The sequence below is a fragment of the Triturus cristatus genome, chromosome 3_2 (genome assembly GCF_964204655.1).
Source record: "Triturus cristatus chromosome 3_2, aTriCri1.1, whole genome shotgun sequence".
NCBI lineage: Eukaryota > Metazoa > Chordata > Amphibia > Caudata > Salamandridae > Triturus > Triturus cristatus.
This window is the reverse complement of record NC_140584.1, coordinates 922,621,716-922,910,073: the sequence shown is the minus strand read 5'-3', so window position 1 is coordinate 922,910,073 and position 288,358 is coordinate 922,621,716. Positions and strand designations below refer to the sequence as shown.

The 288,358-nt window shown below is 47.3% G+C and overlaps 2 protein-coding genes across 2 annotated transcripts; one reads left to right on the top strand and one right to left on the bottom strand.

The window, feature by feature from the left end:
- Positions 1-168,039: 168,039 nt before the first annotated feature.
- On the top strand, positions 168,040-187,357 carry LOC146858803 (uncharacterized). Its single transcript, XM_085647125.1, has 2 exons — positions 168,040-169,897; positions 186,420-187,357. The coding sequence occupies exons 1-2, from the start codon at positions 168,040-168,042 to the stop codon at positions 187,355-187,357; spliced, it is 2,796 nt and encodes a 931-aa protein (XP_085503251.1).
- A 17,044-nt stretch (positions 187,358-204,401) lies between these two features.
- SMG8 (SMG8 nonsense mediated mRNA decay factor) lies at positions 204,402-285,021 on the bottom strand. Its single transcript, XM_085649384.1, has 4 exons — positions 282,958-285,021; positions 246,045-246,190; positions 241,524-242,399; positions 204,402-205,210 (listed from the first exon to the last, which is right to left on the bottom strand). Exons 1-4 carry the CDS (start codon positions 284,831-284,833, stop codon positions 205,013-205,015), a joined length of 3,096 nt encoding a protein of 1,031 aa, XP_085505510.1. The 5' UTR covers positions 284,834-285,021; the 3' UTR covers positions 204,402-205,012.
- Between the last annotated feature and the right edge of the window lie 3,337 nt (positions 285,022-288,358).

Below are 288,358 nucleotides of genomic sequence, written 5' to 3'. Positions count from 1 at the left end.
CCTGTAGCCTACCATAAAGGTACCTTATACGTAAAGAAATGAAGGTTTGGACCAACCTGGCAATTTATCAACTGTTTGAGCAGACCCTACAGTGATAGGTCTGACACACATTGTTAAAAAGGGGCCTACCCTTTGCCATGGGCATCAACCGCAATTGTTAATCAGACTCGCAAAATGATGGCCCTTCACCTAAGACCAAATGCATCACCTCCGGATCATTGGAAGCAGACTCCTTTGAGACTGTCCCGCCAGTCTCATCGCATAAGGAACATTGAAAGCGGACATTAAAACTTAAAATGGCGCTTAGCATAACACCAGATGCACTACCTCAGGGACACTGGATTCAGACCTACAATAGGGAGTGCCCTGCATCGCACTGGTCGCATCACATGAGGTAACATTGGAATCACCCAAAAAGAGAATGCCTACCATAAGCAATACTTGAGGAGTTACGCACTCATTTTTCAATTGAGACCGCCTAGCTTCGCACCCGCTGCATAACATAGCACAACATAATACACGTTGCCGTAGTGGACAAAAACCTACCAAACCGGACCGTATTTGTCGAGAGCGTATAACTGCACCCTCAAATTTACACGCAGATCATTAAAGTACCTCTATTTGAAACAGTTTTGGCAATGCGAATTTGTTAATATGGCAGCACTTCACCATACAACTAACAGATTTGTGTCCCGCAATGGAACATAAGACGTGACTGTTAATTAGCCTGTGAGAACTTGTGTAAGGCAGGGAAGGATATGGTTCGATTTCAATGATAAAAGCGCGAAATCGCCACAAAGGTAGTGGGGCGCTTCACATGAGCACCCTGTAAGTTACGCAAGAACACGTCCATGTACTTTTTATCATCCTTCCCCCCTTTACCAAATGCAATAGAAATATAAAGGCTGCTTCCCACATAGTGCATGATCCGTTGATTTTTCAGCTGCAAGTCAGGTTAAAATTGCGCGCTCCCGCTGCATGCTTTATTCTTTTTTGAGTGTAGCCTATTTCTGTTCCCACCTTGCCATGCCCACACACGACTAGCTGAGCTAAACTAAAGTCAAGTTAAACACCTACCAACCTACACAATATTACCACTGCTCTGTCACTTAAAAAACCCGCAATGCCAAAAACCTTTTCACCTTGTCTAAATGTGAAATTCTCCAGTGACCCGCTCCTGCCTCGTTACCCCAACACCAAGATGGAAGGCAAACACGAAGCACGGTTTTAACCCGTGATCCCACACATGTCCTTGATGCCAGGATGCCTGGCCTCCCACCAGACTCGAACCTGTTTTCCCCAGCATCCGAGTTGGTCGCCATAGCCGCTACGCTACACCCTTCATGTTTCCTCCATTTAATATTAGCCTTATATTGCTGCCCCAGAATATGCGAAGAGAACAATCTGAACAAAATCAATGTTTTTTATATAGCGCAAACTCGACCCGAAGGTATTGGAGCGCTTTACACGAACACCGGATTTTCATTACACATTTTTTATGGCACGGGGAGATTAAGTGATTTGCCCAGAGTCACAGGGTGTGGACGCGACCTCGAGGCTCTAATTCAAATTTCCAGTACTCGTTAGTTTACGCCGACGGACCACCTCCCCGCCCGAATTGAACCTGAAAACAACCGTCCCTGGGTGGGCTCGAACCACTAACCTTACAGTTTAGCAGGCGAACGTGCTGACCGATTGCGCCACAACATTTGTATTAAACTTGAAAGTAAGAGTCTTCAGACCTTAACCATTAGGCCACAGTGACTCCGCATTGCTAGAGTCCTTGCCCCCGTGTGCCGCTTGTTATTCTTTCCAATATTTCAGGGCCCCCCCCCATGCCAGAGTACGCTGCATGCTCCTAGTTCAGGGCCCCCATCATGCCAGATTACGTTGCATGCTCACCATAAATAACGGGGGCGGAAAGGCAGCCCCTCACATCGCAGCTGACCGACACAGCTGGTTCCCTCGCGCTCAAACGCCCTCTCCGCCGACGAGCACGACACCGGCACTGGTCATCCCGCGGGTCCTGCGAAGGCAACCTCCATCGACGAAGCCTTGAAAATGAAAACCATGCTCGCGTCTCGCCGCGATGACACTCGTGTCCTCCGCTCTCCAAACTGCCGATGAGCCACACGTCGCTCGAGCTCTTCGTCGCCAGATCGCTCCCGAATCCGCCCATTAATCCTCCGATGAAAGACCTGAAAAAACAAAGCAAACAAATAGTTAGCAGCCTCCCAGGGGCTGCGTCCGGATGCCTGAGAGCGCGGGACCAAGAGACCGCGTCCCGCGCTCCCCGGCCTTTTATCCTAGTACTGGGGGCAGGCCAGTTCTAACTGGCCTGTCCCCTGCCACCCCCTTGACCCGGAAGCACCTTAATTGCCTCCGGGCAAAGGGTTCCCCGCCGCCACCCAATCCTAGCCGCGACGCGCCCACCGCGTCATGCTGACGCGGTGGACGCGCCAGGCCGGGCGAACAGGCAAGGGGGGGAGGGGGTCGGTGCCCCGCCATATCTGCGGCGGGGCCGATACCGGCACCCGCCTTTCTCGAGTCACTATAGAGGTGGCTTTCCCTTACTCCAGCTATAGAATGTGTGGCACCTTCATCTGGGGGAAACTATATCTGGAAGGTTTAACAGTTAGTGGAGAGCTTAAGCTGGTACTTAAAAACAAGCATTTGCAATGTAATAGGTCTCGCATTTACGCGAGTTTAAGCTATTGGCATTGTAAATGACAATGCCTTCTATTTATGTTTTTAAAACGAAAACAAAAAAAGGGCATTGTTATTTGCAATGTCAATAGCTCAAACTGGTGTGAAAGCGAGACCTATTGCATTGCAAATGCCTGTTATTTTGGGGGTTGGGAGCGAGGGGGTAGATTGTTCGGTGTAATAAATAATTGTCTGGTAGAGAGGAGGGCCCTGCGGGGTTCGTCTATGCCCTTGCACATTGTGTGGTGTTGAGGTTGTCAGCCGGTCCCGGCATGAACAAAGGTGCAACCGCTCACAGGCCGGTCACAACCCGGTGTCGTGTTTACAGCGCTCGCGCACGGAGGATGTCACTTAGTCCTGGGCCTCTGTGGCGTCGGAACTCCATTCCCAGGGTGTGCAGGCACCTCTTCCGTGTCTGCACTGACCGGTGTGTGGTCACTCTCTGCACCTCGGGCATTCTGTTGTGCATGCTGCCCCTGTACTCCACTTGTGCGTGTTACGTCTCTTCCTGTGTTTGTACACACACAGTGTTCCACTCTATTTTTAGGCACATATGAGATACTTATTTAAGGTCTTGAAAATGACACACGTGTAAGAATGCCACCGTCCCACTGATATCTGTACCCCCTTACTTACAAAAATTGGACCCCTCCCCCATGTCTAAGTAAACCCTATAAGCTTAACAGCTGTGCGGGCAGCCTAGAACCTTGATGAGAGTAAGGGGCAGATTTATGTTCCCTGGCGCATCCCTGCAAATCAGCATGGATGCGCCAGGGAAGATGCGTCACGCAAGTTTGCCCTTGCGCCACCGCAGATGCGCCGCATTTACAATGCGGTGCATCGTGACGCAAGGGCAAGCAGATACGTGACGCATCTGCCGGCGTAAGGTTGGCGCAGTGCTGAAGTTGCGTCGCAAGCGCGACGCAACTCCAGCACTGTTCCAACCTACCCTATCCCTAACATGGTGCGTCAAGCCTTACGCCTGCTTCAGGCAGGCGCAGGGTTTTGACGCATCAGCGTTGGGAAAGTGACTCAGTGAAATCTTATAGATTTCACTGAGTCATTTTTCAGGGGCGTTCCTGCGACAGAACGCCCCCCCTGAGTAGACACGCCCACATGAAACCTGACGCAGGTTTCATGTGGCGCAGGGCTTTACACCTTGACGCATCTCCATAGATGCGTCACAATGTAAATGGGGCGCAACATGGCGCAGGGTTTACGCCGCCGCTGCGTCACAAAAGTGACGCAACGGTGGCGTAAAAGGGGCGCAAGTCCCTCATAAATCTGCCCCTAAATGTCTGTTCCCGCACAGTACAGCCCTTGTGATCGTTATATATTCTGCATTATGTGAACTAACTCTTCAAAGGGGTGAGGGTTACATTATAGTAGTTAAAGGAATACGGTACCACCGCATGATCATTCCTAATCGGTGCCGCTTGAAAGCTTATTCCCCAAATAAAACACATTGATATAGATCGAGTGGATAGTTTTTGTGTGTTTGTTTTTTAGCTATGGCATTCGGGATTTCCATTTCAGTCTCTACATTTCAGAATGTACACTGGTATGCGTGCATCTCCATTAACCAGCTTGCCTGATTTCTGCTCTTGCCATCTGTTTTCACTCAGCCGCTTGTTGTTATTTGCATCGCGCTTTCACTGTCACTGAAAGCGCGATGCAAAAATAAACACAGGGCTGCGTGAAAACAGACGGCCCGACAAATATAAGAAAATGCTTTGAGACAGCTGCAAAGCAGACGAGACAGTCTGGATGGGCCAGACAAAAAGGCGAAAGGGCAGAAACAAAAATACCTCATTTCCAATGGCAGGCCACCGTTTAGCATAAACGGTGACGCCAGCCAATGGAAATGAGGGGCGGAGCTTCAAATCCCCTTCTGAAATCTGATCTCCTACAATATCTCTCGCCCAGCGAGCAGCACTTTGCAGGCGAGACCTAAAAAGGACCTGAGGAGGCAGATGGAAGTTCAAAAGCTGGTGCAGTTTTCCCCTTAACATGGCCTATGTGAGCAGTCCCCTCCAGGCAGGAAGATGCAGAGCTTTAAAGTTAATTAGCTAAAAGAGGAGTTTGGAGTTCTCCAGCTAAGCTAAACAAGCATTGGAAATGCAATAGGGCTCGTATTTCTTTGAGTAGAGCTATTGGCATTGTAAATGGCAATGTCTTTTACCTATGTGTTACGGAGTGTATGTATGTGGTGTGTAGTGGAATTATGTGGGTTGCATTGGATTAGTTAATTGTGGAATTGTATGGTGTGGTATTGTGCGGTGTGTAGTAGAATTATGTGCCATTGTGTGCTGTGGAATTATGTTGATAGTAATTATGTGGTAGTAAGTGGATAATGTGCAGTGGGTTTATGTGTTATGGAGTGTAATTATGCGGAATAGTATTTTGCGTTGTGGATTGGTATCTTTACAGCGACCATGGTAGTACTGTATATTAAACTGCACATTAACACCAATGGCCACATATGAATGAATGGCAAAAGCAGAGTGCAGCTATGACCACAAACGTACAAGTAGTCTGTTTATTCATATGAATACTTGCAATTTCTTGGAGGCTATAGTGATTATTATACAAGACCCTCGTCTCATGCCTCCAACGCCCAACATCTGTTAGAGAAACATCCTATATCAACTGTATGGGCATGCAAGCTAATGACCACACTGATTAAATTATACTTCTAATAAATGTGGCTATACCAGTCGTAATAAATAAACTATGAAATCACACAATATCACACGGCATATGAAAAATACAAAGAAAATAGCTTGTTAGGGAAAATGCATCTAGTTACACATATGCATGTTTATTTATGTATTTTCATGTAAATTAGGTGTCCTAGAAGTCACATAATACAAATGCTAAGGTATTCTGCCTTCGTGACTCTAAAACCAAGCTCAGAACTGCTTAACCGAACCATGCAAACCAAACGTTTGTAGCGACGGCAGAGTTAACAAACCCCGAAGATATCTTGTGGATATGTGGATATTCAAATGAAGATCTGCACTTAAACTGATTGGGACATATACTTTTGAGCATTTCCATGAACTTTAAACAGGAATATGAACTGTAACTGTTTCTTGCGAGTAAAGGCAGAAGGAAACAGCATACAGTGGTGGCATGAAGTACAGTTGATGGGGCCTAGTGGGTGTGGTGTTTGGGTGCAAATAGAAGCTGTTCAGTTATGCGCAGATGTTTGCTTCTTGAGAGCTGCCCTTCGATGTAAGGTAACTTTACAATAAGAATTCTCTAGAGATGTATTGGTGAAGGTGCATACATTGTGTAGCATGAGGACGAGTTTGTAATTATTTGGCAATTGAGTTTTACATTTGGTTTTAAACGTGGTGCCCAGCCCTGGGTCCACCTTTTTCGAAGTTTAGTGTGGGAGGTGGAGATGTTTTCAGCATGGTTACTATAATGAACCAAAGGTAGTTGTGGCACGCATGGCTAATCAGTATGTCTGTACGCATTGCACTGATACTGTGTGTCCTGTTGTCATTCCTCAGTTGTGTGGCAGTTCCTTCCAGGAGTGTCACCTGGCAGCTCCGGTGCTTCTGTTTTTGGCGAGGCAGGTCATTGCGGTAGTCAGTGGGCATTGAGCTTTGTACGTAGAGCTATAGATCTCTGTTACTAGTTAGACTGTGTCATGGTGCACTTTTTGTACTTCAACTTATGTGTGTGGTTCTGTGTGTGTCTTCTGGTAATACAGCCTAGAGTCCTGATAGGTATTCAGCATTTACAGTATTTTCCCAAAGCATCTTACTAATGTTGTACCTTTGTGTTTTAGTAGAAGTTTTCCCATGATACATGTACTTTGCATATTATCCCTTCCCTCGTAGACTCTTGCAGCTGCATTGAGATGTCTTGGCTTTGTAGGCTTGTACAGATGTGTATACACACTGTATTTTTTTTCCAAGTTTCAGTAGTGTAGGTTGCTTCTACTTCCGTTGCTACGGAGGTATTTCATTGCTGCCCATTATCCGTGCGCGTGCGATATTAAGTGCTGTTTTCGTGCTGTGTTTATAGTACACAAGGACTTCGCGGTACATCTGTTTGCATTTTGTCTCCTGGACTTCTACTCTGTCGAACACTGCTAACCAGACTTACTAGATAAGCTCACGGTATTTGGAAGATATGACTATGAGAAATGTGCATAAAAATGTTTGAACTAAATTCCAGCTGGACGAAGATGACGAAATAAGTAGCAGAACTCTAAAAACAGTCTTGTAGCTGTGCAACCAGTGGATCATTGTTGCAAAACCTTAACACACACCCTTGAAGAAGCATTTAGAAAAAAAAACTTGTTTACTTGTGAACGTGTGCAGGGGTCAAGTTTCATTTAAGTGAACGCTTTAGGTTTGGAACGCCGACCTGTATTTTATTTAACCCTTCAGCCAAGTTACTGACTTTCTGCCAGTCACCCTGCACTGCAGAAGGAATACATAAAACAAAAGAAAAGGGCAGCAAAGGGACACCAGTGGAGCGGGCCAGGTATACAATAACAAGCATTGAAATGCAATAGGTCTCACCTTTGATTAAGTTAAAGTCATTTGCTTTGCTAATGGTATTGAATACCAAAGCAAATGACTTTAACTTAATAGAAGGCGAGACATATTGCATTTTTAATGCTGGTTCAAACAGGGAACCCTCCGTGAGAGTCTCACTTGAAAGAGAGAGCAGTCCACAGACGTGTGTGATTTCTTGACTACAGGTGGCGGTAACTTGTGGGTAATAGCGCCAGATGTTTATCTTTTTTTGGGACCTAAAAATGAATGCTAAATAATTCTAGTTAGGATCCTGTTGGTATTTAGGGTGTGAGGGTTTTATGTGCACATGCCTGGAAAGCGGCTGAATATCCTGTGTGACGTCTTCCACCTCCATGTCATTTTTGAGCCAACAGCGCTTTGCATTCTGGGACCCGCAGTTCTGTTTTGGTTTTCATTGCAAACATGAGTTTATAAATCCAGCATGCAAAGTGCTCTTGCTTAAATGAACATCTAATGCTGGCTAAGGGCTCACCCGTATCATGGCGTCACCTCTCACCTTGACTGGCAATGGCGCTACGGTAGGCGGAAGCAGTATGTTTGTCTGATGAGAAACGGGGGAGTGAGGAGGCGGGACCATTGTCAAAAATAGAGTGGGAACCTCCTCTTATCACCCCGCTCCATGAGATTCAGCATTATGTAGTCCGTAATAAATTTCTGACATTTCCCAATGCATGTTCTGTATTAAATTGGTAGGCACTTAGAAAAGTGAGAACAGACATTGCTTTGGACAGCTAAGATAGACGTGTAATCACTCTTTCAAGTAAGGGGCAGAGAGCAGTAGTCTAGAGAAATTTGTAAGGACTGCTTATGTCAGGCTGAGACCTAAAAATATTTAAAAAAAGAGTCAAATGCTGGCCACCTTGACAAGGCCAGACCTATTGACTTTTCTAATGTGTGAAAGGTAGTGTTTGGTTTCCTCTCTATGCGAAAGTAAGATCCAGAGGTCATGTCATCAGTTGTTGCTTTTTTATGCTAATGCCCACAAACACAGAAATACACAAATGTGCACTTGTGCATGCCTGTGTTTGCAGCTTGCAACATTAAAGCCAAGCTATTGGCTTTACCAATGCTCGTTTCATTTACTATACAACCATCGTAAAACTTAACAATCGCTGCAAATTAAAAACAAGAACAGAAAACTGTCAGGCTACTCTCACTGTGTAGCCTTATCAACATGGCGGTGCTATTGACTGGCAGCCTCCCAGAAACAAAGGGGCATATCAGCAAGCAGGCTTTAAAAAATTATCACCGCTTTTGCGTCCGTTTTCGGACGAAAAGCGGCGATAATTTTATCGCCTTATCTGCAAGGTCACGCTATCGCGTGAAACCTTGCTTTATCTCCATTTCCCTTAACGCCCATCTTTGCATCTCTAATGAGATGCAAAGAGGGCGTTCCTCCCCAGAATAACAGGAGAAATGTCGCTAAGCGACATTTCTCCTATTATCAAGCCTCACGCAAAGCACCATAGCGACAGGAAAAGTAGCGATAACCTCTGTTATCGCTACTTTCCTTACGCCTGCTTTGAAACTGACTTAGCCATGATATCCTATGGAAGGTAGATATCATGGCTAAGTATGTGAGGCTCTATCAGCAAGCTATCGCCAAACTCTGTGGGATTATCGCTGGGTTTCCAGCGATAATCACACGTTTGGCAGTTAGCGCTAGGATTACTATCGCTTTTGAGATAAGCGTTGCTAATAGCACGCTATCTCAGCGATAAAAATCCACGTTAGCCGGCGAGAATTTTCCTAGCACTAAGTGCGCTTAGCGATAATTATCGCCGGTTGTTGCTGATATGCCCCATAGTGATTATTTTCCAGTGGAAAGGGAGAGAAATTAGAGATTCTTAGTTTAGAAGAATTACTTTTGATGGAAGAGATAAAATCCTTTCCTGCTGTCATAAAAGACAGAGAACCCTCTTAGATCTGATAGTCCAAAATCTGATCGCAGAAAAAATTTATTTTACAATTAATTGGCAAATTAACTTGACACCTGCCATGGTGCGTTTAGCTCTTGTACAACTTATTATATTAATATCGCCCATTTTTCTCTCCTATAAGTTATTTTGCATCTACATGTATAGTGTTGTTGCTGTTTACGTGCCCAAATGAAGTTATCATCATCATCACGCATTTTCCAAGTGGTGTGTGTTAGCCACTCATCTACAGATAAGTAAGGTCAGCATGCCTGTGACTCCCAGGGTGTTTTTCCTCCATGGTATCTAATGGCTTCAACCCTTGCCTTTGATATCGAGCAGCCATTTTCAATCTGCATCTTACTTTCTATGGTCATTGCTTTAGTCTTGAAATGCTATTTTGCCCGGAACCCAGTAGGCCGCGTATGTGTCCTCAATACTTCAAGATGTAGACGCTGGAAGTCCTAATGCTGTGGGTAATGCAGCAACCCCAAATCAACCATGCTTGAATTCTGAAGGTGAAGGAGCAATAAAGATGCCTTTAAAATTCAGAGGCCAAACGAGGGGCAATAACTTCCGTTTATTGTTTTACAATGGAGAATGGTGTTTACTTACTCTAACTGCATAGCAAGATGATTTGTAAAGTGAGCTATGTGGCAACTTTGCACGGCTACAGTAGATGTCATTTTTCTAACACAAAATAAAATGTAAATGAACTGTACACATGTTTCTGACTCCATCATTGGTTCCGAAAGCACAAACGAGGCAAATCTTTTAGTGATTCTTAATTGTGATGGAAGCAAAAATTTTAATAGGGCCACATTAAAACAAGACATACTTACTTCCTGAAACACAATTTTCACACATAATCTCGTTTGTGCTCTTTTTACCAGTAAACAACTGCTTGTCTGAGCAAATTTAGTGGCTATTTGCAATGGAGAATGTGGTTTGTGAATAGTAGTGGAAGACATGTGAGTCTCAAGACAACTCGTTAGAAGAATTAACATCCCATATTTGTTTGATGAAGGCTAAGTTGATACGACTCATACATGTGCTATGTCTGCCAAATAGTTTCCACATAGGTGCATTGCAGTCATCATAGGAAATTCAATTTAAACAAGATACTTTGAAATTATGAAATAGCATTTTTTACGCGGTCATGAAATAGCGTACCCTATAGTATGAAAAAAGTTCATTAAAACACTTTACTATGAGGTTTTCAGTAAAAGATAATACAAAATAGATAGAGCAACGAAAAGCGGAGACAAAGAGTAGAAAAGTAACAACGTGGCCCGTCATGGGACGTACAGAAGATGTGCACGCGGGGACTGCCTCTACTGGCGGCGAAAAAAAAAATCCCCAGTGTATCACGCCTGCGTGCACATCTTCTGTCTCTTCTGTCTCCCCGCATGCACGCTTTGGAATCGTATCGATTCCAAAAGGCCCTTGTCATGGCAAGAGCAGCGCATGCGCGCTGCTAACGCCAGACGAGACCTAAAAACAAGCAACCCAGCAGGAGTCACGTGGGGGAGGCAGCATTAAACAAGCCTTTGTGGCACTCTAGCTTTAGTTGTAAACATCTTAAGCTGAAGCGCTGGTGCCGTGATTGCTTAAAAAGTAAAGAAATAGAAAAACATTATTTTCTATTTCTTTACTTTTGAAATAATCAGGGCACCCGCCCTTTAGTTTAGGATGTTTACAGCTAAGGCTTGAGTGCCACCATGGTAACAGTAAGCAAATAAAAAATAATTATTTGCTTGCATTCATAGCTAGCCTGGGAGCTGCCTTTGGGAAGACTGGAACTGGGAAAGTGATTGCTGCAATAAAATGTAAGCAGCTACGGGTCTGAGCACCCACACTGTAACACGAGGTAGAAAACATAATAAAATAGTCCCCTCAGGAGCAGATCAACAAAACAAAGCGTAATTACATTGTACTAAGTCCCTGCTCTTTGGAGGAAGAAGGAGGGACAAAGAGGCAGGACTGGTCACTAGTAAGCAAGAATTTTTAAAGGACATTGAAACAAACAAATGAGAAGCAAGGAATGGCATTTGGCCCACAGAGATACATGTACACTAAAGTATACAAGAAGTCGTACGCTTACGCTCGACCTAAAAAGTACTTACAATACCTTTGGATTAATGGAACTAGGATAGAAGTTTTGAGGGATACAGGTGCCAGTGTCACTATGGAGAGAGACACACTGGTTTTCCCTGAGCAATACTTGATTGGGAGAACTTACCCAGTCACCAATGCTTGACAGTGTTACCACTAACCATGCAATGGCTATGGTGACATTAGGCTGGGGGGGGGGGGGAGTTACTGGCCTGAAACTGGTAGTGGTGTCTCCAAAGCTACACGCTGTATGTCTGCTTGACAATGACCTGGAAGCCTCGGCTGAGGTTGAACTGAAAATCCATGCAGCAATGCTGGATATCCCTGAATTGGGGTGTGTGAATACAAGAGCACAGAGCAAGAGACAGGGTGAAAAAGAAGTGTTGGAGCCTTAAAGTGTGGCCCAATCTTCCAAGAGAAAAGGTAAGAAGACTGGGGAACCAGCGTCTGTACAGCAAAAGGATCAGGACCCCTCTCCTCAGAGAGAGGACTTGGACTCCACAGTGGGAACTGAGCCCATGGAGCTTGACTCTTACCAGGTTAAACTCTTAGGCCCAGGGGGACCCTCTAGGGAAGAGCTGTGCCTTGAAAAGCAGGACGTCCAACTCTTAAAAGCCTGAGGCAGCAAGCTGCTGCACAGGAAAAGGGAGATGTCAGTGGTACCCACAGAGTTTATTGGGAAGAGGGACTACTGTACACTGAGGCCAGAGACCCCAAAGCTGGAGCCACTAGGAGAGTGGCAGTGCCTCAGAAGTATAGGGAATTTCTCCTTACTTTAGCTCATTACATCCCCCTAGCTGGACATCTGGGTCAAACCAAGACTTGGCAAAGGCTAGTTCGCCACTTTTACTGGCACCAGATGCACCAAAAAGTAAAGGAGTTTGTCAGCTTCTGTGTCACCTTTCAGGCCAGTGGAAAGACAGGTGGCCCCTCAAAGGCCCCCCTAATACCACTACCTGTGGTGGGGATTCCCTTTGAAAGGGTAGGTGTGGACATAGTGGGTCCACTTGAACCTCCCACAGCATCAGGGAACAAATTAATTCTAGTGGTAGTGGATCATGCCGCTAGGTACCCTGAGGCGATTCCCCTTAGGACTACTATAGCTCCTGCAGTTGCCAAGGCCCTCATTGGTATCTTCACCAGAGTAGGGTTTCCTAAGGAGGTGGTTTCAGACAGAGGTTCCAACTGCATGTCTGCTTGCCTAAAACACATGTGGAAAGAGTGTGGTGTGAAATACAAGTTTACTACACCCTAGCACCCACAAACCAATGGCCGTGATGAGAGATTCAACAAGACATTGAAAGGCATTATTATGGGCCTCCCTGAAAAACTCAAAAGGAGATGGGATGTCCTCTTACCCTGCCTGCTTTTCGCTTACAGAGAAGTGACACAGAAGGGAGTAGGGTTTTCCCCCTTTGAACTTCTGTTTGGCCATCCAGTGAGGGGACCACTATGTCTTGTAAAAGAGGGTTGGGAGAAACCTCTCCAAGTACCCAAACAAGATATTGTGGACTATGTGCTTGGCCTAAGGTCCAGAATGGCTGAGTACATGGAAAAGGCATCCAAAAATCTTGAGGCCAGTCAGAAGCTTCAGAAGCACTGGTATGACCAAAATGCTGCACTGGTTGAACTGCAACCTGGGAAAAAGGTGTGGGGTGTGGTGTTTGGAGCCAGTGGTACCAAAAGCACTCCAGGACCGATGGAGTGGCCATTACCCTATCCTAGAAAAAATGAGCGAGGTCACCTACTTGGTTGACCTGGGCACAGGCAGGACACCCAAAAGGGTTATCCATGTGAACCGCCTAAAGCTCTACCATGACAGGGCTGACATCACAATGCTGATGGTGACTGATGAGGATCAGGAGACGGAGAGTGAACCTCTCCCTGACCTCCTCTCATACAGCCCAAAAGATGGGTCAGTGGATAGAGTTGTCTTTTCAGGCACCCTCTCTGCCCAATAGAAGACTGATTGCATGATGTGGTCAAAAACAACATCTATTGACAGTCTGATCAAGTCAAGGAAAGCATCAGAGCTGAAGTCAGCAAGATGCTGGAGTTAGGGGTTATTGAACCCTCTGAAAGCCCCTGGGCCAGCCCTCTGGTTCTAGTCCCCAAACCTCATCCACAGGGTGGAAAGAGAGAAATTAGGTTCTGTGTGGAATATAGAGGGCTCAACTCTGTCACCAAGACAGATGCTCACCCTATCCCAAGAGCAGATGAGTTGATAGACAAATTGGGTGCAGCCACATTTCTAAGTACCTTTGACTTAACTGCAGGGTACTGGCAAATTGGCATGGTCCCAGGAGCAAAAGAAAAGACAGCATTCTCCACACCTGATGGGCATTATCAGTTTTCTGTTATGCCCTTTGGTTTAAAGAATGCGCCTGCCACCTTCCTGAGGTTGGTGAACCAAGTCCTTGCTTGATTGGAGTCCTTTAGTGCAACTTATCTAGATGATATTGCTGTCTTTAGCTCCACCTGGCAGGATCACCTGATCCACCTTGGGAAGGTTTTAACTGCTCTGCAAACTGCAGGCCTAGCTATCAAGGCATCCAAATGCCAAATAGGGCAGGGAACTGTGGTGTACTTGGGCCTTGTTGGTGGAGGCCAAGTACAACTCTTACAGAACCAAGATCCAGGCCATCCTGGACTGGGCAGCTCCAACAACACAAACCCAAGTCGGGCATTCCTTGGCTTGACTGGGTACTACAGGAGGTTTGTGAAGGGATATGGATCCATTGTGGCTCCCCTCACAGAACTCACTTCCAAGAAGATGCCCAAAAAGATAAACTGGACAGTTAGTTGTCAAAAGGATTTTGACACCCTGAAAGAGGCTATGTGCTCAGCACCAATTCTCAAAGCTCCAGACTATGCCAAGCAGTTCATTGTGCAGACTGATGCCTCAGAGTTAAGGATAGGAGCGGTCCTATCCCAGACCAATGATGAAGGCCATGACCAACCTGTTGCTTTTATGAGCAGAAGTCTTCTCCCCATGGAGCAGCATTGGAGTGTCATTGAGAGGCCTTTGCTGTGGTTTTGGTCCCTGAAGAAGATGAGACCATACTTGTTTGGTACTCACTTCCTAGTTTAAACTGATCACAGACCTCTCAGATGACTAATGCAGATGAAAGTGAAAAACATAAACTGTTGAGGTGGTCCATCTCCCTACAGGGAATGGACTTTGTAGTGGAAAACAGACCTGGGACTGCCCATGCCACTGCAGATGGACTTTCCAGGTTCTTCCATTTAGAAAATGAAGACACTCCAGGGAAAGGTTAGTCTCATCCTCTTTCGTTTGGGGTGGGGGGGTTGTGCGAGAAAGTGCCCTCTTTCTGCATGATTGCCCCCACTTTTTGCTGAATTGCTGATGTGCTTTGACTGATTGTGCCCTGATCTCCTGCTAATCAGGTACCCAGGGCCTATGTTCTTTCTCTAAAACTGCATTGAAGCCTAAACCCAATTGGCATCTCTGGCCACAGGTCAGCCCCTTGTAAATGGTACCACAGGTACCCAGGGCACTGTGGCCAGAGAAGGGCTGCAGCACTTATTGTGCCACCCTTAGAGGTCGTGTACTCTGGCACTCACACACCGCCTTTGCAGGTTGGGTGTCTTGGTGCAGAACAAAGTGAAAAGATGACATGGCACACATCCCTGTGTGCCATGCCTACAACCCACTGCCCTGGCATAGATCAGTCACCCCTCTAGCTGGGTGCACTATACCAGTAGTGAGGGTACAGGTGCATGAGCCCTGTACCCCTACAGTGTCTAAGTCCATTCTTAGACATTGTAAGTGCAGTGCTGTGATTAAGAGTATATGGTGCTGGGAGTTTGTCATTACGAACTCCACAGCGACATAATGGCTACACTGAAAACTGAAAAGTTTGGTATCAAACTTCTCAGCACATTAAACCCACACTGATGCCAATGTGGGATTTATTTATTTTTTTTCGTTATTTTTTTATTTTAGGTTTAATGCAAGGAACAATCACATTTCAACATATCCAAAACAATGTCTAGGTGGGGATCACAACCATCAAATACAACATAAAAATAGAATAGATTAGCAGGGCAGCGTTCTTCAAAAACAGAAAAAAAAACTGCTGTAAGTCGTCAGGTAATAACTTTATCAAATTAGAGTAAAAAAAAACAATTGGCATATTTTCCCCCAACTGGTCTATTAAAGGAATTTTTCTAAATTGATGCCTGCCATCTGGGGCTAATATATTGCAGAAGCTGCGTATTTGCAAGTATTTAAAAAAATCATGTTTTGATAAGCCATATTGTAGTTTTAGCTCTGTAAAAGATAAAAATTGACTATCTGGACAGAGATCTCCCAAACGGGAGATCCCCTTCTGCGTCCACCTAACACTAGTGAAATCTCGAAAAATTGGGGGAAGTATGCCTACAGCCTCAAAAGGGGTATAGGCATTTATTTTCGGAAGACCTAGAAGCCGCTTAACTCGCCTCCACATGGCAAAGGCGGCCTTATAAATTTTAAACTTGTTTTTTTTATAATAACTGGGTTCCACAAATTTTATCAAGCAACAATTTGCCTTTTCACCCAAACCAAATTAATAAATTGATGGACTATGGCAGGGCAATAACTTGGCCCTTTGTCCGACAACCAGGGGAGACATAAATTTCAGCCTGCCGCCCAATAATAAAACAAAAAATACGGAATCCCCCAGCCTCCCACAGTTCTGGGGAGCACCATCTTTTTGTATGCCCTTCTGTGCCTTTTGTGGTCCCATAAAAATCTAGAGCTAATGTTCTCCAGCCTTTTAAAATATATAGCTGGAAATTCAAGTGGGATAGTTCTAAACAGGTATAAAAGTTTAGGAAGCACCAGCATCTTTAAAACATTTGCCCTTCCATGCAGTGACAGGTGGAGATTGTTTATTCTCTCTAAGGCAGCCTTAATTCTATCCAATACTGGGTTCAGATTAATTTCGGGAATTTTATTAACAGGTGAGCACAACTTAATTCCCAAGTAGGTAACTTCCGAAAGAATGGGAATGCCATCCAGAGGGTTGCCCCCCACACATAAAATGTGGGTTTTGGTTAGGTTTAATTTGTAGCCAGACATAAACCCATACTGCAGGGCCAGGTGTTCAGTCGTTGATAGAGCAGAAAGGATATCAGTAGTGACAATAACGATATCGTCTGCATAAGCCAACGCTCTATAATTGGTGTTAGCCACTACTACAGGTTTAATGTCATTAGACTGATTTAATTTAGATTTTAAAAAATCTATGTATAAGGCAAATAATAAAGGTGAGGAAGGACACCCTTGCCGCGTTCCACGGCTAATTATGAAGGGTTCTGACTCTCTACCCGACAGTCATATAGACGCAGTAGGTAATTGATACAGTGACTTGACAGCTTGAAGAATGCCCGGACCGAATCCCTTCAAACGCACCTCCCAAAGGAAAGGCCACGCCACCCTGTCGAGTGCCTTCTCGGCATCCAACAGGATGATTCCAATAGGGGTCTTCGTAGCTTCTGCCCAGTCCATCAATGCTATTACACGGCGGACATGATCAGTCGTGTCGCGGCCAGGGATGAACCCATGCTGCAGAGATGAGACAAGGGTAGAGATCATACTCGTCAGACGAACAGCTAGAACTTTGGAGTAGATTTTGCTGTCAGCATTGATTAGTGAGATAGGTCTGTAGGAGAAAGGTAGCAAAGGAGGTTTGTCTTTTTTAAGAAATACTGTGATTATTGATTTCTGCCAGGACGGAAGGGGTAAACCCTTTTGGGTACTTAACAACGTTGCCAACAGTTCATTTTTTTAAACCGCAAAGAAGGTTCTAAAAATTTCCAAGGGGATCCCATCTGGGCCCACCACCTTGCCTACCGCAAGTGATAACATTGCTGCCTCCATTTCCTCAATAGAGATATCGGCCTCTAGCTCTTCTGTGGCAAGATGGCGGACGCCTCAGTGTCCGAGTGAGACGGACTGCAGTGCTCTCCAGGGCTCCCTTTCCCGTTCCCGATACACCCGGCTGGCTCGATGTTTTTCTTGATGTGCTGATGTTCTCTGTGGGGAAGCTAGCGTGGAGTGTGAAGCGGCTTGCATTGTGAGGCGGTGAGGCTGTTATGACCGCTAAGCACTGCTGGCTGAAAAGCGGATTATAGAGTTGAATCGAATCGAACTGTTCTGGCACCAAGATAGACAAGCGGAGCTGCAGGCGTGCTGTTAACGGTGTTAACGGTTTCAACTTCCGTGGTTCAGACTAAGGACCTGGCAATGCTGTGGATGCTACAGCCTATCACTACTACCCCCCACAAACGCCGAGTGGATTTACTCACTGCAGGGTTCAGCGGTCACCGCATCCGCGTTGTTGGTGGTAGCGGTGGTTTCACGGCCGGTCTCCGGTCGCTGTGGAAGGAGAGGATGCTTACGGTGAAAGATCTTCGTGCTCAGAGTGATCGAGAGGCCCAGGACCGGAGCGGCGATTCCTCGAGAATGGGGCCCAAGAACGCCAACTCCAGCGCGCCTCCTAAGGGTCCAAAGACTCGTGCAGCGGTCGCTGCCACGTCTAATGCAGCGCTACCAACTTTGAATCGGGACTCGACGGGTGCACTTTCATCTGACTGTGATACACAGAAAGACATCCGGTCCACTGGTGAGTTACCCAATTCCATACTCAGTCAGGATGCGGATGAGAGGGATGTCGCTGGCTCTGGGTCAAGAATTGCAATTGCAGGGATCTTTAAAAAAAAAAAAAAGGCATGGATCTAATACAAACTTGAATCAAGGTCAGATGATCCCGAGTAGTAAAAGCAAGGAAATTCCTCCTTGTATACCTAGTACATCGAAAATGGCTGCGAATTGTGTAGAGTCTCTTCCTTCTGCCGTGTCTTCTAAAGATCCTCTGAACCCTCTGGTTGAAAATAACACCGAGCTACAGCTCAATGATGTACACAACGATTTAGCCGTTTAAGAAGCTGGTGGCTCGGTGATAGACAATCAGCCCTCGGCAGCAGAAACTGTTTTAGAAGCGGACTCATGTGGCTCTGGGGGCAAATTTTACTCCATGTCAGATGTCTCAGCGGTCTCAGAGGGGGAAAGTCTGGATCTTGATTAGGCAGATGATAGAAGTGGTACAAGCTCGGTGCCTCTTGAGGAGGAGACTAGGACATCATTTCAAGAGGGGGGGAACAGGGTGCGAAAGGCGCAAGACCTGCCTCGTCCTAATAATTTAGGGCAAGCGATAACTAATGATGGATCACCAACCGTAGAATCTTTTTCAGACCCCTACACAGTAGTACAAGCCATTCTGCCAAATAATACTACTTCAGACCCGAGCCGTACCTTTGAAGAGGTTGAAAATGTTGTTTCATTGTTGACAATATATCACGCCATCATGCTACACCGTGAGGAGACAAAGGCGGAGAGCTTGCGGGTCCAGGGGGCAGTGCGCAAATTGCAAAATACTGTGCGACGTGTGGATAAGTCCTGTTCGGAGCTAACAGCCAGAATAGGAGAAGCTGAAGGAAGAATCTCTTCATTAGAGGATGTGATGGTAGCTCACAAGTCCGATGTGTCCGCCCTTCAATCGACACATAATGACGTTAACTGGAAGTTAACTGATATTGAAAATAGGTCAAGAAGAAATAACTTGCGTATACTTGGTGTCCCCGAGGAGTTGGAAGGGAATGACATTCGGCAGTTCGTGATTGAATTATGTACTGATGCTTTCCCGGAGCGAAATAATTGGAAATGGGAGCTTGAGTTACAGAGGGCTCATAGATTTCCCTTCCGGTTACGGGCTGGCTCTAGAGGGGCGGCGGCCAAACCCAGGGCAATTTTGATTTGTTTGAACAATTTCTTGCTTCGCGAACGCTTATATGACCTAGCACGGCCTAACCGCAAGCGGAGAGCTAAAGGTTGTGAGTTCTTTATGTCCCCTGATTATTGTCAGGCCACAGTACAACTTAGATGGCATCTCCGCCAATTAATCCTGCCATTGCAAGCGAAAGGGGTGCAAGCTTATCTATTAAACCCCGCTAAGCTCAAGGTTATAGTTAAAGATAAAACTTCATTTTTCACCTTTGAGATAGCTGCGAAGGAATTACTGGGGGCACTGTAAGGAATAACCGGCTATAGCGAGGTCATTGAGATCAGCCAAAGTTTCTTTATCGATAAATGTAGCTTGGTATACCCGCGGGGAGATAAGGGAGTGGGAGAGCGTTGGAGGGTGGCATAATAGGGGATGTACCCACCCCAGGGAAGGGACCCATTGGTCCCTGCCTTTTACCTACCTGTAACGCCCCTAAATCTAGTATTTAGGGGCACCCCTGAACCTTGCTTCCTCAGACAAGAACCTGCAACAAGAAGAAGAAGAAAAAGGACCAAACAGCAGTGCAGCAGCTAACAAGAGGAAGACGCCTAGTGACTTGGCCCCAGCCCTACCTGCCTGTCTCCCCCGTGAACCTGCTCCTTCGAAATCTCAGTGTGTCCTGCAGCCAGCAACCTCAAAAACCCCGGAGGACCTGCCTGCCTTCAAGTACACAGACTTTGTCTCCCGTGAACACCAGATTTGTTCACCTGCAACCTCTGGCTCCGGCACCCGCCATCCACGGCCCAAGCTTGAGTGGGCAAACACCACGAGGTGGTCTACCCGGCGATCCTGACAAGAGGTCCGGTGACCCCTGACCAGCCTCAAGCTTCCAGCCGACACCTGCAGCCTAAATCCAGAGGGCCCCCCTAACCGCGACCAGGAGCTGGTAAGAAGATCCGACCCCTAAAGGCACCCCTGCACCTGATGCCGCACGGCCTTGTGTGCCCAAACCGACGGTGCCTAACCAACCCCTAACTTCCCAACTTACCTTTCGAAGTGGTGGTCGCACCCAGAAGACCTTCGTCCCCGAGCCTGCAGTGCCTATGCAAACCGGAGGTTCCCCATTGAAACCAATTGGGCGCCCGACGTCGAAACAGCACCCTGCACCCGTCCGCCCTACTGCCGCTGAGGGTGCACCTTTGGTGCTAATTTGTTTCCCCATTTGCCCTGAGCTAAAGTCCAGGAGCTTTGCTCCTACAACCCAGTGGCCTGCTTGCCAGCAGCCACCAACCTGAGGCCCCCTATCCCCCATTGGATAACATTAGGGCCTCAGCACTCTGCACCCGGCTGCCCCAGTGCCGCTGAGGGTGTAATGAGAGTGCATCCTTGGCCCTGGGGGAACCCTTGTCCTAACCCCAGAAGCTCAACTCCAAGGACCGATTACTTACCTGGTAACCGTTAACTTCATTTCTGTCCATAGGAACCTATTGACTGTTTTTATCTGAAAAATGTACTAAGTGTGGAGTTGATTTGTATGGAAACCTGAAAAATAACAATTGTGCAAAACTGATTTTACTTACCTTTTCTCTATGAAATGTCCCAGTGTCATATCTATGCATATCACACTGAGTAGAAATTGTTATCTAAAAAGTAATCTTAAAAGTAACGTAAAAGTAACTTACCTGTAATTCTTATTGCAAAATCGATACAAAGTATATGTACAGCATTTCACAGTATTGCATTACCAGTAATTCAAACTGTAACCATTTCAAAGTACATTTACAATTGCATTTCAAAGTGTATGTTTACTACAAAGTATTTATCAACTTACCTGTGCCAGGCTTGCTTGGTTCTAGAAAATAAAATATCTAAAAGATTATTTTTATACAAAACCAATTGGTCTGAAGTTCAGAGTTCAGTCTTTGAGTGTGTGAAATCATTTGCTGATTGAGTGGGTATAACAAATGTGTAACACTGTCCTCTGATACTGCCTTACTGCTCGACCGCACTACCACAAATAGAGAGTGAGGTGCTATCTAACTTTACCTCTGCCTACCTTTGGGGATCCACTGGACTCTGTGCACCCTATACCTCACTTTATTATAGTGTATACAGAGCCAGCTTCCTACACTAATGCCTTACTCAGTTCTGCACCCTTCTTGTACATTTAAAGTTCTGATCCTACACACATGCCATAACCCCCGATCTTTCGGTCCTGCAGCGCCCTTAGTCACATTGATCGTGTGAGTATGGACTGAGCTTAGCGGTGCCTGTAAGCTGCTACATTAAAACAACAAAGAGGCTACATGGATGGGGGTGAGGACAAGAGGAGTTGTTCAAGGCACACACCTTGGAGAAGATCCCAATTTATGCCAGTGGTTCGGCATGTGCAGGTCCCTGCCCAGCAGATATAGGGGCACACTTGGTAAGACAAGGAAGGCAAGGGGTGACTTGACTTTAGCCCATCTCCGAGCTCTACACTTGGATGACACCCAGATATACCAAACATTGATGAGCTATGCGGCGATTCGAATTGTCTAAAAGAAACTCAGCTCTCAATGCTAAATGGCTAGAAATTAGAAACACTATGCGCCTGAATACAGTCTTGCTGGTCTTACCGCCGACCCGTCTTAGCGGCGGGACTAAGTACTTTGCTGAGCTGAAGGCCTTCACCTTCGCCATATTTAGATGTTGCAACTTGAGACAGAAGAGGTTGGCGGTTTTCTCTGCTGGCTGACAGAACTCCGGTGCTGTCAGGCTGACAGTATACCATCAAGCTGATTTAGACGTTCCTGATGGTCTGGCAATCCCTTGGTGGCAGAGTCCTGACAGAGTGACTTTTCGCTGCTGTAAAGATAGGTAAATCCTACGTGCTAATATCAGAAAATACATGCTGTGTATGTGTCGTAATGTATATAGAGGTTATGTCTACTGTCTGATTTGCTGCATGTAAAGTAACACAAACTGAAAGTAATTGTTACCATACAATACATAGGAGAAGTGACAGAGAAGCCTACCTTCCATTCTTGAGCCAGCGGGGTGGCTGAGCGTCGTGGTCTGGGGGCAGCAGCACAGAAAGGACCTGGACAATGAGGTCCGACACGGATTCTGAAATGGGATGCCAAAATAAGGTAAGTTTTCACCTCCTTCCTTACCTTTATGCCAACTCGCACATGGCGGTGTCCCCACCAGGAAAAGCTCGACCAAAAGGCAGATTGTAATCTGGACGGTAGGAAGCTCCAAGACCCACCCCTGGCTATCCAGCCGTCGACGCGGGATCAGGAGTCTCGGCAGAGGCCGCGGGACTACGGTGTTCTTGTAGTCAAGCTCCCACCAAGATCTAAATCAGGCGGTTGTATCGCCAAGGCAGCGGGCGGAAAGACAGCCGAAAAAGTGACGGCAGGACCCATTCCGCCAAGATCGTAATCAGGCCCTGTGTCTGGGCCCATTGTATCTCTCTCTCCTTTTCCTGTCATCTGTCGAGAGTCCCTGGACGTACTACCTGTGACAGTCATAAAGGTGTGTAATCTAGATGTCATATTTGTTTTTTGATTTCATTCCTCTAGTGAATGCAGTCACCAAATGACAACTTTAACCCCCTGTTTGCTTTGGGATGTTCAACCCTTCTTACTCCCCCTACACTTCTCCTTATCGTGTTGGAAATATCATGTTGTTGAAATACCAGAGAAAACTATTGTGATACAAAAATATTGTTATGCAGAAATATCATTGTCAAAAATGTCAATTTGTTTAGGTAAGTATTATCATTTTCAAGGATTTCTTTGTTGTTAATATCGTTTTCAATAATATTGTTGTCAAAAATATTGTTTTTAATTATCTTTATGTATTTTAGTTCATATATTATTTGTATGTGTTTTTACTGTTTGTATAATTGTAAATAATATTTTTAAATATAGTTTCTAATTTTAAGTGGATTATAACTTAAATGTAATTGCTAATAGTAATTTATAGTGTTGTAGGTTTGTAGGGGTGTAGGGTCGTAAGTCAATTAAGTATAATTATTAATAAGTCAATTCTAATTTATTAGGAATTATTTAATTGATTAAAAATTATGTAAATTTGTGTAATAATTATATTTTTTACTTATATATTAGGTGTGGTTTGTAGGGGTAGTTAAGTAAGTGATAATTAATTCACAATGAATCATTAATTTATTTTTAAATAATTATTGAATAACTATGTAAATTGTATAATAATTTGTTGTGTTATATATTCGGTGTGGGTTGCTGGGTTTTCAGGTGTATGGTTGGGAACCTAATTAAGTAATAATTAATTAACAATTAATTATTAATTTATTTTAAATTATTTAATTGATTATCAATTATGTAAAAGGTGTATTCATTATATTTTGTAAGTTTGATATTGGAAGTGGGATGGGTTTGGAGATGTGCAAGGCTGAAAGTTAATTAAGTAATAATTATTTATTATTTTATTTTTTTATATCCTTAACTGATTACTCATTATGTAAATTATGCAAATAAAATATTTTTTAGTTCTATATTAGGTACGGATTGCTGGACTCATAGGAGTAAAGGGTGGGATGTTAAGTAATAATTAATTAACTAATGATTAATTTATTATTGATTATTTACTTGGTTATTAATTATGTAAATTGTGTAATAATTATAATTATATTTTTTTAAGTTATATATTAGATGAAGGCTGCTGGGTTTGTAGGGGCATAGGGTGGAAACTTACTAACATAATAATTAATGATTTATTAATAAATATTACATTGATTATTAACTATACTAATTGCGTTATTCTTATTTCAGTTATATTTTATGTGTAGGCTACTAGGTTTGTGGGGGTATGGTGTGGGAAGGTAATTAAGTAATACATGCCGTGCAGGTACTGGTGTGCCTGTACACAGTGCCCCCCTGCCTGCATCCACATAGCGTGAGGTACAAGGGAGCATGTAGGGCCCCCTTTGCTTCCTCACCGCCACACTTTTCATGGCGGTTGCACTGCCATGATAAGTGTGGAGGTGAGGAAACTGGTAATATGCTTGGTGAGGCCGCAGAGGCCTCAAGACCACCGAGCCACCGCCAGGGATCTCTGATTACGACCCGGGTGGTCCCAGGGTGGCCCGACCACCCTGGTAAGTAATAGGTCGGTCAGTAGACGCCACCACTGCACCTCCGCGAGTCTGGCAATCAGTGGCCTGACAGACTCCTAATAACCCCTATAGTGATTGAGAGAGCCACTGCTGTAGCGTACAGCAATGTCTGGAGGAGGTGCCCCGCTAGAATTGAGGAACCACGGGTGAGTTGGAGGACGTGGTTGGTGTTCTCTCAGAGTACACAGTGAGTTATTATTGTATGGTCACGCATTTCGAGGGACTTTCTTTAAAAGTGCTGATGGAAGTGGAGCTGCTTCTACCAGGGACAGACATGTCCTGTAGAGCAGCACCTGGGTGTTCACACTATCCACAGACAGTGAAGTAATAAATGTTTGGCCTTGTTTACAAGCCAAAAGGAAGGAAACATCTAACAGACTGTTTTTTGCACAAAGCACCAATGGCAGCACCACTACTAACACTAATGGCAATATTGGGGATGGTATGAAAATCCAGGCACTGCATGACAAGCTTGAAAGGCTGCATAAGAAAGACCTTGGCAAATGGTGGGTGGCTGAGTCCCTCCAGAAATTAAATGATGCTAAATGTGTCCCCAGGGGTCTCAGAATCTTTACAGTACCTACCTATGAGGACCCTGACATGTTAGAGGATTGGGCCAACAATTCAAAAGACTCTATGACAATGATGAGGATCCTAGTAAAATATGCTTTGAAGGATCATACCAGACACCGTGAAGAAATTGACAAACTAACTGTAGAATTGACTAGTATTGTTTCAAAGGAACTATTTGAGGAGTTTACAACAATTTACAAATGCTCCTAGCCAATGCGCAAGAAGAAATCAAGCGCAAAAAGCAGAGAAAAGGTGTATGTGATTTCAAACCAATCAGGGAGAATCCTGACTTTTCACAGCAAATGTGACCATATGTTTATTGATGGATCAACTGACCATCTACTTCCTACCAAGAGCAACGTCCATCGCATGATCTCAGAACCCGAGGAGAGAGATGTATCAGACACTAACACATCAGACATCTCTGAGGCCACCCTTACATGAGGCCCACAAACAAGCACCTTTAGGAAGAACTTTTTTAAGTAATTCCAGCTGTTCAATCAGGGAGGTACACAACAGTTCGCAGAGCAGAATATGCAGAGGGGCTGAGGAAGAGGCAACAGAGGAAAAACACGAGGAACAAATAAGCAAAAACAAGATTCAAGAAAAGAAAGAACAGTGCCCGCCCACGGGAATGACAACAAGGCCCAGACAACGAACGTCATTAATGTGGTAAATCTGTCTAAACGTGTGTTATCTAAATATGAGACTGAACTCCTCTCTTTAGGGCTCACCTTTTGTCCTTCCAGCAGTCTTAAATATGCTCAAACAAGAACTGATTTGTTTTGTTTTATAAGAAAATGCTTATTGAAGAAATGGTTTCACTAAAAACCCACTACAGTTCAGGACACTGGTACTTTACCAGTGTTGAGTAATTTATGTATTGATGACATCGAGTCTTTACACACATTAGCAGTACAAGATGAGGGCCAAGCCAGCCATGATGACCCCTTTATCAATCTCAGCAACCTCAACATTGATGTGGACACGACTTGTCCAAGTACTTTTTAAGTCTCGCCTAGCGTTGCTGCGCACGTGCGCAACTTGCTCGGCGAGATTTATTGTAGATGAGGAATTTGAGAAAAGGGCTTGAAGCCCAGTCCCTTATTTCCATTGGCTTACGTCACCGTTTATGGTAAACGGTGAGCTGCCATTGGAAATAAGCTTTCTGGGGTGCCTCCTTTTCGCCTTTTAGTCCGACCCATCCGGACTGGATCGCCTGCTTCACGGCTGTTGTGAAGCAGTTTCCTATCGCAAGGAGGCATGTTATATAAACAAGCCGTGCGATCCTGTCCTGATGGGCCGTCTCAAAAGGAGACAGGGTGCCGCTTGTTTATTTTTGCATCGCGCTTTCACTTTAAATGAAAGCGCGATGCAAAAATAAACAGCGGCTGCCTTCCCGCAAAGGCGAGCGCTTGTTTTAGCAAGCTACTCAACTCAATGCTACTTTCTTAAGAAAGTTCTATTCGATTCCCATTCATGACCCCAGGTAACAAAACAATAATAGACTACGCATATAGCACAAACTGAAAGGCTTACACGCAGGTCTCTGCCGCAGATACATTATTCCACTGAGCTGTCCAGTCTGCACTGGGCGGCCCTTTCTTTAGCTGTCTAAACATTTAAGGTGTGAATTTGAAAGGTTTTGACACAGACCACGAGCCAAGCATTGCATCAATATCAAAGCCGAGAAGTCCAAGCACCCGGAAGCAGCCCTGTACTGAATGCAGCACTAGACAAAACTCACAATAACAATCTTGGAGTAGGGCTTATAACTAGGAGTTTAATAGATTTATCTTGCCTTACTATTGTGAAAATGTATTAAGTTCAAACACTTCAAAACCACTTCATTCTAGGCGCTTTGTCTCGCCGCAAGATGTTGTCAGTTCAATGCCACGCGATAGGGGTCCGATGCCAAGTGGTGCAGTTTTCTTTTCTGCAGTGTGGAAGAAAGTTCAATTCGATTCCCCTACACGACCCCAGGTAACAAAACAATAATAGACTACGTACATAGCACAAACACAAACTGAAATGTTTACACGCAGGCAGGGTGCCGCATGTTTATTTTTGCATCGCGTTTTCACTTTAAGTGAAAGTGCCATGCAAAAATAAACAGCGTCTACCTTCCCGCAAAGGCGAGCGCTTGTTTCAGCAAGCTACTCAGCTCAATGCTACTTTCTTAAGAAAGTTCAATTCGATTCCCATTCACGACCCCAGGTAACAAAATAATAATAAACTACGTACATAGCACAAACACAAACTGAAAGGTTTACACGCAGGTCTCTGCCGCAGGTACATTATTCCACTGAGCTGTCCAGTCCACAATGGGCAGCCCTTTCTTTTGCTGTCTAAACATTGGAGGTGTGAAGTTGAAAGGTTTCGGACACAGACACCGATCCAAGCATTGCAACAATATCAAAGGCGAGAAGTCCAAGCACCCGGAAGCAGCCCTGTGCTGAACGCAGCGCTCGACAAAACTCACAATAACAATTTGGAGTAGGGCTTATTAATTAGGAGTTTAATAGATTTATCTTGCCTTACTATTGTGAAAACGTATTAAGTTCAAACACTTCAAAACCACTTCATTCTATGCACTTTGTCTCGCCGCAAGATGTCAGTTCAATGCCACGCGATAGGGGTCCGATGCCGAGTGGTGCAGTTTTCTATTCTGCAGTGTGGAAGAAAGTTCAATTCGATTCCCATTCACGACCCCAGGTAATAAAACAATAATAGACTACGTACATAGCACAAACACAAACTGAAAGGTTTACACGCAGGTCTCTGCCGCAGGTACATTATTCCACTGAGCTGTCCAGTCCGCACTGGGCGACCCTATCTTTAGCCGTCCAAACATTGGAGGTGTGAAGTTGAAAGGTTTCGGACACAGACACCGAGCCATTCATTGCGTCAATATCAAAGCCGAGAAGTCCAAGCACCCGGAAGCAGCCCTGAACTCACAATAACAATCTTGGAGTAGGTCTTATATCCCAGCTGCACCGCACCATGCTGCTGGCTCACCTGCCAGGGAAGACCAGATAGCGCCTGCTTCTGGGAGCGAGCGCACTCCTTCACTTTCATAAATTTTTTTGCAGATATGTAATTTTTGAAACAGAATACTTAAGGAAAGATTGGATTACATATAAGACATGAAGATGAGTATAATGCTTTTTCTTTTGTTTATTTTCATAGCAGCTAATTCTGAAACAAAGTCTTTTGTTTATTTCAATAGCAGCTAAGTCAGAAACAAAGTCATTTGCCGTAAACTCTTGCGAACAAACCATCCAATGAAAACCAGCTGTAAATACACAATACAAGACACAGCTCGTTCTCCAGTGCAATCAATAAGTCCGCCTCCAGGAGTGATGCATACAAATGCAGTGGAGCTCAATAACTGGTCTGGTGTGTGTGTGTGTGTGTGTGTGTGCGTGTGTGTGTGTGTGTGTGTGTGTGTGGCGGCGGCCTTTGAAGCAGGCGTCAGCAGCAGTGTCCTCCCGCTCGCTGACATCTTTCAAAACCAGACTCCAAGACATAAAGAGCCGCACACAACACACAAGTGGACAACGCCAGGCAGAATGAACGCGGGCCAGAATCACAGGATGCAAGGGTGTCCAAGGGAAAGTTATTTATGGGTTGGTAATATGTTTTTACAGAGTGCTGCCAGGCGCAGACGATGAATGCAGACCGTGTAACATCGGCAGTGCAGACGCAGGCCGTCAGACAGTTACCAGCAAAATCGCACTCCGTACAAGCTCCCAGGCTCCCCTCCCCTCCAGGGCAGAATCTATGAGTTTTTTTTTTCTCTTTGTCACTGTACCAAGGGTCTGGCGGCACTGCACTTCTCCCAGCTGCACCGCACCCTGCTGCTGGCTCACCTGCCAGGGAAGACCAGATAGCGCCTTGCAACGAGTGAACCCTCGGGCTTCTGGGAGCTAGCTCACTCCTGTGCATCCTTGATGGGCTCACGCAAGGCGAGGAGTGCCAGATGCAGGAACGGGCCTGAATCTTTCAAACCAAGGGCTTGGATTAATTTATCTCTTCCTCATAGTTCCTGGGAGGATGGGCCAGGTGGTGCCGTATGTTGTGTTGTATGCCGGTGACGCAACAGACAGCACGAGCCAGCCAGCCAAAATATGGATGGCACATAACTGTCCAAAACTAAATGTGCTTAAGGAAAGTTCCTGGTCCAGGGAAAAGAAACTGCGTGCTGGGACAACAAGGTCTGGCCGACCAGCCTAGGTTATTTTCTGTTTCTGGTGGGTAAATAAAAACAAACATTTGCAATGCAATAGGTCTCTCATTCATGCGAGTTTGAGCTATTGACATTGCAAATCACAATGCCTTTTATTTTAGGTTTTCATTTTAAAAACATAAATAGAAGGCATTGTCATTTACAATGCCAATAGCTTAGCTCGCGTAAATGCCTGACCTATTGCATTGCAAATGCTTGTTGTTGCGCCGGCCGTGATCCGCAGGCTGGATTAGTGGCAATAGGTATGGCTCGCGGGTGGCGGGGAGGGGACGGACACGCGGGGGGGGTACACTTACATTGCAAAACAAGACAAGGAGAAAATCATTAAAGAATCACCATTTTAACAGTTTGGGTAACGTGTGCTGCGCTCTGACTATAAAGTAAAACCCATGATACTTATCTGAAGTTGCATCTTGCTTGTTGACACGAAGAGTTATATACTGCTTCTTGGTATAGTCGTACCTATGGACAAGAAATAACAAAAAGGAAGATACGGGTATGTATTAGGACTATTTGTAATAGAAAGTAATAAGGATTAGTACAGATTTCATTTGTATTCCTTTGAGAAAGGCGTTATATTTTAGTTTTTTGCCTTTTGATTCAGGTGTAGGAGGGCCTCCTATGAATATGAACAGTATATGCTGAGGTAGGTGACAGTATACCAATAGAAATACATGAATTAAAAGCCATTTGTACTTATTACCTCTACACATATTCTCTATCTGTTTTCAGACCAACACATTCAACTATCGCTGAACCTTTTCATCCTTGCAAATATCGTGAGAGGGGATTAATGAAAGTATATGCTTTTGTGTAAAGTACAATAATCTTACCACACATATTCACGGGTTTCAGCAGTATCTCACTCTCGCTTATCTTCTCTCTCTTAGGAAGAACCTTAAATGGCCTAGGAAGACAGTCGCACCATACAACAGTCACAGAGGGACACTTGCTTTCTCTCTTTCCCATCCCCGCCGAACGAGGTAAACTTTTACTTTTTTGGGTTGCCTTGTTCGAGGGATAAGTTAGGAGTTAGCTTTGTGGCTTCCTATCGCTCCTGCGGAAAGAATAAAGGTGAGAGTCTGACACTTTTAAACCTAAGTGTACCTTTTTATCAATGACAAAACAACAATTGATGAACAGAATGCAGAACAATGTCATACATTCACCCCACTACAGAGATCTGGGCCTAAATCCAATGTTATTTTGCTCACCATGCCATTCCAGTTTGAACCCAGCCATATGCAAATCAGTCTTGACCCTGTGCCCCATGGGAACAGTCCAGCCCGAAATGCCAGGCCAGGTCCTCCCTGGACTGGAAACAAGCATCCTAGGACTGGTTTTGGGGTTTCACCCCTCTTCAGCCAGGATAGCTTGACTCCAGTGGCATGGAGAGCACGGGACCCACGTCTGGGCATACCCGTCTCACTCAGGGTGGCAAATGCAAAAACAACAATTGATGGACATAATGCAGAACAATATTATACATTCACCCCAGTACACAGTTCTGGGCCTAAATCCATTGTTATTTTGCTCACCATGCCATTCCAGTTTGAACCCAGCCATATGCAAATCAGTCTTGACCCTGTGCCCCATGGGAACAGTCCAGCCCAAACTGCCAGACCCTCCCTGGACTGGAAACAAGCATTTGGAGAGACGTCTAGGCATACGTCGCCCTAAGTGGGAAGAGTATGCCCAGATGTGGGTACTGTGCTCACTACACCACTGGATTCAAGTTAGCCTGGCTGAAGAAGGGTGGTGCCCTGAAACTGGTCCCAGGATGCTTGTTCTGGTCCAGGGAGGACCTGGCTTGGCAGTTCGGGCTGGACTGTTCCCACAAGGAACAGGGTCAAGGCTGATTTACATATGGCTGGGTCCAAACTGGGGTGGTGTGGTGAGTAAAAGAATGATGGATTAAACCCAGATCCTTATGACTGGGGGCGAATGTTTGCATTGTCCAGCATTCCGTCCATTAATTGTTCCTTTTTATCAATGATCCATTGTGATGCAATGAGCTTTTTGAGAGGGGTGTAGTTAAGGAACTGAAAATATGAGGTAGAAGAATTAGGGTAACACGAAAAAGAACCTATCTAGTACTCAGTTTAAGGCATTAGTATGTCTGAAAGTTAATCCTTCTATTATAACATGTCAGTCTGACAAGGGGGGGGCAATGTGGTTGTACTCTCCAAATCTGACTACCATACTGGGGGTTAACAGCAGTTGGGGGACCCCAACTGCAATCCTTATCTAATCGATCTGAGGTAACCACTTCCAGCCACAGGTATTGGGAGATGTTGGTGGATTGGAGTGAGAGAGGGCTCTTCGAGTGGGAGGAGTACCTCTTCCTCAAATGTGAACACCCCAGGACACCAGTCCTATACCTGTCGCCCAAACTTTACAAGAACAGACAGAAACCACCAGGTAGACTGATTGTCTCGTCCATCAGGTCCCTGCTTGAGAATTCATCCAAATACATTGACCATTACCATAGACCATTTGTTACTGCACTTCCTACAAAGACAGGACACACTTTCTCACCATCATTGAGAACATACATTGGGAGGATGACTTCACATTGATTACATTGGATGTCAGCAGCTTATACACGAGCCTCAGGCCTGACTTAGGCACTCGAGCCTGTAGACATTTTATGCAAGCCAGGTCCATTTTCCTTTTGTTACATACAGAGATGATACTGAATATGATCCATTACTGCCTCACAAACGTTTTTTCTTTTTTGACAACCAGCTGTATAGAAAGGGACAGGGAACTGCAATGGGTACCTCCTTTGCTCCCAGCTATGCAAATTTGTTCCTAAACAGGTGAGAGTAGGAGGTGTCCACCGTATCTGGGTGCTTTGATGAATGGATGATACTGTGGAGCAGATTTATAGATTACATATTTGCTATCTGGAAAGGGAATGAGAAATCTGCCACTGAATTCATCTCCACTCTTAACAACAATGAGTATAATCTGCAGTTCACGAGGCACACTAACAGGTCTAGCACGGTTTTACTTGATGTTGATATTTCAGTCAAGAATGGTCAATTGGATACCAGGTTATTCCGTAAACAGACAGCAGGTAATAGTCTTCTATGCACTTCTAGTGCTCATCAACCTAGTCTGATATATAGCATCCCCTATGGGGAGCTATTGCATGCTAAACGCAACTGTATTACCGGAGAGCCCTGCTGGGGAGAACTGTGAGCAACTCCTATGAGTGCAAACAAAAGAAGCCTGCCATTAAAGGAGGTGTCACCTCTCCCCGTCAGGAAGTCAACCAGGGGTGAGCCCATAAGTCGAGCTTCAAAGGGTAAGCCATCTATAAAGGGCAAATGGTGGGCATACACAAGAGGAGCTGCTCTTTTGTTGAGGTAGACTAAGTGGGTGTCAGGGACAGAGAGGGGAGACCAGTTGCCAAACTGTTTTTTTTGTATGAGTGTGTAGCCCTCATGTAGCCACACCTCTATAGTGGGCTTCAAAGCTCCACATGCCGAGAGAGGGGCTCAGCGATCTTGGGAATGAGCAGAATAGTGCACTCTAGGATAGCTAGATGCTATATTTTGCAGGAAGTCATCATCAGATGGGAAAGTACCTATTAGCCCATTGGCTAGAGACTGCCACGCCCATGGGCTTTTTCGGGTAATAAATATGGCAATCCTGGCAACCAGACCTCAGATCACATCTGGACTTGAGAGAGGGCTGTCTTGCTGTTCCCTGGACCTGGCAAAAGAGGATGCAGCGACTGCTGGAGCGCACATGGCAATCCTTGGGCAAGCAAACAGAGGACTATGCCTGTGGTGCCTGGCTCATGGAAAAGTCGCTCTAAAGTCACAGACAGAGAAGGTGAACTTCAAAAGTCAGTTAACTAACTTTCTTTAGCAAAAAAGGCTAAAATAGCCTGTTCTGGCCAGTCACTAGCCAAAATCGTTTGACCGCTGCTAACTACCAACGTGCAGTCCAGATGACCAAGTCACACCACTCAAAAGTTGCACCCGAGTTTAATGGACCTGGAAGAGTCATTAAAGTGAAGTTTGGTCCCCCTAAACAGACACTAGCCTTCACCAAAGGGAACCTCTGGTTTTGCTGTTAGTGGAGACCAATAGTCCAGTGGCAACTGGACTTTTGCTGGAGCAATGAGGACTTCGAGGGACATTATTTTTTTAACTTATTTTTATTTAAATTTTAGGCACAATAAAGTGCAGCATACAGACCAGTTCATAAATAGCATACAAATCAGTACAGTATAATATACCTGATGTGCATTTTGGACAAATTACAGTGCAGATGATATACTTCACTCGAACAAAACGGGGGAGGGGAAAGAGGGGGAGAGTAGCCACTCAGCAAGGGAAAATAGGTTCCAGTCACAGACAGGGAGGCCTGCGATGCACGCGTAGACAGGTCAGTGGGTACACCATCCGTAGGTCTCATTGATCTGCCTAATGAGTCTGACTTGCACCAGTGTAGGCAGTCAATTGATCAGCTACCCCAAGGCCTGGATTGGCATCCAACACCTCATCCTCATCATTTCTAAGGGGCCCATCTGTCTTTGGGGCGAGATCTTGCAGGCATCATCTCCCAGTAAACAGTCAATTGTACCTGGAAGTAGGCCGCATCAGGAAGCATCAGGAAGCCACCACCCCCAATGCATTACCACCTGACACTTAGCAAGCAATAGTAAGATTGCTGTCGGTTTGTGCACCCCTGGAGGGGATCTCCTCCACGTAACATAATAGCGCAACTCTCAGTAAGTGCTTTAGGACGTGTCTGGTGATCTCAACAATAGCATCAAATACATTGAGCCAAAAAGGCCCCATATCCAGGCAGTCCCACACCACATGTGAAAAAACAGCACAGGATTCAGCACAAGCAATGTGCATCAGCAATCAGACCCATCATGTGCATTAACTCCAGAGTGGGGTATAGCCTATGCAGATACTTAAAAGGCACCAGCCTGTAGTTGGGCAAAAGCGCCCAGGACTGAGTGTAACAAAATTTCTATTGGTCTTCAGTAATGGGGATCTCAAAGGCAGTAGACCACACCTGCCGGGCCCAGGAAACCGTACTGGCACTATTTCTTGCATGCCGGCGTAAAGCCATGATCAGTCCTCATGGGGTAGGGCACGTGAGTTTCGCCTCAAGTACCTGAAAAATAGGGGGGTTGTAGGGAAAGAGTAATGTAGCATTCGTTGGGTAGCTTGCAGCTGGTAATATGTGAACATATCCAGTAGTGTAACTTCAGGGCCCTGCAGGGTTTGCTGTGGTGTGATGAAGGTACCGTTTGGGTATATGAGTCCCATGGCTGTCAGCTATAAGCGACACACCATGCTGCGGGTGCCAACATCAAGTGTAATAGGAAAGGAGGGATGCCCAATGAGGAGGACCAAAGGGGAGAATACACTACTCAATCGAGTTTGTCGCCCCAGTTCGCTCAATGTCCACACTGTGCAAGCTACAGTGTCAATCTCCAGTCACTTTGGGAGCCAGGTACAATGCCATCTGGAGGGGACATAATGCAATGTGATCACATTCAGGCGCAGTGTGTGCCTGGAACTGCGTAGGATAAAGTAAAAAATGTATGAACTGCACCCCTGGGCGCTAAAGTAATACAAATTCATATTGGGCATTCCATGTCCTCCCTGTTCAAAAGAGAGAGTTAATCTCTCCCATGCTATCCTAGGCTGCTTCTCTGCCTATATGAGGATCCTCATGTGCGACCGGAGCTGTCTCCTGAAGCACACAGGCAGTGGGCTTGGCAGGTTAAGAAATAAGTAAGGACATTTTGGGAGCTTCACCATCTAGCAATGGCCAGTCTCCCAGTAGGCGATAATCGGCGCTTCGTCCAAGTCCCCACCGCTCCTCCAACAAGGTCATCAAGCATCCATAGTTAGCTTCCCAAAGCTTATCTGAGTCTCGGCTCAGCCAGATTCCCAGGTAGCGCCCGGGCTCATTCGCCCATCGCAGCGGGAACTCTGAGGCAAATTCCTCTGTCACATTTGTCAGTGGGAACAATATCAATTTAGCCCAATTGATAGTTATTCCCGTAATGCCACTAAATTTGGTGCATTCTCTAATCAGCAGTTCCAAGGTGTCTCACGGATCTCTCACATATAGAGTAACATCATCTGCAAAGATGGACAGTAAAACCCTGCAGGGTGTAAAGGCCGGGCCTCGATGGCAATGATGTTGTCTGAGCCAAGCCGATAGCTGCTCCATTGCTATTGTGCACAAAATGGGTGTTAGAAGGCACCCTTGAGAAGGGAGTGGTGATTGTCCCATTTACCCTCAGATGAGCAACGGGCTGAGCATATACGAGGCCAATCAGCCGGATGAACTTGGGACTTACTCCAAGACGAGACAGTAATGCGAAGAGATAAAGCCATTCAAGTGAATCGAGCACCTTGCTAGCTTTGAAAAAGATGGCAGCCACCTTAAGGGCAAGGTCAATGGTATGCACAAGCGCAAAAAAGTGCATAAATTGTGGACTGTCAATCTTACCGGTACAAAGCCTGATTGATCTGGTCACGTTATAAGCTGCAAAAACGGGAGCTACCTCTAGGCTATCAATTTTGCAAACATTTTATTATCCATGTTAATCATAAACAAGGGTCTATATGACTCACATTGATGGGGGTCCTTATCTGGCTTTAGTAAAGTTATAATCAGTGCTACCTGCAAGATGGGGGAAGAACTCCAGCAGCAAGGGACTCCTCATACATGACCAGGAGATGCGGGTGAGGATCCTGGCAAACTCCTTATAAAATGCGGAGGTGAGGCCATTCAAGCTAGTTGCCAGCAGTGCACTAGGATGCACATTTGCAGTGTGGTAGAAAAAGGGGGCACGGTCTCTGACATCCTCTTAGCAATCCCACTGTGTGGAACTTACTGGAGGTATAGGAGGGCGTGTTTTTTTTTCTTTTTTTTCTTAATTATTTTAAGGGTGCTGCGTGGCCCCCCTACCCTGGGCCATTTTCGGCCCTGGGAACCCCATCCCCCATGGCCAGCCCTTTTTATTTATTTTGGATTAAATAATGGGAGGGGGACCCCGGGGACACCATCCCCCAGGGCCTGCTTCTTTTTTCTTATTATTATTTTTTTTTTAAAGGGAGGAGGCTATCTGGCCCCCCCTTCTGGGCTGATTTTGGCCCTGGGGACCCCATCTCCGGGGCCCAGCCTTTAGTCTGGATGCCCTGGTCCCACCCAGGGCACCCACTTTTTAAAGGTTAGGGACTGTAAAGGTAACCTCAAGGCCCCCACGGTCCCTGCCGGCTTCCCGCCTCCTGCGGGAGATGGCATTGCTTTTAAACATAGGGTACTGCTAACATAAAGCTCCCTGTGTGTAAGAGCAATTCTGCTCTGCCTCTAGTAAAGAAGAGCATTTTCTGCTCTTGCTTACTAGAAGCGGAGCAGTGTTTGCTATGACTTGGCGCGAGCAGTGCTCCCGTCAAGCGATAACAAACAGCAATGTCCTGGGAGTGGGCACCCCGGAACATTGCAAGAGCCGGTCCTAGGGGTGGCAGTCCCCAGGACCATCTTTGGCTCCAGGAGGGGGGGTTGCACGGCACCCCTCCTTAGTTAGAGGTTGCCCCCAGGAGGTAGTGGTCCCCAGGGCTGCGGGTTGGCTGCATGCCCTCCCTCATTTAATGTGCGTAAAGTCCTGGGGAGGTGGTGGTCCCTGGAGCTGGGGGGGTCTGTCCGCCCCCCCCACTAATGAAAATTAAACCCCCAGGGAGGTGGCAGCCCCCGGGGCTGCATGGTGGGTCTACGTGGCCCCCCTCATTTTTTTACTTGAAAAGCCCTAGGGAGGTGGCAGTCCCTGGGGCTAGCCCCCCCCAATTATTAAACAAACAAGCCCCGAGGAGATGGTGGTCACAGGGGTGCTGGGGGTGGCTTGCGGGCACACCCGAAAAATACAATAGAAAAACCCTGGGGAGGTGACGTATAGTGCAAGAGGCACTCTTGTGGCCTGACACCCTGTGATGACCTTTGACTACCATTATTTGAATTGACTTTGGTGTGTTATTTTATCCTAGCCTGAATGTACAACGTCCTGCATACGCCTTGTTTCTCTTAAAGGTTTCTTTCTTGTAATCTTGCAGTCTTTCAGTGGGAGCTGTCACGGAGTAGAACAGCCTTGCCAAGAACAGAATGTGTGGGATGTGCATTTGAAAGCATGAGAGAGAGAGGTGTGGAATGTACTTTTTGGTCTCGAAGTGCAGTGTTATGAGCAGTGGTGTACAAATGTACACTGTGTTGTACATTGAGAGATGAAGTATGTGATGTTATAAGCAGTGGTGCACAAATGTGCATTGTGTTGTACATTGATAGTATTAATAAGTTCTTACTATTGGCTTTGACATGGCCTCATGACAACCTGAATTCTGACTCTGCCTGGCTTGAGCTTTTCTGCGCGCACAGCCACGCTTGCAAGTTGTTTGGGTTAATCATATTCGAGGATTGTTTTTGTGAAAGATTGTTTAATGTACTCTGGAAGGCTTTTGTGAGCTTCGTCAAGATAAAGGCTGGAACATGCGAGAATGTAGAGTGGACGTGGGAACTCCTTCCTGCCATGGAATGCTTGCTTGGAAGCTGGCCAATCCTAGTAAGATTCCTTTGGTGCAGGGGGGGAAATTCTCAAACCTTCTAGTGTGTGTTTTGAGACTATAAAGCTGAAGTTTGTTGACAGCTGAGTTGGGAGCTCACTTACAGAGTAGACGTACCGCTGAAAGACAAACGTAACTTGAGTCCCGGTCGAGAGTCCTAGCCAGCTGTGAACGGGCCCCCCAGCGAGAATTGGCAAGGATGTCGAGTGACCGATCGGGTGAGGTGATTTGTTTCTGACTAGTGCCATTGTGATGCGTGGTTCCAGTGGCTGTGGTCATTTAAGGTGTTTGAGTTTTGATTATTGCCATTGTGATGTGTGGCCAGTGCCTTTGATCAATTGAGGTGTTTTCTTTGTGATGTGTGAATGAGTGAGGTGCACACAGTGTTACTGCCGCTGTGACGTGGCACCTAAAGTGTGTGCCATGTCTGTTACCCCCCTTTTACTACATGTCAGTCACCCCTAAGGTAGGCCCTAGCCAGCCCAATGGGCAGGGTGCATTGTAGGTAAAAGGTAGGACATATACCTTAAGTGGTTGACATGTCCTGATAGTGACAAACAGCCATTTTGGTTTCTCACTGTTGTGAGGCTGCCCTCCCATAGGAATGCATTGGGGATTCCCTGATAAGTGTTTCAGTGATAATTCCTGATATGGGAGGAGCAGCGTGGTTAAGTTTGGTATGTTTGGAATAGTAATAATAAATGCTACGCAATAGTGTGCGCAGATTGATTATAACTAGTTTAGAAATGCCACTTTTAGAAGTTGCCATTTCTGTGTGCTATGTGTCTGCCTGCCTGATGTGGATTGCATGTCTGGCTTTGGAGTGACAGGGGCTGGTGAGGTGTGTGTGGCTCCAGGAGGGGCAGGGTGAGTCAGCGCTAGGCTGAATAGGGCATCTGCATTTGGAGTAGTGGGAGGAGTAGTCCCCTGCCCCAAATAGGTCTGTGTCTGCCTAGGTGAATGCTGGTGCCGCCCCCCTGTGGTGTGTCTGATGATGAGCCCCCACCTGACAAAGGGGAAGAGGAGCATTGTCAACAAAGTGCTCCAATACCCCCAGAACCAGCTGAGACTGGTTCCCCCAAGCCCTGTGCCAGGGCAGACAAAGTAGAAACGTGATATAAATATAGGGGCTGTGACCCCATGGGTTGTATTCCTGTGATGTTTGAGTGACTTATTGCTGTTGGGCCCCAGAAGGAACCGCCACGAGGGACTGCCTCCCTGCTGGAGGGCCCTGTGTGCTGGCCTGCCTGGGCCCAGAACTGCCCCTGGACCTTTGAGAACTCTAGCGCCTCAAGAGCGCTTTACTCTTTACTGCCAGTAGAAGAGGCGTGCCTGGCCACTGCAGCGCTGGGCTGCAGAGGCGTTCAGAGGGAATCATGGCGTGGGAATTCCCCTGCACGACGCAGGGATCGAGCGGGAGCCCACCCCCCACTTTGCACTCTTTATTGCAACGGGTGCCCACCCCACATTGTGTGCATTTTGCGGGAGCCCATCCCGCATTGCTGCTGATTTAAATAGCGGGTGCCTACCCCGCATATGTGCTTGGAAAGCAGGAACCCACCCCGCATTGGCCAGGAATCACCGCAACGGCCCGAGAGGAAAGAGAAGTGAGCCGCTGCCGATCGTGACCTGGAAGCCAGGCGTCTGTTGCCTGACTCAGGCGGGGCCAACTGAGGAAGCGGCCGAGACTGCCAATGGCAGCACGTGTTCCCCGGAGACCGGACCAACCAAGGAGAGCCCCGAGATCAGTGAGAGGCGTCGGAGCCTTGCGGGCTCCATTTGCTGCATGACCCGCCTTCCCCTGCCTGGCAGAAGGGGAGGCAGGCTCTCGGGGCACTGTGAGTGCCAGAATCGTTCGGCACAGCTGCACCACCGTTGCGGGCAGCTGCACCGTTGGGGCAATTTGGTTTTCAGAGTCCCAGTGGGTCTCACGAGGCACAGTGAGTGCCAGTGCTTGTTTATCCGCTCAGCTGCACCATGGGAGCGCGGGCAGCTTCAACCTTTGGGCCCGATTATTTTTAGAGTCCCAGAGTGGGGCTTCCACGGCACATGTAGTGCCAGTGCCATTTTCCTTTGGGGCATTTTGTTTTTACTGTGAAGTAAGGGGTGAGTTGCACCCCCCCCCGCCCCAGTGCATGACGCACAGTGCTGTTGCTGCAAGTGGCAGTGTAGCGCCCTGACATTCTGGACAGAGGGCATTTAGAGCCCAAGTGAAAGGCCAGTTGGACTGGGGTCAGTTTCTAAGGTGATGTATGCCCCTGGTCAAGGTACTGTGGTGCACTGCATTTTATTGTATAATGTGTTTATGCTTGTGATGCCTACTGCGAAACATGTTTATGCTTAGGATGTTTAGGCACAATGTGTTTTATGCCTAATTGTGATGCAGACATAATGTGTGTATGTTACCCATGCTAATGCTGAGGTCATTATTGTACCAATAGTTACTGGTTGTTTTTTATGTTTACTACCTGCATTCTGATGGTTCTGACCGTGGCCCGATTGGCCTGGTCCTGTATATAATCCCCTGTGAATATTGCCTAGTGCAAGTTGGCACAGTGTATATGTGTGGTTATGATCTAATGTGTTTATGATAATACAAAGGCTATTTTTTATATAGCCATGTGTGGAGTTTCTTTTGCGATGTGCCTAGTGTGTTGCTGCTGTCTGTGTGTGTGTTGCGCAAACGCTTTACACATTGCCTCTGGGATAAGCCTGACGGCCCGTGCCAAGCTACCAAGGGGGTGAGCAGGGGTGATCTTCAGCGTGTAACTCCCTTGCACTGACTAGAGTGGTGGTTTCTGCCTGGCCTAGGCGCAAACGCAAGCCAATCAGAAATCCCATTTCTAACACATATTATTTGCTGCTTGTTTATTCATAGTATTATTCATGCATTTAACTGTTGCATTTACCAAGTGTGTTATTATTGCTTGCATATAAATATGTATATCTATGTGTATTTGAATGTTGTGCATTTGGCATCTGGGAAATCCTTTCTGTTAGAGAGCGTTGCATAAATAAACCCCAAGCCTTATTCAAAAAAGAGAGTCTTTGCATTTTGTAAAATAACACCCTTTTCTAAAGGTGTTGTGTTTATGTCTCCTGCTTTGCCGTGTGTTTTGAGCCACCGTGTGGGAGATTCTGTATTATCTGAAAGGCAAAGCAAGACAGGCGGTCCCCAGGGTTTAATTAAACCCCAGGAGGGAGGCCCCATACACCCCCCTCCTTTATTTTTAGCATGTCCCCGGGTTTGGCCCCACCGGAGGGCTTTGTTTAAAAGATGTGAGGAAGCCTGCAGGTCTTTTTTCTTTTTTTATTTACTGTGGATTCGCAGGTCCACCCACAAATCTGCAGCAACATTGAAAAAAACATTGAAAAAAATGCTTTTAAACCCCGGCAGGATCCCTATGAAATCCCCCCACCATATCTGGGGAGTCAGGGTATTCCTACTCTACTTCTTTTCTTTATTTTTGACTTTTTTTGAAGGACTCAGCTTCAAGCCAAGTTCCCAGATGCCTTCCAACACTTCCTAGCTGAAGTGTAGCTAGCAAGATCTGCGAGTCCACTGTAAGGACTCGCGCCCCCAGATAATTACATTTTTTAAAGCAAAATATCTCAAAAACTACTGAACTGATTTACACCAAATCACAAAACGCATGCTTTCTGGACCAACAGCTAGCTTTCTGCAATATTTGGTGTAATTATGTTCAGCGGTTTGGGCTGTAGTCTTGTTCAAAAAATGAAAAATCCCCATAATATGGGGCCCCCTTTTTTCTCGCCCCCCACTTGACGGATTACCCTGAAACTTTCAACACAGCAGATGTACCAAAAAGGAGAAGTTTTGTAAAAACTTTGTGAAGATTCGTCAAGTCGCGCCAAAGGTATTGGCAAAACAAGGAATACTTTTCCTATGGACACTTTGGTCCTAACTATAACTACCTACATGCTTTCGCCAGTAGGTAATATATACATATATATATCTGTGTGATTAAAAATTTTGTTTCGAGTTAATACTTAAGTTCAGCATACTCAAACCCAAAAAAGCCCTGAAATTTATCAGTTATTGTAAGCAACGCAAACCTCAACTCATGCCTCGACATATTGCTCTAGGTAGATAGCTTTTCTTTCCTATGGAATTGAGTTACAGGTTGAGGGAGGTGAAACCCTACTCAATCAGGAGCTACAATCTCTGTTGGGGAGAAACACAAGCAGACCCCCGAATAAACGCGTGCTTAACTCTCTGGTAGCTTGGTGCAAAGCAGCCAGTCTTAACTTAGAGGCAATGTGCAAAATATTTATCCAGTACTTCAAACAATAATAAAGTGAAAACACAGCATAAGGAAAATTCCAAAATGTAATAAATTATTTGACACCAAAATGACACAAATCCAATCAGTAGAACTGTAGATATGCAATTTCAAAGTTCTAGTGTCTAGAAGTACTAAGCGCCAACTGTGGTTACCTGGTCGCGCTGGACTGGGACAAAGTCATAAGTTCAGATCAACCACGATGGAGCATGGGCCGGATACAGGAATCCAGTTAGGACCACTGAACAGGATTACCTTAAATCCTGGTTGCAGAGTATTGTGAGACACCATGTCGAGGATAAGTCGTGCAGCAGAGGCAATGCGAGGTCCTGGAGTGGAGATGTGTTGCTCAATGGCAGTTCTGGGAAGCTGCGGGGCTGTGATGTGAGGTCCTGCCTTGTCATTGCGTACGTTCTGCTGAGACCACAGTTGGGATGGAAGAGTGACTTCGGCCCTCTTCCAAGGGCCAAGGTATGGGGTGACACATCTTTGGAGGGTAGGACTCACAGCAGACAAAGCCCAGATGCTGGGTTCAAGGTGGTTCTGTCCCTGCAGCTCTGGTCGGGAGGCCAGCAATTTAGCCCTATGAGTCACTGTGGTATTCCTGGGTTCAAGATGCAGGTTCAGTCCTTCAATCAGGCAGTAGGGCAACAAAGAAGCAGTCCTTCTGGCAGAGCAGCACAGTAGTTCTTTTGAGTCTTCCACAGGTCCAGAGGTGTACCGAAGTTAGGTCTGAGGGTCAATATGTATACTTGGTGCCCACTTTGAAGTAAGAGAAGGTCACAGATGTTTCCACCCTCAGAGGTGTTTGGAATTTCCTGCCTCCCAACACTGGACCCAGATCGTCTGCGGTCACAATAGTCTAGTGTGAGTGTGTTCACGGAGAGCCTTTTGTCATGTGCAAATATGGTAGGTGACAGCTCCACCCCCTCATCAAGTCAAGAGATGGCCCATCCTCCCAACATATATGGCCCTTTGTCTCACTGTCTGACAATGGGAACGTCAAAAGAAGTTCCAGTACGGCATGGACTGTAAAGTCCATGTCGTGCTGGAACTGGGGATGCATGCACACGGGGGGCACATGTTGTGCCCACCTGTGTGCATCCACATGGAGTGGTGCACAAGGGGGCCCTGTAGGGCCTCCTTTCTTGCCACACTACTACTCTTTTCATGGAGGAAAGACCTCCATGAAATCAGTGGCGGTGAGGAAATGTGTAATATGCTTGGCCGGACCGCTGCGGTCCTGCCAAACCTATTACTGCCTCAAGCCTGCAGAGCCACCACCAGGAACCGGCGAACGCGGGCGTCCTAGGGCGGCAAGACCGGCAAGATCGTAATGTGGTGGTCAGAAGACCGCCGCCACCGCCGCCTCACCACGAGTCTGGCGGTCTGAGGACCACCAGACTAGTAATTAGGCCCTTAGTGTCTACTTTTAAAAAACGTGTATGAGAGTCCACACAGGGCCTGCTGCCAGAGATTGTGTCTCACCTGCCATGGATGGCCAACCTTCATAACACACTGGTTTTTGCCTTGCACAGGGGATGGGGGCGTTGGGCTTAGCCTATGGCCAATGTGCAAGATGCACAAGGGTGGCCTATAGTGCTTTGTCATTTTTTAAATTATTTTATTTCTATTTCTTTCAGATTTATGAATCCTAATTTCTAATCACAAATCAAGTGCAAGCTCCACATTCTGAAGCTTGCCTCGAACTCACAAGTCCGATTTCAGATTTGTGACTCCCCAGCACCTTAAATAGTGGCTCACGATACCAAAACAGGGACCCCGCTACTATCCTACGTTTGGCTGGATGCCTTTGGAGAGGTAAACAACAAATCCGCCCAGTGTGAAACCATAGACTCCAGCCTATTCTATGAACCTGCTCTACAGTATGTCAAGGCCCACTGTTTTGTGGGCTGCCAAGAGGTTGAAGAATGTGGGGACTGTGTTCTTTATTATGCTCTTGTTTTCATCCACGGACCACAGTAGCTTTCCTCTGACAGTGGGCGCCTCGCTGGCCTGAGACCAGATTGGAGGCCATGAAGGATAGGAGTGACTTTGATGTCTTGTGCCCTGCTTTTTCGTGTTCTTGCTGGGAAAGGGTATGTAGTTAGTCAATAAGTTTGGGTCATCGAATTCATGTTTTTTTGGTACCGGAGTGATGCTGGCATGTTTCAGGGGTGAGGAATGTCTGTGGAATGGATCTGGCTGCACAACGCCGTGAGATTCGCCTCATGAGGCTGGAGGGATTGGATGGGAGGTGAAGTTTGGTTTGTAGTCTTGTTCAAAGCCAAGATAGGCCTTTTTACTTTTCATAATGGCTTTGTGGTAGTTTTTCCTGTGTCTCTTCCAAAGTATTTTGTCTCAACTGCCCTTAATTTCCACCCAGGTCACTGCTTGTGCGTTTCAGCCCAATAGGTCCCCATGAAGCCACGTGTTGGTAGGTTTGGTGCTGATCGTTGGTTTTGTGTTTCAGAAATGCTCAAGTATAGCTAAGGTGCAAGAGATGTAATTGTGGGACATTTTCAACAGGATTCCAGGGTCTGGGGGATTATCTATCATTAAGGTGTAGGTTTCTGAAGTGCATGGCTGCATTTAGGTTAAGCTCTGTTTGTTAGTGCAGCAAGTTTGATACTCTAAGGAAATATACAAATGACCTGATCACAACAGTGATTGTGTTCATTTGTCACCAGAACTGATGCGATGTGTGAGTATTATGCCTTACGTGGCCAGCTGATTTGCTGGCCTAAGCACTACCTGAACGAAGACCACGGCATGCATGCTTTCAGGAAAGTCGGAGACTTGTTTTGGTTCTGGTCAGCGAATCCTTATGCAGGAGGCATCCATGATGCAAATTGTCTTGGCCATCGGCAAGGGGTAGTGCACAGAATAGGAAGTCAGTTTTGCAATTCCAGTATTTATGCTTGTGTAATTGTGACTTACGAAAGAATGAAGTCATTTGTTATGACTTATTACCCGCATTGTTAGATAGTGTGGTAGGTGGATTGGCGATGGCTCTTTCAGGGTCAGCTCCTTGGGGTTTGCTATCTGGGTCCCTGGTGCTTTTATTGGGTGATTTTCTTCTGCTGGTTGATTGGAAGGCTTCCCAAGACAGGTCTCTTCCATAGAACGTGTGATCACTGGCTGTGAGAAACAGTACTTTTCAATGTGAAAGTGTCACTATCTTTCCTGTTGTTGTGTGGCAGGCTTTACAATTGTACTACCACAGTGATACTACAACTCATCGCTGATAATCAGGTGTGCGGGGCACTGTAGTTAGCAGGTGTTGTCACTCATCAGGGAGGTAGTGTGGGGGTAGAGGCTGAGTGCCTTTTCTAGAGTTTGGCAGATGGGACACTGTGCCACAATGTGGCAAAGTCCCTTGTCCTCCAAACAGGTTGTTCCAGCTGCTCAATTATGATTTAGGCAGACTGCCATGTTTCCGTAGACTGCCATGTTTCCGCAGACTGCCATGTTTCCGCAGACTGCCATGTTTCCGCAGACTGCCATGTTTCCACTGCCAGAGCCTCTTCTGGCTGGGCCAGTCAAAGCCTTAGAATGACTGCGCCACGAACATCAGGTCGTTGTTCTACGTACCTCAGACCAACTGCCTTATTTAGGGTGCATGTTCTAATGCACTGTAGGAAGCTGGCTCTGTAAATATTATACCAAAGTAAGATATAGTGTGCACAGAGTCCAGGGAGTCCCCAAGGGTATAGCAGAAGCTAAATTAGGTAGGTACTAACAGCTCTCTCTATGGTAGTGTGGGCGAGTAGCTAGGCTTATCCAGAGGGTGTGTTGAGCATTTATTGTATTCACTCCATCAAGGACTGATTACACACACTCTGAGACAGAATCCAGACCAATTAGGTAAGTATAAAAAAGGTATACTAATGTTTTAATTTTAGAACCAAGCAGGACTTGGCACAGGTAAGTGAAATACACTTCTCAAATGCAAGACTGTTCAAGGAAATACAGTTGTGGTTGAATTTGCAATTGTAACAGGTTTGCATCACTTTAAAATGCAGTTTGAATTTTACTACTCTAGGATTCCTTTTGGATTACATTGAGCACTGGGGGTGGTATGCCTAGATACCACACCTTAGGATTTCACAATACATGGTAAGTACGACTTTTTATACTTTGCAATTAAGTTCTCCTTTCTCCATACAATAACAGTTCCACAGTTGTAACATTTTTAGGCCCAAAATCTCACAACATGGGTTCCTATGGGAGAAAAATGGTTATCAGTTTTATGGATAAGTATATGACTTATGAGTGGGAATTTTGGGGGTAAGGACCAAGGTTCACCAAGGTGTAGATGGGCACTCGAGTTGCACCACCAGCGGCACTGGGGCGGCCAGGTGCAGAGTGTAGGGGCCCAATGTTAGCCAATGGGGCCAAGGGGGCGTTCGGTTAGAAACTGCTAACGAAAAAGCCACTGGGTTGTGAGAGCAAAGCTCGCAGGGTTAAGGTCAGCACTGCAGGGGCCAATGACCAGCACAGGAGCTGCACCAACAGCGACACTGGGGTGGCCGGCTGCAGGGTGCAAAAAGGATGTTGAGGACCCCGTTGCTTTCCAATGGAGACCTTCGGTTCTGCGAAATTGCTGGAGGCCTGGGCAGGGAGACTTCCTGAAGGCGACCACCAGCTGGAGAGGTAAGTTGGGATCTTGGGGAATGCCTGGATGCCATTGGTTGGGCCTACGAAGGCCGTGGGGCATCAGGTGCAGGGGTGTCTTCTGGCATAGGGTTTTCTTACCAGCTCCGGTCACATTGGGGGAGACCCTTCAGGTTGAGGCTGCAGGCATCGTCTTGAGGGAGGTTGGGGATCACCAGATCCCAAGTTAGGATTGCTGGGGAGACCTCCTTGTGGTGTTGGCCCACTCGAACTCGGGCCATGGTTGTCGGGTGCAGAGTGGTGCAGAATTGCGGAGTCGCCGGAATCCGGATTCTATGGTAAGTCTTTGTTTTGAGCAAGTCTGTTGCTCATGGGAGACAGTCTGTAAGAGGGTTGGAGGGCGGGTCATCCGGGCTCTGGGGGTTGCTGGCTGCTGGATTCGCCGGGGTTCCTGCTGTAGGCAGGTTGTAGACAAGACAGGCTGCTAGGCCTGGGACCAAGGCAGTTGGTGTCCTCTTCTTCTTCCTGGTTCAGCACAGCTCTTCGCCCTTCTTTCTTCCTCGAGTCTGAGGAGGCAAGGTTCAGGGCTGCCCCTAAATACTAAATTTAGGGGCGTTAAAGGGGTGTGCAGGTCGGGACAATGGGTCCCTCCATTGGGGTGAGTACACCCCTTATTTTGCCACTCTCCAGTGGGAGTGGGTTGAGCTTTTCTCTAATTGGCTGAGTCCCCCCATCTTCAAGGAGGAGGGGACTGAGATGTGTGCTTAACTTCACCTCCCCAACCTGAGGGGTGGGGTTGGCAAAGGTGGGCACACCTCTCTTCTTAGCTTAGTTTTCCAGCCGATTCTCCCGCCCAAAGTGGGAGCCAGAACCGGTGCGAGCCAGTTGCTGGAGGTAGCAAAGGGCAGGGACAGCTTCCAAAGGCAGCAGGCCTATGAAGCTTTCCTTTTCGTGTACCCAGCCGATCCTGGGGTAGGAGGCATGACACCTCTGCCCAGGATGGACTTTGTTTCTGAACCAAGAGAGCGAAGGCTTTCTACCCAGGGGTGCAGAAACCTGTCTGGTGGTGGCAAATGGCGGGCAGCCATTCAGGAACAACACCAGGGCTGGTCGAGTTTTAGGGGGAATCTCTAAGATGCCCCCTGAGTGTGTTTTACATTAAATCTTACCCTGGCATCAGTGTGGTTTCAATGTGCTGAGAAGTTTGCTACCAAACGTCCCAGTTTTTAGTAAAGCCATTATGGAGCTGTGGAGTTCGTAAAGACCAACTCCCAGACCATATAATCTTTATGGCTTTACTCCACTCTGGGGGGCAAATTTACAAGCCCCTTACGCCAGATTTGGGCCGCCGTTGCGTCACTTTTGTGACGCAGCGGCGGCGCAAAGCCAGCGCCATGCTGTGGGCTATTTACAATGTGACGCATCTAGGGAGATGCGCCACGTTGTAAAGCCCTGCGTCACATGTGGGCGTTCCTGCACAGGGGGGGGCGTTCAAGCGCAGGAACGCCTCAGAAAACTGACTGAGTGAAATCTACAAGATTTCACTCAGTCACTTTTACGGCCATGCTGCGTCAAAACCTTGTGCCTGCTTGAAGCAGGCGTAATGATTGACGCAGCATGTTAGGGATAGGGGCACCCCGAGCCTTGCTGGAGCTGCATTGCGCTTGCGACGCAACTCCATCAATGCGCCGCCTTTCCGCGGGGGGATGCTACACACATCCGCTCATCCGTGCGCCACGGTGCGCTGTATTGTAAATGCGGCGCATCAGTGGTGGCGCACGGGTGGGCAGATGCGTCGCAACTCTTCTGGCGCATCCCTGCTGATTAGCAGAGATGCGTCAGAAGTAGCAAATCTGCCCCTAAATGTCTAAGAAGGGACTCAGAGACTGCAGGAGTACAGGGCTTATGCCACTGTACCCTCACTTTACGGCTAGGGCACCCTGCTAGAGGGGTGACTTACCTAGGCCTCAGGCAGTGGATTGCAGGCATGGATGTGTGCCATGTCAACTCTTCAATTTTCTCTGCACCAAAACACGCAGCCTGCAATAGCAGTGTGTGTGTGTTAAGGTGCAGGGTCTCTAAGGGTGGCACAATAGGTGCTGCAGCCCTTAGAGGCCTTCCCTGGTCACAGTGCCCTTGGTACCAATGGTACCTTTTGCAAGAGGCTTACCTGTGGCCAGGATATGCCAATTTGGGATACAAAGGTACAGTCTTGGGAAAGAACACAGGCCTTGGGAACTTGATTGGCAGTGAGCCAGGGCACATCAAGTCAGGTTGCATCAGATGTCACGCACAAAGTGGAGGATAACCATGCAAAAAGGGGCACTTTCCTACACACGCTTTTTCCTATGTAGGACCAGCCTGGATTTCCTTAACAGAACAAAATTAAAACAACCCTCACACACTGGAAAAATAAAAAACTTTGAAGAGCAGCTGCATGAAACCTAGCAGCTGCTCAGCAAATCTATAGTGCCTTCAGAGGAGCTGTAATGACGGCGGCCCTACTGAAGTCACAGAGATCTCCACCAGGTAGGGGATGATATTGAAATATCCCACTTTCACCCTGGCAGGATGACAAGATAGCCAACAAACTACGAATAAGGCCATCAGGGCTCAAACGGTCAAAGAAGATGCAATCAGAACTTTTTAGCCCAGTATTTTGTTTGTAATAAGAGAAGTACTTTACTCACTCACTAAAAAGTAATAGTACACATGGGAAATTTTAATCAGCGACAGTTCTGGGATGGGTGCTATGGCATACTAAACACACCGAAATGTTCTGGTGTAAATCTGGCACAGGCTGAGACAAGCTCACTATGATAAGGAGCAAGCAGCTTCCCAGGTTCTGTAACCCATAAGCCAGTCCATACATACCTCAATACTAAGGTTTTTTAAGGCAATTATGTTCAACTGGGTTACATAATTCACTGGTGTTTTATCAGAAAGAGATGCAGTCAATGTTCACGTTTATGTGGCTCAAGCTACTTGGTAGACCGGGTGTTGGAACATACACACAAGCGTGCTATGGCTAGTAACTGGAGCATGGGGGACCGGTCCTCCTTGTAGCTCCCGTTAATGTGGGTTAGAGTAAGATGGCTCCAGGCATAAGCAGCACAGATCCAGCAGCGCCCCAGGGTCCCTCGCCATCACGAATCCTCCCACTGAGGTGGTCTTTGACCGCAACGCTTTGTGATGCAGAAGAATCAGCACCAGTTATTTGGCCTCTGGCAGATGACAGGCATGTCCGGGTGGTAATAACTGACCCATACAGGGACAGGAGGATGATTCAGCTCACTTGGTTTGTAGGAGAAACTCTTTGAGAGGCCAGGAGACCATCCCTAGGCTTGGGTCAGCACCGGTTTTACTCCCAAGCTCAGTCCGCTTCTCCTGGGCCGCCCTCCACTCCAGGCACAGCAGCAGGACCTCTCCTTGGGTGGGCTCTTCCTGCAGGGTCAGGTGGTCTGGCAAGCTTACAGCTCTCCAGCAAGATGCACAGATATAAGGTGATGTCCATTACCTCTGGGTGAATGGCTATCAGAAATATCAGCCCTGGCTCTCAGCAGTCCTTCAAGGGTTCTGGGGAGCTCTTCCTCTTTGGGTAGTGAAGAACTTGGAACTAGAACCACGTGGGGTAATTTGGATCCCTCTGAGGTTACAAGTGAGCACGGATACCTCAATGTTCAGATATATTTTCACAGTGGGTGCCTTGTTCTGGAGAGATCCTATGTTCCACCTGAATTCTTGGCAAAACAGATGTCAGTCTGGTGGTCCCCAGTATGCACGGTTGACTGGGTTGGGAATCACTGTACAGCCACTTGGGAAACAGTGTTTTGATGTGGCAGCATGTGGGTGCCTGATTCAAGCACTCGGTAAACAAGTAAACAGTCAATCAAAGTTGATTAGATTGATCCATAATCAGAATTGATGTTATGTGTATTATCTATAACCTTTGGCCAGCTGATTTGTTGGCCTAAACACTGCCTGAATGAAGAGCAAGGCCTATATGCTTTCAAGAAAGTCTAAAGCTAGTTTTGGTTCTCGCCTGCGCCCCTAGGTTGGAGTCACCCACGATGCATTCCTTTCTTGGCCATTGACAAGGGGTAGTGCAAAGAATTGGAAGTCAGTTTTGGTTATTCCAGTATTTATGCTTGTGTATTTGTCACTGATGAGAGTTTATGAAAAGGATGAGCTGATGTTTTTCAGAGGTGGATGGGCACACTTGGATCCTAAAATGTCTTGGGAGCTGCAATGTGAATCTCCCACGCACTATCTTAAATATTATTTGGACAGTTCTCTTACCTCTTCCCTGGTTGCTCTAGCTTTCTCTGGACTTCACAGACCAGCTGTAAGGACAATATCCAGAACACATGTGCAGCTCTTTCATCAGCATCATTTTTTCCTTTTTTCTGAGTTCTCCTCAATTTTTATTTTTGGCGACAGTTTTTTGTGTGGCCTCTAATTCTGATCGACCAATCAAACCGCTCCTGAGGGACACTCTGTTTGTGACTCATCAGTTGGAGTGCTTGACGTACCTTCTAGTCTTGATGCGTCACTCGTTGTACAACCACCAAACGATGTGTAATGGGAAACAATAGTAAAGGGAAGTTTCTTCAGTAAGCCCCAAAAGAACTTCAAATGTGGTGTGACAGGTGCTAAATAGTTATTGCTAAGGCCTTGCAACCAAAGATGGTAGCTGTTCTTTGTGATGTATCAACTCAGATACTAAGGTTACTGTTTGAAAAAAAGCCATCAGCTTCTCACAATGTTGGTCGTGCGTGATCGAGTCGTACTTCACAACTTCTAGCTGCATTACATCTCTGTACGGTTTCGTACATAATTCGAGCAATGTTGTAAACTTTCTTTGCCTTCTCTACTGCACTTTGAGGTGACTTTGTCAGATCTCCCTATGTTCTCCATCGTTGTTCTAAATTTCGACCCACTCTTTATACTAGCTACGTGTTAGTTGCAGCATTATTGCCAGCCCCTCTCAGTACTTCATATTTTTAGCTGAACAGTTGCATCTAGAAGTCTGGAAATTTTGTGGTGTATGAAATTGAGCAGAAATTCAGGATTGAAGTCTGTAGAAAGGGAAGTAAGATCAGCAGCTGAGAAACCTTCATAAATATTTGTTTGTGAAACTTTTCTCCGTTGTGTAAGTTGGGACAAGTAGCCTCATGCAAGTAGCCTGTACAAGGTTTGGGCTTTATATTTGCATCTGAAGTATTGAAAGCCTAGGTGAAGCCTCGGTTAGGTGTAGGTGTCCTTCTGTATGGGTAGGATCAGAGAGATTCTATGTCAGGACCGGAGGCTCACATTATGCTTAGTCTTTCTTCGCTTTATTATTTAACAAATTTCATAGCAGCCCAAAAGACAAACTTAATCAAAAAAACATCAACTCTCATGAACCATAGAGAGATCCAACATTACAGTCCTTCTACAGTGTCCAGCAATCTCTCTTATAGGGGCATATCAGCAACAACCGGCGATAATTATCGTTAAGCGCACTTAGCGCTAGGATAATTATCGCCGGCTAGCGTGGATTTTTATTGCTGAGATAGCGTGCTATTAGCAACGATTATCTCAAAAGCGATAAATATCCTAGCGCTAACTGCCAAACGTGAGATTATCGCTGGAAACCCAGCGATAATCCCACGAAGTTTGGCGATAGCTTGCTGATAGGGCCTCACATACTTAGCCATGAAATCCACCTTCCATAGGATATCATGGCTAAGTCAGTTTCAAAGCAGGCATAAGGAAAGTAGCGATAACAGAGGTTATCGCTACTTTTCTTGTCGTTATGCTGCTTTGCGTAAGGCTTGATAATAGGAGAAATGTCGCTTAGCGACATTTCTCCCGTTATCCTGGGGAGGAACGCCCACTTTGCATCTTATTAGAGATGCAAAGATGGGCGTTAGGAATTCAGGCGCTAAGGCAAGGTTTCACGCGACAGCGTGACCTTGCTGATATAGCGATAAAATTATCGCCGCTTTTCGGCCGAAAACGGCTGCCGCCTTGTAGATATGCCCCATAGTCCTTTCATTGTGTCATCCCCTCCTCTTTCTTCGCTGCTTCGCAGCCAGTTAAGTGTGCTTTTCTTGTTCTTCCATAGATAATTGTAAACTGTGCTTGTTTTTCTTTTCCACGGAGGCGCGTGTTCTAAAGCGCCCTCCGGGAATGATAAGGAGTGTTTAATTGTTTAGTTGCTTGGTGCAGTTGCGCTTTAATTTCTAGATTCCCTGACCGCGGGAACGATTTTGCGCTCATCACGTGGCCGCCACCATTGTCATGGCGGTGGTCTCTAAGCCCGCTAGGCGGACTGTTTCGTCTCGCTGCTCCCGCTGCGCCAGTCTCTTCAAAATTGGAGAGACTGCGCTGTGGGAGACGTGCTGATGGAGCCTTGTCCACCACTGCTACCTCTCATGCCGTTTGCTGGGTCTGTATTTTCCCCTCATTTGGCTTCAGAATTGAACGCCCCGGCAGGGGTCCATATAGCAGCTACGTCCGTGTTGACGACTGAGCGCAGATACTTGCACAAGCTGAGTGGAGATTTTAATCTCAACGCCTGATAGCGTATATATGCACAAACTGCTGAGGGGACGTTTTAACCTCCATTAAGGCGCGCAGCAGGGCCCGGTCAGGAGTACCTGAGGGCTATTTTTTGTGCGCGGGCTGGTGCAAGCCCTATTGCAGGACTTGGGCCTGCCCTTGTCACTAGTCTGGGTTCCCCAGCGGTCCTTTATATATATATATTAAGCGTGCATACGCTTTACCTTTACAAAAGCTTTTGTGAGGACATATACTTATATATTGACTTGCCCTCTTACAAGGTAATGGAGGCTCAGTATTGTGTCTACGAAGAAGAGTCCCAGTCATACATGCAATGGGACGGTGTCAGAATAAGCTTCTTGACACCATTGGCCCTATAACTAAAATCTTAGATATGGCGGAAGAAACCAAGGTTTCAGGATCCCTTATATCACCTGAGGTACTTTCCAACTGGGCACAGCGGGCCACCATTTTCATGGACAACGCTAATTGTGCCCTGTCAATGGAGCGCCGCAGCTCGTTGTTGATCAAGTTCGACCCTAAGCTTGGAGACTTGGCTTCATCGGAGGCAGGCGCAGTGGCCCAGGGTTGGGCATCCTTTTGTTAAGGAACTCAGAAAATTTGTAGCGACCTTTACCTCTTTAGATAAAGTGCAATCAAATATTAAACGGGTTTTCAACCAGCGGGTTTTCCATGGGGCCGGCCGAGGCAGGGGCCGCTCGGTCGGCCGTGGCTTCCAACGGAATCTTCCCAGAGGACAAGGCTCCGGTCGCGGTCAATACAAGGCCAGCGCCAACTATAACAACTTTTACCCCACTAGGGTCCAGCGGTTCAGGGGCCGAGGAGGCTTCAAGAATAACACCGGAGGTGGAAATTCATCCGGTAAGTGTTATACCGTCTTCCCAGGTCCACATTGGGGGTTGATTGGCAGATTTTCCGGACGCATGGCTTGCTATAACCTCAGATGCGTGGGTCCTGCAAACCATACACGGTTTCCATATAGAGTTCTGCGAACATCCTCTGCAAGAGAACCATCCTCGGCCTATTTGCTTCTCAACTCGCGATGCAGATCTGATCGAGGAAGTCTCTGCGCTCCTGAGCAAAGGGGCCATTCGCCAGTCGGTTCTGCATCGCAACAGTTTTCTGAGCCACATATTTCTTGTGGACAAGCCCGAAAGCGGCCGGCGTCCAGTCATCAACCTCCGGGACTTCAATGGGTGGGTGGTATACTGCCACTTCAAAATGGAGGGGATCCATCTTCTTCGGAACGTCCTGTCGGACTAGATGGTGCGTTTAGATTTAAAGGATGCCTCTCTAGTGGTCCCGATACAACCTCCTCTTTGGCATTTTCTGCAGTTCCGTTGAAGGGATATGATCTACGAGTTCACCTCCCTTCCGTTCGGTCTTTCCTCAACACCATGGTGTTTTACCAAAGTGCTCCACCCGGCGGTGGAGTTCCTCAGAGCACAGGGCATTCAAATGATCGTATATTTAGACGGTATTCTCCTCATGGCACAATGCCCCAGGACCTTGAACTCCCATCTTCATCAAGCAGTGAACCTTTTGCAGGGACTGGGGTTCATCATCAACGAATTGAAGTTGGTCCTCATTCCTTCTCAGAGGGTGATTTTTCTGGGCTTTGTGGTGGACTCGATTCAAGTCTCCTTTAGCCTTCCGTCCCGGAACATGGCCAAAATCCACCACGAATTGCATCAGACGATGGCCAGACCTTGCACGTCCCTCAGGTAGATTGCCCGGCCTGGGACTTCTTTCTTCCTCCATCCAGTCAATCTTCCCGGGCCCCTTACACTATCGGGTGCTTCAGTGGCTGAAGGCATGCCATTTGCGGCAGGGTCGGTTTTATGCCCAGTCAGTGCCGCTTACTTCGGAAGCAAGAGACAAAATAGCATGGTGGCTGAACCACATGGAGGCATGGAACGGCTGGGCGATTTTCGGCTCTGTACTAGATCTCATTATAGAGTCCAACGCCAGCAGAACTGGATGGGCCGCTAGTTGTGGGGAGTTCTCCACCGGTGAAGTTTGGTCATTAGACGAACAAGCCCTTCATATCAATTGCCTGGAACTGCTGGTGGGGTCTTTCGCTTTCCGCTGTTGGACCAAGGACAAGGTTCAATCTTGTGTTCTTCTCAATATGGACAACATTTCCGTCGTACAGTACGTCAACCACCTGGGTGGCCCCCGATCCCAGGCTCTAGTGAACCTGGCAAAAGATTTCTGGGACTTTTGTCTAGCCCATCATGTCTCGGTGATGGTGGAGTACCCTCTGGGCCAGGCCAACCAGGTTGCAGATTGGCACTCGAGGCACCTACACGACTCCAGCCTGTGGAAGTTGGATGTTCAGGTCTTCCAATGGCTGGTGGATCGATGGGGTCCGTTTTCGAAAGACCTCTTTGCATCGCACCTCGATCATCAAGTGACACAGTTTTTCAGTTGTAGGCCGGATCCACTGGCTACGGTCACGGATGCTTTTCCCCAGGATTGGAGTCGGGAGAATGGTTATGCTTTTCCTCTGATCTCAATGATCAGGAGGACGGTGGCCCAGATCTGTTGACAGGAGGTGGAGGTGGTAATGGTGACTCAGTTTTGGAGGTCTCAAGTCTGATTTCCAGGTTCTACTAGAACTTTCTTGAGATTCTTCAATCCGACTCCCCCGGTTTCCTCAACTTCTTCTGAACCCGGATTGGGTGCCGCACCATCTCACGGCTCAAGATTCCCTGCAATTGATGGCCTGATGACTTTCAGGCAACGCTGGTCACTCCCAGGACTATTTCAACCAGCTGAACACCTTGTTAAAGGCGTGGGCAGACAGTACCACCAAACGTTACCATTCCACCTGGACAAGATGGGTTCGTTGGTGTCTTTGGAGGCACTTGGATCCCGTGGCTGCAGACGTTGTTCAGATTTTGAATTTCTTGGCTGATCTGGCAACAGAAGGCTTGGTGTACCGTTCACTTAATGCAATTAGATCAGCAATTTCCGCAGGCCATGCTCCGGTAGATGGGGCACCTGTAGGAGAACATCCTTTCCTTTGCAGACTATTGCGAGGTATTCGCCTCTCGTTGCCCCCAGAGCCGCGTTATTATTCTTTATGGGACGTCAATCTGGTCTTGAATCTCTTTCTATCCTGGCACCTGAATAAGTACCTCTCATTGAAAGATCTCTCAGCTAAGCTGGCTATGCTATTGTGTTTGATCTCCTGCAGGAGAGTTTCGGATGTCAGAGCCTTAGACATTTCTGCTAGAATTTTTTCCCAGGATGGGGTTATCTTCATGGTGGGGCGTCGCACCAAGTCGCTCACCCACACTGTTTCTTATCCGGCTTTTCCATACGTTCCCAAATTGTGTGTTGTGAGCTGCCTCAAGGTGTATGAAGATCTGACTCAAGAGTTTCGTCCTCCGGGCAAACGCCAATTGCTTATTGCTCTAAAAACGCCTCACAAAGCTGTCTCTTCCCCCACTATAGCCAGGTGGGTGTGCTGGGTCATGCAGGAGGTGAGCATTGACACAAGGCAGTTTGGAGCCCACTCTGCACGGGGGGCCATGGCCTCAAAAGCATTTTCTTTGGGGGCTCGTCTGAAGGACTTGATGCGAACAGCGGATTGTTCTTCGGACTTGACCTTCAAGAGGTTTTATTTCAAACCAGTAATAGAGGTCGCTCAGTTAGTGGTGAGTAAGCTTTAAACTAGCATGATCTGAGCCTCTGTTCCTGACATGGACTAGAAATTTGCCTAGCTCCGTAACTGTAAGTTTCAATTCTAGTAAGTAACTTGTTTATGAGTCATAAATGGTCTATGGTTAATTGCTTTCAGCTGCCATTATGGTGAGTTTGTAGTTTTACTTGCAAAATGATGATAACCGTTCAACGGGCTTGATTCGGTGCCTTATGTTGTTTTTATTTTCCTAGGAAACGATGGTTCGAAACATGACCAGTGATTGTGCTCTTGGAGTACTTCGCGCGAAGAAAGAGGAGGGGATGACACAATGAAAGGACTATATGAGAGATTGCTGGACACTGTAGAAGGACTATGATGTTTGATCTCCCTATGGTTCATGGTTTTTTTTTTTTTTTGAAAATTCTTTTTATTGGCATTTGGTAATATAATCATACGTTCATCATGTTTCGCATTAATGACTGTAATATATAAGTAGCAAGGTAGACCATCGTTGACATAGAGAGTACATTTACATCTTGGTCAGTGTGAATGTGGTCTGTGGTGTAGCAGGTCTGTGCCAGTTAAAGAAAAACTGGGGGGGAGAACTGAACTGGGGGGTGCCATGGGGTTCTTAGTATTTGGATCAGGCGTATACTCTGAGTCCATTATTGTCTACTCCATCGTGCAACTACTATTCGCCTAGGAGGGAGTGGGTGTGCAGGCTGATATGGAGTGCTGTTGAGCGTTCCTGCCGGGGGAGGATGGACCCGACGGGTCTAAAGGTAGTGCGGAGGGTTGTGGAGGGGAACCTCCTATACTGGGAGCCTGTGCAGTGTGAGGTTGTGTGGTGCCGGGGGTATTGTTTATGAGTCATAAATGGTCTATGGTTAATTGCTTTCAGCTGCCATTATGGTGAGTTTGTAGTTTTACTTGCAAAATGATGATAACCGTTCAACGGGCTTGATTCGGTGCCCATTTGAGAACCGCCCCCACCCATGCCGCGATCGGAGGACCTGATGGGGCCCGCCAGTGCATGGCTATACAGCGTTTGGCCAGTAAGTGGGCTAGGAAAACAAAGCGTATTGGTATTTTGTGTCGTTTCCTCCGTCCCAGTATGCCGAGTGCGCAGCCCTCCCAGGTAGTCAGATGGGATAGCCCGGTGAGATCTCTGAGCGTCGAGTGGATAGATGACCAATAGGCCTGAATGCCCGGGCAGGTCCAGAACATGTGGGAAAAGGCTGCATCTCCCGCTTGACAACGAGGGCAGAGGAAGGTCGTGTCGGGGTAGAAGCGTTGAAGGCACGCTGGCGTTAGGTAGGCCCTATGTAGGATGTGAAATTGTATGTTCTTAAACCGAGCGTTCCTGGAGACTTTTTTGGGGAACTCTATCGCTCTGTCCCACTCGCTATCATGAAACGGTCGCCCCGCTTCCTCCTCCCACAAGGCCCGTAGAGATCCCAGTAGTGGGGGTGTCAGTTCTCTGATCGATTTGTAAAGCCATGTGGTGAGATGGCGACCCGATCCCATTCGTAAGATTGTGTGGAGAACTGGGTGGGTGGGAGGTTCCCCTAATGTGAGGTCGGAGTATGATCGGTAGCAGCCGAGGAGTTGTCGGTGAAGCAGGAACTGTCCTGGGGTAGGTCATAGTCGTCCATAAGCTGTCGGTACGGCCGGAGCTGTCCCCCTTCAAACAGCGTCTCCGCCTCGGTAATGTCTCTAGACGTCCATTCCCGAAGCATGGCAGATGTAAAGAACCCCCCATGTCTGGGCCAGCCGACTAGTGGCAGTAATGGTGTGTATGGGGGGCAATCTGGCGCCATGCGATGTATACGCTGAATGCACTTCCGGGCTATGTCTACTTGTAGGGGGTATGTACGCGCAGGGCGGGATCCTGGTAGAAGTAGGCGACATAACTCTGGCATGGGTATGTGACCCGTGACTGTATTTGTTTCGAGTGTATATCTGTCTGCCGTCCAATAGGAAAGCCACTGGAGCTGCGCTGCTAGAAAGTAGGCTTCAAATGATGGCGCGCCGAGCCCCCCTTGTGTCGTGGGTAACTTCAGCTTTGCTAGCGCGATCCTATGCCGCCCCTTACCCCATATTAAAGAACTGAGGAGTGTGTCCAAGTCCCTAAAGAAGGAGCGAGGCGGGATTACTGGGAGGTTAGTGAAATAATATAAGAGCCGCGGGACCAGTATCATCTTTGCCAGAGCTACCCGGCCTATCGGGGCCAACGGGAGGCTCCGCCAGAATCCAATGGAGGACCGTATCCCTGCGAGTGCCCTGCAGTGGTTACCCTCGTATAGGTCGACTGGGGAGTGATATAAACGAATCCCGAGGTATCGGGGGCCCTCTGCCGTCCACTGTAGTTTTCGGTCCCTGATCCAGACATCCTGAGAGGGGGCGTCTGGGTGGAGGGGGTATACCATCGACTTTTCCCAGTTCACTTTCAAGCCCGAGGCCTCCGTGAACTCCGTCAAAGCGGTCTCGAGTATGGTGAGATCCGCTGTCACATCTCGCAGGTATATGTGTACATGGATAGACAGTGCGTAACGTCCGCTAGTGGAATACCCCAGGCTTGCCCGTCCCGGCGGAGCCGGATAGCCAAGGGCTCCACTGCGAGCGCGAATAATAACGGTGAGAGGGGGCACCCTTGTCGTGTGCCCCTGTGTATTGCGAATTCCGGGGAGATGTAGTGACCGAGACGGACCCGAGATGTAAGGTCGGTATAGAGCAGGCGAGTGTAGGCTAAGAGCGTGGGACCCAGTCCCGCCCGTCCGAGGACGGCGAAGAGGAACTGCCATGTTAGGGTGTCAACCGCCTTCTCAAGGTCCAGAATGAGGCACGCCGCCCGAGGGTAGCGATCGCCCAGTTGGTCCTGGATATGAAAAAGGCGCCGGATATTGTGAGAAGTGTTCCTTCCCGGGACAAAACCACATTGGTCAGGATGGACCAGTGGACGTATGATTTGCGAGTATCTGTCTGCTAAGATTTTCCCTAGGATTTTGCAGTCTGCCGTAAGTAGTGTGATGGGGCGATAGGAGGCTAGGAGTTGGGGATACCGGTCGGGTTTCGGGAATGTCACGATCACTGACGCTCTCATGGAACGGGGCAGTTCACCGATTTTGAGTGCCGAGTCCAGTACTGCTGATAAGCGGGGAGTCAGCAGAGGGGCAAAGGTGGCGTAGTATTCGAGTGGAAACCCGTCCAGGCCTGGGGCCTTACCATGGGCCAGGGCTCGTATCGCTCTTGTCATCTCAGTGGCTTGTATCGTTGCATCCAACCCCTTCTGGTCTGCAGCAGAAATCTGGGGGAGGGATAGAGGATCTAGAACGTGGTCGACGGCCCCTGGATCAAGAGATGAGGGGGCAGTGTAGACCGCCGAGTAATGGTGGTAAAAGGCCTGGAGGATCTCATCCTGGGATTGCACCAAGGTGCCCTGGGAGTTTATGATTGCAGTGATGGGCCGGACTTCAGCATCCTGTTTGGCGAGCCATGCCAAGAGTGTGCCAGTTTTTTCACGGTCCTTGTGCATTCGGGTTGCATAAGACCGAAAATTGTGACGTCGGAGATCCACACATGCCTCCTGATATGCCGATTTGGCTTGGGCGACTTGGGTCGCCGTCACCACCGACTGATCTGCGGCTTTTGTGGCCGTGGCCAGTCGTTGTTCCGCCTTCTCGAGGGCTTGCTCCAAGGTATGTCTTATCCCGACCCTCTGCCGGATACATTCCCCGCGAGCTACCACCTTGAAGCTGTCCCACTCGACCAGGATCGATGATGCAGTCCCCGTGTTATGCGTAAAGTAATCCGAAATGCAGTTTTGGTGTTCGTGCGTGAAAACCTGGTCTGTGAGGCATTCCCTTGTTAAACGCCATGTGGGGACCGGGAGGTGCGGGGGTCTCCATTGGAGACTAAGCAGTTGCGCATCGTGATCCGAAACGACTGTACCCAAATAATCCGAGTGGCATATTTGTGGGAGGAGCGTTGCGGTGCAGAGGAATCGGTCAAGTCGAACTCACAGGTTGTGTGGGATGGAGTGAAAAGAGTAAATACGGGTCTGAGGGTGGTGTAATCTCCATGCGTCTGTGAGCGACCAGTGTGCGACCCATGCTTTAAAGCGCTCGATTTGTCTGTAGGCGGAGGAGTGCGGGAGTGGGGGATGCGACCGATCCAATCTTGGATCTAGGATACAGTTATAGTCCCCGCCTAGTATCCAGGGCACATGCGTGAATTGGGCTAAAGCGTTTGTGAGTCGATCCCAGAATTTATCCTGATCGACATTCGGGGCGTATATACTTCCCAAGAGGACTGCCCTCCCATCTAAAAGTCCCTCCAGTAGGGCGAATCTGCCGTCATCATCCACCACCCGTCTAAGTTCCCGGAATGGGGTTCCCGGGCGGATCCATATCAGTGCCCCTCGGGCAAACGAGGAGTATGTCGTGGCGCAGATAAGTCTGCTCCATTTTACTCGCAGCTTGCCCACTTCGGCTGAGTTAAGGTGGGTTTCCTGTAGGCAAAGGATGGACGCTTCCTGTCGCTTCGCATAAGCGTATATCGCATAGCGCTTACGTGGGGTGTGTAGGCCGCGTGTATTGAGTGTAAGTATGTTGATGTTTGTGTTGTTCGTCAGCTGTGCCATGAGTAATATGGTCTGTGGGAGGGTCGGGTCAGGTGTCCACTGGGCAGGATTTTGAGTGATCTCCTAGGGATGCGCCGCGCCCGCGAGGAGTAGGCAGGTGGGTGGTCTGTCCAAGCGGACCGTCTGTGACACATGGCCCCATGGCAGGGTGGGACATGTTTGAACCGGGATATTAACAACGCATGGGGGTTCGGGAAACTGTCCCAATACATAGGACTCATCGTTCAGGAAACGGTGTGTCCAAACTTCCTCCCGTAACACAAGGGGGGAGAACTGCTCTATGTGATAGGGGGTAACGGCGTGCAAGTGCGAGGCCACACGTTGAGTGGGCATGTAGAAGGGGCAATGCGCGTCTTGTGTGGGGTGTTGGCCCCTGTGTGTGAGACAATGTGCATGAGGTGAACTTCACATATAAGGATATTGTGCGGCAGACTGTATGTCCGAGCCACTTCAGGGTGAGGTAGGAGAGATCAGTCCGTCTAGCAGCCCATCCGCGGTTTGCGGGGTGGCGTGGGGGAGTGCCGTCAGGTCAGCTCCCGAGATGGTGCCATCGCTGTTGTTGTCGCCGTCTGATGAGAACAGATGTGGGGGTCGGTCTACAGGCTCCGAGGGCCGTGGGGAGCGAAGATCAATAGCTGCCTGCAGAGCCTCACGCCTCTCTCGCATTATTTGTTCAAGGGCAGGCGAGTCATGAGAGCCACTTGTTGATCTGGGTTCGGTGTTACCGATCTTCTTGGGGCGTTTCCGAGTGCGGAAAGTTTTGAGAGGCGAACCCCTGTGGGGGTGAGGGTTGGGCGCTCGCGGGCAGTGCTGGTCTGCCCAGTCTTGTGCGGCTTCAACGGAGGTGAAGAAGAGGGAAGCCCCATTGTTGAGGATCTTTAGGCGGGCTGGGAATAGCAAAGCGTATTGAATCTGATTGTCTCGTAGTCTCCGCTTTACATCCAGGAAGGAGGATCTCTGCTGTTGTACTGCTCGGGCATAGTCCGGGAAGATCATTATTTGGTTGTTTTCCACCCGTAGTGGTGCCGCCATTCGCGCTGCCCAGAGCACCGCGTCCCGATCCCGGAAGTGTAAGAACTTAGCTAGGAGTGGCCGGGGCGCCGCGCCAGGCGGGGGCCTCTGGGCCGGCACTCTGTGAGCTCGCTCTATAGAGAAAAAGGCTGTGCGATCTGAGGACGGGTGAAAGATTTCAGCCAAGTGTCCATATAGTCTATAGGATTCCCCTTCTCGATGCCCTCCAGTAGTCCCAGCACTCGGATGTTGCAACGTCTTGAGCGACCTTCCAAATCGTTTGCGCGTTCCTCCACTGCGGTTAGACGGGTGAGGACCCCCTGGAGCGTCGTCTGGTGTTCTTTCAGCGTTGGTTGTATTTCCTCCAGCGTCCGTTCTTCTGTGCGCACCCGGTCAGCTAATTTACGGTGATCATCCCGGAGAAGGTTAACATCTGTCGCCAGGGTACCAAGGCGCTACTCCATAGATAGACGGGACAACTCGATGGCGGCTAGGACCTTATCCAGCTTATCCGATATTGATATGTCTGTGGGGGACGCCGTACCGGGGGTCCCGGTCGAGGCCTTCGGCATGTTCTCCGGGGCTGTCTCCGGGACCGTATGGTGTTGCGCAGGCCTTGATTTCCCCATCTTGACGTCACGTGCAGCGGACGGGCCAGTGCCGTCGGTCAGGGCTCTGGAGCCCGCGGTGGCGCCAGGGGTCCGCGAGCGGCGCAGTGGTAGAGGGCGACGAGAGGGCGGTGCCGAAGGGCAGCGGCCCGGGCCGGTATTCTGGGTCTCCCTCCGCAGGCAGGGCACAGGAGTCACCGATGTCAGGCCCCAGGAGCCACCCCCACGGCGCCTCCGGTTGCAGAACCCCCACTCAGAGTTCACGTCTGTCTCCGATGCCACGGGCAGGAACTCTCCTGCAGCATCCACGAATTCCAGGGGCGCACTCCACCGGGTGCAAAGGTGATCTTCTCTGTGGCCGCCTAGATCAAGTCCCCTCCGGAGGCCCCCAACAGAGGCGAGACCCCCACAGTCCCTCAGGGTGTAGTCGACGAGGCCTGGTTGTGTGTGGCGGGGGAGTGCGGGTTCGCGTCACGCCTCCCCAGAGTCTCCGCCCGCTTCGTGTCTCCTGTGTGACCTCTGTGTCTGGGACTCCCCCTCCAGAGTGTGGGGCTCGTTGTTACCTCACACCAGTGCGGCCCGTCACTCCGGTACTCTTTGATCATCAAGGCCCCCCCGGGGGCACCAGGGGGCTCCCTGACAGTTCGCTGTGGGCAGGCGGCGGGTGGGACAGGCTGGGGCGCACCAACCCCCCCGGACGCCGCCGAGGAGGTCGTCGCTGCAACAGTCCTAAACGTAGAGGCCTCACTTGTGGTGTAGAAAAGGGCCCGGTGTCTGCTCGGCGGCCATTATTGAGAAGAGTACCCTTCCACTACAAAACATATGCTAGAGAGCACGCATACACCTTTGCACATGGTGCAAAGGTTGTGCATGGCACTAGGAAGCCTGTTTGTGCGCCAGTGAGGCATAAGCATGCTATTTAGTAAATATGGCTGTGTGCTTCTTTCTGCGCAACATCTTTGGTTGCTGCATCGCATTCAGGGCCGGACTGGCCGTAGCAGGCACTGGGCATTTCCCTGCTGGGCCATCAGGGTTGGGGGTCGGTTTTGAGCCCCTGGGGACCGATTTTGTTACAGGGCCGTTTTTGCAGCATAGCTGTAATATTGGCCGCTGTAACTAAATCAGATCAAACCGGCCTTGGTAAACAGCTCGGTCGCACCCCCCACCCCCCAAGTCCCCGGGGGGCCGACTGAGCACTTTGCCAGGGCCGGTTTTGGTTCCCAGTCCTGCCCTGATCGCATTGCACTATTTTTCAGTAAATCTGCCCCGTAGTTAAAGATGGTATTATCTATGATACTGTAATAGTTAGCAATTTTGGCCGTGACTCCGAATCTTGAAACCCTGAGCATTGAACATTTTATATTAATGACCTGAGCCTAACAACTACATGGTCATGTGATCAAATTTGGGAACTTCTTTGAATGGCAGTGCTTCGGAGAAGAGTGACACCCACTACAAAATACTTTGTGCCATTTCTATATGAGCTGCACACACCAACCTTTTTAGAAGAGAGACGCAGACACACACACACAAACGTAGCTGTATAGTTAGGACTACACCAGCAGGGGGGTTTGGTGGCACACTCACTTGCAGTGTCAGTACTGCAGATGATTCAGTAGGGCCACAGTATTGAATGAATCAGTGGCAGTAATGTTATTCCTTCTCACCCACATCTGGCACTCCACGGTTTCTGCCTTAGCTGCTCAAGGCAGCTTTAATCCATCCCTCACCCCTGCAGGAAAAGGAATAGGGGGCTTCCTTTTGACCTTTATGAAGTTCCTGGGGGGTTCTTGCACCGCTCTTGTCTTTCACTGCAGGGCCAGTGCCTCAAACTCCCCACTAGTGGCTACATTTGCTGAGAGCCCAAATCCCCCACACTCAACTGGGACAACCACCACATCTTCATCATCTCTACCGCCACTATCTCTCTTATCACTCTCATTCTCAGATCATTCAGAAAAATCTATTAAGCTCCCCTCACCTACATCCAAGCGCAGGGCCCTCCTCTGATTCCAAAAGGACCAGTGCATCTCGCATCACAACATCAGCATTACTTTATTCACTCTGGCTGTAGATGGTCACTGTCTACAAGTCATAAAGCTTCTCCTTAAGTGTCTTAATTTATTAATCAAATTTCAAAAAAAGAAAATATAGCAAATTGGAAAACAAAAATTGACATAAACAGAAAGGACAACACTGATTCCTTGGATACACACACCTTGGTAAATGACTCCATCGCCACGACGGAGGTGCCGTATGCCAAATTGAGAAATGACCCCAAAGCTGGTGGTCATTTCTAAAGCATTGTCAGAAACTGCTGTCACACCGTCTCCTGTAAATGCTGTTCACAGTTGTGACGGAGTATCCATATCGCTAAGATATAGGTCAGGCCCTTAGTTTGTAACTTTCTATTAAAGAAAAACGAGCACGGGAGGGCAGATATAACACAAGAGGGTGTTATCCTGACTAGGCACCTTACTAACAATAGCTCCAACAAGAAACCAGTATTTGGTAGCAGGTAATTCTTTTTATATATTTTCATTTTAAAAGTGTGTTGTAGTTTTAAATAATAGTGTATTTGTAATATCCTTTTATTTTTTCGGTCCCAACATATTACAAAGCACAAAGTTTGCACAGTTAGAAGCAGAAAGAACATTGGGGCAGATTTACAAGAAAGTGACGCATCTGTACAGATGCGTCACTTTCCCTGTGCCACCCTTAGAAACCCTTACACCACCATAGATGCGCCGTATTTACAATACGGCGCACTATGGCACAAGGATTGACAGATGCGTCAGAAATTCTGACGCAGCTGTTGGCGGAAAAGTCACGCATTTGCTGGAGTCGTGTCGCAAGCACAACACAACTCCAGCAATGCGTGTTGAGGCCTATTCCCACTACACTGCGTCACTATTTACGCCTGCTTGAAGCAGGCATAAGGTTTTGACGCAGTGGCGTCCTAAAAGTGGCGCAGTGAATCTTGTAGATTTCACAGAGTCACTTTTACGAGGCCTTCCTGCGTGGGAACGCCCACCCTCATTATACCTGACGCAGGTATAATGGGACGCAGGGCTTTACAACGTGACGCATCTCCCTAGAGGCCGCATTGTTTGCGCCGCTGTTGCATCAAAAAAGTGACGCAGCTGCAGCGCAAAAGTCACCCAAGGGGCTTGTAAATCTGCCCCATTATGTTTAGGTCTCTCCTACAGACCGTCGTAGGGGCATATTAACAACGCTTTGTGATAACTATCGCAAAGTGTGCTCAGCGCTCCTTTTCCTAACGCCCGCCATCGCAGGTTTTTACCGCGGAGATATCGCGTTATTAGCAACGCGTATCTCCAATGCTAGGGCATCCTTGCTGATAGCGCGAAGCCGCGTTATGGATGTTCTGACATGTAGTGAATGTCAGGAACGCCCACTTTGCATCTCATTAGAGATGCAAACGTAGGCGTAGTGAAAAAGGGTGCTAACATGCGAATATGCATGTTAGCACCCTCTTGCTGATAGGACGATGGTTTTATCTCCGCTTTTCTGGCTTTTAAAGCCCTTGCTGATATGCCCCTAAGTTACCTGTTTTCGAAGACCTATTGTCCATGATGCAATACACAGAGTGGGTTTAGGGTAAGCTTTTGCTCACATTAGGATGGCTTTCTTGTGTATCTAAGCTCCCTGCTCCTTATTCAATGGCTTTCCTCCCTATTCTTGTGTTGGACCCGTCTGTGAAGCATTTCTTCTTAACATCATTTCTGAGTCGATGAGTTGTATCCTACTGCTGACTTGAAGGGACTACTTTTTATATCTTTTCAGAACTCCATAGGAGCGCATCACTCTCCTCACACTCTTTCCTGTGCTTCCTGCTATATTTCTTTATATATTTATTTTTTCCTGAGGTCCTAACAGCTTTACCCCACTACCGCACTGCTCACTTGTCCCCCTTTGCACAGCATTCATTGCATACTTGTTTTTTAATTTACTATTCCAAAATGGTCGCCCATTATCTTGGAACAGTAAATTAGAATAAAGATAGAAATCATTCCATAATGGCCACTGTGCGGTCATGCCCGCCATCTTTGATTGTTGTTTCCCAATTAAAATCAAATTCATTCTAAGATGGTTTCCATGCAGACTGTGGACAGCAGTCATCATGAAATTATTTTTTTAATTTAAGAAATATCATTCAGAGAAGGCTGCTGTGCATGCATGCAGATGCACAGTTACCATGATGGAATGACTTTTGTAAAGCATAAGAAAACAGTTGAAAGACGAGCATGCATGTGCTTACACACTGGTCTTCTTTGGCTGTTTTCCTTATGCTTTACAAAAAATCATTCCAATGCAAATGCGATCATTTGTGTGAAAAACAAGCATTGACAAAGCCAACAGTTCTCACGGGCGAGACCTATTGGTTTGCCAATGCTGGTTCTTTATTGTATTTATTCTTGTTTCTGTTGTTACACTTTAAACAGCTGCCACGTGCTTAATCTTTAGTACATTCAGCAGACATAGAGTAATAAGTATTTTGGCCCATTTCTATGCAGTTTCTGCTATTTTTTTTAAGGACTGCTAAACATAATCACAATTTACTCAGTGTGAGCTTGCATTATCACTTGTCAATTAGGAATGTAGAATTAACTCTGGGTCCATCTTGACATTCCTTAGGGTTCTTTTATTTCAAAACAAATTTTATTGGGTTTTTGCCAATAAAAGGACCTAGACGGTCCGCATACATACACAGGATTTGCAGGATGAGAACCCACAAACATGTAAATCAGGAACATATGCACAGAATACCCCCAGCCACCCCCCCTCCCTTTCCCCCACAAAGCAGTGCCTGAAAACCCTACATAATTGCAGTTCAAGATCTCGCCGGAATTCTCTTGTATATCTTGGCCTTATTGTATGATTTCAGCATCCAGTTGTAGCGCCACAGTGTGAACAGGCTCTAAGAACAAGCCCCTATAATCTGCCCACCTCTGCCAAATCCACTGATGGTTTTGGGGGCGTCCCCTAGCCTGGAATACTGCTATTTCCAGCCCCATACAGAAGTCCATCCCTCGCTCCATGTCCCCAGGGACGGTTGTACACTTGCTTTCACCTGTCGAGCGATATCTCTTTTCCGCTAGTGTGAGCTCAAGAAATAATAAATGGCGTTTATAACAATTCCCACCTATTCCATGAGTCCTGTAGAGGAGGAGCAGTTTCGGGACAAATGGAATGGGCCATGCAAGTACCTCACGTAGAGTTCTGTTTGAGCAAATATTTGAGTATTTCAATATGCAGGACAAGCATATATTGACCGAATTGAGGAAGGGTTTGTAGCCCAATCGCATGTAGCTGGCCTGTAGTTAAGAAAATGAACTTCACAGTGCCCCTGGATGTCATGGGCACAGACTAGGATTCAGACACAACCACAGACCTTACCCAGAATGAGCTCCTCTGTATACCTGGATATCAGGGGCACAGTCTGAGATTGAGACTCAATCACATGTCTTACAGGCAACAAGAGTCTCAGGTTATCTGGCTGTCGTGGGCACAAATTCAGACACAACCACAGACCATCTTACCCAGAAAGGGCTCCTCTGTATACCTGGATGTCAGGGGAAGAGTCTAGAATTGCGACTCGACCACAGCTCTTCTACACAACAGACCATACACAAGGCACCTGTGCACTAAGAGAAGCCTGTCACCTTGACTACTGACACTTCTCTGTTAGACACTGTGTAGAGTCACGCGATAGACTTCCGCACTCTATTCGAGGACTTCTCCAGTTGTCCAATGAGAAATGTACTCAGATCACATGTATTATAAAGACGATGTCAGCTCTCCGCCTACATGAGAACTATCAACAAAACCTTACATGAGCCAATCATTATAATCTCGCGCTTTAAACAGGGGCAATCCTCACGTTTTCCCATAAGCAATCCACATACCCATATAAAAAAGAGAATGCAACCAACCCCACAAACAGAATGAAAGCTGCGCAAGATCAAAACACCCATAAAATATTAAAAGTGACAATCAAATAGTCAGTCTTTACTTTTCTCTTTAATCTCCTTCAGTTCCGACCAACCATGCCCGACTGCCTGCAACCTATCAAAATCCACAAGGGAAGCACACACTTCCTTGATTAAGTAGAGTCCCAAACTATGTTATCGCACAATCAAACTTGCAAGACTCTTCCATAGAAAGGCTTGAGAGAGCGGACCTTTTTCAGAGCGGATCTAGGGAAGTCTACAAGAGCCCAGTGTTGATGGGACAGCATTCTGAACACACACCAGTATTGTCAGTATTTTGTTATGAAGAGAGCAGCAGAATTTACAGAATGAATTATGTGACTAAACGACGGCCAGAAGCAGAGTAGAGACATTTTTAGGTCTCGTCTGACCCAGCGCATGCGCTGGTCTGGCGAGACTTATTGAGAGGGCTCCAAAAAGTGCTACCAGGCCAGCCTAAAGCTACAGTGCATGTGCGCGGGCGCCGCGCTTTACCACGATTACTTTCACTTTCGTGGCCGCTTTGATGTTTGATTGCGATCGCGATCACTTTCACTTACGCGGCCGCACGGCCGCTTGGCATAGCCGATAGGACTCGCTTTTGGGACCATATAAGTATTTAGTTATGCATGCTATGAATGGTACGGCTGATTGACCTCTCACAGCGGCCGGCCCAGATGGGTTGCAGGCGGCTTGCTGTGTACTCCCCTACCCCTAGCTGATAGGGTACTTACACAACGTGATCAAGGCATTGCCGGCCCTGCAGGGATGTAGGCGAGTTGCCGAGCTGTCCATTGACCAAATTTGTTAATAAACTGGTTTTAAAATAATTTTTTTTTTTTTTTTTTTTTTAAAGTATTTAGTTATGCAACTGTTGCATGGCTAAACACTTATAAGGTCCCAAAGGCGAGACCTATTGGCAATGCCAATGCTTGTTCAAGCTATTGTTAAACCTGCCCATGGTTAAAATGCATTGTTACCAGATGTGTACAGCGCGGTGAATATCTCGGAGGGTTTCCTGGTGCTAATACACACAGGGAAAGAAGCGTTCGAATCAAACACAGAGACGCGACTGTCAATCAGTTGGGGGTCAGCTTGACAGGTCCTAGTTATTGAAAAACCAGGCCTTCGTGAACCCTAGGGAGGGTGGGGCAAGCCGTAAGAGACCTGGAAGCTCATTCCACGGCTACTGGAGAGAGATACTGGGGCATATTATCAACAACCAGCGATAATTATCGCTGGCCGTACATAGCGATAGAAATAATATCGCCAGCTATCGCTGAATATTACCGCCATGATAACGATCTATTTACAACACATAGTGCTATGGCGATAATATTTCAGCGATAGCGGTGTTTTCAATGGAACATCGCTGGTTTTCCAGCGATGTTCCATTGAAAACAGCGATAACATTGCTGGTAGGACCCTGTGGTCCTATCAGCATAATCCATCTCCCATTAAAAGTATGCCTTAGTCAGGAATTTAACAGACGTTAAATTCCTGCGTTAAGGCTGAGGTAGCACGATTGTTTTTATTGCTGCACCTCCTTGTTAATATCGCAAAGCTGCCTTCACGATATTAGCATGTGTTGTTTTCACAGCCACACCTTCTTTGCAGCTCATTAGGGATGCGAGGCAAGGCTGTGAAAAAACGGGCTCTACATCAAGGAAACACGCGCTAGCGTGTCCTTGATGATATTGTGATATAATTATCACCGCTTTTTGCCCAAAAACGGACGCTAAAGCGGGGATAATCATATCGCCAGCCCTTGCTAATATGCCCCTGAGAGTTTTGTCTATGAGCAGTTTTGACTTATCTAAGATGGCACAGAGGGATAATATGCCTGCTGCAAAGAACATGCAGGTCGCAGAACAGTATATTCTGTGCATAATTGAGTGGGTTACTGCTTTTGTTACAGATTCTTTTGTTACTGTGCAGTTCATGGCATACAATCATAATGTAGCACAGTGAGCTATGAACTTCCATCAAAGAGCCGCTTGGTATAGGTTAGAAAGTTTTCCGCAGTCTTTCATTATCTTGTTTGGGTAAAAATACATTCTTAATAGTAAAGCCAACACTAATCACTGTGTTAAGTCCTGAATCCTAAGTTTTGCTCCTCCAGACCAAGCACTCTTAAAAAAATGCCTACCAGTAGGGATGACATGTGACTCCTACATCTTGTACTCCCCTTTGTCATATGTAACATTTTCTATACACTGATTTACACATGTATGATTTACTGTCTCTGTAAGTATGTGTGATGTCAAGTGCTCTGATACTCTACACTGCTAAAGCAGAGGAGCGTCGCCCCACTACTCTCAGAGCAGGAAATATAAAATGATAATAACATCGTCATTATTTTATTTATCGTAGGTACTCGGCTCGGCTGTTGGCACAGGCGTAGGAGTGGTTTGCACACTCCAATTGCGCATGACGGTTTGGCCAGCCGACTTGAGCTGGCTAAACAGTCATGTGCACTTTGCATGTTCCCCACCAGGCTGCAATACACAGCCTAGTGCGGAACATGCACAAGCTTCCTGTCCCACGAACCACGGCGCTCAGACCAATCAGAACGCTGCATTACAGCATTGTGATTGGCTTAGGGGAGCCTGTGTGCGTCCTGGACTCACCGGAGAAGCGGAGAGACAATGGTGGAGAGACGGTGGCTCGGCTGTCAGGAGGGTTTTTTTTCCGTCCTTCCCCCCCGCACACCCCGCCCCCTATACCCCGTTCCCTGCCAGCCGCTACTAGTGCATTATAAGTAGGCCTGGGCTAAATTTCCGTTCCGCTCGCGGAAATTGCGATAATTTGACATTTTCGTGTTCCGCGGAGAGCGCGAAAATGTCAAAATTTCCGCATTCCGCAACTTAGCGATAATTTGTTTCTTGCTCGCGCTGTAAAATAATACATTCTCGCGCACGCGCGATCGCCTTACCTGAATCCCAGCATTCGCCGACAAGTTTTCCCGATCCGGTCGCGTTCTCCACGAGATGTTGGATTGTTGGTAGCCATTTGCGCTGTCTCGCGACAGTTCGCGCCCGCAGTAATGTCATTGGTCGCGCGATCACGTCTTTCTTCTCGCGATCATGCACCGCGAGAAGAGTGAAAGCAAGATGGCCACGCCCGCGAGCAACCGCATGGGTAAGTTGACGAGCCGCGACCACACAGAAAATACCGCGAACGGGCGGGAAAAAAACTTCCGCATCTTCCCGATATTTCCGCGTGTTTGCGGAGATTTTTAAAATTTTCGCGATAATTTGCGAAAGTCACTTTCGCAAATTCCGCCCACCCCTAATTATAAGGTCATCATTTGCTATGCTTTAAAATCTATTACAATTGAATATATAATGAAAAATGCATTGTATAAGACATCATTTTTTCACACAGTTTCTTGAGAAGAGGGCCACCCTATCCCTCAAAAGCCCCCTTGTAGCGGTCAGGCTTGCTTGCTCACTATGCACCGTACGGAGGCTCGTTCGACAACATTTGCCGGGGCAGCGTTGGAATCCCAGTCCAGTCCTGCTCCGGGCCAATTGTCTGGTGACTTACAGGTTCCTAGTGCTCTGATGAAGTCGGTCGCAGGTCTGAATGTTTGCAGACCCCAGCTCCGTATTTGTGTCTTCCTAGACAGATGTCGTAGACACCATGCAAGTCTCCCAATATTTAAATACTGCCAGCCAGTTCCATTCCTTGTGCGCTACTTCTGTGATCCTATGATGTAGTTTCACTTTTTTGCATTGTTGAGCTTTGAACTATCTGGGAGGGGCTGGTGTTTGGCTCTTGAAGAGGCCTGCCATTCTTTGAAAACAGTTCTCTACTCAGTCCTGCATCACCAGCAACAAGTTATCCCAGGAGCTCCCCTTGAAGATTTCTGATTGGACGGTGAGGTCTATTCTGACTCAGTACTTTTATCCAGACACAGTGGGGCAGATTTACAAGCCCCTTGCGCCACTTTTGCGTCACTTTTACCATGTTAAAAGGGACGCAAAAGTGGCGCAAGGGGCTTGTAAATCTGCCCCTGTATTTTTTTCACCTTAGCGCAGTCTGTACATGTTCGACTACTGAAAAAGGAATGAAGCAAGTTTTTCTTCGTGACTGCTGATGAACGTTTGAGACATGAAGAAAAAGTAAATAGGAAAGTTTACACAAGCTCGACTTTTCAACGCTCCACGGGAAAGAAACGAGGTCGTGAAACCCTGTCATGCGATCTCGGGAAGGAGAAGGGGTGATGACAATTGTAGCAAAGACAACTGAACGCCGAGAGTGGCGGGTACGTGCAGCAAACACGCACAAGTGCACACTCTTCACCTGACTCAGCAGTTAGCGCGAGAATGCCACGTCATGCTGGAGCAAAGGTCACATTGACAATGTACCTGAGAGTGATGCCACCTATAGGATTTTAGAGGACATTAATAATCGGAGCATGGCACAAACAAAGCAGCTTTGCTACAGACTTGCTCTTTCTCCAGTAAAATGTATTGTATTGATCATTTTCAGCGTGAACACCAAAGCCATACATTGACTTGACTGCAAAATAAAGATTACCTTCCAAGTCAATGAGACTTATGTCTGCCTACTGAGATATATTTTTCGTTTCGAATTTTTATTATCGCTCCCAAAGATGACTTTGTCTAATTGTAAGTTATGAAGGGAGTGACTGAGTGTGAGGAAAAGTGGGCCCTTGTTGCATGGCATGGTGAGAAACAAAGTTTGGGTGCGTTTTCATGTCACCTTCAGCACCACAGCTGGAGTGCTGGGAAACATGCCACACTACAGCTGTCAACTGCACTACTTCCTGGTCCATGTTTTAAAAAAAAATATGTTTTATTGAAATTTTAACAATTAAACAAATATTGTGAAAAATGTGAATATTTATTGGGGTGGATGGTAGTCCACCACAAGTAATAAAGTCACTATTCTTGTTGGGTCCACTAATGGTTTCAGTAATTTAAACTGGAGCTCAACCCCTTGTAGCTATGGCACAGAGCTGACTGGCTTAATTTAAGAAAATCTGTTAAGCATTTATAAGTGCCAAAGCAGTTAAAAAGTAAAAACACCATAAAATTACTACTCCGTAAAAAAAAATTGTGAATATTTTAATGAACAAAATAACAAAACTACAATAAGGGAATAAAGGAAACAAGTGATTTGAATTATTAAAGTTTGAATTCAATTTTAGCACCAAAAAGCACAAAAGTGCTAGACCGGCACAAGGGTGAGGTTTGAGGGCAGCCGTGATGGAATATGGGTAGTATACAAAGCCCAGGTAGCTCTCGTAAAAGAGTTACCTTAGGATTTAGACATTTTTCTGGAGAAAAGTTAGTCATTGTTGCGTCATAGGCGGGGCAAGCTGTAAGCTGGATCTGAGTTAGGGTTCAAGGACGATGTGTTGCTGAAGCGCTGGGCCCCCGTGCGGTCGTTGACAAAGGCAGGAGCGCTCCGAGCAGGCAAAATCCGGCGGCCGTGCCCAGAAAAGTTTCGACGTTGATCAGCTTTGGATCAGATTTGCTCTTGGTGAAGCCCTCTAAGTTTTAATTTAGAAACTTTTCTAGAAGTCAGATCTCCTTCAGTGGGGCAAACTAGCAAGTTGTATCCAACCACCAATTCGATGTCAACGACTTTGACTCCACAGCAGTCCCGGTTTCCCACCAGTTCTTTAGAGAAAAAGTTGCCAAAAACGTTCTAAATCCTGCTTTTACAACTTGGGCAGGAGGAGTACATTCAAACACCAGCCAAGGGTTCCGGGACCTCTGGAACAGCACATGGAAGTCAGGACTCACTCACGCAGAAGTCATGAGCGGGGTCGAGGGGAGGTTGAGTTGGAATTGGTCAACTGGGCTATTCAGGAAAGAAGGCTTTTGCTGATTTTGTGTTCCTGTTCTTAACAGGTCAGCCAACCAACCCTTGAAGTTCACTTCTTGGTCCTGGGTACAATTGGGAGCAGTTCCAGCCCTTAGGGTTCTCCTCCCAGGTCCCAAGAGCAGGTGCAGTCCTTCTACTGTCTTCCATCGGTCCAGCAGGGTTCTGAGGAGGAGACTGCGGGTGCAAAATGTATGGCCAGTGCCAGCCTGTGTGTTTGGGATACTCCTGGCTAATCCCTAACCAATAGGGCAGAAGTTCCCTGGGGTGACCCTAACAACATTTGCAGTACTTCCTGCGCACTTTACTGCAAACTAATGTACAGTGTCCTTCTCTATCTAAAATCAAGAAGGCAGAACCTTTCCTTCCTTCCTTGCAGAACTTCTGTGTTTACCCTAGAGGCAGGCCAGGGACATGATGAAATACTCCCAAATGGTCACTCAAAACCTGTTCAGGGGCAGCTCCTCTCCCACTGAGAGTGGTGCCTGGCTTGCTAGCAGCACAATAGATGGGGCAGACCAGGAGTGAGCTACACCTGCCATTGACAGGGTATGTGTGCATCCTTTGAAGTTAATGAGGTTCCTTGGACAGCCCGGATGGCCATCCTGTCAGAGGAAGGCTAACCTCTCTCCCTTTGTCTCAGCTCTGGGAGTCACTTCACCTAATCAGGGAGCCATTCAGCTCCTGGGTAGCAGTGAACACTGGCCAAAAAGCACGTAGTGCTAAGGCAGGAACATAACAACTTTCTAAAAGTGTAATTTACAAAATAGTAATATAAAATCTGACTTGAACATTACATTCAGTTGGGTTTTAAATTACTATCAAAATGAGCCCTTGAATACTTTTTTTAGCTACTTCCAAGCTGTGGTAAGGCATTATAGTAGGTTATAATGTAGCCAAGTGCTTCCTCATGAGAGAATCAATTTTACCATAGTGAATAATGACTTCTGAGGTTTAACTGACAGGACAGATTCAAGATAAAATAAACATGTCCTACTTTTTTAATATCATGCACCATGCCCTATGAGCATTTGGGGCCTGCCTTAGGGGGTGACTTATAAGTATCGAACAAGAACATTTAGGCCTGACAAAGGGTTTATTTTGCCAAGTTGAATTGTGAGTTTTAAAACTGCCCACAGTCTGCAGGGGCAGGCCTGGAGACTTTCTTTGCATTGCCACTTTAGAGGGCAGCACATTGTGTGCTGATGTGCACTAAACACATTTAACACAGAGGCCCTGGGTCACTTTTATACCCTGTACGAGGAATAGGTAAGTTAAATAATGCAGTCCGGTGTATAGTCAATTTCAACGTGTTTCAAGGATCACAGTACATGCACTGGTGCCTGGTTAGCACTGCCCCAGTGCGCAGAGACAAAATACCATCTGATTAAAATGGGGGCTATTATACTACAATGAGGACCTCTTTTACAAAAACAGAAATACATCATTGTAATGTTTATAATTTTAGTTCGTTTGCATTAAATTCGCCCAACATACAATGATAAAAATACAAACCTTCTATCCTTAATAAACAACTTGTGAAATAAGAGACACACTTTTGTCTTTTTCCTTCCATACTTTACTATCTAATCCATTTCCATCTGTCTAAAGAAACAAAGAGCTTTTATTTTGTTTTATAAATTGTGTCCACATTAAATTTGGTCATTAGGACTTGAGCGCATTTGGCACTGCCATGCAGTGTCAAAGCGCTGTGCTGGTAATATACATACTCTGGATCAGTGTATATATGATTGGCTGATTTGAGTTAGGTGTCAGTCCCTTGGCATGGGGTAAGACCTATACCAGGTGCATGTATCTCAAATGAGCCTCCATGGACCTGCCACACTGGTTGTGCCATCCATTGATCAATTTTTATCATACTTCTCTGATAAAATACAAGACATCCTGACTGAGATCGACAAATCCCCATTTAAGCAATCCCTCAATGAAGAGGAGGTAACCCAGGGAAAGAGAGTAGAGTTGCTCTCTTCCTTCCAAACTCTCGACTTTGAGACTTTCCGACGTATTGCTGCAAAAATCAAATCTGGCTCGCCCACTGATCCCTGCCCCTGAGGATTTTTAAGTTAGCTCTCCCAGAGATTGAGGGAGATATCCTCGCCTTGTTGAACCTCTCTCTGGAGACTGGGAAGGTGCCAAGCTATTTTAAGGAAGCCAGAATAATCCCCCTGCTCAAGAAGACAGGCGTGGATACTTCCAATATGAAAAACAACAGACCCATTTCCCAACTTCCATTTCTGGCCAAAATCATAGAACAATATGTCCTTCAGACTCTATCCAGGTTCATGGAGGACCACCATCTCCTGGGGGACAGGCAGGCTGGTTTCTGAGCGCACCATAGCACAGAATTGGTGATGCTATCAGTACTCGATGATATCAGGGTGACAGCTGACAACAAGAAGCCATGTGTCCTAGTCCTCCTAGACCTGTCGGCAGCGTTCGACATGGTCAACCACGCCCTACTCCTGAAAAGATTAAGAAATATCAGGATTGGTGGGCCTATCCTCCAATGGTTTACTTCATTCCTGACCAGCCGCACCCTGAGAATCCAGATGGGCGACTGGGTCTCAGAGAGGGGGCCTATTCCCTGTGGAGTCCCACAGGTGTCGGCTCTCTCTCCCCTCCTATTTAACATATATCTCAGACCTCTGATAAATGTACGCGCAGTAATGGACTGCCAACTATTCAATTATGTGGACGACACACAAATCATTCTGCAAATAGAAAACACCTCACAGGCCCACTCCCTGGCGAAAGATGTTCTGCGATTCACGGTTCAATGGATGACGGCCAACTCACTTAAGATTAATACGGACAAAACGGAGATCCTGGCCATGACCAATGATCACAACCCTTGGAACTCCCTCTACTGGCCTCATGAGCTGGGTGATGCTCCAGCCCCAGCTCCAGTGGTAAAAAGTTTGGGAATAAAAGTGGACGCCAAACTCTCATTGGCCAATCAAGTTTCCACTGTGTTTGGAACTTGCGTGGGCCTACTCAGGCTATTGAGGAGACTCTCCCCCATCCTCTCCTTTTCAACCATGAGGACAGGCGTAGCCGCCCTGATCCTGGCGCACCTGGACTATGGCAACTCGCTCTACATCGGATTACCAGACTCACTGGTGGGCAAACTCCAGATAGTGATGAATGATGCCGCCAGGCTAATCTTCAAACTACCTAGGCGCATGCAGGCATCACCCCTACTGCAACAACTCCATTGGCTACCCATAAAGCAGAGGGCCAAATTGAAGGGCCTCTGCATCACAAATAAGGCACTTTACGGCCAGGCACCAATCTACATCAAACAACGACTTGAGAAATACGCTCCAGGCCGCTCGCTAATGTCCTCCACGGAGGGCCTTTTAAAATTCATACGATTCAATTACGCCTCCAAAGGGGGCCGAGCTTTCTCCGTCCTCATACCCTCACTTTGGAACAGGCTGCCGGGCCAGCTCCGCGCGAAAAGCTGCCTTCTCCCTTTCAGAAAAAAAAGAAGCCTGGGCCTAAATGTACTCTACTCTCCCTGGAACTGACGTTGCTCTTCTTGAAGCGCTTAGAGACCTGTTGGTATTAAGCACTCTACAAATCAAAATTAACAATAACAACGGAGGTAGCACATCGAATGTGCCACAGATTTGCCCTGGTAGGACCTGTGTGCATGGGTTACGGTTACTCAGATTGGCATTTATAAAGCTATGTGCCAAGGTTCTGCATGTCACCTGCTAAATCAGAGTTCTCCTTGGTGACAGGGTGCAGTGTTGGGAAGAGTGTTGGCAGGTGTGTGTATTGTCACCTGCAAGAGTCATGAATGACACCAGATGGTGTGTTCAGTACAATGGGGCCTGCTTCTCGCCTTGGATTAGCAGGGTGGGGGGGTGTGGGGAAAGGCCGTCAGGCATTATTTCCTATGGGCAGAATAGAAATAGTATGGTGTTTGGTATGGATGTGTTCATAATGGTGAATCTTCTGGGCTTCAACATTATGGTGCTGCAATTATTACTTTGGGAAAGTGAGCATTTGGATACTCGGGCTCTGTCTGCCGGGCGGCCTGTCTCCTAATTCACAACTGGGTGCCGGGGGCAGCCATATCTGTGCATTCCTGATAGAGGGCCATAAACAAGGGGTTCATGGGAAACTGTGGACCTCTGACTCTATGAGACCTTTCTGGGACGGTTAGGTGGGGGTTGAATTGGCACCTGCATTCCAAGGGTCAGGGTCTTGGCCCCACTAAAGATTGTGATCAAACCTTCCGGGGGTAGAACGGCAGGCAGGACTTAACTTAGAGAGGGCCTGTGCATTTCAAAAGGTGACCTCTTGAACTGATCGTATCTTCAAAGGCCATGGTGGGTATAGCTAATGGGTCTTCGGCCTCCCGAAAGTAGACACTTTTAGATTTGGAACCTTACTACACTGGTAAAATACTGGGATATCAACATGAGGATTCATTAGGGCAGGAGGGGCTGCAACTGGACTATCCGCAGACTTGTGGTAGCTTGTCGTTTTCCAAGAAGGGGACTATCACTTGATGGATTTGCTGGCCTGCAACTAAGTGCCAACTATCATGGCCAGGGTCTTGAAGTACTCTCCAAGGGCCAGTGAACCCAGGGACACAAAGAATCTCACTATTTCTACAAGATCGTAAGGACCGCACTGGGTGCGGCGGAGACAGGTGGAAGTGATCGTGGTTGGGACAAGGACCATCCTGACATACACCATCATCTCGCTGTGCAAGAGGAGTGTGTGCGCAAGATCTGCAGCCATCTGAGGTGCTGGGATGTGAGGATTTTGAGGCGTGTGGGGGAAGCTGGCAGAGTCCGAAGGACCCGTGCTTGCAACCAGGGGACCTGTGCTGAATTGCACTCCAGAGCATGTGGTGTCTGAGGGGTGTTGGAGGAACCTGAGACTGTCTTCGGACTCCAGATCGGGAGTGTGAGAAGTTGGCCTGATGTATGATGTCACTAGTTCTAGTGTACACCTTATATCAGTCCAAATACCGTTATGGTGATTGGTTGTAAAGTCAACCTTATAGACCAGCTATCCTAGTGGTAGCATGGACAAGAGCAGTCTTAGGCTAAACTCTGAATGGCATGTGAAGCCAGCTGTGATACCATATATAATCCCTTGAATACCAAATGAAAGGACACCACAACAGATATATATATAAAATAAAGTGTATTTATTCTAGTCAAACCCTCAGCACTCTTTATGAGATTAGAGGTAAGTACAACACAGTCTTATTTAAGCATACATTAAGTCACACAGGTAAGTAATACAGTTAGGCCCTAGGGGCCACGCAAACCATATACTAAGTAAGTGGTATAAGGACCACTGTCACGGAAATAGAATAGGCCTAGGCCTAGGGAATCGCTGGGGCTACACTACACTAGCGTTAGTTAGGAAGTGGGAGGCCCACGGGATTCGTGTGCAGAGTGGAAACACTCACGCGTAATGCGTAAAAGTCACTAGCAATAGTACAGTTTAGAAAACGATAGATTTAGGACACTTGCGGAGTAGCTAGGAAGTCGAGACTGGAAAACTAGACACTAGGATAGTCACTATCCTGATGAGCACCGGAGTACCCAAGTTACCTAGCCCACAGGCTGCGGGTGCATAGGGGTGAAGTTGCGTCGGTTTTCGTCGTCGACTCCTATGGATGCCTGAAGAAAGATGCTGACAGGCAGTCAGTGAAGAGTGTCCGGTGGATCCCAAGGCTGGGATCAAGAAGAGAGGAGACCTGCAAGCAGAAGGGACAGAGTCAAGGTCACTAGTCAGTGACCACGTGGAACCAGGAAGGAACCAGGCGATGTCGTGGAGATTGCAGGTGAAGGTGAAGCTTGTCGCTGCAGCCAGGAGGACCAGGAAGCGTCGAGGACGACCAGGACCAGGAGGCGAGCTGTCCCACAAAGGCTCTTGCTGTCGGCGGCGTCGAAGTTGGACTAGGACTCACCAAGCCTTGGCAAGCGGAACCCACGAAGAACGGAGGACTTGCTTCTGGTGCAGACCAGGAAGGTCTGGGGTGCTTCTTCTTTGCAGAGAAGCGGGAGCCAGTCTGGAGGAGCCAAACCAGCGCAGAAGATTTCAGGGTGCTTCGTCACAAAGGCCACTAGCCAGCGGGCAAGCAACCGGACAGACGCGGCAAGCAGGAAAATGCAGAAGGGCCCCACGCAGGACTCGTGGAGTGTGGGGGGCTGATCTTCGGTGCAGATGATGCTTGGGGTTGGGGCTTCTCAATCCCCAGTGCACAACTTCGAGGGTGCCTCAGAAGCTGCGCTTGAAGTTACTAGCCACTTTTCCCAGGTAGCCGGTCCCACGTCGCTCGTCGCCTCCACGGATCTCAGCTCTGCTGTGGATGTGGATCAGGGTCGGAGAAGTCTGGAAGTCAAGGCTCTGGTCGGGCTCTGCAGTCGGTTCCTCGTAGAACGTGGGCAAAGCAAAGGGTAGTCTCTTGATGGTGCCTGTTTGCACAGGGTAGCCACTCCTTGGCCACAAGGGAGATTCTTCAGTCTTCTTCTTTCGTCGAATGTCGAAGGTCCAGAGTTTCTGTTCAAGTTTGCAGGTTCAGGATAATCTAAAGTCTTGAGGCCCAACTCCCACTCTTATACTAATCTGGGGGGCTGGGATACCTGCTAGGTCACGCCTTATGGGTGGGACCTGGGAGGGGGTGGTTACACCCACTTCCCTTTGTCCAGTTTCGCGCCAGAGCTGGGGCTGGAGTGCCCCAGCGCCGGTTTGAACTGGACTATGCAAGGAACACCTTGTGTGCCCCAGGCATGTCTCATTCCTTTCAGCCCTCCCTGCCCCAATACACTAAAGTCTGTCTGGGGAGGTGCTAGCACCTCCCCAAGCAGGAAACCTATTGTCCAAGCCTCCCTTGCCAGGATCACTCCCAGCAGCAGGGGGTCAGACTCGTGTCTGTGGCAGCAGCATCCATTTTGTGATGCTGAGGCTTTGGTCAGAGGCTAACAGTGAAGTATGATTTTAACATGTCTCTCCCTCTAGAAGGGAGGAATAATATCCTCATCACCAGAAATGGTATGGGGGTATTATTCCAAAGTGTTAGACACCTTACACAACATGTTTTGATAAAGCCAAACCATAGTTACCATAACCGTTTAAGATTATAAGGCACTTTAAGAGTATATGGTAGGCTATATCATAGAACAGCTATAAGGACATGGTTCCGAAAGCTGCAGACAGGCTCAGCTCATGCTAGAGCACCATCTCACATGTTACCAAGCACTCTGCCTCCAGGATTGTTAAGGCCTGCCATAGGAGTGACTGATAGGTACACATGTGTCTATATATAAGGGTAGATATAGGCATACTATATCTAAGCAAGGGGTGATTACACGACCTTGCCCCAGCTGAGTGATCAGCCAGTTGTGTCTGATTGGAAGGCCAGACCAGGGGTGGCATAATACATGCTGCAGCCCCTGGGAGGCCTAGGGTACACCTATGCCCTGGGTACCTAGGGTACACTGTACAGGGTCCAATAAGGTGATCCTTACCAATTGGTTATGTACCTAGGGTACATGGAGTCCATTTTAAAGAGAGAGCAGACAGCCTGAGACCCTGAATGGCAGGATCTCAGGCCAACTAAGTCGAAAAACCAGCTAGACACTAGGCAAAAAGTTGGGGGTAACCATAGTCAGATATCCACCTTCCTACAGGGAGTACAACAGTATCTGACATCGTGGCCTCTGTGCAAGGTCGTTGGCTCCCTTCTCCCTGGACCCATGCCACAGGGTGCTTGGTTTTGAAAAACACAGTTAAGAGATCGAAGGGTTTTGTGTGCCTTGTGGGCATCTGCATCTGACTTTCGGGTGTCTACGGCAGGTCACAATTCCGCTTGAGGGGAAAGCATGTCTCCAGACTTGGCAGGGCGCCAGCTTTCTGGGTCACAACCATTTTCCTAAGGGGAGGGGGGGAATATTAGTTCCCACACTCATGCAGGTGCCATCATGCGCCTGGAGGTCTAACTAATCCGGATGAATGAAACTAAATAACTGTTTCTTTCCATGTTAGATGGTTCTGGCTGTTTAGTCAACAGGGCGCCAGCTGGGGCAATATGCATTGGTGACTGGTGTATTTGAAGACTGAGGGGCTGGGTAACAAGGCGTAGTCAGAGAATTGTGACTGTTTAACCTTTCTGCTAATGGGAAAGTTCAACTTGCCTATAACTGTAAAGTGTATATACAATGTGTTTCATTTTGAGTTCAATAGAGAAGTTAACAATTGCATGTAACTGTAGAGTATATACAATGTGCATCTCATTTTGATTTCAGTGTGTGTATGTAATACAAAGAGAAGTGTTTCTATTCATACGCTGTGGAGTATTTTTGTAGTGTACGCAGTGTGTTGCAAGGGGAAGTGTTGTGCCACTACTTTACACTCGAGCCCTGAGAATAAGCCTGACTGCTCGGTGCCAAGCTATTAAAGGGTGAGCATAGGTTATCGGACAAGGTTATCATACTCATCCTATTTGAAACAGTGGATTTTGATTGGCTTTGATGCATCTTAGCCAGCCCGATACCACTGGGTCTTGAATTTGGTGGCAGTGGCGGGATAGGACGTGGGTTGGCACAAACCCTATCAACACAATGGTTTGCTACGACTCCGGTGTACAACATAGTTTTCTTACCTTGGGGCTTCTTTCTGTGTGGCCGTTCTAGTTTGGAAACCTTTCAGTGTTCACAACAGTCATGTCTAAGTTGGGGGAACCAGCGGAGGCCTGAAATGTTCTTTCAACCACCTCAGTAGGAAGGAGGAGCAGCAAAAGGCATTTTAGTGCCAAGCTGTAGGCCAGATCTACAGCTTAGGAGCCCAGGGAGGGTGAGGTAGTGGATACTGAGGAGCTGGAACTGCCAGAGGGGAGTGTAGTAAACTCCAGGTCAGGCAGTAGTGGCTCCTCTAGGAGTCTGTCCCCAGAGGAGGTGGAGGACCGGCAGGAGGAAAGGAAGCTCCAGTTGGAGCTGGCCAAACTTAGGTGGGAAAGTGAGAAGGCCAAGGGGAGATGAAGGAAAAGAAAATTATGTTGTATCAGGAGTTGAGCCTTGGAGAACTGGACGTAAAAGCCATTAGGGCACATTTCATCTGTGTCTTTGCATAAACGAGTTCACATACCTAAGAGGCTGATGCCTGATTTTGGAGTGGGCGATAACATAGACCGGTGCTATGCTCATCAGCAAGAAGGGCACTATCAGGGGGATCCCAAGTGCCCTTAGCGAGCTCTGTCCCCCACCGGTGCACATATACTGGTGGGGGTTGCTCTTTGAGAAGAGATTATCCCAGATGGTGGTGGGGAACCATCAGAGATAACCCTAGTATCTTTGGGTGACAATGAATTGGTCCAGAGGACCCTTGTGCCTGATAATACTAGGAAGTACAGGCAGTGGGTGACCATTAACGGACGTAGGGTGCAAGCTCAGGGGGACCCCGGAGCTAGTATGAAGACCGTCAGGGGTCATCTGGTGTCTGCAGATCACGTTGTTCCTAAATTGGTTCACCAAGAGGTTGCAGCTGACAACAGTGAGAGCCACTGTCTAGTGCCACAGGTCCCCTTTGAGTGGGGCATCTCCAGTACCTTGAGATAGCCGTGAGCCTGTCCATGCCTATGAACTGTCTGCTTTGACCATTTTTTTGAATATTTTCACTGAGTGCACCAGACCCTAAAGTGTCTGACTTTGCACGTAAATCATTTTTAATCAAACCCGAACCCAGTTCTATTAAAATTATTGACTGGTTTTACGAGTTTTTTAACCTACACTCACTGGGATTTCTTTATCACACACTTTTTATGATCACTACTGAAAAAACCAGAGGCAAGAACCTCCGGGTGGAGGAAGCACACAGTAACCCAATGATGATGCTGTCACGTTGTTAAGCAAAGCGGATAATCGAACATACCGCTACAATACCACCTTGCGATAAACGTGCATGAGGGTTTCTTAACAGTTTATTAACTGTTGATGCTAACTTTGGTTCTTTCAGGACCAGTGATCCACTCTCTTTTGATATCTAGATATTTGTTAAAGAAGCTGAGTGGGTCGCAACTCCTTCTTTCTCCCTCCCCTTGATTTACATACTAGTATGAAGACCGTCAGGGGTCATCTGGTGTCTGCAGATCACGTTGTTCCTAAATTGGTTCACCAAGAGGTTGCAGCTGACAACAGTGAGAGCCACTGTCTAGTGCCACAGGTCCCCTTTGAGTGGGGCATCTCCAGTACCTTGAGATAGCCGTGAGCCTGTCCATGCCTATGAACTGTCTGCTTGGCAGTGGCCTTGAACATACCTCCTGGAGGGAGGTGGCGCTCTGGTCGTACTTGGGTATGTTGGGACTGCCTGAGTGGGCGTGCCTGCTCACATGGTAAAGTGCGGCACGGGAGGATGGTCAGAAGGACCCTGAGCCTGAAATAGTGACTCAGGTCCCTGCCAGGAAGAAAATAGTCAAGTGGCGTGGGGAGCCCTCCCCTGAGTGGGATGGGAGGAGGCAGACCCTGAGGGTACCTACAAGGGAATATGTGGCCGAGCTGGGGAACCTGCCTGAGCTGACCAATAGGTAGCAAGACAGAGGTCCCGCCAGGGAGGAGTATTGCATGGCGTAGAAAGAGTGCCCTACTCTTGTGGGCCTTCTGTAGCAGACTGAGGCTCAGGCAGCTGGTGACACCTCTGGAACTCACTGAATTTATTGGGAGAATAGTCTCCTGTATAGTGAGTCTAAGGTTACTGAACCGGGGTCCACCCGAGTGTTGGTGGTACCACAGTGTTTCAGAGCCTTCCTGTTGGGTTTGGCTCCTGATGTGACGCTGGCAGGTCCTTTGGGGGCAGGGAAAGACCTTTAATAGGCTTGCCGCCCTCTTCTATTGGCCCCAGATAAGGAAGGCCTCAGACACATTCTGTCGGTAGAGGCCGACCTGCCTTACAAGCAGCGAGAGGAAAAGGAGGTGCAAGGCCACCCTGAAACATTTTCCTGTCGCGGGCACCCCTTTTGAGAGGATGGCCATCAACATTGTGGGGCCTCTGGATCCCAAGATAGCCATGGGCAACAGGTTCATCCTGGTCTTGGCGGACCATGCTTCCCAATATATCCAGAAGAGGTCCTCCTGAGGACGGTGACAGTGCTAGCGGTGGCCAAGGCACAGTTGGGGATCTTTACCCACGTGGGTTTCCCCAAGGAGGTGATCTCTGACCGGTCGATCTACTTCATGTCGTCGCACAAGGCCATGTGGAAGGAGTGTGAGGAGACCTAAAAGTTGTCAACACCCTACCATCCCTAAACCAATGGGTTGGTTGAGAGGTTCAACTGAACCCTGAAGGGCATGATCATGCGTCTTTCAGACCCTATGAGGTATAAGTGGGACGTCCTCTTGCCATCTTTTGTTTGACTACAAGGAAGTTTTGCAGAAGGGGGTTAGCTTCAGCCTATTTGAGCTTCTGTATGGGCACCGTGTCAGGGGAACTCTCAGTTTGATAAGGGAAGGCTGGGAACAAGCTCCCAGGAAGCCGCCCCAGGATGTATTCTGTCACATCCTGGCTCTGTTTGGCTAGCAGCCACACTTGTGCATTCCTGGCAGATGGCCATAAACGAGGGGTTCACAGGAAACTGCGGACCTTTGATTCTAAGCGGCCTTTCTGTGATGGTTAGGTGGGGGTAGAATTGGCACCTGTATTCGAAGGGGTAGGGTTTTGGCTTCACTAAATATTGATGCATCTTTGCCAGCCCGAAACCGCTCGGTCTAACAGACGCATTGTGTAACTTAAACAAATGTAATGCAACACAGCGGCTTGTGTTGCGTTACATTTGGTAGAGGTAGGTGTTCCATTGGAGGAGCATGGGTGTTCCAATGCATCCAACCATTGAATTTTCAGCAATTCCACATCAACTGATATCAGTAAATTTGGGATTGCGCCAAAATGTTAGGCCACCCCGGTAACGGTGTAATGAGAAGTATGCCTATTTCTCCTTGTTAACTCCTCTTTCTATCCGTGATGCAGCTTGCATCATGCACAGGAGGCGGAAATTGCCTCTTAGGATTGCATACTGTCCTGCAAAAAACACAATGCTGCCACAGCACAGGCATTCTTGTACCATTGTGAAAAGGAGGCTGCATTGGTTCTAGGCAGCCTCAAGTGTGCCAGTGCAGGTAGAGAGCCTAAGAGTGTCATATCATTGTAGACACCGAGTTGTTCGGCTCTCTCTTTCATGCACTGCAGCAAAGCAATTTTGTTTGCTTCTCTATTATGTCAAATTGATTTGTATAGTGCACTAATAACCTGAGAGGGTATCCAGGCACTTGGGTAGGTGTGTAAGTTAGTGGTCCCCTGGGTGTGTCCTCTGTGTTTCATGAACATTTAGTAAATATGGTTGTTAGAAGCTTGCTCGGTATAAGCTGTACACTTATGTAAGTGGGCACCTTGCACCAATCCATACAACCCTTATGGTGATTTTAGTGATCTTAGACAACCTCACAAAGCTCTCTACGGGGTAGCTGTGGAAAGCAGCCTTAGTCCAGAAGGAGTGCAAAGCAGCTTGTTTTACCAGAACATAATCTTATTGATATAGATTAAGTGAAAAAGAACTACACAGTGTATTTATAAAAATATGTATTTATTATAAGACACTCACTAACACATACAAATATCTACTTGCCGGGGATATACGCAATGCACACAATACTTTTCAATAGAAACAGGTAAGAAGCACATATACACAGTGGTCACCAGATCAAACCATATACTAAAATAGTGGTATGCAAACCACGACTCGAGTCAAGACTATACCCAGTAGACGTAGAAGTGCTGGAGACCCAAGGAACCACCCCAGGTAAGTAACCAGGAGCCCCACGGAGGCTGTGGACAGAGTAGGAACATGACCATGGGATCAATGCAAGTCAATGGGTAAGTCCCGGTTGCAATTTTAAAGAAGAAGGACCTTTCCCAGTGGACCCTGAAGAAACCTTGTGGAAGACAGAAGGTTGGAGAGAGATCCCACTAGTGGATACCCTAAGAACTAGGATACCTACACCAGGGAAGCCGGGTGCTTAGGTGTGAAGTGGCGTCGGAAACCACTGTCTATCTCAATGGAGAACTTCAGGAAGATGCCGCTAGTGGGAAAGTTGAAAGTGTCCAGTGGAACCCAAAGGCAGATTCAAGTTTAGAAGTATCTGTAAGCAGAGGGGGCAGAGTCTATGCCACTCAGGAGTTGACCAGGAAGAAGGAAGACAAATGCCCACCGATGTCAAGTGTTGCAGGAGAGCTGACAGTGACCTTGAAACTGCAGCTGTGCAAACCAGGCAAGGCTGTGGAAGACCAGGAGCCGTGCACGAGCTGTTCCACGTCGGATGTCGTGAGTTAGGGGGCGGTGAGCATTGTGAACGTCAACAAGCGTTGGCAACTGCAACCAACGCAAAAAGTGAAGAAGGTACAGTGTAGGGTCCAGCAAGGTCCAGGTGACTCACCACAAGCAGCGGAGTCAGGGCAGACCCAAGCAATCAGGGGAGCCTGCAGAATTCAGAGATGACCCTCAAGAGGACCAACAGGCCGGAGGCACTGGAGTCGCGAGAGGATCTCGAGCAGGTTGCCCAAGATGCACCAAAAGCCACGATGTGAGAGATGCGGTGAGGATGAAGATCTTGGTCACAGGAGATGCTTAAGGTCGGGGCTACTTGGAGCCCGAAGATCTTGGTGGAAGGAAGCCAACAAGCCTTTGCAACTGCAAGTCGATACCGTGCGCAGTTGTTCGGTTCCTGCGGCTCCGACGAGGGATACTTGCCTCAAACTTGATGAGATAACAGGGCAGGCCTAGAGGGATGTAAAGATTTACCACCTATGTTGCTGAGCCTTTTCGGAATCTGTGGGAGTTCAGGATCAGCAGACCAGTAAGCTTAGTTGTGGTGCCTGCAGACACAGGAAAGTGACTACTTCACTTCAATGAAGAGTCCTTCAGGTGTCCTGGATGCACACAGGCTTTGGAAGGTTCCTGTATGGAGCACAGGCACGGACGTTGCAGCAGATGATCAGGGCGACAAGATCAGGGGCAGCAGGAGTCTTCCAAGTTGCAGCCTTGATGCCCAGAGCGAATTCCAGAGTGCCCAGACAGTCAATGTAGAAGCGGTGTCTCGAAATGAATCTTGTCCCTCGACGAATCTAGGGACCCACCCTCAGGTAAGCCCTTAAGTTCCCTAAGGAAAGGGTTGGGACGATTCAGGGTTCCCTTCCAGGAGAGAGATCGGACAATAGGGAGGATACTCCCATGTCCTTGTCCAGTTTTGCGCCAGAGCTGGAGCCAATGGCTCCGTGAGCTGGTTTGAACTGGATTATGCAAGAAGGGCACCAAATGTGCCCTTCAAGCAGACTGAGTGGCGCTAGCAAGCGCTCCCACCTAGCCCCAATACACTAAACCCTGTCTGAGAGGAGGTCCCATCTCCCTGCAACAGAATACCTATTGTTCAGCCTTCCCCTGCTTGAGCTTGGCTCAGCAGCAGGAGGGCAGAATCGTGTCTCTGGTCGGCAGCATCAATCCGGGTCTACAAGACTGGTATCGGGAGCACTGAGGGTTTCCCGGAAGAGCTTTACAGGGCATAGAATCATACCTCCCACACCGTTTATGGTGTGGGGGTATGATTCAAATTTTTTTTATACTAAACATGATAGGGTTCGTTACAGCCAGTTTAGAGATGGTCATCACGTAATGAAGCATGGCCACTCTATGTATCATAATGGCTGATGCACTTACCGCCCGGGAGAATGGACTACAGGGGCTGTAGGGGTGTCCTGCTCATGCAGGGGGCACCCTCACACTTAGAAGCGAGCACCCTGCCTTCAGGATTGAAAGACCTGCTTTAGGGGTGGCTTATAGGTTTTAAATGCAATGGCCTTAGATATACGTAAATCTATATCTTTCGTAAGTGGTGCTAGCACCAGCTTACACAGGCTGCAATGGCAGGCCTGTAGTTACAGTTTGAGTGGCCCCTCATGGGTGGCATAATGCATGCTTCAGCTCATAGGGGACCTATGGTGTACCTATGCCCTGGGTACCTCAGTACCATATACTAGGGACTGACAAGGGTACACCAGTGTCCAATCTGGGATGTACCGAAGTAGTTACCATACCAATTTAGCGGAGAAAGCACAGAGATTGGGTTCCTGATTAGCAGGATCCCAGTCAGACTAGTCAGAAATAGCATAGCACCAGGCAAAAAGTGGGGGTAACCATAAAAGCAGATCCTACTTTCCTACAATGGCCATCTATAACTACATGAGCCAATGAGTCACATTTTGTCACAGTTGTATCCTGTGGAAGACTTGTTTCATATAGCACAGTGTTGAACGCCTTCTCCAGGTTGATCAACACCACCACTAGCCTCCCTATGTTTGTTGGGGTCTGATTCAAAACATAGAACAGCCTTCTAATATTTGGAGAAGTAAGAGAACTATAAAGTCCGTCTGCTCTGGATATATCACATGGCAGCATTGGATTCAATCTACTTGCAAGGACCTTACCAAGCAATACATATTGAGTAAAGATCGTCTTCTTTCCCTCCCATGCTATTAATCCTTTTTAAAGGTGGACGGTAACTGACCCTTTTTAAGAGTAACTGTAGTTTTAGACTTTTGAGTGTCAATATGTCTACGTATGAGGCATAAACGTCTAACATGTGCCCATTCCTTCTTGGTGGTATCCTCCTGGCAAGTTCCTTAATGGCTTTTCGCATTCCTTGTATCATTAATGAGGCTTCCAACAACTCCCTCTGCCTAACCTCAGACTCCTCACCTTGTGAATCCTACGAGGCTGGAAACAGAAACTTGTAATAGCTCACGTACATTTGCAGGTGACACCACCAGAATCAGTGTCGACTTCAGACAGGACATCACAGAGCCACATATAGGCAGCACCCCGAGAGCTGACATAGGTTTATCATTACATCTTCTGTGTCCTGATCCACAGAGTGACTAACAAAGTAGGATAGGCAGTGTGGCAAATCTAAGTTGGGACCTTTTAACACAGAAAGTCCACTCCGCACAACAGGGAGGAGGGTGGGTGGGAGCAACCCATGCTTAGACCAAGTATCCACCAGAAAGCACAATGCTAATAGTAAGTACTTGTTCTTCCCATGGATAGTTCTAACCACAGATTCCATATCTTGTGAACCAATACCCTAGCAGTGCCTCCTCTAAAGGAGGATGACCTGAGGAGCGAAGTTTAAATCAGATGTCCTGCACAACTGAGCAGCAAATTGTTCCATCCCTACAGACCTAAGAGTCAAGGTAGTGATGCCTGGTGAAAGTGTGTGTGGATGCCCATGCTGCAACCTGGCAGATGCCCAACTCAGAAATTCTTCTGGCCAGAGCTGAAGTGGTAGCTTTGACTCGGGTGGGATGAGCCCGGAGTCGCTCAGTAGGCTCCTTCTTGGTCAAAGTGTAGCACATCTTGATACAGTGCACAATCCATCTTGACAAGGTCTTGTGGACTGCCTTCCTTTTTTTCCCACTAGCATAGACAACAAAAGGGTGATCGTCCAAACTATTCTCCCTATTCCGATCTTGGAAACTAAGGGTCTGTTTGGGATCTGACTGGTGTAAACGGTACTCGTTAGAGCAGACAGAAAAATGCTGGGAATGCGACGGACTGCCTCAGAGGGAAAGACGACACCACTTTCAGTAGAAAGGACTCTGAGTCTGAAGCAATGTGGTGTGCATGGCTGCACAGATACTGCAGCAAATCAAATACACTGAACTGGTTCTGCTCAGTCTCCATGTATCCAGACGTGGACTGTGAAGGTTTGAATGTAAAACCCTGCCTACTCGACAGCAGATCCTGTCAACAGACAGTCGAAGTGGAGCACATAAACTCAGATGCAGCAGGTTGGAACTCCAGGCCTGCATGATCAGAATAATCTAGACACAATCTGTCCTGACCATCCGCAGGAGCCATGCAATCATTGGCAGCGGTGGGGATGTTTACAGGAGGCCGCAGTCTCACCAAAAGAGGAACATGTCTCTTTGAGAACCTCAAAGAGAATACTTCAGGGCACAGCAGGCCCACCAATGCGCATTCTTGGAGGTTGCACACAGATCTATCACTGGCATACCCATCTGGGCAAGGATGCCCTGTCCCACCTCTGCATGCAGATGCCACTTGTGGTCAGCAATATGATGTCAGCTGAGTTTGCACGCTCTGATGCTGAGAGAGCCACCCATTAGCTACCATCAGGGAAATCGAATGCGGAAGAGCCGCCGCCAGAGATGTAGAGCCTCCAGACAGAGCATGTCCCCCACACCACTTTGCTTTTTTGCACTATCACATGATGGTTGTGTTGTCTGCCATGGCATGAACAAAAAGCCTTGAGTGGAAGCTGAATGGTCCGCAGCTACAAAAGATTAATGCGGCACTGCTGCTCCATTGGAAGCCAGAGGCCTATGATCGCCACATCATCCAGGTGACATCCCCAGCTCAGAGAAGATGCGACTGTCATAAGTGTGAATCCAATAGGGGTTAAAAAAAAATCTGTTGCATGTCAGTTTGGCCTGCTACCCACCACTGAAGAACTTGGGCTGCCTCGTCCAAAATATGAGCATGATCCAAAAGGCATCTCGAGTGCTAGACCAACTGAAGCCAAAGGATGCACTGCAGAGCTTGCATGTGCTGTCAATAGTTAGGCACTAGCAGGATGCACAAGCTCAAGAAGATTCAGAACAATCTGGGCCAAAGCAAAGACTGGTCTACAAAACATTGGGATCATAGCCTGAATGTCCCAGACTTGGAAAGATTCTTTGAACCACTGTGTCAATGATGGACCATATGAAGGGAATTTGCTGTCTAGGCTGAAGGTGGGATTATGGCTTATTGCCTGAAAAGCCTAGAACGGGCTGTAGGTGGTGCTAGACCACAAAAGACTGCAGTAGTGGTGCCTTCAGGAGGCAGTCAACGAGGTATGCATGAAATGCATTTCTGACCTTCAAAAATAAAGGGTGAACACCAACTTCACCCTTGTGAGCACTCACAGGGCAGAGGTAAGGTAACAATGAAATGATAATGCTCCACCCCAACCATGAACCAGAGATAAAGAATGGGGGACTGCAGGTCCACACATGAAAGTATGCATCCTGATAATCCAGAGAAACCCTCCAGTCTCTAGGGGTCGAAGCTGACCGAACACGAGCCAACATCAGCATTCTAAACTTGTCCTTCCACAGTAAGGTGTTCCGAAGCTAGAGTTTCAAGATAGATCTCAAGCCCCCATCTTTCGGGGGGGACCAGGAAGTAACGGGAAGCTTGTGCACCGTAGGCTGGCAGATTGTAGACGGGATAGCAGCATGCTCTGACAAAATCTGGGTCATGACTGAGAGGATGGGCAGAGGGAGACAATAGATGAAGGATATAGCCAACTTGAACAATTTGAAGAACCAATTGGTCCAAAGAAATAGCAAATAAAAATTAACTCTGCCCCCCACCGACCTCAAATCACTGGATGAGGGAACTAAAGTTGTTTGACAGCCACTTCCGCAGATCAGTAGGAGGAGGAATGCTGTCCTTGTTTCTTCCCATGACCCCAACAATGCACATTCATTAACGAAAAGGCTAGACAGACTGATGAATGAGCTACAACAGCAGCATCTGACTATAGGCAAGGAACCAGAATGTCCTGCACCACTGGAGAAACTGACAAGCAGGAGAAAGCAGTCCTAGGATGGGAGCTGTCACCCTGCTGTCCGTAAGTGATCTAGCACAGACTCCAACTCATCACCAAAGAGCCTGCCTCCATCACAAGGCATGTCCATCAGGGAAGCCAGCAGAACTACACTGGTGCCCATGGCATGGAAGCAGTCCATAGTGTCCAGAGGAGTTCTCAAACATACATGGCACATTCTCCAACCTTCGGGAAGCCTTCATGACGAGCAAGCAAATTCTCAAACACTATATCCCAAAGAGCACAATAAGCAAAGCTACAGAGAATACAACTTTAGCTCGGGTGTCAATTCGCTTGGATTTGCTGCAAAACGGAGCTGAAGGAAAATCATTCAGGTCACTTTGCTGGCAGAATCCTGGACCACAAGAATTACAGGAGCAGGATGTTGTTTCAAAAAGAAAGGATTCCGAGAACCAGGCCTGTTCTGGCATCGTGTGGATTACTGGAGAACTGTAATCAAATGATTAATGCAATAAAGTATTTTTTACTACTACTACTGGAGAACCGTAACAAGGCTTTGACAAAGCCACAGTCCTTGTGTTATTGAATGCAAGCAAGTGCTCTGAAGTCGAAGGCCAGGGATGTAACATTTCCATTAACCGATTGCTATTAGTGCCAATGTATAGGCAGTTGCAATTCCAGGACCACCACAGTCCTATGAACTACCACTGTAGAAGAGGCACTCTCCTCTATGCAGGGACAAAAGAAAGAGCTAAGGTTTTTTTCGGTTGCGGTATCTAGGCCTGCAGGATTTTGTAAAACTAAATAGAATATCTATTCTGTATAATGAGAAAAGAGAAGCTAATCAGCGGAGAACACATGCTACACGAATAGCGCCTGGCCGATGCCGCACACCGTGATCGCTACTATTTTGTACTTGTTTGTGCTCGTTTTTTTTTTTCACCTTGCTTTATTTTTGCCACTCCCGGCCATCGAGGCTGTACAAGGGAGGAAAGCCATTTTGAGTCCCGGGGTTTCTCCTTTATCCTGGAGACTACAACTATCTATCCTCCCACCACAAAATGGCAGCTTAATTTACATGCGGGAGATATGACCACTCAGGGAAGAGCCTTAGAAAGTCATAATCAAGAGTCTCACTCTGAAAGACTCTTCAAAGAGATAAGGCTGACCATACCAATCAACACTAGGCAAATTGAACAAGACTCCACCCCATGACATCACACTAATGGAAAGTGTGATAGGACTTATCTTCCACAGAAAATGGTTCGGCCATCTTGAACTGACCTACTCCCTATGAGCTGCCCCCTAGAAGACCCAACCTCCCAACTCTTCACTTCACAATTACGCAGGTGAGAGTTTTTCTTCCTTACCTGGAGCTATTACAACTATACTGCTCATGCCTCATGACTTACATGCAAACCTGAGCCAGTTCTCGCCCCCACACAGAATATCACCCCATCAATGCTGTTGGACCAGACGCCCTCACCCCTCATACTCCAGCCCCCCCTTATCTCATGCCCTTCACCAATCTATCCACTCCCACCCCCCTTCCTAGAATTCCCCCATCAAAGGCATAAGTGTCCAGGTTGCCAGTAACTCTTGTGTACTCACATTTCTGCAGGGATGTCACGCAATGAAGAATGGTCCACTACTTCCCCAATGTGCGTATCTCACCCAACAATGTCAAAGTATCAATAGCAACTTGGGGAAGAAGGGAAAGAAAACAAGGAATGGAGAGGGTCCCACGTCACACCCCAATGTAAAGAAGGAGTGGTGAATCAAAACGCAAGTCTGTTAAAAAGAATAGAAGAAGAAAAGGTGAGTATATATATATATTTTTTTTCTCTATGTGAAACACTATATCTTTCCATTTACATATATGTCTACCTGGTTAATTCCCTTCTTCCATGTATGATATTCAATGGGGTGAGGGAGAGGGCTTAAACATCTAGAGAGCAATAACATTAAGGTAAGTAAATGTAAGCCTTGGGGTGATGCAGGAATATTGAACTGAAAAGCAATGTGAGAACTCACCTAGCTATATATATATATATTTGGTGCCCAAAACAATCTTCTCCCGGTATTGTCTCCAGGAAAGATAATCTTCTTAATAACCAAAAATAATATGTGTTTTCCTTATTTTCAGGAGGTAATAAGAAATAAAAGAGAGGGTCGATCTCCACGGCGCAGGACACCAATCAGATAAGTATATAAATATAAGGTTCAAAATATATAGCGCAAAACGCTGTTATTTTGTATAACAGTAACGTAGCTTTAGCTTGCCTTGATTCTTTGTTTTACAGGAAACTGGCCGTGCAGAAAAGGAGAACGAGGACGAGGGCCGAAGAGGAGCGAGGGAACTCTGGGAGCAGGATCCGACGATGAAGACGCCTCCACAGGGAATACCGACGCCGTCACAGCGAGGAAAATTCCGAAGCACCAGGTGAGTGACGCGAGGCAACGCAACCCGATTCTAAGCTGGAACGCGAAGTGTCGGCGGCAGAAATCGGAACGCCTTTATTTTTTCCGTCTGACTCCCGCGCATGCGTCAAACGAGGGAGTCAGCCATTTTTGTAGTTCTTTAGGCTTCCGCGCATCCCCCGCGTCCGACAAGCCTGACAATAAGTCCACAACCTCGCCTCATCCCCACCTTAACCTCCTCTCAGCCACACCCCATTCCCACACTCACTCCCCACTCCACATCCTCTCACCTTTTATCACCCTTCCTCACGCTCTACTCATTCCCTGCTCTCCCCACACTAACTGCTCCAGTCACACAATGGAGCGCTTGGGACCACATACTTACACCATTAATTACCCCCCCAACATTACAAAAAAAACAGCCAAATGCTTTAAACATAAACTGCTAAAATCACACCCCGAAACCCTAATCTCAAATTCATACCTGTCTACAAACAAACGTTACATATCTAACGACTTCATCTTTTACACCAAGCGAAGAGCCCAATGGAGAAAAGTGTTTCCCGCCATGCTCTCGACCTCCTCCACCAGAAAAACAGCACATGGACTCATGATCTCCATCATCCCCTCCCCATTCTACAAAGCCTCAGCAACAATCACCATTTATCATAATGGGTCATCCTTATCCAATCCTCGGAACAAAGCTTAAACCTCTTAGACAACATCTTTCCGCTTATCAAGGAAAAAGTAGCAAGATCACATACCCCCTTCCCAGTTGATCCCAATCTCAGTACGCCTACTAATTCTCAGCCTGACTCCCCTTCTAGCCATTCCCCTCCTATGACCAAACCAGCATTCACACCTATACCAGACCCAACAGACACCTCTGAAGATGACGTACATTCGCCTATTTCCAAATCTACCCCCAACACCTTTAAAACTCCCACTACTCTCAACCAGAGAGGATTTACACTCTCCTAAGCCCATCCCCATCCTTAGCACCGACAATATCCACACCGTCCCAACCACACCTCACATCCACACCGTCCCAACCACACCTCACATCCACCAGTCTCACACCCCATCACCTCCTGCCACTCCACCCCCCCACGTCACCCTCCCATCCGGACATCCACACGACCTGCCCTCATGACAACGACCCTGACCACGTTTCCACCCTAGTCCTCACACATGGCCTAAGCTCACCTCCCCTACCCATACCCCACGTATTACTCCAGCCACCACCCATATCTGACCCCAGACTTACGAGATATTACTAGCACTACAACAAGTCAAAGATGACATCCAAACTCTACACGACTTGATTTTACACCAACCCAAAGTCAATTAGCTTCAACAAGATGCTAACATAAACTTCCACAGTGACCTCTCCACACCCACCCATCAGCTCTGCGAACACCCATCAAGCCCACAGTCTATGATCTGGAATACAGTACCGGATCCTAATGCCTCAAATCGTCCGATCCGAATGATTAATCATTTATCAGCTAAAGACATACTCTCCATACTCCGCTCCTATGATCTCCCGCCTCCCACTCCCAACACAGTACACTCAGATAACCCGCCCATTCATTCCGTAATCCAAACCATCCCCTCCAACTTTCACAGAGTTTCAAAACACAATGCAAGAGGTATAGCTGACTTCAATCTCACAAGAGTCCCCATCACACAACCTCAAGCCAAGCTCACCTTAGCCTCAAAACATGCAACCGATATAGCTGACCTCATACTCAACCATGATCCGGATCTACTAATACTGACCGAAACCTGGTTAAATGAGTCAGCTACACCCATCCTCGATATATTAGTTCCCCCCAACCATGTTATCACCAGACTAGATAGAACGTATAACCCTGGGGGTGGAATTGCTTGCATACATCGATGTAATCTCTCAGTGATCTGATCCCATTCACCTGCCTTATCCTCCTGTGAATACTTCTGTCTAGATATCACGAGCAAAAACAAACCAGTATGCTCGCTGCACACTTTTTACCACCCCCCAGGAGATAATCTCACCTTCATAGAGCAACTCATGGATATTGTTTGCACATATGCTGGACAACAAAATACTTAAATATTCCTCGGAGACCTCAATCTCCACTGGAATGACGTCAATGACGCAGCGGTCAATAGCCTCAAAGCTTTCCTCACGGACCTCAACCTCACCCAAATCTGTAACAGCCCCACACATGATAAAGGCTCAATACTAGATTTAGTCATCTCCAAGGCTGAATCCATTCAGCTTGAATCGATCCTCCCATGCGACTAGTCTGACCACCGCAAATCACATTCCTCATCCACGAGCCAGTAAAATTACTCTCTGTCCAACCCACGAGAACTAAAATATGGAAGAGAAACCTAAAAAATGTCGGTGTAGATCTAGTCACAAACTTCAGACCCAATATCTTGCTCCCGCCGGAAGGACTAACAGATGTTCAAGATCTGACCAAACACTACTTCCATTCCATAAACTTGGTTCTAGACAAAATCGCCCCCCTACAATTAAAGAGATCCTCCACAAAAAACTCTAAACCATGGTACGACGGTAGACTCAAAGAGGACAGAAGATTCCTAAGATTAATCGAACGACAATGGAGGTCAACTCCCTCTTCGGAACACCTCACACTCCTAAGAACCACAAGAAACTCATACTACAGAAAGATTAGATGCTCAAAAGCAGACATTTTCAGCAACCAATTAGACCAGGCCAAGAATCAAATCACAATAAAAGGATACACCTCAGCCCCCAAAGCTAACCCAGACTCACTACCCAGTTGCAAAGAATTTGCCTCCTTCTTTACTATGAAGACAGAAAAGATAAAGACTGAATTGCTCAACGACTTAAGAACCTACTGAGACACTCACATAGACATAGCACCATCCTACCCAGGAACCTTACCTATAGGCTCACCAAAGCTCGATCTCAAAAATAACACGTCCTGGTCCCTCCTTCAACACCTACACCGAATAAGCTATACTAAAAACGCTCACGTGTCTTAATCCCTCCAACCACTTCACAGACCCCCTCCCCTCTAACTGCATAAAGGACTTCATTCCTCTGCGTCTGCCCATATGGACCAAGATTATAAACACCTCTCTCCAACAAGGAACCATCCCAGAAATCCTCAAATCTGGACAGGTATCTCCCATCTTAAAGAAACGGCTGACCCCTCGGATCTAAATAACTACCGCCCAATTTCCAACATCTCTACCCTAGCCAAACTCTTAGAAAAATGTGTCAACACACAGCTTAACAACCACATAGACCAATTCAATCTACTGAACCAATACCAAACCGGTTTCAGGGAGGGGCACAGTACTGAAACAGGTATGACCCACATAATTGATGACTCACTAAAAATCCTTGATCAAAGCGAAGCCTGTCTGTTAATCTTGCTGGACCTATCATAGGCTTGCTAGACCTCCTGAAGCATAGAATGGGACTATCTGGATCAGTTCTAAATTGGTTCAGCTCCTTCCTGCACAATAGATCCCAAACATTCAAGGTTAATCAATCTCTGTCTAAGCCCATCCCAGTCACTTTAGGAGTCCCACAAGGATCTTCTCTCTCGCCAACACTTTTCAACCTATTTATGGAACCACTCACCGAAATTTTCAGCTCCGCTAAGGTTCACTATCACATGTACGCAGACGACACACAAATTTATTTAAAAATCCACTCACCAGAGGACATCAAATCTCTCAACCTAACGCTACAGAAAACCCAGACCTTGCTGGCCGAAAACCATCTGAAACTAAAAAACTCTTAAAACCAAATTCCTACTAATCGCTCCCCTAAGCAATCGACCATCATTCAAGACTGGATAAAACACCTAACAGCACTCAACTGCTATCCCCTCATCATTGACTCAGCGAAATCATTGGGAATTACTCTTAACAAAAATTTAAACATGCAGAAACACGTCAGCACCGCAACAAAAGGAGCAACCTTACAGATGAACACCTTGAGAAGACTCAAACCCTTCCTTCCCGCAAATGACTTCAAACTGGCAGTTCAAGCTCTAGTAATCCCGAGTGAAATACGGGAGTGCATCTCTTTGTGGTCTCCCCAGATCAACAACTACCCCCCTTAGAGCCTCAATCAACACAGCAGCGAGACTAATCACAGGCTCTAAAAGAAACTTTCACATCTCCCCTGACCTTAGAGCCCTCTCCTGGCTACCTTTTGAAGCCAGGATCCATCTAAAAATCACAAGTTTGACTTACAAGGCCATAAATCACAACACTCCAAGTTACCTAGCACAGAAACTAGTACTCTCCTGTGGCAACAGATCCTCCAGGAGCTCCAATAACCTTCTACTGAAACAACATTTCACCAAAAAGAAAACTTATAACCGTCCCTTCTCAGGCATGGCGCCCAAGATCTGGAATAAACTGCCCACTAAAACCAGACTCAATCCGTCTTTTGTCTCGTTCAAAAAAGAAGTGAAATCTATTCTCTTATCGAAATTCACATGAGCTCTGAATATAACTTCTATTACCATTGTGGGCGACATTGAACTGTATATAACTTGTGTTACCATTGTGTGCGGCATTGAACTGTTTGTTCCCTATCTACGCCTGTAAAGCGCTCTGATACCCGCAAGGGTCTTGTCCGCGCTATATAAAACCTTCAAATAAATAAATAAAAATAAATCCACCTGTCGAATCGAGGCCGTAAATTGGCTTCAGCCTCCTGTAATACTGTAGTGTAAAAGGAACTGGTAGGGAGCCCTCAAATGTCATGGGCTGGGCTTCGTAATCTTGCATCGAGATATAAGCCAAGAACGTTGTGAAGTCAGCTCAGGATCCCACACTGGAACCAGAGCAGAGGCAAGTACGAAACAAGCAATAACTGGCAGGGCCTGCGGCAAGGAAGTCGAAGCACGAGTGGTGGAGGGGAAGGGGAGCAGACAGCGATTCGAGAGTGTCAGATAGCAGGGGAAGGGCCACTGGCAGAATCCCACATGGGGACCAAAGAGATGCCAGAGAAAACTGAAAGCTCTTTGAACAACTGCAGCATGGCATCCCTGAAGGACTCCATGTATTGCCATGTCGACGAGGGGCCGGAAAACTTGCAGCACATCAGCTCCAGGACTGGAATTGGGTCCAAGCCTTATAATGCAAGTGGATTCTGCCCTTCAGAGTGCCGACTGTGTCACCCGTGTCTGAAGAGGAAGCCGCGGGCAGGGGACGGTCACCGTTTGGGCTTCTTATGCTTCCATCAAGACTCATCCCCTGACTTTGTTTTGCACCTACCCGATGATGGTGAACGAGACCGGCCTGGGATCAGGAATGACCTCAAGACTTCAACCAGCCTCTCTTGTGTTCTGCACAGTAAAGCTTGGGCATGTGCTCCCTGGTGGCCTTGTGGTGCATCAAGGAGCATTTGGGGCTACCTTTAGAAAATGACAAAAATGGGAGTGCTCAGAATCCCTGGTTCATGAATATGGAATGCTACGACCCAAGTGCAGAAAACTGGATCTGACCAGCTTTGATTCAGAAAACCTCAGGAAACAAAACTATTGAAGACTGCCTTTGAATACATTTAAAGGACACAGAAAAAGAATCGGCCCAAGAAGACTATGGAGAGCACGGCATCACAAACCTGGTATCCCAACATGAAGATGCAACACATTGACCTCCACCCACAGCTGCTTCACACGTGGCACAATCCAGGAAACATGAATCTGTCTGAGAATCAATGCAGCACGAAGCAAACAGGCCTCTCCGAAAAGTCGATCCACACACAGCTGCCTAAAAGGCACAGTCTATAAACCTCCTGTTCTCCCTGCAATCACAACAACCTGCCCCTGACCAGTGGCCATGCAGTAAAGCCTGCAGGGACATGGGAACCAACGGGGGAAAAGGCTTCCTCTTTTGGAAGAGGGTAAAGGAGGAAAATAAAACAAAACTTAATGTGAAGTTTCCTTGAGCCATGTCTCACCCACAAGGAGATACCGAAAGGTTTAAAGACACTGAGCTGGGAGGAAGGGCCCCCAAACGAATGGGTAGAAAACTGCAATCGGATCATCAAGAGCCTTCCACAGAAGAGAAGCAAGATATATAATGTGGACATCATGCAAGAGACATGTCTGGAATCTCTCGGACAGGGAGTATCGGTCAAAAAGGACAGACAGCATGAACATTTCAGCCAAAGGACAGCAGACCACACTGGCTCCAACAAAACCGGAGCTAGGGACGCGCCATAACGGTGCAGGAGAATCCATAAACAATCAGAAATCGGCTTTGAATCACAATGATGTCACTAATTTGACTGAATCAGTGAGGAAGTATAGGTGGAAGGTTGAGCTGACCTTTAGCATAACAGGCCAGAGGCCAGTACATCGTTTACGTAGTGGGCTAGCTGGACTATTCCTTTAACTGCAGATCCAAAGATTGGAGACCAGATGGTCACTGCAATGCCATAGATTTGCTCAAATACTTTGTCTTCTTTTTTATTTTTTAGTATTTCAACTGTTGTATTCCCAAGCAAATCCCGTTTGTGCATAACCGGACAACCTGGATTCTGTAGTGATAATCCTTTTTTTGTTTTATTTAAATACGGTATTCTCAAACAAGCATTGGCATAGCCAATTGGTCACACCTATGCAAAAGCTATTGGCTTTGCCAATATATTTTAGCCATGTTGTACACCAGCGTGGCTGCTGTTCAGCATTGCTAAAAGTTAGTGCCATAAAGCAGAGTGACATGGAGTGGAGTGTCATAAAGTAGGGTGTTGTGGAGTAGATTGGAGTGTTATGGAGTGGCGTAAAGAGTTGTGGAGTGGTGTACAATAGAGTTGAGTGGAGTGCCATAGAGTGTTGTGGAGTGTCATGGATAGAGTAGTGTGTCGTACAGTGGAATAGAGAGTTGTAGAGTTGAGGGGCATAGAATGGAGTGTCAGGGTGGAGTGGCATAGAGTGTTAGGGAGTAGTGTCGAGTGGCATAGAGGATATTGTTTAGAGTGGAGTACATTGTCACTGAGTGAAGAGGCTTAGAGTGGAGGAGTGGAGTGACGTGGCGTAGATTAGAGTAGTGTGTCGTAGAGCAGAATGAAGTAAAGTGGAATGGAGTGGCCTAGAGGCAGAGTGGAGTAGTGTCACAGAGTGGCGTGGAGTAGTACCCCTCTGCCTCCCCTCGCTGTTTCCTTCTCCTTGATTCCCGCCGCGCTGACCCTCGGCCCCTCTCCCCTGCCCTCACCCATTTCCCACCTCCCCGCTGAGCGTCCCTCCCCTCCCCTACATATTGCAGACCGCTGCGGCGCACCAGTCTGCGCCCGTCCGCAACCCGACCGCGGCCAGGAACCCTGGACCCCCCAGGCCCTGCCGCTACGACTTCACCACCCTCTACGCTCTCAATCCCGGAAGACAAACTTACTGCGAAAGATCCTCACCGAACTCCACCCACGGGCAGTTCTCGTGCCCTGCCGTAGATACTTCACCATCGACAAAGCCCCCACTACTGCCGAAGGCTCGCCCAATGCACACACCACCGAAACCCTGACATGCATCCTCCTCAACGTACGCTCCCTGCACCGACACGCCGTTGAGATCTGGGCCCTGATCGACACCCTCTCGCCCGACGTTGCCTTCTTCACGGAGACTTGGACCAACATCACCTCTGGCCCCGACATCACCACCGGCATCCCCGTCGGCTACACGATCCAGAGAAAGGACCGCCCGACCGCCCAGGAAGATGACTCGCCATCGCACACAAGACCCACCTCTGAATCTCCACCTCCAGCACAAGTGACCGCCATTCCAACACAGAACACCTCCACTTCCAGATCCAGACCAGCCCCAGGACCATTCTACGCGGCGCCCTCTTCTATAGACAACCGGGACCTCACACCCAGTCCACGACCACCATCGCCGAGCTAGCCGCACCCCACGCCATCACTTCCACAGACTACATTCTACTCAGAGCCTCAACTTCCACCTCGACCACAGCAATGACCCTGACTCCACCACCCTCCTCGATAACCTCACCAACCTCGGACTGAAACAGCTGATCAACACACCCACGCACAGAGCTGGACACACCCTCGACCCCATCTTCGCAGGAGGAACCAACATCCGATTCAGCCACACCTCGCAGCCCCACGACGTACCACCACTGTGTCCACTTCACCTTCAACACCACCACCACACCCAAGCCTGCCCGGTGCTCGCCATGAAGGAACTGGAGCAAGGTCACAGAGGAACACCTCAACAGCACCTTCCTCCAAGACACCCCAGCACCACGACTGTCACCAACTCCGCAGCCAAAGAACTTCACCGCTGGATCTCCTGCTGCGCCGACAAGCTTTCACCCTTCCGCCACCTCGCCAAACAACGCCCTCTGAAGGCCACCTGGTTCACCACAGAACTCCAAGAAGCCAGGCGCTCCTGCAGACGCCTAGAGAAAACCTGGCGAAACCAGAAAATCACGGAAGCACAGAACAACCACAGGAGCACCCTTAAGGAATACCACCAGCTCATAAGAGACACCAAACGGACCTTCGTAAGAGACAAAGTCCAGGCCAACCTGGCCAACGCCAAGTAACTGTTCAACGTCATACAGCAGCTCACCTAACCCCCCAGCGAAGCCACGGACGTCACACCCTCCCAGGAACTCTGCGACAAGCTCAGCTCCTACTTTCATCTTAAGATCCAGGCCCTCTACAACAAACAGGCGCCGGACACCAGCCGCCACTGCGACAAGCCAACCGTCACGACCTGGAATCCCGCCACCATGGAACACATCACCACAACCATGAAGAAAACCCACTCAGAGCCCCTATGGACCCCAGCCCAGCGCACATTTTCCACAGGGCCGCCGCCGTTATCGCACCCGAACTAGGACGGACCATCAATGCCTCCTTCAGATCTGGCATCTTCCCAGATGACTGGATGACTGGAAGCGGACGGAGGTTAAACCCCTCCTCAAGAAGCCAATGGCCGAGCCAACAGACCTGAAAAACTACCGGCCCATCTCTCTCCTCCACTTCACGGCCAAAGTCACCGAGAGACTCATAAACGCCCAGCTGACCGCCTTCATCGAACAGAACTCCATCCTCGATGCCTCACAATCTGGATTCTGCAGCAACCACAGCACCGAGACCGCCTTCCTCGCCCCCTCGGACGACATCCGCTTTCAACTCGACCAGGGACACACCTTGGCCCTCATCCTCCTAGACCTCTCCGCAGCCTTCGACACAGTCTCTCATCGCACACTCACAGCTAGACTTCACGACGCAGGAATACAAGGAGCCGCCCTCGAATGGATCCAATCCTTCCTCTCCGGCAGAACTCAGAGGATCAGACTCCCTCCCTTCCTCTCCGAACCCATTGACATCAACTGGGGAGTACCCCAAGGACCGTCGCTCAACCTGACGCTTTTCAACATCTACATGGCCCCCCTCGCCACCATTGTCAGACAGCATGGGCTCAGCATAATATCCTACGCCGACGACACCCAGCTTATCCTTTCGCTCACGAAGAACTCCAAGGACACCAGACTCTGCTTCCACGAAGGAATGAAGGACGTCGCAGCTTGGATGAAAGACAGTTGCTTGAAGCTCAACTCAGAGAAAACCGAGGTCCTCATCCTCCGCTCCTCCAACTCCGCCTGGGACAACACCTGGTTACCCTCCGCATGCCACCCACCCCTACAGACCATGCATGAAACCTCTGCATCATCCTCGACTCCTCCCTCTCCATGAACCGCCAGATCAACACTGTCGCCTCCACCAGTTTCAACTGCCTGTGCATCCTCCGCAAGATCTTCAAATGGATCTCCCCCGACTGCAGAAGGACCATCAACCACGCACTCATCACCAGCAGACTGGACTACAGCAACGCCCTATACGCCAGAATCAACAGATCTCTTCTACACAGACTCCAGACCATCCAGAACACCGCAGTCAGACTCGTCCTCGGAACACCATGTCACGAGCACATGACCCAACACCTACGAGACCTCCACTGGCTCCCCGTCGAGAAGAGGGTCAATTTCAAGCTCATTATCCACACCTACAAATCCCTCAACATCGGACCCAAATACCTCAATGAGAGAGTCTCCTTCCACGTGCCCAAGAGGAACCTCCGTTCCGCCGACCTTGCCCTAGCAAAGGTCCCTCGCATCCGCAGACACAGAGCAGGCGGGAGAGCTTTCTCTTACATCGCAGCCAAGACCTAGAACGAGCTCCTGGTAAATATCAGACGCTCCCCTACCCTGCACACGTTCAGGAAGGACCACAAGACCTGGTTCTTCGACTGATCTGGAGCTGTCCCCACCCCCCCCATCTCACCCCCAGCACTTTGAGATCCTCACGGGTGAGTAGCGCACTTTATAAGCCTCTGATTGATTGATTGATTGATTGATTGATTGATTGATTGATTGAGTAAAGCAACAGAGTGGAGCGTCATACAGTGGCCTAGAGTGAAGTGGCGTAAAGGACAGTGGTGTAGAGTAGATTGGCGTAGAATCCATTGGTTTTGGGTAAAGTGGTGTAGAGGGAATTGGCATAGAGTGCAGTGACAGTAGAGTGGCGTAGAGTAATGTGGTGCAGAGTGGAGTGGTGCAGTGTAGATTGCAGTGGCATAGAGTGCAATGGTGTAGGGTGGAGTGGTGCAGAGTGGTGTAGAGTGGCGTAGTAGAGTGTAGTGGTGTAGAATAGATTGTTTCAGAGAAAAGTGAAGTGGTGCAGGGAGAAAGTGGAGCAGAGTAGAGTGGTGCAGGATAGAGTGAAGTGGTCTAGAGTGGCGTGTAGTGGTACAGAGTAGAGTGTCGGAGAGTTGAGTGATGCAGAATAGAGTGAAGTGGTCTAGAGTGGCGTGTAGTGGTACAGAGTAGAGTGTCGGAGAGTTGAGTGATGCAGAATAGAGTGGCGTAGTGGCCATTGCTGTAGAGTGCCGTAGAGTGGCGTAGAGTTGAGTGATGCAGATGCAGTGGCATAGAGTGCAGCGGTGTAGAGTAGCAGAGCTCAGAAGCGAAGAGTGCACTCCTGCAGATTAGTGTGTCAGAGTGCATTGGCATAGGGTGCAGTGTCGCAGAGTGCAGTGACACAGAGCGCAATTGTATAGCATGCAGTGACAGAGTAAAGTGCTGCAGATTAGAGTATAGTGACGCAGAATACAGTGGTATGGAGTGAAGTGGCATAGAGTGCAGTAGTGCACAGTAGATTAGAGTGGCGTACAATGGATTGACAGAGTGAGTGGCACACAGTGCAGTGGCGCAGAGTGGTGTCAGAGTGGAGTAGAGTGGCGTAGAGTGCATTGGTGTAGAGTGCAGTGCCGTAGAGTATTGCAGAGTAAAGTGGTATGGAGAGCAGTGGTGCAGAGTAGAATAGAGTGGCAAAGAGTTCACTGCAATGGTGTAGAGTGCATTGACATAGATTATAGTGGCGTAGAGTGTTGTATAGTAGTGTACAGTTTAGTGGCAAAGAGTGTATTGGTTTTGAGTAATGAGGTATAGAGTGCAGTAGTGTAGAGTAGTGAAGAGTACAGTGGAATGGTGCAAGCTAGATTGCAGTGGCGTAGAGTGGAGTGTCAAAGAATAGATGGTTTCAGAGTAGAGTGAAGTGGTGTAGATTGCCACAGAGTGCAGTGTCATAAAGTGCAGTGGTGCAGAGTGGATTAGTTTAGAGTAGATTGGTGTAGAGTGGAGCGATGCACAGAAGAGTGGCATAGAGTGAAGTGGCATACAGTGCATTGGCAAACAGTCCAGTTAGAGTGGCACAGAGTGGTGCAGAGTAGAGTTCAGTGGCATAGAATGCTGCGGTGCCGAGTAGAGCGGCGTAAAGTTTAGTGGAGCAGGGTAGAGTTGAGTGATGCAGAGTAAAGTGGCACAGAGTGCATTGCCATAGAGTGGTGCAGACTAGAGAGGAGTGACGTGGAGAGCAGAGGAATAGAGTGGAGTGGCCTAGACTGGGGTGGTGTAGAGAGTGCAGTGGTGCAGAGTAGAGTGGTGAAGAGTACAGTGGAGTGTCGCAAGGTAGATTGCAGTGGCATAGAGTGGAGCTGCATAGAGTAGATTGCTCCAGAGTAAGAGCGCAAGGGCACAGAGTGCCACAGAGTGCAGTGTCAGAGTGCAGTGGTGCAGAGTAGATACGAGGGGATTGACATAGAGTGAAGTGGCATACAGTGGTGCAGTGTAGAGTGCAGTGGCATACAGTGGGGTAGGGCAGAGTAGAGTGGTGTAAAGTTCAGTGGCGGAGAGTAGAGTGATGCAGGACAGAGTGCAGTAGTATAGAATGGGGTGATGCAGAGTAAAGTGGGCGTGGAGTGCGGTGGAATAGAGTGGAGAGGCTTAGAATGAAGTGGTGTAAAGTGCGGTGTGCATAGTACAGTACAGTGCATTGGCACAGTGGCGGGCAGCACGGATCAGGGGTAGGGGTGGGGGGGTAAGAGAGTGAAAAAAAGTGCCTGATTGCCACATCTCTCCCGGCCAGAACAGGAAGCACCAGGCTCACTACAGCCAATCACAACGCTGAAATGCAGTGTTGTGATTGGTCTGAGCACCATGGATTGGCACTCATACAGGCAGTGGGAGCCTGGGCATGTTCTCCACCCAGGCTGTAATGCAGCCTGGGTGGAGAACATGCGAAGTGCGCATGACTGTTTGGCGGACCCGAGATGGCTGGCCAAACATTCATGCGTACTTGGAGTGGGCAAACCACTCCTTCCCCTGGATGAGCAGCCCAGTCCCGCGCCATCGCAAAGGTGCCGCAGCAGGAAAACATAAAATGAGAATATCTAGTTATCATTTTAGTCAAGTCAATAGATCTTTATTCGATTCACAGAATCATAAAAGCATTACACAAACAAGAAGATAAAATATATAATAAAAACTATTTACAATGCTGGTGCTAATCCTTCATAAAAAATACACCTACCAGCATTTAAAGCCCTGTGATGATACATGGTGGAACATGTTTAGTCCCTAACAAAGACACATAAAATGCTTGTTACTTGCTTGTGGGCTAAGTATCCATATATAAACAGAATTAATTTTCATCGAGAGAAGAGTGCGAGGTAGAAAAAACAAAGTGCAAGGTGCAAAGTGCTTTGTCCTAAGCTTCTATGGTTTAAAAAAGTGTAAATATGACTTCGCTAGGAATTATTGCATTCAGACGTAAACTTTAAGTACACACTAAGTACAAATTTTAAAATTATTTTTAAAAAAAGAAGAAATTCCACATTTCTCAGTAAAATAAATCTAAAATCTGAGTCCCTTTTTAGTCCTAATAAAATAAACTGACAATAAGAATCTACTGGTACCAAATACAATGAGTCTTGATGAATCAGTTTTTAGGATGCGTAGCATTTCGAGGTATTTTCCAACACCTAATTTCCTGGCCAACGGTTTTATCCATTTATTTCTCGGTACTCTGTACACAGGGCAAAAAAATAAAATGTGTGCAACGTCCTCTTTGGTCCCTATATTGCATTGGGAGCACCTGTCATCAGCATCCCCTCTCTCGCTCTGGGCAAGCCCCCATTTAGATGTGAAAGACTTAATTTGGAGAATGCCGTATCTGAATTTAAGGTATAAAACTTTAGCGAGCTGAGGCTCAATCTCATCCAGAAATTGTTCAAAACAGGGGGTTGTTTTGAACATTATAAATTGAGAGGTGAGGGGGCCAGCATCACAATTCAAAACAACATTGTGCATTATAAAGTTCCAGTAGATACTTTTTATTTCCTGTTTTGAGTCAGAATTGAGCAGATTCGGGTTAGCCCAGAATCTGCTCAAACCCAAGTCCAGCAACCATTTGCGAATGTGTGCCAACCATGGAAAACTAAGGTTGGTGTCTAGGGCCAAAAGTTCAATTAAGGCTTGTCTGTACACGTAGAGTTCCTCTGTCATCCAGATTCTTATCCAGTAAGACAGGGACATCCACACAGCTCTATGGCCCAAGCGTTTTATGCCTAGGTCCATCATGAAGGGGGTTAATGGAGTGTTTTGTGGAAGTGTAGCAAAATTCCTTAGTATCTTGTTTTCCCCCTTGGTTAAAACACTAAGCGGGCCCCCCCCCCATAACTCTGAGCCATATAGGGCAGCAGTCTGGGCCCTTGCCTTATAGACTTCCAGTGCTGGGGTGATTGCCCTAGACATGGTTGCGTGCAGTTTTTTTAAAATTGGGACTGAGTTTTGCATTAAAATTGTACTTGATTTGGTGATCTGTGGATTCCAGGAAAGTTTGGAGTCAATGTTCACACCTAGGTAAGTAAAATTAGGAACACACTCTAAGCTCATTCCATTCAAGTTAATGTTGTGCTTGAAGCATTTATGGGGTCTGATTGACATATATTTAGTCTTTGTGGGATTAATTTCCAGACCTTTTAAAGTGCAATAGTCGTTGAGTGAGTTCAGGAGGTTTTGCAGGCCCTTAGGTGTTTGCGATAATAATATTGTGTCGTCTGCGAATGTTAGAGCACAGACATGGTTCCCCCCCAGCTTCGGGGAATCGTGGTTAGATCTTTGGAGGAACTCCACCATATCTTTGACATAAAGGAGGAAGAGTGTCGGCGCCAGGACACATCCCTGGCGCACGCCTCTGTTGACTGGTATTTCTTCGGTGAGTTCACCCGCCTGTCCCCAACGTACTCTAGCGTAATTATTCTCATGGAGCCTGACCAGCTGTATTAAGATATTTTTGGGAACTCCCTGTTGGAGCAGATTTGACCACAAAAGCTCTCTGGGAATTGAATCGAAAGCGGCCTTTAAATCTATAAAGGCCACATATAAATGACCGTCTCTTAGCCTGGTATATTTCCAGGCTATTACTATCAGACGAAACACCTGATCTATGGTGCTTGTCCGTTCCCTAAAGCCTGCTTGATAGGGGGAAATGATGTTGTTTGCAAATATCCAGGCTTTTAATTTTCCCAGAATTTGTTTTGCATAGAGTTTTTGTAGTATGTCCAACAAGCTGATAGGCCTGTAATTAGCCGGGTCGTCTCTACCACCCTTTTTATAGATTGGGACAATCTCTGCTCCCTTCCAGGAATCAGGAATTGGCTGGCCTCCTGCAATTGCATTACTTAACAAATTGATGTATGGAACCCATACATCTGGTGCATGTTTAAAAAGGTCACCTGGTATTTTATCAGGACCCGGGGCTTTTGAAGATTTTGTTGAGTCCAAAGCCAGTCTAGTTTCTTCGATGGTGAAGCACAATGGGGCAATCGTGGTTAGTGCTATAAGACTACCAATGGCACTGCTATGACCGCCCGTCATAGGAACTTGGGAAGCGTATAGATGAGCAAAATGTCTATGCCATGTGCCTGGGTCCAGGTTGAGGTCAAGAGCCGGGGTACCTGGATTCTTACTCTTAGCGATAATTCGCCAAAATGCTGATTGATCGCCCAGTTTTGCTGCTTTTAGTAGTTCTCCCCAACTCAAGTCTTCCCAACTCCTACGCGCTGCGTTCAAGGTTTTGTTTTATAATTTCCTTGCATCTCTAATGAGCAAAGGATCCTTTGTATGGAGTGCCTTCATTAGAAGTTGTTTTTTTTCTGCACAATCGTTGTCGAACCAGGGATTAGATTTCATCACCTTAAGAGGGTTTTTTAGTTTAGCAAGCCCAGGTTTTGTCAAATCTGGTTCGATTCTTTTTACCAGTTCTAAGTGGGTCTGTGTTATCAGAATAGACCCTGGGGGTTCGTTTAAATGCAACGACATAAGATCACTGAAACTATTGTAAATATGAGTGAGTGATTCAGTGTTCCCCATTATAGACGGCCATTTCACCGCCCTTCTGTTGTTACTCACAATGGGCTGGATTATTTCGTGGCCAGATCCCAGTTGGGTCGTTAGATGTTTTTGAAAAGATACTTCTGCGAGATCTAGGCAGAGTGGGAAGTGGTCACTTTCTCTTCTAGCGTCTATTTTGAAGTCTTTAACATAGGCCCAATAAGCTGCGCTTAGCATAATATAGTCGATCCTGGATGTTGCGGACCCCCTTGAAAAGGTGTTTGATCCAAGGGGGTCTGAAGGTGTCCTACCGTTACATGATCTCAGGCCATTTGCTATGGTAAAGTTCAATAGCTGTAATGCAGATTGAGAGGTTCTAGAAGGTTTGGGTATACCCAAAATGGGTATGCCCATTGCAATGTCTTCATCTTCAAAAATTTCTTTCAGGCCTGACAGGGGTTCGTAACAGCAGTTAAAATCACCTCCAATTAGGATGGGGCCAGAGGAGAGTAAGGGGACTAAAACATCTTCCAGTAACTGTACTGTCGTTGATTCTTTTGAGTTGTCTCTAGGCCTAATATATACATTGACTAAGAATAACCTCGTATTGTTTTTAAATTTGAAGCTTAATGCCAAAATGTCCTCTGTGTCTGAGCGTATTATCCCTATTGACGCGTTAATACTATTTGCAACCCAAATAAGGAGGCCTCCTGATGGTCTGCCCCTAGCTGATTGACGTGCCTCTATACTGAATGTTCTATAGCCCGCCTTATGCAGAGGTTCCCTGGCCCACGTTTCTTGAAATAGACAGAGATCAAAGATGTCTATGTATTCGTGCCAGTCAGGTTCCTGGAATTTCCTTTTTAGGCCGGCTATATTCCAGCATACCATCTTCACGGCGTTTGGGGAGGTATCAGTAAGATGGATACGGTCTACTACAGGTTGAGTTGGCTGGGTATGGTATGATGATAATTCAGAGATGTTGACCAAATTACCCGCCTCCTCTGCAGTAGAACCTAATCCTCCCTCAGGGCAAGTTTTTTCACAGTGTGTGTCATTCTCTGGTACAAGGGAAAATACAGTAGGAATTTGTTGTGCCAAGGCTTTAGGAGATTTTTCCCTTGTTGGCGGGGTACCAGACCACTGTTGAGTCAGTCAGTCCAGATCTTCTAAATTCGAGAGCCCCCCAATGGTATGGGGTGCTATGTCCCTACCAACTAGACAAGTTCTTTTCTGTCTAATGCCAATACTAGAATTAAAAAAGGAATGGGATCTCAGATTCATAGTTATTAAGTTATCAGCGATATTTTTAGAATGAAAGGTTAACTTAATATCATCTAGGTCACCCTTATCTTGTTGGATCCTTTCAACATTTTTTAGGTCAGGTCTTATTATGGATAGACACTGCCTTTCCTTTCTAATCCAGTGGACTACTTTGTTTAGTAGGGAATCCTTGTCTTCCCTGGTGCCCACCTTCAGTCTTGGGACATTTGTGAGGAATACACAACATAACTCTGGATCCTCCCTTAATACAGAGTGGTTGGCCTGGTCGAGGTGTCGGATTTGTTCTTGCTCGTTGTACATTGTCCCCCTCCAAGAGGATGGACGCAGGGGTCTATCTGTAAGGTGGTTACTCGGGTTTACCTTGGTGTTTCTGGGGTATTTGTTGTTATTATGCTGTACTCTACCCTCATTAATCTCGGGAAGTTGTTGTGTATTTAGGTTTTTGCACTGTATACGTTTCTGGCGCTCTGGTTGGCTATTAGATGCTCTAGGCAGGGTTTTTGACGTTTGACTACCCCCAGTCCTGGCTGCTAGTTTGGGTTCAGGTGCAACAATTATTCCCGTATTTGGGGATGGGACCCCTTTGTGATGCGATAAGTGGGACGTTAGGGTCTCAAGCATTTTTTTGATTGTCCTAACCTCCTCTTGGAGACCATCAAGTGTGGTGTTTAGGGTTGCCACCAAGCTATAGGTGTCCAATGTTACTGAGTTAATGGATAGCTGTGCCTGGGGATAAGTCCCCGTCACGTCTAGATGGTTGGGAGTTGTTTCAGCACTATTTCTAATAGGGATTCCAGTGGGAGGCACTAAATCATCACAAAGAGGTGCAAATCTATTTGAGCACTCGACTGTGGGGACCTCTCTTCGTATGGGGCTGTCTGGGTGCCTGATCACTATCTCCGTGGTGTCAGGAATTTCTGGGCCAGATAAGGGCTTTGTGTTGAGCCCCCTACTTTGCATTGGGGATTGGGGGGGTTAATGGTTGAGATTGTGTCTGTGGGGGACAATAGGGTTCATGTACTACGACAATGGATTCTAGGGACTTTGCCCTTGACACCTTCTCTTTTTTGCTATAGTACGATGAGATTTTATTACCTTTGTTGTTAGCCCCCTTGTCGCTAGATAACATGGACTCTACTTCTTCAATTAAGTTATCAATCTCAGCCAATGTACAATTATTTACGACGGTTTTTGCTTGTTTATGCGTTTTGGCTAATTTCCTTTTCCCAATCATGGGTTCGGTGGCCTTCCGCTTCCCCATCGCAATCCCATCAATGAAGCAACGCTGTTAACCCCAAGGAATGTGTTCAAAAGCCAATCTGTCACTATATCATATATATCGGTCTAGAATAAAAGGTCTCAACGATGTATTAGGAGCCCAGACAGTATGTCAGAGCTCAGAATTGCACAGACACCCTGCGAAGGAGTAACTACCTTAATTTCCAGATCGAATCACTAATACCAATAAGATCACAGTCAATGGTGTATCACAGAACGTAGGTATAACACTCTTCTCTATTTGCTCTTACTTGGAAGGTAAGGGGGATGGCCCAGTCCAGTCTTGTCCGGTCTTTGACGGGCAAGGACGGGCCCGCCCTTGGCCCGGGCTTCGCCCGGGCGCTGCCCGCGCGCGTCCCGCGCTGCGGGAGGCGTGCAGCGTTGAAATAGGCAGGTGACGCCTGCCACTGACGTCACCTGCGGCGCCACTCGGATGAGGCTGGGAGCTGTAGTTCACGTTGGTTCGGCCGTTTCCCTCACGGCGGAACTAAAGGTTGTGTGGTGAGTGCCCCTTGTAAATAGACCCTTCAGGAAGTAACTGCAGGTCTCTCGTTGACTCCGTAGCACAGAAATGGCGATTAGTGTCAAGCCCCTTGCAAACGCGTCCCGCGCTGCGGGAGGCGTGCAGCGTTGAAATAGGCAGGTGACGCCTGCCACTGACGTCACCTGCGGCGCCACTCGGATGAGGCTGGGAGCTGTAGTTCACGTTGGTTCGGCCGTTTCCCTCACGGCGGAGCTAAAGGTTGTGTGGTGAGTGCCCCTTGAAAATAGACCCTTCAGGAAGTAACTGCAGGTCTCTCGTTGACTCCGTAGCACAGAAATGGCGATTAGTGTCAAGCCCCTTGCAAACGCGTCCCGCGCTGCGGGAGGCGTGCAGCGTTGAAATAGGCAGGTGACGCCTGCCACTGACGTCACCTGCGGCGCCACTCGGATGAGGCTGGGAGCTGTAGTTCACGTTGGTTCGGCCGTTTCCCTCACGGCGGAGCTAAAGGTTGTGTGGTGAGTGCCCCTTGTAAATAGACCCTTCAGGAAGTAACTGCAGGTCTCTCGTTGACTCCGTAGCACAGAAATGGCGATTAGTGTCAAGCCCCTTGCAAACGTTATCATTTTATGTTTCCTTTATATCCTTGTTGCAAAGCAGTGGGGTGAAGCTCCTCTGCCTTAGCGGAGGAGCCGCCACTGCATTGGCATAGAGTAGAATGGTGTACAGTAGAGAGGTGTATAGTGAAGTGGCATAGAGTGCACTGTCACACAGTGCAGTGGTGCACAGTAGATTAGCGGGACGTAGAGTGGGTTGATGTAGAGTGTAGTGGCATAAAGTGCAGTCGTATAGAATAGAGTAGTGCAGTGGTATAGAGTGCACTGGGGCAGAGTAGAGTGTCGTAGAGTGCAGTTGTGTAGAGTGGCGTAGAGTGTTGCAGAGTAAAGTGGTATGGAGAGCAGTGGCACCGAGTACAGTTGTGCAGAATAGGATACAGTTGCATATAGTTCAGAGGTGTAGAGTGCAATGGTGTAGAGTGCACCGACATAGAATGTAGTGGCATAGAGTCTTGCAGAGTAGGGTATCGTGGCGTACAGTGCAGTGGCGAAGAGTGTATTCATTTTTAGTAAAGTGGCGTACAGTGCAGTGCTGTAGAGTGCAGTGCTGTAGATTGATGAAGAGTACACTGCAGTGGTGCAAGGTAGATTGCAGTGGCAGAGAGTGGAGTGGCATAGAGTAGATGTTAATGTTAAATAGTTTTATTAAGCACTTAAATACCCGAGGGTGTCTTTGCACTGGCTACAAATGCGGCATGAACAGTCAGGGAGAAGGAATTTATAAAGAATTGAATAACCAAGTATTGAGGGTCTTCCTGAAAGTTAAGAGATTAGAAGAAGTTTTGATATGCAGAGAAAGCTCATACCAGGCTTTAAAAGCTCCATGCACATAGCTGCAGCCACCCCAAGCCAAACGTTTGAATCTGGGCACTATCATGGATTTGGCAGAAAATGATCTCAAGGGTCTGTTAGCAGTATACCAGTTGAAATTATTTTTTAAGAACACAGGCCCTTGATTGTGTTGTGCTTTGTATACGATGCACAGAGCCTTGAAAGTAATTGTCTGCCTAATGAGCAGCCAGAGCAGGTTCCTCATGGGTTTGAACACTGAGTGGTGTTTAGGGAGCTTGAGTAAGATACGGGCAGTGGTATTTTGCAAAATTTGGAATTTGCTGAGCACATGTTGAGTTGCATTTAAGTACAGACCATTACAGTAGTCAAGCATGGATAGCACAAGGGAGGTCACCACTGTTTTCCCAAGATGTTGTGGGATGAAAGGAAGTAACTTCTTTATTAGCCCGAGGATGTAGAAAGCCTTGGATGTAACAGCATCAGAGTATAACAATTTGTCATTAATCAGGACACCCAGTTTGCAAATTTTGCTGACAGGGAGTGGGGAGGGGGACCTAGGTCTTGGGGCCACCAAGCGGGGGTCCAAAACAAAGGCTGAGCTCTGAAGAGCAGGATGGTCTTTACTGAGTTGAGCTGTAGTCAATTCTCAGACATCCAGTAGCTGACAGCATGCATACAATTTCAGAACCTATTCCCTGTGACAGACTGCTAACTGGCCAGAGAGATGACAATTTGAGTACCGCCGGCATAGGAAATGAGGGAAAAGCCAAAAGCTTTAATTAGCTCAGCCAGTGGGGTGACATAGACATTGAAAAGCATGGGGCTGAGCCAGGACCCCTGTGGGACCCCGTAAGGGAGAAAGTAAGCATGATACAAAATTATCCCGGCGAACCGACTGTTCTCAGCTCTGAAGGAACAAGCTAAGTAAGCTCCATGCAGTTCCTGTGATACAAATGACAGGCCAGCAGTCTGCCATAGTTGACGGTATCATATACCACCGATACATTGAGAAAGTTTAGGAATACAAACGAAGGAGAACCTGATCTCTTCTGTCGCCTTGATTAATACCGTTTCTGTACTGTGGCCAGAGCGAAAATCAAATTGGGTAGCATTTCTCAGAGTAGAATGATATGGCACACAGCACAGTGGAATATAATGGCATATAGTGTCACAGTGCAGTGGTGCATAGTAGATTAGAGTGGAATGGCATAGAGTGCAGTGGTATAGAGTGGAGCGATACAGAGTAGGGTGGCGTAGAGTGTAGTGGCGTAAAGTGCATTGATGTAGAGTGCAGTAGAGTGGTGCAGAGTAGAGTGCATTGGCATAAGAGTGCAGTGGTGCAGAGTAGAGTGGTGAAAAGCTCAGGGTTGGGGAGTGCAGTGTTGTAGAGGGGAGAGCAGTGGCATAAAGTGGCATTATGCAGTGTAAAGTGGCACAGACTGTAGTGGCATAGAGTACATTGGCAAAGAATGGTGCAGTGACAGAGGCCAGTGGCATAAAGTAGAATGGCGTAGAGTTAAGTGGTAGAGTGCAGTGTTGCAGAGAAGACTGTCAGAGTGCAGTGGTATATAGTAGAGTGGTATAGAGAGCATGCACATAGAGAGCAGTGGTGTAGAGTAGTGTTGCAGAGCAGAATGGCGTAGAGTGAACTGGTTTTGAGTAAAGTGAAGTACAGTGCATTTGGTGCAGAATGCAGTGGTGCAGAGTGGTATAAAGTTCAGTGTTGTAGAGTGGAGTGTAGTGGCATTATATAGAGTAAACTGGCATGGAGTGTAGTGGCACAGAGTGCTGCAGAGTAGAGTGCAGTGATGTAGAATGCAGTGGCATAGATTATAGTGGTGCAGAGCAGAATGGCATAGAGTAGACTGGCGTAGAGTGCATTGGCACAGAGTGCAGTGGTTAGAGTAGAGAGCAGCAGCGTAGTGTAAGAAAAATATGTCCTATACTTGCTGCTACAAAATATCACTGTGTGACAGGGCGTGCGATACTGTAGGACCACCCTCCTATATTCCGAAATGTTGTACACCAGATGCCTCGTTGACCCCTTCTCTCCCCCTGCAGCAACCCGAAGTGACAGGACCACTGGAGGAGACATATCCCTATTATACGCAGGACTGGCCCGTGGAAAGTGGACAGGGCTCCTTTAACTTCGCCTTTCAGACTGACGAGACCACTCCCACCGATGACGTCACGTTGCTAGGATACACAAAAGCGGTAGGATTCCGGAAGACGACGGACGGCGTTTCCCAGGAGGCGGAAGGAGATTCAGTGCAGAGAAGGAGGACGATTTGAGAGGGGAGAAGCGGAGGTAGCAGTACGGACGAAGGTAGACCGGACGAAGACGACACCGACAAGCCAGGAGGCCAACGTTACCACGAAGCGCCCGGCCACGTTCCCAGGGGAGGAGCGTGGCTCGAGCAGGTATGTGGAAGGGTAGCGGGTTGGTTGGGGAGAGCCACCTCACCACCATTGATAAACCCAGACCCGTAACACCGAGACCGAATCCAGTACCCTGCCCTAGTATCCCCCCTCACACGTGCACCTCCCCTCACAGTCACGAGAGAGTGAGAGCACTACAAGCACTTGGTTTCCCTCACTCCCGGCCCTACTTGTGTCCCGGCGCACGAGATCCCCGACCTAACCAGTACTTTCGTCTCTTTTGTCCTATACGACGGAGGGAAGACACGGAGGGAACCAGACCGGGGAGTCAACAGCAGCGGACCTGAAGAGCGAATAGCAGCGTGTCGTCCTGAGTGTCAATCCGACAGTCCAAAGACTGAGGAAGCCGGAGACAGACCAGCCTTGTACCGAACATTATTGGCAGAAGCCCTGTACCCGGTTGAGAATAAAGTGCTCGACCACCCTGCATTCTCTTGTTTGTCGTCTCTGCCGCCCCTGCCCCGTCACACTGGTGTCAGAAGTGGGATCGAGTCCGTCTGTACGACAAGATGGACGCCCTCATCCAGCATCTCGTAAAAGGACAGGAAAAGTTAGAATGGGCAGTACAGAGGCAGATGACGTCAGCCCAAGCCGACCGGGACCTTTTCCAAAATACTATCGCGGCCCACATGGAGAGTCTGCAGAAAAGTCCTCCGGTCGCAATAGTACAAACAACCCCGGAGGCACGACCCCTTCCCGCTCCTCACCCCTCAGGACTGGCCTTACAGAAATATACGCCGGGGGAGGACCCGGACATGTTCTTGATGAACTTTGAGAGGGCTGCCAGAGCGATGGGATGGCCGGAGGACAAGTGGCCCTTCTTTTTGGCGCCGCTCCTGTCAGGGGAGGCGCAATTTGCATACCAGGTGGCCAACCCCATGGGCACCACGCCCTACCCAACCATAAAAGAGGTCATCTTGGACCATTTAGGGCTCGATGGAGAGGCATACAGACTCCGCTTCAGGAAAGAGAGGGGTATACCAGGCGAGAACCCCAAAACTTTGTTCTTCCGATTAAAGTTCGCTGCGGACAAGTGGCTACGACCGGCCACCAGCACGACGGAGGAAGTAATGACCAAGATATACTTAGAGCAGTTTATGGAGGCCTTGCCGTACGCCTCGCAGAGGTGGCTCAAACAACACCAGGGGTTGTCCTTGGAGCAAGCCATTGAAATGGCTGCGAATTATGCTCGTGCACAACCTAAGGTCACAGGGTGGGACTACGAGAAGGGGACAAAGATACAGACTCCCGTCAAGACCGAGAGAAAGAAACCAGTACCAGACAATCCGAAACCTAGGCCCCTAAGAGTTGAGGGAACAACGCTCCGAGGCCCCCAGTGCTTCGAATGTGGAGAGTGGGGCCACATAGCCCGCCTGTGTCCCAAGAAACGAGCGACCGAGGAGCCCATGGAGGTTGGGTATCTCCCTAAGACCATAATGTATGCGGCTGAAACAGGTCCCTCGTTTTATGTGAGTGTGTCTCTGAACGGTAAAACTGTAAAAGCCCTCTTAGATTCGGGATGCCGACAGTCGGTGGTCCAGAAAAAACTGATACGTCCAAACCAATATGTCCGGGACGTCCTGGTACACATAAAATGCGTCCATGGGGACGTTAAGCCTTACCCACTTGCTCAGGTCACAATAAAACCCCATGAAAAAAACCCGTGCACAGTAAGGGTTGGGGTGGTTGACTCCCTGCCGGAGGAAGTGATTTTGGGGGTGGATAATCCGGAGTTCTTGGCCCTCTTTCATAGATCAGTAACCACTACAACAGCTCCTAGGATAGTAACAACCCTTATCTCTCCCGAGCCATGGGTCACGGACCGCAGTTTTCGTTTTGCCCAAGCCAATGACTCCACTTTATTAAATGCTTGGGAGAGTGCACACATGTCACAGAGCCTAGACACACCGAGATATCCTAGATTCCTCATAACCAAGGATCTCCTATACCGGGAGGGGGAGAAGGGAGGGGACCCTCAGTTAGTGGTGCCTCTCTCTTTCCGAGACCAGGTTCTCTTCTTCGCCCACACCCATCTCACAGCCGGGCACAGTGGGACCGAGAAAACCACAGACAGTATACTACGGTATTTTTACTGGCCCGGGATTTATAAACAGGTGAAGGACTATTGCACGAAGTGTGAAATATGCCAGAGAAGGAACCTACATCGCCCCCCAGCAGCACCGCTGGTTCCGTTACCAATCGTAGGACGACCCTTCGATAGAATAGGCATGGATTTAATCGGGCCGCTACCCCGTTCATCTAAAGGCAACATGTATGCGCTGGTGCTTGTTGATTACGCCACCAGATTTATCGAGGCTTTTCCCCTAAGAGCCCCCACAACAGCTAACATAGCCAAAAGGTTGATTGAGCTATGCTCCAGGGTCGGATTTCCGAAGGAGATTTTAACAGACCAAGGTACCCCGTTCACTTCAAAATTGATGCAGGAGGTCTGTAAAACCTTGGATATAAAACATCTACGGACGTCGGTGTACCACCCGCAGACGGACGGTCTCGTCGAGAGGTATAACCAGTCTCTGAAAACCACCCTAAAGAAGATGCTGTCGGCTGAAGGACCCGAGTGGGATCGCCTCCTCCCATTAGCCCTCTACGTCTTGAGAGCTCAGAAACAGAGCAGTCTGGGATGTTCAGCCTTCGAACTCCTTTATGGCAGACATCCGAGATCCCTGCTGGAAATGACCAAGGATGCGTGGGAGATGGAAGGCGAACAAGAACAAAGGGCCCTCCTTGACTACACACAACAACTCCGGTCCAAAATAGGTAAACTAAGGAGCTTGGCCTATACCAATTTGGAGATGCAAAGACAGAAGCAAAAACGTTGCTATGACAAAGGAAAAAAACTCCGGACCTTAGCGGTCGGCGATTGGGCTTTGATCATGCTCCCGGCCTGCGCCAGCAAAGAACGGAGTGAGTGGAAGGGACCTTACGAGGTGGTTGGTACGATCGGAGATACCACCTACCGATTACGTCTTTCACCATCAAAAACCCAAACATACCATATAAACTTATTGAAGAAGTGGATAGGGCCCCCCCCAACAAGTGCCCACTTGCTCCTACCTCAACCCCAAAAGGAACCCTCCACCCTGAACGAACTGGTTATAAGTGAAGAACTTCCACGAGTCCGCCAGCAACAGTTACGCGATGTTCTCCGTCCCTTTCAAGAGATCTTTTCGAATAGACCCGGAAGAACATCGTTAGTGGAACATCACATTGAGACCCCGACGGGACAGAAGGTAAAGCTGAAGCCGTACCGCATACCAGCCGCTCGGAGAGAGGCCATCAAAAAGGAGGTCAGAGAGATGTTGAACCTTGGGGTGATTCGGCCCTCGAATAGTGACTGGGCCTCACCGATTGTCATGGTGCCTAAACCCGACGGTTCTCGGCGTTTCTGCATGGACTTCCGAGCCCTGAATGCCATCTCTACGTTCGACGCCTACCCCATACCACGCGTAGACGAGTTGATTGAAAGACTCGGAGAAGCCGCCTTTATCACAACGCTAGACCTGACAAAGGGATATTGGCAGGTGCCCCTCAGGGAAACCGATAGGAAGAAAACGGCCTTCATCACGGACGAAGGATTGTTCGAGTTCACCGTGCTACCGTTTGGCCTTCATGGGGCCCCAGCCACTTTTCAAAGGCTTATGAATGCGATCCTACAACCCTTCCCGTCATTCAGCTCAGCGTACTTGGACGACATCGTCATATACAGCGACACTTGGGAAGAACATTTGGCGCATCTAAAAACGATCCTCACCGCCCTGCAAGAAGCTGGACTGCACATAAACGCCAAGAAATCCAGAGCGGCGTTTACGAAGGTCAATTACCTCGGCTTTGTGTTAGGTGAGGGCTCTATCACCCCACAAACCTCCAAAGTCCGAGCTATACAGGCTACCCCCTTTCCTGGCAATAAAAGAGATCTGAGGGCGTTCCTAGGCCTTATCGGGTACTATCGGAGGTTCATCCCCAACTTTGCAGACACTGCTGCCCCTCTTACAGACCTGCTACGCAAGGGGAGTAAACAAAGGGAATTCCTACAGCCCAGTCCTAGTGCCCTACGCGCTTTCTCAGATTTGAAAGATACCATCACAAACCAGCCGGTGTTGTTATCCCCGAACTTCTCCAAGCCCTTTATCTTAGCCACCGACGCCTCGGACATGGGCATAGGAGCGGTGTTGTCTCAGGAGGGGGGGGATGGGCTAGAACACCCCATTCTATTTGTAAGCCGAAAACTGTTCCCAAGGGAGGCCAAGTACCCAACTATTGAGAGAGAGTGCCTGGCCATAAAATGGGCCATAGAGAAGCTTCAATATTACCTGGAAGGTAAACCATTTATCCTGTATACTGACCACGCACCCCTGCAATGGATGTATAAAAATAGGAGCCAAAACCCCAGAATCCTACGATGGTTCCTCACCTTGCAGCCGTACGCCTTCACCATCAGACATAGGAAGGGCAGGGATAATGGTAACGCTGATTTTCTCTCGAGGGTCTTCCCTCTCCCCGAACGGGAGAATCCAGGGGGGGAGGAGTGTGACAGGGCGTGCGATACTGTAGGACCGCCCTCCTATATTCCGAAATGTTGTACACCAGATGCCTCGTTGACCCCTTCTCTCCCCCTGCAGCAACCCGAAGTGACAGGACCACTGGAGGAGACATATCCCTATTATACGCAGGACTGGCCCGTGGAAAGTGGACAGGGCTCCTTTAACTTCGCCTTTCAGACTGACGAGACCACTCCCACCGATGACGTCACGTTGCTAGGATACACAAAAGCGGTAGGATTCCGGAAGACGACGGACGGCGTTTCCCAGGAGGCGGAAGGAGATTCAGTGCAGAGAAGGAGGACGATTCGAGAGGGGAGAAGCGGAGGTAGCAGTACGGACGAAGGGAGACCGGACGAAGACGACACCGACAAGCCAGGAGGCCAACGTTACCACGAAGCGCCCGGCCACGTTCCCAGGGGAGGAGCGTGGCTCGAGCAGGTACGTGGAAGGGTAGCGGGTTGGTTGGGGAGAGCCACCTCACCACCATTGATAAACCCAGACCCGTAACACCGAGACCGAATCCAGTACCCTGCCCTAGTATCCCCCCTCACACGTGCACCTCCCCTCACAGTCACGAGAGAGTGAGAGCACTACAAGCACTTGGTTTCCCTCACTCCCGGCCCTACTTGTGTCCCGGCGCACGAGATCCCCGACCTAACCAGTACTTTCGTCTCTTTTGTCCTATACGACGGAGGGAAGACACGGAGGGAACCAGACCGGGGAGTCAACAGCAGCGGACCTGAAGAGCGAATAGGAGCGTGTCGTCCTGAGTGTCAATCCGACAGTCCAAAGACTGAGGAAGCCGGAGACAGACCAGCCTTGTACCGAACATTATTGGCAGAAGCCCTGTACCCGGTTGAGAATAAAGTGCTCGACCACCCTGCATTCTCTTGTTTGTCGTCTCTGCCGCCCCTGCCCCGTCACACACTGCTTGCTTCAAAAACAAATTGAGCATAATATACCACCAGTACAACATTGGATGTTGTGGGAAGCACTCCCAACACGTATACGTTATGATGGTCGTGGTGTTGCAGGGATTCTGCACATACACAGAACTATGCGCAGGAAACCAGGACCTCGGTGTGTAGTGGTGTACCAAAATGCCCACCTCGGTACCCAGAACCCCAACCCGACTAGCTATAGTGTCTCATTCGTTCTCCGTAATACAGCGAAGCTACCAATGATTAGACATCCTAGAACATGTCACTCCGACCCTCTCAGGAATCGTGGGAAGAAGGACACTCTTTTGTTCAAGTACTCATACTTGTCCTCAACGTGAGTAAACAGAGACACTGTATAGTTTAAAATGTTTATTTTAACTAATGTGCTCTATAATGCAGTACACAAGCCAATACTAGCAGCAAAATGCATAAGAACAATATAATCAGCATGGTTACAATTCCATATAGCACAAAAGGGGAAACCATATTATAATGAGAGTGGAAACAGGACTACAGCGCCTTACCACTATCCCCGTGCTATGAGCTAGTTTATTATAATTATAGAAGACCTCTAGGCTTTTTCAGGGGGACCCCATACCTCCAAGTTTAGATGCAAGGATTTACATCCCCGGACAGAGACAGCTCTTCTTCGTTGGAATGATTTTCTCCAAGTGCTTCTTCATGCATGTAATGCCAAATTAAAAGCACCCGAGTTTCAGTAGTGCAGCTGTGTTCCATGTTATGTCTATGGGCGTGGGACTGACCAAAGTGAATCAACAGCATACATTGTTTTTCGAACTTGAACACGCTGTGCAGGCGAGGAGCACAGTGTACAGCTAGATGTGCAAAAGGCAGACAGTTGTCATGTGAAAAAGCGCAAGCAGAGTGTTTACGAGAACAGAGCCCTGTAGGAATGCGTGCCAAGCCTATACTAATTTATGCTAACTTTAGCAATGTCTGCGGTTAATCCCATGTCCTCACTACAGTGGGGGTCAGATCTCTCAGTATGCAGAAGTCTGAGCCGAAATCCCCTATGCCATGGATTGGGAAGGGGAGGAGGGGCCCTTTGCCAGTTGGTTGATTTGTATCATGTTAATATATTACTTCAGATTAGGAATGTGAGAGGCTACTAAGGCCGAAAAAGGATGCCAGTGCAAGTACCAACATAAACCTCGATGTCGCCAGCTGCTAAATTGTTAAGCATCAGTTGTTAATTCCATTTTTTTTTATAATCTCTATTTATTCAGCAGGACTGGTACAAAGTTATCACATTTAGGTGAGAGTCAGAAGCAAGCATATGACCTTGTTCATACAGTTGCATCCAATCATTGTTGTTTCTCGTTCTGTGATGTCCTTCTACTTCCCTCTCCCGCTTCGAGTCATGACTCTTTTATCCCAACAGGTCGAAACAAAAAGACAAAAAAGGAGAAAAGAGAATCCCACTCTAACTGTATTATAATTAAACCCCTCACCACCCTTGCCCCGGGTCACTGCAAAGTGACTTTGAACACTGTCCCTTCTGCTTTCAGGTCTTCTTTCTTCTGAATCCAGCCTTGGATTCCACCGGACACTTCTCCTGTCTTCACAAGCAGCAAGTCTACTTTGGCTCCCATTGAAAACGACGCCACCACCCAACACCAAAAGACACCTATGCACCCGGCTTCCCTGGGTGAGGTAACTCCAGCACTACGGTGCTCCTGTGTGTGTTGGCTCTAGAACTACTTACTCTGTAAGTGACTTGCTTATAGACTCTCCCGAAGTATCCTAAAACTTTAAACTTCCAACCGCGACTTGCTCCATTAAAGTCTATTGGGATCCGCGGCTATGTTCTCACACTGCATGCGTCTCCCGTGGATCCTTTACTTATCTGCCTTGGTTGGATTACTGAGGCCCCAGAGCTTCTAAAGGCCCTAGACCTTGTCCCCTCGCAAGTCGATCTTCTTAAGTATATGGTCTGGTACGCCCCTAGGGCCTCAGCCATATTTGTGCTTAACTTGTTGTGAAATGTTGATTTGTGCATATGTTCCTGACTTCTAATCTCATAAAGAGATTCGTAGAGTGTGTTAGCAATAAATGCATATATTTTATATATATATACCTGTGTGGTGTCCTTTCATTTAGTAATTCAAGAGATTATAAGGTAAAACAAGCTGCTTTACATTCGTCTAAAGACTTAGCCTGAAGGCTGCTCTCCACAGCTACCACTAGGATAGCTTTCTTTAAAAGGTTGTCTTAAACCTATCTACCATAAGAGTCGAATTGTACTGGTGCAAGGTGGCCACTTTAACTAGTGACCAGCATATACCAGGCCAACTTCTCACATTGGTGGGCAGCGTGTGGGATTACAGCTTGCCATTGTTTTGCCAGAAAATCTCTATTTGAATTACTAACTGAAAACCACTATAGGTAATCAAGGTACATATAAAGTCAAGCTTAGTATCAATAAGTTCTACTGAACTTAGAGCTGAGTGTCAAGGAATAGCACACCCTTTCTACAGCTCAAGCTAGGATCAGTAGGCCACAAACTAGTGTAGGTAGTACAACACTGCACACCACTAGAATGTCCTTAAGGGTTGGAACCAGTGGGTCCACCCAGCCTCAGTATAAGGACATGACTTTCTTTGACTTGAAAGCCATGTGTGCTGCAAGGCACCTGAGGATAGGACAGTGTCCCTCCACATTACACCTGATAGATCTGCTGATAGCAGATGATCTTAGATTAGCTCTAGGAGCTAATAGGTCTGAATCAGGGGGTGGGTCAATTATAGTCTCTGGGTCAGATGATGAAAATCAAGATGACCTTGACTCTGTGGTTGAAGGGCCAGATCCACAAGGATCTGAAAAGGACAGAGAAATGCTCCCTAAGAGAACTGAGAGAGTGGAGGAGAGGTCTAGATCCCCTTCTAGGGAATCTGACCACTTCTATCACTGTGGCAGAGAATCTGTCCAGCAGAGGAACTTATACCTTTCTAGAAGGGAGACCTCCTCTGAAAGAATGTACAAACTGCTGCAGTATAAGGAAGCAAGATTTGCCCTAAAAACCAAGCAGTTGGCATTTGATAAGGAAGCCTTTGAGCTCCAGAGAGCTTCTAGAAGAGAGGGGTTAGAACCCCCTGGTGGCAGCAACAGTGTCCCTAGAGTTAGACAATACATTTCAGACCATAGGAACCTGTCCAAGGTTGTTCCTCCCTACCAGAGTGGGGATGATATCCATAAATGGATAACTGCTATGGAAAGGGCCTGTAGAGTACAACAGGTCCCCCAAAAGCAGTGGGCAGCAATCTTGTGGCTCTCCTTTTCAGATAAAGGTAGAGACAAGCTCCTCACTGTTAGAGAAGAGGATGCTGATGACTATGAAGTCCTGAAGAGTGCATTAATAGATGGGTTTGGCTTAACCACTGAGCAGCACAGGTTGAAGTTCAGAGACACCTAGAAAGCACAGACTCAGGACTGGACTGACTTTGTAGATTGTGCAACCAAGGCTCTGGAGGGTTGGCTAGTTGGTAGTAGAGTTACTGATTTTAAGGGATTGTATAATCTTATGAGGAGAGACCAGATCCTTACTAATTGCCAAAACCAGTTGTTGCATCAGTACCTGGTGGACTCTGATCTGACCTCTCCCCAAGAATTGGGAAAGAAGGCAGACAAATGGGTCAGAACCAGGGTGAGGCAGAAAAACCAGAACCAAGGGGGTGACACCAAGAAGGAAGATCCTAAAGGCTCTGAGAAAGGTGGGGATAAGTCAAAAGACCAGAAGTCTTCACAATGACCCCAAAAATCTGCATCTGGTGGGGATTCACAGTCTAACAAGGGAAAAGGCCAAAAGCAGCCCTGGTGCACATTCTGTAAACAGAAAGGGCACTAGACTTCTGACTGTAACAAGTCCAAAGACCAAACCACCACCACTCCTGCCCCTAAGGCAACTGTTTCCCCTAGTTCAGCTACTGGTGGAGGTGGTAATCAGAATAAGGGTGTAGTAGGGCTGACCCTGGGTTCTGAAGTGGACTCTGGCCTAGTCAGAGTACCTACTCAGGCTTTGCTGATTTGTGATGGAGACATTGATATGTCCTTCCTGGTGAGCCTGAGTAATCTGGGCAAATACAAACAGCAGCCTGTAATAAATGGCAAACAGGCTTTGGCATTTAGGGGCACAGGTGCTAGTGTCACCATGGTGGCAGAGGATCTTGTGGACCCTGGACAGATCATCCTGGGCGAAATGCACCAGGTCACCAATGCAAGCAATGTCAGGACCAACCATAGTCTGGCAGTTGTGAATTTCTCCTGGGGAGGGGTAACTGGCCTCAAGAAGGTAGTAGTCAGTGCAGACCTCCCTGTCGAATATCTATTGGGCAATGATCTACAGACTTCAGTCTGGTCTGAAGTAGAGTTATGGACTCATGCTGAGATGTTGGGCATCCCTGCAGAGGTATTTGCTGTGACCAGGTCACAGGCCAAAATGCATCAAACTGAACCAGCTCTGGATCCTGAAAGTATGGACCAGGTGCTACTCAAGAAGAGGAGCAGTAGGGTTAAGGCAGAGCCTTCCCCTCTGTCTCAGATCACAGATTCCCCTCTTGAGGGAGGAGAAGCAGATCCTGGAGAAGGAACTGCCCCAGAGGGACTTGAGCCTGATCAGGCTGAGTTCTTGGGGGAAAGGGGACCTTCTAGGGAAGATCGGAGTAAGGAGCAACAGTGCTGCCCCTCTCTTGAACCCCTCAGACAGCAGGCTGCTGCTGAGGCTGCTGGGAGTGCTAGTGGGTCCCATAAAGTTTATTGGGATAAGGGAATCCTATATTCTGAGGCTAGAGACCCAACCCCTGGAGCCACCAGGAGGTTGGTAATACCTCAGAAGTTTAGGGGGTTCCTCTTGACCCTAGCAAATGACATCCCATTAGCAGGTCACTTGGGCCAAAACAAGACCTGGGATAGGCTTGTTCCACATTTTCATTGGCCACATATGTCAGAGGACACCAGGGATTTTGTCGCTCCTGTGTCACTTGCCAACCAGTGGCAAGTCAGGTGGCACAACAAAGGCCACCCTGATACCACTACCTGTGGTGGGGGTACACTTTGAAAGGGTAGGGATTAACATTGTTGGTCCCCTTGACCGTCCAACTGCATCTGGGCACAGATTTATCCTGGTGGTAGTGGATCATGCCACCAGGTACCCAGAGGCAATTCCCCTGAGGACCACCACAGTCCCTGTGGTGGCAAGAGCCCTCATTGGAGTTTTCTCCAGTGTGGGTTTCCCAAAGGAGGTCATATCTGACAGCGGTACCAACTTCATGTCAGGATATCTAAAAGCAATGTGGAAGGAGTGTGGTGTAACTTATAAATTCACTACTCCCTATCACCCACAATGCAATGGGTTAGTTGAACGTTTCAACAAAACCCTAAAGGGAATGATTAAAGGCCTCCCAGAAAAGCTTAGGCGAAAATGGGACCTTTTACTTCCCTGCCTTCTGTTTGCATACAGAGAGGTTCCACAGGAGGGGGTTGGCTACAGCCCATTTGAACTTCTGTTTGGGCATCCTGTAAGAGGTCCATTATGTTTGGTGAAGGAGGGCTGGTAGTTACCTCTCAAACCTCCCAAACAGGATGTGATGGACTATGTACTTGGTCTCCGCTCCAGGATGGCTGAATACATGATGAAGGCAACTAAAAACCTGGAGGCCAGCCAAGAACTGCAAAAAACTTGGCATGACCAAAAGGCTGTGCTGACTGTGTACCAGCCAGGACAGAAAGTGTGGGTGTTGGAGCCTGTGGCCCCAGCAGCCCTCCAGGACAAATGGAGTGGCCCCCATACAATTGTTGAGCAAAAGGGAGAAGTCACCTACCTGGTGAATATTGGAACTCCCAGGAGCCCCCTTAGGGTGCTCCATGTCAACAGATTGAAACCATATGTTGACAGGGCTGACATGGGCTTGCTCATGGCAACTGATGAGGAACAGGAGGAGGAGAGTGGCCATCTCCCTGACCTGCTCTCACAGAACCCTGATGATGGGTCAGTAGATGGTGTTGCTTTGGCAAGCAGCCTCACTGACCATCAGCAAACTGAATGCAGACAAGTTCTGCAAGAGTATAGACATATGTTTAGCCTGACCCCTAGTCAGACTTCCTGGTGCACCCATGAGGTGGACACTGGAGACAGTCTGCCTGTCAAGAGTAAAATCTACAGGCAACCTGACAATGTCAGGGACTGTATCAGGACTGAAGTCCAGAAATTGTTGGAATTAGGTGTATTTGAGCCTTCAGATAGCCCTTGGGCTAGTCCAGTAGTCCTTGTGCCCAAACCTCATACCCAGGGTGGTAAGAAAGAAATCAGCCAAGTATCTGAGTACATTTGACCTAACAGCTGGCTACTGGCAGATCAGGTTAGCTGATGATGCCAAAACAGTATTTTCAACCCCTGGTGGGCACTACTACTTTGTGGTGATGCCCTTTGGATGGAAGAATGCACCTGCCACTTTTCAGAGGTTGGTGAACAAAGTTCTGACAGGGATGGAAACTAATTGCTCAGCTTATCTAGATGATATTGCTGTCTTTAGTTCCTCCTGGCAGGATCACCTGGTCCACCTCAGAAATGTTTTAGAGGCTCTGCAAAAAGCAGGCCTCACTATCAAGGCCACTAAGTGCCAGATAGGGCAGAGTCAGGTTGTGTACCTGGGCCACCTTGTAGGTGGAGGCCAGGTTCAGCCTTTACAGAGCAAAAATCCAAACCATCATGGAATGGGTTGCTCCAACCATCCAGACACAGGTGAGAGCCTTTTTAGGCCTGACTGGGTATTATAGGAGGTTTGTTAAGGGATATAGATCTACAGTGACCCCCTTAAATGATCTTACCTCAAAGAAAATGCCAAAAAAGGTTCAGTGGGGGTGCGTGGCTTGATCGGCCATCGTGGCAGACGCAGCTTAGCAGAGCTCCGGTCCCCACACCATTATCCGCCAGTTATTCTGCATTATCCGGCTCGCAGACGACTCACCTTGCCTCATTGCTCCTCGGAAGGGACCTGGAGCGTGACGGTGTCATCGGCTGGGCACCCGGCTGGGGGATTGCGGAGTTCTCCCTCACCTGCTCCTCTGGCTGGGTTGATGGCTGCTCCTGCCGCCCCGGCCCGCCCGGGGCCTGATGGATGGGACGGTGGTAATCCTCATGGCGGCGGTAATCCTGACTCCCTGAGGCCTGGAGCGGAGGTGCCCGGCGCTTCTGGTGTGCTGCCCCCAGGGAACGGAACTGCACGGGCGTGCACAGATCCTGTCGCGTCCCCCTCGACCTCGCGGCCGCCATCTTGCAGGCGGGTCCGGGGCGCGTTCACGCCGGCGACTTGGTGCAGCCTGGATCATCGCGGGCGCTCCTGGGCATTGTGGGGAGGCCGGCGGAGTCGCGCTGCTGTGGGGTGCCTGCGGCTGCTTCGTCCGAGGCGGAAACAAGGGTCTTGACGGTGGAGGATTCGGTAACCTCACTCCAAAAGAAACTCAATTAGCAAACTGTTGTCACACAGGAACTGGCTTCTAGGGTGGAGGATGCGGAGGGCCGCGCCCGGAGGAACAACCTGCGCTTCGTGGGCCTGGCCGTGGGTTGCGAAGGGGCATCTATGACGAACTTTATCACTAAGTGGCTTAAAGATATCCTGTCCTCTGCCTTCATCGTTGAACGGGCACACAGGTCCCTGATGCAGAGGCCCCCTCCGGGTGAGGCCCCGAGGCCTGTTATTGCTAAGATCATGAACTACTCTGACAGGGATGCTATCTTGCGATTCGCCAGGACACATAAAGACAGCTTCGTATATGATTCTAGGTCTATCTTGGTCTTCCCGGACTACACGCGCTTAGTCCAGCAGCAACGCCAATCCTTTATGGCCGCAAAGCGTAGACTACGAGAACTGAATGTACAATATACGCAGCTGTATCCGGCTGGCATGCGCGTAATCTATAATTCCAAGTCCTATTTCTTCGATACCCCAGAGGCGATCTTTGCATGGTCTGATGAGCGCCCACGGATCCGTGCGGGCTCCCCATCGGCCTTGGATTCGGACTCCTCTCGCAGCTCCAGATCTCAGCAGCCGCAACGCAACAAGTCCACACGCTACAGGCTCATCCACTTCAAATATCTGCATCGAGTTTATTATACCCAGGTACGTCTGTGGCGGATGGGGGTCATTCAGTCCCCAGTATGCTTGCGGTGCGTCTGTGAGGAGGGGTCCTTTTTCCATACTGTGTGGACTTGCACGGCCCTGCAGCCCTTTTGGAACAGGGTTCGATCATGTCTCAGTGAGGTGTTGGGGTGGGTGCTCCCATTAGATCCACGGTTGTTCCTACTACATTCCACAGATGACATTGGGGGGAATCGCTATAAACAGCATCTACTGTTCCTTGCCCTTACTATTGCCAAGAGGGACATAGCGCAGAGTTGGAGGGCATCTTCTCCTCCGACCATGGGCATGATCTTTGCATGGTCTGATGAGCACCCACGGATCCGTGTGGGCTCCCCATCGGCCTTGGATTCGGACTCCTCTCGCAGCTCCAGATCTCAGCGGCCGCAACGCAACAAGTCCCAGAAGCGGCAAGGCCCGGGGCCGGATAGAGCTTCGCCGAGCCCTGAGTGACCGCCCTGATGGCTTCAGACTGCTCCTTGTTTCTGGTATTGTCGGGTGGGGGGGTCTGTTTTCCTCTTTTTGGAAAGGTTGATTTATTTTGTGTATGTTCAGTTCATGCATACAGACAGTGCGTTATGTTACATATTGTCTCCTATACAGATCCCTTGCTTTATTCAACATCTTCCTAGAAACCAATGGCGTCCGGTGAGGCACACCCCCTTGGGGACTTAACGGTGGTCTCCTGGAATGTTCGGGGATTACTAAATAAGGTGAAACGGGGGGCTGTCTTGCAACAGGCAAAGAGATATGGGGCAGATATCCTGCTTTTGCAGGAGACCCACATGCTGGGCACGAAAGTTCCGTGCCTTGCTCGGTTTGGCTTCTATTACATCTACCATGCGGGGTTCACGAGGGGCTCCAGAGGGGTGGCAGTTCATATACACCGCAGAGTCCAGTTTCAATATATAGCACATAGAGCAGCCCCTGGAGGCCGGTTCCTTTTCGTCACTGGCAAGGTACATGGCGAGCAGGTCACCATTGGGAGTATTTATGCCCCTCCACCTCTGGGTGCTACTTTCATTGACAATTTATTGGGGGTCTGGGGATCCCTTCCGACTGGCTTGACCCTGATGGGGGGTGATTGGAATGACACGATGGGACCTTCTGATAGACAGCGCACCTTAGATACCCCTATACTTCAGGGTCCGACTAAACTGCATACCTTAGCGTCAACATTAGACTGGGCAGACATATGGCGCGAACTCCACCCTATGGAACATGATTACACATATCTGTCTGCGGTCCACGGGTCACAGTCTCGACTCGACTACTTCTTTGTTCCTCGGGTATTTCTCCATAGATTCTGTAGTCTGGTTTATCAGGACATGCAATTACAAACAGATTTCAGCCTCCACAAGTCACAATTTTACAAATACCTACAGCTTCGACATGCGCTCTCCCCTCAGATCCGCCATTTGGAAACCCTCCCTGAGTTCCAGCCTTTGGAGGGCCGTCTATTAATGGGGGACCTCGGATTACATAAAATTAGACAAATTTACCAGACACTGACGACACACACCCCCACTACTTTGGACAAGACCCGACAGGCCTGGCAGGCAGATATTCCCGATTTAACGGACGACGACTGGGCTGAAGCGAAAGCCAGCCCTAGGGGCGCAGCTGTCTCCACACGCTACAGGCTCATCCACTTCAAATATCTGCATCGAGTTTATTATACCCGGGTACGTCTGTGGCGGATGGGGGTCATTCAGTCCCCAGTATGCTTGCGGTGCGTCTGTGAGGAGGGGTCCTTTTTCCATACCGTGTGGACTTGCACGGCCCTGCAGCCCTTTTGGAACAGGGTTCGATCATGTCTCAGTGAGGTGTTGGGGTGGGTGCTCCCATTAGATCCACGGTTGTTCCTACTACATTCCACAGATGACATTGGGGGGAATCGCTATAAACAGCATCTACTGTTCCTTGCCCTTACTATTGCCAAGAGGGACATAGCGCAGAGTTGGAGGGCATCTTCTCCTCTGACCATGGGCAAATGGAAGACCGCACTGGATCAGTGTATGGGAGCTGAGATCGCTGGCTCCTAGGCTCCCTGGAAGCCGCAAAGATACTACTGATCACGATCTCAGATCACAGCTTGGTAACTATTAGTCTGTCTTGGGGACACAACGGGGCAGGCACTCGTAGGTGGTATTTTCCAGTTCCAGCGACCAGGGATAGACTTATGAGAGAGGAGTTGAGGAAGTCCATTTCTGACTTCTTTGAGCTTAATCTCCCCCAGGCCACCTCAGTCCAGAATAATTGGGATGTGTGAGAAGTTGGCCTGGTATATGCTGGTCACTAGTTAAAGTGGCCACCTTGCACCAGTACAATTCGACTCTTATGGTAGATAGGTTTAAGACAACCTTTTAAAGAAAGCTATCCTAGTGGTAGCTATGGAGAGCAGCCTTCAGGCTAAGTCTTTAGAGGAATGTAAAGCAGCTTGTTTTACCTTATAATCTCTTGAATTACTAAATGAAAGGACACCACACAGGTATATATACAAAATATATATGTATTTATTGCTAACACACTCTACTAAACTCTTTATGCAACCGATCGGAGTAGTCTGCCGGAGGACTGGCGGCACGCGGAAATAGTGCTTTTCCCTAAACCTGGCAGACCCCCCGTAGACCCGTCTTCCTATCGCCCCATCTCTCTTATTAATTTTGAACCCAAATTGCTGGGGAAGGTCTTGGCCGACCGCCTTCGCGGGTGCATCACCGATCTGATCCACCCTGACCAGTCGGGCTTTATGCCACAGAGGACTACGAGACACAACATCAGGCGCGTTCACAATGCGATTGCTGCGGCCCCTACGTTGGGCCACCCCGCTGCCCTATTATTGGCCGATATTGATAAGGCATTCGACTCCTTAAGCTGGGTCTATCTTTTCCAACTACTCGAAGCCGTCAACTTCGGGCCCCGTTTCTTGACCTATGTTCGCTTGTTGTATACGAATTAGACAACGTCCGTTCGTATTGCCGGACACCGCTCCCGCCCATTCCCGATTCAGAGAGGTACCCGCCAGGGCTGCCCGCTTTCTCCATTGTTGCTCGCCCTGGTAGTCGAGCCCCTGGCGGCCTGGGTAAGAGGCGATCCGGTGCTTCAGGGGTTCAATTGGTCCCGCTCGCGGTCAGATCGTATAGTGTTATACGCTGATGATGCCCTATTTTTTATGACTGACCCGTGGTACTCAGGGCCCTGAATCCTGGAGATCCTCCGAGTGTGTGGTAGCACCACCGGCCTCCACACTAATCCCGCTAAATCCATTCTCTTCCCGGTATGTGGGCATCAGGGCCGTGAATCGTGGGCTGCGCAGCTGTCCCGGGCCACGGATGGGTTAAAATATCTGGAGATATACATCTCCCCATGCCCCAAAATCTCTTGGGCACACAATATTTCCCCGTTAATGGTTAGCCTCAAAAACGAAAAGGCGGTGTGGTCTGCTCTCCCGCTGTCCCTCTATGGGCGATCAGCCATTCTTAAGATGGTGTCTTTGCCTCGGATATTGTATCCCCTCCAAAATTTCCCATACCCTATCCCTCGTGCCTGGTTCGCGCAGGTGAACGCAATTCAAAATAACTTCCTATGGGGAGGCGGGGCTGTTCGGGTGGCGCTTCGCACCTGTTCACAGTCATCGTACTGTGGAGGGATCGCGGCAGCTGACATCTACTCCTACTATGTTGCATCTCACATCCAGGGGATCAATGAGCTATGGTACAATTCCCCCACAGACCCGGCGTATGTAATTGAACATGCCTGCATGGAGCAGGCTCCCCTTCTCCATTCATTATACAGTTATACAAGGCTAGATCATCAACCGCCAGCTGGCAGACAAGCCATGCTGCTGTGGCGGGCTAAGACCAGGCAGATGGGATGGAAGGGGAGACTAACTCGACAGACGCCCCCTGTGGCAGGGTACAAGCCTCAAGTCTGCATTGAAGGCCCAAGCTAATTTAACCTGACTTAAGGTCCTGAAAAAAATGAGCTGGGAGGACAATTGGGATGTTTAAAAATAAAAAGAGGCATCTGGGGAGCACTACCATCTTCATGAGTAATATCCCACCTAGGAGCGAGAGGGGGAGCCGGATCCATCTAGTTACATCATCTTCAAGTTTGGCTATTGCTCTACCATAGTTTTCTTTGAAAACTAATTCCGAATTTGTGTGCACTTGGATCCCCAAGTAGCGCACGAGTCAGCGGACCAGACCAAGGGGTAATCCATTTCCACAGGAAGCATTGCTGAAGTAAGAGGGAATATAGTAGATTTTTGCCAGTTAATTTTGAGTCCAGAAAATTCCCCAAATTTTACCACCTCTCGTAGCACTGGGGAGAGATTGACTTTCGGATCTCGAATATACAGGAGCGTATCATCTGCATAAGATGAAATTATCAAGTTATAATCAGGGAACCGAATCCCTCTATGGCTGCGATACTCCCATAGGGCGCAAGCCAAAGGCTCCGCGACCAGCGCATAGAGGAGTGGGGATAACGGACAGCCTTGGCAGGTACCCTTGGAGATCTCCGGTGGGGCGGTCACAATATTGCCCACCCACACTTGGGCCAACGGAGCAGCATACAGGACTTTCAGCAGGTAAATAAAAAGGCTCCCTAGCCCCATACATTCCAGCACCAACCACATAAAGTCCCATTCCACAGAGTTGAAAGCTTTTTCTGCGTCTAAAAGGATCGCGGGTGCTTTAATATCAGGCCTAGTGTGTTGAATAGAGCCAAACACTGTACGTAGATTATGTGTTAATGTGTGCCCAGGGACGAAACCTTCCTATTCTGGGCCAACTAATGATGGAATGAGGGGGGGGCCAAACGATTTGCAAGAATCTTAGCGAAAATTTTAGTGTCCACGTTTAGAAGGGAAAGGGGCCGATAGGAAGCGCAATCAAGCAGCGATTTACCCGGCTTAGGGATGGTGACCAGCAGGGCTTCCCGCATTGTGGGCGGCATAAAACCACATTCGCCCATTTCCTCAAATAAGGAAATCAAATGAGGGGTAAGTTGTTCTCAAAACGCCTTGTAGAAGGCCACCGTAAGCCCGTCGCACAAGTTACTTACCTTCGGTAATGATATATCTGTAAGAGACATTAGTTAGTAATAGATTCCTTACTGTAGAATTACCCCCAGGCGTCAGACTGGATCCGGAAAGTTTTCGTCAGCAGTACCCCTGCGCGTCGGAAGGTGGCGTCGTGCGGCTCCGCGTCCGTCGTAGGCATCATGATCTCCGGGATAATGTCGCGGCAGCTACTTAGACACCGCCCTCGCGCGCTGACGTCAGTTCTGTACATGACTTTCCGCGCCAGGAACGCAGAGCCATGCAAGATACAGACCACTGGTGCATTGAAACTAGGTGGCCTTAACCCTAGAAATCAGTTCGCAGAACGTGGAGGATGGGTAAGGAATCTATCACTAATTAATGTCTCTTACAGATATATCATTACCGAAGGTAAGTAACTTGTGCATCTGAAAGAGACACGTTAGTGATAGATTACTTACCTTAGAATAGATACCCCAGCAATACCAACCTCGGTGGTGGGTCTGCGAACCAAGATCACACCAGAAAGTCACGGATAACAGAACGGCCAAAGAAGCTGTCTCTCCGGACTTGACTGTCAAGGTAATAATGCTTAGTAAAAGTGTGCAGCGAGGCCCACGTGGCTGACTGACAGATGTCTTGCAGGGGGACAACACGTCCCAATGCAGTAGTAGCTGCTGCCGCCCTGGTTGAATGGGCGCGCAACCCCACCGGAGGATTCTTTTTAGCCAGAGAATAACAGGCTTTGATGCACAAGACGACCCAGCAGGAGATAGTCCTATTGTGTACAGCCTGGCCTTTCTTGGCGCCTAGGTAGCCAACAAAGAGCTGGTCATCCACCCGAAACTGTTGTTTACGATTCAGGTAAAATGTGAGCGCACGTTTTGGGTCCAGACGGTGGAGCCTCTCTTCCTCTCTGGAAGTGTGCGGAAAGAAAGTGGGCAAGGTGATAGTTTGCTCAATGTGGAAGGCAGTAACAACCTTTGGCAAGAAGGAAGGACGAGTGCGAAGGACAACCTTGTCCAGATAAACGGACAGAAAAGGAGGTTTACAGAAAAGAGCCTGGAGCTCACTCACGCGCCTAGCGGAGGTGATGGCCACCAGTAAAGCAGTCTTTAAAGTCAGTAAACAAAGAGGACAAATGTGAAGCGGCTCAAAAGGAGCGCACATCAAATAATTAAGAACCAGATTTACGTCCCACTGCAGCATCACCAACGGAATAGGAGGGAAAAGGTGAGTTATGCCTTTGAGAAATCTATTTACAACAGGGAACTTGAAAAGAGAGGGCTGATCAGGGAGCCTGAGAAAGACTGAAATTGCAGAAAGGTAGCCCTTAATAGTGCCCAGAGCAGAGCCCTGCTGGGCCAAAGAGTGAAGGAACAAAAGGACTTCTGAAAGAGGGGCAGAAAGGGGATCCACAGCCTTTGCTGTGCACCATGCCACAAATTTGTTCCACCTGCAGGCGTATACCAATTTAGTGGAGGGACGCCTGGCTGCCAGAATGATATCTTCAGGAGGCAAGTCAAATGGAATAAACTGTTGCCGCTCAATCTCCACGTAAGGAGGTGGAGGCTGGCCAGGTTCGGGTGGAGGACCGTCCCCTGCTGCTGCGACAGAAGATCCTCGCGAAGAGGCAGTCGGATCAGGGGATCCACACTCATACTGAGTAGCTCGGGATATCAAACTCTTCGAGCCCAGTCCGGAGCCACAAGAATGACTTGGGCCCGGTCGCGCCTGATCTTCTTCAGCACTCTGGGCAGTAGTGGTATAGGCGCAAAGGCGTATAACAGACCGCAACTCCACTTGTGACGAAAAGCGTCGCCGAGCGAGTGCCACCTTGGAAATTCCAACGCACAGAACTGCTGACATTGCGCGTTCTCTTCGGTGGCGAACAGATCTAACCAAGGCTCTCCCCACTGTTGAAAGAGACCTTGCACCACCTCCGAGTGAAGACGCCATTCATGATCCATCATGCACCTGCGGCTGAGTTCGTCCACCCTGGCATTCAAAGAACCTGCCAAGTGTTGAACCACCAAGGAAATGCCCTGACGTTCCAGCCATGTCCAGAGACGCAGAGCCTCCTCACATAGGGTCCATGTCCCCACCCCGCCTTGCTTGTTGCAGGACCACATGGCGGTGGTGTTGTCTGTGAACACCTGCACTACTCTCCCCTTGACAGAGGGAAGGAATGCCTTCAGTGCAAGTAGGATCGCCGGAGCTCCAGAAGGTTGATATGAAGCCAGGACTCCGCCAGAGACCAGAGGCCTCTGATCTCCGACTCTCCCATGTGGCCACCCCATCCCAGAAGGGACGCATCCGTTACCACTGTTTTGCTCCGGTTGGGGAAGGGAGAGTGATCTGCTGCTGACCCAATGCTGGTTCGTGAGCCACCACTGCAACTGATGTGCAGTGCCCTCCGAGATCTGGACGTACTCGGACAGGTCCACTTGATGCTGCGCCCACTGGAACTTCAGGTCCCACTGCAGAGCCCGCATATGCCATCTGGCATGATTGGTCAGCAGGATGCAGGAGGCCATGAGGCCCAGCAGGCTCAAGGTCATCCTGACCGAAACCGAGGACAAGGGCCGAAAGATCGGAACCACAGCCCGAATGTCCCGGACTCGCTGTTTGGGAGGATAACCCCAAAACTGTGCTGTGCTTAGAACCGCTCCGATAAAGAGGAGCTTCTGAGAAGGAATCAGGTGCAACTTCGGCATGTTGATGGAGAACCCCAGCAAATGCAGGAGGTCGGCCGTAGTCTGGAGGATGGAAGCGACTGCATGGGGTGAGCCCGCCTTCAACCACCAGTCATCGAGATAGGGGAAGACTGAAACCCCTGATCTGCGCAGATGAGCTGCGACCACTGCCATCACTTTCATGAACACCCGAGGGGCGCTGGTAAGGCCAAAAGGGAGCACGGTGAACTGAAAGTGCTCGTGGCCTACCGTGAACCGCAGGTAACGCCGGTGGGCCGGCAGGACGGGGATATGAAAATAAGCGTCCTGCAAGTCAAATGCTACCATCCAGTCTTGCGGGTCTGGGGCAGACAAGACCTGAGCAAGTGTGTGCATTTTGAACTTCTCCTTCTGGAGGAAGCGATTGACATTACGAAGGTCTAAGATAGGACACAGGCCCTTTTCCTTCTTTGGAACCAAGAAGTAGTGGGAGTAACAACCATGATCTACTTCTGTTGTCGGAACGCGCTCGATGGCCCCCTTGGCCAAGAAGACCGCAACTTCCTGCTGGAGAAGTACCAAGTGATCCCCCGACATGCGGTGGTACTGAGGTGGCATGGCTGGAGGGGTAGACTCGAAGGGGAGGGAGTAGCCCCTTCGGACTATCTGTAAAACCCACCTGTCCAAAGTGATGGTGTGCCAGTGGGGGAGGTGATGGCAAATCCTGCTGCCCACTGGCGTTTGGTGGGCGTGAAACACCGGACTAGGAAGGTTTGGAGGCAGTGGTGGCAGGGGAGGTGGTGGACTGACCCGCCCGCTGACCCTGTGACCCACCTCGGCGGGTCCCACGTCTGCGGCTGCACTGAGACTGTTGCTGCGCAGTCCTGTGGCTTTGAAACAAACGTGTTTGGGCGCCCCTTCCTTGGCCAGGAAAGGAGTGAAAATCAGAAGCCGAAGGAGTGTACATGGCCGAAAGGCCCAAGGACTTGGCCGTAGCCCGCGAGTCCTTAAAACGCTCAAACCCACTGTGTGCCTTGTCGCCAAAAAGGGTAGTGCCATCAAAAGGCATGTCCATCAGAGTATTCTGGACGTCCCCAGAAAAGCCAGTTGTCCTCAGCCAGGTGGGACGGCATGACGCCACTGTCGTGGAAATCGCTCTGCCCAGCAAGTCAGCGGTGTCAAGGCCACAACGAATTGTGAACTTGGCTGCGTCTCTCCCCTCAGCAATAGCTTGGGAAAGCACCGTCCGGGACTCCACCGGACACTGAGGCAGCACTTGCGCTACTGTATCCCACACAGAGTGGGAATAACGGCCCAAGAGGCATGGGGTGTTCACAGACCACAACCCTGAACTGGCGGAAGAGAAAATCTTCTTCCCAAACTGTTCCAGTTTCTTGGATTCCCTATCCGGAGGTGCAGAAGGGAATGCGCTCGGGGATGCAGAGGCTTGGACAACCAAGCTCTCAGGGGTAGGGTGTTGGGAGAGGAAAATGGGGTTGCCCGGGCCGGGTGATGGTGTCAGGCCACGTTTCTAGCCACAGGAGCCTGGACCAGGTGCCCAAAAGAACATCTGAAAGTGCGTCATTGAAGGGCAGCAGCGGTTCCACAGAGGAAGCCGCCGGCCGAAGCACTTCTGTCAGGAGGTTAGTCCTGACAACCACTGTAGGGAGCTCGAGGTGGAGAGCCTCAGGTGCCCTATGAAACACCACTCAATAAGTACCACCCTCCTCCGTAGCCACGGTAGAAGGAGACAGTGTGCCAGGTTCTGGAGAAAAATCCAGCCCACCTGCGTCCTCCAAATCCTCTTCCCAGTCCGGATCTAACTCGCATTGGGCTGCAAGAGGGTCTTCAGACCCCTCCCAGTCCTCCCTGTCCTCCGTAACCTGCTGGGTAGGCAGAAAAAAAGGAGGAGGATGGAGAAAGGGATCGAAATTCCCCATCGGAATCGGCATCGATCAACACCGGTCCGGCACCGTCTCCATGTCGGGATGGAAGCCGAAGACGGCGTCAGTTGGGGAGCCGCCGATCGCCAGCGGTGGTGCCGTAGACGTCGATGGAGGTCGTACGAGGCCAACCGACATCGGCTGGGATCCATGCATGGATCCATGGGGTCTTGCGGTGCCGAGGCTGTAGGTGTCGACGACGTCGGTCCGGAGCCAGTGACGAAGAAGGACGAGGACCCTCAGTCGGACCTGCGGGGCCCGAAGGCGCGCCAGCGGGACCCAACAGCCCAAAGAGGCGGGCCATGCCTGACAGAAATTCCTGTAGCTGGGCCGGAGTCGCCGACGGACCCGGGAAGGGCGGGTAGGCCATCAGCAACTGCCTAGGCTCTGCCGGAGCCGTGGGGGTGGCATCACCCACACCCACACCCTTAGCCGTGTCGCGCGACAGGCTAAGGGAAGGCGAAGAGCTTCTTCGACCACTTGTGCTTCGCCTCACCTGACCCCGAGTGCGAAGACTTCGTCGAACGATGGTGGCGGCTCCGCGACCGGTCCCTCGACCTCCCACGGGACCGGGACCTTGAATGGCGCGGAGCTGACTCCGGGGCCTCAAGCAACTTTCGGGACCGCTCCCGCAAAGTTTTCGGAGCCATGGCCCAGCAGTCGGGGCACGACATGGGGTCGTGGTCGCGCCCCAAGCAGTAGAGACACTCACGGTGCGGATCCGTCACCGACATCGTGCGGGGACAAGCCTCGCAAGACTTGAAACCGGGCATCCCTATACACCAGGAGTCAAAGACTCAAAAGAACCGAGACAAAAGTCATCAAAAACGTAGTCAAAAATTGACTGGGGAGTACCACTCTCTCGGGATCTGCGCTTGCTGGCGCGGAAAAAGAAAGAACTGACGTCAGCACGCGAGGGTGGCGTCTAAGTAGCTGCCGTGACATCATCCCGGCGATCATGACACCTACGACGGACGCGGAGCCGCACGACGCCATCTTCTGTCGCGCAGTGGTACTGCTGACTAAAACTTTCCGGATCCAGTCTGAAGCCTGGGGGTAATTCTAAGGTAAAGAATCTATCACTAACGTGTCTCTTTCAGATATGACCCGGCGCGCTATTGAACTGCATTGTTGTAAGTTAATTATTGATTTCCTAGGCCTCCAGAAGCCTCATCAGGTACTATCGGTGACTGTCTAACAGCCAGGGCAGTTTAATGTGGTCCAAATAGGACCGCATGTTAGTATCCGTGCCGAGGGACTTGGAGCGATATAATGCAGAATAATAATCCCTGAATCGCTCAGCTATTGCATTAGGATCACTGGTTCTCTCGCCTGATTCTAGGCTGATCTTTATGGGGTTCGCACTATCCCGCCTCCCTCTCATTGTTGCTGCCAATGCAGCGCCGTGGTGTTCCCCTTCCCCATATGTTCTTGCTATCGCATATTTCCCCAGTAGCTTAATTTACCGATCAGCCTCTTCATGAAATTCCTCCAACGTAGTTTTAAATTCATCCATAGTCTGAACATTGCCTCTCTCTAGAGCATCACACTCTAAGTCCGCAAGCTTCCGTTCCAATAGAGCTAGACGCCCTCTGATAGATCTCAACACCCCCGAGTGCTTAGATATAGCGATTCCGCAGATGTCAACTTTGAAAGTTTACCAAATAGTGGTAAACTGCGGGACTGAGCCGACGTTGGTAGTGAAGAAAACATCTATGGCCTCTAACATTTCCCCTCTAAAGGCTTCGTCCAGTACTGCCTAAGGGGGGGAATCTCCAAGTGAATGGAGGTGGATGCTTCACAGGACACTCCAGATTGAGCAGTATTGGTGAGTGGTCAGAATACGAATGAGGAAATACCTCACAACTCCTTATAGCGTGTCTCAGTGAACCTGCCAGGAACCAGTATCCTGGTGTGGAGATCATGCGGAGTAGAGTAATGTGTAAACCCCCCTGCATCGCCTGAGTGAGAGCGCCAAACATCAATCAACCCCAGTTCGGTCATTGTAGCTTTTATCGATCTAGCAGCTAATGACTGACACCTGACGGGGAGGCGTGGCCAAGCACCGAAGATGACGGTGACGTCTTGCTAGCGCTCTGTGCCTAATCCCCCATTTATCCTGTGCATCCTGGCCAAATGGTGTTTTTTTCTGCCTTGGTGCAGATATAAGCTGCATTTGGGGGCCGGCTGCCGCCGATGCGAGTCTCCGGGGGTTCGGTGGAGCTCCGCGGTGGCCCCGGGCGGTGCGGCCAGTTACATTGCGGGATCCTGGTCCCGATCGGGTAAAAGGAGCGGGCACAACAATCCTGCTGCCCGTCCTGCCCGCAGTGGTCCTCGTGAAGACTCCGGGATGGCGGCGCTACGATGCCCCCCGGTTTGGAATCACACCGGAGAGAGCGACATGTAACCGGTGGCGGCCTGCGAAGCAGCGGGGGCCGCGCGAGTCGATTGCAGATAGCGCCTACCACGAGGGCCTGCACTACTGCTACGAGAGCGGTTACAGCCGGATGCCTGTGGACAACTAGCAGGGCTTCGACTGGCAAGGTAGGCCCATTGCGATAGACCCACAGGCGGCGGCTGCAGTGCCTGGTCTGGGGTGGGAGACCACGGGGGTGGGTCGGGCCTAGGGCCCCCCACCGGAACTCAGCAGAGGGGTTGCAGAGTGGCCCAAATCACATTGCGTCGGCATCGGAGAGGCACCAGGGTTGCATACCCTGCCCCCGCTGACAAGTGAACCGTTCAAGGTGCTGCCTGTTGTGGACCCGGCTCGGAGCCCGGGGCTGCAGTGCGACATCCGGGCCCTAGTGCCCCTAGAGTGGGGGACATGCAACTGGTGGTGGCCCAAGATGAGGTAGTGATCAGGTGCACGCCACTCGTAATTGGCGCCTGTGCTCTAACCAGTTCCGCTATTGCGGGAGCGCTAACCGTCGCAGTCTGACTGCACCTGGTAGAGTAGCTGCTGCTGAGGATGGCCCGTGTGAAGCGGCTGCAGCGTCCCTCCTGGGGGCGGGGGCCACGGAGGTCGGTCGGGCCTAGGGCCCTCGCTTGCGCGCAGTTGAGGAGTGACAGCGCGACCCAGTGAAGGGGCCCCCAGACTGTAGCTGCCGCCTCTCTCCTGCGGTGGGGGGCCACGAGGATCGGGCAGGCCTAGGGCCCCGACCTGAATACGTCATAGGGGTGAAGCGCAGCCCAGTTAAACTCACGTTGGCTTTGGGGAGCCGCTAGGGCCAAATACAACACCCCTGCTGGCAAGCAAGCTGTTCCTGATGTTGCCTGCTGCGGCCCTGTTTGGAGTCCGGGGCTGCAGCGTGAAATTTGTGACCGGGCCGGAGCGCCCCTGAAATATGGGAAAAACAACTGCTGTGGTTCTCGGCACAGCCCCAACCAGTATATCTGCAGAGGCACAATCTAGTGGTGGGTGGTGGGTCCGGCCCTCCTTCCGGCACTGGGTGTACTGGAGGGAACTGCCTGCAAACAGTGGTGTGGGGAACAGTGCAGGGGCCGGTCCGGGCCTATGCTGCCCCTACACTTGTCACCCTCAGGGGTGCGGATATAGGGCGGTGCAGCCTACGGAAACACACCGTCTTCCACTCGCCCTCTATGCGGAGCGCTCAACAGATTGTCATGAGCTGCTGCGCACCAATACTCACCGGGATGCCTCGTCTGGGGGCCTGACTGTGGAAACGCTCACAGCTATGGGGCCCGCAGCAGGGATGAGTTCGCCAGACATCGCAGCCCAACTGGACACAGTCTTAGCGGCAGCTGAACTGATCGGCAATGCGTTGGATCTCACACGTACCTCCCTGGAGGGCAGGATGAATACCATCACCTCTGACTTTACACTCCTCCGTACTGACCAGCACAAGCTTTCGGACAGGGTTCGTGAGGCGGAGACCACACAGGCAGACCTTCAGCCTCGCTCTCAGACCGTGTATGCACCCTGGAGGAGAAGGTAGACGACGCTGAAGGAAGAATGCATCACAATAATGTCCAAGTGGTTGGATTACCAGAGGGAGTGGAGGGTCGGGACCCGGAGACCTTCACGGAAGCCTAGATAAGAGATCTGCTACCCCCGGGATTGCTCTCCCCGCAGTTTGTAGTGGAGCGGGCCCACAGGGTGTCAGCCCGCAAACCCCCTCCAGGGCCCCACCCTCGTCCCTTCCTGTTCGGAGTCATTAATTTCAGGGACAGGGATGTTATCCTGTGGGAACTTGGCAAGCATCCCGGCCCTAAGGTACAAAATGTCACCGTCTCCCTCTTCCCAGATTATACAGCCCATGTTCAGAAGACGAGCCACCTTCAGCGCAGTGAAGAAACAACTCTGGGAGCCTGACCTTAGATATTCTTTGCTCTTCCCTGCCCGCCTCCGCGTTATCAAGGATGGTAATACTCGATATTTTTACTCCACTGCAGAGGCCTGGGAATGGCTTGAGGAGCATGGGCTGGCAATGGCGCCCAAACCAACTGAAGAGTCCCGAGCCAATGAGCGACCCTGCCGAGGCAGGCGTGGGAAAAAGAACAGAGAAGCAAGATCACTCGTATCAGCTCCGAACCCTGACCGGACCAGACTGGAGCGCCAGGGGGCCATTCAGTCGGTAGCAGCCCTCCAGCATGCCAGATTTCCCTTTCCGGCCATCTCCGTTAGATCCTTGCCAAAGTCCGGAATCTCCAGTTCTACACCGGACTGGTTCACCGACACAGATCTCCCTCCACTCCCGGTCATCACCCCTCAAACTGCAGATGACATTATTTCAGTTTAGCTCTTATAAGAGCGCGATGTAACCCTGGGTCATGTCATTTCTTGTTTTACTCTTGATGCTCTTACTCCTGCTGTTCTAGGGTAACTAAGGGGGATGGTCTCTGTACCTGCTTTCCTCTCCCCCCCCCCGTTTCCTTGTTCTGTTCCACTGGTGTTTCTCCCCGAAGTCATATAACAACGCTCGTTCTGTTGCCATGACATGGCATGCTTGTTTGGGTAGTTCCCCACATTGGGGATCCGCCCTTCTACTGTTTCAAAGTATTCCAAAGATATACCTTATTATGTTTTTCCCCCCGCAAGAGTCGCTATGCCTACAGACCTGCTGCCTTTCCATACACCCTCCCTGGGGCGGTTCACCACATAGGGGGAGTCACAGTTCCCAGGTGGGGCCCGCTGGCTTCATTTGTCCTAATGACCAATCTTAATATAATACCCTGGAACGTCAGGGGCATTCACACACCCTCCAAACAGTACGCCATTAACGCTTACCTGCAGTGTCTTGCGACTTGTGTGACACATCTGACAACTATAGAGGCTGCCCGCCTGCATCGTCGCTGGCGGGGCCAGATATATAGCACCAACTATTCCTCCATGGCTAGAGGGGTGATGATATGTGTCAAAGCTGGGGTTCCATGGGAGGAGGAGGAGGAAGTCCTGTCCGACCCAATGGGATGCTATGTTTTAGTGAAAGGTAAACTGAATGGCCAGCCTGTCTTGTTGGGTTCCATGTATGCCCCCAATATCACGCAGGGCACCTTTCTTGATGAACTCTCGGAGGTACTGCTTCGGTGGAAAGAGATCCCGTGGCTCCTGGGAGGTGACTTTAACGCAGTGCTGGATGTCTCCCTTTATCACTCCGTTCTCTCCCGATCGCACTACGGCCTCCTCTAGCGCACAACTTTTATAATCATGGATGGACAATTGGGCACTCTCGGATAGCTGGCGAGAACGTCACCCACATTCCAGCGTATACTCTTTTTATAATCTGCATGTACGCCTCAATCGCATGCTCACATCCGCGGCCCTACTCCCCCTGATACAGTCTATCGACTACATAGGTCGATCGCATTCTGACCATAACCCCTGGTAATGCTCCGGGCCTGGGAGGCGCAACCTCCTCCGATTCTGGTCTGGCGTCTGCAGACAGCGGCTCTGGAAGATCCTATCTTCCGTGGCTCGCTGGAGGCTTTGATTGCCACTTACTTTGCACTCAATACAGCTTCCAGGGATTCCACTCTAACCGAGAGGGGGGCCTTTAAAGTAGTGGTTAGGGGTCACGGTCTGAGGCAGGCCCGGAGCATTCGCATAGACACTTCACTATCAGCCATTGAGAGACAGATGCTTTAACTCGAGATGCGTGTCGTCACTTGCCCAGATCAGCAGACGCTTGGATGCTGCCCATGTCGAGCGGGAGGCGCTGCTGGAGAGACTATGGTGCCATAATTATTTGGCAGACTCTGCCCTTTCCCACTCTACAAAACCAAAGGGGATGATGGACAGAGTGTTGAACATTGCAAGCACTCACCCCCAGTCAACTGATCTGGGTTTAATACATCATCATTCTTTAGCTCACTCCGCCACCCCAGTTCAGACATGGCCATATGCAAATCAGTCTGACCCTGTGCCTCATGGGAACAGTCCAGCCCGAACTGCCATGCCATGTCTTCCCTGGACCGGAAACAAGCATCATGGGACCGGTTTCTGGCTAATCAGCCGTCATCAGCCAGGCTAGCTTGAATCCAGTGGCAAAGTGAGCAAAGGACCCACGTCTGGGCATACCCTGCCAACTTAGTGCGAACAAAGCAAAACCAAAGGAGATGATGGACGGAGTGTTGAACATTGCAAGTACTCATCCCTCGTCAACTGATCTGGGTTTAATCCATCATCATTCTTTAGCTAACTCCTCCACCCCAGTTCAGACATGGCCATATGCAAATCAGTCTGACCCTGTACCTCATGGGAACAGTCCAGCCCGAACTGCCAAGCCATGTCTTCCCTGGACCGGAAACAAGCATCCTGGGACCGGTTTCTGGCTAATCAGCCGTCATCAGCCAGGCTAGCTTGAATCCAGTGGCAAAGTGTGCAAGGGACCCACGTCTGGGCATACCCTGCCAACTTAGTGCGAACAAAGCAAAACCAAAGGAGATGATGGACGGAGTATTGAACATTGCTAGCACTCACCCCCAGTCAACTGATCTGGGTTTAATGCATCATTATTCTTTAGCTCACTCCGCCACCCCAGTTCAGACATGGCCATATGCAAATCAGTCTGATCCTGTGCCTCATGGGAACAGTCCAGCTCGAACTGCCAAGCCATGTCTTCCCTGGACCGGAAACAAGCATCCTGGCTTGCTTCAATCCAGTGGCAAAGTTTACTTTGTTCGTCCTAAGTTGGCAGGGTATGCCCAGACGTGAGTCCCTTGCTCACTTTGCCACTGGATTCAAGCTAGTCTGGCTGATGACGGCTGATTAGCCAGAAACCGATCCCAGGATGCTTGTTTCTGGTCCAGGGAAGATATGGCTTGGTAGTTCGGGCTGGACTGTTCCCATGAGGCACATGGTCAGACTGATTTGCATATGGCCATGTCTGAACTGGGGTGGCGGAGTGAGCTAAAGAATGATGATGGATTAAACCCATCTCAGTTGATTGGGGGTGAGTACTTGCAATGTTCAACACTCCGTCCATCATCTCCTTTGGTTTTGCTTTGTTCGCCCTAGGTTGGCAGGGTATGCCCAGACGTGGGTCCCTTGCTCACTTTGCCACTGGATTCAAGCTAGCCTGGCTGATGATGGCTGATTAGCCAGAAACTGGTCCCAGGATGCTTGTTTCCGGTCCAGGGAAGATATGGCTTGGCAGTTCGGGCTGGACTGTTCCCATGAGGCACAGGGTCAGACTGATTTGCATACGGCCATGTCTGAACTGGGGTGGCGGAGTGAGCTAAAGAATCATGATGGTTTAAACCCAGATCAGTTAAATGGAGGTGAGTGCTTGCAATGATCAACACTCCGTCCATCATCCCCTTTGGTTTTGCTTCGTTCCCACTCTACGGCGGACAAAGGTGGGAGGCTGCTGGCTTACTTGATCCGGCAAAAGCACCCCCAGCGCCCCATACAGTTGCTAATTGATGACCTGGGCCAGGAGCAAGGTACCCAGAGAGACATTCATGCACTGATGACTGAACACCACGCTCGACTGTATGAGTCTCAACTGATGGGCAACGCCCAAAGTGTGGAATCCTTTTTGGACACAATGGAGCTGCCCACTCTTGCAGTTGACCAGTTCCTTGCCTTGGACTCCCCTTTAACAGAAGAGGAAATAAGAGATGTGCTGCGCTCCTTGTCCTCTGGCAAAACGCCAGGCCTCGATGGCCTCCCGGCTGAGTTCTTTAAGACTTACGCAGACCGTTTAGTACCACATCTCCACTTGCTGTTTATAGCGGCAATCTCGGATTTGGTTCTACCTCCGACCATGCGTACAGCAAACGTGATTTGTTTGCTGAAACCTAATAAGGACCCCACATCCCCTAGCTCTCATTGACCGATTGCAATCCTGAACACGGATAAGATCCTGGCGAAAATCTTGGCCAATCGGCTGGCTCCGCTTGGCCCTGATTTAGTGCATTCAGACCAGAATGGCTTCGTTCCGCAGCGTAACACTGCTTTGAACATACAACGTTACTTTCAGGTGGCGGAATACGCCCCTATTGATTGGCCTTGCTGGGGCTGCATGGTGTTTGACATTGAGAAGGCCTTCGATTCGCTGGCTTAGAATTTCCTATTCACCGTTCTGGCCTGCTTTGGAGTAGGACCATACTTCCTTACTATGTTACGATTGCTGTACCACAAACCGTCGGTCTGGGTCTGGACGGGGCCCTATGTCTCAGATCCCATTCAGGTGCGACGTGGAACCCGACAGGGATGCCCGCTGTCCCCTCTTTTGTTTGCGTTAGCATTGGAGCCGCTAGCGGTTCACATTTGCATTCACGTTGACATGGGGATTGTTCTGAGAGATGGTACACACACCATTTCGTTATACGCGGACGACCTGCTGTTATATGCCCGAGACCTCCATAACATCCCCCCTACACTTGACCAGGCCCTAAGTAATTTTGCACACACTTCAGGACTGCGGGTTAATGCTGCTAAATCTATACTTTCACCATTCTTGAGGGAGACTCCTGATCCCGGATACGTTCTGGGGGGGGACCCCGGTAACCTGGTGTGTGGACCTTTCCCGCTATATGGGGGTGCGAGTATACCACACCAAAGCTGATCTCTTTGACCGGAGCGTACTCCGGGCCACCACAACGATTCGGTCACAGATGGGTTCCTGGAAGACTCTTCCTCTGGTGATTTCCGGGAGGATTGCACTCATTAAAATTGTAGTCCTTCCCCGCCTTCTCTACTATTTCACCACTCTACCCCTCATCATCTCCCCCCTTTTTTTCAGGCAATGGGAAAGGGTTGTGACAGACTTTATATGGGGAACATCACGCCATAGAGTATCATGGGGAAACTAAACCTGCCTACCGAACTGGGTGGCCTAGCGGTGCCTAACTTTGAACATTATTACTTAGCTTCCCAACTGCAATGGGTTGCCAGGTGGCTATCGTCTCATTACTTACCAGACACAGCTTCATTACAACCCCCACTGACGCTAGATAGCCTCTTACAGATTTTTCTTCCTTGCTCCAAGTCCAGATCCCCCCACCCCGACACCTTTCTACTCCACGTAGCCTACAGGTGCTTTCGTAGGAGTCTCTCTCACTAGAGCCACCATCCCATATGCACCCGCTATCCCATTGCTGGGGACTCCACGAGGGGACACCTACACAACGGCGACTGAGCTACAGCATTGGGCCTCGGAGGGAGTCCAGGACATAAGAGACCTTTTTCAGGACGGCTCCCTTCTCCCATATCAGGACTTCATAGCGGAGGGGAACTTACGCCCTGGACAGTTTTTACTACATAGGACACTTATAGACTCGTTATCATCTAAATGGGGCTGCCCATTCACCACACATTGCAATACCTTCATGTGGTGGGAACCGGGAGACACCTGACATGCTGGTTCGCATCTTCCATCTAGCAACACACGGAGGCTGACCTCACTCTGCTTCGGCACCATTGGGAGGGGGCCATGGGGAGGGCATTCACAGATAGAGAGTGGACTGTTGCTGGGGCAGTCCGAAATACATTCCACGCAATCAGCGGTTCAAGCAAATTCAATTCTTCATATTACATTGGGCTCACTTTACCCCAGCTCAAATCAACAGGTACTTCCTCCGAGCAGACGCTGTCTTACCCCGTTGCCGGCATATGCTCTGGCATTGTCCGGTCTTAAGCGAGTACTGGAGCAATGTGACAGCTAGCCTGACAGCCTGCACCTCCCGTGCTGCCCCCCCCTAGATGGGATGCTCTTGTATTACACTTCTTTGGCAGAAATAAAAAATATAGAGCAGCCACTCGATTTCTGGACCTGGGCATAATAACAGCCAAACGCTTAGTCACCAAGCGATGGAAATCTCCTCTATCGCCGCACCCACTCGCCTGGCGCCCATCCTTGCTTAACTGGGCCAGAGCGGAGGGGGTGGCGTTACGTAGTGAGGACCTTCTTGGTATTCGTAAATTCACTCTAGCGCATCAGTGAGACACCATGGTTTCGAAGCTCCAGGAAATGGTCATTAACACAGGGGATCCGAGAACGATGCCTGGGGCTGATACCCGCAGTTCCAGACTGATATGATCCTTTTGTTTCAGAACTTCATTGTCACTGGGTCCTGATGGATCTGGCCCCCCCGGCTACACTAGACACGGCAGCAGGTCTCAAGCGACTCCCTTACCCTTCCTTGAATTACGTTGTCCTCCTTTTGTTGTACTCTATGTCCCCAGTTTGGTTCAAACTGCACTATATCTGAACTGTTCACATGCATGCCTTCCGGTGGTAAGACTCATCGACATCAATACGCCTCGTCTTTAGACACTGCCCTACGACCTCTTGTGGTCACTGTTATACACTAATCTGTTTCTTCCTTTGCTGTTGGGTATTAGACACTATACTGTTGGCAACCACCTTTTCTTGACGCACGAGCACTGCTTTTGTTTGTATGCTTAAAATGTGCAAAATGTTAATAAAAAGATTTAAACAAAAAAAAAATGTTTTTTAAATGACTGACGCCGACAGGCTCCCCTGTGCGGTCAATGTCTGGGTGCATCATGCAGTTAAAGTCCCCTCTCCAGATTTACTGCAAAGGTGGTAAGTGCGGTGCTAAGTCAAGTAGCATTTGGAAGAACTGCGGGCAATCATAATTGGGGCCGTAAACATTCATTAGGAGACATTCCATACCTTTCCCCTTTCATTTAGATATTGTATAGCTGCCTTCAGGATCTGTATGTATTTCTTCTAGGGAGAAACCAGCTTTAGGGTTAACCCACGTGAGTACCCCCGGGCATGTAAGGTGAAGCCAGCAGCGTGAAATGCACCGCGTATTCTCCTGCGGGCGAGTGCTAGGCTATCAGTTGGGAGGTGAGTTTCTTGTATTAGTGCAATGTCTATTTTATGCCTAGCTAGGTACGCCATCACTTTTCTGGTTTTACGCTGGCCATTTAGACCTCTAATATTCCAAGTCAGCATTCTTACCCAATCACCTATATACTACAGAGGGACACAAAAACTCAGCAAAGACTCTTAGGAACCCTGTAGTGTAGTGGCCCATATCTAACACAATAGTGCAAGTTATTCTCAATGCAAAGTTTAGGTACAAACCTCTCACTGTGACCAAATGAAGACATACAATCCAAAACAATTCCCAAAACGGAGGACCCACCCACGCCATGCAATCCCAAACTTAGCACTGTCAGCGTCCCCTCACCCCCCAACTGTACCCGTGAAGTAAATAAGGCAACAGGCCATGTAGTGTGTAACACGCAGGGGCAGATGTTACCTGAGCACTACTAGTGGCTATTAACAGTAAGCCACGCCATCTGAAAATATATGGCACATCCCAAGCTACCTGGACAATCAATAATCATTAAACACAGTGAGGAAGCATGGAGCCCCATTATCTCGGAAGTTCAAGCAATCTGTGAAAATGTAGGGACAAAAAAGAAACATTGATAATAGTAAGAAGAACAGTGGTGTGTTATCAAGCCAATGGAATGGCATGCAGCTATACTTACGAGAGTTCGAGTTCCTTCGCGTTGCCACATTGGACTTAATGCAGTCTAAGAGTGAACCCGGCCAGCATTCATAGTTCATTGCATGGCGCAATCAGCTGAACACTCCACCGGCCGAGTTCAGCAAGTCAAGAGCCGGCATCCCCCAGCACGCCACGGTTGGGTGACTCCTGCTCGTCCAGGCCACCACCCGCCGCCCCTCCAGTCACCTCATCACGTCGTTCCATCTCCGCATCTTGGTCCGTCTTCTTTGAAAAATCCTTCAAGGCTTTTTGCAGCGCTTTAGGGTCCGAGAAGATATGGGCCTTGCCGTCTAGGGTGACTTTGAGCCTGGCCGGATAGAGCATTGCATACTCAATGTTTTGGTCATGAAGCCACCTTTTAGGAGTATTAAATTGACGTCTGGCCTCCTGGACCTTCATAGTAAAGTCAGGGTAAAGGGACATAGCAGAACCCTCATAACGTAGCTCCCCCAGCTCCCTGGCATGCCGTAGAGCAGTGTAGCGGTGCCTGTAATTTAACAATTTCGCTATCATCGGACGCGGAGGAGCCCCAGGAGGCGGGCGAGGACCAAGCGATCGATGGGCCCGCTCCACAACAAAGATATCGGAGAAGATCTCCCAGCCCAGCACGGAAATTAGGACCTTTTCTGTTAACTTTCATTACCTATCTAGGTAGACTCCGGCAGGCATGTAATGCGGATGTTACTCTTTCGAGACCTAGCCACCAAATCTTCCGCTTTGTCTTGGAGTGTCGAGAGCACTTTAGCCATTTGTTTCTGGATAGAGTCTGTTTCTTATTGCGCTTCTTCCACCTCCGTTACTCTGCGCTCAGTCATATCGATCCGCTCTGCTTGTTTGTCGAGACGCACCGACATTCTATCCATGCCGAAGACAAGCAAGTCAATCTTGCCATCAATCATTTCTAGGCTTTTTTGCACTGCTGCAAACATCTGCTTCACATTGCTAGGCTCTTCGTCTGGAGCATCTGCCTGATCGCCCAACGAGCGGGAGGTCGCCGTTTCCCTGGCTCTGGTTTTCTTTGGGTCAAAGAGCAGCTTTGTTTGGGTCTTACCGACTTTGCCCATGGTATCACCAATTGGGGTGCAGAGCCTCGCTGGAGCACCACAGCGCTGTGTTGTAGGGCGTCGAACTCGCCCGAAGCCTGCGCCACCGGGTCCAGGTCCCGCTTGCAGGATTGTATCTGGTCGCCCCAGGGAGAAACTCCACTGCTCAATGAACTCTAACTCAGTATCTTGCCTAGAGTCTCTGCGGTGTCTCAAGTATGGTTTCTAGTCCGAGGCCAGGGCGGAGAGCGTTCTCCAGTCGTAAGAGATTGGCAGCGTAGTACCAGCCCCGCAGAAGCACAATCCGTGGTCAGCTTAAGTGACAGCCTCTCATAGACCTGCAGGGTTCAAAGCGATTCCCACCTATAGCTAGGAAGCTCTCATTATTCCAAGTCAATAGTCGGGATGCAGGAGGCGGTACAGTGCTGCAGTCATCCCAATCACGCCACACTTCTGGAATGTCAAGAGGCCCAAAGTCCATGCATACAGCTGCACACACTCTAGGGATTACTCTCTTGCCTTCAGTCCGCAGGGACGCAGCCGAATACGCTCACAACAGCAGTAGGCTGCAAGGCCCCTCGTTGTTGCAGGCTAACAGCCCGTTAGATCTGTCTCCCAGCTGACCCTCAGCTGATCAGGTATGGTGGGGGGCGCATCCCAAGAGCCTGCCACAAGCAGCGGAGGAACATCGCAGCACCTCCCCTCGTAGAGAGGCGGTAAGTTATTGCCACTTGAAGGGTACTCAGCCAGGTTTCAGGCTGCCCCAAATCAAACCACACTATTGTGGGCTATCCGTCCTCCAGGCCCAGTACACATCCAGCCTCAAGCATGTCAGGCAGGGCCCAGGCTCAGGGGACGTGCCACCAAATGCAGCCGCCAGATGCAGGGACACAGCAGGAGTCCTCAGTAGCGGGTCGCACCCCACTAGCAGGCAGCCAGTAATTGCGGCAGAGGGAGAAGCACCCGGGACCACAATCCGCCGCTAGCAGGGGCCGCAACAAACTGAAAGAGTCTATCGAGGGCGCGTGGGGGCCACGCGCAGGAAGACGCCCTCTTGCGCGAGCACCGCCCGCAGCTGCAGTGTCAGAACACAGCCCAATCGATGTCACAGAGTGCGGGGCCCTGCAGGAACCGCTCCTCACCTTGCTGGAGAAGCCGTGACAGCGCACCAGGCCACGCCAGGGGCTCATGTTGTCACAGGCTCCTCAGCCGCTAGCCACAGCCTGCGGGCGACCTCCGGCCCGAGGGGGACACCAAGAAGAGCAGACACCGGCTGCAGGACACTCAAAGCGCGATGCGGTGTCTCAGCATGGGAGCCCCCGAGCGCGTCCGCAACACTTGCCAGGCAGAGTCCCCAGCCAGCAACGGAAGTCTCCTGTGGGCGTAGTGCAGCACGATTGCCAGAGGTGAAGGACGCAGTCGTGATCTCTCCTTTTTGTGCAGCCCACAGACAAGGCGGTGGCATGGGAGCGTAGCCCCCACCTTCCTCTGGTCTTATCACCCGCTCATAAGGTAATTACAGTTGGGGATGTGAGGATATTTAGCGTGTAGTGTAGATAGCTAGCGGAGCACATTTTTCACACGGCCATCTTGTGCTGCGGCAAGCTCCGGCCCGTGCCTCTTCACCATAATTATTCTGCCCTCTCGATTGGACTTAATGGCCTCTGTCTGGAATTTCGTAGAACTGTGGAAGAGCAGGGTCACCCCTTTTTAGGTCTCGGCTAGCGAAGGCTGCGCTTGCGCAGTCTCGCTCGCGAGATTTAATGACTTGGAGAAGAGGGGCTTGAACCCACCCCTCTTCTCTCCTCTTTTCCATTGGCTGGCCTCTTAAATGCTCGCCAGCCATTGGAGAAGAGGCTTGTCTCGCAAAACAAGCCCCGTCCTTTTCGGATTCGGGGGCGTGTTTTTTTGTTACTTTTCGCTGGGTATGTTTTTCTTTCCTCCAGCCAATGGCAAGAGGAGAGAAAAAGAAAAACACGCCCCGGAATCCGAAACCGTCGCTGCCTTTCTCCGAGGCATTTCTGCTTCACCTCGGAGAAAGGCGGTGGTGTGCTGGTCTCCTTTAGCCTTCAATTTCTCTCCTGTAAGACTCTTGCCCGTTCCTCTCCCTCTCATCTCCAGCCCTTCCCCTCAGGCTCTTCTTGCCCGTCCTTCCTTCTCGTCTACTATAATTCCCTGCCTGTCAGACTCAAGACCTGCAATCTCTCACCCCACGCTCCCTCCCCTGGTTGCCGGTCCTCCCAGCACTCATCCCCTCCCACTCCCTCCTTTGGTAGCCTATCCTTCGCTTTATCTCTCACCACTCTCCCTCCCTTTGGTAGCCTGCCCTGCCCTCCTTCGCCCCCTCCCTCTCCCCGGTGCGTGTGCGAGTGCTGGGCTCGGTATTCCAGGCTGCTGGCTGTCGCCCACGCCCAGCCTCCCTCCCACGCAGGACCTGCGTCACAGGCCTATGTGTGGGAGGGAGACAGCCGAGCTCGGAGCGGAAGATCCCAATCCGAGCGGCAGAGGGAGGAGGGTGGGTGCGGAGGAGGAGGGAGCAAGAGCAGCTACCGTCCGCGCCCAACATTACCACACTCCCACCCACAGCTGCAAAGGCTGCCCAGCTCCAGCACAGGCGGGTCCTGGGCAGAAGGGGACAGGAGACCCCTGGCCACTAACAGAGTGCCCACCCCTGTGGGCACCAGATGGGTAGAGTGACTGTCCTGCTGTCAGGGGGTGCTGTTGGCACTGAGTGAACGATTAAGGCTGCCACCGCCGCTTGGGGTAAGTTGCACTTACTCAGTGTTTGCCTCTTCATAGCTCGGGTAAGTGGCACTTACTCATGCTTAGTACTTTAGGGGACTTCTAAACTTTTATTTTTATAATTGCATCGTTCAGGCGTACAAGGCACCTTGTACACCATCATATTCACAACGCAACCAAATCACAGGATATCCGACTGTTCACAGAGCTGCAGAACAGTGCACTCTACAGTTCACGCGCGACTGCATTGCCCTTCTGTGCACGTATATCCTGTCCTACGCTATAACCTTCACCTCACACTCAGGCAACTTTGCACTGAACAACTTGCACCACACACTTAAGTTCTCGTAACGCGCAACTGCACTGCTCTGCAGTGTACCCTTGACAACTGCATGTGTTTGAAATATACTTTTCAGAACCCTGTGTACCCTCACGTGCAATGCATGATATGATAATTCACAGTTCTGTATGCACATCGGAGTGCACTGCACACTTCATTTTAGGACACTTAGTTTGATGTACTTCACTAGTTTATGCATCAGCTTGTGCTTTGCTCTACAATCCACATCTCGATATACCTGTATTTTACTTTTCGACTCTTTACGCAGTTGCATACTGTTTACACTATGCTCTTAACACCACTCACTACATGACTGCACTCGCAGCCCTAGCTCACTTAACATAACTATTAGTTACACTACAGAACAGCAGATGACAGCATCTGATCAGCCCTTGTAGACTTCGGAATATTACTTAAACACGTGTATGATCCGCTTGATGAAACTCGCCACATTAGACCTGCACGTGTACACTTTATTGCACAAGCGTCATGCGTTCCGCAGAAACGAAGCGTATCCTCAACTTTACCCTTTGCTTGTACGCTGCGCTTCACTGAACTATATAGATTTCTATCCTGCGCTGTATTGACACTTCCCATCTGTTTTCGCCTGAGCACTCTTTGCTTCACATTACCAACACCCTGCCTGTACTCTGCTGTGCACACTGCAAAGTACTACTACTAAATACTCCTATACTTACTTTATGGTGTTGTATGCTATGCACTGTACAGTTTCTCCTTATCATACAGTATGTGTATTTGGATTGTACACCGTATGCCAGTTTTTAGGTCTCGCTGGCTATCGCGTAAGGGATCGCTCAGCGAGACTCTAGTAAAGGGGCTCCCAAAAGTGCTCCCTAAAGCGGATTGCATGGCGAGCACGCGCACAATCACGTGCATCGTGCCACCATGCAATCCACTTTTGGGGAAGCGCTTCAGGCCACTGGCGCGTGCACTGGCGACGGGCTTGCGGTTACGCGCACAATGACGAGCAGAGGCGCCATATGGCTTTCCTCTCTCGTCATGGTGCGCGCACATCGCACACCACTCGCCAGCCAGCCTGCTTTCACTTTTGCGCCTCAGTCACTCAGCCTCTCTCCCTTGTGTGCTGCGTCCCCTTCGCATCCCTCTTCCTTGCTCTCTGTATTGCCCCAGGTTCATTTACTCCAGCCCCCACCCTTACCTGTCCTGCTCAGCTTTTTTTAGGCCCCCCCGTGGCTCCTCCATTTCTCTCTTGTCTCTCACTGCTTCCTATCTATCGTCAACGTTCAGTTGATCTTCCATCAGGTCTCCTCCGTTTCTCATCTGCCCCTGGAAGTCGACGCTGTCTCGCCGCACTGCGCGATTCCCCTACACAGCTCTCCTGAGGAGAGCCCGATCCACCCACGCACACTGCCCCCCCCTCCAGGTCGATCGTCCTCCCAAGCAGCCCCTTCGTGGCCTGTCCAACCGTGAAATTAAATCCATGTCACTTCTGCAGAGAGAAATACGCTGGTCTGAGCGAAATATCTGCGACTGAGACAATATGTCTGTTTACAAGAACATATACACCTCACACGTACTGACAGAACTGCTCACATGTCACTCCCACACAGATACAGACACAGACACACAGCCCTCATTAGGAAGTAAACAAACTGCTCATGCGCACGCTCACACACTCCGAAAATCACGTTACTAGAAAGAATACACACTGGTCGCTCTTTCACACAGGCACGCATACAACTTCAAGTACTAACAACTGCTCACATTTCACTCTCATATAGAAGACACACAACTCTCATTAGGAAGTACACAAACTGCACGCACGCACGCACACACACACACTAGAATGAATACAGGCTGGTCTCTCTTTCACTCAAACACGCACACAACTTCAAGTACTCAAACCAGCTGCTCACATTTCACTCTCACAATGACACACAACTCTCATTATAACTACACAAACTGCTCACACACACCTCACACGAAAGAGCTCTAACTGCTCTCATATACACACAAACACATTCTCATGTGGATGGAGATACTGCTTGCACCCGTAAGAAATGTTACAGACTGCTCAACTACTCCTGCATGCCTACACTCATCACCCACACGAGAAAAGGCGTGCATTGTTGGCAACTTTCTTACACGTGCAAATAGGCACACCTTATGGGGAAGGAGGTACCCGTAGCAGGAATGAAAGTATTGCAACACTGCCGAGACCTTATCATAAAGATGGATGTACATGCGTGCTAATTTATGCGCAAGCATAGGCGGCCATCTAAAACTATTTTTATAATAAAGTTTTGCAAAAAAGTTACATTGGCTGCTACACATGTGTTCACCACATTTTATTTTTCTTTTCAAAATGCACACCTTGCCACTGCAGCCCCTGGCACTGAAGAGGGCTGCTTTGTGTGGATGTGCTCATTGTGCGAGGCCTGCATAACATGCTCACGGTGAAGTTAGCCAATGGCTGAAGAGGGCTGCTGTATGGTGTAGTGGGTGGAAGAAAAGTGGGAATGTGAAAGGGTACTGCGGGGAATTAACTGGTGTATTTGAACAGTTGGCTTAAAGTCCTTATAAGTAAGTACAATATTTGCATATATAAAATTAGACGAAAAGGTCTTGGCTAAATTCAAACTTAAATCAGCCTTTTGACTTTGGCATTTGGCTTTTTATGTCATGGTTTGAAAAAAACTTTAGTATTAGGGCCCTGCCAGGCCATCACCAATAAAAAAAATACATTGACTGAAGGCACAAATATATTGGAATATTAAAAAACTCTTATTGCCGTACTAGTCCCTGCACTGAAAGGAATTACTTTGTTTGCGGATCTGCTCCATGTGAAAGAGCAGTATACAGTCACTCACAGTGAAGTTAGCTAGTGACTGCAGTGGCCGACCTATCACCCATGCTGTATGGTGTAATAAACAGAAGGGCATGTGAATGACACAACAGATGATGCTTAAAAGAGTGCTGGCTGAAAGCCCCTATAAGCCAGTGTATCAGATGCATAATTTTAGTAAAATCAAAAGGCCTTAGCTACGCCAGGCATACATCGGTTTTGGGAGCCTTACAGAACAAGCATTGGCATAGCCAATAGGTCTGGCCTTTGGGACCTTATAAGTGTTTAGCCATGCAACTGTTGATGTTGTTGCACCAAGGATATTGTGCTGCATAACTAAACACTTATAAGGTCCCAAAAGCGAGACCTATTGGCTATGCCAATGCTTGTTTAAAGTTCTGTTACTTTACTTACAAGCAAAAAGTACTTTAAAGTTAACCAGCATTCGCATTGCTTGACATTGCGTACGGCCTTCCGGGCAAATAGTAATGTGCGAAGCGTGCTGTACTCTTGATGTGCTGTCACGTGTCATTTGGGGGTACCACGTGACTTCTTGTCATGATGAAGCTATGATATTTCGGGTCTCGTACCAGCCTTGCTATTCATGGTTTTCAAATAAGGCAGGGCAGCGGGTTCATTTGACTACAAGTCCCAGAGTGCGCTGTTGCGTGAAAAAGACTAGTTATATACACGCACATCGTGCGCGATAAGTGACGGGACACGGGTGCTATAAAATGGCACAACCAATTCACTAAGGCATAGCAGGGCATGGCTCGGTTCCACTCAGTGCTGCTGCCTCCAAGCCACGGGAGGCCTCGCCAGGGCAGTGCCAAGGCCTACACGGTGACTTAACATTACAACAAGTGCTGTGCCCGTGGGGTGCAGAGGACAGTGTCCACCATTGTTATGGTGCTCTCTGCGCGGTTCCCCAGCGCGACAAGGGCACCGCGGCCTTAGAACAACCAAAGTCCAAATCTTGCGAGGTATGTCAATCTCACACAAATCCCTCGAGCGGCGGCCCGGGCTGTGCACACCCCGCCCTGCACTGTGCAGGACTAGCAGCAACGGGCGAGTGATGGGAGAGCCCAGTGCCAGTTAGTCCTGTGCACTGCCGCAGTCACTGACGCTGACACCGTGCACTCTGAGGCCTGGTCGCTCCTCTGTCATTTATGCAGCGTCCCATAGAGTGAAAGCTGAGATCCGACCCCATACATCATAGTCTGGGGCGCACTCAACTCAGCAGCAGACACCGTGCCAAGACAGGCACTTTCAGCGATGTTCACCACTCTGTCACCCCGGAGACACTTCACTTTAAACCAAAGCCAGCGAGAAAGCTCAGTGAGCTGAACGGTCGCCGCTGTCACAGTGTAGTTTACCTCCGGTCGTGAGTTCGAACCCCACCTAAAAATGAAACAGTCTTACCGTACATCGTTAGACTGAGTCACCTAACTTAGGAAACCATAACTTCTGTGGTTACAGTGCATAGAAATGGCATACGTTCGGTATTTAGCACTACATTCAAAAGAAGGTGCTATTAACATGCTTTATGGAGCTTGCGGGGCACTGAGTAGAGTGGCATTGGACATCCACATTTAAATAAAAAATGTACTGCAAAAATTATATTTGATTCCTGAGTGAAAACTTAATATGGCCCATTTTGTCAACTGATGCAGCTAGTTTGGGACCAATTGCTCAGAGGGCACCAAAGACAGGTTGAAACAGGGCTCTGTAATTGCCAATATAACAAGCATTGAAAATGCAATAGGTCTCGCCTTTTAAGTTGAAGCCATTTGCTTTGCTGTACAATACCATTAGCAAAGCAAATGGCTTCAACTTGATCAAAGGCGAGACCTTGTTGGCTCCATGCGTGGCTGGCTCTGTCTGTGGGTAACTGTGCGTGTGTGTAGGTGGCTCTGTGTGGGTGGCTCTATTTGTGTGTGGGTTGCTCTATGTGAATAGCTCTGTGTAGGTGGCTCTGTGTGGGTGGCTCTGTGTGTGTGGGTGGCTTTGTGTGTGTGGAACCTGTGTGTGGGTGCAAATGCAATAGGTCTCACATTTGAGAGAGATTAAGCTATTGACATTGTAAATAACAATGCAGTTTCTTTAAATGTTTTAAGAACAAAAACAAAAATAATGTCATGTGCAATGCCAATAGCTCTAACTTTAACAATGCCGAGACCATTGCATTGTAAATGCTTGTTGTTTGGAGTTGGCAGACGATCTATAAATGAATGGGTAGCTTTTATGACGGAGTCGCATCTGTCTCTTTAAGGTGCGTTTCCTGCAACTCCCCCACCTCAAATTGGTGGTCCGTGGGGAATTTCCAGACTTTTGCCTTTTAAGAGACAAATTCATACCTTTAATATTCCATGAGGCTATCGCAACCATGTTACCAGTTTTTGAAACCTGGACCTCTCACGTCTCTCCCTGTGTATCCCTGCTACTCCCTTAACCATCCCTGGCTGTTGTCTACAATAACTACTTTTGACAGAGTCCGACACACCCTCCGTCCCCATTTGTAACAGTTGATCACTCAGTCCTTGAACCCACCACCAGGTACCCTTACCCCCTTGTTGAAAAAAGCAAAAGAAAAGTCAAACTTCCCATCATTCTTCCGGCGGACAGCCAATGGGCTACCAGCCAGTTCAGCAATGATATAAACTAGACTAATAACTAGAGACATGGCCAGTGCCCAGATTCCCAACCAACGGGTGAGTACAGCTTAGCTTACCATCTGTAAAAGAAGTCTGCGGTAATCGGTTCCAGTTCAAATTGTTTACTTTGACGAGGGTGCGTCAATTCTGTTCGACGTCGTTACTCCAATGTTCTCTCTTGTCCTCTTGGCATTCTCCCAAGAACAAAGAGCGGAGATTTGTTGGCTGGTGAGGGAACGTTCTAGGTCCTCATTTGCTGCTTGGTTTGCCTTTTGTGACTGTGGGCCATTGTTGTCTTGGCCGTGACATCGCGTCTGAGTCTTTCGAGGTGCCTTGACGGTTGTCATCTTCCGACCCAGGGAGACACAAAATGCGCTGGCCTTCCTCCAGTCCTGAGATATGGTAGGATTTGTTGTTGAATTCAAAGGCCAGACCAAATGGGAATGTCCATCTGTAATGTATATTGTCGTCCTTGAGCTTGGTGGTAATCAGCCTTAGTTGTTGTCAACTTGCCAGAGTGGCGGGCGCCAGATCCTGAAACAACTGGCATTTGTGCCCCTGAAATGCGGTCTCTTCCTTCTTCTTTGCGGCTTGTAGTATTGTTTCTTTTATTTTAAAGGAGTGGAGCGTAACAAGGACGTTTCTCGTGCGACGCCGTTCGTCCGTCTGCAGATTCCCAACTCGGTGAACCCTGTCTATTTTGATCTTCAGCTGACGTTTTCTGCAAAGAGCCCTTCTACAAAGGCCTCCAAGTCCAGCCCTTCCGCACCCTCCTCCAGGTCCCTGATCTGACTATTCTCCCTTCGAGACCTGTTTTCTAGGTCATCTGCCTTCAGGACGGCCTGTTGGAGCTGCGTCTGAAGCTCAAGTTGTTTTTCCTGTATTCTGTTGGTGCGTCTGTCTAGGTCTTGCGTGTGTTTCTCAATTTCAAGAACCCGGGATCCCACCGCATCCACATCCTGTTGGAGGGTAGACATGCGTTCAGAGAGGTCTGCCTTCAGTTGTTCCAATGAGGTCCGCAGGTCCTGTTTGATTTCTGCGCACAATTCAGCTTTTAAATCCTTGAGAGAGGCTAGCAGGTCCTCTCTGGTGAGTGCCATTGCGCTACTCTGTCCACTGGATTTCTGCTCCTGCCTTTTTTCTGATGCTGCGAAATGCGTGGTGACCTTGTTCGTCGCCTTTTTGGTGGCATATGGACACCTTGGAGAGCTCTCCCTGCCACCCCAGGTCGATTCCCCTCAAGGAATGGCTGCAGTGTGCAGAATAATTTTGTATCGCTGACTGTCCCCTGAGTTGGAGTACGAACTGAATGGTCTTGTATTGACTGCAGTCTTCGCCAGTCGTGTTGGCACACTCACTAGAGGACAGTGTGATCACTCAACCAAAGGATAGCGCAGATGTGGCGGACAGTATATGATCATTGTGCTTTCGCCATCTTTCCCAGTATGATGCCGGAAACTGATGAACGTTACGCTCTGCGTTATCTTGCTGCTAATTATTTCATTCTTGCTGCTAATGTTCGTTTTTAAATACTACTGAGGCATTTTTTAAAAAGAATTTACAAATTAATTCCGTAAAATCTACTTTTGGCTGTGAAATACTGTGTGTTCTCCTACGGGGGGAAAACTGTGTTGCTGTTACATCGTGGTGGGGCTTTTTAATGAACATAGGGGGAATTCGATCCTATCATAGTCCAGCTTCCGGACCGTCACCGCCTTCCTTTTGACGGCGCGGTCTAGTTGTTCTTTCAAGCTGGCCTTATTTATACGCGACGCTGCGCGAGCCCTGACACTGATGAACGTTACGCTCTGCGTTGCTGCACTGTCTTCCTGCTAATTATTTAATTCTTGCTGCTAATGTTCGTTTTTAAATACTATTGAGCCATTTTTTAAAAAAAATTACAAATTAATTCCGTAAAACTACTTTTAGCTGTGAAATACTGTGTGTTCTTATCCTACGGGGGGAAAACTGTGTTGCTACGTTACATCGTGGTGGGGCTTTTTAATGAACATAGGGGGAATTCGATCCTATCATAGTCCAGCTTCCACCGTCACCGCCTTCCTTTTGACGGCGCGGGCTAGTTGTTCTTTCAAGCTGGCCTTATTTAAACGACACGCTGAGCGAGCGCGCGAGCCCTGAAACTGATGAATGTTATGCTCTGCGTTGCTGCACTGTCTTGCGGCTAATTATTTCAATCTTGCTGCTAATGTTAGTTTTTAAATACTATTGAGGCATTTTTCAAAAACAAATTACAAATGAATTCCGTAAAACTACTTTCAGCTGTGAAATACTGTGTGTTCTTATCCTACGGGGGGAAAACTGTGTTGCTATGTTACATTGTGGTGGGGCTTTTTAATGAACATAGGGGGAATTCGATCCTATCATAGTCCAGCTTCCGGACCGTCACCACCTTCCTTTTGACGGCGCGGTCTAGTTGTTCTTTCAAGCTAGCCTTATTTAAACGCGAAGCTGCGCGAGCCCCGAGACTGATGAACGTTACGCTCTGCGTTGCTGCACTGTCTTGCTGCTACTTATTTCATTCTTGCTGCTTATGTTCGTTTTTAAATACTATTGAGGCATTTTTGTAAAAAAAACTTACAAATTAATTCCGTAAAACTACTTTTAGCTGTTAAATACTGTGTGTTCTTATCCTATGGGAGGAAAACTGTGTTGCTATTCTACATCGTGGTGGGACTTTTTAATGAACATAGGGGGAATTCGATCCTATCATAGTCCAGCTTCCGGACCGTCACCGCCTTCCTTTTGACGGCGCGGTCTAGTTGTTCTTTCAAGCTGGCCTTATTTAAACGCGACGCTGCGTGAGCCCTGATACTGATGAACGTTACGCTCTGCGTTGCTGCACTGTCTTGCTGCTAATTATTTCAATCTTGCTGCTAATGTTCGTTTTAAAATATTGAGGCATTTTTTAAAAAAAATGTACAAATTAATTCCGTAAAACTACTTTTAGCTGTGAAATACTGTGTGTTCTTATCCTACGGGGGGAAAACTGTGTTGCTATGTTACATCGTGGTGGGGCTTTTTAATGAACATAGGGGGAATTCGATCCTATCATAGTCCAGCTTCCGGACCGTCACCGCCTTCCTTTTGACGGCGCGGTCTAGTTGTTCTTTCAAGCTGGCCTTATTTAAACGCGACTCTGCGCGAGCGCGCGAGCCCTGAAACTGATGGACGTTACGCTCTGCGTTGCTGCACTGTCTTGCTGCTAATTATTTCATTCTTGCTGCTAAAGTTCGTTTTTAAATACTATTGAGGCATTTTTTTTTTTTAAATTACAAATTAATTCCGTAAAACTACTTTTAGCTGTGAAATACTGTGTGTTCTTATCCTACGGGGGGAAAATTGTGTTGCTATTGTTACATCGTGGTGGGGCTTTTTAATGAACATAGGGGGAATTCGATCCTATCATAGTCCAGCTTCCGGACCGTCACCGCCTTCCTTTTGACGGCGCGGTCTAGTTGTTCTTTCAAGCTGGCCTTATTTAAACGCGACGCTGCGCGAGCCCTGAAACTGATAAACGTTACGCTCTGCGTTGCTGCACAGTCTTGCTGCTAATTATTTCATTCTTGCTGCTAATGTTCGTTTTTAAATAATATTGATGCATTTTTAAAAAAAATGTACAAATCAATTCCGTAAAACTACTTTTAGCTGTGAAATACTGTGTGTTCTTATCCTATGGGAGGAAAACTGTGTTGCTATGTTACATCGTGGTGGGGCTTTTTAATGAACATAGGGGGAATTCGATCTTATCATAGTCCAGCTTCCGGACCGTCACCGCCTTCCTTTTGACGGCGCGGTCTAGTTGTTCTTTCAAGCTGGCCTTATTTAAACGCAACGCTGAGCAAGGGCGCGAGCCCTGAAACTGATGGACGTTACGCTCTGCGTTGCTGCACTGTCTTGCTGCTAATTATTTAATTTTATGGCAAGACCGGAGGCTCCTATTATGCTTTCTTTTCTTGCTTTATTCCAATAGCAGCAAGATAAAACTACTCTTCCCAGAAGGCTTGGAGAAACAACTACCAGCCAATGGGAAACAAAGAAGCAAATACTGACCAATCACAACATAGATAGCAGTATAAGGTGTATCGTGACTGCAAACAGCCCTCTTTTCTTGCTGCTCGCAGTCAAGATAAGTACCTTTTTCTGTTATATGCATTAATTTGAAGTACTTTTTGGTATTGTTCGGTTTAACTGTATTATTGGCCTGTGTAGCGCAACTCCGTTGCTTCTGTTTCTTCGCGCTCTCACGCGCGTATAAATCTTTCAGTTTTCGTTTCCCCCCGCGCCCTGCACGCTTTGCCTGCCCCTTGCGCGCCTCTCTCACCGGTCCCCGCCTCACCTGTGGCGCAGCGCTTCAGACCGGCTCCTCAGCTCGACGCGCAGTTACCGGCTCCTCTCCACGCTTCGTTTCTTCCTTCCCTCAGCCATATTTCACACGCCCCTAAGGGGAGGGGTTTTCTATTTTCATACGCCCACTCCTTTTTTCCTCTCATTAACCCTTTCTGGTCAGGTTTTGAGCAGACTCTCTGTCTTTGCTCACAATGCAGGTTTCTAATGAGCCTCATGACAATGAAGGGGACGAGTTCAAAGAGGATTTGAGCTCTTTTATTAATTCCTCAGTGGAGACTGCTGTCGAAGCTTCTATGAAGCGTTTTTCTAAGTCTATGGAGAACTCTCTCTTAAGTGTCATGACCAAAGCAATGGCCCAATCTGCGGGGGATAGCAGAAAACTTACAGTGGTACACTCCAAGGTTTCTTCTTTGGCGTCAAAAGTGGTTGGTGAGTCTTCCTCACATATGACAGAGGACTTGGTTCCTCCCAGGCCTCCTATTCAGGAGGGGTTAAAAAGTGTAGCTGGTAAACGTAAGGCTAAGTCTAACAACCCGGAGGTACCACAAAAATTGGTCATTTCAACAATTTATGACACAGATGACGATATGGGTGACGCCACTGACCTTGATGATATTTTTGATATTGTAAATCCTTCTTCCCCTCCTAAGAAATTAAAACTGGACGCCTTTGCATCGGAACCGGTGCTGGATCCTGACGGTACCCCTCTTTTTGACCCTGCATCGATCAGACACCCTAATTCTACCGAATGGTTCCCTATTGACCATGTCGGGGAGTATATAACCTCCAGACTTCGTCTCCCTTTAGACAAAACTGTCCGGGCTAAATTGAAGTCCGAGTGTCCCAAGCCCTCTCTCCCTTCTCACATAACTTCTACCCCTGCCATTGATCAACCTCTCCTCACTTTCTTCTCGAAGTTTGGCAAGGATCCGCGCAAAGGCGTGGACAAAGCTTGGTCCTCCTGCCAAGACAAACTGCTTGATTTGGTGGGGCCACTGGCCCGCATATTTGATTTAGCTGAAACAGCTCGCCTGGATGGCTCGGACCTTAATCCAGAGGAGATTTCACTGTGGGTCCAACGCGCTTTTTGTCTCCTGGGCAATACTAATGCGGCCTTGACTCATGAGCGCCGCAAAGGTCTCTTAATAAAGTTAGATCCCAAGCTTGCCAACCTTGCCCCCCTCGATCCTGGTGTCAAGGCTGATGGTCTTCTCTTTGGAGATTCGTTAGTAAAAGACTTAAATCGGTTCGTCACCACCTTTGCCTCCTTGGACAAGGCGCAGCAATCCATCAAGAAGGTCTTTCCTTCTCGGGTTTTTGGCAGGGCCGGAAGAGGCAGGAGCCGCTCTACCGGCCGTGGTTTCCAGTCCCAAGGCTCCCGTGGTACCTTCAACTCCAATCAACAGGATTTCAAGCCCCAATTTTACCCCCAAAGAGGTCGAGGTTACAGGGGCAGGGGCCAACGTGGCTTCCGCCACAACAACAACAATTCCCAACAAGGTGAGTGCAGTTATTCCTGTGGGGGGTCGTCTAGCCCTTTTCCTGCACAGATGGCAGTCTCTCACTGCAGATCCATGGGTTCTCGACACAGTCCAAGGTTATCGTATCGAGCTTTACGCTCCTCCTTTTCAACATGTTCTTCCTTCTCCTCTAGTGTTCTCAACCGAAATGTCCCTGCTAGTCACCTCGGAAATACAGGCACTTCTTTCCAAAAGAGCTATTCTAGTTTCCCCCTTCGATCCCTCAGGCTTCCTCAGCACGCTTTTTCTCGTTCAAAAGAAGAACAAGAAGATGAGACCGGTGATCAATCTCAGATTCTTCAATCAGTTCGTGGTTTATCGTCACTTCAAAATGGAGACGATCCTTCACTTACGAGACACTTTGCGTCTCAACGATTGGATGGTCCGCATAGATCTCCAAGACGCTTATCTATCTATTCCTATTCACGAATCACACACAAAGTTCCTCCAATTTCAATGGCAAAACGTCACTTATCGTTTTCAATCTCTGCCCTTCGGACTTTCTTCAGCACCCTGGTGCTTCACAAAGGTAATGAGACCTGTCGTAGCTTACCTACGATCTCTAGGGATAAGACTCATCATTTATCTCGACGACATTCTCCTCATGAATCTAGACAAATCGGCACTATTGAACGATCTCAACACTACACGTTCTCTTCTTCTCGAGTTAGGTTTTCTCCTCAATCTAGAAAAGTCTTCTCTCATCCCGACTCAGAGCATGGAGTTTCTAGGCTTCCGTGTAGACTCCCCCCTGGCTTCCCTCTTTCTTCCTCAATCCAAGATCTCCACGATTCAAACGGAGATTTCCCAGGCTCTGCGCCGTCCACTCATTTCTCTCAGAACTCTGGCGAGATTAGTCGGACTTTTATCGGCCTCCATTCAGGCTATCTTCCCAGGCCCCCTCCATTATCGCGCTCTTCAGCGCCTAAAGATCAGGCATCTTCGGCAAGGTCTCGCTTATTCCGATCAAATAGAGTTAGATCTCGAATCTCACCTGGAACTGCAATGGTGGTTAAACCATTTGGAGGCCTGGAACGGCCGAACCATCTTCGCTTCCGCCCCAGATCTTGTATTAGAATCCGATGCAAGTCTGACGGGTTGGGGCGCCCGTTGTGGACCAATATCGACTGGCGGTACATGGTCAAAAGAGGAGTCCAAATTGCACATCAACTGTTTAGAGATGCTTGCAGGTTCCTTTGCAATCCAGAGCCTAGCAAAAGACAGAGTAAGCTGTACCATCCTCCTACGCATGGACAATGTTTCTGCGGTTCGTTATATAAACCATCTCGGTGGCACGAAATCAAAGGCTCTGGCAGATCTAGCAAAAAGCCTTTGGGAGTTTTGCCTTTCCAACAGACTATCGCTCTCCGCGGAATATCTCCCAGGAGATCTCAACGCTGTGGCCGATTGGCATTCTCGCTTCCTCCGGGATTCCAGCGACTGGAAGCTTCTTCCCTCCGTGTTTCTCTCCCTCTCTCAGTTGTGGGGTCCTTTCTCAATAGACCTCTTTGCTTCCCGTCTCAATTCCCAGTTGCCTCATTTCTTCAGTTGGCGTCCGGATCCTTTGGCTCTAGCGACCGATGCCTTCCTCCAAGATTGGTCCCTTCACCTCAATTATGCCTTTCCTCCTTTTCTGTTGATCAACAGGGTCTTATCGCAGGTGCGTCGCCAGATGACATCTCTGGTAATAGTGGTTCCCTTTTGGCAGTCCCAGATTTGGTTCCCGTCTCTCCTGGAATTGGCGGTAGACTTCCCCGTCCTTCTTTCTCCTTTCCCCAATCTTCTCTCGGATCCTCAGGGCAACCCCCATCCTTTAATGGTCAACCAGTCTCTGACGTTGTCCGCCTGGAAAATTTCCAGCCTTCCTCTTCTGATTTCGTCATTTCACAGGAAGCTTCAGTCTTTATTAGTCGAGCATGGGCCCCTGGCACCTCCAAGGCTTACAAGTCCGCCTGGTCTCTTTGGTCAAGCTGGTGTCTGCAGAAATCTGTCGATCCCGTTTCAGCCTCTTTAAACTTTATGGTTAACTTCTTAGCCTCTGAGGCTAGCTCGGGTAAATCCTATCGTACCATCAATCTCTATAGATCTGCCATTTCACTCAATCATTCCCACATTGATGGAAAACCTGCGGGGGCGCATCCCTTGGTATGCAGACTTCTAAGAGGAATTCGTTTTTCAAAACCTCCTTTGGCTAAGTATTCTAGTTTATGGGATGTCAATTTGGTTTTGCAATTGTTTTCTACCTGGCCTGATAACTCTGCTCTTTCATTAAAAATGATCTCAGCCAAACTTACTATGTTATTATGTTTAATTTCCATTAAACGAGTATCTGATGTGAAAGCCTTAGATGTTTCTTCTAGACAATTTACTCCTACCGGTGTAATGTTTCATGTTCATAAACGTACCAAGACCAATTTACAGTCTGTGTTCTACCCCTATTTTCCCTCCAATCCCAAATTGTGTGTAGGCCAATGTTTAAAAGTTTATGAAAGTAAGACCTCTGCTCTCAGGACTTCCTCCAGCTCCCAACTCCTTATTTCCTTTCGTAAACCCTTTCATCCTGTTTCTGCTGCTACCTTGGCCCGTTGGGTTCGTTGGGTCATGTCCCTGGCAGGTATTGACGTCTCCGTTTTCGGAGCTCATTCCACTAGAGGAGCCATGGCTTCTAAAGCCTTTTGGGCTGGCTCCCGTCTGGAGGATATCCTGAAGTCAGCAGATTGGTCTAATGATTCAGTGTTCCGTACATTTTATTGCAAACCTGTTCTTACTGCTTCTTCTATGGTGGTTGATATGCTTTAAACAAGCATAATAGGAGCCTCCGGTCTTGCCATAAAATGTAGATTTTCCTAATAATTTATGACGGAAAGTCCTAATTTTATTAAAGACACGGAGGCGAGTATTATCCCGCCACAACACTTCTAACTGGTGTTCTCCCTCCCCACAGGAACTCCAGCGCTGCCACCGGCATCATCCTGAGGTCCTCATGGATTCTATCAAGATCATTCCTTCTGATACGGCACCTTCTGTTCTTGGACTGGATCTTCTCTCCGACTCTCCTCTGGTGGTCTTCGGAAAAGAACTTTTTACGTGGACTTTGACCTTTTGCATTTTGTTCTCTGTTTCTCCTTTATTTTTCCATACTCTATGATTGCTCGCATAAGAAAAGAGGGCTGTTTGCAGTCACGATACACCTTATACTGCTATCTATGTTGTGATTGGTCAGTATTTGCTTCTTTGTTTCCCATTGGCTGGTAGTTGTTTCTCCAAGCCTTCTGGGAAGAGTAGTTTTATCTTGCTGCTATTGGAATAAAGCAAGAAAAGAAAGCATAATACTCGCCTCCGTGTCTTTAATAAAATTAGGACTTTCCGTCATAAATTATTAGGAAAATCTACATTCTTGCTGCTAATGTTCGTTTTTAAATACTATTGAGCCATTTTTTAAAAAAAATTACAAATTGATTCCGTAAAACTACTTTTAGCTGTGAAATACTGTGTGTTCTTATCCTACGGGGGAAATCTGTGTTGCTATGTTACATCGTGGTGGGGCTTTTTAATGAACATAGGGGGAATTTGATCCTATCATAGTCCAGCTTCCGGACCGTCACCACCTTCCTTTTGACGGCGCGATCTAGTTGTTCTTTCAAGCTAGCCTTATTTAGACGCGAAGCTGCGCGAGCCCTAAGACTGATGAACGTTACGCTCTGCGTTGCTGCACTGTATTGCTGCTAATTATTTCATTCTTGCTGCTAATGTTCGTTTTTAAATACTATTGAGGCGATTTTTTAAAAAAAAACTTACAAATTAATTCCGTAAAACTACTTTTAGCTGTTAAATGCTGTGTTTTCTTATCCTATGTGTGAGAAGTTGGCCTGGTATATGATGCTCACTAGTTAAAGTGATCACCTTGTACCATGCCAAGCAACCCTTATGGTGTGGTTGTAAGTCAACCTTTTCGGACTAGCTGCCCTAGTGGTAGCGTAGGCTAAGCAGTCTTTGAGGCTAAACTCGTGATGCGTGTTAAGCAAGCTGTTTTACCAATAGTAACCCCCCTTTATACCAATGAAAGGACACCACACAGATATATATTCAAAATATATATGTATTTATTTCTCAAAGTAACCCCTAGTCTCTTTATGAGCACAGGAGCACAAATCGTCAAACAAGATTACAGTAGAATACACAGAAGTTGCACTTTATATGGATAGGCCCTGGTGGCCACTCAAACCATATACTAAAATAGTGGTATAAGTACCACGAACAGAAAAGGGAAAAGGCCTAGGGCCTCTAGAATCGCTGGGCCTACAAGGAGCTAACGTCAGTTAGTGACCAGGAGGTCCACGGGTGGCGTGTGCAGAGCAAATAGTCACACGCGTGCTCCCATAGGTTTCAATGGGTGCGTAAAAAGTACAAAGTTACTGCAAAAGGAATCTTCCGGATGACCTAGGAACTTAAGATTTGGAACACAGGCACTAGAGATGTAATACTACACTTGGGCACAGGAGTGCCAGCTTTACCTCACCCACAGGAAGCGGGTGCATAGGCCTCGAAGTGCGTCGGGTTTCTTCTATCTGTTCCGTGGGGCCTGGGACAAAGATGCTGCAGGCGGTCGGTCGGGAAGAGATGTAGTGGATCCAAGAGTGGATCGGAGATGTTGAAGACCTGTAAGCAGAGGGGACAGTGTTCACAGTCACTAGCCAGTGACCAGCGTGGCACCAGGTGGGTACCAGGCGATGTCGGGTGCAAACAGGTGATGAGGGGTAGCTTGTCTCCGCAGCCACGTGGTCCCTGGAGGTCGACGACGTCCAGGAGTCGGCTCACGAGCTGTCCCACGCAGGCTCTCGCTGTCGGCGGTGTCGGCGACTTGATCGAAGCAAACAAGCCTTGGCAAAAGCAATTGCAGGAGGATTCGGAAATCAGCTGTTGGTTCTGACCAGCAAGGTCAGAGGGATTGCTCCTTTGGAGGGGAGCAAGGGCCAGTCTGGAGCAACCAGACCAGCGGTGTTTGTCGGAGATTTCGTCGCCAAGATGGCCACTAGCCAGCGGGCCAGCAACCGGTTAGGCGCGTCGAGTGGCAAAATGCAGAAGGGCCCCACGCAGATCGTGGAGATGCTGGAGGGCTCACCTTTGGTGCAGACGCTGCTCGAGGGTTGGGCTTCTCAGGACCCAAAGCACAACTTGGAGGGAGCCTCGGTTGTTGCACTGGTCAGCTTGTCGTAGTCGTTCCAAGTTGGCTGGCTCCACGTGTCTCGGTGCCTCCACGGGTCTCCTCTTTGCAGGGACTGTGGATCGGGCGGTGAGAGGTCTGGAGGTCCAGGTCTTGTCAGTCTCTGGGCTCGGGCTCCGGCGGGAGGCGGCGGCAAAGCAGACGGTGATTCGCTGGATGGTGCTTGCGTTAGCAAGGTGGTCACTCCCTGACCACAGGGGAGATTTTCTTCAGTCTTCTGTGCAGCAGAATGTCGAAGTTCCCGTCTTCTTCTTAGTTTCAAGTTGATTCCAGGATGTCTGAAGTCTTAGGACACAGCTCCTACCTTTAAGCGGATTCTAGGGGCCGGACTACCTGCTAGGTCCCTCCCTATGGGTGGGACCAGGAAGGGGGGTGGTTACACCCCCAATCCTTTGTCCAGCTCGCCCCAGGCCCGGGACTGGTGTGCCCCAGGACCGGTTTGAACTGGCATATGCACCGAGGCTCCTTGTGAGCCACAGGCATGTCTGGTTTCTTTCAAGCCCTACCTGACCAATACACAAAATCCTGTCTGGGGTGGTGCACGCACCTCCCCTGGCAGGAAACCCTTTGTCCACACCTCCCAAGCTGGAAGGACTCCCAGCAGCAGGAGGGCGGACTTGTGTCTGTGGTGGCAGCATCCATTTTGTGGAGCTGAGGCTATGTCTGATTTTACCCGGGTTTCAGGTACTGTACATGTCGTGTCCCTCTAGAAGGGTGGAATGCTAACCCCGTCGCCAGAATTGGCGAGGGGTTAGTATTCCAATTCGTATGACACCTTACTCGACATGTTTTGATAAAGCCAAACCAAAGATAGCATTTAACCGCGAGGTTCATAATGCACTTAAGAGTATATGGTATGACGATATCTGGAAACAGTAGAAGGAAGTTGTTCCGACCACTGCAGACAGGCTCAGCTCATGCCAGAGCACCATCTCACATGGAACCAAGCACTCTGCCTTCAGGATTGTTAAGGCCTGCTATAGGAGTGACTTATAGGTTACCAGGTGTCCCATTTAAGGTTAGGTATAGGTATACTACACCTAAGTAAGAGGTGATTACACCAACTTACCCCAGCTGAGTGATCAGCCAGTTGTGTCAGATTGTTAGGCCAAGCCTGGGGTGGCATAATACATGCTGCAGCCCCTGGCAGGCCTTGGGTACACCAATGCCCTGGGTACCTAGTGTACACTGGTACAGGGGCTGACAGGGTGATCCACTTCCAATTGGTTATGCACCTAGGGTGCATAGTTTTAATTTAGTAGAGAGAACAGCAGGCTGGGGGTCTGATTGGCAGGCCCACAGCCTCAATATGTCAAAAACCAGTGAAGCAAAAAGCAAAAATTTGGGGTGACCATAGGATAGCAGACCCTACTCTCCTACACAACCCCCCCCCAAACGCTGGGACATTAAACTAGCCTTGACCAGTCTCGTCTTCATGTCCTAAGTGGAAGTACCTGGAGAGACCATCTGCATTCCCATGGTCAGTACCTGGCCGGTGCTCCACTGTAAAGTCCATCCCCTGTAGGGAAATGGACCACCTAAGCAGTTTGGGGTTTTCACCCTTCATCTGATTTAGCCACAAGAGGGGCTTATGGTCGGTCTGAATCTTGAAGTGAGTGCCAAACAAGTATGGCCTCAGCTTCTTCAGGGCCCACACCACAGCAAAGGCCTCCCTCTCAATAGCTGACCAATTCTTCTCTCTGGGGGTCAACCTTCTGCTAATAAAAGCAATGGGTTGGTCTTGACCATCTACATTAAGTTGTGACAGCACAGCTCCCACACCCAACTCAGAAGCATCTGTTTGGACAATAAACTCTTTGGAGTAGTCAGGACTTTTCAGGATAGGTGCAGAGCACATGGCCTCCTTCAGGTCATCAAATGCCTTTTGACAGCTTACTGTCCACTGAACCTTTTTGGGCATCTTCTTGGATGTCAGATCATTAAGAGGAGTCACAATGGACCCATAGTTCTTAACAAACTTCCTGTAATACCCAGTCAAGCCCAAGAAAGCTCGAACTTGAGTCTGGGTGGTTGGAGGGGACCAATCCTTGATGGACTGTATCTTACTCTCCAGTGGTTGAACTTGGCCCCCACCTACAAGGTGGCCCAAATACACAACCTTACTCTGCCCTATCTGGCACTTAGTAGCCTTGATAGTGAGGCCTGCCCTTTGCAGAGCCTCAAGAGCCTTCTTCAGGTGGATCAGGTGATCCTCCCAGGTGGAACTAAAGACAGCAATGTCATCAAGATATGCTGCGCAAAAGTCATCCAACCCAGTAAGGACTTGGTTCACCAGCCTTTGGAAGGTGGCAGGTGCATTCTTCAGACCAAAGGGCATCACCACAAACTGATAATGCCCACCTGGGGTTGAGAATGCTGTTTTGGCCTTAGACTCCTCAGCTAACCTGATTTGCCAATAGCCAGCTGTCAAGTCAAATGTGCTCAAAAACTTTGCAGAAGCTAGTTTGTCTATGAGCTCATCTGCCCTTGGAATAGGGTGTGCATCTGTCCTGGTGACAGCATTGAGTCCTCTGTAGTCCACACAGAACCTCATCTCTCTCTTGCCATCTTTGGTGTGAGGTTTGGGGACCAGAACCACTGGGCTAGCCCAGGGGCTCTCTGAGGGTTCAATGACACCTAATTCCAGCATTTTATGTACCTCAGCCTTTATACAGTCCCTGACGTGGTCAGGTTGTCTGTAAAGTTTGTTCTTTACAGGCAGACTGTCACCAGTGTCCACAACATGGGTACACCAGTCAGTTTGACTAGGTATCAAGGAAAACATATGTGAAAATGATTGTAGAACCTGTCTACATTCAGTCTGCTGATGGGCAGTGAGGTTGCCTCCAAGGGTCACTCCTTCAACTGAGCCATCTTCAGGGTTCTGAGACAACAGGTCTGGGAGAGGGTCACTCTCTTCCTCCTGTCCCTCATCTGTAGCCATGAGCAAGCCCATGTCTGCCCTGTCAACATATGCTTTAAGCCTGTTAACATGGAGTACCCTGTGGGGACTCCTGGGAGTTCCTAGGTCCACCAAGTAGGTGACCTCTCCCTTCTTTTCCAGGATTGTATGGGGTCCAGACCATTTGTCTTGGAGTGCTGCTGGGGCCACTGGCTCCAACACCCATACCTTCTGTCCTGGCTGATACTCAACCAAGACAGCCTTTTGGTCATGCCAAGCTTTCTGTAAGGCCTGGCTTGCCTCAAGGTTTTTAGATGCCTTCTCCATATACTCAGCCATCCTGGAGCGGAGACCAAGTACATAGTCCACTATGTCTAGCTTAGGCTTTTTGAGAGGTAACTCCCATCCTTCCTTCACCAAACACAGTGGGCCTCTCACAGGGTGCCCAAACAACAATTCAAAGGGGCTGTAGCCAACTCCTTTTTGTGGGACCTCTCTGTAAGCAAACAGAAGGCAGGGTAGAAGGATATCCCATCTTCGCCTGAGCTTTTCAGGTAATCCTTTGATCATACCCTTTAGGGTCTTGTTGAATCTCTCAACAAGCCCATTGCATTGTGGGTGATAAGGGGTGGTGAACTTGTAGTTGACACCACATTCCTTCCACATAGCTGTCAAGTATCCTGACATAAAGTTGGTACCTCTGTCAGATACTACCTCCTTAGGAAACCCCACTCTGGAGAATACTCCCAGCAGGGCCCTGGCCACAACAGGAGCTGTAGTGGTCCTAAGGGGAATTGCCTCTGGATACCTGGTGGCATGATCCACTACCACCAGTATAAATCTGTGCCCAGATGCAGTGGGAGGATCCATGGGACCCACTATGTCTATTCCCACTCTTTCAAAGGGGACCCCCACCACAGGTAGTGGTATTAGGGGGGCCTTTGTTGTGCCACCTGATTTGCCACTGGCTTGGCAGGTAACACAGGAGCGACAAAACTCCTTTGTATCTTCATTCATATGAGGCCAGTGAAAGTGAGGGACAAGCCTGTCCCAAGTCTTGTTCTGGCCTAAGTGTCCTGCTAAAGGAATGTCATGGGCCAAGGTAAGAAGGAAGCCCCTAAATTGCAGAGGTATGACCAACCTCCTGGTTGCACCAGGCTTGGGGTCTCTAGCCTCTGAATAAAGGAGCCCTTCATCCCAATACACTTTATGGGTACCTTGAGCATTCCCAGCAGCCTCAGCAGCAGCCAGCTGTCTGAGGGGTTCAAGAGAGGGACAGGATAACTGAGCCTGCCTCAAGTCAGCCCTTGAAGGTCCCCCTGTCCCCAGAAACTCAACCTGATCAGGTTCAAGCTCTTCAGGGACAGTTCCTTCAGGGTCCTCTAGATCAGCTTCCTGGGAAGGCTGATCATCACTCTGAGGCAGGGGGGAAGGCACAGCCTTGACCCTCCTGTTCTTCTTCTTGGTAGGTGCTTGGTCCATTGTTCCAGGATCCAAGACCTGTGGTTCAGTGAGGCACTTTTTGGCCTGTGACCTGGTCACAGCAAGGACATGTGATGATATACCTAACATCTCTGCATGAGTCCTGTACTCCACTTCTGACCATAGAGAACTCTCTAGGTCATTGCCCAACAAACATTCTACTGGGAGGTCTGCACTAACCACAACCCTTTTGAGGCCAGTTACCCCTCCCCATGAGAAGTTAACAACTGCCACACTATGTGAAGTAGTGGCATTGCTGGCATTGGTCACCAGGTAGTTCTCACCTGGTATGTACTGTCCAGGATCCACAAAGCCTGGTGTCACCATAGTGACACTGGCACATGTGTCCCTGTAGGCTTGAGCCACTTTGTCATTAATTAAAGGAGTCTGTCTGTACTTGCCCAGGTTACTGGGGCTCACAGTCAGGGACAAATCAATGTCCCCATCACAGATCAAGACTGCCTGTGTAAGGGTTCTGTCTAAGTCAGAATCTCCTTCAGTTCCCATAGTGATTCCCACTACACCCTTTGTCTGGGGACCAACACTGCTAACAGTAGTACTGGGAGCAGGTGCCTTAGGGGCAACAGTGTTGGGGGCTCCACCCTTTTTGCAATCACTAGTCCAGTGAGTTGTATTTTTACAATGATTGCACCAGGGTTTCTTCTGACCTTCTTTCTTCTTCTTGGACTGTTGGGACCCACCCTCCTTAGCAGTAGTTTGGGGCCCTGTTGAAGACTTCTGGTCTTTAGGTTTCTGATCTCCACCCTTTTGGTCTGTTTTCTTCTGATCACCCCCTTGGCCCTGGTTCTGGTTCTTTTGCTTAACCCTGGTTCTGACCCATTTGTCTGCCTTCTTTCCCAATTCTTGGGGAGAGGTCAGATCAGAGTCAACCAAGTGTTGATGCAGTTGCTGGTTTTGACAGTTATTTAAAATCTGTTCTCTCATCATCAAATTATACAATCCTGTAAAATCAGATACCTTACTTCCCAGCAACCAACCCTCCAAAGCCTTAGTGGCACATTCAATGTATTCAGACCAGTCCTGAGTCTGTGTCTTTTGGGTGTCTCTGAACATTAACCTGTACTGTTCAGTGGTTAAGCCTAACCCATCTACCAGAACACTCTTCAGGACTCTGTAGTTTCTGACATCCTCTTCTCTAACAGTGAGGAGTCTGTCTCTGCCTCTTCCCTCAAAGGAGAGCCAGAGGATTGCTGCCCACTGGTCTTCAGGAACCTGCTGTACTTTGCAGGCTCTCTCAAGAGCAGTTATCCACTTGTGGATGTCATCCCCACTTTTGTAGGGGGGCACAACCTTAGACAGGTTTCTATTGTCGAAAACCCTATCTTTGTCCTTAGGGACAATGCTGCCACCAGTGGGTATAGACCCACTCTCTTTATGCTGTCTAGCCTTGCTAAGTTTCTCTTCCATCAGGGCTACTTCTAGCTCCTGCTTCCTGATCCTCAGCTGAGCCTCTTGCATCTTGGCCTCATGTTCCCTCCTCTGAGGGGTGGTCATCCTTCTCCTGGAGTGACCTTGAGAGCCTCTAGAGCCATGGGAAGCATGGGAGTCACCTGAGCGATTCCTTTGCCTTCCAAGCCCTGTGTTAAGTCCACTGGGGAGATCCAGTGGGTTGAACCCACTGTCAGTCCCCAATAGCCTTGGTTTAGCTGGGCCAAGTATAATACTTGGCACTGGGCTAGTTCTCCCTTCATCCTCACTACTGTCAGTATCCTTTTCACTCTCATCCTCTGTGGTAGGCATCCCATCTAAGGGGTGACTATTGGAACTGGGTACCTCTGTAGTATCTTCAGAAGGGGGGCCTCCTGTTCCTGACCCTAAGGGGGCTAACTGGGAAGCTTTCTTGAGTGCTCTCTGATTCTCATCATTCTGTAAGAGCTCTCTGAGCTCAGCAGAGTTTGGGTTCTTGGGCTGTTTAAGGCCTCTAAGAGTTGCCAAATGCCTGAGCTCATTCTGATTAAGGGTAGCATAGATGGATGGTGCCCTCGGGGGGTCACTCTCAACAGAGATGGGTACAGTGGACCCCTCTGCCCCAGCCATTGCTCTTAAGTGTGGGTGGATGTGTTGCAATCTACCTACACTTGGGTTTACCTACTAAACCTATCTAGTAGTTGTAGTCAGGGTGTGCTACTCCCTTTGCTCTACAACAACTAAGTTCAGTAGAACTTAAGTATATCTAATCCTGTTTTATATGTACCTACAGGTACCTATGTGATCTTTCAATTGGTAACCAAGAGATTACAATGGTAAAACACAGCAAGCTCAAATCCAACCGCTGCTCACCAATGTGAGAAGTTGGCCTGGTATATGATGCTCACTAGTTAAAGTGATCACCTTGTACCATGCCAAGCAACCCTTATGGTGTGGTTGTAAGTCAACCTTTTCGGACTAGCTGCCCTAGTGGTAGCGTAGGCTAAGCAGTCTTTGAGGCTAAACTCGTGATGCGTGTTAAGCAAGCTGTTTTACCAATAGTAACCCCCCTTTATACCAATGAAAGGACACCACACAGATATATATTCAAAATATATATGTATTTATTTCTCAAAGTAACCCCTAGTCTCTTTATGAGCACAGGAGCACAAATCGTCAAACAAGATTACAGTAGAATACACAGAAGTTGCACTTTATATGGATAGGCCCTGGTGGCCACTCAAACCATATACTAAAATAGTGGTATAAGTACCACGAACAGAAAAGGGAAAAGGCCTAGGGCCTCTAGAATCGCTGGGCCTACAAGGAGCTAACGTCAGTTAGTGACCAGGAGGTCCACGGGTGGCGTGTGCAGAGCAAATAGTCACACGCGTGCTCCCATAGGTTTCAATGGGTGCGTAAAAAGTACAAAGTTACTGCAAAAGGAATCTTCCGGATGACCTAGGAACTTAAGATTTGGAACACAGGCACTAGAGATGTAATACTACACTTGGGCACAGGAGTGCCAGCTTTACCTCACCCACAGGAAGCGGGTGCATAGGCCTCGAAGTGCGTCGGGTTTCTTCTATCTGTTCCGTGGGGCCTGGGACAAAGATGCTGCAGGCGGTCGGTCGGGAAGAGATGTAGTGGATCCAAGAGTGGATCGGAGATGTTGAAGACCTGTAAGCAGAGGGGACAGTGTTCACAGTCACTAGCCAGTGACCAGCGTGGCACCAGGTGGGTACCAGGCGATGTCGGGTGCAAACAGGTGATGAGGGGTAGCTTGTCTCCGCAGCCACGTGGTCCCTGGAGGTCGACGACGTCCAGGAGTCGGCTCACGAGCTGTCCCACGCAGGCTCTCGCTGTCGGCGGTGTCGGCGACTTGATCGAAGCAAACAAGCCTTGGCAAAAGCAATTGCAGGAGGATTCGGAAATCAGCTGTTGGTTCTGACCAGCAAGGTCAGAGGGATTGCTCCTTTGGAGGGGAGCAAGGGCCAGTCTGGAGCAACCAGACCAGCGGTGTTTGTCGGAGATTTCGTCGCCAAGATGGCCACTAGCCAGCGGGCCAGCAACCGGTTAGGCGCGTCGAGTGGCAAAATGCAGAAGGGCCCCACGCAGATCGTGGAGATGCTGGAGGGCTCACCTTTGGTGCAGACGCTGCTCGAGGGTTGGGCTTCTCAGGACCCAAAGCACAACTTGGAGGGAGCCTCGGTTGTTGCACTGGTCAGCTTGTCGTAGTCGTTCCAAGTTGGCTGGCTCCACGTGTCTCGGTGCCTCCACGGGTCTCCTCTTTGCAGGGACTGTGGATCGGGCGGTGAGAGGTCTGGAGGTCCAGGTCTTGTCAGTCTCTGGGCTCGGGCTCCGGCGGGAGGCGGCGGCAAAGCAGACGGTGATTCGCTGGATGGTGCTTGCGTTAGCAAGGTGGTCACTCCCTGACCACAGGGGAGATTTTCTTCAGTCTTCTGTGCAGCAGAATGTCGAAGTTCCCGTCTTCTTCTTAGTTTCAAGTTGATTCCAGGATGTCTGAAGTCTTAGGACACAGCTCCTACCTTTAAGCGGATTCTAGGGGCCGGACTACCTGCTAGGTCCCTCCCTATGGGTGGGACCAGGAAGGGGGGTGGTTACACCCCCAATCCTTTGTCCAGCTCGCCCCAGGCCCGGGACTGGTGTGCCCCAGGACCGGTTTGAACTGGCATATGCACCGAGGCTCCTTGTGAGCCACAGGCATGTCTGGTTTCTTTCAAGCCCTACCTGACCAATACACAAAATCCTGTCTGGGGTGGTGCACGCACCTCCCCTGGCAGGAAACCCTTTGTCCACACCTCCCAAGCTGGAAGGACTCCCAGCAGCAGGAGGGCGGACTTGTGTCTGTGGTGGCAGCATCCATTTTGTGGAGCTGAGGCTATGTCTGATTTTACCCGGGTTTCAGGTACTGTACATGTCGTGTCCCTCTAGAAGGGTGGAATGCTAACCCCGTCGCCAGAATTGGCGAGGGGTTAGTATTCCAATTCGTATGACACCTTACTCGACATGTTTTGATAAAGCCAAACCAAAGATAGCATTTAACCGCGAGGTTCATAATGCACTTAAGAGTATATGGTATGACGATATCTGGAAACAGTAGAAGGAAGTTGTTCCGACCACTGCAGACAGGCTCAGCTCATGCCAGAGCACCATCTCACATGGAACCAAGCACTCTGCCTTCAGGATTGTTAAGGCCTGCTATAGGAGTGACTTATAGGTTACCAGGTGTCCCATTTAAGGTTAGGTATAGGTATACTACACCTAAGTAAGAGGTGATTACACCAACTTACCCCAGCTGAGTGATCAGCCAGTTGTGTCAGATTGTTAGGCCAAGCCTGGGGTGGCATAATACATGCTGCAGCCCCTGGCAGGCCTTGGGTACACCAATGCCCTGGGTACCTAGTGTACACTGGTACAGGGGCTGACAGGGTGATCCACTTCCAATTGGTTATGCACCTAGGGTGCATAGTTTTAATTTAGTAGAGAGAACAGCAGGCTGGGGGTCTGATTGGCAGGCCCACAGCCTCAATATGTCAAAAACCAGTGAAGCAAAAAGCAAAAATTTGGGGTGACCATAGGATAGCAGACCCTACTCTCCTACACTATGGGAGGAAAACTGTGTTGCTATGTTACATCGTGTTGGGACTTTTTAATGAACATAGGGGGAATTCGATCCTATCATAGTCCAGCTTCCGGACCGTCACCGCCTTCCTTTTGACGGCGCGGTCTAGTTGTTCTTTCAAGCTGGCCTTATTTAAACGCGACGCGGCGCGAGCGCGCGAGCCCTGATACTGATGAACGTTACGCGCTGCGTTGCTGCACTGTCTTGCTGCTAATTATTTCATTCTTGCTGCTAATGTTCGTTTTAAAATAATATTGAGGCATTTATTTAAAAAAATGTACAAATTAATTCCGTAAAACTACTTTTAGCTGTGAAATACTGTGTGTTCTTATCCTACGGGGGGGAATCTGTGTTGCTATGTTACATCGTGGTGGGGCTTTTTAATGAACATAGGGGGAATTCGATCCTATCATAGTCCAGCTTCCGGACCGTCACCGCCTTCCTTTTGACGGCGCGGTCTAGTTGTTCTTTCAAGCTGGCCTTATTTAAACGCAACGCTGCACGAGCGCGCGAGCCCTGAAACTGATGAACGTTACCCTCTGCATTGCTGCACTGTCTTGCTGCTAATTATTTCATTCTTGCTGCTAATGTTCGTTTTTAAATACTATTGAGGCATTTTTTAAAAAAAAATTACAAATTGATTCCGTAAAACTACTTTTAGCTGTGAAATACTGTGTGTTCTTATCCTATGGGGGGAAAACTGTGTTGCTATGTTACATCGTGGTGGGGCTTTTTAATAAACATAGGGGGAATTCGATCCTATCATAGTCCAGCTTCCGGACCGTCACCGTCTTCCTTTTGACGGCGCGGTCTAGTTGTTCTTTCAAGCTGGCCTTATTTAAACGCGACGCTGCGCGAGCGCGCGAGCCCTGAAACTGATGGACGTTACGCTCTGCGTTGCTGCACTGTCTTGCTGCTAATTATTTCATTCTTGCTGCTAATGTTCGTTTTTAAATACTATTGAGGCATTTTTTTAAAAAAAATTACAAATTAATTCCGTAAAACTACTTTTAGCTGTGAAATACTGTGTGTTCTTATCCTACGGGGGGAAAACTGTGTTGCTATTGTTACATCGTGGTGGGGCTTTTTAATGAACATAGGGGGAATTCGATCCTATCATAGTCCAGCTTCCGGACCGTCACCGCCTTCCTTTTGACGTCGCGGTCTAGTTGTTCTTTCAAGCTGGCCTTATTTAAACGCAACGCTGCAGGAGCGTGCGAGCCCTGAAACTGATGAACGTTACGCTCTGCGTTGCTGCACTGTCTTGCTGCTAATTATTACATTCTTGCTGCTAATGTTCGTTTTTAAATACTATTGAGGCATTTTTTTAAAAAAAATTACAAATTGATTCCGTAAAACTACTTTTAGCTGTGAAATACTGTGTGTTCTTATTCTATGGGGGGGAAACTGTGTTGCTATGTTACATCGTGTTGGGACTTTTTAATGAACATAGGGGGAATTCGATCCTATCATAGTCCAGCTTCCGGACCGTCACCGCCTTCCTTTTGACGGCGCGGTCTAGTTGTTCTTTCAAGCTGGCCTTATTTAAACGCGACGCTGCGCGAGCCCTGAAACTGATAAATGTTACACTCTGCGTTGCTGCACTGTCTTGCTGCTACTTATTTCATTCTTGCTGCTAATGTTCGTTTTAAAATAATATTGAGGCATTTTTTTTTTAAATTTTACAAATTAATTCCGTAAAACTACTTTTAGCTGTGAAATACTGTGTGTTCTTATCCTGCGCGGGGAAAACTGTGTTGCTATGTTACATCGTGGTGGGGCATTTTAATGAACATAGGGGGAATTCGATCCTATGATAGTCCAGCTTCTGGACCGTCACCGCCTTCCTTTTGACAGCGCGTCCCGGAAGCGGCCGGGGCAGGACAGGCTGCCGAATTACTTGTGAAGCAGCGTGCCATTACCAAATACAGCGCGCGGGGTCTTCACGACATCCGCAGGTATGCACTGTGCCGCCCTCACCACCATGCCCCTGATAGTGAGTTGTTTTCTGGGTGTAGAGATTGCAGTTGGATGCCACAACTTGTTCTGGAGTCATCTAGGGATACTCTTTCTTCCACTCTGCAAAGGTCTGCGCAGGAATATAATGATAATCATTTAAAGATGTTCCTGCTAAACACGCGTTCCATGAGGAAACATGAGTTTCAGATCTATGACGTGTTAGCTGACCTTAATCCCGATGTGAATTTTTTTGACTGAAACATGGCTCACTGAAGCCTCTAACCCTACTATTGCCAACGCTATTCCGCCGGGGTATTTGATTATGAGGAAAGATCGCCCTTCTGGTAGGGGCGGCGGTTTAGCTATTATTTTTAAAAGTTCTTTTAACTGTACCTCTTTATCACTGCCAGATTTAGACGGTGCAGAAAGCCTGGGTTTTCACCTGAATGTTTCAGCCCATCAAACGATCGCGGGGGCTTTGATTTACCGGCCCCCTGGCCCGGCCAATACATTTCTTGAATCCATAAGTCAGGTGTCTGCTTTCATTGCGGCTAATCATAGCCAGTGTCTGGTTTTGGGCGATTTTAATATCCATATGGACAAGGCACAGGACTCTGATACCATACAACTGTATAAATCCCTGGATATTTTCAACCTTACCCCATACCTCAAACAAGCCACCCATGAAAAGGGACATACTCTAGATCAAGTTTTCTCCTCTATGAAGATCGTATTCGAGGCTCCACTTGCCTTAACGTGGTCAGATCATTACTTAATAAAGTTTTACATCAGGAAAGAGTTAAATAAAGCAGGGCCTACGGGTAAATCTCTCTCCCGCAGTAGTTTTAGACCTTTTCATCTGATGTCACCTGAGGCAATACAGAGTGCCTTACGCCTGTGTCCACTCCTGCTGAGCGGTCAGCCCGAACGGGATGTACTCGCCCTGGAAAGCTGGTTAAATCAGCAGGCTCAGATTCTGGCCCCTCCTAAGATGAAGGTAGAAAAACTCACTAGAGTTTCAGCGCCATGGTTTTCTACTACCTTAAAAACCAGTAAAAGCGCCTGCAAACACTTGGACCGGATATGGCGTAGACATTATAGTCCCTCAGACAAATCCACTTATAGCCAAGCCCTAAAGGATTACTATAAGAAAGTGCGAGAGGAGAAAAGATCGTTCGTGATGACAAAAATCGAACAGGCGGCCAACAAGAGTCGGGAACTCTTCACGATTGTGAAAGGTTTCTCATCTCCTTCCTCCATCAGATGCCCGTTCACTCCTTCCAGTGACTGGACTAAGCGGATGGCTAGTTTTTTCCATGGTAAATTTCTGAACATTCAAAACTCTTAAGACTAAACCTTGGGAAGATAAGGCAGCGGACTACAGGCGAGATGTAGGTCTTTTGCAGTTCCCTATTATTAGCCCAAATCAGTCCCTTTCTCTCATGAAAAGTCTCAAATCCGGTTCGCCCTCAGATCCTTGTCCCGCCAAAAATGTATCAGCCATTGCAGAAGTGATTAACCCCACTGTGAATACTATTTTAAGTTCTCTTCTGCAGGAGGTCCTTATGCCTCAAGCTTGGAAAAGTGCTAAAATTTTACCTCTCTTAAAAAAACCTAAGGCCGACCCCGATAATGTTAGCAATTATAGGCCGATTTCTCTTTTGCCCTTCTTCTCCAAAGTGTTGGAGAAATTTTTAAATGAACTTATTACAAATTTTTCTGAGGCAAATAACCTTTTTCACCCTAGCCAATCAGGCTTTAGAGCCAACTTCAGCACAGAAACTGCCCTGCTGGAGATGGCCGAGATGGTCAAAACCACGCTGGATAGGGGCGGTAGCGCAGTTCTGGTGTTGCTCGATCTCTCCGCGGCCTTCGATACCGTCCCTCACAAACTTTTATTGCAAAGGCTGGAGAAGGGCGGGTTTGGAGGCCTGGTTCTGAAATGGATGAGATCCTTTCTCAGTAATCGTTCCCAAATGGTGTGGACACCACCTTTTTCAGCTGAAATTCCTGCCTTGAATGTGGGGGTTCCGCAGCGATCTATCCTTAGTCCTACGCTATTTAATTTGTACATTGCCCCCCTCGCCCTTCTCGCTGAAAAACATGGAGCTAAAATAGTGTCATATGCGGACGACACTCAGTTGTTGTTCACCAGTGAGAAGGGTTCGGAGTTTGACGGGGACTGTATAAAAAACTGCCTCGGGGAGATTTTTGCATGGTTTAACGATAACCAGTTAAAATGTAACTCCGATAAATCGGAGATTATCTTTTTTAGCTCTCAAACGCATGAAGCTTGGCTTTCCTGGTGGCCACAGGATAGGTCTCCCCCACTTTCGGAAGTGACGATTGTGAAGAACCTGGGGGTCAAATTGGACTCTGCTCTCTCTATGAAGACGCAGGTCCAATCTGTCGCTGGCACCTGTTTTGGGATTTTGAAGATGTTGAAAAATTTTCTTCCACTTCTCCCAGTATCGAATCGTAAAACAGTGGTTCAGGCCCTGGTGTTATCAAGACTTGATTATGTTAATTCTCTGTACTTGGGTCTTCCCGAGTATCTACTGAATCGGCTACAAATCATACAGAATGTGGCTGCCAGGGCTATTTTTTTTAACTAAGCCCAGAACGCATACCTCACATCTGCTGTCTTCACTCCACTGGCTCCCGGTGAAAAAAAAGAATTTATTTTAAGGCCCTGGTTCTGGTTTTTAAGGCCCTCCATGGGATCGGGGCCCCGTACTTACGGGAAAGACTTCAGCCTTACACGCCTCAACGTTTTTTAAGATCCTCCTCCCAGTCACTGACCTTAATCCCAATATTCAGGCTTATGCGGGTTGGAGGAAAATCATTTCAGGTCATGACTTCTCGTCTCTGGAATGGCCTCCCCATCTCACCATGTCAAAATTCTAATCTTTTGACCATCAGACGAAACCTGAAGACGTGGCTTTTTCAGCTTTAGTTCTCCTTTTCTTCTATAGGGCGCCGACTAGGGGCGTCTTTTCGTTTGGTAGGTTGTCTGTGGTCTCCTGTAGCGCCGGGACACTCTTTGGAGTAGCCGTGCGCTGTACAAATCACGAATAACATAACATAACATGCTGTGTCTCTTAACTGAAAGTCTGGGCCCCCACTGTGTCTCAGTATTGCTTCCCAGGCGCCATCTTGGAGTCAGGCAAATGCTATCAACAGTTAGCTACTGCGTCGCAGCCCTTGCATGCACTTTTAGAGGGCAGAGTTTCAGCTCGACTCCCTCATACCCCAGGCATGTAGGCAAGACCTCTATTCAGTCACTCCGTGCCCCCACTGCTGGTAGGCTCTCATCGTATGGTCTCCATCTTAAAGTCAGGCAGGCTTCCTTGATCCCCTTGTGGACTCCGTTAAGTCATACCCCGGTGTCAGCAAATCGACTTGTGTGTGTGTGTATGGGAGAGGGGGAGTCGTTGGTGCTTCTTTGAGGATCAGTCCTCCGCCCCAGTCACTCTCTGCTGTTGCAGGGGGGACAAACGGGAGTCTCTGCAGCTCACGGGCCTTCCGTAACACTCGGAGTCCCTGCTGCCGCATACGCGTAGTGTTGCAGGGTAGAGGACCCCCGCCAGGCTCACACCCACCGCTCCGTCTTGCCTCCCGGGGGATCGTCAGTGCTCCACCGTCCCTCCAGATGCTGCAACGGGTCCTCCGAGTCGTTCCCGCAACTGGCCTTTCACCTACGCCCTCACTACGCCATCTTGATTCCACAGCGGCCATCCTCACTTCTGCAGCATATCCTCCGCAGAGCCGACCGCTCCGCTGACTCCCTCAATCGTTACGGGCCGAATCAGGTATTTGAGGTCGCTAGCGCTTTGGATGCGCTCTCCGTTTGGTATGGGTCTCTGGAGTGGATTACATCCACCTGGCCACGCCCCTCCATTTTTTTTTTTATCATTCTTCATCTCCTACAGCCAGCGATGCAGGCCTAGCATGCCACGTAGCCACCCTTGTATAAAATGTAAGGGCATGTTGCTTGGGAGCAGGAAAACCAGGTATAAGCACCATCTTACTTTATAGAGGTTGCAGCCAACTTACACAGCCCTTTTCTACCTGCACCACACATGTCTGCTGTTCACGCCAGAGTAAGAGTGCTTTGGGCCACATGTATCAATATTAGGAAATAGAGATTAGCTAATTATGATTTTCTGCAAATCTCAATTATGTAATCACTAGTCCTGATGTAAGAAACTCCATTACTATCATTTAGCAATTCCTAGGGGGATGCATCGACCTAACTCACAAATATTAATGAGGTAGTCCGCTATTTCTGACCCATTAGGAATCGCTAAATTCACTGTGATGGTGGTCTGATGGGGTCAGCAGAACACCATGTCTGCGATTGCTTTTAAATAATGCAATATATATATTTTTTAATGCAGCCCGTTTAAAAAAAATATATATATATATATAAAAAGTTTTCTTTTAAGTCTTAACGCGCAGGCAGTAGTCCGTGGGGACACTGCCTGCTCTGAAAACTTTTTGCACTACCATTCGCAAAGAGGAAGGGGTCTCTTGGGGATCCCTTCCCCTTTGCGAAGGGTTACCACCAACTTGAAGTTGGTGGCAAAATGCGAATGTTTTGCGACCGCATTTCAGTCGCAAAACATTCTTACAAGCTGCTGTGATTCAGTATTAGGAAGAGACGCCCTTAACACACCCCTAACACCAATCGGTAATAGAGTAACAAATAACAATTAGGGTTTAGTACATAGCAAAAGGCTTTTTTTCTGGTCGCAAACGGCCTGATTCTGCTAATTGGGCCGTTGGCGACCTTAAAAAAGGTACATATTGGTGGCCTTTCGTCCCTGCTCACATTTGTAATAATGTGCCTAGTTAAAAACTGGCACCCACTCGTGTGTTGGACAAATTAGATACAACATTAAATGGCACCGCCATGCCAATTAAGATCACTCAGGCACTTTATGTAAGTCGATATGCCAGGTTATTTGCTATTATACATGCATGTGATATTAATCACTAATTTCCAGACTACTGGGTAACATCAGTTGCTTTCACCCAATTGTAAATGTCTTGGTCACGGAGTAGCAGGACTTTAGTATGAATAAGGCCCCAAAAGGTAGTGCCCGAATCCTCAAACCGAGAGCCGGACTGAGAAAGTATACCAGCCCTGGCAATTAAGTCAGACTGGCGTGTGCTGGTGGGAAACACTGCTGCTGCTTTTTGTTTTGGGGGTTGATATTGCAGCACTGCTTCAAAACTGGCCCCCAGGAACAAAAACGTTTCCCACTGGCCCCCACCGTTCCGGCCCAATGGGAAAACGCCTGGTGCCTGCTACATCCAGTTCAGCCCTGCTGAAACCACACAACCATAGACACCTCTTCCTCTTAGGTGCAGCTCTTTTGCACATGTGAAATTTGGGCCGCCGGCAGAGATACTAGGTTGGTAACTGTTAACTGGGAGCCCATGCCTAATGAAGACAGAGTCGGACTATGTTAATTGGGTGCTGTTTGTAGGGGTCTATGGGGTATGGGTCAGCACTGATGCACATGTATAAAAAAACAGCCCTCAAGCCTCTTTAAGTTAATTTTTTAATTTGCAGAGATCTTTTAAGGTTTCATGGTGCTGGGTGGTAAAGTCACTGTAAACACCTGAATTCATTAAGAACTTGCGAATGACCAGGGGGCAGATGTATCAAAGGTTTTAACCCATTCTATGTCTATGGGAATATGTGTGGATACATAAGGGCCCAAGTCTTAAAGTTTTAAGGAAAAGAGATAGAGAGAGGATAGACCGGGAGGCAGTGAGTTTCAAAGAGGAGCCAGACTGAAAAAGCTATGTCCTCTTCGATGGACCTTATTGAATAAAGAGATAGCTAGCAAATATGAATAGGATATCAAGAGTTACACAGGAGTGGGCTGTGGACTTGTAGTGCATGAGTGTCATTGGTTCTTCAGTGGTGCCCCTGGTAAAACTGTTGTTTATCCACCTGCATACATTGTTGAGGGCTTCTCTATGCAGTGATCACCTGTAGCTTTGCGTCTCAGCAACCTGCTATTTAATATCAACACCAGTGCTTATTTTCAAGGACAGCCTTTCTTTGTGCTCCGGCACTGGGAAGGCTTTGCATCAGCGACTGGCTGTGCTTCTGCCGGCTGATTACCGCGGTAATATATTCACATGCACTTTTACTCGAGAAAACCTCAGTTCTGTCAAATCACATATTACGGAAGCACTGCTCTGTAAACTTGCAAATATAGGCCCTCACCCCAATTTTGCCCGGTATAGTTAGACGGTGCGAGCCAAGATTGAGTGCCACATAGCTAAATGATTAAACAAAAAAAATTATTTTCAAAATAAATACTGCAGTAGTCTCGTTACATTCATTCTTAGCTGGCAAAGACAATCGGTCTGGAGTTGGCTGCCAGCCTTTTGGCTATGTCAATGCTTATTTTGTATTGTCATTGCTTTTGTAAATCTTATTTATTAGGGAGCAGCTAGGTCTTTGCTAATATAAAACAAGCTCCATCGGAAGACCGCTTGAAATTTGGCCTCTGTTTTTGAACGCCAAGCAAACGTGACAAAATAAGAACAATAGTTTACGGCCTGTTTACAGAAAGCTAGTGGGGAGAGTTGTCTGCATTCCTCTTTCCTATAAAGGCTCTCACTTTGAAGTTAGCGAAAGCAGAGTACAACAAGCAGCTCCCTGGAGGAAGACAGACTGTAATTTCACCTCTGTCTTTGAATGCACAGTAAATGCAACATGATAAGAACAAAATGTAAAGGCCTGTTTACAGAGTTTGTGGAAGACTACAGTAAGGAATATGCTACTTACCAGTATGCATCTGTTCTTGGCATGTAGAGCTGCAGAGTTGTACACTTAGCATAGATCGCCATCTGGTGTTGGGCCCGGATGTTTGCAGTTTGTTTTTCTTCTTGGACAGTCTTTGGAAGTCACGAGTTTGGTGACTCCTCCTTCGGTCCGTACTGCGCATGGGCTTCGGCTCCATCCTCAGATTGTTTTTCGCCAACAGGGAAATGATGGAGCTTGGTAATCACAGTGAGAAACCCATGTGTGTAGTATCTAAATAAGATGTACTGGAACGGATACAGGTAGCCGGGGAGGCGGGTGGGCGTGTACAACTCCGCAGCTCTACATGCCAAGAACAGATGCATACTGGTAAGTAGCATATTCCGTTTGAGGCATATGAGCTGCAGATTGTACACTTAGCATAGATTATATAGCAGTACCCAACCCTAGCGGCGACCACCGGTATCCGTTGCAGTGGTTTGAAATAGTGTCTTTAGTACAGCCTGGCCCACTCTAGCTTGCTGCTTGGAATGCACATCTACACAGTAATGTTTTGTGAAGGTGTGCGGTGTAGACCATGTGGCTGCTTTGCAGATGTCATCTAAGGGTATATTCCCTAGAAAGGCCATAGAAGCCCCTAACTTTCTTGTAGAATGGGCTTTAGGCGGAACAGATAATGTTCTTTTAGCCTTTTGGTAGCAAATCTGTATGCATTTTACAATCCACCTAGCTATCCCTGATTTAGAAATGGGGTTGCCTTTATGTGGTGGAGAGAAGGAGACGAACAATTGTTTAGTCTTCCTGAAGGGTTGCGTTCTTTGTATGTAGTATAGCAAGGCCCTTTTTACATCAAGTGTGTGTAAGGCTCTTTCTGCAACAGATTGAGGTTGCGAGAAGAAGACAGGTAATTCCACCGATTGATTGAGATGGAAGGGGGAAATGACCTTGGGCAGGAACTTCGGATTTGTGCGAAGTATGACCTTGCTGTGATGTATTTGTATGAAGGGTTCCTGTATAGTGAACGCTTGTATTTCACCAACCCTTCTAAGGGAAGTGATAGCTACGAGAAAAGCTGTTTTCCAGGTGAGAAACTGTAGCTCGCATTTATGCATTGGTTCGAAGGGCGGACCCATTAGTCGTGTAAGAACTAAATTTAGATTCCATACAGGGGAAGGTGGTGCCCTGGGAGGAATTACTCGTTTAAGGCCTTCCATGAAGGCTTTAATAGCGGGCACTCTGAAGAGAGATAAATGCTGTCTGTTTTGTAGATAAGCAGCGATCGCTGCTAGGTGTAGGCGTATGGATGAATATGCCAGGTTACACCTGTGAAGATGGAGCAGATAGCATATGATGTGCTGTATGGATGCATCTAAAGGGTTGATTGTATTGTTACGGCAGTAAATAACAAATCTTTTCCACTTTGCGGCATAACATGCTCTAGTGGTAGGACGTCTGGCTTCCATGATGATGTTCATGCAATCAGGGGGAAGGTTAAGGTATCCGAATTCTAGGATTTCAGGAGCCAGATCGCCAGGTTGAGCTGAGCTGGGTCCGGGTGCCTGATTTCTCCATGGTTCTGGGTTAGGAGGCATGGGGATAGGGGCAGTTTTTGATGTGGTACCACTGATAGTTGTAGTAGCGTGGTGTACCACGGCTGCCTGGCCCACGTCGGAGCTACCAGAATGAGTGTGAGGGAGTGCTGTTGTAGCTTCCTGACCACTAATGGAATTAGTGGGAGAGGTGGAAAGGCGTATGCAAATCTGCCTGACCAGTTCATCCATATCGCATTGCCCTTGGACAATGGGTGTGGGTATCTGGCGGCGAAGCTTGGGCATTTTTTGTTTTCGTGGGTGGCGAAGAGGTCTATCTGAGGATGCCCCCACTGTTGGAAGAACGGCTGAAGAACTTGCGGATGCAGTTCCCATTCGTGTAGTTGTTGCGTTTGTCTGCTGAGCAGATCTGCCATGGTGTTTTGTACGCCTGGAACGTGTTGTGCCAGGAGAAAGATGTTTTGGGGAATTGCCCATCTCCATATGCTCTGGGCTAAGCGGGAGAGCTGGGGAGAGTGTGTCCCCCCCTGTGTTTGGATATAATACATTGCAGTCATGTTGTCTGTGCGAATGAGGACTGCTTTGCCCGAAATCTGTTTTTGGAAAGATTTTAGGGCTAGAAAGATCGCCAAGAGCTCCAGATGGTTGATGTGGAGCAATTTTTGCTGTGGTGTCCATAGACCTTGCATTGTGAGGTGTAGGAGGTGCGCTCCCCAGCCGGAGAGCGATGCGTCCGCTGTTAGAATCACCTGAGGAACCGGGTCCAGGAACGGCCGCCCTTTGGAAAGGTTTGTGGTGTTCCACCACTGCAGAGAGTGATGTGTGCGGCCGTCCACCAACACCAGATCCGTCAGCTGACCCTGGGCCTGGTTCCACTGTTGTGCTAGGCACTCTTGAAGTGGACGCATGTGTAGTCTTGCATGGGGCACTATAAAGATGCAAGACGCCATCATTCCTATGAGCTTCATGAACACTCTTGCTGGAAGAGAGTGTTGGGGAAGGAATGTTTTGCGTAAGGCTTGAATGCTTGTGATTCTGGCTGTGTTTGGATAGGCAATACCTTTGGAGGTGTCTATAGTGGCCCCGAGATATTGCTTTGTGTGAGATGGTATGAGGTGGGACTTTTGGTAGTTCACCGTGAAGCCTAGCTGGTGGAGCAGTTGGATGGTGCTGTTTGTATGCTGCACGCATTGGTGGTAAGACGCGGCTTTTATCAGCCAGTCGTCTAAGTAAGGGAAGACGTGAATGTGTTGACGTCTGAGGTGTGCTGCTACTACCGCTAGGCATTTGGTAAACACCCGTGGTGCGGTGGTGACCCCGAAGGGGAGAACCGTGAATTGGTAATGTTGCCCGTCCACCACGAACCTGAGGTATTTCCTGTGAGAGGGGTGTATTGGAATGTGAAAGTATGCGTCTTTCAGATCCAAGGTTGTGAGAAAGTCTCCCTGACAGAGGAGCGGGAGGACTTGTTGTAGGGTGACCATATGGAAATGGTCTGAATGTATGTAGGCATTTAGAGGCCGGAGGTCCAGAATGGGCCTGAGGGTACCGTCTTTCTTTGGTATTAGGAAATATAGGGAGTAAACCCCTAGATTTTGCTGATTGATGGGGACCTGCTCTATAGCGTGTTTTTGGAGGAGGGAGAGTACCTCCTGTTTGAGCAGTGTGGAATGTTCTTGAGACATTGGGCGGTGCCTTGGTGGGATATTGGGCGGGGTAAATGTTAGCTCGAGACAGTACCCTGACCGAATGATTTGGGTCACCCATTTGTCCGATGTTATGGACTCCCATGCGTGGATAAAGTTTTGTAGTCTGCCCCCGACCGGAGTGGAATGGTCTGGGGGGAGTGGAGGGAAGTCATTGTGTGGGCGGGGTGGCAGAACGGGTGTTGTTAGTTTTGCCCCTGCCCTTATTGTTGTTGCCTCTGTAACCACCTCTTTGGTTGCCCTTTGAAAAGGTATTTTGAGGAGGGGATTTGTAGGAGGTAGAGGTGCTATCGGTGGAGAAGCCTCTGCCTGTGCCACGAAAGGAGGAGCGTCGAAAGGAACGTTTAGAGGCTTGTGTTTGGAGTGCCCCCATAGACTTTGCTGTGTCTGTGTCCTTTTTCATCTTTTCCAACGCTTCGTCTACCTTGGGCCCAAAGAGAGTTTGTTGGTTAAAGGGGTGATTGAGTATGGACGCCTGGACTTCAGGCTTAAACCCTGAGATCCTGAGCCAGGCATGGCGACGAAGCAGGACACTGGTATTTATGGCTCTAGAAGCAGTGTCGGCTGCATCGAGGGCACACTTAATGGAGGTGTTTGTAATGAGTTTACCCTCCTGTATTAGCTCATGAGCCCTACGCTTGTGTTTCTCGGGGAGGTGCTGCATAAGAGCCTCAAGTTCGTCGTAGTGTGCTCTGTCATAGCGCGCAAGTAGCGCTTGTGTGTTTGCAATGCGCCACATGTTTGCAGCTTGAGAGGCGGTGCGCTTGCCAGACGCGTCTAGGAGTTTGGATTCCTTGTCTGGCGGTGGGGCTTCTCCTGAGGACTGGGAGTTAGCCCGCTTTCTAGCTGTAGAGACAACTAGGGAATCTAAGGGAGCAGGGCCCTTAATGTATGCAGGGTCTGTGGGTGCCGCCTTATACTTTTTCTCTATTCTAGGGTTTAGTACCCTGGCCCTGACAGGGTCTTTGAACACCTCTGCGGCATGCTTGGTGACACCCTTAAGCATGGGTAAGATAGAGGTGGATTTGTCCTGTATGTCGAATGTATCCAGTAAGAAGTCGTCTTCCACTGGTTCAGTGTGCATGTCCACCCCATGGTAGTGTGCTGCTCTCTGCACTAAATGATGGAACCCTAAGGAGTCCTCTGGAGGAGACGACCTGGATGGGTATAGGTCGTCCTGAGGAATATCGGGTACATCAGGGTTATTGTAATCCTCCCATGGGTCTGGGGTCCCTGGTGGAGTGGGATCCATTGGGGCGTCCGCCGGATAATTGTCCGGGTCCCCGTCATCCGGATCTGGGGACGGGGCCGGAGAGTAGTGAGGTAAAGGTGGCGGAGACCTGGGAGGGGGAGGGGGTGGAGGAGGTGGAGGAGGTAGGGGAGGTGGTAGTGGGGAGGGCACTCTGAGGGGAGAAGTAGCAGAGTCCTTCCGTTTGGGTGGTGGAGGAGGAGCCGGAGTATCAAGGCGTCTTTTCTTGATAATTAAAGTCAATAGCCCAGTCTTTGGATCTTTGGACAGAGTCTTTTGTAAAGGGTCTGGTGTAAACAGAGCCAATGGCGCCGAATCGTCCGTCGGCACCGGTGATTTCGGAACCGAGGGCTTCGATGGTTTGTGTGCGCCATGCTTTTTTGGGGCCTCCGGTTTTTTCGGCGTCGAAGGAGTTTTCGGCGCCGGAGCGTCGGTGCCGACAGATTTGTGTTTGTGTTTGGTCGGCACCGAGAGTCCAGGCTTCGGCACCGGTGGCTTCGGAGTCGAGCTGGATATTGCTTTCTTCGGTGCCGGATGCTGTTTTTCGGCACCGGGCGTCGGCTGGCTCGATCCCGAGCTGCCGTGAGACTTTGGAGGCTTCGACACCGGGCCCGAAGGTGGGGTGATGGAAGCTTTGGTCTTGGTTTTGCCCAGGCCGGCAGGCGAGGGAGTAACCTGAGTCTCTTTGGTTTTGGGCGCGGGGGTGGGAGGGGGCCAGTACTCACGGCCCGCTGCGCCGGTGTGATGTCCTCCACGTCGGAGTCGTCGGCCTCGGAAGCGCTGACGACGTCTTCTTCCTGCTCGGTGTGTGTTTGCCCCGAAGCTTCGGCGCCGTCTCCGAAGATGTCCGGTGGAGCTGCAGACGATGAGTGCGCCATGGTGCGTCGAGCTTTTCGATCCCGGATGGTTTTCTTCGATCGAAAAGACTTATAGGCGGGGCAGTCTCTGGCCTCGTGTTCTGGGGAGAGGCAAAGATTACACACCTGATGGAGGTCGGTGTGGGGAAATTTAGACCCACATTTTGGGCACTTTTTGAACGGAGTCCTTTCCATCGGCCGGGACCGGAGTCGAGGAGGGCCCGAAGGCCGGTGCCGATGTACGGGATGGAGAAAAGTGCCGCTTCGAGAGATGAAGATGATGATGAAGAAACTCGAAGAAACGAGGATTTTCCGTCGAGGCTGGAACCGTAGAAGTTCGAAGCCGGAGCACGAAGTATCACATCCGAGCCCGATGGCGGAAAAAAACAATCTGAGGATGGAGCCGAAGCCCATGCGCAGTACGGACCGAAGGAGGAGTCACCAAACTCGTGACTTCCAAAGACTGTCCAAGAAGAAAAACAAACTGCAAACATCCGGGCCCAACACCAGATGGCGATCTATGCTAAGTGTACAATCTGCAGCTCATATGCCTCGAACACACAGTTTAGGCAGTGGGAGGGACGAACTGAACCTGGAAAGCCAAAAACAAATAAAGCCAGCAAGTAGAAAGCCAGAAAATGTGAGTTACAAACCACAAAGTCAATGATAATCAATAAGGAGAATGCATTCCTAGGTCAACTTTCTGCAAGTTTCCAAGATGTCTTTAGCAAACCAAAAAGACAGCTTTTGTTTACTGGAGTAGCATTGGATCTTCCTGCATCACTGTTGTAAGAGCCACCTATATACTAGTAGATACTATATTTTGGTCAGTGTGAGATTGTCCATTAAAGAAGTCCTTCAATTTCTGCTAATAACAGACACGGCTTACAGAAGACAGAGCCTGAGACTGCGGCGCACCCACTAAGATTATTAGAACTTTTACAGCTATCAGTCATGCAGATGGTGCAGGCTGCATTTAGTGGGAAAGGCATCGTTCAGGATTCATTCCCTTCTGCAGAACAGAACTCAATCTGAAACTTTACCTATATACATCGCATCTCATGCCAGCTACCTGGGGAGACTGGAGGTCTCTTCTCGAAGTCTTTTCCTAATCAATCTGTATGTACGCATGCTTGCAGATCTGGCAACATCCTGTGGCTTCCAATATTTCTAAGCCAACGATTCGCAAATCCTGTTTGGGTTTGAAGATTTCTTCAAATGTTATCAGCCATTTTTCCTGTTATATATCTCTTTTGCCCCTAATGCTGTGCTGAACTACCTGGCTTGTTTTCTGTAATAGCCCAGGATTTTCCCTTCAGTGACCTCAACAATCACTAAAGTACACTAGCAGGCTCTGTGTGGTATCCTGCTGCTCAGCCAGAATGACTGCCTGATGGAATGTTAGTGTTTGGAATGTTTGCGTGCGTGAATCAGTTGGATGAAGGGCGGAGCAGCAGGGAAGCTGCTCCTGCTGGGGCTCCTACTTAGATACAGAGAGGTAAAGTCCGAGTCTAACTTACCACCTCAATAAATCTACGTGGTAAACTACCTGGCTTGGAGTGTCCTTTCTTTCATACTACATTTTGGTACCAAAAGTGGGGTACTACAGTCTGAAAAGAAGAGACTGAAGGAACAAGAACCCACAATCAAGCTAAAGGACTTTCTGTTGATTCAATGCGGAGCTTCTCAGGTAACTGGCACCTCCGAGCCCCACCAGTGACCTTCCACCGGTCGCCCACAATGTTTCTGTGCCAGTTCCTTTCTGCCTGCTTTCTAACTGCTGTCCACTGTCTGCCTACTGTCCTATTTCCTCACTGTCCAGGCACTTTCGGACAGTGTTTCTGGAACTGCAGTTTCCTATAAGAGCGACCGTTGCAGCCTACTTCTACTGTTCTGCTGCCTTCCTGCTTGTCCTGCTGTCTGCTTGTACTGCAACCTTGGAGGAGGAGTCATTTTAAGGAGTTTTACTTCACTTTCTACATTTCCCTGTGACTGCCGTCAAGGGAGAAGATCTACTGTTTCTGCATGTGCCTCTACCCAAGTGTACCATCTCTCCGTGATTCCCAGTTATTCACAGTCTTGTTGCCACCCTGATGTACTGCTGGGGTGTGAGCATTATACTTGTTTTACCAGCCATCCTGTGCCGCGATGGTTCACCGGCACCTACAGCTGTGAGGATTTGCCACCCCGGTGAGCTGATGCGTCTATCTAAAGTCTACTGGCCGTGACTGAGTTTTTCCTTATTTATTTTATTTGCTGCACATTGACACTCCGTGTGTCTGCGCCACGGCAGTTGAACCGCTGCCATTTTGAATTTATACACAGAGCGCGTTCAGCTTTACCTTTGCTCCACGCTCCTGCGATGCCTCCTCATTTTCTTCTGTGACGTTCCTCCTTCCCTCCGTGTCTGTACAGCTGCGCGGCAACGTTTGGTGTATGTTCGTTCCGGGAGCCACCTGGCATTTCTCACGTCGGTGTGCCGCCATTTTGTGATTGGCGCCTTCCATAAGTTCACATGCAGCTCCCAGCCCACTACCCACTTTGCCAACCATGCACAGTGCTTTCCAATAAAGTTGATTCAACTTATCTTCGTCATCGTCGCCTGTCGTTCCACTCAAGGTTTCCCCGTCGTGCCTCCTTCAATTTCAGCGCTTTTCTCCTGATGCATGGAATTTCATCAAGGACATCGGATCGCCATAATAGATCATCGCATTTTCCCGCAGGTTACTTCAGTCACAACTGTTGGGTTTACACCATGCTCTGCTTAGTAATAATACAACAGTGCCAGCTAGTGGCTATCTAGCACTACCGCACTTGAACTTTCTATTTAGTTCAAATACATCCGTTACGTTTCATTGTGCTTCACTGCAAGTACTTTTGACTTTTCACTAACCTGCTGCCTCTCCTCCATTGCTCTTCGGACAAGCCTTCTCTACCAGTGAACCAGGTACTGCTGCGTTTCCTTTTCTTCTTTCCTGGCATCCAGACTTTGGACACATTTATACCAAATCACACAATTTAAACAGTTCTACAAGTACTTAATTGGATCTGCCCTCTACTTGTGTGAGAGTTTGCCAGGGGCAAAGAGTGATGTCAACACTTCACTATGTGTACTTACCTTACCTTACTGCACTACAAGGCTTCAACCTGCTGCGCTACAGGGCTTCAATCTGCTGCGCTACAAGGATTATTCATTTGTATTTAATCGTTCGATGTCGTGAGCAGTTTACTTACATGCTACATGTTTTGTTTCCTTTTAGGGAACCTTTCTTTGAGTGATTTGTATTTCTGCATACGCCATGTGCTCTTGTGCTTCTTTGCTTCGCATTTTATTTTATGCAGTGTGGTCTTTCTCCATAATATTACATTTTGTTATGTGGCTTGCACCCACATCTATTACGTACATTTTGCATTGTTCTGTCATGTGGCCTGCACCCACATCTACTCTTCATAATATTACATTTTGTTATGTGGCTTGCACCCACATCTATTATGTTCATTTTGCATTCTTCCGTGTGCTATGTTCACACTTTCATGTGGTACTATCACATCTTCTGTGCATTTTATACATTGCATTCACATGGTTTCATTTTACGTTCTACTTTCACCCAACATGCTCTTGGGGAAGTACTATAGTGTAGCTCACCTTTCCATTTCCACCCTTTCCCACCTTTGTGAGCTTAACACCCGTTTATTTACTGTGTTTCATACCACTATTGTATTCTGCTTGTGTGACAACAGCCATCATTTTTTTTTTTTCGGTCTTTGGCTGTCTTCCACTCTTTCACTGTTATCTGTACTTATTTCGTCATTCCTTTTTCAACTTCTTTCTAACACCCTGTACTTTCCTGTTTGCCTGGCCAGCATACATGATCTTATTACTTGGTTTCCTTTTTAGTCTGTTGTACGGGTTTGTATTTATTTTTGTGTTTCTGTGGAAAAGGAAGATGGTGTAATAGTCGCTTGTACTTGTCTTTTCTCTCACTTCCTATCCACTGTACTTCCTCTGCTTGCTCTTTCCATATTTCATTTTCATGCCTTCTTTCAGTGTACCATTCACTATATTTCATTCTCTTATTTTCTCTTTTTGATGCCTTTTAAAACTTCCTTCCTTTGCGTTGTAAAGGGGGGAGATATGTGGTATCCTGCTGCTGAGCCAGAATGACTGCCTGATGGAATGTTAGTGTTTGGAATGTGTGCATGCGTGAATCAGTTGGATGAAGGGCTGAGCAGCAGGGAAGCTGCTCCTGGTGGGCTCCGACTTTACCTCTCTGTATCTAACTTACCACCTCAATAAATCTACGTGGTAAACTACATGGCTTGGAGCGCCCTTTCTTCAATACTACACTCTGCCAACAGGGCGACACCCAATGTGTACTTCCACCACTCCTCATTTAGGTTATGCGGCAAATGGCAGTGGAATCAATTACTAGTCCAAGGGAACAAGCCTTTATAAGTTTCGCCTGAGACACCATCGCTTGTAAGAAAAAAAAATTCTTTGTCACTCTCATATGCTTGCTACTCTTTGGTCAGCACGCGCAAGCTTGACTTCCTCTTTTTGTGTTTGGCTTTTTCCTGGAACATGGCCCAAGTACTGTTACCTTGGACTGAGACCTTCCAGTGCTCAAGATTTTCAAGCTGCTTTTTTCTTACTGTGGGAGCACTCCATTAGAGTGCATGCTGCATGTCCCCTCCCATTGTCCTTGGTGTTGCTTTTCCCCTCCCACTGTCTGCTGTGTTGCTTGCTCCCACCCACTGTCTGTCGTGTTCCTTACCCTTTATCGTCCTCTTCCCGTGGTCCCTCATGTTGCTTCTCCCCCCCCCCCCGTCCATCTGCTGTCCATGTTGGCACCACCATCCTCCCACCTTGGGTTGGCTGCCCTGTTCCCCATCCCCTCCAGCTCTGCATTTCTAGCCCTGTCCCGCTAATGTCCTCACATTGTACTGTTTGCCCCGCCCCCCTCTAATGTTGTTTTGCTTTCAGCTTTTCACTTCCCTGCGTTGTGTTGCCTGCCCTGTCCTCCTCACCCATCCAGCGCTGTGTTGTTTGCCTGGTCCCTCCTGCATTGTATTGCTTGCTCTGCCCTCCCGTCAAAATAAAGTTACTATCATGGAGTCAGCTTAGATTAGGCAATGCTTTTAGTATCTGCTGCCCTGTGCACTACTGGCTCTCCCCAGTTACGGATCCATCCTCTCCAAATACCAAGAGTACCTTGGATTTCATTTAAAGAGGTGCCTTCCTTTCTAGGACTCTGACAGAGTCACCGTCTCCTATGTCCCAATAACAAACCTTATTCTTAGAAAGGAAAAATCCCTCATCCTAGATAGAGTCTGGTGAGAATATAAGATCAGAGTCTAGCCCCTTAAGGAAAACATTAGCAATTGAGCCAATGTTAAAAACATGTATATCACCGAGCACCATGGAACTACGAACATATGTGGGTTGTATCTCAGCCCCAAAGGTATGCATCTAATTTTTACCTAATCTACATACCTGTCACTAAATACATGTTATTATCATCCTTGAAGTGATAGCACTGACTCTGCATTGATAGAATGGAGTTATTGATCATGTTTTTCTGTGTTTCTAACTGATACCACTCCTTAAGTATTACAAGTTAGAAAAAGTCAAGTACCCAAAGGGAGCAACTCGGTTATCCAACTGGAGTGCGATAATAGAGGTGGCCCAGCAATACCGATGGTAAATCAGAATACACGCATTGAAAACTGTCTACTAACCGCTCACAGCCCTAGGACTCTAGGAAAAGATTCACAGTCTGGTAGCAATCACTCGTTTGTTCTTCACAAATAAAATGTTTTTCAAGTGATCATGTTTTTTCTAAAAGTTTGTTAATATCTGGAATGAGCTTTCTACGGTGATTCAGGGTATTTAGCACCATTTGGGGTACTGAAGATCATCTTTACTTCTATGAAAGAGATTAAGTGACATTGTAATTGAAGCAGTAACAATGAAAGTATTGTTCTGAAAGGCCTTTTTAGTGCTAGGGACCCACTTGCAGCCCAGCAAGATACACAACATAAAAAAACACAAAACAAAATACTGCCAAATCGATTGCCTTAGAATTTTACAGTTCACGCGAGCTTCATTTTCCCACCAAGCCTTGCCCATGAATACTCTTGCACACCTCTTTCTTCCCCCACTGTGCCACCTTTTATAGGGCACTGCATCAACATCTCCCTCAAGCCAACAAAGCTGTGCACAATAACCAATGCTGAAAATGGGTTACTTTGCTTGTCAACCTAGATGTAATTCATTTATTGGGTACATCAAACAGATAGCCCCTATTCTTTAACATTTTCTGTTCCTTGATTCAAGGGTAAAAAAACGTATTTGCCCTGCCGCACCTCTGTTTATTTTGTAATTGAAACAAACTTGGCTGTAATGACGGCTTAGAGATCTCAACAAGTCCTTCAATACTGAGAACAAGTGCAAAGCATCCCTGATTTCTGTATAAGCATAACTGGAAAAACTGGCTGCTCTGAAACTTCATAAACATGGTAGGTCATGTTAATGAGAGTCTAGTCATGCTGCCCTGTGACATACTCCCTCAACATGTTCTCCATTGCTAAGAGCGAGCTCCAATACACGACAGTGGTCAAACGTCAGATGTCTGATATCAGTCTCAATGATACACAAAACTTCATTAACAGAAGTATTTTCAAGGAGTTCCCGTTCGCTATGGTCATTTTTAATACTTTGAACCTTTGTCTACTTGTAAAGGGGGTCAGCAGCAACCAATCAGTGATTTCTGTGCAAAAACATCAATCATAATCCATAATCTGGCCTATCCGACCACAGCCAGTCTGCGCCAGGACAGCGGGCAGGAGCCTCACTGTGTAATGGCCTTGACCACCCCGCGGAGTAGCTTGCAAGTCAGGAGCTGCTGGTTATCTTTAGGCGGGTAGCACGGTCCCGCTTCAGTTACATAGGAGTAAGGGAGACGCAGCACCCAAAGGCCATCCGGAGGCAGTGTTATTTCTTGTTTTTCCGGGAAGAAGACAGGACAAGGCGGCGGTCCAGGCTGCACCTGAAAAAAAAAAGCGCACCGTTAAATATCTAAGCCAAAGGAACAAAACACCTGGCCTTCAGAACAGAGACGATATGGTCACCGTTCATGCCTTCAGGATCACTGATCAAAACAGCCACCTTTCTCTTAGTTGGAGCAGGCGCGTTTTAAGTTACGTATCTTTCAGCCAAAGATTTTTGAAGGTCTGAGGGAGGTAATGCTCTTTTATGCAGGATTCTCATGTTTACCGACTACACAAATGGCATTAATGCTAGAACTAACAAAAATGCAACTAAATACATGATTGCCACACATACTATTCTGGTTAGCTAGGCCTTACTAAAATGCAAAAGAATCCACAACGTGATTATCCGAACTGGGGAAGGGGGTTAATTTGAAGATTATCTGGAGTTCCTTCACTTTTGACACACACTCCAAGCCAGATATAAATGACAAAAGATGTTAGTAATGGTCCATTACAGAGTGGCTTACTGCTGATCTTTTTTTAAGCTTAAAACAAAGTACTGCTATCAGCAGGATGCTTCTTTTAACCAGAGCCTGGCGACCCTTCTGGAATCTGTTAAGTTCCCCCTGGAAGGGCCGCACCCAGTTTGAAGATCTCTGCCCTAGGGGAAGGTACACATGCCAAGGAGCCAGTAATAGCTATTTTCATATGGCATCGAGACTGCTAACCTTGCCACCCTCGCCCAAGACAACAGGAGCAGCGGTTGGCCGATTAAAAGATTCTTGGAGGGGGACAGTGTGGATGGGGGCCTCTGGGTACCCTAAGTGCTCATTCACAAAGTTCGGAAACCATGACCTGCCACTTATAAAAGTAATATATTCCTACAAACACTATATTCATGTCAGGTCTGTGTGTGGCCAAGTATTTTTGTCCGCTAGTGGGCCTGTATTATGGTCTGGTGAGTCACTTCTTACTGACTGATTCACTGTATGCATTTGTGCTTGCTGCAGGAAATGTTTGCGGTAATATCAGTCTCCCATAACTTGCAAAACACCTACAAACTGCCCCGATTTCCATACACGGGCCACTTTCATTAGCTATCTGATTAACTAAAGGGGCCACTTTTAATTAGATGCCAAGCCTATTTTTGTCCCAGTTCGCCCCTGCACCTCAGTAATAACCTAGAACTCCATGACCATTTGTACTGCAAGGGCATTAGCAAACAACCTGAAATATATATGTCTGAACTGGGTCAATTGTTTAGAGAATGCACCAAGAGGTGCTATAGACCAACCAAAAGCTTTGCACTGCCACTCACTGGTGAACAACAGATAAAGGAACCTACAAATCATACACCGCCTGGGACACGAAAACAAAGAATAAATGGAACTAGTGAACATACAAGAACCACCTTGTGCTCTGCTCGTCTGAGTGCGATAATGCTCATTTTGTACTCTAGTTTTCAAACATAAACTGGGAACATACAAAGTGACATGATAGAGGAAATCACAACTCTAGAGAAAGTTCACTAAGCCTAAGTCTAGTTGCACAGCAGCTACAGTTTCTCAAAACATAACTAGTAATATGACTCCGTACGGCAGACCATAATCTAACAGCCAAACCCCCCCCCACACCCACACACACAAAATAATTTAGATTTCAAACTAAAGGTAGATGGGGTTATCACTTCGTAGAGATATATTGGTTACATACAAGACATAGGATTGAAACCCGGCATCAATTTGAGCTTTTCCAGGTCAGTAGAATGAGAACCAATGACAATTACCCTATTCACTCACGCATCAAGATAGAACTACACTTTCCAATTGTTAATCAAACAAACAATCAAAACAATAGATTTTAAGATCGATATGCACCGAATACTTCTAGCAAAACGATCTGACCTACACTTGCTGAACTAGTTTTCTTGGGAATTGTGGGATTCAGCTCAAGGAAAGGATGAAGTTACTTGTATGGTGACTTATTAACTTCAAGTGCATTTCTCATGAACTTTATGTTGGAGCAGGTAACTGCTTGGCAGTTCAGAAACTAACGTGTGCGTGTGGTATGTAGTCCCGCCTCCCTTCCTTGTGAGCATGAGAGCGCCTCTATCAGTTCACTTCTTGTGGTGTTTAGCAAGTTGCAGTTGGGAAGTGACACTGTGGAGGAGGCAGCTGGAGGAGGCAGCTAAGAATAATGGGTCACAACAGATCAACAACAGCGAGAATCCTAGTGGCCAAGTCATCACGGCAAAAAATAGAACTAAATACAGCAAAAATAAGAAAATGGAAGTCAACAGAGATTTGCATAACCCGATCAATGGTGGGTTACGAGAATTAAAAATCATGCAATAAAGAATGCTATCAGGCAGCATGTTACCCTTTGCGGAGAAGAGAAAAAGCATGCAATAGAAATGAAAAAAAGTTCATTAGGAGATGCTTACATGGAAAGAATGGATAACTCCTGTTTGTCAAATAAGAATAGAAAGTGGGCTTGGTGCACAGAAAAGAGAGTGAAGTTAGAGGACAGATGGAACTAATAGAACACATCACAAGAGTTAATACAAGCATTGGCAATGCCAATAGGTAATTATCAATGCGCTGTCCAGCCAGATCTAAAGAACAAAATACTTTCCTTCAATAACGCCTTATCTGGTAGAAACTATCTAGCCGCAGATTCCATAATTTAGAATAATCCCCAGGTTTAAGACTGTATCTGGACATTTTTCTTGAGTAGTACGCCTGCGTGCCAGCAGGTGGCACTGTTCATCTCTGGGTTGGCATAATTCCCAGAACAGATCAACGTGGTACCCATATAGGCCCACCCCGGTGTGCTGCCATCAGTTACTTTCACGAATTTCCACAACAGGAGCGCGGAACCAGAATGAGAACTACTGGTGTGACAAGCAAATGCCTTGAGAAGGATGTCCCTTACACCGTAATATGTTCACGGAGTGAGGAAGATGAGATGGTTAGCAAGGAATCTGCGGCTAGACAGAGTTTCTACGAGATAAGGCATTACTGAAGGTAAGTAATTTGTTCACCTGATAGACTTGTAGCAGCAGATTCCTTACCTTAGATATTTCCCCAAGCAATACCTCCCCAGAGGTGAGACTGCAAACCCGTTAAATTAGAAAGTCCTGCAGGACCGAATGGGCGAAGTGCCGGTGACAACAAACCTGACTGTTCAGCCAGTAGTGCTTGGTGAACGTGTGCAGTTAAGCCAACGCTGCTGCCTGACAGATGTCCAGAACTGGGCGCCACACGCTAATCCAGTGATCGCAGCCTTGTCTCTGGTGGAGTAAGCCCTCAGGGGGTTACTTCTTGGCTAATGCATATTAGATCTTAATGTAAAGAATGATCCATCTCAACATGGTCCGTTTCTGCCCACCTTCCCTTTTTTAACTCCTACGTAGCCCACGAAGAGTTGATCGTCCACTCGAATTCTTTTGTGTGGTCAAGGTGGAATGACAATGTTCTTTTTGGGTCAAGACCGTGGAGTCAATCCGCCTCTTTGGAGGGATGCAGCAGTACATAGAAGGTAGGCATGGTGATGTTCTGGCCTACATGGAAGGAAGTCACAACCTTTGTAAGGAAGTACGCACGTGTCCATAGAAGAAGAGGTTGAGAAGGCACAGGTCTAGGTATGGACGTAGTCCTCTTTCCTTCTTTGGCACCAGAAAATAGCATTAAAAAACAACCACAACCTACTTCTGATGCAGGCACCCTCTCAAAGGCTCCTTTGACTAAGAAAGCCTGCTCTTCTTGACAGAGCAAGGACAGATGGGCCTCCGTCAGCCGATCTTAATTAGGAGGCATGGATGGCAGGGTAAGGGAAATAGCCCCTTTGGATGATCTGTTGGTACCAGTGGTCTGATATCACTGACCGCCAGTGGGGCAGATGGTGGCGTACCCTGCCTCCCACTAGGTGTCCATGATGGTCGGAGGGGAAACTAAAGAGGCTTGGAAGCAGCGATTGCCATAGATGTAGGGGTTTGATTGATCCGACAGCTGGCTGCCTGTCCCACATTGTCTAAGGGACCCACACCCTCAGCAACAAAAAGGCTGAGAAGGGGGGGGGGGGCGTGGCTAAGCCGCGAAGCGCGATGGCCGCAGCTTAGTGGAGCTCTGCTACTCCCTATCATCCCCTGTCTATCCGCGACACATATCCGCAGCTCAAACGTGCAATCCCTTGGTAGGAAGACATTCGGTGCATGACCCTGCAGTGGCGGACCCCGAACATTGACCGGAGACCGTGAAACAGACACGACTGGATTGAGGCCTGTGTGGGGCGAAGAAGCCGGGGCCTCGCGGAGGTGGCGAGCGGGCCCCTTTCTGCAGCCCTACAGCGAAAATTCCTTGATCGGAGGACATCCGGTGTACACCCCTGCAGCGGCAGACCCGGAGCATCGACCAGGGACCCAGAGAAAGTACCGAATCGACTGAGGCCTAGGCAGGGCACAGATGCCGGGCCGCGCGTGGAGGCAGAGACGCTGAGCAGGCCCAGATACCCCGGCGGCCCGACCCGTAACTAACACCGCCACTCTCCAGATTAGCCGACCGGAGGCCGTCCGGAGTTTCTCCCCCCACCCCCCCCAACAACCCCCTGGGTAAAAGTCTGCTGAGGAGTAATCCGGGCCCGAGAGGGCGGCACATCATGATGGCGGCCTGCGGGGGAAACGAAAGCCGGGATACGGCATAGAGACTGAGGCGGAGTGCGAGCGACCTCGCTTGGCCCCATTGTCTCGTGACTCCCGCATCGGCCACACCGCCCGGCTTGGGACCTTACCCATCCATGGGTCACCGCTTCGTGAAGGACCAGGGGTGTAAAGAAGCGAAGGCCCCAAACAGCGAGCAGAGACACCGGCTGCACCCTCTGCCAAACACCAACTGCAAAAGGGCATACATGGTAAGCTCAGGCACCAGGACTACCGCTACTCCTTGATAGCACCATCCAGTGTGAGCCTGGTCCATTGCAACTCCCACAAGTGCGCACCTGACAGTTTGCTTCACCGGCACAGGGACTGGAGCGGTGATCGACCCATACTTCCCCGGAAGGCACTGCCATTACAACCTGTAGCTCTGCTTGCACCATTGACCATTGGTTGGGGCATTAGTGAGCCAGTCCAGAAGCCAGACAAATGCACTAGACACGTGCCATAGCCACCAGCACCCACCTGACCTCCTCCTGTCTACGAGGCCAACCCCTAGGTGATCACCGGCGGGCCAAAGTAGGGTGGCAGGGCTGTCATCAATGCCGGAAGTAAATTCGAACTGCTATTATAGCCATGTTCCTTCACTATTGACGCACCTGGGACAAGATTAAGGCGCAATGTCGTCAACTAGAGGTAACAAACCAGTGCAACAAAACAGACTGGGCAGATACACTCTCCCCAAAACATCGGTACCTGATCCTTCGCCTACGGGCAAAAGCGGAGGAGCACAAGGAGAAGTTGACCCGGAACCCACGCTCAAAGACGTCCTCTAAGCGATCACCGGGATCAAGACTTCGTTGGAAAATAAGATGGACACAATAACCGTGGAGGTCAATCTACTCTGGGCGGACAAGAATAAGAATAGTGAACGAGTCAAACAAGTGGAACTCACAACCGCAAGCCTCGTGGAAGATGCCTCCCAGCTGCAGACATCAAAGGATTGCAAACGTTCCGGAAATTTTCAGAAACCAAGCTGGATGACTATGAAGGACGCTTGCGGCGCAACAACGTGCGACTCTTAGGAGTCCTGGAAAAATCAGAGGGGCAGGCCACGGATCTCTTTGTGGAAGATCTTATCCTTAAACACCTGCAACCCAAGGGGCTCGGGAAATTCTTCGTCATCAAGAGGGCTCATAGAGTCCTCGGGGGTTGACAGAAACCCGGGGCCCCCCCTCGCCCGATCCTGGCCAGGGTCCTCAACTTCCAAGAGCGAGACGTGATACTCCAGCATGCCAGGACAGGACCACCCCTGCGATACGAAAACGCGGACATGACCTTCTTTCCAGACTTCACACAGCTGGTCCAGAGTCAAAGGCGCTTCTTTCTGGGGATCAAGAAGACACTGAGAGACAAAGGCTACAAGTACGCCATGCTGTTCCCAGCCAGGCTTTGAGTGGAAGCGGACGGTAGGGCCTGGTTTTTCGAGCACCCAGAATCAGCAGCGGAATGGCTGGAGAACCGCTGATCGGCAGTCCAAATGACATTGGGGGTAAAATCAATGAGTGGGGGCGGATGTGAACCAGAGGGCGAGAGTAAAGCAGACATGGGCCCGTGAGCTAATATGACCAAGATGGAGAGTTGGAATCAGCACAGGAGCGCACCGGCAGATATTTTTGTAAAATATGAACCTTTCTCAAGCATAACATTGAGTAGCATTCTGACTCACACGTAACGGCTTGGACAACTGTATTACTTGTGATGGGGAGGGGAGGCACCACTTAACCCACTTTTCTACACTTAGTTAACTTGTGGGGTGACAGGCACTCTGCAAGTTGGATCATGGGCAGTTTGGAGCCCAGAGTGCAGGGATGCAGGGAGGGGGGTGGTTGGGAGGGAATGTTAGAGTTATTAAGTTTTGAATTCTATGAAGGAATTGTTCTATCGACTACACCAAAATGTAATGCAGTGCAGGAGCAGTTTAATCACGTAAGCTCAGATGGGTACACAGCGGGAAATAGGGATTAGGGTCTGTAGGAGAGTAGGGTCTGCAATCCTATGATCACCCAGATTTTTTGCTTTTGCTTCATTGGTTTACGACTTTCCCCGGCTGTGGGCCTGCCAATCAGACCCACAGCCTAGCTGTTCTCTCTCGAAATTATCACATGTACATTAGGTGCATCCACTAATTGGATCTGGGCCGCCTTGTCAGTCCCTGTCTCAGCATACCACAGGTATCCAGGGCATCGGTGTACCCAGGGCCTACCAGGGGCTGAAGCATGTATTATGCCACCCCTGGAATGGCCGCCCAAATCTGACACAACTGGCTGCACGACAGCTGGGGCCACGTGGTGTAATCACCCGTTGCTGTAGGTGTAGTATTCCTACACCTAAAACCCTAAAAATGGACACATGGATTCCTATCAGTCACTCCTATAGCAGGCCTTATCAATCCTGAAGGCAGAGTGCAGGGAATCATGTGGCACGGTGCTCTGGCGCGAGCTGAGCCCGTCGACGGCTTGCGGAACCAAGACCTAATAGCCGTTCCATGGTGACGCGGGCCAACTACTTTTAATGCAATTGCTAACTTTGGCCTCACCTCACCTATACATGTCGAGTAAGGTGTCATACGAATGGGAATACGAACCCCTCGCCAGCCCCGGCGACGGGGTTAGCATTCCCCCCTTTTAGAGGGACACGACATGGAAGTAACCTTGAACCCCGGTTAAAGTTGACTCAAGCCTCAGCATCACAAAATGGATGCTGCCACCAGACACAAGTCTGACCTCCTGCTGCTGGGGGACCTTCCAGCAAAGGGAGCTTGGACAAAGGGTTTCCTGTCGAGGGCGGTGTTAGCACCATCCCAGACAGGGTTTGTGTATCCCAGGTAGGCAGGGCTGAAAGGAAGGTGATTGCCAGTGGCACCCCGGTGCTCACTGTGCATAGCCCGGCTCAAACCAGTTTCGGGGGCACACCAGCCCCTGAGCTGGCGCGAAGCCGGACAAAGGACAGGGGTGTAACCACCCCCCTCCTGGCTCCACCCATAGGTAGAACCTAGTCACGGGCCAGCCCCTTTTCTTAGAATAAAGGTAGGAGCGAGTCCCCTTCCCAAATTGGATAATCAGATAATCGGATAACTCCGAATCACGAACTACTTTCCACGAAGGGAACTCTTGACTATTTCTGAAGACTCTCCCTTGTGGCTAAGGAGTAGCCACCCTGCACCAGCAGGCACCATCTAAGCGCTTGCGGTTTGCTGTAAGTCTCTCCTACGGATCAAGACTGCCCAGCTCGACGAGACCCGAGTCCCTGCCATCTCTGACCTTTTACCTACCTCATCAGCCCAGCTGAGAGTCGTAGGTGTGACGAGACCTGCGGGACCGGCTATCTTCAGAACCTGCACGACGCTTATCTAGCACGCCCACTGAGGGAACCTCGAGTGAGTGCACCTAGGGTTTGAGAAGCCCTAACCCTGAGCAGCTCCAGCATCGAAGTCTGCCTCCCCAGCATCCCCGAGATCTGCGTGGGGGCCCTTCCGCTCCTTGTTGTTCACCGCGTTGTTCGACCACTTGCCGACCGGCTTGTGGCCCTCTTCACGACGCACCACGATTGTTTCAACAGAGGAGTACCACGGACCCTCCTGGTCCACTCCCGACGCCATCTTGACTCCCCCGCTTGGGTTGCCACTGCCAAGATCCGCTGCCCCTTCCTGGGCCCAGCATCATCGACAGCAGACACCTTCGTGGGACAGCTCGCCCTCCATCCTGGTCGCCGCCGCGCCTCCTGGTCCGAGGAACAGCCGAGTCCGACGTCACCCACTCACCTGGTCGAGGTGACTTCAGCCGGTACCCCCCTGGTACCCACACGATCGCTGGCTAGCGGTTGAGAACTGAGTCCCCTCTGCTTTCAGGTTTCCTTCATCACCGATCCAGGCTTGGATCGCTCCGAACATCGTCACTGGTCGCCTGCCAGCAACTTCTTCTTTCAGGCTCCTGAGACTACACGAGGACTCCCGACATCTTGCCGAACTTCACGCAGCCGCAGCCTCCGGGCTAGGTAACTCGAGCATCTCGGTGCTCCATCGCAGGTTCGCTCTACAAGTGTCCAGTTCCTTTTTCGTTTAGTCCCACTGATCGGATCACTCCGGAATCAGTACCTCCAGACTCTAACCATTCGCATTTCACTGTTAGTGTAGATGGTTTCTCGTGCCCCTCGGGCATTTGTGTAAATTGTGCAACTGAAGTATTTTCCTAAGAGTTTTGTAGTGTGCTTAGCTCCCTGACTCATAAAGAGCCAGGGTAGTCTTGTTATAAATAAATATCCTTTTATTTTCATAACAACTTGTGTGGTGTCCTTTCACTCGGTGTTCAAGGGGTATATGTGATGGTAAACAGCTGGCTTAACACGCCCTCTAGAGTTTAGCCTAAAGACTGCTCGTATCCACGCTACTAGGATAGCTGGTCTAAAAGGTTGACTTACAACCAATCATCAATAAGGGTCGTTTGGAATGATACACAGTGATCACTAGAATAGTGAGCACTACATATCAGGCCAACTTCTCACATTGGTGAGCAGCGGTTGGGATTTGAGCTTGCTGTTGTTTTACCACACACGTATCCTAAGAATATCGCAGTGAAAGATCACATAAGTACCCAGGTACATATAACTTAACTTAGAATACTCCGAGTTCTACTGAACCGGCTGTTGTAGTGTAACAGGGCTTAGCACACCCTGACTACAACTCTTAGCAAGGGATCAGTAGGTAAACCCATAGTGTAGGTAGGTGCAACACTTACACCTCACTAGAAAAGCATGTCGATCCACGGAGAGTCTTCGCAGACTCCCTTAGTGGTCAGTGACCCTCCACAGGTCGTGTCACGATATGCAACTCTTAGCTTCAAGGAGATGAGACAACTGTGTGCCTCCAGGAAGCTAAACCAGGGTTCTAACCCTACCATTGCAATACTGATAGGTCTCTTAGAGGCGTACGATGCTAGGAGGTCCTCTAACCCAGGTCCCCCCAGTGCAGATGGGAACATGCCTCCCTTAGAGGGAACCCTCGGTGACCCAGACCTCGACCTCCACACAGAGGAGGAGGACGAGGACGAGTTATCGGGAGACGAGGCAGACAAAGGTCCAGTGGTAGTCGGCAGGCTTACAAGGACCAACTTAAGCAGGCATGAGAACGGAACTGGGGGAGCCCCGGGCCCACGCTCAAGCAGGCTTAACCTTGGGAACGGACGAGCTAGGTCTCTCTCCAGAGGCTCTAGCAGATCGGTTCATACACATGTCTCTCAGGCGCCCTCTCAGAGAGGAATGACTTCCCCTCAGAGGAGGGAGCATGAAGCGAAGATGCGGGAGGTCAATCTAAGGATCGAGCGGGAAGAACTTGCCCTCGCCAAAGAAAGACTTGCCTTAGCCCGAGAGCAGAAATTAAGTGGGTTAGATCCCACTGGTGGCAGCATTCTCAATAGAGAGAAAGACAGGGGTATAGACACTAGACACCTGAGTAAAATAGTGCCCCCCTTTAAACAAGGGGACGACATCCACAAGTGGATAACTGCCTTGGAGAGGGCCTGCACTGTCCAGTGCGTCCCCCCAAGTCAGTGGGCAGCTATACTGTGGCTTTCCTTTGAAGGTAAAGGAAGGGACAAGCTCCTCACTACAAGAGCTGAGGATGCTAACAACTACCAAGTCCTGAAGAACACACTGATTGATGGGTTCGGCTTAACCACGGAACAGTACCGGGTGCTGTTCCGGGACACCCAGAAAATTCAGTCTCAGGATTGGGCTGACTTTGTCGATTGTGCCACTAAGGCTTTGGAAGGCTGGTTGCTGGGTAGCAAGGTTACTGATTACACAGGATTGTACAATCTTATCATGCGAGAACAGATTTTAAACAACTGTCAGAACCAATTGTTGCATCAGCACCTTGTCGACTCGGATCTGACCTCTCCCCAAGAATTGGGAAAGAAGGCGGACAGATGGGTCAGAACAAGGGTCAAGCAGAACCAGAATCAGAACCAGGGTGGTCAGAAGAAAGCAGACCAAAAGGGTAACAAGAACGAACAAAATGACCAGAAGTCTTCGACAGGCCCCCAACAAACCAAAGAGGGTGGGGGTCAGGCTTCACAGAAGAAGAAGACTCAAGAAGGCCAGTCAAAAAGGTGGTGCCAATACTGTAAAAGTAAGACTCACTGGTTTAGTGAGTGCACCAAGAAAGGAGGGCAAACTCCTACCACTGCAGCCCCTAAGGCACCTGCGCCCCCTAGTACAGTCAGCAGTGGTAGTGCGCCTCCCAAGGCATTAGTTGGGTTAACCTTGGGAACCGAGGGGAGTGACGACTTAGTCGGCACGCTCACTCAGGCCGTCCTTGTCTGTACCGGGGATATGGATATGTCCCCTGATGCCAGTCCCAATACTTTGGGCAAATACAGACAGACACCTTTGATAAATGGAAGAGTGGCTCAGGCCTACAGGGACACGTGTGCCAGTGTCACCATGGTGACGCCTAACTTCGTGGACCCTGGACAGATCATGCTAGGTACCAGTTACCTAGTGACCAATGCCAGCAACGTCACTACCAATCACAGTATGGCAGTTGTTGATTTCTCCTGGGGAGGGGTAAGTGGCCCGAAAAAGGTTGTGGTTAGTTCAGACCTCCCCGTAGAATGTCTGTTGGGCAATGATTTGGAAACGTCACAATGGTCAGAAGTGGAGCAGAGGACTCACATGGAAATGTTAGGTTTGCCAGCACATGTCCTTGCTGTGACCAGGTCACAGGCCAAAAGATGCCCCACTGAACAGGTGCTGGATCCTGGAAGAACGGACCAGACACCTTCCAAGAAAAGGAGCAGTAAGGGTGAGGCTTCGCCTTCCCCCTTGCCCCAGGTCGTGGATCAAGTCTCCGAGGAGGCTGACCTTAAAGAACTGAGGGAAACTGAGCCGCAAGAGCTTGAACCTGGTCAGGTTGAGTTTCTGGGCTCAGGGGGACCCTCCAGGGAAGACCTGGGGAAGGCACAGTTAGACTGCCCCTCACTTGAACCCCTCAGACAGCAGGCCGCTGCTGAGGCTGCAGGGAACGCCACAGGTACCCACAAAGTGTACTGGGACGATGGACTCCTGTACTCTGAGGCAAGAGACCCCAAACCTGGTGCGACCAGGAGGCTGGTCATCCCCTTGTCTCTGAGAGGTTTCCTTCTCACCTTGGCCCACGAGATTCCCCTTGCAGGTCACTTAGGCCAGAATAAGACTTGGGACAGAATTGTTCCACACTTTCACTGGCCCCACATGTCCGAAGATACGAAGGAGTTTTGCCGCTCCTGTGTCACTTGCCAAGCCAGTGGTAAGTCAGGTGGCACGACAAAGGCCCCCCTCATACCACTACCAGTGGTGGGGGTACCCTTTGAACGAGTGGGGATCGACATTGTCGGACCAATGGAACCCCAGACAGCATCAGGGCACAAGTTTATACTGGTGGTGGTGGACCACGCCACCAGGTATCCTGAAGCTATTCCCCTTAGGACCACTACAGCACCTGTGGTGGCACGGGCCCTACTTGGAGTGTTCTCCAGAGTGGGCTTCCCTAAGGAGGTCGTCTCAGACAGAGGTGCAAACTTCATGTCGGGATATCTGACTGCTATGTGGAAGGAATGTGGTGTCAACTACAAGTTCACCACACCCTATCACCCACAATGCAATGGGCTTGTTGAGAGATTCAACAGGACCCTAAAAGGGATGATTCACGGGCTACCTGAAAAGCTTCGGCGGAGATGGGATGTCCTGATACCCTGCCTCTTGTTCGCCTACAGAGAGGTCCCGCAGAAGGGGGTTGGCTACAGCCCTTTTGAGCTTCTGTTCGGACATCCTGTAAGGGGACCCCTTTGTTTGGTAAAGGAAGGATGGGAGAGACCTCTCAGAAAGCCGGCATCAAACATTGTGGACTATGTGCTCGGTCTCCGCTCGCGGATGGCGGAGTACATGGAAAAGGCGTCTAAAAACCTGGAGGCGAGCCAAGAATTACAGAAAGCTTGGCACGACCAAAAGGCTGTCCTGACTGTGTACCAGCCTGGACAGAAGGTGTGGGTGCTGGAGCCAGTGGCCCCAGCAGCACTCAAAGACAAATGGTCTGGGCCCCACACGATCATTGAGCAAAAGGGAGAGGTCACCTACTTGGTAGACCTGGGAACTCCCCGGAGCCCCCACAGGGTGCTCCATGTAAACAGGCTCAAGGCATATGTCGACAGGGAGGGCATGGGCTTGCTCATGGCCACAGATGAGGGACAGGAGGAGGAGAGTGACCCTCTCCCAGACCTGCTCTCTCAGAACCCTGACGATGGATCAGTAGATGGTGTTGTCTTTTGTGGCAGCCTCTCTGGACATCAACAAGAGGATTGTAAACAGGTTCTTCAATCCTTTCGACATATGTTCTCTCTGACACCCAGTCAGACCAAGTGGTGTACCCATGAGGTCGACACTGGGGACAGTCTGCCCGTAAAGAGTAAAATCTATCGGCAACCTGATCATGTCAGAGACTGCATCAAGACAGAGGTGCAGAAAATGTTGGAGCTGGGAGTCATTGAACCCTCGGACAGCCCCTGGGCTAGTCCCGTAGTGCTCGTGCCGAAACCTCACACCCAGGGCGGTAAGAAAGAGATGAGGTTTTGCGTGGACTACAGGGGTCTCAATGCAGTCACTAAGACTGACGCCCACCCGATACCAAGAGCAGATGAACTTATCGACCAGTTGGCCTCGGCCAACTACTTAAGTACGTTTGACCTGACAGCTGGGTATTGGCAAATCAGGTTAGCTGAGGAGGCCAAGCCCAAAACAGCATTTTCTACCCCGGGTGGGCATTATCAGTTCGTGGTAATGCCCTTTGGTTTGAAAAATGCACCTGCCACCTTCCAAAGGCTGGTGAATCGAGTTCTCACTGGGTTGGACGACTTCTGTGCGGCGTATCTGGACGATATCGCTGTCTTTAGCTCCACCTGGGAGGATCACCTGGTCCACCTGAGGAAAGTGTTAGAGGCCCTGCAGAAGGCAGGCCTCACTATCAAGGCCACCAAGTGCCAGATAGGGCAGACACAGGTTGTATACCTGGGCCACCTTGTAGGTGGAGGCCAGGTTCAACCATTGGAGAGCAAAATACAGGCCATCCAGGACTGGGCTCCTCCAACCACCCAGACTCAGGTTCGAGCTTTCTTGGGCCTGACTGGTTATTACCGGAAATTTGTCAGAAATTATGGATCCATTGTGACCCCGCTAAACGACCTGACAAGTAAAAAGATGCCAAAAAAAGTTCAGTGGACAGCAAGCTGTCAGAAGGCATTCGATGACCTAAAGCAGGCCATGTGCACAGCACCTATCCTAAAGAGTCCAGACTACTCCAAACCATTCATTGTCCAAACAGACGCTTCGGAGCTGGGTGTGGGAGCTGTTCTATCGCAACTGAATTTTGATGGTCATGACCAGCCCATAGCTTTTATTAGCAGGAGGCTGACCCCCAGAGAGAAGAATTGGTCAGCTATCGAGAGGGAGGCCTTTGCTGTGGTTTGGGCCCTGAAGAAGTTGAGGCCATACTTGTTTGGCACTCACTTCAAGATTCAGACCGACCATAAGCCCCTCTTGTGGCTAAATCAAATGAAGGGTGAAAACCCCTAACTACTTAGGTGGTCCATTTCCCTACAGGGGATGGACTTCACAGTGGAGCATAGACCTGGCACTGATCATGGCAATGCAGATGGGCTCTCCAGGTATTTCCACTTAGAGCAAGAAGACTCACCTGGTCAAGGTTAGCTTATTGTCCCAAAGTTTGGGGGGGGGTCATGTAGGAGAGTAGGGTCTGCAATCCTATGATCACCCAGATTTTTTGCTTTTGCTTCATTGGTTTACGACTTTCCCCGGCTGTGGGCCTGCCAATCAGACCCACAGCCTAGCTGTTCTCTCTCGAAATTATCACATGTACATTAGGTGCATCCACTAATTGGAACTGGGCCGCCTTGTCAGTCCCTGTCTCAGCATACCACAGGTATCCAGGGCATCGGTGTACCCAGGGCCTACCAGGGGCTGAAGCATGTATTATGCCACCCCTGGAATGGCCGCCCAAATCTGACACAACTGGCTGCACGACAGCTGGGGCCACGTGGTGTAATCACCCGTTGCTGTAGGTGTAGTATTCCTACACCTAAAACCCTAAAAATGGACACATGGATTCCTATCATTCACTCCTATAGCAGGCCTTATCAATCCTGAAGGCAGAGTGCAGGGAATCATGTGGCACGGTGCTCTGGCGCGAGCTGAGCCCGTCGACGGCTTGCGGAACCAAGACCTAATAGCCGTTCCATGGTGACGCGGGCCAACTACTTTTAATGCAATTGCTAACTTTGGCCTCACCTCACCTATACATGTCGAGTAAGGTGTCATACGAATGGGAATACGAACCCCTCGCCAGCCCCGGCGACGGGGTTAGCATTCCCCCCTTTTAGAGGGACACGACATGGAAGTAACCTTGAACCCCGGTTAAAGTTGACTCAAGCCTCAGCATCACAAAATGGATGCTGCCACCAGACACAAGTCTGACCTCCTGCTGCTGGGGGACCTTCCAGCAAAGGGAGCTTGGACAAAGGGTTTCCTGTCGAGGGCGGTGTTAGCACCCTCCCAGACAGGGTTTGTGTATCCCAGGTAGGCAGGGCTGAAAGGAAGGTGATTGCCAGTGGCACCCCGGTGCTCACTGTGCATAGCCCGGCTCAAACCAGTTTCGGGGGCACACCAGCCCCTGAGCTGGCGCGAAGCCGGACAAAGGACAGGGGTGTAACCACCCCCCTCCTGGCTCCACCCATAGGTAGAACCTAGTCACGGGCCAGCCCCTTTTCTTAGAATAAAGGTAGGAGCGAGTCCCCTTCCCAAATTGGATAATCAGATAATCGGATAACTCCGAATCACGAACTACTTTCCACGAAAGGAACTCTTGACTATTTCTGAAGACTCTCCCTTGTGGCTAAGGAGTAGCCACCCTGCACCAGCAGGCACCATCTAAGCGCTTGCGGTTTGCTGTAAGTCTCTCCTACGGATCAAGACTGCCCAGCTCGACGAGACCCGAGTCCCTGCCATCTCTGACCTTTTACCTACCTCATCAGCCCAGCTGAGAGTCGTAGGTGTGACGAGACCTGCGGGACCGGCTATCTTCAGAACCTGCACGACGCTTATCTAGCACGCCCACTGAGGGACCCTCGAGTGAGTGCACCTAGGGTTTGAGAAGCCCTAACCCTGAGCAGCTCCAGCATCGAAGTCTGCCTCCCCAGCATCCCCGAGATCTGCGTGGGGGCCCTTCCGCTCCTTGCTGTTCACCGCGTTGTTCGACCACTTGCCGACCGGCTTGTGGCCCTCTTCACGACGCACCACGATTGTTTCAACAGAGGAGTACCACGGACCCTCCTGGTCCACTCCCGACGCCATCTTGACTCCCCCGCTTGGGTTGCCACTGCCAAGATCCGCTGCCCCTTCCTGGGCCCAGCATCATCGACAGCAGACACCTTCGTGGGACAGCTCGCCCTCCATCCTGGTCGCCGCCGCGCCTCCTGGTCCGAGGAACAGCCGAGTCCGACGTCACCCACTCACCTGGTCGAGGTGACTTCAGCCGGTACCCCCCTGGTACCCACACGATCGCTGGCTAGCGGTTGAGAACTGAGTCCCCTCTGCTTTCAGGTTTCCTTCATCACCGATCCAGGCTTGGATCGCTCCGAACATCGTCACTGGTCGCCTGCCAGCAACTTCTTCTTTCAGGCTCCTGAGACTACACGAGGACTCCCGACATCTTGCCGAACTTCACGCAGCCGCAGCCTCCGGGCTAGGTAACTCGAGCATCTCGGTGCTCCATCGCAGGTTCGCTCTACAAGTGTCCAGTTCCTTTTTCGTTTAGTCCCACTGATCGGATCACTCCGGAATCAGTACCTCCAGACTCTAACCATTCGCATTTCACTGTTAGTGTAGATGGTTTCTCGTGCCCCTCGGGCATTTGTGTAAATTGTGCAACTGAAGTATTTTCCTAAGAGTTTTGTAGTGTGCTTAGCTCCCTGACTCATAAAGAGCCAGGGTAGTCTTGTTATAAATAAATATCCTTTTATTTTCATAACAACTTGTGTGGTGTCCTTTCACTCGGTGTTCAAGGGGTATATGTGATGGTAAACAGCTGGCTTAACACGCCCTCTAGAGTTTAGCCTAAAGACTGCTCGTATCCACGCTACTAGGATAGCTGGTCTAAAAGGTTGACTTACAACCAATCATCAATAAGGGTCGTTTGGAATGATACACAGTGATCACTAGAATAGTGAGCACTACATATCAGGCCAACTTCTCACAGGGTCCTCAGTTGGAACCTCAATGGGCTTGGTGACAAGATCAAGCGTAGCATGGTTCATCACTATATTAATAGACATGTCCCAAATCTCGTTATTTTACAGGAAACACAGGAAACACATCTGATTGGGCACACATGTCAGGGTATAAACCAGTGGCACATGCGGGCTTCACAACGGTGTCGCGAGGAGTGGGCATCTTAGTCAAAAACTTGTTCCCCTACACTATACAATCAACATGGTCCACATAACCAGGGTAGAAATATAGGAGTCTCAGGTCTATGGGAGGGTAGGATTATCACATTTGTCTCAGTGTATGTTCCCCCTGGCCTAGTGACACGTATAAGGATCTGTGTGCAATACTTTTGTCAATACCAGAAGGCCTCCTCATGATAGGGGGGGGGGGGGGGGGGACTTTAACTCAGTGGTGTCCAGAGCGCTGGACCGCCCCCCGCGCGGGACGGTGGCTGCCTGACTTCCTTGAGGCCATGGGACTGGTAGACGGTTGGAGGACACATAACTCAGATAGGGCCCAATACACCTTCTTGTCAGGTGCCCATTGGAGTCTATCGCGCATCGATTATATCCTAGTCCCGGCGACGCAGGCACTTGAAATCCGGGAAATCCACCACTTAGGCAGAGGTATCTCAGACCATTTGCCGATCTGGATGTATGTAGTCCTGGGCCAAATGAGTGCTGGGAGAGTCGCTCCCATTAATCCGTGGTATTTACGAGACACCGATATTCAAAAGAAAATAACTCAGGCCACGATACACAACTTCCAAGAAAATGAGGGGACTGTAGAATCAGCCTAAATGTTATGGGAAGCCTATAAATCAGTAATCCGCGGGGAAGCCTTATCCCTGATCGCGGGTAAGAAAAAAGACAAACAAAAAGATTTGGTGAGGGCAGAAGACGAGGTACTTAGATTGGAAGAAGAACTAGAGCTGGCAGTAACCCCTGAGGAATTGCACCTCTTGCATCTTAAACAAGATGAGTTCAAAGGCATAGCAACAGATAGAGCTAGGGCGCGGGGGAGGGAAACGCTGAGCAGAATTTACGAACAAGGAGATAAGGCAGGGAAGTTAATTGCATGGCTGGATAGGAAGGAATGGGCCGCCCGCCTTGTACCTGAACTACACGAAGAGGGTACCGACCCTATCACTGACCCACAGCAAATAGCCGATCGGTTTGCAGACTATTATCAGACGGTATACCATACGAAAGGGCAGTACACAGAAGAAGACAACAGTGCCTTAATCCGTGATATCACACTCCCCACCCTAACAGACGAGAATCGTGAGTATCTCGAGTCCGCTTTCTTGGACGTTGAAATGGCTCAAGCGATATGGGCGATTCATTCGGGGAAAGATTCGGGTCCCAATGGCATACCAATCGAGATATACAAGCTAAGACCGGATAAGATGGCCCCATATCTCCACTCAATGTTCATAGATAGCAGAGAAAAAGGAACACTCTCTATAGATCAAACGATAGCCAACATTTTAGTCATCCACAAAGAGGGTAAACTCAAAACCAGCTCTGCATCCTATAGACCGATATCCCTACTTAACGCAGAACCCAATATCCTAGCAAAACTATTGGCGATCCGGTTGGTAAAAGTGATAGATAGCCTAGTGCATCCTGACCAATCAGGCTTCATGACACATCGCAACACTGCCTTCAATCTACGCAGACTACATGGAGTACTGGGCAGAGCAACAACTATTCTAGAACCAGCTGTACTGGTATCACTAGACGCCACCGTATCACTGGTATCACTAGACGTCACCTCTTTGCCGTACTTGACAAATTGGGATTCGGACCCAAATTCGTGAGCTGGGTCCGGTTGCTATACTCAAAGCCCATGGCTCAAGTTGTAGTGAACAACCGCAAGTCAACAGCATTTTAACTAAGCCGCGGTACGCGCCAGGGGTGTTCTCTGTTGCCGCTCCATTTTGCTCTAGCCCTGGAGCCCCTGGCGACATTCTGCTATACCGGACTTCCCCGAGAGCCTCCTTAATATGCCTGCTGGACATCCTTGCAGTGTTTGGTAGATACTTCGGATTCATGATAAACTGGTCCAAATCCGTGGTTTATGTCCTGCAGGGAGAACTGCCCGTTCTCCCGAGGAACTGCCCGATCCAGATAGCGTCAGATGGCTTCCGCTATCTCGGCATCTCTATTTCATTGAGCTCCGCGCTCCGCTTCACCCACAACCTCCTACCACCAATACAGAGATTGAAAATAGTATTAAAAACTGGAAGTCTTTGCCCCTCTCATTGTTGGGTAAAGCTGTCCTTTTCAAAATGATGGCTCTGCCCAGTTTCCTTTACGCCCTCCAGAACTCATTGGATCCAGTTCCCAAATCATACTTTAAGGAGATCGAGAATCTCCAAAGAGATCTCTTATGGGACGGAAAGCCCTGTATCGTCTTAGTCAAGCTCACCCTAAACTGGTATGACGGTGGCATCAGTCTCCCAGATATTAAAAAGTATGATTGGGTGATCCATCTAGCTGCTATAAATCAGGAGGCATACGGTCGTCCGGACGATCCGGGATATGCCATGGACAGATGGCTCCTCTCAGGGGGGATCACAGAAGACCACTCTATTCTAGGCCCCGTAAACACCGCCTCACAGGTCCGACCGCACACTCTGTCCACATATGGCATGCGGTGAACAAACATCTGGGATGGGACCTCAGACTCACCCTGGCAACACCCTTGTGGAATTCCAAAAAGCTGGGAAACCTGTGGCTAACCAGGGGCTTTGATAAATGGGACCTTATTGGAATTTCCCAGATTAAAGACCTCTGGGTTAAAGATGAAATCCTTCCTTTTGCCTCCCTCCAACAGCAATATAGCCTGGCAGACACTGAACACTATAGTGATCTCCAAATTCAACATGCCCTCCAAACTCAACTTACTAGTAGGTCCCCCCTCCCAGACGCCTCCCCCTTGGAGAATAGAATACTAGATGACCATCTTCCCGAAAAAAACACATCTCCCTGATCTACAAAAAGCTAATTAACAATATGGAAGACCCGCTCCAATCTCTCAAGGAGAAATGGATAAGAGACGGCCTTGAACTGGATGAGGAAGACTGGCAAGAGGAGGTCTCCTCCCCGAGGGAAGTGGCGGTCCAGGCCAGACTACGTTTAGTACAACTCAAAATTCTACACAGGATATACATGATATATGATATATATAGTGGGGAGTGCAGTCGTAGGTGTGGGGAAGATGGCACTTTCATCCACATTATATGGGAATGTGAACACATACAAACTTACTGGCTTGCGTACATCGCATTCTTAGTGAGGTACTCACAACAGACGCAGGTGCCTCCTAAACATTTGGGAACCAACGGACCTTACCTCCTACACTAAGCAATGGGCAACTCTAGCAGTAATGATCGCGAAAAGGAACATAGCACAAAACTGGGGGGCCCACCAACCACCCACAATAGAAAAATGGAAGGAAGATTTAGACTGGTGCATGTTCCGGGAAAAATCAGTCTATGTTGCCAGAGGGTGTCCCAAGAAATGGAACAGGGTATGGGGGCCTTGGAACTCGTACAGAGAAGATATTTGCACCCCACCGGCACCCCTGAATGAAGACGAGACTCCTTTAACCCCCTAATTATCATATATTGTACATTGTGAATTGATTCTCTGTGACCCAGCTCGGAAGCTTGGAAAATATACTGTCTCTTGATCATATGTCAATATGGTGAGTTATGTCGATGATGTTTATTAAAAAGAATAAAAAAATAAAAAAAGGCTGAAAAGCCTGTGGATCATGGTAGCTAGGAGGGAATAGGCGCAGCCAGAGACCCCTTTAGTTGCCACGAAAGTGGCAGAAGGGTGTTGGCGAGGGGGGTCATAGACAAACCCAAGGACCAGGCCGTAGCTCTGCTGTCTTTAAAGTGCTTCAGCACGGAATCCGCTTGTGCTCCGAAGTGCATGTCCATGAGGGAAGCCTGACAACCCCCGAAAAGCCGTAGTTCTGAGCCAGGCGTGGCTATGCAATGCCACAGACGAAGAAATTGTTCTGCCCAGCGAGTCGGTCTTGTCGAGTCCACAACTTATGGTGAAATTAGCTGAATCACGCCCATCAGCAATAGTCTGGGAAAGCACAGCTTGGGCCTCCTCCGAGACCATAGGCAGCACTTGCGCAACCGAGTCCCCTATCGTATGGAAATAATGACCCAATAGGCATGCAGTGTTCACCGACCGCAGTGCTAGGCTGGTGGAAGAGAAAATTCTCATGTCAAAGTTATCCAGCCTCTTGGATTCCTTATCTGGTGGAGTGGTAGGGAACGCACCAGGATTCATTCTGGACATGGCGGCTTGGACCACCAAGCTCTCCAGGATGGGGTGCGGGGTAATAAAACAGGGATCCACAGCAGCGGGGCAATGGCAGCGGGCAATTATGGTGTGTGCAGGAGCCCAAGTGCAGGGTTTGGACCAGGCCCTGAGCGGGACATCTGTAAGGGCTTCACTGAAGGGTAGTAGCGGTTCAGAAAGGGAGACTAGCAGCTAAAGCACCTCTGTCAAGACGTTCATCTTTACTGCCTCTGTGGGCAACTAAAGGTCTAAGACCTCAGCCGCCCTATGCACCACCACTGTAAAAGAGGCTCCCTAGTTCGAAGCCATGGTAGGAGGTGAGACCAGGCCAGTGTCAGGTGAGGTGTCTAACTCACTTGTCTCTGCCAGTTCCTGATACCAGTTGTTCTATTCCTCTTCTAGGCGCTCGTAACCATAAGGGTCCAATGACCTGTCTCATTTGTCTCCCTCTTTAGGGATATCAAACAAATAAGGTACCTGCTCTGCTGCGACAAGCAAGGACCCGGTCAGTACTAGAGTCGGAACACGTGTCGGGAATAACGATGGGGGTGCCCCTCCTCGGGGGCATTGAGAAAGGTCTTTGACTTGCTGGCAGCTCTGCTCCAGATCCATTGGGCCAAACTGGCAGTGAAGGCGAACCCACCTGAGTGGTTCTAATAGGGGTCCCTCCTGCATCTGTGAGGCCGGGCTGCCCACATATGAGGGGCATGTTCTCACAGAACTCCTTCAGCTGGGCAGGGGTACGTTTGGCTCCGTGAAAATCGGGGAAGCACGGAGCGGACCCAGGTTCAGTTCCACCAACTCGCCTAGAGAGCTGACACTCCGCAGTCTTGTCAGAAGACTACGAAAGACACAGGAAAGAATTTGATGTTTGTGGGACTTACTTGTCGATTTATAGTGTGATTACGTAAGCATCCGCAAGTGGTTCCGAGAATTTCCACGCAGTTGAGACCTCAAGCGCTCAGAGTTGACTGAAGTCAGGCAGTGAGGAGCTTTAGGGAGTGTCTCCCTCAGTATCTTGGGATGCATGGTGCGGCAGCCCTCGCAGCTCTTGGAGTTGTGGTCCCGCTCCAAGCACCACAAACAAAAGTTGGGGTCTGTAACCAACATTTGCCTGTGACAGGACCCACATGGTTTAAAACTAGCAGATTTCTTTGGTGTCATATCCTCACAATGGAAAAAAGTTCTCAAAAAAGTTCAACAAAACGTTGAAAAAAGGCAGTCAGAAAGGGGCCGTGGGGTTGCGCAGACCGGATCAGTGCTATCTGGCGTGGAAAGGGAAGAACTGACATCAGAATCCCGGGATGGCGCCTATGTAGGTACCGCACACGCCACTTCTGGAATTGATGTTGCTGACGCAGAGCTGAAATGCACCAGCGTGCAGGGGCATTACTTGAAAATCTTCCAGATACAGCCTGAGTATTTTCTAAGGTAAAGTATCTGTGGTTAGAAATCTCTATCATATAAAACATGCAGGTTAATGACTGCCCTACTCCCATCTATGTATGTGCCAGAGGACATCACCATAAATAAGTTCAACCTCAGACAGCTGGATTCATAAACAAAATGATCACAGCTGTGTGGAGGGCAAGCACTTTTTTGTGGAAGAAGACATTTTTGCAATCAAAACATGTACACCTAGCTCCCAGTCAAAACCCTTAATAGAAGAGAAAAGAAAAGGCCTTTGTAACACTAAAATACATTAATTTACAGATTAAAATAATCTGGTTGATGGAAAAAAAGGAGATTTCGGGGAGTTCACAAAAGGAGTGACCAACTCGGCCAAACTGCTTAGCTGTTATTTGGGATGTTTGTGCCCATTGTTGGGAGTGGCATGCGCCCAAAGGTCCAATGTAAACCTCAGAACCACAAATGTTTGACCCCCTAAGGTCCTCTACCTCCCTGTGCTCCTTCCCTGGACCTTAATTCCTGGGTCTGACTGCAACGGTTTGACTACGACAGAGTGGAAGCTGATCTTATAACCTGGTGCTTTTAACTTTCCCATGGTGACTTGCATTCATTGCATAGGTCTATAGGATGCTTCCATAACTCACTGGAAGGCTGGCTACTCAGGGCTATGCCCAGTTGCTAAGACTTTGTACTCACTTTCTTGGAGAACACATCCAGTGTACCCTGAGGAGTCAATGCATACTTACAGAGGGAACCAGTACCAAAGGCAGCACAAAGATTGCAGGTTGCACAAGAGGACTGTTGTCCCAACAGAAAATGGAGTCATCTTATAAGTCAGCAACTGCATAGTATCTAGGACACAATACGCGTCTTAAAGCCAAAAGTGTTGCCATAAACAACCAGAGTTCAGAATAGGTGAGATGGGGACAAAACAGAACAAAAATCTGAGAGAAACAAGGGTGTGACCTCTGCTGGACGCTGTAGTGCATGAAAAAGCAGGTTTCGATCCATATCGTGTAGAGAAAAAGGGAACTGGAGAGGCCATACAAGGATAAGGGTCAATAACAAATGCAAAGTACATTACACAGGACAGCAAATTATTTATTTAGAAGTAGTTAGTTTCCACCACATGTTCAGAAATGTAAAGAGTCAGAATGTAGGAATAATAAATATATCGAAGACTCAGCAGGAATTAAATATTAGGTTGTACATTGGTATACAACTGCCTATATTTTAGGAGCCTTGGAAGCTCGTTTGCAGTGTGCCTAAGCAAGGTGTAATGCTGAACCCTGCCATGCTGTTCCAGGAAGGTCATCCAATCAGCTGTAAAGTATTTTTGGTAGTTAAATAAGTGAAATCATACCTACCAGTAAGAAACAGTTTGCAGTGTAGTAGATTCACATGCATTGCACACTCCTACCATGAAGCTGGGTTCAGAATAATGCAACATGTTTTTCTTCAAAGTCTTTGTTTTGGCTTTGAATGTGCATGTAATGATTCAGGAACAGGTTACACAAAATCTACAATGAATCAGATTACACCTTACCTTATATCTATTCTCCCCTTCATGTTAAGGTTTGATGTACATGTGTCTGATATGTAAATGCTTACTTTCTCCTACTTCTAGTCCGTGGAGAGAAGGGAGGATGACACGTGAATCTACAGAACAAACACCAAAAACTAACTGTTTTAAATTAGTAATTTCGGCACAGCGATCCCCAAAAAGTTTACATCCCAAACCTTTCCCTCGACTGAATGCCTACTGGTTGATGAATCTGAGAAGGTGTTAAATCTTAATTTGGTGAGGTAAAGTGTCCCCGAGGTAAGGTATCTCCCAGCACATAAAAAATACAGTTAAGTAAAGGCCCACTCAATAACTAAGTTCTAGATCAATGGAATAAATGTTTTATTAAACAAAGTTCAAAAGACGCGGTGCAAAATTATTGCCATGAAGGCCCTAAGCAAAATTGAGCATTAGAGTAGTGCAAAATCAGAAATATTCAATTCCAAGCGGGCGGAAAAACCAATAGACACTGGCCGCATTCCTAGAAGCATAGGAAAGTCTTCTGGCACCCCCCCAATATCAAGGGTTTTTATAGGAAATCTTCATATAGAACGTGCAGATTCATCATGGTGTGAGCAAAAATATCACATTATTAGTAAATCGGAGCACGGTTTTATTAAACGTCATACTGCCTTAGCACCTAAGCACAATGCCACTACGGCTAATGTCGCCGGGAATGGCAGGAAAAATTATATGAACAATACCTAACTATTATGAATGAATAAGGCACAGGGCTTAACTGTTGGCTGCAGAAATAACGAAAAGTGAAATGCGCAGGGGAAACACTCATTTTTAGGTCGAGGACGTCCGGTCTGCCGAAAGGCAGAACCGGAAGTCGGAGATTTAATGACTTGGAGAAGAGGGGCTTGAACCCGCCCCTCTTCTCCCCTGTTCTCCATTGGCTGGCCTCTTGAATGCTGGCCAGCCATTGGAGAAGAGGTCAGTCATTCAGATTAGGCCCCGTCCTTTTCGGATCGGGGGGCGTGTTTTTTGCAAGAAGTCTCAAGGAGGAGACAACAGCAAAACACGCCCCCGAATCCGAAAACGACGCTGCCTAGGCAACACCTATTACTACATTGCAAATACTTTTTGAAATTTATTTATTTGGTTTTGAGTAAATATAGTAAACGTGTAAAACTTGTTTTTTATCTCTGCTGTTGGGCAGAAGGGAGGTGAAGGTGTTATAGTTGGGCTTCTGTTATGGTGCTGTTCTATTCTGGGCAACCCGCCCTTTCTCCTTGTAATGCGCAGTAGAATGATTCCACTCGAGTCCGTTGATCCGTGGGTGGCGAAGGGAGGAATCACGCTCCGTATTGCTGCTGTGTGTCAACGCCTTCCTGTTTCCTTCGATCGTGTGAGAGTCACTTTAACATAATCCTGACTGAAAACCCATCGCGCCCGAAACTGTTGCCACAGAAGGGGGATGCTACAAAATATTATTTTTTTTTGGTTTAATGGGTCCAAAATGTGTTTTTACTGGTGTGTAACTTTCTGCGAAATTGTGCAGGCTGTGTGCAGCGCAGCCTTGGTGCTGCAGTCGTTGGTTTAGAAGCTCTTTTGGCGTGGTGTTTTATAGGGACAATAAACATGGAAGAAGTCAGAGTCACGGGGGTGCCAGGCCAGCCGTCCCACCCTTGCGTCAGTGCGGCGGTGTTGTGTGCCATTTATAGCCTCGCAGAGGTGATTCACGAGCGGGTGTGTGCTTTACTCGCCATTCTGCCAATGATATGGATTTCTGTCCCGGGTTACATGCATTTCTACCCTGGTGACGCTAGTGCCAGTGCGTCATGGTCGCTAGAGCAAGGAAGGGAAACCCCTGGCTGCTCTTTGATTTGTAATATGCAACAACAAGGGCGCTCTGGGGTGAATTAGAGTTGGTGTAATTAAGTACAACTTCTTAAATGAAAGCAAGCATAATTGTCTGAATAATTCCGCATAAGGTGATTGCTCCTTACTGCACATCCTTAGTTCTGGACATCAGTTTCTGTTTTTAAAATGCTTCTTTTGAACTTGCATATCAGAAGAAAATGATTCAACACATTAACCCCTCCACGTCTAAGATTCTTTAAGGACAAATTATGTTTGTGGTGCCGCTTAGGCCAATTCAGATAAATATTTGGTTCAGAAGGGTTAACCGTAGACGACCTGAGACATGGGAGTAAGGCCGTTGGTGATTGACAGCGGGAAAAATAACAAGCATTTACAATGCAATGGTCTCGGCATTGGTAAAGTTAGAGCTATTGGCATTGCTCATGACATTATTTTTGTTTATGTTTTTTGTTTTTAAAACATTTAAAGAAACGGCATTGTCATGAGCAATGCCAATAGCTCTAACTTTAACAATGCCGAGACCGTTGCATTGTAAATGCTTGTTATAAAGATGGCCCAAGTTGAGGCCTAGTTTACAGGAGCTGAAACAACATATTCTACATGTCACAGGAATTTTGTTTCAAAGACAATAGCACTATAGGAGTGTGTACATGTATAATCAAGAGTAAATTCACATTATGTACATTAATAATGCACAAAAATATGAATGCACAAAAACTTCAACAGTAAAACTTTCAATTTGTAACGTGTTTTGTAATATAAACTATAGAGCAGTATAATGTTCTTCTAAAGTTGCATGTGAAGGAAAGAGGTAATGGATTAAGTCACTACACAACTGGAGGGAAACAGAGGCTCTTCAAGGGTTGGACAAATTATAACTGCAGGACCAAACACTCAATTCCCGCATAGAAATACAAAAAAAAAGACAAAAACCTCAGAAATCGAGACTCTTTCTCGGTGACAAAAGCAACAAAAAAAATGTTTTGTCTTCCTGATCTAATCGGTGCACTTAACCAATCCATTGAGCTATGAACACTCTGCACCATGGATTTAAGTGGGCAGGGTCCTGTTGGTGCTGAGCACTGGCAGTTTTTAGGTCTCGCCTGAGCCAGCGCTTTAGCGCTGCTCTGGCGAGAGCTTTAGTAAACGGGGATTTGGAAGTGCAAACTAGTGCTTTTCAGGCCTCCAAATACAGTGCATGTGCGCCGGGCGCGCGCACCATTTGTCAGCCTGCCTGATCATTTTCGCGGCGGCTTTGATGTTCTCAGTGAGCCGCGCGGCCACTGAGAACATCAAAACGGCCGCGAAAGTGCTCACCATTTGCCACCCCCTCCCTCACCATTTGCCACCCCCTCCCTTATCCCACTTCCTGCTTGCTTTTTTTTTTTGCTGACTTTCGCAAGACCTGGACGGTGGAAACATCGGACTCTGTTTATACATCCACAGATCACAGTCCGCGATGTACGTACACGCTGCGTGACTTAAACCCTCCTTTATATTTTTTCAAGGACCCTCTCCTTCACCTTCTGCATGCTCCCTGATTACACGGTACACCGCATGCCTAAATCTCTCGCTCTGAAAATAAACCCCCACATCCTAACAATGTTTAGTCACTCGATCCACGATTTGCTTCCCACATAGCCCCAACTAATTATCATACCGAATTCATTAATATTACAACATAATAACTGGAGTAAGAGCCAGGAGCGGCTTCCTTGACAGCACAAGAAGAACCGTTAACTGCTGCACTACCCAGTCATTTCGGGTGCGCTACCGATTCATTTTAGACAAACAAGCAAAACGCTCACGTACACAGATGGTAATAAAAACTAATTGAAACAGAAGGTACCCTGAACACTGATGCCTACAGAAATACAGCATAATTTGACAATTTCACAATGTCGTGCGTGCATTTGGTGTGTTCCTCTGTTGTGTGCTTTCCGCAGCAGCCACAATCTACGTTCAGTTTTTTCAGTGCCTGTGATATATTTTGCCCCTCAACGTCGCATTCCCTCCCCCTTCATCTATCACAGAGCTGCTGGGATGTTCGATTTTCATTCTTTCTTTTAAAAATTGCCTTTCTCGTATCTCGTGGTGGATTGGCAGCGGGGGATACATCTGCCTCAGTGCTTTGTTGGGCTGCGAAGGAGGAGGGTGCGGGCCAGGGAGGCGGCGCCAGCTGACAAGAGCGCACGAGCCTGAAAGGCAGGCAGGCAGGCACGTGCTGCACAAGAGGCATGGTTGCGCTTTTCCCAATAACCCCTTCCCTGCTGCAAGAGCACTCGGAGACTCTTTACTCCATCCTTGATTATCAGCTGCCTGGCATATCCTAAATATGTTTCAGCACCTGCTTGTCATAACTCATGATCCAACGGATGATGCAGGCTTTTGGAATTTTCCACAGAAACCTGGGTTGCACTTCAATCCAGCTACAAACGGATGTCAGGAAAGGAAGAATGTGTCCCGTTCTTATGGCTCAACATCTCTAACAGGGCAACATATAATCTAGCCCAGCACAATTGCCATCAGCATAGAAATGCCTAAATATACCCCGATGACAGCTGCCAGATGGTTCAGTCGATTCATCGAGAGGCGTCCTCTTTCCTTCAGAGTTATGTCTGGAAATCCCTCAGCCCAAAATCTCCACAAGAGAAGAGTATTGTTGGAATCCCTGCGCCCCTAAAGACACCAAATGGATATGTACCTTTCTCCACGGACCAGATTACTTGTCAAACAAGCATTTGCAATGCGATAGGTTTCGCATTATTAAAGTTTAAGCTATTGGTGTTGCATTATTTAGCAATGCCAATAGCTCAAACTTTAATAATGCGAAACCTATTGCATTGCAAATGCTTGTTAAAAGGGGGCCTCGTAACAGGCTCCTATCAGGCTCTGTTGTATGGCCCAGCACAGGCAGTCTGTTTTTTTTGTGGACTGCAGTGAGAGCATGCACATTGATGTGCGCATGCTCATTTTGCTCACTAGTGCACTTTAGCACTCAGCCCACTAACACCCAGAGTCCACGTTCATTGTGAAGGAGCTCACTCCCAGGGCCCTACCCATGGCCAGCTCTCCTTTGTAACTAGGTCTGCAATTCACAAGTCCACTTACACTCGTGTGAACTAATGGCACTATACCAGCTGCCGAAATCTCAGGATTGTGGAATGTGCAGATTTTCTGAAAGTGGGACAACACATTAAGAAAACATTGCCAATACTATCACATTCCCCAAATATATCGAAGAAATCTGTGGGCCTTGCACTTACACTACACTTACAAAGTTTGTTTGACAAACCTGCCTATCAGCAAGCAATACATAAGGTTACTAATTAAAATGTTCATGTAGAAGAGAGCAGAGAGGAACGCCTGGCAAACACATATCTGTCATTTCCAGGAATACAGGAACATGTGCCATTTGGCTGAACTCCGAGATTGCCACGTTATCTTCCAAGAAGGAGTCTAAAATAAGCATGCAAGCTCACTGTACACAGGAGCATAGTCCAAAACACGTGGTGGCATAACAAACAAGCATTGGCAAAGCCAATTGCTCCCGCCTATACTAGAGTTATTAGATTTGGCAATGTGTTTTAGCCATGATTTAGACCATGCCCTTAATTGGATAAGCCACATCCCTTTAAGAAGTTTGCCACGCCCCTTTTAGAGCACCCCCAGTTTTTTCCACTTAAAGCCCTGCTCTTCACAAACCTAAAACATGTGGCAGGAAGACCATAACATGCCCTAGACATTGGACGATATGAAAAGACAAGGCAAAGACAAGGCAACTTTTAGTTAAAAGTTTTATCCACTGCCAATGTTGCTATCTCACAATCTATGCAACTATGTTATTGCCACTAAAAAGATTAACTCCCTTGTTAACACGATGAGGGCATGAATGTAATGATTCAAAAGGTGTACATATTAGAATGGCCCTGAGTGGGTTAACTCTCTTTAGTGATTCCAAGACATTAATCACAGTATTCTAAAAACAGAATTATGTTATTTGCTTGGTAAACAGGCAGCAATTGTTTCGGGATGTATCCTTATTGACACGTAAGCCAATCTCTATCTTTGCACTGTCAATAGAGCTTTAATAATATTACACATGGACTTACGTGTATGGAAACACATTAGCTAGCAAATCTTTATCCATTTTGCTGCATAACATGACAAGTCTAGGTTCCTTTAGAATGCCCATACCAGTCGTGGGGTAATTGTAAATACCTACATTTTTAAATCTCGGATTCCAAACAGCTAGGTTGCACAAGTACTCGTTTGTAGGCAAGATACAATCTCCTTTTGACTTAGCAACCAGAGTACCACTGCTATTAATGCTTTCTGCATCTTGTGGATAACACATGGTAGGCGAGAAGGAAACGTTTATGCAGTTGTCATTAACTAATCTATTCACAGAGCATCTGCACTTGCTTCTGTTTTTGTGTCCTAGAATGTGCATTGTTTATTATCGGTCATTGGAACAGGCCAATGTGTAATGCACCCTACCTTTGAACAGTACACACTTTTTGTGTTTTCCGATTGTTTCTGCTTAACAGTTCTGGTAAGTCCACGGCTGACAGATTTGCGGCTTGGAGATGTATCAGATGACTGTGCCAAATGCCAAACTGGATCTACAAAAGTGTAAAATTGATGGAAGTGTGTGTTTTCCCATTTTTTTCTAATAAGCTTTAACCGCGAAGACCACTGCAGTTAGCTCCGGTACACAGGAATGTTGGACTGACCCAATCAATCCCTGGCTATGTGCCCTAAATTGTCAGTCTTGTCAAGTTTGCTCCCCAGTCCTTTAATGAAGCATCTGCTCAATCCCCGGTCACTTGAGACCATTTTTTATCTTCAAACATTACTGCAGAGTACACATTTGTAATGGACCATGTCAAACTAAAGCTAGGAAAGATGCTATCATTTCTAGCTATATCATCGGCTTTCTTGAGGTCAAAGGTTATGACTTCTGGGAAAGAGAAATCAATTTCTGAAATGACAAAATCTTTGTCTTTTGTAGGGGAAGCTTTGACTTCACCAAATTGCAAGATGAACCCAAGTAATTCTGTATTTAGTGGAGTACTAAATGTGATTTTCTTGGCATTGGTCGAAAAATCCAGATTGGATAGCAATGTTACAATTTGTTGGATTTTGAACTGTCCTCACTTGATAAACAAATAGACCAGATGTGGATAATCATGAACTATGACGACACAGATGTGTAACTATTAGTTTGAGGCATTTGGTAAACACTCTTGTGTGTAGATCTTATGCCGAGTAGCAGTAATTTGAATTAATGTTTGCCACATTTACAACAAATCTGCGGCATTGGTGATGCGCTTGATGCATTGGGTCATGGACATGGAAATGGTTATCACCACATACATCCTTTCTAAATCAGCAGGGTAACTTATCAGAAAGTTGTCATAATGAAGTATACAGTCTTTAAATATTTGTTTAGGATGAGAAGATCCAAGATAGGCCTAAGCACACATTTGTTTTTTGTTCCAAATAAGGCAGTGTACTGAATAGTCCCTGGCCTTGCTCCACAATTGGAACCGCTTCTATTGCACCTGTAGCTTTTAAAGATGCCACCTCTTGTAGCGGCTGATGGTATCGTTTGGGTTTATGTTTTCGTGGTGAATGGTTTAATGTTATGGCTTTGAATCCTATACAATAGCCTATTATAGAAGCCTAAACGGGTTATGGATGACACCTGTCTAAGGGAATTCCCAGTTAAATGGAGGGCAATCACCACAGTCTCCCCTACTCCCACGGTTGTTGGATGGATGGTTGCGCAAGGTGGAGGAAAAGGACCTGTAACTGTTTTATAGCACAGGAATTTATACATTTAGGGTCAGATGTTAATTTCAAAAGTCTTCAACATGGGAAGGTTTCGTTTTTGAAGGTCTGAACAGTATTTCTGTGAGGAGATCATATTCCTCAAGAGGAAACGTTACTTTATGATAAATAAAATCACTATTTTGAAACAGAAAGCATTATGACAAGATTGTATCATAGTTGTGAAGACTTCCTAAGAAAACAAGTCAGTAGTACATCAGCAGCAGAATCTACAACGTATGAATTCAAGTTTCATTGCTTTAATCACCCTAAGATCTCACCCCTTTTCTTTCACTCACTCGTTACCACCAGTCTGCTGTGGGACAAATGGCGATAAAGTTATAGAAGCAAAGTTCGGTATTAGTAGTCTCCCTCTTTGTTTGAATTTTATTTCTTTCAGTTCTTGTAGCTTCCTGAAAATGGTGTTGCTGTTTTTCAATGGCTATCTAAGAGGGGTTGATGATCTGGGTGACATTCTGGTGAGGATGTTCTAACATGACCTGTAATAGGGTCAATATGTATTCTCCTTTGACTATTGTCTTGTGTGAGGAACTGGGGTGTATTATATGGTGTGGATGTGCAAACTCACCATGTAATACACTTACCAACCCCTTTAGTACCCTTGGGCTTCATCTGCAAAACCCTCAGCCCTATCTTGGGTCGCTGTGGCACGGAGCAGCAAGGCCTACACAAAGGAACAAGTGTAAAGCATTTAAACAGTATCAAAATAATTGAAGAAATTGGCACGACCCTCAAGAAATCCGACATCAATAGACTGCATTTTCATAGTAAAGATCCAACGGACAGTTCCAGAGATAATTTAATTATCTCTGGAACTCAACTCACTCAACCGCGAACAAGCCTTGGCAAAGTCAATGAACTGGACACAAACATTTTCAAGGAAATCTTAGGTAAGTGTCAAAGCGATTGGTTAGAAGGATTTGGGGTGACCAACTCCAGCAAGGATTTGGTCAGAGGGGCCAGCAAGGTCCTCAAGAATAGTTACTATCACAGAAGAAACATTCCCTCCGAAGTTCCAGGCAGTGTAACCATGTTGAAATGGATTCCCCTGGAATGGTCCTGATGAAAGGGATGAAGGATGCTGAAGAAGCTCTAAGGATGCTGTGGATGTGACTTGGTAGACAGGGTTTTGCCTGCAGGGATTCCTTGTTCCACAAAGATTGTGAGGAATTCCTCTCCCGTCTGTCTGAAGTCCAGTCACCACTGGACTACTAGTCCCCCGTTATCGCGGTCACAGGCCAACCTTTCCTGAGTTGATAACTTGCCTTCTGAGGGTCCCAGCAACTGTCAGACATCACTCTCGTGTTCAGCGAACTCAGGTGAAACTCTGAGTCAGGCCTTGGTCCTCAGTGCTGCACGGCGGCGGAGGTAGCAGCTTGAAGAATCCGGGCTACCAACTTGCCCCAGCAGGCTTTTTCAGCTGTTGCCGTTGTCCTGTGCTTTGAACAGGGGGCCAGTCAGCTGGTTCTTAAGAGTTCTCATGGCTCGACGGGACTCTGGAAATGGCTTCTCTATGAACAGGCCACAACAGGTACAGTCCCTCTGCCTGCTAGCCACCAGGCTCAGCAGTTGAAGTCCCAATTGCCACAGCCTTTCTTTGTTGGCCCCTCGGTGCAGCAGGACGGTCTTTCTACCAAGTCAAGAATGGAGGTCTGGGTGCAGGGGTGCTCCCTTTGTGCTCAGAAAGCAGCCTCAGGGCAGGATGCGGCTGGCACTCAATGGGCTACCAGGTTCCTTCCCACCTGGTGACTACTTCATGTGGATGTTGCTTCTGGCTGTTGCAGAATGCAGCATTCTGCCCACTCTGGTGAGACCCCTCTCTCACTGTTCAGATCTCCCTAACCCACCCCCAGGGTGAGGCTATTTCGGGGCTAAACGCCCCTGGGTAAACCGTTTTCGCATCTGGTTTTGTCTTTCTGCCACCCGTGCCAGCCTGTCTACCTCAACACTAGGGCAGTTATACCCCTTGGGGTTACACATCTGCCCTTCAAAGGTGGCTTCACCTTTGAAGCCTGCCTTTTGTGGCTGACACCCAAGTGGCCTCCTGCAGGAGGGAGGTGACACCTCTCGGCCTACATGCCCTCATTGTTCTCCTTCCTGAGAGTCATTAGCACGTCTCTTGAGGACCAGGCTCCAGGTGTGCCTGTTAAAGGCACAGGAGTTTTAAGGGCAACAAAGTGGCAGCTTTGCTAAAGCTGCACACTGTAATATGTTACATTAATTTTGACTTAAGATACAAGTTAGGCTTAAAGTAACAAGTTGTTAGATACCTTGGAGCGCCCACTATGGTAACACTGTTCAGGAGATAGCTCAGCTGAGGAGTCATCGTTTAACCATGTATTTAATTGGGCGACCTAGTCTTTCCACAGTAAAACAACAGTGTTGCGCGTTTTAGTGTCCGGACATGTACATGTCCTGCCTGTGTCCTACGTTGCACCCTGTCTTTAGGCCCGATAGGCCCACCAGAGGGGTGACTTACACACGTCCTGGGGAAGTGGTGACATTGCCATTGCTTTGAATAGCCAAGTCAGACTAGCAGTGCACGGCTGCTCTACCAGCCTGCAATGACGGACTGGGGGACCGGTTTTACTTGAGGGACCTCCAGGGTGCCACAATCAGTGCTGCAAGCCCTGGGGTATCCCTCTAACTTACATGCCCAGGGTACCATTTACTAGGGACTTTCAAGTAAGTTAGCCATTTCCAATTGGGTACAGCCAATTCGACAAACATTTTAGGGTAAGGGGACTGGCACTGAGGTCTAGTTAGCAGGCCTTGGGGCACTCCGAGTCAAAAAAAACTTGGGGGTGACCATACAAAAAGAGGCATTTCCCTACATCTTACTTCTCATTTTTCATGGTCACTGGTGAAGTTTTACATCAAGCACCTTTGTCATTCAAAGCACTCTAGACCTTCTATTGGATGAGAGACACCTAGATGCGGCTCTCGAATGTGGCCTCAGAGCCAGTCCTGTGGTTGAGGCAGCTCATCCTCGGGCATTCAATTGCGTTTTGGAGGACAATCTTGCAATCAGTCAAATTTCGTTCATTAGGTGTAACATCCCTTGCTTTGTTTTGTAGATTTAGGAGCTATATTTGCCCAGTATTGATCACCTTCATCCAAGTCATTAATCCTGGATGGATCATATTCTTCTTTTCTTCCCAATTTGTTGAGGTTATTTTTTTTACTTTGTGGAGTGATATAACTGGCAGCTATCCCTAATCTGGCAAATAGTGTTTTACATCAAAATATCAGAAATGTCTAAAACCTGGATTTGTTGCGATATCTTGGTAAGCATAAATTAGAGTCTATGATGATAGATAGAAGTAAACTAAGTTAAACAATAACGACAACATTGAAAAGGCCCTTTTCCATGTTCATTCAGATCAGAGTCATCGTCACACAGCCTGCCATCTAATGGTTGTCTTGAAAGCAATCTTCGTTAATGAATATTCTCCAGAATCAACATGGTTTTCACCAAGTGCGCAGTCTTACTAAACCCAATGATGGAAAACGTGAATTGATGGTAGAGTTTGTGTCCTGATACACTGTGGGTTTCTGGGAACATGATCAGAAATCATTCGATGCAGATTTGAAACCGAAACTAAAGCTTTGAAAAAAACAACCTGCATTATTCTGAAAACAACCATAAATATCAGGACAGCGCATAGCAAATGATCTATAACACCAGATGCTGCAAACTAGATACTACAAATTTCGGTTTTAAAAGTATTCATTTTCGCTGCCTAAGATGGATACTGTCCTACTGTGATTTGAATATGTGGAGTCACCTAACTACAAGCTTATTGTCTTAAGTTCCGCTACACTCCAGTAGGTGCGCACAATTACACTGCAGTGCAGTTCACCAATACTCTCAGTTTCTGCCCAAGAATATACTTAGTATTCGGCTTTTCTGCAACTAAAATTGATACAGCCGTTCTGGAGCACCACATTTCCAAACATCATCACATGCGTATAAACAACAACTAATCATTACCCGTGCTATTAGAAGTGCCACCTCCAAACAATTTTATTCTTAACATCATCTACTCCTATGTGACTCACAGAAGGAGGGCGAGTGTAAAGCTCTTTGTTGCTACACCAAGCTTCTGGTCTTGTGCTTTTTCTAGTACCTGCTGACTAACTGGGTCAATTGTGAACCAAGACTTGAACTTCAGAACACATTGATTGTCAACTGAAAATATGACCTACACGTACCTAATCGTTTAAGCATCGTAAACAGTAATGCTCATAATTCCATCCACGATTTGGGAATACATTTTAATAATAACATTTTCACAATACTGTGTGATCAAAAGATACTTACAAGCAGATCTGTATAGTGCAAGGAATCTTACCTGAGGTGCAAGTATGATTTGTAATGGAGCATCAGGCACCACAACGAAAATTCTCATGAGCTGAGCATAGTGTGGTTTGAGGCCTCGACCCTGGGATGGCGACAGAATATAAAGCGGCATGTCCGTGTTAAGCGCTTTTATGGCAGATTCCTTTGGCCCGCTTCCCATGACCTTCATTATTTTGTCAGGTCCAGAAGACATGACTCTTCTGCCACGAGAGTCTTCATACTCGAAGCCTACAAAGGCCCGGGCAATATCGTCCCTCCTCCTTCCTCTGCCCATGACAACAGCATTTCGCTTCCCTGGTACAGCCTTGTTTGGAGCCGGCCAAGAATTTGTGTCTAAATCTCCCTCTTCTTCGGCCCGTGTCCTGATAACAATGTCCCATGGCATCAGGTAGTTAGACCCCGGAATGAATCCCAGCTGATCCAGTCCTGTATGAAAATTGTAGGACTTGGCAGAGCCAAGTTTCAGAAGGGACCAGCTGGAGAATTTGGGAAGCAGACCTTTGGGGCAATTAGAATGCAGCATACCAGGCAGATACTCTATGGTAGATGCCTGCCGATCTATTAAACTCGGTCTTTTCTCGCTTTTGGCTTCCACCCCCTGCCCATGGGCTTCTGCGTTATCACCACCAGCTTGCGGATCTACTGGGTAAGTGCCCAAACTTTCCATGGACTGCCCTAGGCTGAGAGCAAGGCTCAAGCTGGTGCTCTCCCCCTGAGTCTGCGGCTCCTTTTCTTTCATTTTCTCAAGCTCTCCTTCTTGGGTGGACTCTGGCTCCTCGTCTTTGGCCGGTGCTGGATCCGGCGTGCTGGGCTGGAATATTGGGAAATTGATGTGGTCCAGTTTTCCGCAGCATTTTTCCTCTAGCAGCTGGAAAAAAAAACTTTCATCAAAACCAATAATTGTAAGCTCCAAGAGAATTGACACAGTTGAGACATGAGAGCAGCAAGAAAACGACAAGCTACAGTAATTAACTGGCAACTAAAACGAGTCCAATAAATTAATAAACTATAAACATACAAATTTGGTATTTTAAAATGCCTTTCGTTTTGTACAGTCGGATTGTTTTTCATGAATCTTTATTTAAAGGGTGATATACATTAGTTTATATTTCTACCCTCTAAATTCGGGTATTCATGTATCTTAACACACAGTCAACAGATACACTTCTGTGCAAGGGAACACAAAGGTAGCTTGAAGCCTAGGATGGGTATGCTGTAGAGGTAAATTAAAATCTCAGCACGGTCTGGTGCAGAAGTGAAGAGAAGAGGAAGACCAGGACTCTGATGATAAAAGCAGCAGCCCTATATTACGTCACATTTTTATTTACTATAGACATGAGTGGCTGGTGGAAGGTTGCAAATGATGAGTGGTTAGGTTGCAGAGGCAGGCGTGTTCATGGATTTGCGTTATCCCTTTAGAGTGGAGAATTAAATCATTTAGGGCAGCATGTGCACGAGAAAAATAATATGTTTAGTTTCTGGTCTTTGGGTTGGGAGCCACAATGAAGTCATAGGCGCACACATTTTAAAAGTGGTTGCAAGACTGACTACGCTGTTGAAATCCAGATGTATTGTGAAGAATGTAAGTTTAATTAGTAATGCACGCTTTCATGGAGGTACATGTTGTAGTCGATGTTTTCCTACTTGGGTATTTGAGATCATAATTTTTGGCGAGACTGAAATAGGCACAATCTTATTTTTTTCCTGGGAGTTTGCTTTTATAGAATCAAGCTGTGGCTTTTCAATAGCATGGATTATTTTTGATATTTCCTCTTTTTATTTGCACAGTAGAACATTTTAGCAGAGCCGTATGCATGCACGCGACATTCTAACTTCACAATCTTATGCTATTTGCTAAGAGCTTTGAATGATCAGCGTAATATGGTTGAGTTTCATATTTTTCTCGTTCCTTACAAAGCTACGTACAATCTAATGAAATTTTCACTACAGAGGGGTTTATAATATTTTCAGGCCTCGAAAAATCTTTCAAATGTTACCTGCTCTAGTGCATTATTTAATTGAACACACAAAGCGGGCTCGCACAATTCAAAGTGTGCTGCAAGCAGTAATGGAAAGGTGGACAACCGACAGCCAATCCATACTAAAATTATTTATTTAAAATAATAAATCATTACTCCTACTAGCAGAGCATCACATCCTGCTCAGAACACATGGCGGTTAGCTAGTCAGGAGAAAATTCAACTCGGCCCTCCTCAGGTCAGAGAAAAAGATGGGTGGGCCGAACTTCAGATGGCAGACAAGGTCACTGAGCACTAACTTACTCACTCAGGCCACCTGGTCAAGCTGGACGGTGGGCGACAATGTATGTGCAGTGACTCAGACAGCACCCCTCCCGCTGGTAGTACCGGGAGAGGCTGGTTTCTTGCTGCTCAGCTGATGAACCTGCACAAAACTTTTCTAACAAATGTTCATCTGATTTGGGCTCAGCCTCACCACTGCTCAAGGAAGGGTGGGGTGTTATGCAATCCATAACTTACAGAAAAGCTATGCAAATCACAACTCGCACACCAAATGCAATGCTTAGGAACTTATATACCAAAGTAACAACCCTTAAAACCACAACGTAAATGAAGCATATTGCACATACTTAAGCCATTCACTGGTGTCTTTCCTAATGATAATATTATTATAATTTCATCATTTCATGATATAATATAATTATAGAATTTCATCATTCAAATTATTCACAACATATGAATTGCATAGTAAATTTATCTGGGCCATGGTGCGGGCTTGCACGTCACACAAGGCACTCGAATAAGTGTGCCAGCACAGGTGATGACAGCAGCAGGACAATCTTAGTAGATATGGCACTGCGCTGCTCTCCCCCTTGTGCAACCGAAATGCGCTGCGTGAAAAATTAGTAAAATACAGAGAGAGGGGCCTTTTACATTTTTGTTTTTAATGTGTAACAATGCATATTTTATCGAATGCTTTATTAAATTGAATTTATGAGTATTAAAATATCCCGTCATTTTGTGCTCCCTTCAGGATTGTCTTTATGTATGTGTATGCATGTGGAGTGTGTGAAGGATAAGTGAACTTAAAGGAAATTGTACTGTTGAGGTTATAAAGGAGTAAACCTGCCTCCTGATTGTCTTCTGTGCTCATTCAACTGATATAACAATATCAGTTCTTAAAAGGGAAATTACTGACTGGACAGTGATGTTATAGAGTAGAACTTATTGTGTAACACTGGATCTGGATTTCTAACCCTCACCACCTTCCAGAGTAAGCCTAAACTTGTCACCTTTAGAGAGTCAAGGGCCCCAAAGTGGGTAATTTGGTGATCCAAATAGAGTGCAATAGTATTACCCTGTGGAAAACCAGGGGTAAACACCAGTGCCCACCCAGGACAGCGTCCAGTTGCCCAAACTGCCAAAAGAACCTAAGAAAAGCCTCACGGCCTATATTGAAAATGCACTACAATGTCAAGCATTTTGATGTATATATGTGCATCCTAATGGCAATTTAGTTTCTTCGGTGGTAGGTGCATATTCATATTCTGTAGCACTTAAGAGAACATATCTTCTCTCTCACTCTTAACTCATTATGGAGAAACGTTATTGGTTTGTCAGGATAAATCCACAGAAAAACCATTTGTTCCATTTGCTTTCTGTGGAAATAAATATTTTTCCTCGGTTTTAGCATATGTTCAACTTTTCCTTGTTTCTTCCATAACTGCAATGCAATTACAGTTCATACCGGACCCCAACAAATATTGGAAACCTTTAAACCAATGTAACAGACTAACATTCTGACACAAACTGACCCCAACACACACACTAAAAGGCAAGGTAAAGACCTGTAACGCATCTATACAGAGTCGGTACTGACGAGAGTACAAAGATGCAGAAACCTCTTCATGCTACATCAGAATCAAGAATGTACTCACAGAAAAAGCAAAAGACACATGTTGAAAACAAACTAGAAGTGCAATGATGCAGGATATGAAACTAAAGTGAATATTAACAAAATTCTAGTTATTAGCAAAGTTGATAAATACACAATTGGAAAACATCGGGACACTAGGGGAAAGAGAAAATAGAAGCATGAAATAGGAATGCATGTTCTAAAATTCGTAGTAAGAACACACAATGAAATGGTCCCCACTAGGTAATAGTGTTATAGTAAATCCTGGAAATGAGAAACTCGCACAGGGACTCTGGCTCAATAAGGGACTGAACAACATGTTTTCTATCTAAACAGTCTGGAGTACTCCCAAAATAGCAAGGAGAGGAGTACTAGGATGGGATTTGCAGGTCCCGCTGGCTCCTCAACCTTGTATCAACTCCGTTCCTAAACATTTAAAGCCAATGTGCGTGTACAATCTTAAATTGTCAGACTACATTTCCACTTCAAGTGCCGATATAATTTTTAAGATTTGCATTATGTGATCTAGGTTATCCCTTCCTTGCCAAGGCATTAAACTCAAAGGCTGAACAGTTTTAATAAAAACCTTCACTTAATTTGAAAATAACCACTGCCATACCTGGTAGAATTCATAATTGGCTGCTCGGATATCAAAGGGGTCGTCACGAGGAGCCTGCTTCCGTCCACAATTGCAGCTGCCTGTTGATCGTGCTCGACTGTTGTGATAAAGTATTGGGGGGTTTCTTTCGGGTTCAGTTTTCTCCCCTAGAAACATGACAATTTTCGACAAGATTAGGGATTTTCAGCCTTTTGAACTCAATAAAGAATGGTGATCTGACCAAAAAGCAGCCATTTTCTCAGTCAGAAGAGGAAGTGAAACACTAAAGACAGGGACACAAAGAAAGACAGTGGAGAGAGAAAAAGAAAAGGAGAAATACTATATAGTATGTCAGGTGTTATACAATATCACTATGAAAAAGGAAGTTGGGGTTAGAGGACAGCAAATGTCTGTATGCCATGAACAGGTCAACATCAGAACCTCTGATGCAGTAGCCTGCTCAACAGTGGACCATCCAGTCTGCGAGTCTGTTCAGCTGTGCTCCAGATTCAAATTATCATCTGGAACTTAATGATACAGTAGAAGCAGGTTTTTGCACTTTCTCCATTACATGCTCGGGAGGTTCCAGAGGTGTAGTTGAGACCTGATGATGGAACTATTTTTGCCACTGAAACAGGCTGTTGTGAGCGATTACATTGATGTGGTGTAACATACAACTGTAGAATAAAGAATGAATGCATGCAATACTTCACAATCTGTTATGGAATGTTCTTTGAGGTTTATTACAAACCGGATAGTAAAACAGTGGCTCTGCAAGGTTCTGGTTGGGCCAGAGGCTGGCCTGATTGAAAGAATAGTTAGAGGAATGTGGACACTTAAAGGTTTACTGTAAAAAGAATCGCAATTTTATTCCCTCTGAGCAGCAACCATCAAATGTTCCAACTACCAAACGCAAACTACATCACAATGAAAACATTACTCTCAAGTCCATATAAATCTCCCGGACTTCCATGTTCTTCCTCTTTTGTTTGCTGCTTCTGAGCAGATAAGTATTACTCAGAGCTCTATGATAGTGTTGAGAGATCATTTTTTATAGTGATCATTTTTATCTAGGATTGTAGAGTTTATGAATAATGTAACAGTTTATAAACCCAATTTATGGGTTTGAGGGTTCATTGGTTGTGAAATTTTAATGTGCCACGTTGGTCCTCATTACCAGCATCTATACTTCATGAGGTTTGTTTTACGAGATTAAACAGTTTAGTTTAAGTTTAAGCAGATCGTGTAAACTGCTTAAAAAAATATATCTATAAAAGGCCTTACTTGGCGATTTGTGTGCTCTGCTCTTGAAGGCATTTCAGTTCTGTCTCAGCCAAGCAGTGCAAAAAAGACTAGAACTGTCTAGCGTGGTACGCTGTTATATTACGTGTGTCCGGCATAGACCGTATCAGCAGCCGGAATGGTTCGGTTTCACTCTATTGGGAGGAATGCAGATGAAGTACGGTGGTTTCAGTAGGAATTGCAGCTTATTTCGTAGAAATGCATGAAAGCGCTTGGGCAGGGCTCACACGTTGAAATCAGCTGTTCGGTTACTGGGCAATGCGCTGTGTCGGCAGTTGACTTCTGAAGCAAGTGCGATGCAGGAATATGGTGACACAGTGAGAGATTATTTAAATGAAATTAAAAGAGAGGGAAATATATATTTTAACAATTTATACAGTGAACAGAGGGAGTGGAGTGAAGACAAGGCCACAATGTCTGAGGAGGAGTCTGTGCAAACTTCACAGGAGGATTTAATCCAAAGATTGTCTCTCAGAAACTGCAACAAGCAGTTAAAGTGGAAGTTAAGGAAGTATTGAAGACCAAGAGAACCGTTTACAGAACTCTAAAACACTTTACACAACTCTAACCCAGATATTCCCAAAGAAGGACAAAGAGATATCAATGAGTCTGATGATGCGTTATTAAGACTGAAGGTAGGTTAAAGTCCTAGTTCAGTTTAATGCTCGATGGGTAAACGTTTTATACCGGGGACCAAATGGAAGGACAAATGTTTGATGAATCCCTGACTTCTCTCAGAGCTCATTCCATGTCTTGTAACTTTGGACCCATGAAAGATAATCAGATACCAAAATATTGCTAATGTGAGAAATAAAAAAAAAAAGCGAAACTGTGGGCATTGGGTGATTTATCAACGATACTAATAATAGCAATGAAAACCCTTTTAAGGGGAAGAAATTTTGTGTTATTGGTGCGTATGTAGTAGCTGTGTGTCTTTGTTCACATTTTGTTCTGCGGTGAGGCAAGACTAAGAACTGTGGCAAAGTGGGACATTTTGTTAGAGTGTGTGAAGAAGTGAAATAGAATAATACAAATTTCAAAGGAAAAGTGGGCAGTATGGGTGCAATGTCTTTTTACAATTAGTGAAGAGACGAGCTGAATTTCTAATGCTTTGGGGTGATGTTGGCTCCTAATTGTTTTTAAAAGGAGGAAAGGGTTCTAACAAATGTGATAATAAAGGATAACCCACTGGACCATCGGCATGCATAGTAACTGCTTTAAGCAAAAAATCTGTGTAAATTGAAGATCCTGTTCTCCTTGAACTATCATTACAAAGCAGTTATTCTTCTAACAATTTGGAAGGTTAATAAACCTAAAGAGTTAGAGCCTTCAAACTTATTTACATATGCTTTTGATGGGTGCACTACTGATCCGATTAGGTTTTACAGAATCAACTTGGTATTCAAAGAGCTGTAATACAGACCTTCATATCTTTATGAAGCACTCAAATGAGTAAATGTGTTGAGGTAGAAAGACCAGAGAAAGCTAGGGAGAGTGTTGAATCCCCGAAGTAAAGAACAGGTGTTAGTTGTAAAAGAATTGAAATGTGGGGAATGGGCAGTGGGCAGTTTTTCACAGAAACTTGGAGAGTTGAAGGGGTACACACATACACAATAGCACTGAAAGATGGTCCGTGACCGGTAAGAGACAGAAATTGAGGGCAGCTGAGGAAGAAAATAAGTGAGGTCCTGGATACATTGCCTCCCTTAGTTTTGGCCAGCAAATCATATCACATGATGAGACTAGTGTAGATTTGAGAGCGCTACATGTGAATATTTTCAATCAACTGTCATCCTTTATCTAACATTAACATATTAGTTGTAACTCTGGAATGTGCAAAATTGTATTCCATTATGGATCTTCATTCTGCCTACCAACACGCAGAGGATGCGTTTGGGTTACCTCGGACTTCTCTATTTCAAAGTACTACAGGCCTGTTTGCGATTACTAAATAGCAACTTTTTGCAAACCGCTATTTGGTAATTACAAACACCCATGAACAAATGTTTTCTGGTGACTTATATATTCAAATTACTTTCCAATTTTCACTATACTAATTCACCACTAAACTTTCCCGGGTTTCGAAATAGCATGCTACTCGCCAAAAAAGTGCTTCAACAACACATCAAGGGTAGCAAGCGCTATATAAATGCAAACCTTTTTCCCTCTTCTATCCCTCCGCTATCCTTCTGAATCCAAATAACTGATTAATATCCACCACTCAAATTACTTTCATATTTTCACTATACTAATTCACCATTAATCCTTTCTGAGTTCCAAAAGAGCGTGCTACTCTCCAAAAAAGCCCTTCGATGCCTCGTCAGGGGTAGTTTAAGTGCTATATAAATGCAATTGCGACACAATGCAATCCTTCAAATGTGTATAACAAAAAACTGTCTCCGTATCCGTACAACTCAGTTTCCCAAACTCATCTCCGTCTGTTATTCTTTTGTGAGCTGTACACAGAAAAGCGCAAAACTGTATTAAGACCTCTGTTGAGAAATTTAAAGATTCTGAAATGTAAAGAGGCATAGGAGTCTTTGCAGCTACTTCAGACTGACCGGTATGTCAAACCATTTATAGATACATCATGATCTCTGAACTGCAGGAGAATTGTTGGGAAATAATGACTCGCATCTTTTGAGCATTCTTTTTACTGAAAATTGTCTGGTTCCATTTATTTGCTAGTACTTATATGGTATTGCAGCATAAGCGTTTTGTATTTTATCCAAAATTAGAGAAAAAGTAATTGTATTGATGGTTTTTAATGCACAAAGTCACCTTCCATTATATGAAAGTCTTTTGGATATATTGTATGCAGGCTGTTATTTTAACTTATGAAAATGACTGCATTTTTAAATTGCTTGTATTTTACATATATGTACTTTTATGGTTTGTCTCAAACCGAATAAAGACTTTTGAACTGTACTGGGTGTTTAACACAGTTTGCGATTCCCAGTGGGTCGCAAATAGACCTACCTCATTAATATTCACAAGGTAGGTCTTGGTTTGTGGCCCATTGGGAATCGCAAAAAATCAAAGGGATGGCGGACTGCAGCAGTCTGCAGACCACCATGTCTGTGATTGCTTTTCAATATAGCAATTATCATTTTATTTTCTAATGCAACCTGTTTTCCTTAAAGGGAAACAGGATGCGTTTCAAATAGAAAAATGAAATGCTTTGTTTTTACTAACATTTACAAAAAGAAGGGGTCCCCTTCCCTTTTGCAAATCGGTTACTACCTACTTGAGGTAGGTGATAATATGCGAATGTTTTGCAACCACATTTTGTTAGCAAAACATTCACACATACCATTGTGATTTGGTATTAGGAAGGGGCGCCCTAAACACACCCTTCCTAATACTGAATCGCAACCCCAATACGAGATTTGCTAATAGGTTACAAAATTGCAGATCGGGCCTTTGTACATTAAAAATCGCATTTTTGCAGTCGCAAATGACCCGATTCTGTGAATTGTGTCGTTTATGACCTCAAAAAAGCTATGCACATCTGGCCCTATGTTTCAACTATTCAGGGATATCAAATATTGAATAAATGTTTCTAAGATGACAGTCTAATTTGCCCCAAGAAAACAGCAGAGACTCATTGAAGTTGTATATAAAACTTTGAAGGAAAAGGGGCTTACGTTAAAAAAAGAAAGAGCTAACTATTTTGTGAGAAAGTTGACTATTTGGGTCACCCCACGTCAGGTGATAGGGATGTACCGAAATAATCTATTGTGGAAGTTAATCTGGGAGTGCCTGCTCATGACAACAAAGAAAAGCTATGTTGTTCTAAAGTTCGTGTGAATATTATAGCAAGTTTGTTAGTAATTTTACTGAAAAAATTTAACCACTCCAACAGTTGGTGCATAAAGGAGATGAGTAATAGGGAGCATCTGAGAGAGTCGAGAAGGAAATTAAAATGCTTTGATACTGAAACCTTTTTGTGAGGAGAAGTGATGCATTGTCAAAGTAGACGCGCTTTTGTTTGGTGTGGGAGTGGTGCTTTTTCAAGTTGCAGGAAGTGAATGTGGCTTTTGCTAGGAGGGCTCTAATCTGTACTGAAAAAATAGGAGAAGCTACTTTTGACTTGGGTGTGGGCAATGGAAAACTGTAAGAACTACATCTGGGGCAGTTTAATTTTGCAAACAGGCCACAAACCACTGGTGGGAATTCGGTCTCTGGGTGGAGGCTGGGATTCTAATTCATGGATTTGCAGTTTGATACCTAGACAGCAAGAGTACAGTTTTAATGTTGGATATGGTCCTGGTAAGCTGAAAGTGAGGTCAGAATGCTTGTCTAGGATGCCTTGTGAGAATTCAGGGAGTTCTGTAGGGGTATATGAAGAGGACAGTGTGGCATCTGTTAAATCTTGAGTGCAGAAGAGATTGCCAAACCACAAGGAAATACCTGGTGATGTCTTGCCATATTTCTGATAACCTGGACGGTGAGAAAGATTTAACTGCACCGAAAAGGTGTTGAAAGCCAAACCAGCTCCTCTTACGCCGGTTCCCTAATCTGAAATGCTGTAGGAGAAAGTAGACAAACATTTTCAGGAACTTGTAAGAGGTTGCCAGTCGCCTTGCAGTGTGCCCTTGTTTTGACAACCTTAATTCAAAGTAGCCAGATGTTGCAAGTGTCAACCTTCTGTAATGTACTTTTTTGGGGTTTTTTTTTACAGATGTTTTATAGCACAGTGAAACAGAATTTCCTAGTGACAAACATGGAACAACACACGTCTTCAAAGATGAAAGTGTTCTTAGCTATGTATGACATCAAACATTACAGCTGCGTTGTACTCTCTCCACTGTAATGGATTAGTAGAACATTTTAAAAGATAGCATATTAGGGTCCTAAGGACCAAATTGTATTTGATTTGTATTACACCCCACAGCTCGACAGAGAGCAGTCCTTTCAGAATTCTCAACGGCAGACAGCCTGCCTTAAAGTGATGCCCATGGCGGTGCAAGAAGTAGCTCATGAGTGCCGGTTTTGGAATACGGTATGAAGTGGTTACTGAAATTGGTGAATAAACAGATGTGCGTGATGTTCAAATAGGATTGCAATTTTGGTGTGCGTCAGCATGATTTTGTGGTGGGAAAATGGTTGAGGGTCCCAAAACTCAGTTTTATTAGAAAAGGGTGTTCCAATCTTAATAATCCTCTTAAGGCTGTTAAGGAGAATCTGCGTAATGTTGTAATGCAAGATAGAAGTGTGTGGAATGTCTGCAGAGTGGTTAAATGTGCACTGAAGTGTTGTGTTTCCACATGTAACTTGCTACTCAACTTCAGAAATAGTATGTTTTCTACATTCATGCAGAATGCTTTCTGTTGTTCAGAGTGTGGGATAGCCGTGCAGTTTCTCCATCAATAGGATGTGTTATGACAGTTGGATTTAAGGGACCATGCTGATTAAACATACCTCTGCTTACTCTTTTGTCACGGGTTTTGGAGTACAACATCTGCGTGGGCCGGATAGTGCGTACCACAGAGGGTGCGAGACTTCAGGAACTGCAATTCAGCTCGATTTCGTCACTGTGTCACTACTGCCCTAGTAAGGCATAGGTAGTATTCTTACGCCCAGCAAACATTCCATGCATGAGCGGACAAGTATTTGGTGGTGCTACGAGGTTTCGGACTCTTGGGGTGGAAGATGTATAATCCTTACTGTTGTCATTGCTCTTATTCCTTTATATCTTGCATATTGTTTGTAGGTGTCTTTTTCAAATTTTAGAATCGGAGCGGTTTACTGTGGCCAGCATGGAATGCCATCTCTTCACTTTGTTTCTTTGATCTGCCACTATCCCAGCGTCTTTCGTAAGCTCCTGTTTGAACTGATGTACTCTTGCAATAAATTGTTGTTTCAATGCACCCAACTCAATGTTTTCCTTTCTACCACATTTTGACAACACGGTAAGTGCTGTGCTTCCACCCGGACCAGAGGTGTTCACTTGGAGGAAGATTTGCTAAGTACATAAAAATGAGATAGATACGTCACTGATCGTTATGGTGAAAGTGCCTGGTGTGATTACGGTGTTCTTATCCATGTGATCCAACAGCTACCATCAACAGCTTTCTATTATGTTTCTACTACATGTGGTTATTTACACTTCTCATGTAAGTGCACTTCCTTTACACTGTACTGGTCTTCTATTTTGTTGCCAAATATGTTGTCTCGTTTCTTTCAACTACTGTATGCAGCCCTGGTTCATCCCAACTTGCCAACCTCACTTCAGTTCCATCTTGAAGAGCAGGTGAGGCACACGAGGAGTAATCGTTCACCAATGGTTTAAATCATTGTTTTAGCATCTGCTTTTGCAGTAAAACACAAGTCATGCGACTCTATCTGCGCTCACTGCCCCCAACAATAGCAGCAAAATGACTCCTGCCCAACTACAGGAGCACCCAATTTGGACAAACACAGCACTGATAACAAAAATAGCAGCCTTTTTAGATTTCCAAGTTCCAAGATATATGTCTGAATCCCGTGGTAGGAATATCTTTGCGGCGTAGGCAGGAGGGAACTGAATCTGGAAGCAAAGCTGAAGCGTGCAATGCCTCGGTCAAGGTAGCTACCATTGGCTGTGTGAAGTGGGAATCACCGCTGATTTAATCCGAGGCACAAAGGCAGCAGGTCAGATATGGTACTGTCCTACTCAGGAGCCGGCATTGCACATTGTAGCTTTGCTTCCAGATTCAATTCCCGCCTGCCTAGGTCACAAAGCTGTGCCAAACCAGGGGATTCCTCACATATCGTGGAACCATGCCAGGAAAAGTCAGCTTATGCTACAGTCCCTTCCACAGGCCGGCTGTCCTCAAGGATCATTATCTACTTCAGTAATTGCTATGTCCCATAGCACTCCATGTGGGAAGAGGAGTACATCTGTAATTCTTCAATAAGGGTACCAAGTGACAGACAAAAAAACAACAAAACTATCCTACACCTATATATTTGAATTTTAAGGCTATAAGTCCATATGAATAAAGTAATACCCACAGACTAGGTGTACAAAAATATATATGACAAAGTCATTTAATAAATTTTTTTTCATTTTTTCTGAAAGACTGTTATTTATCTATTTAACATAAAAAATGAATTACAACATTTAGACAAAATCATTGTGTCAACAACAAAACACCATGTCAACGGAGGTATAAATGCAAAACAATAGTGATAAACATCAAAACATCATACAAAACCAACAAAGGTACAAAAAAGGTACATATAAAGCAATACAATTTTTATATAAAAACAGTTCATCATAAAAAGTGCAATCAAGTGTAACCGCCAAGACAAGCGCCAACGCGCGTTTCGGAGCTAAACAGTATATTTGGCTCCTTCCTCAGGGCGTGTAAGGTAGGTCTTTCAGGCGACAGCACATACTACGCACATATCCTTGACAAGCGTCTGGTGGTGTAGAAGTTGACAAAATTTCAAAGTTTGTAACCATAAGTTTTTAGCGTATTGGGTTACTGGGAAAACATCCAGCATAAGATAGCTAATCTAGTGAGCTATCTGGAGTTGTGATGTCGACAATTTTAAATTCCGCCGTTTCGGGTGCCTCCACTGGTTAGGAGGCTCATTATGAAGTAGTGTAACCAATCTGCTTCGATAGAGATAAAATGAGGAATAGAACCAGAGGAGTCTGTAATTATTCCGACCCGTAGAGTGATCCCCGTCTTATAAGCATCCTAATAGGGTAAATCGATGAAATATCTGAATAAGCAGATTAACACGTCTAGCGGGTACGGCGGTGTCCATGCAATTGGTAAAGATCTTTACCAATTGCATGGACACCGCCGTACCCGCTAGACGTGTTAATCTGCTTATTCAGATATTAGGATGCTTATTTTATCTCTATCGAAGCAGATTGGTTACACTACTTCATAATGAGCCTCCTAACCAGTGGAGGCACCCGAAACGGCGGAATTTAAAATTGTCGACATCACAACTCCAGATAGCTCACTAGATTAGCTATCTTATGCTGGATGTTTTCCCAGTAACCCAATACGCTAAAAACTTATGGTTACAAACTTTGAAATTTTGTCAACTTCTACACCACCAGACGCTTGTCAAGGATATGTGCGTAGTATGTGCTGTCGCCTGAAAGACCTACCTTACACGCCCTGAGGAAGGAGCCAAATATACTGTTTAGCTCCGAAACGCGCGTTGGCGCTTGTCTTGGCGGTTACACTTGATTGCACTTTTTATGATGAACTGTTTTTATATAAAAATTGTATTGCTTTATATGTACCTTTTTTGTACCTTTGTTGGTTTTGTATGATGTTTTGATGTTTATCACTATTGTTTTGCATTTATACCTCCGTTGACATGGTGTTTTGTTGTTGACACAATGATTTTGTCTAAATGTTGTAATTCATTTTTTATGTTAAATAGATAAATAACAGTCTTTCAGAAAAAATGAAAAAAAATGTATTAAATGACTTTGTCATATATATTTTTGTACACCTAGTCTGTGGGTATTACTTTATTCATATGGACTTATAGCCTTAAAATTCAAATATATAGGTGTAGGATAGTTTTGTTGTTTTTTTGATTATATTTCCCTGATATTTCCTACACACATTTTGTAAATTCAGGGTCCCTCTGCTGTAGCCCATAGATTACCAAGTGACAGACACCCTATCTGTGCTTCCGCCCACTATTTAGGATTGCAACGCTTGCTTTCTCCCCCCCATACCAAATACTGATCGTTCTTCCTACCGCCCTGATGATGACCTCAATTTAAACTAGGTCGAAACGCCATCGACAACAGTCCTATCCTATGTAGATTCCTACCATAGTGTTATAAAATGTGTACAAAAGGAGTCATGTGTCTTTGTAATAGTGATGCACTATTTTTTTTGTTCATTCGGTCACCCCTAACTGTACCTCTTCTTCACTAAAAGCATGAACACCAGATCCTCTATATGCAAACAAGTATACATTGGATTTAAAACATGCAATGAATACATTAATTGCAAAAGAACAGATCTCTCTCAGCCTGTCTTCATTATATGCTTTGCTATTTTAAGATTGGATACACCCTTGGTCCTGGACTACGAGGAACACGTTTTCTTTGCTGTATAGATTAAAATCCTAGTGAACCATTGTTTCTTTAACATAGTAAAATCAGTACAGTCATCAAACAGAATTTTAGAAATAGAATGTGCGCTATGAAAGTGCATTTCACACCAAGCTGTATTTATGTCCTGGGAAAATTTGCTTAAAAATTCTCTTTTATTCCCTATTTCTTTTCAAACCAGTCGAAGGAAAGATGACAAGAGTAGCCACTCTCACTTGAAATGGATTTGGCATTTTTTACATTTGCTTCCTTGTTAACCACATAACAGTTTAAAATCCACAGGACTAAGGTGAAGCTGCACCACTAGCCAGCACTCGCACTCTAAAAATCGTTCAAGCACCACTGGGTGAAGAGGCGTGGTGAACACTCCAGGCAATAGGAATAAAGTATCCACCTCCAAACAAATGTGTCTGTGGGCATCCCAACTGCTTTTTAGGTCTCGCCTAACCCAGCGCATGTGCTGGTCTGGCAAGACATTTTGTGAGGGCTCCAAAAAGTGCTACCAGGCCAGCCTAGACCTACAGTGCATGTGCGCGGGCGTCACCGCGATTACTTTCACTTTCTCGGCCGCTTTGATGTTTGATCACGATCACTTTCGGGGCCGCACGGCCGCTTTAATGTTCTCCGTGAGGCTTCAATAGATTGCAGCAGTTAAAACAAGCATTGGCATAGCCAATAGGTCTCGCTTTTGGGACCTTATAAGTGTTTAGTTATGCAACTAAACACTTAGAAGGTCCCAAAGGCGAGACCTATTGGTTATGCCAATGCTTGTTGAATTGGCCAGCAAATCTGTTTTCATTTGGAGTGCACAGGCCTTGAGAAATCTACTCGCCCACTTGCTAAGACGAGGCAGATTTTAGCAGGGGGAGCTATATTTAGGGCCTACTCGCCCGTTCTGGGAGCTGACAAAGACCAGATGTTTTGTTCACTCAGAAAGTGAAGGAGCAATAAAGATGCCTTTAATTCTTACTTTTATCTTGTCATATTTGCTCTGTGTTCAGAGATCAGAAGTCAGTTTACATCTTCCTACAATTTCTTTTCTTTCTCTGACTGCATAGTTCCAGGATTTTATAAAATGAACTGTCTGACATGCTGTGCAAAGAATGGGATATGAAAGGCTGTAGAGTGTCAGTCTTTTTTTCCAGTAGTTACAAAAGCCCATTTTTTGTAATTGTGTGATAACAAAATATTTTACTAGTAGGAAAATAAATCAGGACACCTTACTTGGTGATGTGCAAATGATAAATGTGTGCTGAAACCCAAATTTAAAATATTCTTATTTATTCACTATATCGTTTTATTAGTAAACCTGCACGTTAGAGGGAACGTTTTTGGCCATTTCAATGGGTAATTTGCCGTCCGTAAACAACAGTGCGCTACCACATTATGCCTCATTAATATATTCATTAAATTACGTTTTTAAACGAACTGAGAAACACCCCTGCCCTGCAATGCTATTAGTGAAAGTAAAGTCAAGTCAGGAATAAGATGTTCCCTACATATGGGCTAGATTATTATTATACATGAAGCAAACGTTTAGTCTATTTAATCAAACAAAAGTGTGTTGGTTTTTTTTAAAACAGCAGAAATGCTGAATTCACATTTGAATGTGCTCTCAAATGTGATAATTAAGAAAAAGGAGGCACTGTAAAATAAACTATTTGCCTAGGATCACATAATCTGAGATCAATTTACGGGTCACGTTTATTACAGTTAGGTCGAGTGGATTATTCAAGTTACTAGACCTGTAATTTTATGATTTTTCAAGGCTTGAGTGCGGGTTCAATGATAGCATGCTCACTGAATAAAGCAGTCCGCCAATTTATTCAAAGGGAGACTGGAGTACATGTGCTGTAAGCAACCAGGCAGCTGAACTGCTGCATCTGCAGTACTGTCTTGTTGAACCACGTGTAATAACACCCACAAAGCCCTCGAACTGCCAAAAATTAGCTCAACACTGGAAGAGGGCAATGGGAATTTTAGTCCCGTTTTTAAGCACAAGCACACCTGTGAGACTCACCCTTCAGTCCCCAAATTAATATCCGATTTATAGATCGCTTCGCAAAACCCTAGTGGATCCACATGCCCCTAGGACCTTGTAAAGGGAATAGTGACTGATTATTATTTCAGTATACTTAATATTGGTCAGATAGCTCCAAGATATAACATGTATACTGCCTAGACACATGAGAATCATGCTTGGGGGGGTATATCTCAGCCCCATAAGGAGCAGCCTCCTTCATTGTTTTTTTAGAGGGAGGAGGAGGATTCTTACTTTCACTGCCCTATTCAACTATCATGTAAATAAAGACATGCACTTCTTATATAGGACGTGCTTGACATTTTGTGTTATTTGACCGAGACACCCTGCATGTGAATTCCTAACTCATATCCGTCAACTAAGATTGATACCTCTCCTTTTTAATGATTTTTTTTTTTATATATGTGGGGAGGTGAAGCCATCCATAAACTCAAAATGCCAACATTTTTAAGGAGACCGAGGTCATATACTGATGTCCATATACCAATGCAAATAATAAGGACTGTAGTTATGCTCAAACTAAGTCTATACCAGGCATGTGTATTAAAGTAAAGGATGCCTGGATGTTAGGTCATTTTTAGGGCTCACCCCCAGTGATGCAGTGCAGAGCACTGCTCACGCAGGCGAGAGCCCTTTTGTGGAGGGTTCCAAAACAGACCCTGGAATCACACGAGCTCGTGCGTGTGCTTTTCCTTTTGGGTTTCGCTATTGAGCTTTGCGTGCGTGTTTTTTTAAATAGAGCACGCAATAGGCCAAAGGAGGGCACTTTGCTCCGCCCATAGTCTATTGGTGTCTGTTACGCGCACCAAAGCCCATATATTTTCAATTATCGTGCCCAGACACAGGAGCTATAATTGAAAACATATGGCTCGCAGTGGCGCGCGCACACCACTCACGGGCGTGTCTTTTTTTTTTTTTTTTTACAATAGCGCGATCGCTTTCAGTGCCGCTTGTTAACAATGTCTGTGCCCCACGTGCCCCATGCTCTGACATTGCCTCCACTGCTGCTGGAATCACCTGTGCCAATCAGAGGTGACTGTCGGGGAAGGCTGGGGCTGAGTCAGTACTGTCGGGGAAGGCTGGGGCTGAGTCAGTAGAGAACATCTCGGAACTGGGATAGCATGTTCCCAGTCAGGCAGTGGGATGCATGGTATGCGTGTGCTGCCCTTGAGGGTCATGCTACACTGCAGGCTGTTTTCTAGTGCGGCTGCCAGGCTCGGGTGAAATCACAGTCACACTGGCCTCTGCTTGGAGGAAGGTTTGTAACCGTTGAAGGCAGACTAGCTAACACTTTTAAAAGTGTGCACTCAGCCACTGGCATGAAATTGAACTACAAAGAACCCACTCGTGAATGGAGGCAGGAGGGTAAATGAGGCCTACCATCCCGTCTGCAGCCTACCCTCCACACACGTGGATAGTGGTGCTGGAGGGCTGCTAAGGCATTTTGAACACACTGTGAGAGTGACCCACCTGACTTCCTCAAAGTCGGTCGCACGCACGACATCCCTCCACTTGGAGCACTCTGCCAGGCCTGATAAAGACAAAGTTAAGGTGACATGACATTGACTGAAAGTGCCATCCAATGGCAATAATATAACATGATTTCAAACATCTTGAAATAGTCTTTGTTGCTGGCTCACTCTCTGCTGCGTTAGATTTATAGTCTTAAGGGGCACAGTGCCCAAAATAATTGTTAGGTTCACAGAAATGCAATCTTGAAGAGTGCGACCGAGAAATGAGGTTCACTGCAGACTCTGTGCATATTAGCATGCTTTGTGCAGGTTTCAACAAAAGCACTGCAGGGTGAGAAACGAATCACCCTACTCTCTTAAGTGCACCATTCGTTTGTAACGTTTTATCAGGCATCGGTAGCCTATTTATGGATTAAACTTGGAAAACAAATTCCTCGGCAACTGGACTAATTTACCTTTATTACACAAATGTCCCAAATAGCGGTGGCAATCTTCATTTATCACTGCAGGTCACTTACTTCTGCAAGTTTGTTCTTGGGGAAGACCCCAAGCCCCTCCCCATGCTGGTGCATTTTTCACCTCACTCGTAACCTGCAGCATAATAAACCGAAACCAAGGATGAAGAAGCAAACCGACACATGCAGGAACATGAGCAGAGGGACAGAGCTGATCACCTAGAACTGCTGAGACTGTGCCACAGAAATAGAACAAGCATTGGCATAGCCAATAGGTCTCGCTTTTGGGACCTTATAAGTATTTTTTTATGCACCACAATATTCTTGGTGCAACAACATCAATTGTTGCATGGCTAAACACTTATAAGGTCCCAAAAGCGAGACCTATTGGCTATGCCAATGCTTGTTATTTTTGGGTACAATGATAAATGTGTTAATTGGTATAAATTAAAACCTATTCATAACCTATTTTCCTGCGATTTAAAAAAAAGAAAAAATATAAAAAATGTTTACAATTTGTAAATTGACAGGCAGTGTTTTGAATTCAATAATTAGTGGTACTAATATTAATTGAAGTGAAGCACAATAGAAATGGCGGTATCTGTTGCAATAGCCTGTGTTAACAAAAGTAGGAGAAACAATGACTGTAAACAACAAACTGCACTACGATTAGGGCTTTCAGTTTTCTAGTGATTCATACAGCCTTACTGATGTATACAGATAAAAACAGAAAACAGCGTGTCCGTATTTATACTTAAAAACAGAAAATTACAGAAAGCAAGTCATCTTATGACTGACTCTCCATGCGGTCATTCATGACTTCAAGACCAATACGGAGGTAGAAATACAGCATGATAATTAAGAAAACAAGATATTTCTTTAAATACCTGTCAATGTGCTTTTATTAGAGCACATCGTTTTTTAAATATCGTTGCTTATAGCAGCAAAATCAAACAACCATATGTGAATGTAGCCCATGACCGCTTCAGGTCCCAGGTCGCCACTCCGCACGCCGCTGCAGTAGCACAGAGACCGCTCCCAGCCCTCCCGCTGCTCAGCCAGTGGTTCAAGTCCCACACCCTCCGAGCCACCGCCAGCCTTCTCCTTGGATTCATTTTCCCTCTCTCAGCCTTTTAGGTCTCGCCTGACCCAGCACATGCGCTGGTCTGGCGAGACTTATTGAGAGGGCTCCAAAAAGTGCTACCAGGCCAGCCTAGAGCTACAGTGCATGTGCGCGGGCGCGCGCGCCTCTCTTTACCGCGATTACTTTCGCAGCCGCACGGCCGCGTTGATGTTTGATCGCGATCATTTTCACTTTCGCGGCCGCTTGGCATAGCCAATAGGTCTCGCTTTTGGGACCTTATAAGTATTTAGTTATGCAACTGTTGCATGACTAAACACTTATAAGGTCCCAAAGGCGAGACCTATTGGCTATGCCAATGCTTGTTTTGTCTGTCATGGACCCTCTTGCCTGCTTTGGGTCCTATTTCAATCTATTTTATTGGCAATCGCTTTACTTGCTCTTTCTCTGCCTTTTTCTTCATTCCTTTTTCGCCTGCCGTTGGCATCTTTCCCTCCCCCCCTCCTTGCCTCCCTCCCTAGTCTTCCTCCCATGCCCTCTGGAACTGTTCTTTTCCCTTGTTGGGCTGTTTCCTCTTTTTCGCTGCCAACCAGTTTGTGCTGGTTCACTGCCCCCGCAGCTCCCAACCCCTGCCTTCCTGTCTCTCAGACCACTTCTCTCACTTCTCTGGGCTACTTAATGGACGCCGCAAGGTGATCACGCGCCACTTGAGTGCGCAGCGGGTGTGCCGCGGGAGCACCAAAGGCAAACCCGTCTGCGCCTGGACAGCTCCCAGTGCCAGGAACCCTGGTTCCACCGCCCACCACTGCTATACCTTCGACAGACTCCGAGCACTCTAGTCCAAGAGCTGGGACATTAGCTGCGGCATTGCTTCACCTCGCTCTGTGGAAGGACCCTTCACCTAACTGTGTCTTGTGACTAATCATCACGCATTTCATAAACATAAAAGGTAGAGCAGCTTGCCTATGTGTTTACTAGCCATTCATACGGATAGCGGACTAAACGCAGCTGTAACAGGAAAACGTTTACTGCACATGCGTCAATTGCATCCACGCAATGTGACGTCTAACGGCTTGGAGGGAATTTCCTACACATGAGCAGAACACATTAATATGGCATCTTCAAGACCCACTTACATGGCACCTGCTTCGCGACCTAGAAAATGCTCTATTTACTAAAAGCTAATGCGATGAAAGTACTAATAATTTAAGGGAAAGAGTAGAGGTGGGTGGTATACAGTGAAACCATTTATTTTTTAAATTAATATTTTCTCTTTCCATTAGTTTGTATTTGGGCCTCGTGAGGAGTCACCTCTACACAGCGCAGCACCCGATCAATGCAAAATGACGGGCGCGATACGGCAAACAGGTAGTCGGGTCAGCGGCCTAGCGGACCAACCGGACGTTCCTAACGATGCACCAATCAGAGGCGACCCAGGCGGAACTATGGGGGATAAGAAGGCGGAGCCGGGAACACCAAGGGACGCGGAAAAAGGAGAAGAGGCGAATGCAGAGGGAGAGGCGAGTACCGACGGAGCAAATGAGGAAGCGGAGGAAACGACGGAGGAGACGGTGTCCGAGGACGTACAACACCCAGACGAGGAGAAGCAGTGCACTGACGGCCGCTCCAGGAGCAACGCGCTTGAGTCCAGCACTCCAACGGTTGGAGGAGAAGCTGCGACTCCCTCCCCCACGGCCCAGGAGGGTCGTGGGTTAAGGCAAGTACCCAAGGCTGGTTTTTTTTTTTTTTACACTAAGGGACTGGTGGGCAGGGGTCAAGGCTCACAACCCTTTTACACTAAGCATCCCCTAACACGTAGGCACCGCACGATAGGGACAACGGTGACGGGTGCACTTTCCCCTTATTTCTTCGTGACCCCCAGATCCTTCCTCCTTCCCCGTGACGTCCACTGACAAGCTCCATCTCCCGTTACATCCCGAGGGATCCCAGCGAGACGACACCAATAACCAGAAAAACACCACCAGCGGACTTGAACTGTGCCTTCCAATACTCCCTGATCAAGCCCTGTTCCCGGACCAAGAGGAAACCACTAAGAAGGAAGCTACCATTTTGTTTATTATTATACCTCTTTACAATAAAGCATCCTCATATGAGTCCCCAGAAAAGAATCTCCCCAGTGTGTTCTTTTGCATATACAGCACTGTGCGGCTCGCCCCAACCAGTGAAAGTCTCACAGGCGTTCTCGCCATGACCTGAGTGTTCTGAGTGAAAGTCGTCTGCGCATGTCCAACCGAGGTGCACACGAATGGATGACTCCATATTTGAATCGCGGCCAAGGCCACAGACTGCTAAACCCTGGAAAAACCAAAAGGCGAGAGTTCAACCATTTAAGTCATATGGACATTGTTGATAATTTGTTGCCGATATGAATACAATAAGAATGGGAAAAATAAAATTGAATATAAATTAAGGGGATGGATTTATGAACAAAAGAAATGCTATGCCATCATGTTGTGATGACATAACGCCCCTTGCCTGTCCAATTAGAATTCGTATTTTTACGATATTGCAACTTTATGGGGTGGTACATGAATCCCAAAAGGTATAATTGGGGTGATTGAGTTAGTTAAATTAGATTTTGATGTTGCGGGCGTGTGATCGAGAATGTGAGGATGCTGTGAGCCAGAGATGCTGTCGGAGTGATGCTGATGAAGAATCGATTGCAGAATTTCTTACTCTAAGCAATTGATTAGAAAGAAGATCGCCGAAGAATCTCGAGGAGGAACAGTGTGTCAGAGAGGGGTGCAGCGAGTCGTTGGTTCTAGAGTGGTCCACTATCCTGTCCTGATTCCTGTCCAGAAGCCTTTTTCACCTGTTCTGTCCCAGGGGACCTTTACCAGCTCTTTGGCCAGGGAGTTGTAAAATTGTAAAATAAAATTTGTATATTTCTGATATACTGCTCTCTCTATCCTCTCCTTTCTGAGCAAAAGTCATTGTATTGATCTGAGAGTGTATTTTGATTAATTGAATCTTGCTTCCTTGATTGATGGTGCCTGTGGTGTGCATTTGAAATGGTTCACTCACATTTAAATTTTAGATAAAGGTTTTTAAAACTTCTTGTGTATGTCCTTAATTTTCTTATAAAATCAAAGTGAAATTAAGGTTATGTGCATTTCACCATCAACTAGTTCCAACTAATTTGGTCCATCGACCAAATGGAAAGAACTTACTGATCAGTGAAAGGTTAGTTAGGATGAACAACTAATCTTGAGAAATTAATCAACTTATAAAACTTTTGAAGAACTCCAGCAGTTTTACCAGATATTGTGTGTGTATGTTTTCATGGGCCCAGATGAGTATATGTTATTGGAGTATCTGTTGTTGGTGCGCCACTGGATCAGTTTTCTGGTAGCAGACGATGGTTAATATTGACTAGTTTGGTGATGAGTATTAATTTTTGATTACTGATTATATGTTCTTAAAATGAAAAGTTAGTATCTTGTTTTATGTTGTCTGGAAAATTCCCGGGAAAGGAATAGTGGTAAATGGAAGCCACACTGCAGCGAGTTACTCGTCTGTTGGAATAGCACTGAGAAGCTACGCAGGGCCGGCAGTGTTAAATTAGGGACTATTTCGTAGAAAAGTGAAAGTGATTGATAGCAGAGAGTTCGCTGGTGAAACTTTGGTCTTATATCTCCTAGAAGGGTAACACCGAAGGAGTAGCAGGTTCGTCCGAGCTTGGATGAAGGGTAAGCGGAAGGTTTTACTCGCAGTGTATGAAGAGTAAGCGGAAGGTTTTACTCGCAATGGAAAGAAATAATCTATCCTTTGGTTTTAGTGGAACAGGCAGAGCAGCGAATGTTTTTATGTTGTTACTAACGAAGAATTTAATAAAAAGTATTGAGAAATAAGTTTTCGTATTACCTTGTGAAGGGAGGGTCAGTCGCCGGAGTTGTACTGACGTCACAGAGTGCCGCACTAGGATTGGTGGAAACAGCGGGTGTGTGCGACAAATGCAGATTGTAAAGGAGGGGTCAGTAGTAAGGAGTGATAGTGATGTCACAAAAGGCTGCGCTGGGATTGGTCAAACCACAAGCGTGAGTCAGATTCTGATTGGTTGGAAAAGAAGCCGCGTTAGTATTCCAACGGAGGAAAATTGTATGCAGAATTCTGATTTGGCTATTGTAGAGAGTCACCCAGAAAAACGATTTCAAGGGTTTGCGGACTACAATTTTATATATATAGACCCTAACCCAAAATGTATAGAGAAGAGAGAAAAATGTCATTAATTAAAAGAATAAAGTATTTTTTTAAGAAAGATAAGCCCGTTTTGACTAGAAATTTTTGAATTTTTTAGAATTCTTATCCTGCCACCGAAAACACCTGCTTCATTTATGATGATGGAGAGAGGTTATCATACCTGTGTATGGTTAGAAAATTGTATAAAATACACCAAAGGTGATGTAGTGCTAGCTTTCCCAGAACATGGTACGTTTAATGGGAGAGTTCTTCAGAATTTGAGAATGAATGAGTTGGAACCAAGACCTAGGTTAACTCAATACGAATCTTTAGAAGAATGGGAGACCGAGTCATATGAGTGTGAGAAATCCAGGAGGTGGTAAATAGAAAGGACTTTTCCCTAGATATTTACGCAAGACACAAAATGGACAGATGAAGCAGTGGAGGAAAGCAATGAGTTCAGAAGGATTATATCCAGTATTAGTGGCTGAAGAACAATCTGGGGGCAAGTGTAGAGAGAAAACGAAACATCTATTCGAGGCAGGTTATGGTGAATCAGAGGATGAATTTTTGGAGGATATTTTAACTAAAAATCCTCCACCATATCGGGAAGGGACCAGTGGAATAGTTACTCCAAGTGCACCAGAATTGGGAACACCCATAGTTCGTCAAATTTTACATGATAATTCAATAGAGTACTCCATGAGAAAGAAAAGGAAGCTCTGGATACAGAAAATAAATCAGATGAATTTGCATGCAAAAGCCCTGACAGTCCCAGTAACAATAGGGCCTGTTATATGAATGTTCCAAATCCTCAGACTGTACCCACTCCTGCAAGTGAACCCAGAAAAGAAATAGTAATAACAGAAGATCAAGCCAGTGAGTGCAGCTCAGTCATTTCTTTAATGGACCTCCCTATAAGGGAGCCAGTAATTGCAACCCCAAAATGAGTTTTACCTAATTATTCAAAAGAACGAGTTAATGGCACCTTCAGGGACTAAAAGAACAACAGCAGTCACTCCAGAAGATTTGGAAAGGTGGGCACAAGGAATACAGGGACGAAGTTCAGTCCCAAAGATTCTAGACATTTACAATTTAAAGTAGAATTGGAAGAAATGATTGCTGGAAATGTAGGAATAAGGAGACTGAATGATTACAATGAAGAAGAGTTGTTGTTTATAAGTATTACGAGAAAAGCAAAGGTGTATCATGAGAAGTTGATGGAAATAGCTGCCGAGATTGGAGTGGACATAGGGAGATCTAAAGGGTTTCAAAAGCCATATCGAGTGGAATTTACAGATAACGATTTGGAAAATATGAATGTGTCTGGTAGAAAACTGCAGGTAAAAGAGTTAATGAACATTTTGCAGAAATGGGGAGACACTGACAAATGGAAAACTAGGTGGACAAGAAAAAAGGAGGAAGTACAAACCAAGGAAGCATTGACATCTGCTTTCTTAATGAAAACCTCAGAGAAGGTAGAAAGGTTGTGTCCTATGAGAGAAGTTCCTGGTGGTGGATATGTTCATGTTCCGTGGAGCAGACAGGATATTTTGTCATTTACAAATGATTTCCCGAAATTGAGGGGGAAACCTGTGGAGGGGTACAAACAGGTTGAAAGGTTTGTGAAAGTTTTGAAGGTTTTGTTGAAAGATCTGGATGGTTTGTTTGACATTGTGGTTCCTGCAGATTTGTGGACAGAGTGCAAAATTACAGTTGATTGGCCGAGTGAAGAGTATGATAGAGATTCAAAAACAGGAGCACCTTCAGACGAGGTGAAGAAATATTATCAAGTAATCACCTACTTAAAAGGAAAGCTTCCTCCTAAAGAAACAGATGCATTGATGACATCTTAAAGTACGGCAAATACTGTGGTGACAACATTGAGGCCAGGCATAAAAAGTTAAAGGAGAAAATGATGTGGGCTCAAGTGAAATTGGCAGAACAGCAGGAATTAAAATTAAATGCACAGACTGACAAAGAGCCGAACCAAAGTGATCAGGGAACGAATGGTGGTAAATAGAGAGGACGAATGAATAGAGAGGAAGCGAAAAATAAATGTCCTTGTCATGGATGAGGAAAGCTTGGACATTGGAAGAATGAGTGTAAGAGTATTCAGAATAATAATGGGTCAAATCAAAATTTAAATCCACAGACGCAGAATGAAGGGGTTGTGAATCAGCCACAGCAGGTAGTTAATCCACAGTATTAGGTGCCACCAGCTCCTATGCCAAACTTTGTGAACCTACAAAAGCACACTACAGACGCCAGATTTCCAGGAGGAAATGGTAAGAAAATGTTTGTGATTTCACAATATCTTTTGAAAAGTAGCAACAGCGATACAGATGATCAATGACGGTCCCCGAGAGGGGAGGAAGAGGAGTGCGTACTTGGCGCATCCTTGCCAGTACATCAGTCAGGTCCATTTATCGATGGGAAAGTGGAAGGCAATGACGTCACTTTTCTATTGGATACTGGTAATCACTCTGCAAGCACACCAGGAAATCTGGGACACCATAACCAACCTCTCCCCCGACGTGATGTTCATAACAGAAACCTGATTCACCCCCTCATTGGCACCCGACGGCCTTCGCGACTACCCCCACAGGATGATCTACCGTGACCGACCCAGAAGATAAGTCGGAGGCATTGCCATCATCTACATGGACTCAAATGCACCGGCTCGAATGACGACAACACCGATCATGGAATACCTCAACTTTTAGAACCAACCAGACGCCAAAACCACCGTCAGAGGAACCCTCGCCTACAGACCCACGTCCCAACGTCAGCAATTCCATCCCCCGGACAATAGACTCTAACCACTACATCTTCCTGGGAGACCTGAACTTCCACCCAGAAGACCTCAACAATGCCAACTTCACCACCCTCTTTGAGAACATGAGCAATATCGCCACTCTCAGCTAGTCACCACCCCCACGCACAGCGCAGGACACACACTAGACCCAATCTTCTCCACCAGTGACAGGGTTAAGTTCTCCCACACAACCAAGCTGACCTGGACAGACCACATCATCATCCGCTTCACCCTCGATGGCCCACGAGATACCAGTCAAGACGTCCCACCCACACACACTAAAACTAGCACTGTACTACAGAACCCCTCTGGATCACCACCCTCAAAGTAGAACCCGTCCCCTCTGATACCGTCAAACTTAGCGTTCACAACTTCTCCAACTGGATATCCTCAGCAGCCAACACCTTCGCTACCACAAAGAACACCACCAGCTACAGACCTACTAAGTACACCACTTGGTTCACCCTGGAGCTGCTGACCATTAAGAAGCTAGAGAGACAATGGCATTCCAGCAAGACCCCCACCAACCTCGCCACCTTTAGATCCGCCACTCAACAACTACCTCCACTGTATCAGGGAGGCCAAGAAGGAAGCCCTGACCAACCGCATTGAGATGAGCGCCAATCACAGCAAGGAACTCTTTAACATCAGAGAATTCTCCTGCCCCTCTACTACCGAAAACACAATACACCCCTCCCAAGCCCTCTGGGACACTCTGGTGGACTACTTTCACCACAATATCACCGACATCTACAGCAACTTCGACCCCCAACCTCAACTACCAACGCACCCAAACTGATGCCTCCCACTCCCACAAGATCACATACTGAAAGCAACTCACGACAAAAGACACCGTCTACATCATGAACACCATCCACCAAGTGATGGCGGTGCCACCCACAGAAGTAGACCACCAAGCAATGCCAACAAAACATCTACAACCTAGGAAAGGAGGTCATTGACAGCCTTCTCACGGAAATCCTCAACACATCCATCCCCACAGCCACCGTTCCTGATGCCTGGAAGCACACAGAAGCCAAGCCCCTGCTGAAGAAACCCTGCGCCAACCCCAACAAACTCAAGAACTACAGCCCCAAATCGCAACCCCCCTTTCCCACCAAAGTTTGGAAAAAGCCATCAACCGCCAACTTACGGACTGCCTCGAAGAAAACAACCTGCTTGACGCTTCCCAAAATGGCGTCCTGTCCAATCACAGCACCGAGACCGCCCTGACTGCAGCAGCGGACATCAGACGCCTCTTCGACATCAGTGGAACAGCCACCCTCATCTTCCTCTGACCTGTCAGCAGCCTTCGACACCATCTCCTGATGGAGCAAGGATTCATATAAAACAGACTTTCTCGGAAACAATCCTCTCATATAACTCGTAACTCTATAATAATTATGTATTTTGTAAACTAATATACACCACCTTCCATATTTTAGCTAGAATGACGCTTGCTTATGTGTTTTACTAACAAGTAACCCAAGTGAAACTTAAAATGGCTGCTAACGCGGGAAACTGTACTGCGCATGCATCAACGCAGGAGGGAATTTCTTGCACCTGCGCAAACGCTTTTAAAATGGATGCTTGTAAACTCACATGCTAGGCATCTGCTTTGCCAAAACTAAAACATGCTATTTACTAAATGCTTATGCGGGGAGAGCTATTATAAGTAAATAGGGTTAGAGTAGGGATAGGTGGTATACAGTGAAATCATTTTAGTTTGAATTTAATAGGTTTTCTTTTAACCTTTCTACTAGTTCGTATTTGTGCCTCCGAGCTATGCTAAAGGTTGTACAGCACGTGACTCCTCATGCATGCACAGTAATAACAAGCCGAGAAGCTGTGATGCAGAGCATGAAACCCGTCCAAGGCCATCATTGATACATGGCCTGGGAACATGATAGACTTCCTGAAACTGAATGAAAACGAACATCAAATGTATACATTTGTCAGATAAAGATGTGAACACAGGTGGGACAGGAGATATTTAGGATTTGCAAGAGACGAATATATACAAAGGTCATCACCTAAAATGTATGGAGAAAAGAGAAAAATGTCATTATGTAGAAAATTAAAAATTACTTCAAGAAAGATAAACCCAATAAGACTAGAGAGGGGATTCTTATCCCACCACCGAAGACACCGGCCTCATTTAGGACGATGGAGAGAGGATACCATACCTGTGTGTGATTAGAAAATTGGATAGAATACACTAAAAATGATGGAGTGTTAGCTTTCCCAGAAAATGGTACGTTCAATTAGAGAATCCTTCATAATTTGAGAATGCAGATGAATGAATTAGAGCCCAAACCTACAGTACATACAGTATGAGGCATTAGAAGAATGGGAAACGGAGGCATTTGAGCATGACAGATCCAGAGCATGACAGATCCAGAAGTAGCAGAAGTTGGAGGATTTTTCCCTAGGCAGATGCGCGAATCACAAGAGAATCAGATGAAAAAATGGAGACAAGCAATGGTTACAGAAGGATTGTATCCTGTATTGATGACTGAGGAACAATCAGGAGGAAAGTGTACAGGGAAAACTAATCATTTGACAATGACAGGTTGTGGGGCAGAAGATGAGTTTATGGAGGATATTTTAACAAGAAAAAAAACCTCCATACAAAGAGGGACCCAATAGAACTACTCCAAGTGCCCCTGCCTTGGGAACACCACAGGTTATACATGACCCAATGAATGGGAGGGTACTTCAGGAAAAGGAAAGAGAAGCAATAAATAAAAATAGAGAAGAATTAATACAGAAAATAACCCAATTGAATACACACCCTGAAGCATTGACTATATCAGTGACTAAAGGCCCCGTTGTACCATTTCATGGGATAAAGTGAGTTGTCCCAAACCATCAGTCAGGACAACTCCTACAATTGAACCTAGAAAAGAAAATATAATAATTGATGATCAAGCCAGTGAATGTGATTCGGTTATTTCACTAATGGATTTGCCGATAAGAGGACAAATAAATGACACCCCGAGAAGAGTTACACCTAGCTGTTCAAAAGAGATACGTTTAGAAACATCTATAGGAATTAAAAGTGCAACAATAGTGTCCCTGGAAGAATTAGAGAGATGGGCACAGGGAATGGATAACCCGAACCAACAACCAAAGATTTTAGATATTTACAAATTAAAAGTGGAATTGGAAGAAATGATAGCTGGAAACGTGGGACTAGATGGGCTAAACCTTAGTCAAAAAGAAGAACCCCCTTTGGGTAGATACACATACATAAAACCACACTCGCTATAGACACCTTATGTCACCAATGTGTAAGCCACAAACAAGGGAATAAAGAAATCAAATAGCAGATTCAAATAAAAATAGTAAAAATATAATGTGTAAATATATAGACATTACATTGTATCATGTTTACTCATAATAAAATATACATATAAAATTTATCATAAAACAATTATAAAAAAACAATGTAGGATCCAATATGGTTAATGCAATTAAAAAGACATACATACAAATAATACCAGAAAAAGAATAAAAAGGAGAAAAAGAAGAAAAGGGAGAACAGGCAGGAAAATAATTCCTTAACTCAGAAGGAACTACTAAATATCAGATAGATCCGTTGTTAATTCATAAGAACATTATTGATCTTAACAGTTGTCTACATGAATTTATAGTAGGCCTTCGTTAGATTGCATTGACGCATTTCAGTGGGCAATATGTTTAAGCTGTCACCTTCTTCAGGAAAGGACAATAACTCCCATACATTGAAAACCAATTCTTAATATTGTTGATGAACTAGGCTGAAAAGCCTCTATTCCAGCCACGGAGGACAAAACAAGTTCCTCTTTTTCTTTCCGACTCCTATAGGTGTCTTAAGAAAGATGTCAGTACAAATACCCAAGCGCGACTCGCTTCAAGCATGCACATATGTTCAAATATGATACAATTTGTCATATAGATATAGCCAATACCTTTTTATTGTTAGTTTGGTTTCCTGGTGGGTGGAGGCATACCCTACTAGGAGGAATGACAGCATAACAGTTGCCAAACTGCTGTTGACGGAGCTAATTCCGCAGTTTGGTTTCCCAGTAACTTTGGAATCAGATAGAGGATCTCACTTTAATAATGAAATAATTTGATTAATCTGTGAAGCATTTAAAATTTAACAAAAACTGCACGGTGCATGTCGCCCAGAGGCTTCTGGAGTGGTAGAACAAATGAATGGCACAATCAAAACAAGGCTGGCAAAGGTGTGTGCATCCACTTCACTGGAATGGCCAGATGCATTACCTCTTGTTCTGATGGGACTCAGAAGTATTCCTGACAGAAACACAGAATTGAGTCCCCATGAAATTCTGAAGGGAAGAGCAATGAGACAAGCATTTATACCTGGACACAAACTGTTGAATATAACTGATGATCTGGTATTAGATTATTGTAAAGGATTGGCTGACCTAGTGCGTTCTGTCTCTCATCAGGTTGGAGAAGACGCATTTGCCAGGCAGGCAAATCAAGCACATGATCTGAATCCCGGAGACTGGGTGTTGGTGGTGAAGGATCACACCCGAGAGTCGTGCCTAGCACCCAGGTTATACTGGTCACAATAACAGCAGTAAAATGTGCAGGTATACCTAATTGGATCCATGCCAGTCATACCAAAAGAGTACCAGCTCCTGAGGAAAGGGAACCACAACTGACACAAGCAGTAGAGGGTGCGGAAGTGTTGTACAGCTGAAGAATCTAGAATAACAGGTTCTGAAGTAGCTGATCAAGAACAACTGAGCACAAGTCAGGAAGACTGGATACCAGTGGTTGATATACCCGAGGCGATTGTTAAAACAAGAAGCAGAACCCGATTAGAAAGACAGGAAAATAGAGAGGACCAGACAGGTGTAGAAGAACAAGCTTAGGAAAAGGAAAATAAAACTGTTGGAGACCCTGAGCAGGATCAGACAAGGAAAGAAAAATATACTCAGACAGAGGTGAACCAACATATTCACGAATCTGTGGAGGGACAGATAGGCCTAGAAGAACACGTTCAGGCTGCAGAAGATCAAAGTGCAGTAATACCGAGCAGGACTCGTTAGGATCAGAAGAACAAGTTCAGGAAGAAGAACATATCGAAATAAGACCTGAACAGGATCAGATAGAGGAAGAAGAACATGTTTAGGCAGATGATGTCACAAAAATAAGCCCTGAACAAGGACAGATAGAGAGGGACTCTGAAAACGAAGATAATCAAATTGTGCCACAACTTAATGAAAATAAAAGAATACTCGAGAAGGACGAGGAAAGTGAAAGTGCAGTGCAAGCCAAAAAGGTCAGAAAGGGTGATAATTGGCCAGGTGCTGTTAAAAAGATTAAAATATCACTTAAAGACAATAAGTGAAGAACCTGAACAAGTCAATGAGATCTCTAGTCAAGTGCAAAACCCAGGCGAAGGAGTCTTAAGACTGCGAATTTTGAACAATAAGTTCAAAGGTCCTGAATGGATCTATGTGATTCTTGAAGACTTTGAGAATCTAGATTTGAATGAAGAAAGTGACGAAGAATTAATTGTTGAACAGATTGACGAAGGAGAAGTGAGACCTCCTTGAGGATCAAATAAACAAACGTCATAAAATAAAGCAAAGAAAAGAAGAGAAATCTTCTTAAACTAAAATGGCTGATGATAGGGTTACTGGAAGACCAAAACAAAGTTGTATAAAGAAGTGTTGTAGAATATGTATTTGTAGTATATTTTTAGTACTTATATTTTGGCTAGTATTAACTATAGCCATCCCTTATTTGATGGTAACAGAAAATAAAAATAACACAGATACTAATGGAAAGGTAGCTAACATAAAAGGAAATAGAGTAGACTTAGAAGCACCAGATGAGTTGGAATTACATCACACTGTGACAAATAATGACACTGCTTTAAATGTATTCACAAAGCTATTAGTTCAGTATGTAGACACCGTGGAGATTAATGATGGTTATGTATGTATGAAACTACCAGCATCACTGGCAGAAGGTGTCACCTATCACCATTTACCATTAACATATGGTATTTCATGTAGTATATTAAGTAGTTTATTTTATCGAACAGGAAAATTACAGTATTATTACTCAAACGTAGATGTGATTTTCAGAGGTTCCTAAACGCAGGAATATGAATCCAGTTCTCAGCACTAAAGATGCACAGTTTATGGGTGAATATTTCTTAACTATGAAGACAATAGATATAGCAGAAGCACACAAAAACAATCTAACATGTTTATTACACGAAGAAGAAAAGATTTTTGAATTTAGTAGAGGAAAGGAGACAGGACTACCAAAGAAAGGCTTCAGAAAAAAAACTCAGATTCCTCAATGGGCTGAGAAAGAGGAAAGTTTTACAGCTGGCATGACTGAGGCTGCTATGGCTCTAGATTTTGAAAAGAAAGGGAAGATCTGCCTCCACAGTTAAAAACTGGCTATAACAATGTATTTATTGGTTCCAGTGAATGTGAACATAATTTTCTGGTCATTGGAGGATGGGGACTAAAAGGGGGAACAGATCCAGTATTTCCTGGAGTCTATTATGTGTGTGGGAATAAAGCTTATTTCAGGCTGCCTGCAAGATGGTACGGGAATTGCTATTTTGGAATAGTATTCCCTAAAGTCTATCATGTGAAAAGAATCACTGGAAGCAATGAAAACAATAATGGACTAACACGTAGCAAAAGAGCTAGTTTTCAGAAATAGTAGGCGACAAATTTAGTGCATTGATACCTTCAGTGGGAGTCATTCTAAATTCACGAAAGATTTGTCAATTATCTACACTGGTTGATCGTCTATCGACTGATACTGCTGGAGGATTCTTGATGATCAATTAGGTCAATGGTTTTATAAAATCGACTTGCTCTTGATATATTATTGGCAAAAGAGGGCAGAGTCTGTAAAATGCTGAACGCGCAACATTGTTGCACTTATATTCCTGATAAAAGTGTTGAAATCGGAGGGTACATTAAAAATATTTCAAAATTGGAAGAAGACTTAAAACCACTGGAAGTTGACAGTGTATGGAAGAAATTAACAAACAGTATTACTTCAATAGGGAATTGGTTTACTAATGTAGGCAAAGGTCTTATAGGCCACATAATACTACCTATACTTCGAATAATAATATTAGTCTTAGCAATAATTACATGGTACAAATGTTGTAGAAAGAGAAAGAGATATGAAATAAATGAAAAGGGAAAGAAAAGAAAGTATGAAGAAATGCAATTAGAAGAAATGATACGCAAATTATATAAGAAAATGAAAAATTTGAAAGAAAAGGATGAGGAAGGAAATGAACATACCGTAAAGGGAATTGAGATGTGCTAAAGTTGGCATCTGGTTTACTGATGGGTAATTTTGTGATGGCACAATGCCATCAGAGAGGGGATTGATGAAGCAAGGACTCGTATAAAAGAGACTTGCTCAGAAACAATCCTCTCATATAACTCTATACTAATTATGTATTTTGTAAACTAATATACACCACATTCCACATTTTAGCTAGAATGACGCTTGCTTGTGTGTTTTACTAACAAGTAACCCGAGTGAAACTTAAAATAGCTACTAACGCGGGAAACTGTACTGCGCATGCGTCAACTGCATCTACGCAGTATGACGAGTCTTTGCTTGGAGGGAATTTCCTGCATCTGCGCAAACGCTTATAAAGTGGCTGCTTGTAAACTCACATGCTAGGCATCTGCTTTGCCAAAACTAAAACATGCTATTTACTAAATGCTAATGTGGGGAGAGCTATTATAAGTAAATGGGGTTAGAGTAGAGACAGGTGGTATACAGTGAAATAATTTTATTTTGAATTTAATATGTTTTCTTTTGACCTTTCTACTAGTTCGTATTTGGGCCTCCGAGCGATGCTAAAGGTTGTACAGCATGTGACTCCTCACGCAGGTGCAGTAATACCAAGCAGAGAAGCCGTGGTGCGGGTGCTTGAAACCCGTCCAAGGCCATCATTGATACATGGCCTGGAAACATGATGGACATCCTGAAAACTGAGTGAAAACGAACATCAAATGTATACACTTGTCTGATAAAGATGTGAACACGGGTGGGAAATAAAGCATGGGAATAAGAATTAACCCCTTCAGCGCTGCGGGAATTCCCCCGCGGTGCTGAAGGGTTCGAGCGCGGGCGGGCCCATGACGGAACCGTTCCGTCATGGGCATGGAAGGGGTTAATGGGCGGGTACATCAAACAAAGAAAATTATTAAAACTTAGCATGGTGTGATAATCATTCCCCCTTGCCTGTCCAATCAGATTTAGGAGTTTCATAAAGTTGAAACATGACTGGGTGGTTCATGAGAAATGAAGAGTATAATTGAGTTAGTTTAGTTAGTTAGATCATCTGAAGCGATGCTGAGAAGCTGAGAGACCGGGATGCTGTCCGTGAGCTGGGCAGATGCTGAAGAAGAATCGATTTGCAGATCTAGAATTTAAGCCAATTAATTAGTAGAAGATCGCGGAAGAATCGAGGAGGGAGCTAACGCAAATAATTAGAAGAAGATCGCGGAAGAATTGAGGAGAAAGACAATGTCAGAGAGGGGTGCGACGCAGGCGTCGGATCTAGAAGAAGTTATCTATCCTGTACTGAATCCTGTCCTGAAGTCTTTGTCACCTGATCTTTCCCAGGGGACCCTTCCAACTCCTTGGCCAAGGGGTTGGTTTCCACACCATCCTAGGTAAATATACTTCTGTGTAGTATGTCAATGTACTGCGCTCTCTATCCTCTCTGAAGTACTGTCATTGTGATACGTCATTCTAAAATAGGTGACTGATGAATATATTACTTGATCTTTCTTCCTTGGAGAAACGGAATTCGTACTGTATTCTTGTTTTGGCTCACATGAATTAACTAGATAAACAGTTAAAACTTCTCCTGAGTCTGTGGTTATTTAAAAAATAATAAGAAAAATAAATTCTATGTCATTTCACCATCAACTAGTTCCAACTAAAAGGTCCATTGACCAGAGGAAAGAACTCTTTGATCAGTGAAAGATTAGTTAAATCTGACAGGTAGCTAATCTTATAAAAAGACATTTATAAAATTGACCCCCAGCGGTATTTACTAGCCTATGTGAATGTGTGTTTATGAGCCCAGGTGAGTATCTGGTATTTGAGTACCTGAGGTTGGTAACCCGCTGGATCACTCCCATCACACCCTCAACACCAGACTCCACCACATTGGCATCCAAGGCAACGCACTGAACTGACCTCCTCCTTCCCCTGTGGCCGAACACAGAGGATTCACCTACCACCCTTCTCCACCGCACCCAAAGACATCATCTGTGGCATCCCCCAGGGCTCCAGCCTCAGTCTCTTCAACACCTACATGACATCTCTTGCAGACATCACCCGTGCAACCACAGATTCAACATCATCTCGTACCCCGACAACACCCAGCTTGGCCTTTCCCTCACAGAAGACATTGACTCCACCAAAGCCAACTTCCGTAACACCATGACTGACCTTGCCAACTGGTTTAAGTCCAACTGCCTAAAACTCAACTGGGATAAATCAGAGGTCCTCATCTTCGAAAACAAGTCCTTCCCTTGGAACGACACATGGTGGCCCACCGCACCCGGCCCCTCACCCACCCCGCATGCAACCTCGGAATCGTCCTGGGCAGCTAACAGCAGCCAATCAAGGCCTTCTACTCTGCCTGCTTTCACACCCTACGCTTAATTTTCCAATGTATCCCAGTCTCGACCAGAAAGACGGTCATCCAGGCTCTCGTCTCTAGCCGACTTGACTCATAAATGCACTCAATATCGGAACCATCAAACAACTCCTGAACAGCATCCAGAACTCAGAAGCAAGGCTCATCCACGACCTCCCCACAAGAACCAGCATCTCCCCTTACCTCAGAGATCTAATAGGCTCTCTGACCGGGAAAGAAGCCTCTTCAAACTCCTCGCTCACGCCTACTAAGCCCTCTACAATTCTGGACCTACCTACATCAACAAGCGCCTGACGTTCCACCAACGGACCAGGGAGCTCCGCTCCTCCACCCCTACCCTGGCCCACATCCTCCGAAGCCGATGTGGCAGTCGCTCCATCTCCTACCTCGCCGCCAAGTCCAGGAACGACCTCCACCTACGCACCTCCCCTTCACTGAAAGTCTTCAAGAAGAAGCTCAAGACCTGGCTCTTTGACAGTCACGGCCAACCACCTGAGGCCCACAGAACCCCTGTGCCTGGAGACCCCCCGGGGTTACAAGTCACGCTCTACAAGACCTAATGGTTGATTGAACTTACACTTCTGGCTTACATAAATATAGATATATACTAGTTGCCAAATCACTGCTTCGTAAAATACAAAATAAATATGGATAAATCCTGATAATATGAGACAAAAATAAATATGAATATAAACAGGAGAGGATGTTAAAAAAAAATAAAAAAAAAAAAAAAATTGGAAGACTTACTTATAATTTTATGCTCTTATTTTAAAAAACAATTAAATACTTAAAATATATATGTAGTACTGGTATAGATTACAACATAAGTCTGAAGAGAAAGAAGATGCCTAGAGTGATTACAGTAGACAGAGTACTAGCAGATTGGAAGTACAGCAATCAGTACCTAGAGATTTTACATAAGAACAGGCCATGATGAGCGCCCAAACTCATCTCTCTCAAATTGGATGCGTTTTCCATCTTTTGTGGAGAAGGTATACAAAAGAAATACTTAGAGGTCATGAGGAAGGAGTTTGAGATTCCCATCTCTGAGCTTGAGACAGACTGTCATGGGGCTGTGTTTCTTAAAGACACTTGTCTCTGGAATAAAAGTCTTGAAGCTGAATAGTGAACACCAGGTAATGAGTGCAGAATTCTATAAACCCTGGTGGCCACTTTATATATGCATGTGGAGTCAACAAAAAGGCATCTCAGCATGAGGGATGAAAATGTTGATAGCTTGACACAAGATAAGCCACTGACTCCACAGTGGTCTTGAGAGGGGCAAGATGCATTTTGGAAATACCAGCTAGGACTTACAACAGCCTAAACTCCAAAGCATTAGGGATGCTATTATTGATTTGAAGTCGCATTCAGCGTTGCGGAATTTTAATGCGCTTAGACACAATTTATGTGGGTGGTGAGCTTGAGTTTTATCTCCAGGGCAGTGATTAGGAATTTGGTGAAATCAATACTGTTTGACTTACATTAAAAACATTGAGCGGATCAAGCCATAATTGTACAGGGGGGGGGGGGGTCACTGAAAAGGGGCGATGAGCAGAAACTCTGTTTTCTAAAGATTAAGCTTCGGACGATGCAGAGTTATGCACGTGTGAACGGTCAGGGCAAGACATGTCAGCAGAAGAGGAGACTTGCAGTTAGAAAAAGAATATTGCATTTAAGTTGTGAGATATGCCAGATTACGTCAGCAAGGATTCAATATACAGAATGTAAAATATGGGAGAAAGGTTAGAGCTGTGGGATATGCCTTAAAAACGGAAGGGAGCGAATATTCCAATTCGAACTACTGAAAGCACCATGTCAAGAGAACAAGCTGAAGACATTATTTCCCTAACACTTCTTTTTAGTACAAACGATTTTGTGATCGAACATATCAAATGGAGGCTGCAAGTCTAGCAGGATGAACACAGGTAGGAGTCAACCAAGGCAAGGACTTATATGACACCAACTACTGCTTGGAACAAGGCAGTATAAATTCAGAAGCCTACTTAGAAATCCGATTAGAGGAAGCTGTTTTAAGAGATGAACTGCTTGAGTTGATCAGTCACCAACTCTCTAGGAAGGAGAGACCCAATCGGAGGCAAACACTGTTTTGATATGTGCCTGTAGACATTGTTCTTTCAATACGAACTTAAATTGGGTGATCTTGAGGCAAACAGTGAGCTTACCCTGGGCAAGTGAGAAGGGCACAACTCTGGGGTAGGCTTGGTTCAATAACTGGAGAGTTTAAGGTTTGCAATACAACTAATTTCCGTAGTTCTCTGGCACTTTTTTAAAGTGATGGCTGTGGCTCTTATGTGTGAAGGGAGCAAAAGGGTAAAAATCGTAATTTTTTCATTTTCTAATTATAAATACTGGTCTAAGTGTAACAAGTTATTCATTGTTCAATAATGGTGAAATAGCAGGTAGATTAGTACCTCTGTGTAAATTTTTAGATGAGAAAATCTGTATTTTGCGTGTCCAGACTTCTGTATAAAAAATGTTTTAGCAAACATTCTTCAGTTGGAATATGGGTTCTGAATAAGTAGTGCTGAAGGATTTTAGCACCATTTCTATTCAATGGACCTAAGGTTTTCCTGTCCTCACTTGAGTTCAGCCTAAAACCAATGGCTGGATTATTCGGTTTTAAACTTTTTTCTTCTTGATCCAAGTAATTGAGAACTTCAGCTTTAGTCTTGCTCTGCCAAATGCGGAGTGATTTGACATTCGGATAGGGTACTGAACAAGGCAATAGCCCCAGATGAGGGAGATCTCTGTGCTTGGTGTCTCAGACCCATGTCAGCTATCACGTGGACTGGTCGGTAAACTTAGTCTTTGTGAAATAAAGGACGAAGAAAATCTGCAAATCGTTTTACTATTCAAATACTGCACGATGCATGATCTCGAGACCACCAATATTGATAATGATAACATCCACGGTTGGAACCCTTATACTGAGCGTGGCTGATGTAGCGTTGAACTTGATTATACATTTAGAACGAAGGAGGTAAAAAAGAGAATGCTACAGTCTTGTTTTGCCACCCCAACGTAGATATTGATATAAGAATATTGTATTCGGAAAAGTAATTATCTTGAACTGCTTTACAAATGTCATTGGGGGGTATATATGCAAGGTGGCTTGCATTATGCAATAGTGGAAAACCACATTCTGCTGCAAGGTTGACAAATGTATGTGTCATAGTCTGGAGCAGTATTGTTTGGTTATTTTAACCATTATTGACGCTTCCTAGGTAAAGCTGCACCTTATTTGTACCAGTTTAACAGCAATCAGGAACTGAAAATTGACCAATTAATCTTTGTAAAGGGTTTTTTACTGCACTTTTTTTAGTAACATTTGATATGTTCAGTTAGAAACCATTTTTGAGAAATCTGAAAATTATGCAGCAGGTGGTGGATTATGTAGCAAGTAAAGCAAATCCATACTTTTGCGAAATAATGTCACGGTCACAGAATCAAATATTTAAAGTGGCTTACATGACATTAAATCTGGTATCTTATGAAGGGCCCGTTTTGAGCTCCACAACTAGGCAAGGGAAAGTAGATTAAGATTCAGGCAAAATGCATCTGAAATGGAGGCAATCTTTATGTATCAGAGTAATCCCATCACCAGTTCTTCGTTCATGGTCGAGGAGGGTGATATAGCCATATTTAAATCACGGGGTTAACTGTTTAGTGTGATTACATTGATTGTAGTTTCAGCCCCAGTACAGAACGGTGGAGGGGAAAAAATTATGTTGAAAGCTACCCCAAACTAAAAAAAAAGCTAACAGTGCCAGTTCACCTCAAGAACACTAGAGATATATATTCCCGAGAAGCTTGCAAGGCCCAAAAATACTACGGTGATCCCTTTCAAGATAGCCACGGCTTTACCCAGCTCCTGGTTCTGACAAAAAACTAATGAGGACAGATAATAAGTCAAACTAAACATGGCGTCATGCACAGAGAAAGAGGACCCAATATCATCCTAAGCATAGGCCCCAACAAAAAAGAGAAGGCTGGCCAAAAGTGTAAGATATTTGAGTAGCTTCCCACATCTTTTCCTAATGCAGTGCACCAGGAGTCAAAAGGAAGGTATTACAATTGGAACAACAGCCATGCTCAAGAGGCAGAACGAGTAAATTATCTAGAATCTTCTCAAAGTAGAGAGGGTTGACTCCCTCGACTCACACTGGACGGACCTACTCAGGGAGCAAGCACATTGCTTCATGTTAGAGTTCATCTAAAACACCCAACCAAAATCCAGTCAGGTTTGTGGCCAACAAATTGAGGGCATTAGACTAAAGCTTACTATTTAGACCCACAAGGCGGTCCAACTTGCTGCTCCATCTTGATTCAGTCTAGCTTTTGCAAAGGATGTGCACGGTGAATGTATAAAGCGTTCAATCCTCAAGACCCTCACCTAATAGAAGTTAACCACCAGAGAGCTAGCTATGTGTCAACGCCCAGCCAGGTCCCTTATTTCGCAGCAAAAGAATTCCAGCCACACCGGGAGCTCAAATAACAGTAACAAAGGGACTGTAATGAAGAAGAAGGACGTGGTGGTATTTTATTTGAATACGGAGGTGAAAAGAAATTAAGGGAAATGCTTTGACATGAAGTCAGCAGATGCATCACCGCGGACAAGTATCCCTTCTAGCTTACTATTATTTTAACTTTTGGAACATCAGAACCTATTCCATATTGCAGAATAACGAGTGACTTTTATAATTGATAATGCAAGCACTGCAAACCTACAGAGCTTTGTCTGCCAGGTACCTACCTGGTTTCGGGAGGAAATGAAACTTATGTACACAATGCTGGTCAGATAAGCTCCTCTCCTCGCAGAGTTGATGTCCGCTGCTCCAGAACTTGTAACAGTCTTCACTGAGGTGGAGGGCGTACTTCTGAAAAGCTGGTCCACGGGCATGTTGGCTATATACACGAAGTGCTTGGGACAACTGGTTCTTATGAATAGTCGTTGTGTAATTATGGGGCAGGTTTGATTGATACGCGCTGTGGGCCATGGGCAGTGCCTTTTGGCAACGGTTTTCAGAAAATTTGGTATCGGCGTCTAGAAAACCTTCCAAGACTTTCATGTTGCTCAGGACTTTTGCAGTCAACCCTCCAACATAGGGCGCTGGCTCGTCGTCCTTATTTTCAATCACAGCTTCGTACAACTTCAAAGCTACTGACATCCATTTTTGATAAGTGGGAAGCTCAAAGTGTGATGGTTGTGGGTTCCTGCCCACACTATCATCAAAACCTTTTTTTGTCAACACAAGGTCCACGTGCTGGAAGAGAAACTCCTTGAGCGTGCAGTCAACTAGCTGACCAGAGGAGCTTGTGTTACTTTCGATATTGAATGACAGTTGTCGGCTATGCCTCATCATCTGGAAGCGCCGGGGCCCGGAGATGGGCATGGGAGACTCATTGTCCCTCAGCACGCAATTATGCTTTAGTTGTTCCAACAACATGCCAATGGGGTCTTCATCTTGTCCTGGCAAGATGTAAACAAACGCCTGGTTGGCAGGGACAGTGAAAAGGCAGTTGACGCTTTGGTTGGTCAGTACCCTGCTTTTTCGAAAAATCCTGTAGATCTGATCTTCTAAGGCATGCTGCAATCTTCTTTTGGGAGAGTGTTTTTTTGGCTTTTCGCTTAAGGAATCAGGATTTTTGCTCTCCACTTTCAGAGCACCGTTCAGCTGAAAAACGAAAAGGAGCCTAGGAGGGCAGGACCGGCAGTTTAGTTTCCAGTCCAGGCCAACCGAACAGTCCTTGATCGATGCCTTAAGGGAAGGCAAGAGCTTCTGGCGAAGGGTGTCAAGGGCCCGGAAGACTTTATCATAGGTAATGTCAAAGGAGCAGGTGGGGTGGGCCAGCAGCAGAATGTGGCATACAGAGAAGAGGTAGAGCAAGTTCATGCAGTAGAACTTCTCCTCTTGCTTCCAGAAGTCGTGGGCCTCGGCATGGGTGGTGTCGTCGCCCAGAGCCCTGCAGGCTTCCAGTAGCTGCTGGCTGTCACACACGGAGGTCAGGACCAGGAACAGCACCTTGCTATCCTGGCTATGATAGGCCTGAATCAAGTTATAATCCTGCTCTTGATGCTCATCAATATCCTGTCCGCCAGATTTCCTGTCATAATCATCCTCGTCTTCCTCCTGGTCCCCCTCTATATCTTCCTCTCCGGCCCTCTTGTTAAACCCCTGATAATCATCTTTATCTTGCCCCTCAGACAACCTGTTGTACTCCTGGTGCTCCTCACTATCCTGTCCCTCAGATTTTCGGGTGCTGTCCGGGCTCTCCTCCAACTCCTTTCCTGTAGGCTGCTTCCTGTGATACTCCTGTTGTCCCTCCTGTTCTTTTCCATCATTCTGCTTTAAATCATGCCCCCCTGGGTCGTTCCCTAGCTGGCTCTGGGTCTCCTCCTCAAAGAGTCCTCCGGGCTTTCGATGAAAGAGGGGGAAAACCTGGCGGTCGCAGAGAGTGTTCACCACGTTGTGCTTCTCGGACATAAGTCGGGCCGCCGCCTTGCCGAAGAGGCCCACCACGCAGACCTCGTCATCCTTGCAGTTTAGCTCCCCTACATCAGAGGTGAGCAGGTCTCGTAGGACAGAGGGGGCAGCTAAGTTCACGCGGGGAGCCTCCCGGCAGCCCATACCGAGGCTGCTGGGGCCGCTGACTGCGGACGCAGTGCTCTGCTGAACACTGTCCGTGCTGAAACTGGAGAGGCGGATCTTCGTTCCAAAGGTTCCGGATACCGGGGAAGAAAGATTGAAAACAGACAGCCTCTTCCGCGGCGATTTTCTTTAAGATCCTTTTAATAGATGGTGTCCGGGAAGGTGTTGGGTTATACACCCTGCCCAACCTAGTATGGCCGACATCCTAACAACATACCAGCAAGGTCGCCATCTTGAAATGGTACAGTATTTTATTAGTCCTTATTTTAAAGTGCCGTTAAGGAGTGAATAACGTGTATTGCAGATTACATTGTAAATAGGATGTATTCCGGCACTTGTTATGGTGTAAAAACTGTAGTAATTAAGCGTTGAACTTTTTAATATTATTTTGAATACTTGATATTTTTGAAACGTAGTGAACTTGTCCATCCGTGACTTCTGCGGTGAAAGCTAATCCATTTATTTTAGCTGTGGTCAAATTTCCACAGGTCAGTGTTGTTTGTCTTTTGTTTCTCAAGTGTATCTTTACTATTTAGCTAAAAAGCCATACAATTCAAAGCAGTGGTCCGTCGGCTAGACTGCCGACTTTGGTGCTGGAAACTGGGGTTCGAGCCTCGTAGTCGTGTTCACATCCTGTGATTCGGGGCAAATCACTTAATCTCCCTGTGCCTGAATGTGTAATGTAAATACGGCGCTCGTGTCGAGTTCGCGCTATATATGCAAAAAAACAAAAAGTAATACAAGCATTGGCACAGACCATATGTCTCGCTTTTGAGACCTTATAAGTGTTTAGCCATGCAGCACGTTCTCCTGAGTGCTGTGCAGCCAGGGATTGAAGAGCTATACAATTTCTACACGCTATGTCATGCAATCTGATTCAGGAATACATGCTTGTCTCCGGAAACAATTATGCATGGACACAGTCCAAGGATTTTTAACAAACAGACAGAGTGTCTTGATCAAATGCATCCGAAAAACATCAACTAGGAGAAGATCCTTCTTCTACCTCGTTGCAAAGACCTGAAACTCCCTACCTCTGCACCCCAGGCAATCACCGTTACTGCCTCAATTCAGGAGAGACCTCAAGACCCGGCTATTCCACTGAACTGCAGATTCCCCTTAAAAGTCTTATGGGTGAGTATTCGCGCTATATAAGAACCCTGATTGATGTAAGTCAACAGCACTATAACATTCTGTATGCGACTGCATCAGTGCCCTGAGCTATTGTCTGTGTTAGTGTTCACAGATTAGTCAAACATATCTGTTTAGAGTTGCCAGTAACCTGTAGTGGACAAGGAAGACGTTATCTATATCAGGCTTTTCCAAGTATTACATTTTGAGCTACTGGTAGCTCTCATGTGGGCAGCCAACTCTACTAAATTAGAAGCGTTTGCTCGATTTAAATAATATATGTACACCAAAATTGAAAAGTGTGCAGTTGATACCAAAACGTTTGAACTTCAGAACTCACAAGCTAAAGTTTGGAGAAAAATGATTGCATTTTCAAAATATACTTAAAGCTGATATTTGAGTGAAAAAGCATGCGCTGTTTGGGATGCTTATTACCAATACCATTATCTTTGTGGCAGGGGAATTGCATCTATGGCGGTTGTGTATTACACATGTAGAGGCATTCCAAATTGATAAAGTCGTTTTTTACATCTCTTCTGGCAACTGGGTGCCCACTAAAATAATCTTGTCTAAATGGTCACTATTGAAATAGAAGATCCTGGTGATTTCCATTGAACAGCAGTAGCTCCTATTACAGAAAAGGTTAGAGACCCCCTGGTATGTGTAATGATCAAAGAGTGGTTTACCAGTAAGGCGATAGCAGTCAAATGTACAAACACGTACCCAGCATGGATTGCAATGGTACAGTATGCCCTGCTCATAAAAGGGAATGGTAATTAGGGGGAAATTTCATACAGCACAGACACCCTTCCCTGATGTTGCTCACTCACTATTGTCCTTAGATGAAGCAATTTAGACCTCTGTACGTGGAATTCACAATCTCAAAGCCAACGTGGCAATGCTATCTGAGTAGAATGAAAATACAGGGATTTTACTTAAGTGCTCTGTGCTAGTTGATACTTTTCCCTAAGTAGGCCATTTAAATGGTAGACAGAGACGCTTCAGTAACAGCACAGTGAACCAGTGCCAGCCAGCTGAGTGGTATGAGTAGTGTAACCCGTCTAGGAGACCGCTGGTGCCACAACTGCAGATTTACAGCACAGAAAATGTTTTGTGAGTTATTGGCTTGGCAGCTAGCACTATATAAGGGGCTTTGCAAAACAGCCACTCCAGCCACACCCGGACATACCCAATACCTCAACCAGACACGAAAAGGACACACCATCCTAGAATTACAGACAGGCACACAAAGAAGTCAGATACATGTGCAAATACATACAAAACTGATACAAAAGTTACCCAAATTCGGACACATAGCGCACAAAAACACAAATATACCCTCACAATTAGCCTACAGTCAGACACATGCAACCCCATGCATATTAAGAAACACACCAATAAGATGTGCTTAATGTTGTGACTGTGATGTGTTTTGGTAGGTATTAAGTACGGTGTAATGAGCTCCGACGTATAACGTGTCTGTTTAAGAGGGATGGAGTGTGTGTGTTCGTCCAAGTGAAAATGGCAGTTAGTGCATGTATCCTGGCATGCACATGGGACTGGTGCTTGTATATATGAGGTGGTATAGGGGCTGGCGACATTAAACATTGTCTCTGAGGGGGGACCCATTGAAGTCCTGATGGCTCTGCTGTGATGTTGGCAGGGCTTATCGCCGACCCATGCATATAATGGCTGCCCGAGGATAGCAGGATGGTTTGGGCAAGATACGCTTCTCATTTGTTCACTGGGGTGTGCTCACTCATCCAAAAGTGTTTTGGGGGTCAATATAGAGTTGCTTGCAATCACTAAGGAAAACATGAGAAGTAAAACAGTTATACTGCAATTCACGGTCACAGATTTCTCACTAAACCCAGATGGACTGGTCACTCAGTAAATACTCATGCCTAGCTTTAAATTTAATAAGGGACAAATGGGTATTTTAATGTTGACCTCAGGTTTTGAAAGATACAAGTAAATTGCTGGTTTTCCAGGGCTTTAGTAGCAATGCTGAAAGCATCCCTCCCCCCCCAAAAAAAATATATGAATCAATTTAGTGTCACCAACAATTGGGGGCAAACCATGCCTCGTTAAGAGCCCCCTACGCAGGCTGATCTGTGCAAGAGAAGTGTTGACTTTTTTCCAGAAGGGAGCTGTTTCCTGCTGCAGCCGGGGCATATGTTATTGTGCGCACTCCAAGCACACAGGGCAGGTGACAACAGAAACATGGCACAATGTGACAAACGTCTCACTAACTACAGCAACTTTACCAACAAGGACAAACTGGCCCTCCAGCAGCTCACAAGAGATGCCTCCGTAGTTATCAAGCCAGCGGACAAAGGGGGTGCCACTGTCCTTCAAGACACTCTGGCTTAT

Coding starts and splice junctions, on each gene's coding strand:
- LOC146858803 (XM_085647125.1), top strand. CDS start 168,040: ATGCAGGTTTCTAATGAGCCTCATGACAATGAAGGGGACGAGTTCAAA. Junction 169,898..186,419: donor CACCCTGGTGCTTCACAAAG/GTAATGAGACCT, acceptor TATCACTGCCAG/ATTTAGACGGTGCAGAAAGC.
- SMG8 (XM_085649384.1), bottom strand. CDS start 284,833: ATGGGCTGCCGGGAGGCTCCCCGCGTGAACTTAGCTGCCCCCTCTGTC. Junction 246,191..282,957: donor TCATTTCCTCCCGAAACCAG/GTAGGTACCTGG, acceptor TCATGTTTCTAG/GGGAGAAAACTGAACCCGAA. Junction 205,211..241,523: donor AAATCATACTTGCACCTCAG/GTAAGATTCCTT, acceptor TTTTTTTTTCAG/GTGCAGCCTGGACCGCCGCC.